The sequence below is a fragment of the Agelaius tricolor genome, unplaced genomic scaffold (assembly GCF_023055355.1).
Source record: "Agelaius tricolor isolate 1412-34295 unplaced genomic scaffold, bAgeTri1.0.p SCAF_31, whole genome shotgun sequence".
Taxonomy (NCBI): Eukaryota; Metazoa; Chordata; class Aves; order Passeriformes; family Icteridae; genus Agelaius; species Agelaius tricolor.
This window is the reverse complement of record NW_027269291.1, coordinates 2,934,763-3,149,941: the sequence shown is the minus strand read 5'-3', so window position 1 is coordinate 3,149,941 and position 215,179 is coordinate 2,934,763. Positions and strand designations below refer to the sequence as shown.

The following is a 215,179-nucleotide window of genomic DNA, read 5'->3' as shown; positions in this document are numbered from 1 at the left end:
AGGCTGGTCCATGGCTCGGTGCCACTCGGGTAAATATTTTGCTGGAGCGGTGGCTGCTGGCCCAGGGCCACCCGCAGCCGTTGGAGCACCGGGAGATCCGGGGGACGGAGCCAGTTCCCAGCTCCCCCTTCCTCGTTCCTGCTCAGAGGCGGCTTCCATCGACACCGCCCCGGGACATCCCAGGAGGGGACGAGCCACCGCTCCGGCTGTCCCCCCCCTGCATGGGGACCTCCGGGCTGGGGACGGGAGAGGTGCCCTCGGTGTCCCCCGACCCTTTCTTGGCAGCTCTGGTGCCCTGGGGGTTGAATCCCCCCCTTCCCCATGGGGAACATTTTGTGTCCCCTGGGATTTTCTATGGGGAAAATCTCCAAAAACTGGGCAAGAGCCAAGGCAGGTGGGCACAGCCGCGGGTGAAGACGCAGCCCCCGCACCCCCAAAATGCCGGGGGCTGCAGCTGGGGGTGGGGGGACCCCCGGCACACAGGGGATGGGATGTTTGGGAATCCCATGTCCCCACGGGTGTCCCCTCCAGAGCGGTGGCCCTGTCCCGTGTGGCACAGAGCAGCCGGGTGGGGGCAATTTTGCCGCTGCCCACACAGGGTGGGAGCGGCTGTCCCTCTGTCCCCTGCCCCCTGTCCCCCCACCTCTGGGGAGACTCAAGGGACAGGGACACACACGGAGCCACCCAGCACGACCGGCAACCGCAGGTGGGGTCCCCCGTGGCAGGGAAGGGGTTAAGGACCCCCCCCAGGTTGGCTGAACCCCCTGGGGGGCTCCCCAAGGGCTCATTACCGCGGCCTCAGCCCCCCTGCCCGGGGAGGGGGGGATGAATAATTCAGCTCCTGGTAGGAAGACGTGTCCTCCCTCCCTCTCCTTCCTCCTCCTCCTCCTCCTCCTCACCGGCTCTGCCTTCCCCACCTCCCGCCACTCTCATTCCTCGCCGTACCGAGCCTCGGGTGCCACGGAACTCCGCTCGGTACCGGTGCCAGAGAACCCCCCCACCCCTCCCCACCGGCTCCGGTGACTCCCGGCCAAGGCCATGGACCCCAAGGAGCGCAAGAAGATCCAGTTCTCGGTGCCCGCCCCCCCCAGCAACCTGGACCCCCGCGCCGTGGAGATGGTGAGGGGGAGAGGGGAACGGGGAGCGGGGAGAGGGGAGCCCGGGGGTCCCCCCTGCCCGCCGGGGCAAAGCGCTGCCGGTGACCCCGGGGCGAGGAGGGACCCCCGGAATGACCGCGCGGGACGGGAGGGGGACACGGAGAGCCCCGGGGACAGCGGGGACGGGATGGGGACAGAGTGGAACAGGAGGGAGGGGATGGGACAAAAGGGGATTGAAGCGGACGGGAGGGACGGGAAGGGACCGGGAGAGCAGGACAAGGGGGATCGGGGCGTACAAGGCAGGGATGGGACAAGGGGGATCGGAGGGGACAAGGCAGGGATGGGACAAGGGGGATCGGAGGGGACAAGGCAGGGATGGGACAAGGGGGATCGGAGGGGACAAGGCAGGGATGGGACAAGGGGGATCGGAGGGGACAGGAGGGACAGGACAAGGGGGATCGGAGGGGACAGGAGGGACGGGATGGGGACCGGGAGAGCAGGACGAGGGGGATCGGAGGGGACAGGAGGACAAGGCAGGGGATGGAAGGGACAGAGGGGACGCATTGGGACAGAGGGGATGGGACAAAGGGGGATCGGAGGGGACAGGAGGGTCAGGATGGGACCGGGATCCTGAACCAGGAGGACAAGGGGGATCGGAGGGAACAGAGGGGATGGGACAAGGGGGAGGTGGGAGGGGACAGAGGGAGGGAGGGGATGGATCCGGGGGGAGATCGGAAGGGACAGAGGGGACAACAGGCAGAGGATGGGACCGGCAGAGCAGGACAAGGGGGACCGGAGGCACAGACCGGACGGGACTGCGTGGGGGACGCAGAAAGGGACGGGGACAGGACGAGAGAGCTCCAAGGTCCCCGCACACGGAGAGTTGTGCCAGGGGGACCGGGACAGGGACAGGGATGGCACAGGAGAGCAGGATAGGGATGAGACAGAGGACAGGGATGGGGTGAAGGGGACAGGACACGTCGGGAGTCAGTGCAGCCACCCCCGCCGGTTGTCCCTGATCCGAGGGGACATTCCCAGCACACGCCGGACCCGGAGCCCCCCGGAGGAGCTGGCCTGGGGCTCTCGTGGGGCTGGGACACACTGGGGACACCCCGGGGACCCCGTGCCGGGTGGGTTGGTGGCCCTGCACCCACAGGCGCTCACACACGCTCACACACGTGCACACACGTGTCCCTGGGGCACAGGGCAGGGCACAGGGGACCCGGGGCGTCCCCAGCCGGTGACACCCTGCTGTGCCCCAGATCCGCCGGCGGAGGCCCACGCCCGCCATGCTCTTCCAGCTCTCCGAACACTCGTCCCCAGGTGAGCGGGGCCGGGCCGGGACACGGGGCGGGGGACGGTGGCGGGGATGGGACACGGTGTCTGTCAGGGTGTCTGGGATGGGACACGGTGGCAGGGATGGGACACGGTGTCTGTCAGGGTGTCTGGGATGGGACACGGTGGCAGGGAGGGGACACGGTGTCTGTCAGGGTGTCTGGGACAGGACACGGTGGCAGGGATGGGATACGGTGTCTGTCATGGTATCTGGAATGGGACATGGTGTCTGTCGTGGTGTCTGGGATGGCACACGGTGGCAGGGATGGGACACGGTGTCTGTCATGGTATCTGGAATGGGACATGGTGTCTGTCGTGGTGTCTGGGATGGCACACGGTGGCAGGGAGGGGACATGGGATGTAGTGTCACCTGTGGATGGGATGTCCGGCAAGGAGGGGACGCGGTGTCACATAAGGAAGGGGGTGGCGGGGAACCCCTGGAGGGGGTCCGGGGGTGGGCACGGCCCCGCCGGGTGCCCGTGTCCCGCTCACCTTTCTCTCCCCGGCGCTGCTGACGCAGAGGACGAGAACCTGCCCTACCAGGTGAGTGAGCGCCGGGAGCCCCGAGAGAGCCCCGAGAGAGCCCCGAGAGAGCCCCGAGAGAGCCCTGAGAGAGCCCCGAGAGAGCCCCGCTCTCCCTGTCCCGTGTCCCCCGGGGTCGTTATCGGGGCCCAGCCCCGGCGCCCGGAGCTTATCGGCTCCTTCCCGGCACGGGCACACGGCGCCAGCACCGGGACGGGGACACGGGATGGGGACATGGAGCCGAGCCAGGCTGGGCAGTTTGTGCAAAGCAGCGCGTGACCGTGGCGGGGTCACCCCCCCAGTGTCCCCAGCGCTGTGTCCCCAGTGCCACATCCCCAAACACGAGGTGTCCATAACGGGGTCACCATCGGGGGCAGCCCAAAACCACGGCCCCAAGGAAATGTCCCCATCGTGGGGACCCCAATGCCACATCCTCATGGCAATGTCCCCATCATGGGGGTCCCCAATGCCACATCCTCATGGAAATGTCTCCACAGTGGGGACCCCAATGCCACATCCTCATGGCAATGTCCCCATCGTGAGGACCCCAATGCCACATCCTCACGGCAATGTCCCCATCATGGGGGTCCCCAATGCCACATCCTCATGGCAATGTCCCCATCATGGGGACCCCAATGCCACGTCCTCATGGCAGTGTCCCCATCGTGGGGACTCCAATGCCACATCCTCGTGGTAGTGTCCCCATCGTGGGGGTCCCCAATGCCACATCCTCATGGAAATGTCTCCACAGTGGGGACCCCAATGCCACATGCTCATGGCAGTGTCCCCATCCTGGGGACCCCAATGCCACATCCTCATGGCAGTGTCCCCATCATGGGGGTCCCCAACATAGGATCAGGGTCCCCACAGAGGGGTCCTCAGGACGGTGTCCCCAGTACCCCATCCCCAATGCAAGGTCCCCAAGGCAGGGTCCCATCATGATGTCCCTGGTGCCACATCCCCTCAGCAGGGTCCTCATTGCTGGGGATGGGGTGGGTGTCATCCCCATCATGAGACCCCCATCGCAGCCCCCACCTCACCGGGGGGGTTCCCGGCTCTCCGGGGGCCGCGGTGACCCCCGTGGGGGACACGGGGCCCCCCCATCCCGACGCCTCTCCCCCCGCAGCGCTCGGGCGAGGGCTGCCTGCTCAAACCAAAGAGGACCAACCCGTGTGCCTACACCCCGCCCTCGCTCAAAGGTACCGCCCGCGGGGACACCGGGGGCACGGCGGGGGCTGCGGGGACAGCCCGGGGCTCGTCCCGGTGCTCCCGGTGACACCCGCGTGTCCCCAGCCGTGCAGCGCATCGTGCAGTCCCACCTGGAGAGCGGCATGGGCGGGGGGGACAGCTCCGACGGGGAGCCCGATGATGGCTGTGACCCCGACAGTGCCCTCGAGTCTGGTGAGGGGACAGGGGGACACGGGGAGGGGGCTCTGGAGCCCAGGGGGTGTGGGGACGTGGATGCCACAGTATGGGGGACACAGGGACGTGGGGAGGGGGTTCTGGAGCTCAGGGGACACAGGGACGTGGGGAGGGGGATTCTGGAGCCCAAAGGATGGGGGGACATGGATGTCACAGCCTGGGGGGACACAGGGACATGGGGAGGGAATTCTGGAGCCCAAGGGATGTGGGGACAGGGATGCCACTGTCTTGGGGACACAGGGATGTGGGGAGGGAATTCTGGAGCCCAAAGGATGTGGGGACACGGATGCCAGAGCTTGGGGGACACAGGGACATGGGGACAGGGATTCTGGAGCCCAGGGGTTGTGGGGACACGGATGTCAGAGCCTTGGGGACACGGGGACACGGGGAGGGGGATTCTGGAGCCCAAGGGATGTGGGGGTGTTGGTGCCAGAGCCTTGGGGACACAGGGATGTGGGGAGGGGATTCTGGAGCCCAAGGGATGTGGTGATGGGGCTGCTGGAATCTGCGGGATGGGGACATGGCCCTGCCAGAGCCCAGGGGACAGGGAGGCCGTGAGGACACAGCCACAGGGGTGCCAGAGCCACGGGGATGTGGGGACACGGGGACACAGAGCCCGGGATACGTGGGGACAGCATTGCTGGGGCCTGGGGGACACAGGGAGGTGGGGACGGGGGTCTCCATCCCCTGTAGCCCGCGGGGATGGGGCCGGGGCTGGCGCACGGGCTGCCTGCGACGCTGTCCTTGCTGCCCACGTGTCCCCGTCCCCCGCGGGGCTGGTGACGCCAGCCGGACCCCCGGCCGCTGTCTGACGCGGCCCCGGCCGTGTCCCGGTGCCTCCCCGGGGCCGCGCGTGCCTCGCCGTGCCCCGGCCTCATCGACCCCCGCCCGGGCAGCCCCGGGGAGCCAGGGCAGAGCCGAGCGCAGCTACTTCCCCGCCGGGCTGAAGGCGCACAAGCGGAAAGGTAACGGGATGGGGACGGGGGAGCGCACAGATGGGGTGGGAGGGGGACAGGGGTGGCGGGAGGGCGGGTGACGGGGGGACAGTGGGACGGCAGAGGGATGGCAGGAGGACAGACAGACACAGTGGAGGTGATGGCGGAGAGACAGGAGGATGGGGACAGCGAGGGGACGGGGTGGTGGAGGGATGGGGGACAAGGATAGGGGGGTGGCAGGAGGATGGGGACAGCAGGACAGGGGTGGCAGGAGGATGAGGATGGTGGGGGACAAGAATAGGAGGGTGGCGGGAGGATTGGGATGGTGGGGACACACAGGGACAGCGAGGGGACAGGATGGTGGAGGGCTGAGGATGGTGGGGGACAAGGTCCCCATCAGGAGGATGGGGACAGCGGCACAAGGATGGCAGGAGGATGAGGATGGTGGGGATACACGGACAGCGAGGGGACGTGGCTGCTCACTCTCCCGGGGACACCGGGCGGGCACTGGGGCTCGATGCCGCGTCCCCTCCGCCCCTCAGCGGGGTCGCCTCCCGCCGCGTGTCCCCGGGGCCACCGTGCGGGTCGGTCCCCGCAGGCGGGCAGAAGGTTTCCTTCGCCGGTGGCATCGACGAGCGCGAGGAGGACCTGAAGTCGCTGACGGTGTCCGAGATTCCCGAGGACCCCGAGGGAGCGGAGGGCGACGAGGACGAGCCGGGCCAGGAGCAGGACGGCGGCACCGGGGGTACGTGGGGGGCTGTCCCCCCGCCATCCCCGCTGTCCCCGGTGCCACCACGCTGCTAACCCCGCCTTTCCATCCCCAGAGCGGCGACACGTGGGTTTCGCCGAGGTTCCCTCGCGTCCCATCGGCACCGAGCGCCACTCGCCCACCTTCCCGCTGGGCACCAGTTAGCTGGCACCGGGCACCGGGCACCGGCCCCGCCCGGCCCTCCCGGCCCCCGCAGCTTCGCCCGTGCCCCCCGGCTGCCCCCCGCCCGCTGCCTGCGCTTCGCCTGCCGTGCGCCCTGTGCCGCGCCGTGCCGGGCCGTGCCGGGACACGCCGGGACCCCCGGAGACCCCCGGCCGCCCCCTCCCCGCGGGCCTCGTGCCCCCCCCGGCTGCCGGTGATGGAGGAGCCGGGGATGGGACCCCCGGGTGCTGGCGGCCCCCCCTGGCTGCTGCCCCCCGGCCCCGAGCGAGCAGAGCCCCCCGCCCGCAATAAACGGCTGTACAGAGGGTGCAGAGTGGTTTTGGGGGGACTGGGGGCTCTTTGGGGGCGGGGGGGGCTGGGGTCTGGTTCTTGTTGGGGGGGTGGGGCGCCCCATGAATACCCCCCTGTCCCATAGGGAATGGTTTGGCCCCCACCCTACTGACAACCCCCCCCCCCCATGTAGGGAATGGTGTCTCCCAGCCCCATGGATACCCCCCCACCACCACGCAATGGTATCTCCCAGACCCACTGGGACACCCCCCACGGGGAATGGTCTCTCCTAGACCCCCTGTACATCCCCAAGGGGGAGAATGGTCTCTCCCAGACCCCCTGGCACACCCCCAAGGGGGAGAATGGTCTCTTCTTTGCTCACCCCATAGACACCCCCGTCCATACGGGGATGGTTTTGCCCTCACCCCACTGATTCCCCCCTTTGCAATGGTCTCTCCCAGCCCCACTGATTCCCCCTCCCACGAGGAATGGTCCTTCCCAGCTTTATTGATCCCCCGCGATGCATGGTCTCTCCCAGCCCCACTGACCCCCCTTCCCGCCCTGTAATGGTCTCTCCCAGCCTGACACCCCCCCCCCCCCGCTGTGAATGGTCTCTCCCGGCTTCCCCCCCCCCACGGCCGGCAATGGTCGCTGCCGGCGCAGCCTCGCTCTGGAGTTTCCCTTCCGGGGTCAGAGGTGGCGGCGGGCCCGGAAGCGGCGGCCGGCGGGACCCGGACCCGGCACCGGCACCGGGAGGTACCGGGGGGACACACGGGGGGACACTGGGACACGTCAGGGCGGGGGGGTCTCCGGTCCATTTCTGGCCCTGTTGGTGCCGGGCTCCGCTGACGCAGCCTCGGTGCCGCTCCCGGTAGCGGAGCCGCCGGTGGGAGCGGGACGGGACGGGGCTGGCACGGCGAGTCCCGGCCTCAGGCCCGGTTACCGGCACCAGGTCACATGGCTTGGGGAGGCCTCGGGCAGCACCGGGGCTCCGTTGGGGCCCCGGTCCCGGTCCCGGTCCCGGTCCCGTTATCCGCCGCTCCACGGGGTCCCGGCAGTCCCGGCAGCGAGACCCCGAGCGGGCCGAGCGGCGAGAACCGCTCCGGGTGTCTGACACCGGTGTCACCGCCCTGAACCTGCGGGGAACGGGAGTACCGGACCCGGGAGGGCTCCTTGGAGGGCAGAGGGGCTCGGTGTCCTCCCGGGGGTCCCGGTGTCCCCATAGGGTCTCAGTGTCTTCCTGGGGGTCCCGGTGTCCTCCCGGGGGTCCCGGTACTGCCCGGGCTCCGGGGGGCTCCGAGCGGGGCTGGGTCGGTGCGGGGGTCCCGGGCTCTTCCCGCGGCTCCGGGCAGGTGGAGGAGCCCCCGGGAGGAAGCGCCGGGACCACCCCGGGACCATTTGGCTGCGGGGAGGGGGCAGCGTGAACCCCCGAGGGTTCCAAATCCAGCCCCAAATCCCAGCCCTAAATCCTGACCGAAATCCTGCCCCACATCCAGCCCCAAATCCAACCCAAATCCAGCCCCACATCCCAACACATCCTGACCCACATCCAGCCCCAAATCCAGCCCAATCCAGCTCCATATCCTGACCAAAATCCCAGCCCAAGTCCAGCCCCGCATCCTGACCCAAATCCAGCCCCACATCCCAACCAAAAATTCCAACCCAAATCCAGCCCTCCATCCCAACACATCCCAACCAAAATTTCAACCCAAATCCAACCCCACATCCTGACCCAAATCCAGCCCCAAACCCATCCCAAATCCAGCCCCACATCCTGACCCAAACCCAGCCCAAATCCCGACTGAAATCCTGACCTAAATCCCACTCCAAATCCCGACCCCCATCCAGCCCATCCCAACCCCAATCCCGTTGTGAAAGGTCTCTCCCCACCCCCAGAACTGGGGGCTCCAAGCCCCAAAACCCCCAAATGTTGGGCTGGGCTGGGCTGTGCCTCCTGCTGCCTTTGGGATATAGTGAGGGGGAGCCCTAAATTTCACCCCAGATCTTTTAGGGACAATAGGGGATGCTGCAGGATCCCACAGCTGCCTCTGGGACAAAGCTGCATTTCCTGAGGTTCCCTGCAGTGCCAGGGGGGAACAGGTTCCTGGGGGGTCTCTCAGTGTCCTCCTGAGGTCTTGGTGTCCTCTTGGAGGGTCTCAGTGTCCCCCCAGGGTCTCAATGTCCTCTTGGGGGTCCTGGTGTCCTCCCAGGGGTCTCTCAGTGTCCTCCCAGGGTCTCAGTGTCCTCCTGAGGGTCTCAGTGTCCCCCCAGTGGTCCCCATGTCCCCACTTTGCCCTGAACCAACCCTTCCCCAGTGCTTTGCCCCGTTGGATCCTTCCCATGTTTTGTTGTTTTTTTTTTTGGTTGCAGTTTCAGTATCTGGGTTAAAATTGATCTTTTTTGGTGTTTTAGAAGGGCTCAGACACCCCTCAGTGCAGCAGGGGGGTCCCCATCCCTCTGCTCCTCCAGGCTCTGGGGTTTTGGGGTCACCCTGGGGGTGTTCCCAGCAGAGGGGACAGCAGAGGGGACAGCAGGAACTGTCACATGAGCCAGGGGGAAGCGTGGAAGGAGAAGTGGAGTCACGGGGTGGGAAAAGCTCCTCAGTGGGAGCTGGGTCATGAATGAGCCCCGGGGCTAAGGAGGGGCTCAGGGAGGGGGATTGGGGTGACAGGGTTGGGACATGCCTTGGCACTGCCACTGGGAATAATTCAGTGGCCAGGGTGCTGCTGCAACTGGGGTTTTGGGGTGCTGGCACTGGGTTTAGGGTGGTGGAACTGAGATGTGGTGGCACTGAGCTGATGGGGTTTTGGGGTGCTGGCACTGGATTGATGATGGTTTAGGGTGGTGGCACTGGGCTGTGGTGGCATGGGGCTGATGGGGTTTTGGGGTGCTGGCACTGGGCTGTGGTGGCACTGGGTTAATGGTGGTGGCTCAGGGCTGCTGGTGGCACTGGGCTGATGGGGTTTTGGGGTGCTGTACTGGATTAATGGTGGTTTAGGGTGGTGGCACTGGGCTCTGGTGGCATGGGGCTGATGGGTTTTGGGGTAGTGGCACTGGGCTGTGGTGGCACTGGGATGATGATGGCACTGGGCTGATTAGGTTTTGAGGTGGTAGCATTGGGTTGATGGTGGTGGCACTGGGTTAATGGTGGTAGCTCAGGGCTGCTGATGGCACTGGGCTGATGGGATTTTGGCGTGGTGGCACTGGTCTGTCACCTGAGGTGTCCCCTGGGTGTGATCTGTCACCCAGAATGTCCCCTGAGCTGTGATTTGTCACCCAGGGTGTCCCCCGGGGCTGTGATCTATGTCTTGGGGTGTCCCCCAGGCTGTGATTTGTCACTCAAGGTGTCCCCCCAGGCTGTATCTGCCTCACAGAATGTCCCCAGACTGTGATCTGTCACTTGGGGTGTCCCCTGGGCTGTGATGTGTCTCACACAATGTCCCCAGGCTGTGATGTGTCACTCAGGGTGTCCCCTGGGCTGTGATCTGTCACCCATCTGCCCCCCCAGCACTGTTTGCCCCTCCCTGGGAGGGAATCCTGGGATCATTCAGGCTGGAAAAGCCCCCCAGGATCATCAACCCTGTCATGGGTTAAGGTCTGTCATGCACAGCCCTGTCACCCCTGTCCCCAAGTGCCACACCCACACCATTTGTGACAACTCCCCCAACACCTGCAGAGCCCCCATTGTCCTTTCAGTGAATGAACCCCCCTGTGGGGGTTTTTCTTTTCTCCTTTCAGTGGATAAACACCCTGCCCCTCTCTGGGCACAGCTTGGGGCTTTTCCCTCTCATGCCATCCCTCATTGCTGGCCCCCACCAGGCCCTGCCAGAGTGGGATGTGGAGGATGCTGGAATGCATAATGGAGCAGAGCTCAATAATTCATCTGTCACCCAGGAACAGCCACGTTTCTGCACACCCAGCCCCTGCTCTGAGCTCTCAGCTGCCACAGGGAGCAGCTCCAGTGCAAGGGGGGGCTTGTCTGGGATTCACACATTCCTACTCTGCCCCATAATTCAGATTTTCCCTCGGGAATTGGATGGTTTGGGAACGTCCCAAACAGCCCAAACCCCCTTGGCAAGGCTGGGATTAATGATGAGCTGCACCGGGGTGCTCTGGTGTTGTGTCCCCATGTCCTGCCATGTCCCAACACCTCACTGTGACCCCTCCTGGCATCCCTGGAGCTTCTGCGGGTGATTTTAAAGCGCTGTGAAAGTCGGGGCGGGGCTGCCTAAGTGCAAATTGCTGTAGGAGGGGAGGAGGAGGCGGCGGCAGCCCCGGCCAGGGGGATTCATTATTTATCCCTCACAGATGTCCTTAACTTTTGTCACTTCCAGCCGGGCCCGGTGCAGGGAGTGGCTGATCCGAAGCGACAAGGATTCCAGCTCCTTCCCGAGCTCCTCTGAGAGGGAATAACAGGGATTTGACAGGAGTCCAGCTTTGTTCCCTTCCCAGCCCCTGCACTTCCCGGGGGTGGGATGCAAAAGCCGCTGGTTCAGGGATCCAAACTGGCCCAAACTGGGCTGTGCTCAGCTCCTGCAGGTGCTCCTGGCTGGCTGCACATCCCGTGGCATTTCCACTCCCCACAGGTCTGGGCACAGCCTTGTGACCTTTTTCCTTTTTCCATGGACTCTGCAGCCTGCTGGGTGTCACCAGTGGGATTTCAAAGCAGCTCACTGCTTTCAAACCTCACTGCTTTCAAACCTCATTGCTTCTAAACTTCACTGCTTTCAAACCTCACTGGTTCTTCCCAGCAGGCACAGAACTGCCAAGGCAGGAGCTCCCACCACGAGCAATCCAGGAGGATTTTTTTGGGAACATCCTTGAGCAGGGAAGGAGTTTGTGGCCGTGGCTGACAGATCCCTGGCCCGACCTGTTCCGTGTTTGTGTCCCCAGCCTGTCACCCTCCCTTCCCACAGGGGCCTCCTTGTGCTGCGCTGACGGAGAGGAAAAATCCCAGCACAATGGTTGGCAGGGCTGCAGGAAAACATCCCCGGCCTTCCAACACCTGACTCGTGCTGGGATCGTGTGCCTGGCACTGCCAGGCGGGGCAGGACACGGGGCAGCTCCTTCCCCAACACGGGGCAGCTCCTTCCTTAACATGGGGCAGCTCCTTCCCTACCATGGGGCAGCTCCTTCCCAACCTGGGGCAGCTCCTTCCTTAACATGGGGCAGCTCCTTCCTTAACATGGGGCAGCTCCTTCCCTACCATGGGGCAGCTCCTTCCTTAACCCAGGGCAACTTCTTCCCTACCATGGGGCAGCTCCTTCCCCAACATGGGGCAGCTCCTTCCCTACCATGGGGCAGCTCCTTCCCTACCATGGGGCAGCTCCTTCCCCAACATGGGGCAGCTCCTTCCCTACCATGGGGCAGCTCCTTCCCAACCTGGGGCAGCTCCTTCCTTAACATGGGGCAGCTCCTTCCCTACCATGGGGCAGCTCCTTCCCTACCATGGGGCAAGCTCCTTCCTTAACACAGGGCAGCTCCTTCCCTACCGTGGGGCAGCTCCTTCCTTAACATGGGGCAGCTCCTTCCCCAACATGGGGCAGCTCCTTCCCTACCGTGGGGCAGCTCCTTCCCTACCATGGGGCAGCTCCTTCCCTACCATGGGGCAGCTCCTTCCCCAGCACGGGGCAGCTCCTTCCCCAACATGGGGCAGCTCCTTCCCTAGCACTGGCACACAGAGCAGCTCCTTCCCTGCAGCCTCCCTGCCCCTGGACACGGGGCAGCTCCTTCCCGTCTCCTGGGAGATGGAGCAGCTCCTTCCCTAACACTGGAACATGGGGCAGCTCCTTCCCTAACATGGGGCAGCTCCTTCCCTGCCCCTGAGACATGGAGCAGCTCCTTCCCTGCTCCTGGGACACGGGGCAGGCTCTTTTTTGTCCCTTGGAGATGGAGCAGCTCCTTCCCTCCTTCCCTGCTGCCTCTCTGCCCCTAGGAGAGGGAGCAGCTCCTTCCCTGATCCTGGAACACAGAGCAGCTCCTTCCCTGCAGCCTCCCTGCCCCTGGGACATGGAACAGCTCCTTCCCTTACACTGGGACATGGAGCAGTTCCTTCCCTGCCCCAGGGACACAAAGCAGCTCCTTCCCTAACATGGGGCACCTCCTTCCCTGCTCCTGGAAGAGGGAGCAGCTCCTTCCCTGCTCCTGGAACACGAGGCTCCTTCCCTGCTCCTGAGAGATGGAGCAGCTCCTTCCCTGATCCTGGGACACAGCAGCTCCTTCCCTGCAGCCTCCCTGCCCCTGGGACATGGAGCAGCTCCTTCCCTGCTCCTGGGACACGGGGAGGCTCTTTTTTGTCTCTTGGAGATGGAGCAGCTCCTTCCCTGCCCCTGGAACATGGAGCAGCTCCTTCCCTGCTCCTGGACCATGGAGCAGCTCCTTCCCTGCCCCTGGAACATGGAGCAGCTCCTTCCCTGCTGCTCTGCCTGGCCCATCAGGCCCAGGGTTCTTTCCTGGCTCTGCAGGCTGGGATCTGTTCCAGTGGGATGCTCAGCTCCTGAGGCTTTGCCTTCCCTGCAGAGGGAAGGGTGGGGATGGCTCCATGATTTCAGGGAGTGCTCCCAACACATCCTCAGACCCCTTTTCCTCTGTCCACAGTGTCTCCATGGGCTTTGGGACCCATTTTTCTTCTTCCACAACATTTTCATGGGGTTTGGGGCCCCTTTTTCTTCTTCCACACATTTTCATGGGGTTTGCACCTCCTTTCCTGTGCCCACAGTGTCTCCATGGGCTTTGGGACCCCTTTTTCTTCTTCCACACCATTTTCATGGGGTTTGGGGCCCCTTTTTCTTTTTCCACAACATTTTCATGGGGTTTGCATCTCCTTTCCTGTGTCCACAGTGTCTCCATGGGGTTTGGGGCCCCTTTTTCTTCTTCCACACCATTTTCATGGGGTTTGCAGCTCCTTTCCATGCTACCTTGGTATCTCCATGAGCTTTGGAGCCCCTTTTCCTACTGCCATGGCATTACAGCATGGAAATACATATTCTTTAATATAAATTAGTATTAAAGCCCATCCAGTCCCACCCCTACCATGGCAGGGGGACACCTTCCACTATTCCAGGTTGCTCCAAGCTCCATCCAGCTTCACCTTGGACACTTCCATGGATCATGGGGCAGCCACAGCTTCTCTGGGCTCCTGTGCCACGGCCTGACCACCCTGCCAGGGATGATTTCTCCCAGGGATCCCATTTGCTCCTGCGATTATCAGGCCAGGAGCAGGGGTGTGACAAGCCCTCGGTGTGTCCTGCAGGTGACGCTGCCCTGGTGGCCGATGTCCCCGGAGGATGAGCAAGCCCACGGAGCTGCAGCACGACCTGGAACGAAGCCTCCCTGCCATCGCCTCCATCAGCTCCTCCCTCTCCCAGAGCCAGGGCTTCTCCCCCTATTTCCTCTCCCCGGAGAAGAGAAAAGCCATCTCCGATGTGAGGAGAACCTTCTGCCTCTTCGTCACCTTCGACCTGCTCTTCATCTCCCTGCTGTGGATCATCGAGCTCAATGTGAGTCGGAGGAAGCAAACCCGGGAATCTTTGCCCTTTTTAAACTCGGTTCCCTGCGTTAATTGCTCTGTTGTAGCACTCCTGGGACAGATCTTTGTTTGCTGTTCCCAGCGCTGGCCAAGGAGCCGCTGTTCTTTAATATCAACTAAAGTCCAGCTCGTTTCCTGCCCCGGGGCTTTGTCGGGGCTGCCCAGGGTTGTTAACACCTCCCTTTGTTGGGCTGTAACAAGATCCAGGGCCTCTGGAATCACCAAGTTGAGCCAAATTCCCCTCCTGCTCCCCTGGGTTTGCTGCCGCAGTGTTGTCAGAGCATCAGAGGAGCAGGGGAGGATCCTCCAGGGGCTTTGATCCCAAAATTCTGCTGCTAATCTCAGCTTTGGGAAGCTGGAGGTGCTGCTCCACCTCCCAAGGGACTGTTGAGGGGGTTGTGAGCGGTTTGCTTCTCTCCAAAGCAACTCACAAGCTGCCGTGTTTGCTCTGTGTTGCAATAACAGGGCAAATCCAGTTTATTTACCTCAGTCCCACCAAGTCCAAATCCCTCCCTGGGCTACATTTTGTTTTTATTTTCCCCTGAACCGGTCCTGGCTGGTTTCAGGTACTCCATGTCCTCCCCTGGAACACCGGGAGCAGAGATGAACAGATAGAACCCCCGAGCTCTGGGGCTGCATTTTATCAGCGCTGCATCCTGCTGCTGCTCCCTCAGCAGCTCTTATCTCTGCCCTCCTTATCTCTGGGTGTCTGCACTTACCAGGCTGCCCAGACCCTGCCCTGAGCCCCCCTGCTCCCCACCCCCTGTAGGAAAAACCATCTCCCAGCCAGCATTCCAGCCGTGCCGATGGTGTCCTGCCCGCCCACTTTGGACCCCGGCCCCCTGCCCTTGTCCCGGGGAGCTGCTGCAATTCCAAATTCCAGCCCCCAGGAGATAATCCCGGCTCGGTCACCAGGGTGATGCTGAGCGTGGGTGCTGCAGGTAGCCATTAATGAGTGACTAAGTGCTGATATTTGGGCCCCTGAGCTGAAATGCTGCATATTTAAATCCATTAGAGCAGCTTATTTGCCTGGTTATGAGGAGCAACGGTTTGATATCATGACTAATGCTTTTTTTTTTTGCTTTTTTTTCCCCCTTTTTTTATATCCTACCGTTTCCTTCGCTGTGAGATAAGCCCAGCAATTTGCCCCTCGTTAAAAGCAAACTGAGATTGTGCAGGCTGGGTGCTCTGAGAGCCAGGGAGATGCCTCAGGTGGTTCATCTGCCTGTGTTTAAGCTGAAAACACCTCTCAAAGTGTCTCATCCTTCCTGCAGCATCCTGTGGAGTCAGGAGGTGGGGATGAGGCCCTTGGTGGTCACTCAGCCAAGCTGGCCTGAGTCCCATGGCCACAGCCCAGCTTCCCCCCCTTCTTTTTGCCCCTTTGTTTTATATTTATAATTTTTATACGTTGTTTTATATTTATAATTTTATACATTGTTTTATATTTATCATTTTATACATTGTTTTATATTTATCATTTTATACATTTCTATTTCTATTTTTTGCCCCTTTGCTTTATATTTAAATATCCCAGACTGGGAGGGATCCCTTTCCAAAGGTTGCCTGTGCTGTCTTTGGAGTACCAGGACACTCCTCTGCTAGGGACTGGCACCACCAACTGTTCCTTACAGTCCATCCACCAGAAACACCAGAAACAACCCCAAAAATCCTCACCCAAAGCTTTCCCTCCCTTCCTGCAGCATCCCATGGAGCCACAGAGGGGGGGAAGAGGATTTTGGTGGCCACTCAGCCAAAACACTCCTAAAAAACCCCCACAAAAACCATCCTAAAACACCCCCAAAAAGCATCACCCTAAGTTTTTCCTGTGTCTCCTCCTTCCTGCAGCATCCCATGGAGCCACAGAGGGGGGGAAGGGGATTTTGGTGCCACTCAGCCAAAACATCCCCTAAAAATCCTCACCCAAAGCTTTCCCTCCCTTCCTGCAGCATCCCATGGAGCCACAGAGAGGGGGAAGAGGATTTTGATGGGAACTCAGCCAAAATACCCCCCAAAAGTCCTCACCCAAAGCTTTCCCTCCCTTCCTGCAGCATCCCATGGAGCCACAGAGAGGGGGAAGAGGATTTTGGTGGCCACTCAGCCAAGCTGGCCCAAGTCCTGTGGCCACAGCCCAGCTTCACCCCCCTCTTTTTGCCTCCCTGGCCCTGGGTTTGGAGCCAGAGCCCTGACCCACAGGGATCCTTTCCCAGTGGCTGCCCTTGGAGTGCCAGGACACCCTGGCTTGCCAAGGACTGGCCCCAGCTCCAGCAGCTGCTGGCTCTGCCAGCTCCCAGCCAGCTGGGCTGCATCCAAAGCCATAGCCTAAAGGTGAAGCATTTGTTCCAGTTACCTGAGCCCTCCACTTCCTCCCAGACAGCCATTCCAGCCTCCCAGGATTTATGGTGGCCAGAGGAGCAGGGCTGTCAGACCCTGGATTATCTCAGGATGAGTTTTTTCCACACTCCTGTCAATCCCAGGGTGGTTTTGCCTCTTGCAGCCTGGGCTGTGCATCCCCCTCTCCTCTCTCTTCTCCTTTTCCAGCATGTTTGATCCTGCTGCTTCCCTTCCTCCCTCAGATTTCCTGGAGCTCTGCTGTGAGCTGTGGGAAGCCAGCTGGAGGGAGAAGGGACCCCTCAGTGCTTTGCTTTTTAAATCCCCCCAGGTCCTCAGTGACCCTGGCAGCTCCCACAGGAAGATGTTCAGTGTGTCACTGAAGGCTCCTGAGGAACATTTTTCCTGTGCTTTTCCATTTTTTTTTTTCCCATGTTTTCTCCCATTCCTCTGGAATCTGCCACCTGGATGAGGTGGGCAGCAATGGCAGGTGACAGATTCCAGGCTGTGAGGGAAAGGTGGCACTGGCTGTGCTGAGCCAAGGATTTGGGTGTTGGAAATCCCCACTTAAAAACGTTTAATGTCCCTCCTGTCCCACCTAAAGGGTTCAATGTCCCTCCTGTCCCACCTAAATGTGTTTAATGTCCCTCCTGTCCCATCTAAATGATTCAATGTCCCTCCTATCCCACCTAAAGGGTTCAATGTCCCTCCTGTCCCACCTAAAGGTGTTTAATGTCCTTCCTGCACCACCTAAAGGTGTTTAATGTCCCTCCTGCACCACCTAAAGGTGTTCAATGTCCCTCCTGTCCCATCTAAAGGGTTCAATGTCCCTCCTGCACCACCCAAAGGTGTTCAATGTCCCTCCTGTCCCACCTAAAGGGTTCAATGTCCCTCCTGTCCCACCTAAAGGGTTCAATGTCCCTCCTGCACCACCTAAAGGGTTCAGTGTCCCTCCTGCACCACCTAAAGGTGTTCAATGTCCCTCCTGTCCCACCTAAAGGTGTTCAATGTCCCTCCTGTCCCACCTAAAGGTGTTCAATGTCCCTTCTGCCTCACCTAAAGGGTTCAATGTCCTTCCTGCATCACCTAAAGGTGTTCAATGTCCCTCCTGTCCCACCTAAAGGTGTTTAATGTCCTTCCTGCACCACCTAAAGGTGTTTAATGTCCCTCCTGCACCACCTAAAGGTGTTCAATGTCCCTCCTGTCCCATCTAAAGGGTTCAATGTCCCTCCTGCACCACCTAAAGGTGTTCAATGTCCCTCCTGTCCCACCTAAAGGTGTTCAATGTCCCTCCTGTCCCACCTAAAGGGTTCAATGTCCCTCCTGTCCCACCTAAAGGTGTTCAATGTCCCTCCTGTCCCGTCTAAAGGTGTTCAATGTCCCTCCTGTCCCACCTAAAGGTGTTCAATGTCCCTCCTGTCCCACCTAAATGTGTTTAATGTCCCTCCTGTCCCACCTGAAGGTGTTCAATGTCCCTCCTGTCCCACCTAAAGGTCCTCAATGTCCCTCCTGCCCTACCCATGCTCCTGGGGGGAACCTGGTGTGAATCCCTGTGAATCCTGGCACATCCCAGGCAGGAAATGTGCCATGGGATCCTCCCTGGTGCTGTGCTGCCAGAGGAGCCCACACTGGGCCTGTGGGACCATTTTTATTCCAGGTGCATTCCCTGACCTGGCCCTAACCCCGAGCTCTGCTCAGCTCCTTCTCCCATCAGTTTCTTATCAGCTTCCTGCTTCCCTGTCTCCCTCAGACCAAGGTGGGCATCAAGGAGAACCTGAAGGATGAAATCATCAACTACAAATTCAAGACCTCATTCTTTGATATCTTTGTGAGTATCTCAGCCTCCTGCAGGGCCCTGGAGCTCAGTGGGGCCGGGAGGGTTTGGGCTCTCCCCTTGCCCACCTCGGTGAATCCTCCTGGTGCAGCTTTCAGCCAGGAGCTGGCACCTGTCCCTGCCCTCCCAGCAGCTGGCAGAGGGACAGGGGCAGTGACTGCTGGTGCTGGCTGTTTGTGGTTGCAGCTCCTGGCTGTGTTTCGGTTCGTTGTGCTGCTCCTGGGCTACGCCGTCGTGCGCCTGCGCCACTGGTGGGTGATCGCGGTAAGGAGCCGGCCCAGCCTCTCCTCTGGGGGTTCTCCCTCTCCTCCTTGGCTTCTCAGGGATCTGAGCTCTGGCCACTTTATTTTTCAGGTCACCACATTGGTATCCAGTGCCTTCCTGATTGTCAAGGTCATCCTGTCTGAGGTTGGTTTTCCTGGAAGTCGCTTTGTGATTTCTCAGTGATGTTTTATTCCCTGTTTGGGTCATTCCTTGGGGTTTCTGCTTCTTTCCACACAGCTTCTGACCAAAGGGGCTTTTGGGTATTTGCTTCCCATTGTCTCATTTGTCATTGCTTGGCTGGAGACCTGGTTCCTGGATTTTAAAGTCCTAACTCAGGAAGCAGAAGAGGAACGATGTGAGTATTTTTGCTCCTCTCTGGTAAGAGTTGGACAAATCCAACCAGGCCTGCTCTGGCAGCACCTTGATCTGACATTTCTGGGAAAGGCTGGCTGGGATGGGAAGTGCCTGACTCAGATCTGTTATGGTCAACAAGTCCCTTCAGGGGTAGAAAATACCAGATTATAAAAAGCATCTTTTAATTGAGGGGAGAAAAAATGTGCCAGATTTCCCAATGGCTGGATCCTGCAGCCAGACATGCTGGAGACAGAGCTCAGCTCTGCATGGGAGAAAGTGTTTGGAAACAGGGAGGCAAATGCCAGGCAGAGTGTTGGACTCCCTGTCCCTGATATCTGTGTTTGGATCTGGCTGGAGCCCTTTCCAGAGGGGCTGCTGGAGTCACAGACACATTCTGTGGCACAGGGTGAAGGATGGGGTGTGAAATTCTGTGGTCTCTGAGGTCACACTGAGCAGAGATTGGGGCTGACCTCATGCTTCTCACATCACCCTGTGGCTTCCAGGGTCCTTCTAGGGAGCTTTGTCCCTCTCCCAGGAGTCACTGGCTGGGAAGTGACACCAAACATAAGAGGGACATTTGTCAGGCTGGGCTCAATCAGAAATGCTCTGACTGGAAAGCACCAGAGGATGTTTGGGTCTTGCAAGGAGGCTTTAGATTGAAAAATGATCAAGTGTTTAATGCCTCTATTGGATTAGGCTCAGGTTCCAAATTGCTTCCAGGGGAAGCTCTTATTTAATTAGATGTTTAATCGCCTTTGGATTATTTGACAGGCAGAAGAGCCCATTGATCTCCGGGGCAGATAAAACATCTCAGACAAAAGCTGAGGCAACAGGAGCTGAGGCTGGCTGGTGTCAGTGGGAAAAGACATGGGAAAAACAAAGAGGGTGTTTTGGCAGGGCTGGGGTCCCACAGCCTGCCAGGTGTTAAATCCTTGTGCTCCCATTCCCAGGGTTCCTGGCAGCCCAGGCTGCAGCCTCGAGGCCACTGCTGTACCCCAGAGCCCTCTCCGAGGGACAGTTCTACTCCCCACCCGAGTCCTTTGCAGGTAAGGTCACCTGTGCCATCACCTCACTTGCCATGCCCATCCCACCATGGAATTCCTCACCTCCATCATCTCTGGACAGAGCTCTGCCTGTTATCCCAACCACACCAGCCTTGGCAGAGCCTGACTCTGAAGGACAGGGTCCCCTCTCCTCTCTCTGTTCCTGCCCCTGGACAGGGGTGGCACTGCCACACTCTCCACATGGCAGCACCTTTTTATTGGTGCTGCCCTCATCCCTGCCAGCCTGGCTGCAGCTCCCTGGAGCACTGGAGCTTTGTGTGGGCTTGGGATTAAATGCTCTGAGCTGTGTGCTTGGGAAATGCTGCCCTGGGGTGAGGGCACAGGGGTGGGGATGAGGGCTGGTGGCACCAGAGAGCTCCTGACGTGGGAGGGGGACATCTCAGCTGGATTGTCCTGCTGTGCCTGACACTGGGGTGAGCTCAGCTCTCCAGAGCAGTTGTCCCAGTGGAGGTGACAGCCAGGATGAGCCCAGCTCTCCAGAGCAGTTTGTCCCAGTGTGGCTGACACAGGGATGAGCTCAGCCCTCTGGAATAGTTGTCCTGACACCCAGGACAAGCTCAGCCCTCTGGAACACTTTTCCTGCTGTAGCTGACACCCAGGATGAGCCAAGCCCTCTGGAACACTTTTCCTGCTGTAGCTGACACCCAGAACAAGCCCAGCTCTCTGGAACACTTTTCCCAGTGTAGCTGACACAGGGATGAGCTCAGCCCTCTGGAATATTTTTATTTTTCCCACTGTAGCTCACACCCAGGACAAGCCCAGCCCTCTGGAACACTTGTCCCAGTGTAGCTGACACCCAGGATGAGCCCAGCTCTCCAGAGCAGTTGTCCCAGTGTAGCTGGCACAGGGATGAGCTCAGCCCTCTGGAGCACTGTTCCTGGTACAGCTGACACCCAGGATGAGCTCAGCCCTCTGGAGCAGGTGTTCAGGGAGTCATCCTCACTGAGAGCCCTTCCTGCTGGATGAGGGACAGGGATCACAAGAAGGGAGGGAGGTGGTACCTGTGGGGTGTTCATTAACTCTGAGTTAATTGGTGCTTCCTTGTTGTAGGCTCAGACAACGAGTCTGATGAGGAAGGTGTGGGGAGGAAGGCCTTGACAACTCAGGTAAACAGGGCCTGGCCCTGCCCTCAGCTCCAGCTGATCTGGGGCTGTGGGAGTTTCCCCAGTCAGGTTTTGCTGCCCCCCATTCCAAACCCCTCAGCTGTGGGGACGTGTGGCTGAGTCCCCTCTGTGTCCCCACCCAAGAGGGGTCATCTGAGCCCCCCAGCTTTATCCCCCTTCCCCAGGGCTGTGTGTTCTCCCTGCAGCATCCCACAGGGATGTGTTCTGCCTGTCCCTTTCCCTTCCCCCTTCCATCCCTGCTCCTTTGGTCACATTCTGAGATGGGCATCACCTCACCTGTCCCCTTGGCTTGAGGGGTGGCCCCACAACCTGGCTGGCCACAGGCTTGGTGCCATTTTCCAAGAGATCCTGCTCCTGTTGTGGCTCCTCCAGGAAGGAAGCTGCACATCCCAGAGCCCTTTGCCTGCTGGAAACCCTCCTGTAAGGCAGGAGCCATCGGGAGCAGCTGGTGTGTGGATCCAAGCCAGGGCGGGGAGCGTGACTTGGAGCTCCAAAATGAGGCCTCTGTGACCCAAATTAAGAGATTTCTGATCCCCTTTCCCTCTGCCAGCCCAGGGAGGGGGGAGCAGCCTCACACACACACACATTCACACTCCTCAAGCTTCCTGCACGCCCAGCTAATGAAATCTAAAGGTAAAATCCTCCCTTTTTCCCCAGGAAAAGGAGTATGTCCGACAAGGCAAAGAGGCCATGGAGGTTGTGGACCAAATCCTTGCCCAGGAGGAGAACTGGAAGTTCGAGAAAAACAATGCAAGTGTGGTTTTTTTTCCTCCCCAGCTGGCAGAGGGCATGGATGGCTTAGCAAAAACCAGGACAAACGAGGCTTTGGAAACCTCCTTGCGCCATGAAAAATTAACAAGCGTTACAATTACCTGATTGAATTAGGAATCTATTCCAGTTCAGTTAAATGTAAAATCCCCCTCTTATTTAATTAGACCTTTAATTGCCTTGCAGTTTGACAGGAGAGAGCCCTTCCCTCCTCCCTCTGTCCGGAGGGAGGGCAGGGGTGGCCAGGTCACCTTTGGGATGCAGAACCATGGGAAGGAGCAGGGGAAGGTTGGTCCCACAGCTCCAGTCCTGCCCTTGTTCCATGATCAGGTGCCTTTGAGCCTGCTGGGGGCCCAAACTGGAGTCTTGGCCCATGTGGGGCACTAACTTTTCTTCCCATACCCAAAGCCCCTTCCCCAGCACCTGGGACCTGGGGTGTGAATTTGGGATGTGGCTCTGCCTACTCCAGACTTTTCTGGGGTGCACAGAGCTCTTTTTTCTCTCTGAAGAGCGGAGAGAAAGAGGAGGGGTTTGCCCCCCAAACCCAACCTTGTTTCACAAGGTTCAAACACAACTGGGGGGTGTGAATCCTGCAAACTGCTGTCTCATCTGGTGTTTCAAATTCCCCTGTCAAGTGATCCTTTGTCTGATGCCAAACTAGCTGGGCAGATTGTTTTCTTTTTCCAAAGGGGGATGGATTTAAATAGACTAATCAGAGTTTAACACAGGGCTAATGATGAAAGGTTTTCATCTGCCCATCCCCAGCCCCTCCAGGGAGGCTCCTCTCAGCCATAGGTAACACCAGCAGCCCTGGCAGCAAAACCCTTTTGCACCCCAGTGCTGCTACAAAGAGAATGTGACCTTGACGTGGGGTTTGCAGCCTGGCACGGGGTGGATTCTTTTTCTGTCTCATCCCTGCTGCCTCTCTGGATATTGTTTTGTTGATGGAAATTTAGGCATGGCCAACTGAAATGTGCCCGGGGCGGTTTCTGTGCTGAGGTCGCTGCTTGGTGTGGGGAGTAGGGGATGACAGGAGCCTCAGAGTTTTAGCAAACTTCACCCTAAATAGAAATGATCCCTTTTTACTGAGAAAAACACAACTTTCTCATCTCTTGCACAGGACTTTGGTGATGTTGTTTACACTTTTGAAATCCCTTTCCACGGCAAGACCTTTATTTTAAAGGTAAGAACATCCTCGGGCCCATTCCTTGCTCTCTTTGGCACGGGGGAAGAGCCACAGCTCAGCTTTCAGCACAGGTCAGGCTGCAGAACACGCTCCCTGTGCTTGAGACAGATGAACAGCACTGGGGAATCTCTCCAGGAAAACCCCTTGGCCAGCAGACAAACTCCCCAGTAAATATCCAAGGCCCCAGACTCCGCTGGTAGAATCGGGAGCAGGTGACTGCAAGAGTCGCTTCCAACCTCAGCATCTCGGACTAATCTGACCAAGGAGGCTAATTGGAACTAATTGCCAGCAAGGCCAGGGCTGAGTGTGCCTCTGCTGCTGCCTGGCACGGGGCAGAGCAGCTCAGAAGTGCCTTGCTCTGTGCCCTCTCCCAAGCTGGAGTGGCTTGGCTGGGAACCACGTTTTAATGAAGCGTCGGTGCTGCCGTGGCTTTTCTTTGTTCCAGTGCATATGTTGCCTCGCTGGCAGGAGCTGCCAGTGGAGCAGCTCTGTGCTCACCAGCAAAAGCTGGATGGTCCCACTTTGCTGCATGAACTGTTTGCCTCTGAAGATCCCTGCTCCCGTGGGGACTGGGGGGGAATGGAATGGGTGCTGTGTGTGCTGGAGCTTGGAATGGCTTGGGAAAAAAAAAAACCACAAAACAGTCAAAAATGCAACTTCTCAAAGCAATGGTGCATGGGGAGCTGCTGAGCGTGGGAGAGGGGCAGACAGGCAGAGCTCAGTGGCTCCCAAATCCTGAGGTCTGTGTATCCTTCTTGACCCCACGTGTGCCCTCCAGGCCCCTGGGAGCTCTGGGACAGAGGGATGACAGCCATGGCTTTGCATGCAGGGGAGCCAGGCTGGCCTCACCCCTCCCCTCACCTGTATTCCCATTTGTCCTTTGTGTTTTACCCTGTTTTCCTTAAAAATAATCCCCCCAAGGGGAGCAGAGGGTCTGGCTGACTGCTCTGGCTGTGTCCTCAGGCTTTCCTGCAGTGCTCCCCTGAAATGGTTTACCAGGAGGTGATTCTGCAGCCCGAGAAGATGATCCTGTGGAACAGAACAGTGGCAGCTTGCCAGGTGAGCGTGCTGGACAAAGATGGCTTAATCACAGGAGCTCCTTGGAGCGGAGAGAGCTGGAGCTTCCCCATCCAGCACAGGCTGCTGGCAGGGCTGGAGCCGAGCTGGATCCCAGGCACCGAGGCGTTAAATCTCCGCCGCTCATCCGTGCGCTCCAGCCGGCTGCACGCCTGGGCCCGGCCAAGAGCCCGAGAGGTGGGCAGGGACAGGGGCCAGGGCTGAGCCAGACCTGCTGGGAGGGGTCTGAGCCTCGTAGAGGGGAGCTGGAGGTGACACCTGTGCCCCCAAAAACTCAGGAGATGAACCCACGTACAAACCGCTCATCGCCCTCTGCCTCAAAAGATCGGTGCTTGGAGGCACAATGTGAGCAAATCCCCCTTCTTTTGAGAGAGGTGGGCAGGGACAGGGGCCAGGACTGAGCCAGACCTGCTGGGGGGGGTTTGAGCCTCATAGAGGAGAGCTGGAAGTGGCACCTGTGCCCCCCAAAAACTCACAAGCCAAATCCATGCACGCACTCCTCGTTGCCCTCTGCTCCAAAAGATCAGATCCTGGTGCTGATTTAGGGGAGGGGCTGTATCCTCTTGGTGTGCAGGCTTGGAGGCACAATCTGAGCAAATCTCCCTTCTTTTGAGAGGTGGGCAGGGACAGGGGCCAGGGCTGAGCCAGACCTGCTGAGGGGATCTAAGCCTTGTGGAGAGGAACTCGGGAGATGAAACCACGCACGCACCGCTCGTCACCCTCTGCCCCAAAAGATCCGATCCCGGTGCTGATTTATGGGAGGGGCTGCATCCTCTTGGCACGTGCAGGCTTGGAGGCACAATCTGAGCAAATCTCCTTTCTTTTGATTTATTTCCCCTGCCCTTTTCCAGATCTTGCAGCGGGTTGAGGACAACACGATCGTCTCATACGACGTGGCGGCCGGAGCTGCTGGTGGGGTGGTGTCCCCAAGGTCAGTTCATCCCACACTGCCCCTAAACACCCCCCAAACCATGGGGAGACCCCTCTGGGAATGCTCTGAGCTGCTGGTGTCACCGTGGTAGGGCTGCTTGGCTGTGCAGGTAACGCTCCCAAGTGTGAGCAGCCCCTGAAATTTCTTCTTGGCAGGATTCTCCCAGCTCCAAACCTCGCTCAGTCGGGCTCCCAGATACCTCGGCTGTGCCTCCCTGTGTTGACACAGCCCTGCCCCAGCCTCTCCCAGCAGCCCAAAGAGAGGCATCTGCCCCCCTCCACGTCCCTGCTGTGTTTTTAAGGCCTTTCTTTGTGCAGGGATTTTGTGAACGTGCGTCGGATCGAGAGGAGGAGAGACAGGTACGTGTCCTCAGGGATGTCGACCACGCACAGCCTGAAGCCTCCGCTCTCCAAGTACGTCAGGTGAGAGGCAGGTGCTGTTTTTTCAGCTGGGATCACGCACTTCTCCAGAGCTCCAAGCTTCACTGCAAGCCCTGCTGCCTTGCTGGCAGGATTTGCAGGAAGCTGAGCTATTTGTGGAGCTGAACCTCGCTTCCCTTGTTCGTCTCCTTTTGTTCGAGAAACTCTCTGTGCTGTCAGCAGTGCTGGGGCGTTTCCCAGCTCAGGGGAGTGGAGGTGCTGACCAGTAACAAACTCTATCCCAGTCCCACATCCTGTTTATGTAACAGTTAATTCCCAAACAGGGTTTTCTGAGGGGCAGTAAACAGCTGGATGTGGCTCTGAGCCTCTCACATGCCTTTTGCTCTTCATCAACTGAATTTGAGGCATTGAGGGATGAAACGAGGATGGAGCAGCTCCTAAAATCTCAGCAGGGCTTTGGCCTCTCCCCTTCCAAAGGGACAGGCTGGTGATGGATCCCAGCAGGGTCAGGCTCATCAGACAAGGACTCCTTGTTCCTGCCAGAGCCCAGCTGTGCTGCTGCACACTCCGACTTCGGTTTTCTCAATAATCTGGTTAAAGTAATTGACATTTTATCTCAGAGCTGTTGGAGCTGCCTCAGTCTATTTAGGAACTGGGGACTTCAGGGCCTGGAAAAATCCTTTAAAGAAGGCACACAGCAAAAATAGCGTGTTCTGAAGAGGGAAGGGAAATCTGTATTTGGGCTGTGTGTGCACAGCTCCCGTCTCAGAGACAGATCAGATGGTGCTGAGAAGGATCTGGGGGCTGGAGTGATAAGTGCTGAGCCTGTCCTGAGCACGCAGAGCTTCTTGGGACCTCTTGTTTGCTCCCAGGGTTGTGCCTGGGAAAGCTTCCCATGAGGAACAGCTGGCACAGTGCAGAGGCAGAGCTGCTGCTCCACCAGCAGCCCTGGCACTGGCACTGCCAAGGCACCTGTGGGAAAGCTGCCCTGCCGTGCTGGCTCGTGCACCTGGAGCCAAGGCACACACCTTCCCAGGCTCCCAGCATCTGCTCCTGCCCCACTGGGCTCTGGATTTTGCTGCCAGGCTCAGCTCCATGTGGTGCATCCACAGAGAATCCCAGCCAGAATTCCAGCCTGACCCTCTTGGCTTTTCCTGCACAGGGGTGAGAATGGACCTGGAGGATTCATCGTGCTGAAATGTCCCAGCAATGCCAAGGTCTGCACCTTCATCTGGATCCTCAACACAGATCTGAAGGTAAAAGGCAGTTCCTGGGTGAGGCAGCTGAGTCCCATCCCCAGCACAGCCCAAGGCCCTGCTCCAGCATCCCAGCAGCCACACAAGTGCCCCCTTAGCAAGCACTGCCCTGAAGGGACTCAGGTTTGGCAAGTGGGGGGGTTAAACTCCTCCAAAATCCCCCTCCTTTCCCAGTGGGAGTTTGGGAAGCTCTTCCTTATTTCAGGTCTTACTTAGGGGTGTCACTTCTGACGGGTGAGAGGAGTTTTTAATCCTCCTTGCTGACCAAACCCGCTTTGAAGCAACTTTTGTGCCGAGAACACTTTGGAGTGGCTCCATAACCCCCTGGCACGACCACAACCGCCCCAAATCCCCCCTCCCCGGGGGAGGAAGGAGCTGCCCCAGCTCCGGAGCTGTTTGTGGAGCTGCCTGCCCTTGCCGGTGTCCCGGCAGAGCACGGAGGGACCGGGGCGGATGCGGGAGCGGGAGCGGAGCTGGCCCCGTTCCTTCCTCCGCCGAGGGTTGGCGTGGTAACGGCGCTGCCGCAGCAGCAGCAGCAGCACAAAGGCTCCATTCATTCATCCCTCGGCTGTGCTGCAGCGCTGCTGCCCCCTCCTCTCTTCTCCCCTCCCCTCCCCTCCCACGGCCCCTTCCCCTCCCCCTGAGCCCAGCCAAACGCTTCGGGAAAAGGTTTGGGAAGGGCCCAGAGCAGGATGGAGCGGATCCTGCCCACCCTGGTTGTGCCCAGGGATGTTTTCCTCCCCTCGGGGATGTGTTTCCCTCCCGTGGATCCCGTGCCCATCACGGTTTTGGGGCAGGGGGATGGATAACAACCCCCCCGTGGTGGGGCTCGGCAAGAAAAGAGGTTCCTTGTCCTTGTGCTTGTGCCGGCGCCGCCCCCGCCGTGGAAGGAATGCCGAGCTATTAATAACCCCCAAGTGCTCCCAGCGCCTTCCCCAGGGGCTCTGCCAGCCCAGCCCGGACCCCTCGGCAGCTCCCGGCTCTTCCCTTTGGCCCTGGCCGAGTATTTATAGCCCGTGGCTCATCCCTGCCTGCTCCTCGGGGCAGGGAGCATCCCGCCCGTGTGTTTGTGGGTGTGAAACGGCCCCTGGGACAGCGGCCTCGCACTTTTCCTGCCCCTGATCCGAGGGAAAACCCCTCTCCAGAGGGAAAACCCCCCTCCAGAGGGAAAACCCCCCCTCCAGGAAAAGATCTGTGCTGGACCACCGCAATCCCAGGGCAGGGGAGTGTCCTGTGCCTGCCCGACCCTCGGGATCGTTCTCCACTCATCCCTCCGTGCCAGTTCCCAGCCCTGCCTCAGCTCCCTCCCCCCCAGAGCCAAGGATTATTATTTTATTTTTTTTTCGTGGATCTCCCACCTCGGAGCCGAGGCCGAGGCGGTTGGGGGGGGGGGGGGGGGGGTGAGTCGTGCAGGGCTTTTTTAGAGGAATCCAAGCACGTTGCGGTTCCTCCCCCGGATCGGAGCGGATCGGAGCTCCCCGGGAGCCGCAGCTCCGCCCAGCGGTGCTCCTGCAGCCCTGGGGCCTCTGGGGTGGGGAGGGATGGGATGGGATGGGGTGGGATGGGGGCAGAGCCCAGCCCCGACCCTCATTCGTGGCTTCCTGCATCCCTGGAATGAGATGGGATGGGACAGGATGGGGTGGGAAGGGATGGGATGGGGGCAGAGCCCAGTCCTACCCCTCATTTGTGGCTCCTGCATCCCTGGATCCCTCTGGGGTGGGACAGGGTGGGATGGGGTGGGGTGGGATGGAGTTTAGTGGGGGATAGAGCCCAGCCCCAGCCCTGATTCGTGGCTCCTGCATCCCTGGAACAGGATGGGATGGAATAGAATGGGACAGGGGAGAGCCCCCAGCCCAGCCCTTGCTCATGGCCTTATGTCCCCATCCCTGGAACCCCCCAGGATGGGACAGGGGACATCCCCCAGCCCAGCCCTCACCTCTGCCCCTGAAGCCCCCAGCCCCAAATCCTGGAACACCCTGGAGCGGGATGGGACCAACCCCCAGCCCTCATTCATGGCTCTGTGTCCCTGCAGCCCCCTAGGGTGAGACGGGGACAATCCCCAGCTCCAAATGGTCCCTCAGGTCCCTGTGTCCCTGTCCTGTGTCCCCAGGGTCGCCTGCCCAGGTACCTGATCCACCAGAGCCTGGCTGCCACCATGTTCGAGTTCGCCTTCCACCTGCGCCAGCGCGTGGCCGAGCTCTGCCCCAAGCCCTGAGGACCTTCCAGAACCTTCTCTGCTCTCTGGCCATGGGGACAGGACCCTGCACCCCCCCAGGCGAGGAGGGGTCCCCCCACTACCAGCCAGGGAGACTCAACCTCTCCTCCCACCTCGGTTCCCCCCATGCTCAGGGGGGCCTGGACCTGACTGTTCTGTGCCAAATCCCTGCCCTGGGGGCCGGGCAGGGCCCCCCCTCCCCAAAAATGGGTTGGGGGCTCAGCTGGCACCCCCAGATTGCTGTCACTGGCACCCCCAGATTGGTGTCATGGCATCCCCAGGTTGGTGTCACTGGCAGCCCCAGGTTGGTGTCAATGGCAGCCCCAGGTTGGTGTCACTGGCACCCCCAGATTGGTGTCAATGGCAGCCCCAGGTTGGTGTCACTGGCACCCCCAGATTGGTGTCGTGGCACCCCCAGGTTGGTGTCACTGGCACCCCCAGGTTGGTGTCAATGGCAGCCCCAGGTTGGTGTCACTGGCAGCCCCAGATTGGTGTCAATGGCACCCCCAGATTGGTGTCACAGGCACCCCCAGGTTGGTGTCAATGGCACCCCCAGATTGGTGTCAATGGCAGCCCCAGGTTGGGTCACTGGCACCCCCAGGTTGGTGTCACTGGCACCCCCCGTTTGCTGTCACTGGCACCCCCAGGTTGGTGTCACTGGCACCCCCAGGTTGGGTCACTGGCACCCCAGGTTGGTGTCACTGGCACCCCCAGGTTGGTGTCACTGGCACCCCCAGATTGGTGTCACTGGCAGCCCCAGGTTGGGTCACTGGCACCCCAGGTTGGTGTCACTGGCACCCCCAGGTTGGTGTCACTGGCACCCCCAGATTGGTGTCACTGGCACCCCCCGTTTGCTGTCACTGGCACCCCCAGGTTGGTGTCAATGGCACCCCCAGATTGCTGTCACTGGCACCCCCCGTTTGCTGTCACTGCTCCCCAGTTCCGTGAGGAAGAGGGGACAGAGGTGGTGGCCGTGTCACAGCTGAGCCCTGTGCCAGGCTCACCGGGTCAAGGCACAATTTGTGACCCCCCCCCCCCACCCCGGTGCCACCACTGGGGACCCCCCAAATCTCCCCTTGGCTCTGGCTGAGCCCCCTCCTTCCTTCCCAAAGCTGCAGCTCCGGGCGGAGCCAGCGCGGGATTTGCCTTAAGCAGAGACTTTGCTCCTTTTTGGGGGTGCACGGGGGGGTGTTGGGGGTGGGGGTGCGTGGGGGGGTGCGGGGGTGGCTGCAGCTCCTCCTCTACCTGTGAGCTCCGTGTGAGCTCCGTGTGCTGCTCTAAAAACAGCAGCAGCAGCAGCAGCAGCAGTGTGGGGGCTGTGCTGGGGAGGGGGGCACCCACAGCCCCCCCCCAGGGCTCTCTGCACCCCCCTGAGGGTCTGGGGGGGTCCAGACCCCCCGACCCCCCCCCAAATTTGTGGGGGATGAATTAAAGCCTTGCACTGTTTGCAGGTTTGTGTTTCCTGTGTGGCTGTGTCAGACACTGAATGGAGGGGAGGGGGCAGATGTGGGGCTGGGGTCACCCTGAAGACCCCCCCAGTGCTAAAGGTGGGGGGGTCCAGGCTCCTTGGGGCGCTGGCTGTGGGTGGCACTGTCCCCAAGCCATGGTGGCACCAGCAGCTCCATCCACCTGGAGCATCTCTGTCTGTCTGTCTGTCCCCAGTGTCCCTCCAGCCCTGCGTTCATCCCCTGGGGTGGGACCCCCACACTTGGGGGCAGCTCTGGGGGCTGTCACCAGCCCTGTCCTCTGTGTCACCATCGTCACATCCTCTGTGTGTCACCAGCCCTGTCCCCTCTGTGTCACCAGCCCTGTCCCCTCTGTCACCGGCCACCTCCATGGGTCACTGCCACCCAACTGCTGGCCCTACAAACGCCCATTTGGGAGTCCCTACAGCCCCAAACCCCTGTCCTGGGCTGTCCCCAATGTCCCTGTGAATGGCACCCCAATGTCCCTGTGAAGGGGACCCCAATGTCCCTCTGAGGGGCACCCCAATGTCCCTGCGAAGGGGACCCCAATGTCCCCTCTGAAGGGGACCCCAATGTCCCTGCGAAGGGGACCCCAGTGTCCCTCCGAGCTGGGCGCTGTGGCCGCTGTGGGTGGCACAGAGGGGACAGGGAAAGGCCAGCCGTGCCCTGGGCAGGTGCCAGGGCGGGTCCTGCTGGTGCCATCACGTTGCTGGCAGGGTCTGCCCCGCGTCCCCAATGCGGGAAGGGGAGGGGACACCCCCGTGGGTGCCACACACGTGTCCGAAGTGCCACCCCCCCTCCTTGGCAGCGCTCGGTGCCTCCCAAAATAGCCCCGGCGGGGCCATAAAAGCAGAAGGGGCACAGGGGGAGGGGGGAAAAGGAGCCATGGTGGGCCTTGAGGGATCCAGGGCGCCGCTCTCGGCCCGCCTGGGCTGCCGCCTGCAGGAGGAGGACGTGGGCAGGAGGGAAACCTTCAGTGCCGAGTGGCTGGACCTGGAGCTCAGCTCCCGACCCGAGGAGGGGTGAGGGGCACGGCCAGGGGGGTGCCAGGGGGTGCCAGGGGTATGGGGGGCATCGGGTGCTGGAGGATTTGGGGGGTTCTGTTGTGGGGATTTGGGTTGTGGGGTTCTGGAGTGTGGGGTTTCCATGGGGTTGTAGGGTGCTTCCAAAATTGTGGGGCCTCCAGAGGGGTTTGAGGGGCTCCAAGGGTCTCAAAATATGGGGGTTTGGGTAGCCCAAGTGTCCTAGGGGGTGTCAGGGGGTCCCAGGGGGTGCCAGGGTTATGGGGGGCATCGGGTGCTGGAGGATTTGGGGGGTTTTTTGTGAAGATTTGGGTTGTGGGGTTCTGAAATGTGGGGTTTCCATGGGTTTGTGGGGTGGTTCCAAAATTGTGGGGTCTCGAGGGGCTCCGAGAGTCCCAAAATATGGGGGTTTGGGCGGCCCAAGAGTCCCAAACTTGGGCAGACCCAATGGTGCCAGGGGTGCCAGGGGGTGCTGGGGGCACAGGGGGCACCGGGTGCTGGAGGATTTGGGGGTTTTTTTGTGAACATTTGGGTTGTGGGGTTCTGAAATGTGGGGTTTCCATGGGGTTGTGGTGGGCTCCAAGTGGCTCAAAATGTGGGGTCTCCATAGGGTTTTGAGGGGCTCCCAAAATACAGAGTTTCCATGGGTTTGTGGGATGGGTTGGGGGTTTCCATGGGGGTTTGGGGGTGTAGGAGACTCCAATGGGGTTTTGAGCAGCCCAAGAGTTCCCATGGGGTCTTGTGTCCCAAATTAGGAGGTTCCCAGGGGGTTTGGGGGTTTCTGGAGGTCCCTGGGGGGTCAGGGAAGCTCCGGGGGGAGGTGGTGGGCGGTATCCAAGAGGGACTGGGGGGGAGGCCGGGATTCCACAAGGGGCCAGAAGAACATGGGGGTCTCCAGGGGTTCCTATGGGCATCTCCGGGGGTTCTTATGGGGCTGAGCTGGGATATGGGACATGGGGGATTCTCCCATAGAGTGGGGCGGCACACGGGGGTCTCCAGGTGTTCCCGTGGGGGTCTCCAGGTGTTCCTATGGGGCTGAGCTGGGACATGGGGGATTCTCCCATAGAGTGGGGCGGCACACGGGGGTCTCCGGGGGTCCTGTCGGGGCGCGGTGACCCCGAGGGCGCAGAGCAGGACCCTGAGGACCCTGACCCAGTGAGGCTCTGTCCGTGCCCAGGTGGTGCCGGCGGGAGGCGGACACGCAGCGCCGGGAGTCGCTGGAGCAGCGCGGGGCCGTGCGGGTGCTGGAGCAGCGCTCGCCCTGGGGGCTGCTCAGGGTGGGGGTCCTGGGGCAGCCCCTGACCCAGCACCTCCTGCCCTACGCCCGCACCTTCCCCGTGCCCCTCTTTGCCCCCTCAGACCTGCGCGGCGCCAAGGGCGGCGTTCCCCGCACCCTCTCCCGCTCCCTCTCGCACGAAGCCCAGCGGGGCTGAGTTGCCGGGGGAGGTCGGGGTGCGGGGGGGGGGGCAGGAGGGTGATGTTGGGGGGGGCTGGGGGGACCCTCTGGGTCAGCTCAGCCGCCCCCCGAAAAGGCAGCAGGAGAAGGAAGGGGCAGGTGGGGGTGGGCTCCCATCGCTCGGGACCCCGCCCCGCTGCGGGCGCGGTGGAGCCCGGTGGGGATGAGGACCCCGCGGGTCGGGGGCTCCCGCCCTTCGGGGGGCTCCCGGCAGCTCCGGCGTGACTCAGTTTCCCTGGCGAGAAGAAGGGAATGAGAGGAGGAGGATGAGGATCGCTGAAAGCCTGGGGGGGCTGGAATGGGGAGGGGGGGTTGTACAAACCGCGCTCTTTGTACGGCAATAAAACCGCACAAAGAACCCACAAAAACTCTACCTTGGCACGGCAGAGTCTTTTCTGGGGGGGTACAAGGGTGGGGGGCAAGATTTAAGGTGGGGGGGCCGTGTGTGGCACACGGGGAAACTGAGGCACGGCAGCGGGAGGGACCCGGTGTCTTATGGGACTGGGGGGGTCTGGGTGGGGGGGGCTGTGGTTATATAACCCCCCCCCCCCCCCCCCGCATCGCCCACCCGGTGCCAGGTTCTGCAGTGCCCAGATTAGCTGTTCCCAGTCCGGATCCCGCTGTCCCTGGGCCCCCGCCAGGCCCTGTCCCCTCCCTGTCCCCTCCCCCGACCCCGTCCCGCTCCTTCCTCCTGGCCCTGCACCCTCACCCCCGCAGATCGGGCACGGGAAGGGTTTGGGGTCTTACAACGCCCCCAGCCACAAATGTGGGAACCACCCTGCTCGTTAGCCCGGGGTGCTGGGAGCGCTGGGAGCGCTGGGAACCCTGGGAGCGCTGGGAGCACTGGGAGCGCTGGGAGCCCTGGGAGCACTGGGAGCACTGGGAGCACTGGGAGCACTGGGAGCTCTGGGAGCCCTGGGAGCACTGGGAGCACTGGGAGCTCTGGGAGCCCTGGGAGCACTGGGAGCACTGGGAGCCCTGGGAGCACTGGGAGCACTGGGAGCACTGGGAGCTCTGGGAGCACTGGGAGCCCTGGGAGCACTGGGAGCACTGGGAGCGCTGGGAGCTGGCAGAGGTGGCACCGGCTCCTGCCAGAGCTGGGCTGAGTCCAGCACGGGCGATGGAGAGCTCAGATGGGCCCCATCCCAACCCCCACATCATTCCAATGCCTTTCCATCCAAATCCCCTTCCCAATCCCAATCGTCCCCTCATTCTAATCCCTTCCCATTCTCCTCCCCATCCCAATCCACCCCAATCCCTCCACATTTCCATGCCAATCTCATTCCAGTCCTTTCCCAACCCAATTCCACACCATTCCATTCCCTTTCCATCCCCATCCCAATCCCAATTCTCCCCTCATTCTAATCCCTTCCCATTCCCCTCCCCATCCCAATCCACCCCAATCCCTCCACATTTTTCCATCCCCATCCCATTCCAGTCCTTTCCCACCCCCATTTCACACCATTCCTGTTCCCTCCTATCCCCATCTCATTTTTGTCCCTCTCCCAATCCCCCTCCATCCTCATCCCTATCCCACCCTCTTCATCCTCACCCCTCTTCCACCCTCTTCATCTTCATCCCTATCCCAATTCCCCTCCATCCTCATCCCTATCCATCCTCACTCCTTTCCCACCCTCTTCATCCTCATCCTTATCCCAATTCCCCTCCATCTTCATCCCAATCCCTCTCCATCCTCATCCCACGGGACCCCCACGAGCTGGGGCAGCACAGGGGGGTCACAGCCACATCTCGGGCTGTGGGGACAGACTCTCCCCGGCGCAGGGACAGCATTCCTGGATTCCCAGAGCCCGGGAAGAGCGGCGGATCCGTTATCAGCTCCGTTATCGGCTCCGGCCGCGGCCCGGGGGCACTGGCGCTAACCGGGTTAGGAGGGCTGGATGACGGATGGAGGGATGCAGGGTGGATGATGGATGGGTGGAGGGATGCAGGGTGGATGGATGGGGCTGTCTCGGCTCCTCGTGGCCCCTCCCGGGCCGGCCAAGGATAAAAAGCGGCGGCGGCGGGGCCGGAGCCGCAGCCCCTCGCCATGAGCAGCCCGGCCGCGCTCCGAGAGGGCTACGAGCACTTCGACCCCCGCGCGTACCTGCGCAACAATTACCTCCCCCCCCGAGCCGACTTCTCCTCCGAGGAGTTCGTGGTGCCCTGGAAGCTGCGATGCCTGGCCGAGACCTTCGCCAGCGGTGAGAGAGGAAGGCGGCGGGGCGGGGAAACTGAGGCACGGAGCACGCAGGGGCAGCTCCTCTGCTCCTGCCTGGTTTTCCCGGGGACCCTCAGTGAGGCGGGGAAACTGAGGCACGGAGCATCCTCTGCTCCTGCCTGGTTTTCCCGGTTGTTGTGGCGGTCCTTCCCAGACATGTCCTGTCCCCTCCCAGGTGAGATCCGAGGGCGGACGTTGATCGATGTGGGCTCGGGCCCCACCATCTACCAACTGCTGAGTGCCTGCGACCACTTCGAGGAGATCGTGGCCACCGATTTCCTGGCGGTGAACCGGGAGGAGCTCGGCCGGTGGGCGCGGGGGGAGCCCGGAGCCTTCGACTGGAGCCCGTTCATCCAGCACGTCTGCAAGATCGAGGGGCGCGGGTAGGGGGGCCGGGGGGGCACGGGAAGGGGGTGCTGGGGGGGTCCCTGCTGGATTGTGTCCCCAAAATCCACGGGATCACAGATCCAGGTCCTCACAGATCCCTGTAGATCCTGTGGGATCACAGCCACGTTTTGCCACAGATGCTGAGGGGATCCCTATAGGACCCTGTCGCCAAAATCCCGTGGCATCACGGCCCCACATCCTCACAGACGGTGTTCCCAAATCCCATGGGTTCACAGCCCCTGTCTCTGCAGGATCCCAGCCTCAGATATCCATGGGATCCTCTCTCTGAGCCTGTGGGTGAAGGGTTGATCCCCACAGGAGCCTGTCCTTGTGGGTGCCCACTTGATCCTGCTCCCAAATCCCTGTGGCTCTTGGGTCAATCCCTCCTGGATCCCATTTCCCCACATCCCTGCAGCTGCTGGGTTGATCCCCAGGAGATGCTGTCCCTTTGTCCCTGTGTGTGTTGGGTTTGTCCTGCTGCAATCCTGCCCCTGGGTCCCTGTGGGTTCTGGAATGGGCATCCCACCCCACATCCCTGCAGGATCCTGTCCCCACACCCCTGTGTGTGCTGGATTGATCCCATCCCCACCTCTCTGTGTGTCCCAGGCCAATGCCCACCCAATCCCTGCTTCCCTGCACAATCCCACCTCATATCCCTGCAGAATTCTCTCCTAACCTCCCTTTGTCTGCTGCATTGATCCCATCCCCACATCCCTCCGTGTGCTGGGTTCTTCCCATCCCTACAGGGATCTGTGTGTGCCAAATCGATCCCATCCCCACACTCCCCTGGGTGCCAGGTTGATCCCATCCCCTTATCCCTGTAGATACTGAATTGATCCCATTCCCACGTCCCTGTGGACACTGGATTGAGTCCATCCCCACATCTCCATTGATACTGGATTGACCCCATCCCCACATCCCCATTGATAATGGATTGACCCCATCCCCATATCCCCATAGACACTGGATTGATTCCATCCCCACATCCCCGTGGACACTGGATCAACCCCATCCCCACATCCCCATTGATAATGGATTGACCCCATCCCCATATCCCTGTGAATGCTGGATTGATCCCATGATCCCATCCCCACATCCCCATGGGACCAACCCCATCCCCACATCCCTGTCTGGATCGATCCCACCCCCCCACCCCCACATTTTCTGGGTCAATCCTCTCCCCACATCCCCATGGACACTGCATTGACCCCATCCCCACATTCCCATGGAAGCTGGATTGACCCCATCCCCATGGATGCTACATTGATCCCCCCACATCCCCGTTTGTTCTTCATTGACCCCATCCCCACAACCCTGTGTGGATCGATCCCACCCCCCCATCCCCGCGTTTTTCGGGGTCAATCCCCTCCCCACACCCCCCATCCCCATCCCACATCCCTTATTCCCTTATTCCCTCATTCCCCCTCTCCCCAGGGAGCCGTGGCAGGACAAGCAGCGCCGTCTCCGCCAGCGCCTCCGCCGGATCCTCCCCATCGACGTTCACCGCCCGGAGCCTCTGGGGGCCCCGCTGCGCCCCCGGGCCGATGCGCTGCTCTCCGCCTTCTGCCTGGAGGCCGTGAGCCCCGACCGCGCCTCCTTCGTGCGGGCTCTGAGCCACGTGGGGACCCTGCTGCGCCCGGGGGGACACGCGGTGCTGCTGGGGGCTCTGGGCGAGTCCTTCTACCTGGCGGGTCCCGCTCGGCTGCCCGTGGTGCCGCTGCAGGAATCGGATGTGCGGGAGGCGCTGGCGGCCGCGGGGTTCGCGCTGCGGGAGCTGCGCTGTTACGCGATGCCCCCCGCGCTCCGCACCGGCGTGGATGATGTGGATGGGGTGTTCTTCGCCCACGCGCAAAAACCGCTGGAAATGTGAGGGGGAGTCCCGGGAAATGGCCGGGAAATGGTGGGGAAATGTCACCCTGCCCGGGAGAGCCAAGGGAGGGGTGGGATGGAGGCAGCGCCGGCTGGATGGCGACAATAAAGGCTGAGGTTGTGGCACAGGTTGGTGACAATGAAGGCTGAGGTTGTGGCACAGGATGGTGACAATGAAGGCTGAGGTTGTGGCACAGGATGGTGACAATAAAGGGCAAAAGATGGTGACAATAAGGGCACAGGTTGTGGCACAGGATGGTGACGATAAAGGCTGAGGTGGCACAGGATGGTGACAGTAAAGGGCAGGGGATGGTGACAATAAGGGCACAGGTTGTGGCACAGGATGGTGACAGTAAAGGCTGAGGTGGCACAGGATGGTGGTGACAGTAAAGGGCAGGGGATGGTGACAATAAAGGGCAGGGGATGGTGACAATAAGGGCACAGGTTGTGGCACAGGATGGTGACAATTAGGGCACAGGTTGTGGCACAGGATGGTGACAGTAAAGGGCAGGGGACGGTGACAATAAAGGCTGAGGATGGGATGGGTGGGGGGGGGTCTCAGCAGGGGGATTTGGGGCACAAATGGGGGGCAGAGAGCAAGAACAGGGTGGGAAAGGGGGTGCAGGGCAGGGCAGGTATGGGGGGATGTGGGGTGTGCTGAGGGGGTTTGGGAACACTTAGGGTGTTGGGGACAGCTGGAGGGAATTTTGGGGCACGCGGGGTGGGACAGAGCGAGGCAGGGGGGTAAGGGGTGCACTGTGGGTGACAGCAGAAGGGAATGGGGTACACTGGGGGCTGGGGGACAAACCCAGGGGCTGGGGGGCACGGGGTGCCCTTGGGGCAGGGGACACGAAGCCAGCAGCTCACAGATCAAACTCAGCTTTATTCACATCCCACAACACACCCAGGGAGGGGGCAATGGGGGGGGCACAGCCCCTCTGGGCTGGGAGGGGGCACCCCCAGCCCCAAGGCACCCACACAACGCCCCCCACCCCTGCCAGAGCCCCCCCATGCACACAGACCCCCCCAAATCACCCACATGTCCCCCATCACCCACCGTCACCTCATGGGGGGGGTCCCCAGCTCAGCATGGGGAGGGTTTTGGGGGGGGGCTCAGCTGTCCTGGACCCCTCTGTGCCCAGCTGGGGGGCACGGGGGGTCTGGGGGTGTAAAACAAACCTCAGAAGGCAACTGGGGGGGGCAGGAGGCCGTGGCCAGGGGGGGCTGGGAGGTTGCTTGGCACAGGGCAGGGCACAGCCCTGGGGGGGCACGGGGGGCTCTGCCCACCCCCCCCAGCAGCTCTAGTCCACTTTGAAGAGGTCGGAGTTGGCCTTCAGGAGGTAGAGGCTGTCGTCCATCAGGAAACTGGGGGGACAAGGGAGGGGTTCAGGGGGGGGCCTTGAACCCCAACATTGAGCACAGCAAGCCTGGGGTCCCTCCAGCACCCCCATTTCAAGGTGGGGAGGGGGGGGTCTGGGCATGGCACAGGGACCAAGAACATCCCATGGGAAACTGAGGGGGTGCTGAGCACCCCAATTTCAACAGGGAGGACTCGCAGCACCCACAGTGGGGTCCCCAACACCTCAGTTTGGGACTTGCAGCACCCCATGGGAAACTGAGGGGGTGCTGAGCCCCCAAATTTCAAGAGGGGGAGGCTCAGAATCCCACAGATATGAGCACCCCAACTAAGAGGGGGACCCTGAGAACCCCACAAATCTAAACACCCCAATTTCAAGAGGGGGATACTCTTGAGAACCCCACAGATCTGAGCACCTCAATTAAGAGGGGGACACTGAGAACCCCACAGGCCACAGTGGGCCCTGAGCATCCCAGTTCCAAGTGGGATCCCCCAACACCCCCAGACCACAGCAGAGCCCACCCAAACCCCGGGGGGAAGCTCTGCACCCCTGCACCTCCCTGGGGAGCCCCTCACCCCTATTTTTAATTTTATTTTAGATAGGATTGGGGGGTAACTGACCTGTATTTTTAGTTTTATTTTAAATGGGGAAGGGAGGTCACTGACCTGTATTTTTAATTTTATTTAATTTTTAAACTTAATTTCATTTAATTTTAATTTTATTTTTAATTTTAATAATTTTATTATAAATTTAAATTTATTTATTTTAATTTTTATTAATTTAATTTTATTAATTTTAATTTGATATTTTATTTAATTTATTTTAAATGGGGAGGGGGGGGTCACTGACCTGTATTTTTAATTTTATTTTAAATTTTACTTAATTTTATTAATTTTAATTTTATAGTGTTAATTTAATTGTATTAATTTTAAATTTTATATTTTACTTAATTTATTTATATTTATATTTTATTTATATTTTATTTTAAGTGGGGGCGGGTCACTGACCTGTATTTTTAATTTTATTTAAATGGGATGGGTGGCCACTGATGTGTATTTTTAATTTTATTTAATTTTTTATTTAATTTTTATTATATTTTTAATTTTATTTAATTTTATTAATTTCAATTTTATAGTATAAATTTAATTTTATTAATTTTAAATTTTATGTTTTATTTACTTTATTTATATTTATATTTTATTTTAAGTGGGGATGGGGCGGTCACTGACATGTATTTTAAATTTTATTTAATTTTTTATTTAATTTTTAATTTAATTTTACCTTATTTTTATTTCATTTTTAATTTTATTAATTTGAATTTTATAGTACTCATTTAATTTTAATTATTTTAATTTTATATTTAATTTAATTTAATTTATTTATATTTAGATTTTATTTTAAGTGGGGGGGGGGGGCACTGACCTGTATTTTAAATTTTATTTTAAATGGCATTAGAGGATGTGTCACAGACCTGTAGAAGAGCACGTTGAGGGGGATGGTCCCGATGTGCCAGAGCGCGTGGGCGTCCAGCACCCAGAGCAGGGGGGGGAAATCGAGCAGCTCCAGCAGCGCCAGCGCCTGCAGCAGCAGCACCGCGGCCGCGCATTTCCACACGTGCGGGAGCCGCCGGCCCTGCCGCAGGCACCAGCGCAGCCACCACGCCACCGTCAGCATCCCTGCGACAGCGAAAACAGCGTCAGCGTGCCCGGGACACGGGAAAACAGCGGGAAAACAGCGGGAAAACAGCGGGAAAACAGCGGGAAAACAGCGGGAAAACAGCGGGAAAACAGCGGCACTGAGAGCTCCGGGGGTGGGCAAAACACCGGGAGAGTTGCTGGGGAATAGAGAGGGGAGAGGGGGTGTCCAAACTCTGAAAGAATTGCTGGAGAAATAGTGGGGATCAGGGACAGGCGGGTGCCAAACCCCAGTCAGGATTCCTGGGGAAACAGAGTGAGGATCAGGAAGAGGAGGGTGCCCAAAGCCTGTCAGAATTCCTGGGGAAACAGAGTGAGGATCAGGAAGAGGAGGGTGCTCAAAGCCTGTCAGAATTCCTGGGGAAACAGGGAGGATCAGGGACAGGGGGGTGCCCAAACTCCAGTCAGAATTCCTGGGGAAACAGGAAAACACAAGGACAAAATCCCAGTCAGAATTCCTGGGGAAACAGAGTGAGGATCAGGGACAGGGGGGTGCCCAAACTCCAGTCAGAATTCCTGGGGAAACAGGGAGGATCAGGGACAGGGAGGTGCTCAAACTCGGTCAGAATTCCTGGGGAAACAGGAAGACACAAGGACAAAACCCCAGTCAGAATTCCTGGGGAAATAGGGAGGATCAGGGACAGGGGGGTTCCCACACCCCAGTCAGAATTCCTGGGGAAACAGCGAGGGGGATCAGGGAGAGATGGGTGCTCAAACTCTCTCAGCATTCCTGGGAAAACAGTGAGGGGGGGATCAGGGAGAGGGGGTGTCCAAAGTCTGTCAGAATTCCTGAGGAAACAGGGGGGAACAGGCTCAAACTCTGAAAGAATTCCAGGGAAAACAGTGGGGATCAAAGACAGGGGGGTGCCCAAAGTGTGGTCAGCATTCCTGGGAAAAGAGGAAAACACAGGGACAGGGGGTGTCCAAACCCCGGTCAGAATTCCTGGGGAAACAACGAGGGGATCAGGGAGAGATGGGTGCCCAAACTCTGAAAGAATTCCTGGAGAAACACTGGGGATCAGGGATTGTGGGGTGCCCAAACTCTGAAAGAATTCCTGGGAAAACCACGAGGGGGATGTGGGAGAGGGGGGTGCCCAAACCCCAGTTAGAATTCCTGGGAAAAGAGAAGAACACAGGCACAGGGGCTGCCCAAAGTGTGGTCAGCATTCCTGGGGAAACAGGAGAACACAGGGACAGGGGGTGCCCAAACCCCTGGGCAGAACTCCACGAAAATGGGGAGCCCAGGGACATGGGGATACCCAAACCCCTGCTCAGCATTCCTGGGAAAATGGGGCTCAGACTGACCCCTGACACAGCCCCAGTGCCCCCCAGTGCCTCCCAGTCCATCCCAGTCCCTCCCAGTGCCCCCAGCCCACCAGCAGCAGCGTTGGCCACCAGGTTGTAGCCGTAGTCGAAGCGCACGAGGCTCAGGTAGGAGATGTGGCCGGCGAGGAAGAGGAGGAGGAAGGCTCTGAAGATGCTGATTAAGGCTGGGCGCTGCAGCCCCAGCGTCCTGTGGGCAAGGGGGATGGTCAGGGTCCTCCCAGTACGGCCCAGGGTCCTCCCAGTATGGCCCAGGGTCCTCCCAGGTGCTCCAGCGATGCCCAAACTGGCCCAAGAGAGGCCAGCACCTTCCCCAGTATAGCCCAGTGCCTCCCAGTTTGCCCCAGTGCCCCCCAGTTCGCCCCAGTGCCCCCCAGTCTGCCCCCAATTTGCCCCAGTCCATCCCCAGTGCCCCCCAGTCCATCCCCATTGCTCCCCAGTGCCCCCCAGTCCAACCCTAGTGCCCCCCAGTTCACCCCAGTCCATCCCCAGTGCCCCCCAGTTCACCCCAGTGCCCCCCAGTCCATCCCCATTGCTCCCCAGTGCCCCCCAGTCCCCCCCAGTTTGTCCCAGTTTGCCCCAGTGCCACCCAGTCCATCCCCAGTGTCCCCCAGTCCAACCCCATTGCTCCCCAGTGCTCCCCAGTCCAACCCCAGCACCTCCCAGTCTGTCCCCAGTGCCCCCCAGTCCTCCCCAGTGCCCCCCAGTTTGTCCCAGTTTGCCCAGTGCCCACCTGACGCAGCACAGGTACACGGAGTGCAGGATGACGGCCGAAGCACAGAAATAATCCAGTTTCTGTGGGATTTGGGATGGGGAAATTGGGGAGGGGGCCTAGAACAGGACCCCCAGGGGCTTGGGGACACTCTGGGGGTGTCACCCTGGGGGTTGGGGACACCCTGGGGGTGGCACTGCCTCACCTCTGTCAGCGCCGTGTCCCTGGTGTGGAACACGGTGGACCAGAACCAGGCGTTTAAGGAGACCTGGAAAAGGGGAAAATTTGGGATTTATGGGGTGGGAGGATGTGGGGCAGGGTCCCCCCCGGGTCAGGACCCCCTCAAATGGGGGATGAGGGGGATGGGAATGGGGTGGGGGGGTGGAAGAGATGGGGCTGGGTGGGGTCAGGGGGAGATGGGGAGGGGGATTTGGGGAGGAGGAAAAGGGAAAGGGGAAAAAGGGAAAGGGGAAAAAAAAGGGAAAGGGGGGAAGAAAAAGGGGAACAGGGGGGAAAGGGAAAGGGGGGAAAGGGAAAAGGGGAAAAAGGGGAAAAGGGAAAGAAGGAAAAGGAAAGAAGAAGGAGGAAAAGGGAAGGGGAAAATGGAAAAGGATGGAAAAGGATGGGAAAAAGGGAGGGAAAAAGGGAGGGAAAAGGGAGAGAAAGGGGAGGGAAAGGGGAGGGAAAGGGGAGGGGAAAAGGGATGGGAAAAAGGGAGGGGAAATTATGGGAAAGGCTGGGAAAAGGATGGAAAAGAATGGAAAAGAGAGGGAAAGGATGGAAAAGGGAGGGGGAAAAGGGAGGGAAAAAAGGGAGGGGAAAAAAGGGAGGGGAAAAAAGGGAAAAGGATGGGAAAGGGGAGGGAAATGATGGGCAAAGGGAGGGCAAAGGAGGCCAGCGGGCAGCAGGGCTCACCCAGGCGAAGGCGGTGCACGTGGGGTAGGTGGGGGCGGCGCGGGGCACGGCCGCGCGGTACCGCAGCAGCATCACCAGGCTGGCCAGGCCGTTCAGCAGCGAGGCCAAGGCCGAGGCCGGCTCCTGCACGAACAGGAACCGCGAGAAGGGCCACTGGGGGGGCCCGGGGGGTCAGCGGGCACGGGGGGACCCCCGGGTGCCCCCCAGCCCCCCCCCAGAGCCGCGCTGACCTTGCCGTGGAACTGGGGCACGCGGTGCCCACCCTGCTGGTACAGCCGCACCGTCAGCCACATGCACTCGTACTGGCACTCATCCCGGCACGTCCAGCCTGTGGGGGGCACACCAGTATGCACCAGTGCCTCCCAGTATGCACCAGTGCACCACCAGAGCGCCCCAGCCCAGCGCAGGGCACAGGGAGTGGGTGGGGTTCACCCCCCTGGCACCCCCAGCATCACTGAACAATCTGGGAGCACACGCAGCTGTCGCCATGGTGACCAGCAGCGTGCACCAGTGACTCCCCAGTATGGCCCAGTGTCCCCCCAGTATGGCCCAGTGTCCCTATTTCATAGCCCAGCACCTCCCAGTATAGACCAAAACCAGCCCAGTATGCACCAGCACGACCCAGTGACAACCAGTACAGGATAAGGGACCCTTAACACAGCCCCAGTGTCCGCCAGCATCACCCAGCGCTTCCCAGTTCAGCCCCAGTCCCTCCCAGTTCAGCCCCAGTCCCTCCCAGTCCCTCCGCCAAGGGGCGTGGCTTCAAATGGGGCGTGGCTCTGAGAGGCGCGGCCTACCCAGAGGGGGCGTGGTTTCTGGATCGGTCAACCAATAGGAGCAGGGGGCGGTACCTGTCAGGCCCATGTAGAGCGGCTGCCGGGCGCGGAAGTGCCGCAGTGCCGCTCCCGAGCAGTTCTGCCGCTCGCAGCGGCTCAGGCACTCCCGGTACAGCGGTTCCCGGTCCCCCTGCGAGCCCTGGGCCGGGCCCGGTGCTGCTGCCGCCATGAGAAGCAGCAGCAGCAGCTGCGCGGCCCGCGCCGCCATCGCCGCCCGGCCCGGCCGCTTCCGGCCCGCCCCGGAGATGGGGCGGCGCGGGGCACTATGGGATATACCGCCCCCGCCGGCCGCGGGAGGATCATGGGATATATCCCCCCGAGTACGCTCTGCAGAGGCTCATGGGATATATCCCCCCATGTTCGCTCTGCAGAGGCTCATGGGATATATCCCCCCATGGGGCCCGGGGATCCCGGGCGCTGTGGGGACCCTCCGGGGACCCTCCGGTGTCCTGCGGGGACCCTCCGGGGACCCTCCGGTGTCCTGCGGGGCTCGGGGTCAGTTGAGGGTCCGGGGGCAGCGTGGCTTGAGGAACTGAGTGGTCCCGGCCATGCGGGACCCCCGGCAGCGGCCTGGCCTGAGGTGACAGTGATGTGCTGGATCCCCATTCCTGTCCCCATGGCAGGCGAGACCCCAACACCGAGAGTCCCCTCTTTTGGGGCTCCTCCCTCAGGGCAGCCTCGGTAGCACATGTGGAAGCACAGACTGGGGTGACCAAGGGTACATGGGGGGCAGAACCTGCCCCATGTGGGGGTATCCTGGTCCCCATCCCACCTGCTCCTGGCTCTGCCCGGCCGGGGGGTTCGGATGGGGTCACCCCTATGTGTGGGGGTCCCCACCTGTGGAGGACCCCCCCATGCCAATTCCCTGTGTGCCCAGGGCAGCAGGTGAAGGTGGAACAGGTGGGGGACAGGTGCCAGCTCTTGGTAACCCCACTGGGGACCCGTCAGATGCTGCTGGACTGTCCCTGTCCCCCAGGACAGCCTCCAGCCCCCCGCACCATTCCCGGTGCCAGCTCTGTCCCCCACCCCTGGGACTGACCCCCCCAAACCCACGAGTGGCATTTCTGTCCCCCTCCCCCTCATGGGTGACAGTCCCAGCCCCAGGTGAGGGGACAGGGATGGAGGTCGGGTCCTCCCCCCCTCCATTCAGGCGACCCCCGTCCCCCGGGATCGCAGCGGGACCCCGGGACGGGGGACACCCCGGGGAACGGGAACGGGGCGCTCCGGGATGGGAATGCTGGGGGGGGGGGTCCAGGGTTAGGGGTTCCTGCTGCTCCGGGGGGGTAGAAAGTGGGGTCGGAGCCCCCCTGGAAGTGAGGAGGGGGCACCCGCCGGTCCCAGGATGGGAAGGAGGAACGGGGGGCTCCCGGGGGATGGACGGCGGTGATTCCCGGTGCTCGGGAGGAGGGAAGGGGGGGTCCGGGGCGGGACATTCCCGGTGCTCCGGGAGGTTGGACGGGGGTGTGTGTGTGTGTGAGGGGGGGTCTGTCCTGGTCCGGGCCGGCGGGAGCGCGCGGGGGCGGCGGGAGCGCGCGGCGCGCCCTCGCCCGGGGCCGGGACCGGGATCGGGATCGCGAGGCGGAGCCCGGGAGCGGCGGGAGGCGGCGGCTCCGGCTCCGCAAACTTTCCCGGAGAGCGGCGGCGGGGCCATGGGCCGCGGCCCGCGCTGAGCACCATGATCGCGGCCGGGGGCTGCCTCGGCGCCGCGCTGCTGCTGCTGCTGCTGCTGCTGGCCGCCCTCTGCCCCCCCGCCGCCGCCGAAGGTGGGTCCCACCGGGGGACACGGGGGGGCACCGGGGACACCGGCAATCGGGGGGACTCCGGCCCCGCGCGGCGACTTCGCGTAAAGTTTTGCACGGGACCCATCGGGACCGGGGGGGCACCGAGAGGGCGAACCGGGCAAGGGAGTGGGGGACACGGGGGGCGTGACCGAGAGGGCACCGGGGGGACATCGGGGGTGGGACCGAGTGGAAAACCGGGAGGGGACGGTGGGGGGAACAGAGGGAGAAGCGGGAGGGGATCGTGGCGGCCTCGAGTTGCGAACGAGGGGGGCACCGGGGCTGGGATCGGGCAGCTCTGGGGGACACCGGGGGGAACCGGGGGCTGCACGGTTGGAAGTGATGGGACCGCCTCCCCCGGTGCCCCCTCGGTGCCCCCGGTTCTCCCCGCCGCGGGCAGCGCGACCCCGGTGTCCCCGCGCCGCGACTGCCGCCAGGACTGGGGCCGAACTGGTGTGGACTGGGAGGCGCTGGGGCCCAGCGAGAGGCCTTGCCCGCTGCACCCCGGTTCCCCCGAGCTGCACGATTCCCGAGAGGAATTTAGGGGCTCCGGTACAGCCCGCAGCGGGGACCCCCCCCGCTGCAGCCCGTCCCAGAGCTCCGGTACCGCCGGGAGAAGCGGAAACGGGAGCCCCCAGCTTGTGGGGGTTCCCTTCCCGTGGGCATCGGGAGGCTCCGGGGTGCGGAGCGGCTGGCTGGGTGGGTGGGTGGGTGCGTCCCCGTCGCTCCCATCCACATTCTCGACGTGCCGCACCCAGCCCAGCCCCGGGGGGAGCGGGGAGCCCGGCCCGGCAGCCCCCGGGCCTCGGCCACGCACCGCAGGAACGGGGCAGGAACGGGGCCAGCAGGGCATGGGGCTGGCGGCCCCAAAATGGGCAGCGGCAGCCCCAAAAGTTGGACCCTGCTGCCTCCCTCTTCGTGTCGGGGGGCAGCTCCGGCAGCGGGAGTTTGGAAAGTGAAAGCTCGGTGTGAGGCGGTGGGACAGGGACGCGGGGACACGCCACTGCTGGCAGCCCACAGCCCACGCTGCTTGGACGGTCTGTGTGGGGCGAGCTCCTGGTTGGGGACAGCCCGGTGTGTCCCCGGCCCCGGGGCTCAGGACAGCCCCGTGGGCACGTGGCTCACGGGCTCGGCCGGACACCCGTGGGCAGCCCAGGTGCTTTGGTGGTGGCACCGCACGCTGGGGTGAGCCAGGACGGAGCAGTCCCTGCCCTGCCCGGTGCCCAGCCGGGGTCTGGGCGAGCAGACAAAGCCAAATCCGGGGGGAACAGAGCCGGGATCCCACCAGGATCCCCACACTTGTCCCACCTGCCCTTTGCCCCCGGGGAAGCCCCAGCACCCTGCGCCTGTCACGGCAGGTGTGGGCACAGACCTTGAGCTTTGGCCGCCCCACACTTTCCCTTCCAGGGGTCCCCCCCGTTTCACCCTGCTCGGGTGGGACACAGCCGAACCCCACATTCGGGGGGGCTTCCTCCTTCCTGGCCGTATTTTCCCCGGCTCGGAGGCCTCGGAGCAGGCGGGGGAGGCGAGTGCCAGCCGGCTCTCCGGGCCACGGGGCCGCGCCCGCAGCTGCCCAGCACCGGGGGCTGTCACTCAGCCACCGAGCAGCCGGGGACCGCCACACCGAGCCCCCCAGACCCCCGTGTGCCCCCCTGCCCGCGCTGGGACGGGGCTGGTGGCTCTGCGGGTGACACCGCGGTGGCGGCGGGGTCAGCGCGGGGCTGGGTGCGGGGGAGCGGGGTTCGGTGTGGAGCGGGGGGATCTCCCCGCTGGGTGTTGGGGTGCCGGGGGCCGCGGGCGCGCCGGGGCTGGGCCGGGCCGTGCCGTGCCGTGCCCGCCAGCCCTGCGTCACCGCTGCTCCCCAAACACGCCCGACCTGAAAAGGCGGTTCCAGCCGGGAGCGGGCGGCCGGGGCCCGGTGCCACCCTCGCCCGTGACTCACTCGCCCGGGGCCCGGGAACCCAGCGCGGGTTCCCGTACCCCCCAGCCCCGCCGGGATGCCCGGGGGATGCTCTCCCGGCCAGGAGCCCCCCACAATGGGGCCGGCCGGGCCCCGCAGCCGTCGCCGCTCAACAATCGGGTCTTGTCTCGGCGTGGGCAGCGCATTCCTGCCCGCGGCCCCCGCTCCGGCCCCGCCGCTCTGGGGGTCCCAACCCAGCCCCCGGCAATCCCCGGCTCCCGCCGCGGGCACGGGGCGACACCGATCCCCGTTGTGTCTCGAGCGGGGCCCGGTGGCGGAGCGGGAGCGGCTTTGCCGGGGTGGGAGCCGGGGGAGCCTCGGTGCAGGAAACCCATCGGAAGCTGTTGGGAGCAGCCCCGGAGATAAACGGCGGCCGCCGCACCCGCGGTGTTTCCTGCGGGGGCCGGAGCTCCGTGTGTGTCCCACGGCGGGGAGAGGGGCCCCGCTGAGCCCCCGCTGTCCCCACAGTCTGCACCGGCACCGACATGAAGCTGCTGCGTCCCTCCAGCCCCGAGAGCCACTACGAGACCCTGCGGCACCTCTACCAGGGCTGCCAGGTAGTCCAGGGCAACCTGGAGCTCACCTACCTGCCCGCCGACGCCGACACCTCCTTCCTCAAGGTGCGCAGCGGGAAAACGCCCCGAGGCGGGGGAAAGACGAGGGTCCCCTCACCCCTCACCCGTGTCCCCCCCATGGCAGGACATCAAGGAGGTGCAGGGGTACGTGCTGATCGCGGAGAACCGAGTGAGCGGGCTGGAGCTGCAGAGCCTGCGCATCATCCGCGGCACGCAGCTCTTCCAGGAGCGCTACGCCCTGGCCGTGCTGGGCAACGCCGGCCCCGCCGGGGCACCGGGGCTGCGCCAGCTCGGCATGAGGCACCTCACAGGTGGGGAAGCCCTGTCTGGGGTGCTCGGGTGTGTGGGTTGCTGCTCCTGCAGTTGGGAGCTGCCAGCTCCAGTCTGGGAACCCAAAGTTCTGGGTGCTCCCCAGCTCCCTACCGAGGATTGGGAGTCCCCACGGGGCTGCAGGTCCATGCTGACCCCCCAACCTGTCCCCTGACAGAGATCCTGAAGGGAGGGGTGCTCATTGAGAGGAACCCCGAGCTGTGTTTCCAGGAGACCATCCTGTGGAGCGACATCCTGCACCGGCACAACGAGTTCCGTGCCGACATCCAGGTGGAGACCACCCGCACCCGCAGCTGTGAGTGGGGGGTTTGTGCTGCCAGGGAGGGCTCTGGGGGTTCCAGCCCCCCCCCGGCACCCCCTGCTCACTCTTCCCCCTGTGCAGGTCCCGACTGCCGGGCGCTCTGTGCCGAGGGGCGCTGCTGGGGTGAGGGCAAACAGGACTGCCAGACATGTGAGTGTGGGGCCCACAGAGGCTCTGACCCCCCCTCAGAGACCCCCAAAGCCCCTGGGAACCCCTTTCCTTCCCTGTGTATGCCCCTGCTCCACTGATCACCACTTGGCACCCAAATCTGTGTCCCAGAGACTCCCTGGACCTTCTGCTTGCACTCCCAAATTGTTGCCCTGCTGAGCCCTACTTGTCACCTAAGTCCTGTTTCCAGAGAATCTCTGGACCTTCCATTTGCCCCCCAAATCTCTGTCCCACTGACCCCCCATTTACCACCTAAATCTTGCCCCCAGAAGCACCCTGCCCTTCTGTTTAGCCCCCAAATCCTTGTTCCACTGAGCCCTACACAGAACTCAAATCTTGGTCCCAGACATCTAAAATCCCTGCTCTGGGAGCCTCCCCTTACACCCCAAATCCCTGCTCTGGGAGCCTCCCCTTACACCCCAAATCCCTGCTCTGGGAGCCCCACTTGCCCCCCTAAATTCCTTTCCCACTGTTTTTATTTGCCATCTCAATTCCCACCACCCAGATTTTTACCCCGGAAACCCCCTTACCCTCCAACCCCTCATCCTGGGGTCTCCCCCATTGCCTGGAGGGGGGGAATTTGTGTCCCCAACGTGTCCCTCTGTGTCCCTGCAGTGACCAACAGCATCTGCCACGGCTGCCCACGCTGCAAGGGCACGAAACCCACGGACTGCTGCCACGAGCAATGCGCTGCTGGCTGCACCGGCCCCAAGCACTCCGACTGCCTGGTGAGCACAGGACGGGCACACCGAGGGTCCTGGGGAGGGACAGGGGTCTCACACAGCTGTGTCCCCTCCCCAGGCATGCCTGAACTTCAACAGGAGTGGGATCTGTGAGCTGCACTGCCCCCCACTCGTTGTCTACAACTCGGACACCTTCGAGTCGATGCCCAACCCTGACGGGCGCTACACCTTTGGTGCCAGCTGTGTCAGCCAGTGTCCCTGTGAGTGACACCCTGGGGGGGTGCAGGGGCAGCCAGCGTGGCCCTGACCCCCTCCTCCCCTCCTGCCACCCCCTGCAGACAACTACCTCGCCACGGAGGTGGGGTCCTGCACCCTCGTGTGCCCCCAGAACAGCCAGGAGGTCACGGTCAACAACGTGCAGAAGTGTGAGAAGTGCAGCAAACCCTGCCCAGAGGGTGAGAAACCCCCCCCTCCCCACCCCGGGGGTCTGGGGGGGCTCTGGGTGCCCTGGGGATGTGGGTGAGCAGCCCCCAGGGGATGGGGAGGGGGCTCTGGACACGGCAGGATTGTGGATGAGCAGCTCCTCAATGTCCATGGGGTTCCCAAGGTTGTGGGTGAGCAGCCCCCCAAGTATCTGGACAGGTCTGGGGTCCCCAGGGGTGCAGGTGAGCAGCCCCCCAGAGTGGCTCTGGGGACCCCAGGGATGTAGGAGAGAGGTCCCCTGGGGGCTGGGGGCACTCTGGGCACCCCAAGGGTTTGGGTAAGCAGCCATCCCAAGCTTTGGGGGGTTCTGGGCACCCCAAGGGTTTGGGTAAGCAGCCATCCCAAGCTTTGGGGGGTTCTGGGCACCCCAAGGGTTTGGGTAAGCAGCCTTCCCAAGCTTTGGGGGGTTCTGGTGACCCCTAGGATGGGGGTGATCCATCCTCAGTGCGGCTCTGGGGACTGCAAGGCTGTATGGGGTTGCTGCTGTGCCCTGTGGCTGGTGGGGCAGTGTTTTGGGGGGCTCAGGGGTCCTGGAAGAGCACCCCTGCTGTGCCCCCTCAGTGTGCTACGGGCTGGGAGTGGATTTCCTGAAGGGTGTTCGTGCTGTGAACGCTTCCAACATCCAGCACTTCTCTGGCTGCACCAAGATTTTTGGGAGCCTGGCCTTCCTGCCTGAGACCTTCGCTGGGTGAGTGCCTGAATCCCCTCCCTGAGCCCACTGGGGACCCCCAAAAGGACCCCCCAACCTCCCTCCCATCCCCTGCAGGGACCCCAGCACCAACACCCCACCCCTGGACCCCAAACTGCTGCGGATCTTTGAGAGCCTGGAGGAGCTGACGGGTGAGAGCTGGGGGAGCTGGGGGGGATTGAGGGCTCTGGGTTTGGGGGGGACATGAGGGGGTGACACTCAGCTTCCCCCAGGCTTCCTCTACATCGCAGCCTGGCCACCTGACATGAAGGACCTGGGAGTGTTCCAAAACCTGCGGGTGATCCGGGGCAGGGTGCTGCACAAGTGAGCAGGGACGGGGACATGGGGACATGGGGGGAGGCAGGGGGACCATGGGGGGACACAGGGACATGGGGGGAGGCAGAGGGACCATGAGGGGACACGGGGACATGGGGATGCAGAAGGGACACAGGGGGACACATGAGGGACACAGGGACATGGAGGGACACAGGGGGACACATGAGGGGACACAGGGACATGGAGGGACGCAGGGAGTCACAGAGGGGACACAGGGACATGGGGTGACACGAGAACATGGGGATGCAGAGGGGACATGGGGAGATGTTGGGGCACAGGGGGACACTGGGGGGCTGCAGGGTGTTGTGGGAACACACAGGGGGACATGGGGGATGACAGGACACGGGGGATATGGGTGGGGAGATGTGGGTGGGACTCAGGGGGACACAGGGACATGGAGGGGCTCCCACAGGCTGCAGGGGGACCCAGGAAGGAGGCGGGGGACGTGGGGGCACACGGGGCCAGGCGTGTCTCACCCGTGGGTGTCTCGGCAGCGGCGCCTACTCGCTGACACTGCAGGACCTGGCGGTGCAGGCGCTGGGGCTGCGGGCCCTGCAGGAGATCAGCAGTGGGATGGTGCTGGTGCACCACAACCCCCAGCTCTGCTTCCTCCAGAAGGTGCCCTGGCACAGCATCTTCCGTAACCCCCGCCAGCGCCTCTTCCAGACCCACAACAAACCCCCCGAGCAGTGCGGTAGGAGGGGTCTCGTGGGGGTGGGGGGGATGGTGGACCCTCCCATTGCTGACAAAGGTGCTGATGGGTGCCCCTCCTGCAGAGAGAGAGGGGCTGGTTTGCTTCCACCTCTGCGCCCAGGGGCACTGCTGGGGCCCCGGCCCCACCCAGTGCGTGGCGTGCGAGCGGTTCCTGCGTGGCCAGGAGTGCGTGGCCTCCTGCAACCTCCTGGATGGGTGAGTGGAGACGCTCGGCAGTGCCAAACAGAGCGCCCACACACACTGCAGGGCGAGGCTGGCATCCCATCCCTGCCCCTTTTGCCCTGCAGAGCCATCCGGGAACACACCAACGGGACGCGGTGCCTGCCGTGCCACCCCGAGTGCCAGCCCCAGAACGGCACCGAGACCTGCTTCGGATCGGTGAGGACAGGGACACACACTGGGGGCAGTGAGGGTGGCCCCACACATCTGGGTGCCTCAATGCACCCCTGTTCCTGCAGGATCCAGACCAGTGCGTGGCCTGTGCCCACTACAAGGACGCCCAGCAGTGCGTGCGGCGCTGCCCCAGCGGTGTCAAGGCCGACGCCTCCTTCGTGCCCGTCTGGAAATACCCGGATGAATTCGGAGTGTGCCAGCTCTGCCCCACCAACTGCACCCACTCGTGAGTTGGGGGGCTCCCTAGATGAGATGGGGGTGCTGGCAGCTGCAGGGGGCTGCTGACAGCAACGGGCTACACCTGTGTCCCCAGGTGCACGATCCGGGATGAGGATGGATGTCCTGTGGACCAGAAGCCAAGGTAGGGGTGTCACAGACATCTTTGATGAAAAATCTTTTCTTTAGGATTTTTTCCTCCTGAGAAGCTGAGAGGCCTCAGGAACAAAATGTAACCAATGGTTATCTGCTGCTGTGGAATGCAACAGGTGCATCTGGGATTGGCCCATGTTGGTTGTTTCTAATTAATGGCCAATCACAGTCAGCTGGCTCAGACAGAGAGTCTAAGCCACAAGCCTTTGTTATCATTCTCTCCTGTGCTATTCTTAGCCAGCCTCCTGATGAAATCCTTTCTTCTATTCTTTTAGTATAGTTTTAATATAATATATATAATAAAATAATAAATCAAGCTTTCTGAAACATGGAGTCAGGTCCTCGTCTCTTCCCTCACCCTAAGACCCCTGTGAACACGGTCACAGTAGGGGTGTGGCTCTGTTGTACCACCACCACTCTGGGTGATGGGGGTCAGCCCCACACTGATGGCCTTTTGGCACACAGCCAGGTGACATCCATCATTGCTGGCGTGGTTGGGGCTCTGCTGGTCATCGTCCTGCTCCTCATCACCGTCATCTGCGTCAAGCGCCGGCGGCAGCAGGAGCGCAAGCACACCATGAGGAGGCTGCTGCAGGAGACTGAGGTGGGGATCTCCTGGGGGGCAGGAGGGGACCCTCGGGGCTTGGGAGGGATCAGGAGCCCAGCCCCCCTCACCTCTTCGTGCCCCATAGCTGGTGGAGCCACTGACGCCCAGCGGGGCCCTCCCCAACCAAGCCCAGATGAGGATTCTCAAGGAGACGGAGCTGAAGAAAGTGAAAGTTTTGGGTTCTGGTGCTTTTGGCACTGTCTATAAGGTGAGGAGTGGGGACAGCAGAACTGGATGTGACCCTCCATGCTCTGCATCCTCTCACCTGCTTGTCCCCACCTCAGGGCATCTGGATCCCTGATGGGGAGAGCGTGAAGATCCCCGTGGCCATCAAAGTCTTGCGGGAGAACACATCACCCAAAGCCAACAAGGAGATCCTGGATGTGAGTGTGGCCACAACACTGGGGGGGAACGGGGCTGGCAGCAGCCCCTGCTCACCACCTGACCCCCACCCTGACCCCCCTCCTGCCCACAGGAGGCCTATGTGATGGCAGGGGTGGGCAGCCCCTACGTGTCCCGGCTGCTGGGCATCTGCCTGACCTCCACGGTGCAGCTGGTGACGCAGCTGATGCCCTACGGCTGCCTGCTGGACTACGTGAGGGAGAACAAGGACCACATCGGCTCCCAGGACCTGCTCAACTGGTGTGTGCAGATCGCCAAGGTAGGACAGGGCACCTGGGCAGCTCTGGGGAGGTCCTTGGGGAGACCAGGGACAGCTGGACATGTGTCACCTCCAGGGGATGAGTTACCTGGAGGAGGTGAGACTGGTGCACCGGGACTTGGCCGCTCGCAACGTCCTCGTCAAGAGCCCCAACCATGTCAAGATCACCGACTTTGGGCTGGCCCGGCTGCTCGACATCGATGAGACCGAGTACCACGCTGATGGTGGCAAGGTAGGGCGTGGGACTCAGTGACAGGGGTGCTCCCCTTGGTGACAGCCACCCCTGGTCCTGCTCACCTCTCTGTCCCAGGTGCCCATCAAGTGGATGGCGCTGGAGTCCATCCTCCGCCGGCGCTTCACGCACCAGAGCGATGTCTGGAGTTACGGTGAGTCAGGGTGTCCCCACCCCGGGGGACTTGGGGGGGTCCCAGTGCACTGCTGACCCCCACACCTGTCCCTGTCCCCTCCAGGTGTCACCGTGTGGGAGCTGATGACGTTTGGGGCAAAGCCCTACGATGGGATCCCTGCCCGGGAGATCCCAGACTTGCTGGAGAAGGGCGAGCGGCTGCCGCAGCCGCCCATCTGCACCATCGACGTCTACATGATCATGGTGAAATGTATGGGGAGGGGACACGGGGACAGGGAGGGGACAGGGCGTGCTGTCCACCCTGCTCCCGGCCCCTGATGGCACCTGGCTCTGTTCAGGCTGGATGATTGACTCCGAGTGCCGGCCCAAGTTCCGGGAGCTGGTCACCGAGTTCTCCCGCATGGCCCGCGACCCCCAGCGCTTCGTGGTCATCCAGGTACGGAGATCCCCGAGCTCCTGTCCCCTCCCTGGTGCCCTGGGGTGAGCACTGAGCACTGTGACCCCCCCAGAACGACCTGGTGGGGCTGCCTGGCTCCATGGACAGCACCTTCTACCGGGCACTGCTGGATGAGGAGGACATGGACGACCTGGTGGACGCTGAGGAGTACCTGGTGCCTCACCACGGCTTCTTCAGCACCGACACCTCCACCACCTACCGCAGCCGCATCTCCTCCATGCGGGTACGCGGGGAGGGCTGGGAGGGAGCTCCCAGTGCTGGCAGACGTGGGGGTGACCCCGTGCCACGTCTGGGATGGGCTCAAGTGCCTGACTCTGTGTCCTCTCCCACACCCAGAGCACGGCGGAGTCTCCAGCCAAGGTGGAAGAGGGCGAGGGCTTGGCCTCGTTCTCCTTCCCCGCCCAAGGCCTGGCAGAGGGGCCAGAGGGACCTGTCCCAGAGGTGCCAGATGGGGACAAGGTGGCCCTGCAGAGCCCCCCGGGGCGGGAGCCTGGGACCCTGCCCCGCTACAGTGAGGATCCCACCGGGCTGACGGCCAAGGATGGAGAGGAGCCTGAATGCTTCACTGTCCCAGCCCCCCACAGCACCATGCCAGGTAGGGAGGGCACAGCCAGACCCTTGGGGAGGTGGTGGGGGGCATCTGCCTGTCCCATGACCCCTGGGGGGTCCCTAACATGTCCCTCACCCTGCAGAGTACGTGAACCAGGCTGGGGAACGCCCGCCCCGCGCGCCCCCGTCCCCGCCGGACAAACCCAAGGGGCACCAGGGCAAGAACGGGCTCATCAAGGACCCCAAGAACTCCTTCCCAGGGCCCTTCGGCCACGCTGTGGAGAACCCCGAGTACCTGGCACCACCCCATGGCGCCCCCAGCCCTGGCCCCTTCAGCCAGGCCTTCGACAACCCCTACTACTGGAACCAGGACCCTGCCAAGGGTGGTGGCCCCGACGGTGGCCCTGGCACGACGCCCACGGCCGAGAACCCCGAGTACCTCGGCCTGGCCGGCCCCGACGCCACGGCCGTGTAGGAGAGACCCCCCCAACTTCACCAAGGCAGCTCAGGGAGGGATGAGCCACAGCTGTGGGGCTGGGAGTCCACCCCTCTGCCCAGGGGTGGCACCGCTCATGGAGCCAGGACGCTGTGGGACAGCGCGGCAGCAGAGTGGGGACACGAGGGTCACCCTGGGTGGCACCCCACGAGCAGCCCAGAGCCAGCAGGGCCTGGAGAAGGACAGACCCTGTGCCATCCCCCCCATGCAGGGCTGTCCCAGTGCCTGGGACACGTGGACTTGCACTGAGGGCAGCTGGACTGAGAGCAGTCCCGGCTGCTCCGGGATCCTCTGGAAGCACCGGGATGTATATTTGACAATTGTACATTGGTTGGTTTTTCTACTCCTGTGGTCTGTTTGGTTTCTCCTTCTCCTTCGGATCCAGCTCCGTCTCCCAAGGACCAACATCTTATATCCCTTCCGTTTTTCCTTCTTTTTTCCCATTTTCTTTCTCTTTTCCCCTTTTTCCTTCCCTTTCCCCTTTTTTCCTTCCTCCTTTTTTTCTCTTTTTCTCTCCCTTTCCCCTTCTTTTTGCCCCCTTTTTCCTTTCCCCTTTTTCCTCTTTCCCCTTCCCTTCCTTTTCCCCTTTTCCTTCTCCCACTCGTCGTTTTTTCCCTTTCCCTTCCTCCCCATTTCCTTTCCCCTTCTCTTTTCTCTCCTTTCCATTCCTTTTTCTGTCCCTTTTCCCTTTCTCCATTCCCTTTTGTCTTCCATTTTCTGCTTCTTTCTTCTTCCCCTTTCCCTTCCTTTTCCTTCTCCCACTCCTCCTTTTCCCCCCTTCCCTTCCTCCCCTCTCTGCCACCTCCCACCACTTGCCTGAAGGACAAAATTCCTGATCCCAGGCAAACTCCAGGATCCCCCCAATCCCAAGGGACACCAGAGGAGCCACATTCTCCATCCTTTATTCCACCCAGGCCGTTGGGTTTATACACAGTATAGAATAAATAGGGGATCCCCCCATCCCAAGGCCAAGGGCAGGGACATTCCAGGCAGGAAGCAGGAGCTGGGAGCCTGGGAATGGGCAGGGGGGATGTGAACACACCTGTGCCTGTGGGGCCAGCCTGGGCTTCCCATGGCCTGGATTAAACAGTGCCAGAGGGATTTTAATCATTAACAGATCCCAGGGAAAGTTACAGCCAGTGGATTCCCCTTGGAATGAACCTGCTGGGAGCTGCTCCAACGCCCAGCCTGGCTCCCCATTCATGGGAGACACCCCCAGATTGCCCAGCACAGAGAAATGGGGGTGCCAACCCTGCACCCCTCAGGGAGGAGCAGCTGCTGAGGGGGGGAAGGCAAAGGCAGGTGGGAGACGCCCCCCAAATCCACAGCTACACCCCACAGCAGGTCGGGCAGGGGACACAACAACCCCCAGTGCCACCTTGGGGGTCCCTAGGAGGCTCCTGAGCCCCCCCAGGGGTGCAGGATTTAAGGAAGGCAGCGTGGGGGACCCTGCTGTCCTTGGGGGGGTTACAGGATGACGCAGGGGGGGCGGCTGTTGGTGATTTTCTCCAGGGGCTCCCCATTGCGGGCTCTGCGGATGGCCTCGATCAGCTGGGGAGACACGGGGGTGACAGGGACAAATCCAGGCCACACTGAGGAGCTGCCCCTCTATCCCCTCCCACCCCACCCCAGCAGGACCTGCACAGGGTCCTGGCAGGGTGGCAGGAGGGAGAACAGCTCCATAAAACAATGATCCCATCACAGGAGGGGCTCCCTGCAAACCAAACACCCCCAGGCCAGCCCCCCTGGTGGGTACTCACATCCTTCTCATAGGGAAAACCTCCATTCTCCAGCTTGGAGAACACCAGCTGCCCGTTGATCTCGATCTCAAAGGCACCTGAGGGCACACACAGGGCCCAGCCATCAGCTGTGTCACCCCAAAACCCCCCCCGTGGCATCCCCCCCACAACTCTGCCCCACTGAGGGGCAACACCCAGACCACCCCCACCCCCCCCAGCCTTCCAGCCAGGCTTAACCCCCCCCAAATCCCAGCAGGGCACTGGGGGGGGGCCTGGGGTGTCCCCCCGAGGCTGCTGTGGGGTCTCACCGGTGCCCCCCAGGCGTGACTCGATCTCGATGTCGGGGTACTCGTCCCGCACGGCGCTCGCCAGCTCCTGGTAGGTGGCCTCGAAGCCACAGGGCTCGCTGGGGAGGGGGGGACTGCCTGAGGAGGGGGCACGGGGACCCCCCCCAAACCCTCCCCGAACTGAGGAGCCCCCCCACAAGAGTTCTGCTGCCTCCTGAACCCCAATTCCCAATGCCCCCCTTAGGAGCCCTCCCACACCCTCAGCCCCCTGTACCCCATAACCCTCAGTACCTCCTCAGCCCCCCAATTCCCCTATAAGCCCTCAATTCCCTCACCCTGCAGAGCCCCCCAAATCCTCTACAACCCTTCCTCAGCCCCCCAAATCCTCTATAACCCCGCAATTCCCCCACGCTCAGAGCCCCCCAAATCCTCTATAACCCCTTCCTCAGCCCCCCAATTCCCCTATAACCCCTCCCCAGCCCCCAAATTCTCCTATAACCCCCAATTCCCCCACCCTGCAGGGCCCCCCAGCCTCCCTCCACCTCCCTCCTCAGCCCCCAACCCCCCTCTAGATCCCCCTCAGCCTCTCCCTTCTCCCCCCAACGCCCTCCGTGCCTGGACTCGCCGCATGCCTCACCCCAGTTCCCCCCAGTTCGTGCTCCCGGTGCTCCGGTACCGCTGTGGGCCGGTGCTCCGGTACCCCGGGCGGCTCCCAGCCCCGAAGCCCCTGGGGTCCCGTCCCCTCGGTTCCCCTCGGTTCATCCGCCCGCGGGCTCTCCGCGGCCGTGGCGCTCACCAATACTCCACCACGATGCGGACCCGCCGCTCGGCCCCGCTCTTGGCCCCGTTGCCGTCACCGTTCCCGTTCCCGGCGCCGTCACTCATGGCCCCCGGTGCCGCCGCGCCGCCGCTTCCGGGTGCGGTCACGTGACGCGCCCGTTTCCGGGGCCGCTCTGTCCCGCCCCGCCCTCGTCTCGTCTGCTCTGGGAGGACCGCCGTGACCCCGGTGACCCCCGGGGGACCCAAAATGACCCAAAGTGACTTCCAGGACACCTAAAGCGACCCCCAAGGGACCCAAACTCTCCGTGTGTCACATGCAGTGACCCCAAAGACCCGCAAACGCCCCATGAGACGCACAATGACCTCAGTGATCCCCGTGTCACCTGCAGCCACCCCTGTGGGACCCAAAGTGACCTCCGGGGGACACACATGGGACCTGAACTGACCCTCACAGGAGCTCTGGATTCCCATGGGAGTCCCCATTGCCCTGTGGGACCCGCACCTAAAGCCCTGTGGGGGTTCTATGGGGTCCTGTAGCCCCCCCCCAGACCAATCGGAACCCTCAGCATCCCCCACAGGGACCCCTGAACCCCTTCTTGGGGACACCTCTGTGACCCAATGGCACCCCTAGTCCCCAGTGCAGACTCCCAGACCCAGTGTGGGGACACCCACAGGCGACCCCACAGGGGACACCCATAAGGGACCCCACAGGGGACGGCCCCAGGGGACCCCACAGGACACACACAGAGCCCCTAAAGGACCCCACTGCATTCCCATATCCCAAATTCCGGCCCCAACCCTCCTGGAAGGGGCCCTGACCTGCATGAGACTCCCATGACCCCACCTGGCAGGGGTCCCTGAGGGGACAATGGGGACACCACCTCCCCCCATGGGACCCTCCCAGCCCAAATCTGGGGGTCCCAGGGGAGCCCCACCCCAAACCCCACCCCAAACCCCAATTCGGGGGCTGAGAAAAGGGTTGTAGAGGAATTGGGGGCGTTATAAGGGAATTGGGGGGTTATAGGGGAATTTAGGGGCTGAGGAGGGGTTCTAGAGGGTTGGGGGACTCTGAGGGGTGGGAGATTGGGGGCTTATAGGGGAATTGGGGGGCTGAGGAAAGGGTTCTAGAGGAATTGGGAGGTTATGGGGGAATTGGCTGGGGGTCAGTGGGATCTGCACCCCCAGGACACCCCGAGGGGTCCTCGTGTCCCCCCATGCCCGGTGCATTGTGGGAAACTCCCCATCACCACCTCAGGGGGGTTTTGGGGGGGAGGGGGGGGCTGCGCCGGGGTCGGGCTGGACACCCCCTAAGGGGTCTGGAGGGGCTGGGGGGCCCCTCTGGGTGCCGGTGGGGGGCCGGTACCGGGCGCGGTGATGTCAGGCGGGGGCGGGAGCTGTTGCAGGTAGATAAAGCCGGGCAGAACAGGAATCCCTGGTCCGGCGGGACGGGGCCGGGGCCGGGACGCGGCGGGAGCTGCAGGTAGGAGCGGGGCCGGCCCGGGGGCTCCCGGGGCCGGGGAGGGTCGCTGCTCATCCCGGGGTGTTGGTTCTGTCCCGTCGGGAACGAGCCCGGAGCTCTGGCTGAGCCCGCAGCCCTCCCCTCCCTCCTTCCCGCCTTCCTCCCGGCTCTTCCTCCTCCTCTGCTGTCCGGCCGTGCCTCCTCTGCCTCCTCTGCGCCCCTGGGGAGCTCTGGACCCCCAGTCTCGGGACCCTCACCCACAGCTGGCGTCCTGGTCCTTAATCCTGGTGGTCCTGGCACGCTGTCCCTTGTCCTGGTGGCCCTGGGATCCTGTCCCTCACCCTGGTGGCCCTGGGACTCCATTCCTCAGCCCTGGTGGCCCTGGGATCCTGTCCCTCAGCCCTGTTGCCCTGGGACCCTCACTCTGGTGGCCCTGGACCCCCTGCTCCACTGCCCTGGTGGCCCTGAGGCCCATCCCGGTGCTCCTGAGCCCCTCCAGTCCCCCTCCCCACAACCCCAATGTTCCCTGTGTCCCCTGCTTGTCCCCTGGTGCTCCTGAGCCCCTCCAGTCCCCTTCCCCACAATTCTGATGTCCCCTGTGTCCCCTCTTTGTCCCCTGGTGGCCCTGGCCCCCTCCAGTCCCCCTCCCCACACCCCCAATGTTCCCTGCGTCCCCTCTTTGTCCCCCAGTGCTCCTGGCCCACCCCAGTCCCCCTCCCCACAACCCTGATGTCCCCTGTGTCCCCTCTTTGTCCCCTGATTGTCCTGACCCCCTCCAGTCCCCACCCCATAGCCCTGCTGTCGCTGTCCCTTTGCCCAAAGCCCCGTGTCCCCTGATTGTCCCACACCCATCCTGGTGCTCCTGAGTCCCTCCCGTCCCCCTCCCCATAGCCCCGATGTCCCTGTCCCTTCGTGTCCCCAGTTTGTCCCACCCCGAGTGTCCCCACCCTGCCACTGCCACCAGCACAGGGCTCACACCGGGGTGACCTGAGGCCACCACAGGGGTGGTGCCAGGGCGGTGTCCCCGCTGCCAGGGCCGTGTGTGTCACATTCCCCCCCTCCGTGTGTCCCCTGCTGTGTCTCAGCCACCCCACCTGTCCCCCGGCTGTCCCCGTGTCCCCAAATCACCCCGGGCACAGCCAGGGAGGGGACACAGGGAGCGGGGATGGGGCAGAGGGATGGGGACAGGGACAGGGACATGGCAGGGGCAGGGACAGGGACACGACAGGGACACAGGGATGGCATGGGGGTGACATCAGCCCTGCCAAGCACGGACTTGGACCCGAGAGGTGGCAGCAGGGACGGGCAGCGGGCGAATGATTAACGCGGCTCTGCCCGGTGTCCCGCGGCCACCGGGTGCCACCGCGGGTGCCACCGCGGGTGCCACCGTGGGTGCCACCGTGGGTGCCACGTGTGTGCTCCGTGTGCCACGTGCTGGGGGGGCCGCGGCACCTCCCGAGGCCACATCCCGGGGCCGGTCGCGGTGTCCGGGCGTGAGCGGTGGCACCGGGCGTGGGTGGGGACACGGGGGGGCTGGCGGCGGTTCCCACGGCGGCTCCCTCGCCCGCGGCTCCCGGGCCCGGATGCCAGCGCGGTGAGGTGGAGCTGGGAGCGGCTGCCGGGACCGGTTTGGCCGGACCCGAGGAGGTGTTTGGGGCTGAGCCGCCGCCGCCGCCACGCTCGCCTTCCTCCTCTGCTCGGCGCCGGCGTGGCTCGGCCTGGCAAAGCTCGGCCTGGCAAAGCTCGGCCTGGCAAAGCTCAGCCCAGCATCTCCCAGCGCTCCCAGACGCTCGGTGCTGGTGAGGGAATTCTGGGGCTCTCACCAGGGGCTGTGCTCAGCATCAGGGTCGTGCTCCAGCCCCCAGCACCCCGACAGGACTGGGGGGACAGGGACACCCCCTTGGTGTCCCAACATCCCACCCAGGGCTGGGGTCCTGCTTGTCTGGGCAGGAGAACACCCCTGGGTGGGTGCCAGGGGTGGGAGCCCACCTGGAGCCCACCTGGGGGCTGCCCACACCTGGCCACGGCCCCCCAGATGCGGCCACGGGTGCCAGCCCCCCTCTGTGTCCCCCCACAGATGATGCCATGGAGGGGGGGGCTCAGCAGAGCAGCCTCTGGGAGCCCCCCGAGCAGGAGGGGGGCCCTGCAGAGCGGGATGGGGGCGAGGGCCCGCCCGAGCTCCGGCGCTCCCAGCCCCTCTTCATCCACGGCAGCAGGTGGGTGAGGCCCGGGGGGGTCGGGGGGTGCTCGGGGGGGGTCACAGGGGGCGCAGAGCTCATCCCCCGCCCCCTTCCTGCAGCCGGCAGCCGCCACAGGAGGAGCCGCGGGCGTCGTCGCTGCCCAGCATCCCCAACCCCTTCCCCGAGCTCTGCAGCCCCTCCAACTCCCCCATCCTGAGCAGCCCGGCCCTGGGACAGGGACCCCCCCGCGAGGGCGCCTCCCACGTGAGTCAGGGGCTGGGGCTGGGCAGGGGGGCTGGGACCCCTGCACGGGATGGGGAGGGGGCTCTTGGGGCACCCCCCAGGTGAGGTGAGAGTCAGGGGGCTGGGAGAGGGGAGGGATGCCATCCCTGGGAAAGGAACCACCTCTCCCACATGAATCAAGGGCCTGGGATGGAGGGATCCCATCCCTGGGACAGAAACCACCTCCTAAATAAATGAAGGGGCTGGGAAGGGGGGACAGGAACAACCTCCTGGATGAATCAAGATTTTGGGAAGGGGGGATTCCATCCTTGGGACAGGAACCACCTCCTGGATGAATCAAGATTTTAGGAAGGGGGGACAGGAACCACCTCCTGGATGAATCAAGATTTTGGGAAGGGGGGGATCCCATCCTTGGGACAGGAAGCACCTCCCACATGAGCTGGGGAGCAGCAGGTGGGGTGGGATGATCTCACCTGTGCTCCTCTGGTGCCGGGGGGGCCCTGACAGCCCCTGTGCCCCCTGCCAGGTGGTGAAGGTGTTTGGTGAGGACGGCGCCTGCCGCTCTCTGGAGGCCTCGGCGGGCACCACGGCGCGGCAGCTCTGCGAGACCCTGGTGCGCAGGACACGGGCACTGCACGACCACAGCTGGGCCCTGGTGGAGCTGCACCAGCACCTGGCCCTGGGTGAGCAGCCCTGGGGGTGGTGGAGCTCACAGGGGTCTCAGGATGAGGGAAGAGAGGGAATTTTGACTCCATGTTTCAGAAGGCTGATTTATTATTATTATTATTATATATATGTATTTATTATTATTATATATCACAAATATATTATTATTTGTGATCTATATTAGATTAAAAGAAAATGATCTATTAAAACTACACTAAAAACAATAGAGAAAGGATTTTATCAGAAGGCTTGAAAGGAAAAGGAATGGAATCACAATAAAATCCTGTGACTGACCAGAGAGTCTGAGACAGCTGGATTGTGATTGGCCATGAATTAAAAACAACCAACGTGGACCAATCAAAGATACACCTGTTGCATTCCACAGCAGCAGATAATTACTGTTTACATTTCATTTCTGAGGCCTCTCAGCTTCTCAGGAGAAAAAATCCTAAGGAAAGGATTTTTCATAAAATGTGTCTGTGACACCTGGAGGCACAGTGGGGCACTTAGAAATGACTTAGAAATGCCATGGAATAAGACAGATATTATTGGGGGGAAAATGGAACTAGGAAAAAGGTTTCAAAAGGTGGCCTTGCACATAAGACTGGATGCTTTGGAGAAATAGAACTGTGAAAGATGCATTGTAGTGGGACCCATGAGGGGTAGTTTTAGATGATTGGCTTTAAGGCATTTATGGCACAGTGTGGCAAAAGCTGATAGGCCAAAAAAACCTTTATAGTATATTGTAATTAGGAAATAATTGGGTCCTGATTGTGATGGCATGAATTATAACATCTGTACTGCCTCACCCTTCACACGAGACTGAAAACAGAGTAAAAGTTTTTAAAACACCCCTCAGTTACCCCATCTCAGAAAAGGCTCAATCCCTGGGACCCCCCACCTCTCTGCTGACCCCGTGGGACCCCCCCACCATCCCCCTGTCCCCCCCAGAGCGCTGCCTGGAGGACCACGAGTCGGTGCTGGAGGTGCAGAGCTCCTGGGCCCCGGGTGCCGACAGCCGCTTCGTGTTCCGCAAGAACTTCGCCAAGTACGAGCTCTTCAAGAGCAGCACGGTAGGTGGGCACCCTCTGGGTCCCCCCTTTGGGCACCCCAAGGGGTCTCTGCTGAGCCTCTGTCCCCCAGCAGCTGCTGTTCCCCGAGGTGATGGTGTCCAGCTGCCTGGAGGCCAACAAGAGCATGGCGCACTCCGAGCTCATCCAGGTACGGGCACCGTGCCCAGCCCTGCCCTGAGGGTCACTGCCATGCCCTGGGGACCCCGCTGTGACCCTCAGCCCTTGTGTGTCCCCTCCAGAATTTCCTCAACTCTGGGAGCTGCCCTGAGGTCCAGGGTTTCCTGCACCTGCGGGAGGCCGGGCGCAAGGTCTGGAAGCGTTTCCACTTCTCCCTGCGCCGCTCGGGGCTCTACTACTCCACCAAAGGCACCTCCAAGGTGAGGCCAGGGGGTCCTGGGGAAGGGGGCATGGCCAGGGGGTCCAGCAGGGCCAACCCTGACACCCCAAACCCCCCAGGACCCCCGGCACCTCCAGTACTTCGCTGACCTCACCGAGTCCAACATCTACTACGTGACGCAGGGCAAGAAGCTCTACGGGACTCCCACCGAGTTCGGCTTCTGCATCAAGGTGGGTGTCACAGGCATCTTGGATGGAAAATCCCTTCCTTCGGATTTTTCCTCCTGAGAAGCTGAGAGGCCTCAGGAACAAAATGTAACCAATGGTTATCTGCTGCTGTGGAATGCAACAGGTGGATCTGTGATTGGTCTCATGTGGTTGTTTCTAATTAATGGCCAATCACAATCCAGCTGTCTCTGACTCTCTGGTCAGTCACAAGCTTTTGTTATCATTCTTTCTTTTTCCATTCTTAGCCGGCCTTCAGATGAAATCCTTTCTTCTATTCCTTTAGTATAGTTTTAATGTAGTATATATCATAATATATATCATTAAAATGATTCCTTTAGTATAGTTTAATATCATATATACCATAATACATATCATTAAAACTATAATATAATTTTAAGACAATATATATCGTAATATCTATCATTAAAGCCATTCCTTTAGTATAGTTTTAACATTATATATATAATATATATAGTTTAACATAGTATATATAATATAATATATATAACATATTATATATTATATATAACATATTATATATTATATATAACATATGATATATGATATACAACACATGATATACAACACATGATATATAATATATAATATATAATATATAATATATAATATATAATATATAATATATAATATATAACATATAGTAATAGATATTATAATATTATATTATAATATATAGAATATATCATATATAATATATATAGTTCAATATAACATATATAATAATATATATCTTAAAACTATCATATAGTTTTAATACCATATATATCACATTTAATATCATATATATCAAAGCCTTCTGAAACACGGAGTCAGATCCTCATCTCTTCCCTCCTCCTCGGACCCCTGTGAACACTGTCACAGGTGGGGATGTCCCTGCCTGTAGATGTCCCTCCCCCTGTGCCCTCGGCGCCAGCCGGGGCTGCCCCGTGACGGCTCCGGCCTCTCCCGCAGCCCCACAAGGTTCGGAGCGGAGCGAAGGGTCTGAAGCTGCTCTGCAGCGAGGATGAGCAGAGCCGCAGCTGCTGGATGGCCGCGTTCCGCCTCTTCAAGGTGAGCCCCGGCCCCCTGCCGGCTGGGATGGTGCCAGAGGGATGCTGGAGCGATTTTGGAGGGATGCTGGAGCGATTTTGGAGGGATGCTGGAGCGATTTTGGGGGCATTCTGGAGGAATACCAGGGTGGGGATGTGGCAGAAGGATCACGCGGTGTGCATCTGTGTGCAAACATGGAGATAAGAAATGCTGACTTGGAATAGGACAGGCAGAAAAAGAACCAGGGAAAAAAAAGTCAAAATTTCAAAACACAGAATGCCATGGAATAGGACAGACAGAAAAAAAAATTTCAAAATTTCAAAACTTACTTCCAATGCCACGGAATAGGTCAGGTGGAAAAAGAACTAGGAAAAAAATGTCAACATTTTGAAACTTAGAATGCCATGGAATAGGACAGAGAGAAAAAGACCTAGGAAAAAAATCTGAAATTTCAAAACTTAGAATGCCATGGAATAGGTCAGGTGGAAAAAGAACTAGGAAAAAAAAATTCAAAATCTCAAAACACAGAATGCCATGGAATAGGACGGAAAAAGACCTAGGAAAAAAAATCCAAAATTTCAAAACTTAGAATGCCATGGAATAGGACAGACAGAAAAAAATTTCAAAATTTCAAAACTTAGAATGCCATGGAATAGGTCAGACAGAAAAAAAATTTCAGAAGGTGGCCTTGCAAATCTCCAGATACTTCAGAGAAATAGAACTATGAAAAATTCATTGTAGTAGGACCTATGAGGGGTAATTTTGGATGATTGGCTTTAAGGTATTTACAGCATGGTGTGACAAAATTCAGGACATCCAAAAAAACACTTACAGCGTATTTTAATCAGGAAATAATTGGCTTCTGATTGTGATGGCGTGGATTATAACATCTGTGTTTCCTCACCCTTCACATGAGACTGAAAATAGAATAAAAGTTTTAAAACATCTCTCAGTTACCCCATCTCTGGGTCAGAAAAGGGATTAATCTGGCAGTGCTGGAGGGATGATGGGACAATGCTTGGGGGATACTGGAGAGCTACAAGGGGGGGATGTGGAGGGTTCTAGAAGGATGCTGGAGGGATGACCCCATCCCAGAGCAAATGTTTCAGGGTGGGTGTCCCTGTGCCCACGTGGAGGGGGTGCTGAGCTCCCCACCCCTGCACTGGGTGTCCCTGGGTGTCCCTGGGTGTCCCTGGGGGGCTGTGGAGGTCCCTGGGTGTCCCTGGGTGCTCCCCCACCCCACAGCAGGGCCCCCCCAGCTGACAGAGCTGTCCCCCCAGTACGGGATGCAGCTCTACAGAAACTACCAGCAAGCCCAGGCACGACTGAGCCAACCCGCCTGGATCGGCCCCACGCCCCTGGTGAGTGTCCCTGTCCCCCTGGTGAGTGTCCCCTGTCCCCTGCAGCCCCTGGTGAGTGTCCCCTGTCCCCCACAGCCCCTGGTGAGTGTCCCTCATGCCCCTGGTGAGTGTCCCCTGTCCCCCACAGCCCCTGGTGAGTGTCCCCTGTCCCCCTGGTGAGTGTCCCCTGTCCTCTGCAGCCCCTGGTGAGTGTTCCCTGTCCCTCTGGTGAATGTCCCCTGTCCACCACACCCCTGGTGAGTGTTCCCTGTCCCCCACAGCCCCTGGGGACCCTCTGGTGACCCCCCCTGTCCCCCACAGCCCCTGGGGACCCTCTGGTGACCCCCCATGTCCCCCAAAGCCCCTGGGGACCCTCTGGTGACCCCCCTGTCCCCCACAGCCCCTGGGGACCCTCTGGTGACCCCCCTGTCCCCCACAGCGCAGCGTCTCAGACAATGCCCTGGTGGCCATGGACTTCTCGGGCTGCACGGGCCGGGTGATTGAGAACCCCAATGAGGTGCTGAGTGCGGCCCTGGAGGAGGCCCAGGCCTGGAGGGTGAGTGGAGGTGCTGGGGAGCCAGGGGGAGCCCCCCTGAGCCCACCCCAACGTCCCCTGGTGTCCTTGTGTGCCCAGAAGAAGACGACGCACCGCTACAGCCTGCCCGCCGCCTGCCACAGCTCCCCGCTCAGTGCCGGTGAGACCCGGGCCCACTGCCCGCTTTGGGGGGTCCCTGCCCTGCCCAGGGGGTCCCCCCAAGTGTGACAGCCCTGTCCCCACAGCCATCCACCGCACCCAGCCCTGGTTCCACGGGAGGATCTCCCGGGAGGACACCCAGCAGCTCATCGGCCGCCAGGGCTTGGTGGACGGGTACGGAACCCCCTCGGGTTTGGGGGGGGTTTGGGGTCCCTGGGGTTTCTGGGGGGATGTGGAACTCCAGGGAGGTTCAGGAGCCCAGGGGTTACAGGGTCTTGCAGCTCCTGGGGGGATACAGGGCATGTGTGGGGTTGGGGGGGAGTGGTCCCAAGTTGTTGCAGGGTTTGGGGGACACAGAGACTCCCAGGGGTGCCAGGGGGTGCTGGGCTATTCCCAGGATTTCCCAGGGGGTTTGTGGGACCCCATGGGTTGTTGTAAATCAAAGGTGACTCCAATGAAGGGGAGAGAATGATTCATCTGACTCTGTGGATAGCAGAAGGCTAATTAATTAGTTTATTATACTGTATTATATACATTTCATCTAAACTGAACCTGCCAAGCACTCACTCTGCACACCCTGCACAGAATCTCATGGCTGTCAGTGACAGTCCTGACACACACACACACACACACACACACACACACACCTGGCCCTGACAGGGGAAACAAATCACCATCACTGTGGGTAAACAATCTCCACATTGCATTCTACTCTGGCACAAACACAGGCACAGCAAGTGAGATAAGAATATTCTTGGGAAGAATTGTGCCTTGCTTTTCTCTGTCAAGAGAAATGTGGGGCTACACACCTGACCCTGTTAGGCCATGGAAACAAAACTTCCTCACTTTGAATGAATTATCTCCACATTGCATCCTACTTTGGCACAAACACAGGCACATCAAATGATAAAAATTGTGTTTTCCCTTTCTCTGAGGTTCAGAGAATGTGAATCTCAGAAACCCTTGGGAAGAATTGTTCCTTGCTTCTCTCTGGGAAACGTGGCAACAATGGGTGACACTGGGAGGGCGGAGGGGACCTGGGAGGGCAGAGGGGACACTGGGAGGTCAGAGGGGACACTGGGAGGGCAGAGGCGACCTGGCCCCAGCCCAGCAGTGACACCTCTGGGTCTCACAGGGTGTTCCTGGTGCGGGAGAGCCAGCGGAACCCCAAGGGCTTCGTGCTGTCCCTGTGCCACCTGCAGCGCATCAAGCACTACCTCATCCTGCCGGTGAGTGCCAGCCTGGGCCTGGGGGGGCCTGGGGGGGCCTGGGGGGGCCGGGCAGAGGGGTCCTGACCTGCAGCCCCCCCGGCAGAGCGAGGAGGAGGGGCGGCTCTACTTCACCATGGACGACGGGCAGACGCGCTTCGCCGACCTCATCCAGCTGGTGGAGTTCCACCAGATCAACCGCGGCATCCTGCCCTGCAAGCTGCGCCACTACTGCACCTGCGTGGCCCTCTGAGCCTCTGGGGGGGCTTGGCACAGCCTGGCACCACCAGCACGGCAGGGTTGGGCTCAGCCTGGCACTGCCAGCGTGGTTTGGCACAGTCTGGCACTGCTGGTTCAATCTCGCTGCCGACGTAGCACGGCTCGGCACAGCCCAGCAAGGAGCAGCTTGGCACAGCCTGGCACTGCTGGGATTGTCTGGCACAGCCTGGCCCTGCTGATATGGCCTGGCTTGGCACAGCACCGCCAGCACAGTTTGGCACAGCTGGGCACCAATGACATGGCACAGCTCAGCACAGCCTGGCACTGCTGGCACAGCTTGGCACCAGTGGGATGGTTTGGCACAGCCCAGCACCACCAGCATGGCACAGTCTGGCACAGTTGGGTGGTTTGGCACAGCCTGGCACTGCCAGGAGAGTTTGGCACAGCCTGGCACCGCCAGCATGGCACAGCTCAGCACAGCCCACACCAGGACCCCCACACTCAAGCACTTTCTCCCCTCTGCCCTGCAGCACCAGCCCCGAGGGTCCCTGCAGGGGCCTGGCACTCCTTGCCCCCACACCAGGGGGGTTTTGGGGTCCCCAGGAGCGGGGTCCCGAGCTGTGGGGGTGAGGGGGGCACCCATCACCGTGTCCCCCACGTCTCCACGAGGCCAGTTGAACAGGGACGTGTTTTATACCAGTGATAAATAATAAAGGTTATTTTTGCAGAGCTCCTGCCTTGCTCCTTCCCATCCCCAGAGCCCCCCCCAGTGCTGGTGGCACACGGCTGGCAGCGTCCCCATCTCCCACGCCTGGCAGTGTCCCCATGTCCTGCTGTGTCCCCACAGTGCCACACAAAGGCTCCTCTGTGCTCCGTGGCACCACGTGCGGCTCAGCCACGCCGCAAATCCCCGGGAGGGGGGATTATCCAGGGGGGATTAAGGGGCTCGGATTTGGGGGGGGCAGCCGCTATAAATGCGGGGGGCTGGGGCTCGGACGGGGGGGGTGAGGCCGTGCCATGGCTCCCAAGACGGTGCTGATCACCGGCTGCTCCTCGGGCATCGGGCTGGCGCTGGCCGTGCGGCTGGCGAGGGACAAACAGCGCCGGTTCCGAGGTGAGCGGGGCGGAGGGACCCCCCCAAACCCCCATCCCGGGGAGATCCCGCGGGGGCTGAGCCGCCTGTGCCCGCAGTCATCGCCACCATGAGGAACACGGGCAGGAGCGCGGCGCTGGCGGCGGCGGCGGGGCCGGCGCTGGGCAGGACGCTGGAGATCAAACAGCTGGATGTGTGCGATGAGAGCTCCATCCGTGCCTGCCTCGACAGCATCCCCGGGCGTCACATCGATATCCTGGGTGAGCCCCGGGATTCCCGTCCCGGCCTGACCCCGGTGACCCCCCCACCCCAAGCTTGTCCCGTGCCGGGCACCATTTGTGCTGCCAGTGCTGGGACCCTCCATGCCAGGGACACCTCATGGCCCTGACCCCGTGCACCGGGGACTGTCAATGCCAGGAATCCCCCTGCACCAGGGACCCTCTGTGCTGGGACATTCCCTGTGCCAGGGACCCTCCAAACTCAGGACATCCCATTCTGGGAACCCTCTGAGCGCTGTGCCAGGGGTCCCTCATGCACAGGGACCCCACACACAAGTGACTCTCTATGCCAGGGTCACCCTGCACCAGGGACCCTCCACACCCAGGACGTCCCATGCTGGGGACACTCCGAGAATCAGGGACCCCCCCATGCCCAGGGTGGGATTCCCCCGCCCAGGGCACGCCCCATTGATGCCCCCTGCCCCACAGTCAGCAATGCCGGGGTGGGCATGGCGGGACCCCTGGAGTGCCAGAGCCTGGCAGCCATGCAGAGCCTCATGGACACCAACTTCTTCGGCCTCGTCCGCCTGGTCAAGGAGGTGCTGCCTGACATGAAGAGACGCCGTGGGGGCCACATCGTCGTCATCAGCAGCATCATGGGCCTGCAGGGTAGGGGAAAATGGGGAGCCCTGGGGGGACCAGCCCTCACCCAACCCTGACTGGAGCCCCCCAACCATCCAGGTATCGTCTTCAATGACATCTACTCAGCCTCCAAGTTTGCCGTGGAGGGTTTCTGCGAGAGCCTGGTGGTGCAGGCGCTGCGCTTCAACGTGGCGTGAGTGTGGGGGCCCTGCATCCCCTGGGGCAGGGGTCTGGGGGCACCCAGTGCCAGTGCCCAGTGCCACATCCTTGGGCAGGATCAGCCTGGTGGAGCCGGGGCCGGTGATGACGGAATTCGAGACCAAGCTGTACGAGGAAGCTGAACGCGCCGACTACTCACGGACAGACCCCGAGACGGCCGAAATCTTCACCAAGCTCTACCTGAGGAACTCCAGGGATGTCTTCACCAGCCTGGGCCAGACCCCTGAGGACATTGCAGAGGTGACAGGCGGGCAGGGGGTCTCAGTGGGCTGGGGCTGGGCTGGACAGAGGTGTTAATTAGCCCTGACGAGTAACAGCAATGCCCAGCCAGCAGTGGGGCAGCTGACACCCAGACAGCTCCATCCTGATGGGGCTGAGCCTGGCTGGGAATGGGAACAGGAATGGTGGTGGGATGGGAAGGTGGATGGGAATGAGATGGGAAAGAGCTGTGGATGGAGATGGGCAGAAATGGAGTGGGAATGAGAAGGGATGGGGTAGGGGTAGGATGGGATGGGAATAAGATGGGAAGGAACTGTGAGGATGGAGATGGGCAGAAATGGAATGGGAATGAGAAGGGATGGTAGGATGGGAGGGGAATGGGGTGGGATAGGATAAAGATAGGAATAGAACAGGAAGGAGTTGGGGATGGGATAGGAATGGTGATGGGGTGAGATGGATTAGAGATAGGATGGGAAGGGCTTGGGGATGGGAATAGGAAACGAATGAGAAGGAGAGGGGATGGGAATGGGGATAGGAGGGGAATGGGAAGGGAGGGCATGGGAATGTGAATGAAGATGGAAGCGCAGATGTGGATGGGATGGAGGTGCAGATGTGGATGGGATGGAGGTGCAGATGTGGGTGGGATGCAGACAGGGTTCAAAGGGGACAGAGCTGGCATGGGAGTGGTGGTGGGCTGGGGCTGTGGGCACAGGAAGGGGACAATCCCATGCCTTGGCAGGCTGGGGCTGTGGGCACAGGAAGGGGACAATCCCATGCCTTGGCAGGCTGGGGCTGTGGGCACAGGAAGGGGACAATCCCATGCCTTGGCAGGCTGGGGCTGTGGGCACGGGAAGGGGACAATCCCATGCCCTGGTGGGCTGGGGCTGTGGGCACAGGAAGGGGACAATCCCGTGCCCTGTTGGGCTGGGGCTGTGGGCACAGGAAGGGGACAATCCCACGCCCTGGTGGGCTGGGGCTGTGGGCACAGGAAGGGGACAATCCCATGCCCACGTGCAGCACACCCTGCGGGTGATCGAGGCGGCCCGGCCGCCGTTCCGGCACCAGACCAACGTGGCGTACACGCCCATGGCTGCCCTCAAACACGCCGACCCCAGCGGCGCCCTCATCACCGACGCCTTCTACCAGCTGGTGTTCAAGTACGACGCCGTGCTGCGCTTCGGCCTCCGCGCCATCCGCCTGCTCCGCTGGAAGGCTCAGAAGGTCAAGGCTGGCGCGCGGCTCCTGGGCTTCAAATAAACCCTTGTGGCTCCTGGGCACTGCCCGGCCCTTCCCGGGCACGGGGGTAAAGGGGCAGGACCTGTGCAGGGTTTCGCTTCCCGTTCCCGGCCTGAAATAGCTGCCACATTAAAATGGGGAGGGTATTTATAACCAGCGCCGGGTGAGCAACGCAGAGCAGCTTCCTCCAGGAGTGCAGCGGCCGTGACGGGGCTGGGAAGGGCTGGCAGCTGCCCCCTGCCTGCCTCCTGCTCCCCAGGGCACCTGGGCCTCTGACCCATGGGCATGTGGCACCTAGGGGACCTCACCCTGTCACCCCCCGGTGCTGCGTCCTCCTTCCTCCACTGTGGGCTGGGGAATGTCCCATGGTGGGGGCTCTGTGTCAGCCCTGTCTGGGGCCCCGGGGCAGCACAGGGGGTGCAGGAGGTGTTGGGAGAGCAGAGAGCAGAGTGACAGGGGTGTGTGGTGTGTTCAGAGGGGCACAAGGGGGGCGTTTTGGGTGCAGGGAGTGGTGCAGAGTGGGGGTGGGATGTGTGGCAAAGAATGGGTGCAGGACGGGTGCAGGGGTGCCCAGCAGCTCACGGGGGCCTCCCCTCCAGCTCCCTGTGGGTGACAACGGGGTGGGTTCACCCTTGGGCACTGGTGCGTGGGTGCTTGGCGTGACAGCACCAGGAGGTGAGAGCAGGGGGAAACCACAGGAGGCCCGGCATGAATCAGCCCCGCTGCTCAGAAACCTTCCTGGCTCCCCCCAGAGCCCTGGAGGGACCGCCAGCCTCACGTGAGGGCTGCATGGAAGCGGCTGCAGCTCCGTGTGCCTCGCACGTGGCCTCTCCGGGACCGTGGGGACAAGATGGAGGTGGGGAAGGAAATATTTTTGCATTATCCCCCCTCTTCTCGCACGAGTTAATGGCAAAGTGGCGGCGGGACCGTGGTCCCGGGTTGATGGCAGCACCTGTGGGACGTGCAGGGGTGACATCAAAGCGGTGACAGTGTCGCTGCCTCCCCCTCTGCGGTTTCTGCAGATTTGACTAACTTTCTCCGCTTGGGGGGCAGGATGGGGGGGGAGGTGGGCGTGACTCTGCCCGGCCCCGGGGAGCAACAAGGAGCAGCAAGGGGGGCCCACGGTACAAAGCCACAGCTGTGGGAACCGGGGCTGAGGGAAGACAGGACCTCCCTCATACACCCCCAGCCCCACGGTGTCCCCCAGTGCCCAGGGGAGCAGCAACAGGGCTGGAACTGGGGGAAATGGGGGGAGCCCCAGCCCCGCTCTCCCAGCCTTGCTCACGGCAGAGAGAGGGGGAACAGGGAGCTGCTGTGGGTGAGGGGGTCCCCAAGAGGTGGGGAGCACCTGGGTGATGTTTGAGGCTGAGGAGCATCACCTCCCACCTGGAGCATCCTCCGTGGCCTTGGAGCACCACTTCGAGCCCAGGGCTGTCACCTCCATCCCCGGCGGGTGCCGAGGTGGAGGCGCTGCTGCCGGGGCCGGAGCCGTGCGGGTTGGAAGTAGATTCTTCTAAAAACAATCGTCTGCTGGGACTTTCCTGTGGCCGGCGTGTGACAATTGCCAGCCGCTCCCCGTGTCCTCGATCCCCCGAGGATTTCGCTGCCAGGTGCCGACTCGCTGCCATGCAAATGCGGCGCCAGATTTAACCCGGCTGGAGGGGCTGGAGGGGCCGGTTCGGCTGCTCCCCGGGGGCTTCACTTCCCTCCCGGCGCAGCGAGGGGGGCATCAGGCGTGACACAAAGCTGCTGTCCCCGTGCTGGTGCCCCGGTGACAGTCACGGCCCCGCGTCCGGCTGGGAGCCGCGGGGTGGGTGCCAGAGCTGGGGACACTTGCAATGTCCCTTCCCGCTGTCGCTCAGCACAGAGCTGGCTCTGCTCACCCCCTGCCCCCCGGATTTAGGAACCCGACCCACGCGGAGGGTGGGAGAACGCCGGGGGCAGCGTGACTCAGAGCAGGGCTGGGGAATTGGGACACCCAGGAGGTGGGGGCAGTGACTCAGTGCTCCCGGGCACCGTCGGGTTTTGGGTGCTGGGGAGCTCCCCGCGGAGCAGGAGCCGGCCGGGATGCTCCAAGGATGCAGAGCAGCAGCCGGAAGTTTTTATGGGATTTTTTTGTGCGTTACGAAGCGTGTTTCAACACGAGGACAGGAGAAACGAGTTCCTCTGTGCTCTATCACGATTACAGCTATCAGCAGATAAGGATCTCTCTGTCACAACACCAACTGAAAGTTTCTGTAAGACTTTAAAGGGGTTTGGCTCCATGCAGGAGAAGGCTGAGGGGTTTTGGATCAAATAAATTCTTATTAAGGGACAAACCAGGATGGGAAGCCCTGAGCCCCCTTTGTCTCACCCAACCCTCGGAGGCTCCCAGCAGCAGCAGGGGAAGAGACCCTCAGTGTTCGTGTGGCTGGAAGGAAGTGAAGGGAAAAGAAAAAAAGGATCCTCTGACTTTCTTTTTTCTCGGCTTTTTTTCGTTTCTGTTTCTCAAGCGTGTCCAGCTCTTTGTGGCAGGAGGTGTCGGGGGGAATGAAAGAAGCGCGAACAACGTCAGGCTGGTAACGCAGGTGCTAAAAGGGCCGGGGGGTTGGTGTGAGCCTCCACCCTCCCTGCCGGGATGTTTCCATCTGCCTGACCCAGCCCGGGAACCACGAACCCACCCCACAGCCCCAGCGTGGGGCTGAGCTGCCCCCACCCCACAGCTCTCAGGTTCAACCGTTCCCCTGCTCACCAGAACCGTGTCCAACACCATTTTCCAGCAGTCAGAGGAGCAGATGATGTTATTTTACACCTCTGACTGTGTCAGTTACTCTATTGAGTAACAGGTTCTGCTGAGCACAGCCTCCACCATGGCTCAGCACCCCGAGATTCCATCATTCCTGTATCGTTTACAGGCAGCCCCAGCGCTCATTCCCACTCTTCAGCCTGCTCTGGTCACTCCCAGATCTGTTTTCATGGCTGGCAGAGTGGATATTTATTTACTGACATTAAGCACCAGAGGCTTGGTTCTTGGTGCTAAAAGCTCCTTCCCTGAACCTCCCTGCCCACTCTTGGGGTGTAATTTATAAGTAAATGAAGAACCAAGTGAGATGGACACACCAAGGCACTGGAGAATGCTTCAAACCTGTTCCAGACCAAAATAAACAAGCCAAGAGCAGAATAAATCAGGCTCTGAAGCAGTACCAGCAGTTTTCCCATCTGTTTTCTCAGACAAGGTGGTTACCAGAGCTCCTCCAAGCTCAGGGACCTGCCCTGGACCAACACAGCCCCTCAGCATCCAGACATGGCCCAGTGGGATTCCCATCTCCCAGGCCAGAGCAGCACTGTGGGACAGGGATGAATGATGGGGTGTGAAGGAACAATTAATATTCTTAAATGAATCCATTACCCAATCCACTTATGGAGAATGAGATTTTTTGGATGGCTCCAGGAGGTCTCTCTCTGTGGATTCCTTTAAGAACCTGCCCTTGCCTGCCCTCAAGTCAGGACATCATCATTATTTAAATATTTTATTCATTTATTGATAATTCTTTGGTCTTGAAAACTAAGCCATTGAAAAGCAAGCTTGTCACAAAATTAGAAATTGATAAAGACAACCACAATGTCCTAAAAATGTCGGACTTAGAAATGTCAGGGCAGCAGTGGAACCTCTGGAATTCCCTGGGACTGGGAATTCTCTCACTCCCTTTCCCTCTCTTTTCTGGGCCCAAAAGCTTGGCCCTTGGGGCTGACCCTTGGTGGAAGTGCAGCCTCCCTCACAGGAGGAGCATTGGTCACATTGTGACACAGGTGTTCACTTGGGGAGAGCCAACATGCACCTTCCTCATGATGGAGCTCTGGGAAACATCCTAAACCTGCTTTACAGCTCCACACACAACAGCAGAAGAGTTCAACCCCAGGGATGGCAGGATCCTGGATTAGCACTTCCACAGCACTCTGGATGCTCAGACACACTACAGGCTGATTTATCCCTCTCCAAATCCTCATTTCGTGGAAAACATGAATATAAATTTCTTATTGTATACCTTAAAATTCAGAGAGGAAATAACTGAGCCAAAAGAATTCAGAGGGAGGGATAAATTTCAGTATTTGTTGGCCCTCAGCTCTTCAACCTTCCCTCAGGGAAGTGATTGGATCACCAGGGATAACACAAAAGCAACACAGCTCTCAAACCACACAAGGGATGCAGAAAGTCCATCAGAACACTCCTAACTACAGGATACAAAAATATTTTGCAAAGATTAAACCTTCACTCAGCAAAGCCATTACCAAACCCCTCTCCAGCCCAGGGACACCAACACAGCTGTGGGGCCACGGGGAGATTCTGGAATTGTTGTAAAAACCAACTTCAAAGGGATGGCACCTGCTCAGGGTGTGGAGCTGTCCTGCTGTGGGTGTGGCTCTCACAGCCCTGCCTGGGGTCTCACCTGTCCACAGCCAGCCAGGACCAACCCGTGATGGCACAGCCACATGTCCTGCTGTGGGACACAGGCACAACACACAGCACAGCTTCATCCTCGTTCTTGGCAGCCATCAGAAAGGAGGAGTTTCCAGCAATGAAAATTGGGATTTCCTCCAGGCCACATGGATGAGCCAAGCAGTGACCTCACTGGGTATCCCAAAAATATGTACTGTTAAAAAATCCCAACCCCAAATAGGTCTCATTTCTTATTTTCATCTTACTGACTAAAGTAAGTCAGCAGTGGGGTAAGAAAAAGGAAAGTGTGCCACACTCTTGTTAGGGCTTAGGGGAAAAGCTTTAAAGAGGAATTAATAATCCCTCCCTTTTCCTGCCCTCGTTTTCCTTGTTTTGGTGATGAGCCACTGGGATTATAACTAGGAAAAGCTCCTCCAACACACCTCTGACTATTCACCTGAATGAGCAGGGGAATTGGCATGAAAACCTTTTGTGCTGACTTAAAGCAAACTCTATAAAAACAAACACGAGTTAAAAATTGAAAACATCATAAATGGCTCTGAAGTTTCACAAAAATAAAGTTAATATCAAAACCAGTCTCTGCTCCTGGTGTTTCCCACAGTCCCACTCACCACAGCAGCCAGGCAGAGATGCTACACAACACTGAATTATCGAGAAAAACAAATTTAAAAATGCGTCACCTCGTGACACACTTAAAACTGGCCTAGAAAAATACTCCAAAAAATTTTCATTACACTAATTAAACCCCCAACCAACCAACCAAGCCTCCCCTTTGACAGCAAACACACCCTTTGACCTTGGAAGAGCAGCTCCTTTCACTTGAGCACCACTCTGTGCTCCCCCCGAGCTATGTGCGAGGAGAACTCGTAGCGGTCGTGGCTGCGGTAGCCGCAGACGTTGCACTCGAAGGGGTCGCGGAAGCCGTGGCAGCCCATGTGGATGGTGAACATCACGTAATCCAGGAAGAGCACGCGGCAGTGGTCGCACCTGTACACCCCGATGGCCTCCCCTTCCTTGTTGATGACCTTGAAGGCGTCACGGGGGCAGATGGCCGGAGGCTTGATGATCTCGTAGGGCCTCGGGAAATCCTTCAGGGCCTGGAGGCCGTTGCGGGCGGGAGCCGCCGCCATCACCTGGCTCTGGTGGAAGGCGGGGTTGGGCCTCTCCTCGTGGTTGCTGTCAGTGTCTGTGGAGTCGTGGCCGCTGTTGTTGGGGGAAAGGCCCCTGTCGGATGACAGGCTCTTGTCCCTGAGGTGGCTCTTCTCGGGCTCGGTGCCGTTGGGGACGCTGGGGACGTCGGCGGCGCGGGGCAGCGGCAGCGGGTACAGGCTGCTGATGACGGGCACCATCTCGGCCGTGGGTGCTGGCGGCGTCTGCACGAGCGGGCGCAGGGCCTCGGCCCCCAGGTAGGTGATGGCGTTGTTGATGGCCTGGTCCATCATGCGCCCGTGCATCATCTCGCTCTCCTTCTCGTACAGGAAACTGGAGTTGTAATTGACATCGAAGCTGGGGCGTTTCTCACCTATGAGAGATCAGGGGTGATAATTACCTGAGTGGGTAAATGTTGGAATTCTGGACATCCCTCTGGCTGTCCTGGATTGCCCAAGCCCCTGCCAGGGGGCTCAGAGACCCTGGCACACAGCCCAAGAAACCTGTGATTTTGATTATGACCCATGGAAAAATTACCAACCTTATGTGAGGATCTGCGAGCCACAAAACTCTAAGTAGAATAATAATTAGTTTGTCATGGGGTGGAAAATAGATATTTTTGAAAAATAGATTTTTTTAGAATGGGGGTTCAGGGGGCAAGATGGAGGAATCTGGGTGTGTCCAGCCTTTCTCCTTCTTCTTGGCCTCCATCTTCTGCTGTGATTTTGGCACTTTTAGATTGGTTTAGAGTAGAAGCTCCCTGTCTAACATAGGTGATGGGTATTGGGAAGTTATGGTAAATAATGTACACGTAGTTTTTCGTACAAAAAGACAGCACTGCCCTGAGGGCATCAGAGTGTCTCTGTCTGACCTGCTGAAGGGACCTCGGCAGGCCAGAGAAAGAATTTTATAGATAAGAAAGAATAAAAAATCTTGAGACCAAGAACTGAAGAGCTCTGACTCCTTTGACTGCTGGGCTGGGAAAAGAGACTTTCTAACACATCTGGGGGTCACTCTGAGCAGCAGAAGTCCCAAGAGGTAAAGAGCTGTTTAAACCTTGTGATGACTTTTCTGAAGAGCAGAAATCTCTCTGGGAATGGGGCATGATATGTTCTCTGCTGAAAGAAGCTGTTCTTACACACAAGTAGCTTTTGGGTGGGGTATTTGTTTTTTCATATTTTTTTAAATCTCAGGCTTAGAAGCAAACCAGTCTACTAGAGGAGGTGGTGAGGGTACTTTCTGAGATTCATCTTTGACAAGTCCTTGGACACTGAAGTCAGTTTTCCCCACTGTCCTTTGACAACTACAGCTTCCTCTGCACCACACTTGGCTTCTTGGATCTCTACACAGGTATTCAGATAATCCAATACTGGCAGATATAAATATAAACACCCCACAGTTAGGGTCACTAGATACAGGGTTAGTGGGGAAAAAAAAAAAAAGTTTTCCTTTGAGTGTGCTGGGGCTTAGAAAACTCTGGACTGGACAGAAGAGGATGAGAGTGCACCTGAAATTCTGCTCACACCTCTCTGAGCAGCACAGTGCAACTCCTGTTTCTCTGTGCCAGCTGCAAGGAGGAAACAAACTGCACCCCAAAGGCACTGAAGGCATTTTGAAGGTGAATGTCTAGAAATAAGTAACTGAATTCTGTGGTTAATAAAAGCATAAGCTTGTTCATAGCTTAAAAAAAATACAAAAAAAAAAAAAAAAGACCAGATGAAAGGTTTCACATGCAAGTGACTCGCAAACATTAAATCCACGAATCTCTTGGTTACGGTAACTCAGTAACTCGAGTGGTGCAGATGTTTATCAGTCACCTGTCAACACCCTGACTCAATGTGTATGAAACTCTGGGGTTTCACTGCAGAGGCAGAAAACCAGGAGCTCACGTTTCTTTTTCTAAAACACTCCAAAAGGTTAAAGAACCACAAGAGTGTAACTGCTTCCAGCCCGCAGCACCACTCGCCGTCCAGCTTCACATGGAAGGAAACAAAATGCTGCAGTAGTTTTGGGTGACTCATAAAACCAGCTCCAGGCAAGTGAAAGATGTGAATAAATTGGGATTTAAGTAGAAAAAAAATAACAACAAAAGCAAAAATAGGCAAAACTCCCTAAAAATTTTGGTGCGAAGAGTCACTGTTGTAAAGTAAAATAAAGAAGTTTGATGTATGATCATAGGATTGTGGAATATCCTAACCAGGACCATTGAGTCCAACTCCTGAATGATCACTGAGGGTCTCATAGTGATTCCACTGTCCTGGTGGATTTTAAGGTCCCCCAGAAAAAGACTCTGAAGAGGAGCCTGGTGCAGAGGTGAAGAGTCAAATGTAGGGTCTGGTGGTCCCTGTCCTTGTGTGTGGGACTTGTAGTGGTGCACACGAGGCAGCTAGTGGGGATGGAAATGTGAAAAATAAAGTGGGAGAGACTCCTGGTGCTTGTCTGAATCTCTGCAGAGCCCTCCAATTATAATAAAGGGGTTTTTCTTCCAATCAATAGACTTCATTCAGAGAAACGAGCCAAACAAAGATGCCTTGTTAGTGCATATCCCTGTCCCTGCTTCCTGACTAAATGAGACATCAGCACTCATTCCCAGATTTCCCAAAGGATCCCTGCACTGGCCTGGCAGATCTGAGCTCTGACAGGGACAGCTCAGAAAGGCACAGGAGTCAGAGCAAGGTCGGGCAGCCTGCTCCTGGAAACATCCTTCCCAGGGGTACAGAGGGCTGAGGGGGAATGTTTGCACATGTAAGTTAACAAGAAAAATCATACAAGTCCTAGAAAAACAGCAAGTTTCAAAAATTTGGGGTTTTTTTTGCCTTTAGGTGATCTGTGATGGGTTCTCCAGCTTCTCTACACGATCACCTGTGTGTGCAGTGCCAGTTCATGCCATCCAGCACTAGCACAAATCCCAGAGGATCTGGGCCACACAGGAACTCTTTGGCTCACAGAGGAAACCCCAAACCCACTCGTTCTTCACATTAGGCTTATGCTGAGGGGGTGCATCCTGCTGCAGATGTGTTTAATAAAAGACATAAAGGTCAAGCTGCTGGTGATTGCACAATGAGAGAGCTGAAAAAATGCTAAAATAGAGGAAGCTAAAGGATTACAAACCCATTTCCATTAATATTGCTTTTTGAACCACAGCAAGACATGTAAGGGCCAAGCCCCACAGGTCTAGTTCCAATCCTGAGCACCAAAGAGACTCAGATGGAGTTTGCTGGTCTGGCTGTGCAGTGAGGCCACCTTTAGAAAGCCACACTAATGTAAAATAAATAAATGAGACCAGTTTTCATTAATGAAAGCCCAGTGCTACCCACCAAGCTCACTAAGAGCTCCATTGCCTTCAAAAACTGAGTTGGGTTCCTGTGTGGATGCATCCATCTGCTCACCTTTACCTGGATGGATCCAGCTGTGCTGCTTTCCCTGGATGGATCCAGATGTGCAGCTTTACCTGGATGCATCCATCTGCTCACCTTTACCTGGATGCATCCATCTGCACAGCTCTACCTGGATGGATCCAGCTGTGCAGCTTTACCTGGATGGATCCATCTGCTCACCTTTACCTGGATGGATCCAGCTGTGCAGTTTTCCCTGGATGGATCCAGCTGCTCACCTTTCCCTGGATGGATCCAGCTGTGCAGCTTTCCCTGGATGGATCCATCTGCTCACCTTTACATGCATGGATCCATCTGCTCACCTTTCCCTGGGTGGATCCATCTGCTCACCTTTACCTGGGTGGATCCATCTGCTCACCTTTACATGCATGGATCCATCTGCTCACCTTTACCTGGGTGGATCCATCTGCACAGCTCTACCTGCACGGATCCAGCTGTGCAGCTTTCCCTGGATGGATCCATCTGCTCACCTTTACATGCATGGATCCATCTGCTCACCTTTCCCTGGATGGATCCATCTGCACAGCTCTACCTGGATGGATCCATCTGCTCACCTTTCCCTGCATGGATCCAGCTGTGCAGCTTTCCCTGCATGGATCCAGCTGTGCAGCTTTACCTGCATGGATCCATCTGCTCACCTTTACCTGGATGCATCCATCTGCTCACCTTTACCTGCATGGATCCATCTGCTCACCTTTACCTGGGTGGATCCATCTGCACAGCTCTACCTGCACGGATCCAGCTGTGCAGCTTTCCCTGGATGGATCCATCTGCTCACCTTTACCTGCATGGATCCATCTGCTCACCTTCCCCTGGGTGGATCCATCTGCTCACCTTTCCCTGGATGGATCCAGCTGTGCAGTTTTCCCTGCATGGATCCAGCTGTGCAGCTCTACCTGCATGGATCCAGCTGCTCACCTCCACCTTGCTCTGGAGCTGGTGCACCCTGTGCTGGAGGTTTGGCTGCAGCAGCCCTGCCTGCCCTCCCAGCCCACACCTCTCCCACATGAGCCCCACTCAGAGGGTGAACTTTATATAGGGCCATAAAAAAAGAAAAAAACACAAAACACTGTTTACCTTATGTAACCCTACAAAGAGCACAAATAAGGCTTCATCAGCACCAATATTATATAACTGCTGACTAAGGGTTTTCCTTAGGACACAGGGCTGTATTTTATTTTCTTTAAAGGCAGGTTGATGAAATAAGACTGGCCAAGAGGGTCAGGTGTTTGCTGAAACCCAGAACCTGCCCAACGAGTATTTAAGATCCCCAACATGCAAAACTCTGATCGTGTTCAATTAAATGCAAAGAAAATACTATGGAAACATCTGCTTGCTAAATTACCACAAGAAAGGATTTGATATTTTTTAATCATACACAAATTTAGTAGAATGACTAAGAGAAATCCAATACTTTTCTGCCTTCAGGCCTTATTTCACACATGAATACTGCAGGAATCTTCAGCTCCTGTTGAGAAAACATTAACCTTCCTATTCTTTGCTTGTTCTAGATCCTAGTAGAGAACATTTCAAATACACAGGTACACAAATGGCACGTGGAAGCTCATAAAACATATTTATAAATCACCTCTATAAAGACACAAGGCACAACAGTGCCTTCCACCCAGTTTAAGCAGCCAACAGAGTTAATTATTTTTATTTTAATCAACCCCTTACAACAAATTGCTAAAACCCCATCACAAAAATCAGTGTTACTTTATTTTTTTTTGTATCAGATGCTAAGTTTGAGCAGGATATTTAAAAGAAGCAGAGGCATTGTACTGTTTGTTACCAACCCACACGTATTTAAGTGTTGCAGATGAAAAGGGGTTTTGTTCTTACCAATAAATTTCTGAGGCATTGAGCTTTTTCTCTTTGCCACGTTGCTCGCTAGCCTGTCCAGCACAAGGGCTCTTTCAGTCCCCATCTCTGCCTTGATGTGCCTTGCCTCCACGCTGGCTAGGTTGGAAAATGTGAAAAGGAAGGGAAAAAAAAGAGAGAGAAAAAAAAAACAACAAAACAACACGTAGGTGAAAAGGAAAAAAAAGAAAGATAAAAAAAAAAAGGAAGAGCTGACTGGTTTAATCTCCAATCGGCCACATAACTGGAGGAAACAGTTTGGAGATCTAATGCAAAGCTGGTTTTGCTTTTTCTGTCATTCCTGCTCTCTGGGCACCCGTTGTGGTCAGTGGCAGCACAGCCCCGAGCTGACTCAGGGGGGAGCACAAACCAGAACTGTCGTCAGCGAGAGGAAGTACATGAACTGGCTGGAAGGTTGGTTAAATTGCAGATGGAGACAGAAGCTCTGCTGGCCTTTCTTTTTTATTCTGAGTAAGGCTGGGTGACACCTGCACACTCAGTGTTTCGAGCTGCAGGAGGAGACATTCAGTGTTCCTGCTTAACTTTTCAGATATCAGTCAGAGATGTCTTAACGAATCACTAAGAAACTTGTATGATATATATCAGTGTTCCAGTAAAATAAAAGCAATAAAGCCTTTGAAAAGTCAAAATTTCTAACTCTTTTTTCCCCAGGTGTTTCTGTCACTTAATATTTTTCCCTAAATGTGACAGCTAAAACTAACTGCCAATGTTTCCTCTGTGTTTTAAAGCTTGTTACAACCTCCCAAATTTCTAATTTTTGGGTAAGTACCTGTGCCCTGTGATGACTCCCTTGAGATTAGGCCAATTAAAGCTCTTCCCATTTTCCAGAGCTCTCCTCAGCTGTGCTAAGCAGTGCCCAGCACTGCACAGAAGCTGTGCTTGTTCTCAGCTCCTGGAGGCTGCAGAGGCCTTGAGCTGGAGAGCTGCCACCTCATATCGCTACTACCACACTAATACTGATCGTAACTGCTGTGGCTTCCCCCCCAAACCCTGCTCAAACCTCAACAACACCCATCTGGACTGCTGCTTTTATGTGAAAAATTATAATGAAGAATAAATTCATTGCTAAAAGTACCAGCGGCAGGGATCACTGTGCTGAGAACTGGACACATCTTAATGCATGTCCAAGTCTGTAGGAGATGGGATCTGCAAGGTGAGGATATAATTCTTCTGTGTTTTAAAGCTTGTTACAACCTCCCAAATTTCTAATTTTTGGAAAAGTACCTGTGCCCTGTGATGACTCCCTGGGGATTAGGCCAATTAAGGCTCTTCCCATTTTCCAGAGCACCCAATGAGAGGTGATTGACTTTCCCAAGGTGGTATAAAAGGTTGGATCTCACTGTGAAAGAGTCCTGGTGGCTGTGTTACTGTACATACACCAACAAATCTAAATATAGAATCATGGAAACATGGAATGATTTTAGTTGGAAAGGACCTTGAAGATCATGGCATGGTCATGGGCACCCTCCATTACCCCAGGTTGCTCCAAGCCTTGTCCAGCCTGGTGCTGGACATTTCCAGGGACAGTCACAGCCTCTCTGGGCAAGCAACTTGTGCCAGGGCCTCACCACCCTCCCAGGAAGAATTTCCTCCAACCATCCTATCCAACCCTGCCCTCTGGCAGTCTAAAACCATTGTCCCTTCTCCTGTCACTCCCTGCCTGTTATAAAAATCCTTCTGCTTCCTTTTTATAACCCCCTTAAGGCACTGCTAGGCCAAAGTCAGGCCTCCCTGAATACATGAAGCATAACCTAAGTAAGAGACAAGCAGTGCCAGAGGAAAGTGGTAGGAACACTTTGATATCTTCAGTCCTACTAAACACAGATTTATTGAGTAGCAGACTTAAATTTCTGTTTGCCCAGTAGAGCAAGTGCTGAAAGTGCAGCTTCATCCTTCCCAGCCCTGTGCAGCCTTTCCCTGAGCATTTCAGTCTGTCCTCTGTACCTGTTTGTCAGTGCTGCTCCTGATAACAGGAGTTTCAGTCAGCACAAACCATGACTCACCAAACCTCAGCCAGAACTATTTGTTCATGTTTGTTCAGCAGTTTGAAAACATCAAGTGTTTCAGAGGTGCTTGGTGCTACAAATATGAGTCAGGGAGGATGGGATAACAGGGCCTGGCTCTGCTTGGTCACAGTCCTGGAACTTTGGGATGTACGTGACAGCTCTGTGCAGGGCATGGAGTGCCTTGAAGGCAATAACACTGCTCTTCTAGTCTCAGTTTTATTCTAAATTACTCCAGTGTGTTTGGAGGTTCCCATAAATGTATTCATCCCTGCTCCCAGCATAAAATATCCAAATGCACAAAGTGAGACAAAACACCAGGTTAAGGTGACACTCTGAGGGGAAGGGAGGGAGGTAAAGTGTAATCACCTGCTTGGGTTTGGGCCAAAAGCTCTAGTTTGGTCTTGAAAATTATAGGGTTTTTAATGTCAGGACTTCAGTTTAATTCTCATGCTCCAAAGCCTGGAATATGCAGCTTTATATTAACTTTAGATGACTGTAGTCCAAGGTTTGAACCAGCCCCAAACCCAAAGCCTCATAATCTTGGCTGGATCATTGCACAAGTCATAACAGCAGTAATCTAAATTTTAAAAACCCCCACAAATGGTGTACTCAAAAGTGTACTTTTTTCTTTGCAAAGAAAAAATAAAGAAAACATGATTCACCCATATCATAAAAGCATCTCCCTGATCCCTTCTTTAGTTTTATGATTTTGTTGTTCTAGCTCCTCCTTTCCTCAGTCTTTACCTCCAGGAGTTGCACTCTGAGGAGCCATGTGCTGCTCTAGTAAAGCTTTAATTCCACATTTTCAGGTTGTTTTTCCTTATCCTGGCAGGACTCAGCTCAGAGCTGCTCTCAGCCCTCCCAGCCCCAGGAGCACACTGGAAGCTGCACGTAGCACATCAGGGGTGACTTGTCAACGTTATTTATGTGCCACCAAGGGAACTTTAATTGTTAAATTAATGTCAGGAGGGCAGATGAGGGCTTCCTGCAGGAATAACAGAGCCTTTCCTCAGAGGAGATCTGCAGAGACAGTAACTATTGACCTACATAACATGCTCTGGGACTTCTGTAGAATCAATCCTGCAGGTTCATGGTTCTCTGCTCTTTAATTTTAATGCTGAGGGTCTTTGCCTTCTCATTAATATTTTTGACTCCTTGCTACTGGCTATTTTTTCCTAAAGAAAAAAATAATCTTTATTTATGGGCCACATAAGGTCTTTGATGACATTTCCACAAGCTGGCCTTAGGGAAGCAATGTCTGCTCCCAGTGAGATGAAGGTGGTTATACAGGTTCTCATCCACAACACTGCTCTCTCTACCCAGAAACAAACTGAAAATTATCTCATCCAACTTCTTCCTCTGGATCACATCTTAAACAATTCAAGAATAATATTTAGCTTTTAGGAAAAAGTTTTTTAATCACTCCAAATTCTCTAAAGACTACTCAAATATAGAGAAGTAATCACACCCTGTGTCCCTCTTCAATTCTCCTCCCTCTGGATGATTCCACTGCACACGGTAATTTAAACAAGTAATTATCTCACTGTAACATGGATCTAAAAATAAAATTCAGACTGGATTAACAGAAATGGTCAAGTGCTTTGCTCAAAATCACACTGAGAAAAAAACAAATACAGAAAATCCAGACTTCCAAAGCACTGCACAGCAGCCTGGAATCTCGGGTTATCCTGCAAGCTCAGGGCTCTGTTGGCTCAACTGCAAAGCCAGAAAGCAAAAAAAAAAACCTCTCTGAGCATGCTAAAAGAAATTCTCAGCTTAAATAAATCCCTTTCTTGGTCAGATCTGATCAGTGGCTCTGGAATTACATGGCAAGTTGAGCTCCTAAGCATGGAATTTTCTCTGGTGTAAAGATGGGGTTGATCTCACCACTTTGACAGCTGGGAGCCCCTCTCCTGCTCAGCCAGCACCAGGGCTGAGGATGAGCTTCCCTGAGCCCCCTGATGTACACCTCAGAGTAGATTTCAGGTGTAATCCTGCCTGGATAAAGCACTTCCAGAGGACCATTTTCCTGCCACTGTGAGTTATCCATTAGGAAAGACTCTTCAGGTTGGCCTGTGAGTGCTGGGTGAGGAGCCACCTCTCCAAAGGTGCTGTCCCCTGGCCATCCTGGGTTCACTGAGTGGTTTGGGTTGGGAGGAACCTAAAGCATCACCTTGTATCACCCCCTGCTATGGACAGGGACACTTTCCTCTAGCCCAGGTTGCTCCAAGCCTTGTCCAACCTGGCTTTGAACACTTCCAGAGATGGGACATCCATCTCTGGGCCACCATGTCACCCTGCAGCTGGAGAGAGAGCTGCTGCTGTCCCAGCCCCAAGCTCACACCAGCACTCACTCTGCACTGAGCTGTTTCCATAGTGTGGTTTCTGCCACACCAACCAATGTGAGCAGAATTTTTAGAATGTGCAGATAATGTTAGCAAAGCCCTCAAGTACAGAGCTGAAATTAGAGGCATTGTTTCCTGTAGCATCTCTGTGTGGTCACTCAAGAAGGGAGAGTGGAACGGAGTTTGGTGATTGTGCAATGAGAAAAACGTGAGAGAGATGGTTATCAGGGACAATGCTCCAACTATATTACATGAAACTTCTCTTTTAGAAATATTTCCACATTTAGAACATGCAAGCATGGCACTGAAAAGCAAATAGAATGGTTATTACTGTCCTGATGCTTTTAAATATTTTAATCAGTTAGGAATGATGGCATGTAGAGCACTTTTGGGTCTAAAGATGGCTCCATGTGAGAATTATAGAATTATGGAATGGTTTGAGTTGAAAGGGACCTTAAAGGTCACCCAGTTCCACCCTCCTGCCATGCACAGGGACACCTTCCACCAGACCTGGTTGAGAAGCTTGAGGGGAACTCAGAAAAACACCAAAATTCAAAGTGATGCAGAGAAGTAGGGAAAGGATCAGTAATGGAAAGAGGATGTTTACTAAACACAAATGTAAAGTGCTAAAATTAGGGGGGGGGAAAAGAAACACAGCAAATGACTGCCTGAGAGTCTTTCCAGCTTTCCCTCTCCCTGGTTCTGCCACCCAGCATCCTGTCAATACCAGGGAATTAGATGGAGTTCTCATTTTTCATAAAATTTCCTAAGAACGCTGCAGTAAAGGTGTGAAGGTCTCCAAGGCAGGGCAGCAGCCACCTCTTAGAATTTCCATTCCCTGTGACCAGTTCAGGCTCCCTGCAGTGCTGCAGCAAGAGCTGCACCACAGGCTTGGGGTAAGGGGGGAATGTTGCTGTTCTGAAATGCATCTAAACCATGAGAATAACTTCAAAGCAGAAACCTGCACCAGGTCTCATGTTTTCCTTTTTCACAGCTGGACACTTTGGGTGATGGCCATGGTGTTGTACTGTAACACAAACCACATTATAACGTGTAAAGGTTCTCACCAAAACCAAAACTTGGTGATGAGCTGATTACCAGTAACTTTTACAAATACTGTAAGAAATATGTCACTATGACAAGAAGAGAGCCCCCTCAAAACTATAAAACTCTTAAAAATCTCTATGAAACACTTTGGTAAGTCATGGTTCTCTGGGAGGTTTCCTGCATGTGTCACAAAGCCTGAAACACCAACCTACACTCTCTGCACAGTGCAGGGATTCCTGTACCCAAGATTTTATCACATATCAGTGGCTCTTCACACTGATTTTTAGGCCTGGCTTGTGATGACTCCTGCAAAATCTTGTCCTTACTGTTGTGGATAGAGTTATTAGGAGGAAATTCCTCCCTGTGAGGGTGTTGAGGCCCTGGCACAGGTTGCCCAGAGAAGCTGTGGCTGCCCAGGAAGTGTCCAAGGCCAGGTTGGACAAGGCTTGGAGCAACCTGGGTTAGTGGATGGTGTCTCTGCCTATGGCACTGGATGATCTTCAAGGTCCTTTCCAACCCAAACCCTCTATGATTCCATGTTTCCATTATTTGGTGTTTTTTCAAGGCTGTATAGCAAAAGATGGGAGCCTGAATTGTGAAACTGTGGCCTCAGCTCTTAGATCAGTCATGAAGTTCTTTGGGAGGTCACAGCCACTCCTTGGCTCTGAATGGGAAGAGCAATTTTTTCCTGACTTACTGGTATGTCATGAGATCCAAATCACACAGTTCATTTTAGGATTTGAGCAGTTCAGGTGAAGCAGGGACAAAGATTATGGTGATTAGTTTTCACCAAAGTATTTTGGAACTGCAGCACTGAGACTGCAAAATGGAAAATAAGAAAAAAAAAAAGTTTTGATACATTTCATCTTTTCCAAAGGCAGCTCTATATTCAAAGCAGCCTCTCACTCTCTCCTAAGCTGATCTGTCAGTGATTTTTGGGGTACCACTCCCTTTGTATGCCCTGGATCCAAGTCACTAAAACTGGTGCAAATTCTAACAGAAAAGGAACCATCAAACACATGGTTGTCAACAACTCATCCTGTAAAATGAGCTACATAACAGCATTAATGTAGGAATAATTTAACTCACTGAGCATCACCTCCAGAAATGCTGGGTACAAAGTATTTTAGATGTTTTACACAAAGTAACACTTAAAGAAAAAAGTGATTAAAGTAAAAGCGCCTGAGGGCTACGATGAACCAGCCCGTTTAGAACATTACAGCCCCTCAGGTTACTGAAAAGGAGTGTAGGAAAAGCTGTTCTCAGGCTGTGGGTTAACAGCTCACCAGATGATCTTTTATAAGCCCTGTAATGTACTGAAACCCCAAAACCACTGCAATGTGATAAACTCACCAGCCTCACACATGCCAGCGTTCTGCAGGTAAGTCCGGCACCGCTCCTTGTGCTCCTCTAACGAGCTCCTCTGCTTGTAGCTCCTTCCACAAAACTCACATTTATATGGCTTCTCCACTAGAAAAAGAAACAATAAAAGAATTAAAATAACCACAAGAGACCACTAAAACACTGTCTTGCTTGAAGCATGTTGCTGATGGGGGACAGCACTACACTGCTGGTCTTGATTAAATCAGAATCTCATTTATCCTTGGCAGATAAGATAAATTTAAACTTTGATTCTTTGTGAGGTTGAACTTTTTTCTGTACAGTGCAGTGCAGAGATAACACCTATAATTTAGAATCAATGTTTTCTTTCTGAGCCCATGTAGAACACAGGATAAAGACAAATTCAAGGGCAAGCACAGCCTGGCTCCTGCAGAACTGGGGTAGCTAAGACTGAGTTATACCTGACTTGAAATCCAAGTCACCTCAGCTCTGTGCCTCCATTTCCCCATCTGTAACATGGACAGAACACCCTACCAGGCTTAAGAATAAACATCTGTTGAGCATTTTAAGAGATTCAGATGAAAGGCACTACACCACAGTGAGGTGGCAATAGTCATCTGCCTGCAATTATGCTCCTGGGATTTTCCTCACAGCTCAGAATGGGATGGGAGGAAATCCCAGCAAAGCACATCTCACACTCTCCTCAAGTTCAGAGCTTGCTGGCACAGCCAGCTGCACTCATATGAAAATGAGCTGACAAGGTGGTGATGGGTTAAAGGTTGGACTTGATGATCTTGGAGGTCTTTTCCAACCAAAACAATTCTGTGAAAACACCATGGAGTTATTTGTGCAAGCAGGTTTGTGGGCTGTGACATGGTTCCCATGGCCCTTCTCTCTGCACCAAGAGCAGAGCCAGTTCCAGAAGCACCAGTGAGTGGTCACTGCTCTGTGTTGAGCCTTTCACAGGCTGAGCAAACCTCGCTGTCTGTCTTTTGCACACCGAGTGTCCCAGTGACACACATCCAAACCACATGGAGTGCCTGTGAAGTCACTTACCAGAATGTGTCCTTAAGTGACCCGTAAGCGCATCCCTCCTCTGGCAGGCATAACTGCACAGGTGACACTTAAAAGGTTTTTCCCCTGTGTGTAGTTTAATGTGGCGGAGGAGGTTTCCCTTCTGAGTAAAGGAAGCTCCGCACTGATTACACTGGAATGGCCGTTCACCTTAAAATGACATACAGAAAAGGACATTTAATGGTTACGTGGGTATCATGCTGTCCTCTGCCTTTTTGGAAGAGGAAAGAATGAGATATTGGATTGATTTCTTTCTATAGAAACACACAGAGTGTGGCTTCAGTGGGAGGGAGGTGCAGCTCTGGTGTCAGAGCTGCTCGTAGCATATGTAGGACTATGGAAAGCACTGCACAGTTCTTCCATGGAAAGAAGCGCTCTGGAGGAGGCTGATTCCAACAAGCCAGCAATTTTTAGAAGGAAAAAAAAGTCTTATCTTACTGCAGGCTGAAACTTAAGATGCTCATTGGTTTGTTGCCAAAGTATGGCACAGAGAGAAATTTATATACAGACTGAAAATGGCAGCACAAAACCAAATTAACTTTTGCTTTGTGCCAGAAATACTGCATTACATAGTGCCTTTCATCCAAAATTCTTAAAATGCCTCACCAACTTGCTTTTAATACTATTCAATCCTGATAAGAAGAAAGGTGGGTAAAGTGAGGCACAGAACATCGAGTAACTTGATAAAGATCACACGTGGCGTCAAGGACGGAACAAGGAAACCCTGATTTTGGTATCCTTTTTAAAAAGAACTAGTCTAGATTAAAAATTATCTTATTTTCAGTACTCCAGCTCTTACAAGAACAACAGAGGGATATTTACCAGTGTGGCTACGCTTATGAACCATCAAGACATTGAGGCTAATGCAGGCTAATCCACAGATATCACAATTCATCTTTCCACTAGCTGGCCTGACGTTGTCATATGAACCCGAGTGTCTTTCCAGTTTAATGCTCTCATATTCGTTATATTCTCTGGGATATGTGTAAGGCAGTTCAGATTCTTCCAGGTTTTCCATTGGCTCGGAATTTAAAGCACTCTCCTCTCTTTCACTGTATTCACCTTTCACTTTAATCACATCATCTGCAGGTAAAACAAAGCACAGGAGTGAAAAAAGGCTGATCTTATCCACCTTTAGGAAAAAAATGCACTAAAGATTATATAAAACAACAGTATCAATCTTCCTAGAAGTTTTATTGAGCTATGCAGATGAAGAAATGAAGTTAAGATGTGGAACTTCACAGGTCATGGACACTTAGTGATACTCACAGTGAGGTAACCCTTGAAAGTAATTAACCTGCCTGGTAATTATCTTTGATGGAGAACTTCCTTCTACAGATTATGAATGTATAATACAGTACAAATATATCCTGAAATTACTAGCCAGGATTCAAAAGAAAGCACTTTTTCACACCACTCACAAGTATTATTTTTATAGAAATCAGCATTTCAGGTTGCTTCTGTGAATTGGAAATACAGAAAGACATAAATTAAATAAGTCATTTTATTTCATAACTTATAGCTTCTTGTAGAACCTCTGGTGCTTAGAACTAGCCTAGGAAATATGTCTGATTAGTGCAGGACTCCCAGCTCTCCCATGGGATAGATTCTCACTAGTTAAGCCTCACCAATAATCCCAATTTTCACTTGCAAATCACAGTTTTTATCCATAGCTTCAGACGTGTGAGGAGCAGTCAATAATCTTGATTTACTATGTGAGTAAAACTAGCAGAGACAGGGTAAGGGTTTCCTGAGAAATAAATGTATCCCAGAAATGCCAAAAGATTTTCCTGATTTTGTGAGGATGTGGCAAAGAACCTGACACCTGAAGATCAGCATCCATGGCTTTCAAACAGGTTCCTTCCTGGACCTGTAGCCAGTCCAGAGGAATCCAAAGGCATGGCCTAAATGAATGCAGCTCCATGACAAAGGTGGATGTAACAGGCAGCTAATGATTTACTCAAGAGTGAAAATGCAAGCAAATTGGTCACACTGTAGAAACAACTGATGATTCCCAGCTTAGGGTGCTGAATTTCCTTTCCACAATTAACTCCAACACTACCAGCACTTCCATTAAAATCATTGATAACTGCCAGGACAGCTTTTTTCTGCTTAAAGCTGGCTGAGAAAGTTGGGGCAGCCTGGAGAAGAGAAGGTTGTGTGGAGACCTCACAGCACCTTCCAGTGTCTGAAGGGGTCACAAGAGAGACAAAGAGGGACAATTCATCATCAGCTGGAGTGACAGGATGGGAGGGAATGGCTTTAAGCTGAAAAAGGGAAAATTTGTGTTGGATATATGGGAGAAACCCCTCCCTGTGAGGGTGGGGAGGCCCTGGCACAGAGAAGCTGTGGCTGCCCCATCCCTGGGAGTGTCCAAGCCAGGCTGGATGGGGCTTGGACCAGCCTGGGAGAGGGGAAGGTGTCCCTGCCCAGGACAGGGGGTGGGACTGGATGAGTTTTAAGGTCCTTCCAACCCAAACCATTCCATGGTTTTCTGACAAGAGACAGATTTAAGGTCGAAACTCAAGTTGTGCCTCAAGCTACCGAGTGAAGAGGAGCAGCATGAGATGAAGCACATGGCTTCCTGTTTGAGCCTTGTTCTCTGGCCACCTGCTCCTCCCTCTAGCCCAGGATCAGACAGTTCAATCTGGCACTGAATCACTTGTCCCTTCTCCAAAGTACAGAACATGAACTGCTGAATATGTATTAGCTCTGGTTCTGAGTAATAAACCACATCAAATGCCGAGAACAAACAATGGGTGGCAGTGAAAATGAGGTGGTGACATAAAAGCAACATTGAAAAACAAAGATCTGGCAACCTAGAATTTGATAAAATCCACATTTTCAGCTACATTTTAGGGAGAAAATCACTCCTCTGTCCTAATTGATTGTATTAAGCCCTGCCAGTCTGTCTGACTTTGGGCTGAGCTGGGGGAAAGAGGTGGGTGATGGTTTCTTTCTCCTAAACAAGACCTCCCATAGTGTGGAAAACTCTGAGATCCCTCTCGTGCTCTCCTTGGATGGGGATATTGATGGAAAAAAGGGGTTTTCTCCCATACTGTGTGTTTTTATCCTCTATCCTGGAAAATATTTGGATTTTGCTGCCGGGATTTGCTGCCCCAGCCCTGGATGAGCTCAGGTGGGTTCAGGTGTTTTCTCAGTGGATCACAGGGAGCTCCAGATTCACCCAAAAATGGGCTGTTTTTCTTTGTGGATCCTTCAATCCTTCAGTAGCAGCTCTGCTTCACATCCCACAGATTCCTGCTTCCACAGGAACAGGGCTTCCTCTGCAGGTGCCTTCTGCTGCCAACTCCATGTCCAACGGTGCGAGGGTGATCTTGTTATCAAGATTCTTTCAAAATTAGTTTATACAACCATTTTCATTTTCCAAGGAAAAATGATTGCCAGTTGCTGAAAGGAGATTTCAACACCCATCCCTTTCCCAGGAGGCAAAAAAAAAAAAAAAAGATTTTTTGGTTGTTTTTTTCCCTCTCAAAAGGAGGCTGTTCCAAAATAATTTGCTACATCCTGCCCAGCATGGTAAAAGGAAGTACCCAGTGCAGCTGCACCTTGTTGGTGCTTTCAGAAACAATTTCAATTCCCACTTTCTACTCAACGTCTCACCTTTCGTCTGCATCTCACGCAGTTTTCAGCAGTGGAGGCCAAGCTGTGACCTCCAGCAGAGGCTTCTGTGCTGTTTGCTTCACTTTCTCACCACAGTGCTTGGCTCACAGCTCCAGAGCTGTGCCAGGGTCTGTGTGGGCACTGGTTTGAGCCCCCCATGGCACATCCTTGGGCGCTGCTGCAAACTGGGCAAATCATCTTATGATTCCACCGTGGAAAATAATCACCCCTGCAGTTTCCACACTGCACAGAAGGCTTGTGTTTCCTTGTAGTAACAGAGGAGGATGCACCTGAGTTTTGATCAAGGCTTTTCCATCACTGCCTCTGCAAAAAACAGGGGCTGTTTCAGCTGTCCATGGCATCCAAAGTTCAAGTGTTTTCCTGTAGGTATTTGAAGGATTTCCACGGGAAAATTCACTTTCTGATGTTTGGCACCAAGAGAAGACACAAGGGAAGAGAATGTTTTAACCCAAATATAAATTAGAAGGGTTGGGATTTTTTCACCTGTGATGGTTTAGAGGCTGCTTCAGCTCCTGACAGCCAGACAGGAGACAGCTTAAGTGCAAAGCAGTCTGAGGAAAAGATGGCTTGGTATAGGCTGTACTAAAATTAACCAAGTGATTGCAGAGTCTGGAGCCACCAGATTACTCTTTCAGCCCAGACTTTTCTCTGTACTGGCATGCACAGGGAATGCCATGTGATCAGGAGATTGGCAGATGTGGGGAAGGTTTGTATCTGTCACTTAAAAATCATATCAACATATTTTATTAGATCAGGGAGTTTCCAGACTGGTCTGCCTTAATCAAGAGGAAGGAAGCTGTGACTTCATGTAGAATAGGGAAATTTAACTGAGGAAAAACACAATTATCCCTAAAAACACTAACAAAGCTCCCACAGTGGAAAAAATAAGTGTCATCATCTCTTCTATTAGGCAAGTAAAGAGGTTGTAGGAGAAAAAAAAAAGCATTCATAGAGTCCATGCCAGGGAACTATTTTTCTCGAGGCAGTTCATGGAGTTAATATACACTGAGGAAAAAAAAAGCTGCAGCTTTTACAGAACAAAGTGCTGGTGTGATGCGTTAAGGCTGATGCACATGGTTTCATTTCCTGGGGAGATGATTACAAGATGAAAGACATACTCCAGAGTAATATTTTTGTTTCACCTGAAACATTGTAAAAACAATGGGTTCTGGAAAAAATCCAAAATAAAGCTGCGGTGGCAACTTCAGACTGAGTCACCACCCAAACAGTGCTTGTGTGTGCTCTATAAAATGATAGAATCACAAAGGGTTTGTGTTGGAAGGACATTAAAGCTCATCCAGTCCCACCCCCTGCCCTGGGCAGGGACACCTTCCCCTCTCCCAGGCTGGTCCAAGCCCCATCCAGCCTGGCTTGGACACTCCCAGGGATGGGGCAGCCACAGCTTCTCTGTGCCAGGGCCTCCCCACCCTCACAGGGAGGGGTTTCTCCCATATATCCAACACAAATTTTCCCTTTTTCAGCTTGAAGCCATTCCCTCCCATCCTGTCACTCCTGTTCCTGAAGCAGAGCCACTCTCTGCTTTCTTTTAGGTCCCTTCAGATAATGGATGGCTGCTCTGACATCTCCACACAATCCTTCTTCTCCAGGCTGAAAATGCAGAAATAAAAAAGTCAAGAGAGCCAAATAATTAGGGCAAGTCGGAGGGTTTCTGAATCTTAGCTTTTTTTTCCTCTAGGAGGAAGTTCCAGAAGGAAAAGCCCCCAAATTCTCCATTTAATCTGAGACTCTGGCATCGAATACAGAGGAGAAAACCGAAGTTTTGTCCTGTTGTTAAGCAAAGTTTACCAGGAGCGATGGGAAAAGCACAAGGAATAAAACCCAGAAGCCATTAAAGACAACGGCAGGGAAGGGTGATGTAGCTCAAGTGTTTTACAAGGAGTGGGGTCATAATCGTGAAATCCTCAGCACATGCAAAAAGTCAACTGGGTAACAAAGAAACTTAATCATCTTAATGTGGCATTTTAATGATGCTGCTGATTTGCTGTGCCAATTCAGAGATAATGAGCCCCTAATGCTACAGATGTTCAGCCAGACTAAAGGAAAAAAAAAAAAAAAGGAAAAAGGAAAGCTTTTCTTGTATGCCATTTCCTAACTATCCAATTAAACAAATTGTGAAAGCATATAAATAGTTTACCAGGTTTTGACAGCTGTTAATGGGATTCAGATGCTGAGGAACAAGAAGGGAGTCGATATTGGAGGGTTCTTGTGACTACCTGGGTTTGACAGGTATTAACTGATGATTCATCACTGTTATCCCCAAAAAACCCTACAGACACATGCCAGAGCTGCTCCCCTCCCAGAATGAGAGATTCCTATACCTAACCCAGCCTGAGACACAGAGTGGTGAAGCTGAAAAAGTCAGTCGAGTTTCCAGATTGAAGGCAGAATCCTGTGTGTTTGTGAGAAACACCTCAGCAATGGAATCAACACACTGGGGGCAAAGATAAGTCATGAAAAAAAAATTTCCATTATCCTTATGGAATAAAGAAAGTAGTGCATCCCATAAAAATTATAAACCAGGGGGAAATAATTAAAATAAACAATACTATGCCTAAGTTTTTTTCCTCAAACAAGAAGAAAACAATTACATGTAGTATATACTGAGAATTTGGAGATTGTAACTGATGGGAAATTATAAAATGTGAAATGACACAATAGCAACATGGATTTGGTTTTTTTTTTAATGAGGCAACACTATCAGTGTTAAGACAATTTTTCTCCATGTTTTTCTTCTACCCCATTGCAGACATCCATCGAGGGAAGGGAAAGGATTTCAAGCCTTTTTGGCCCACCCTGGTTTGTTTTCCCTCTGATTCCAGCCCGGGCTCCCTTTTTCCCAACAGCTGTTATGAGATCATTGTTTGCCAACAAAGAAAGAGCAATCACCTCAGAGCAGAATGAACTTGCAGCCAGACAGCAGAGACAACCACCCCAACCAGGACACAGTGACAAGAAATGCCCTTGCAGGGTGCAGACATTGGGCCTGTCCCATCCCTCAGGTCCTTTTTTGTGTCACTCCAAGCCAAAGCAGAGACTTCTCCACTAAAAGTCCCAAATATTGCATTTATTATTGGCTTTGGGTTTATTTTATCTTTGTGCCTCTTAGTATTTTCTTAGTACTGTTGTTCAATAGTCACTTCAATACAAAAAAACCTAGTACTTAATTTGTTTAGATGCTTTATAAGGCAGACGTGAGGGGTAATTCCTAAATGAGCCAGTGAAGAATGCACCTGGTGGAAATTTCACTTCTAAATATAGGAGAGAAACTTTCATCATTCCCCTTTGTGGAGTGCAGGCTCAATGGTAATGAGTCTCCTTGGTTTTATTGTGACTTGAAACAAAAATAGAAACAAATCAAATTGAAATGCAGCACTGAGAATTGGAAAGAAAATAAAAAAAATCAGCCAGGCATCATTTTCCAAGTGCTCAGATGTGTATTTTCTACTTCATTAATACCAGTGCCTCTCTATCATTAAAGCATAGTGTAATTTATCTAGTTGTACAATTAATTGCAAAATAACAGCCACCAAACAACACACGTCGTTTCCAAGCTCATGTAAGTCAGGAAACTTGAATTATGTAACTGATTCTTCAAGCATCTTACTTAAAACAATGATTTTTCTTATAAAGATTAATATTCCTGTGGAAATCCATGATTTCACACCCAGTATTTCCCCTCAATTATCATTTTCTGTCTAATCATACTCTAGTGTTTTTCTAGGATTTTCATTCAAAAGGTTTCCAAATTATGTTGAAGTTATACTAACAGAAATAGGGGTAAAGGAGAAATGTTCCTCAAAAGTGAGTGTTCCCAGAGCTGGAGTAAAACAGGACAAACTGCACAGCAACACTGTGCAGTGCTGAGTTTAGAGAAGGAAATGGAATTTAACTTCATTTAACTGCATTTAAATGCTCTTACCTGGAACTACAAACGGAATTTGGGAAGCAGAATGACCTTCCCTGGGACAAATTGGACTAGGGGCTGGAAAATTATAGCTAGTGTGTGCTGAAACTACCATGGGATTTTATTTTGGTTGTTTGATTTTTAAAAGTGGCAATAATTTGTCATTTTTACTCAACTTTCTACACCCCCAGTGCTGGAGGGGAGCACAGAGGGAATGCCATCCCACACCCTCAGGCCTGCAAGGCCCAGGTTTTCCACCACCAGTCCCAGATGAAATTTATTTTAATTTTGACACCTGTTAACGTTATCCTTTCAGATTTGAATATCTTTTAAGTCTCCCTCTTACAAAAAACAAAAAAAACACAGAAAAAGATGAAACTGCACAAGCTCTTCCTTTCCTTTGCCGTTAAGATACCATCACCCAGAGAAAACATTTCTAAAATGACAATTCCTGAAGTCCAGCAAGGCAGATACAATCACAACCGTTAAATCAGACTTCAATGAGACAGTTAATCAGAGAACATCTGGACCCAACAGTCAGACTGAGAAAGGCCACATGTTAAATTCAGATAATCACTGGCATTACCTATATCAAGGGACCAATCACTAATGTGACCACTCAGGCACGGTCGGCTCTGGTCAACTGTGCTTCAAATGAACTTCAAACCTGAGAAATTCGGTGTATCATTTCATTTAATCTTTGTAAATTCATCTCCCAGGAGCCTTCCTGACAATGCAATATATTCTTGTAAGAGAAATTAAATATGGAGAGAAAATAAGATAAAATAATGTGAAGAACAGGGAAATCTGTGATAAATACCTGAGGAATTTTAACACATATAGGCTGAAGGCAGGAGCTTGATTCAGATGGTCTTGAACACCTTGAACTGATTTGATTGAACTATAAAATATTCCAGTATCAAATAATCTTGACTTGAATTTTAGATTACACCTGTGTTGTGTTCTATTTGAGGTTCTTGAATCAAATATTTGTAGTTTACTTTTAGCACTGCCTTGTAGAGAAACGAGTGCATCCTCTTTGTGTTCCCTTACTAACACTGATCTTACAGCTCTTACAGCTGTAAGCTCTTACTGCTCTTTCCCATCCTAAACATTCCTGGGAGTCTGCACAACAAATCCAGCCCTCCCTGGAAGAGCAGGATTGCTCAAAGCACCCGTTGGGTGTCGGAACTCAGGACATCCCTCTGGCTGTGCTGGACAGCCAAGAGCCCTGCCAGGGGGTTCAGAGACCCTGGCACAGAGACCTGGGGTTTTGATTATGACCCATGGAGCAAATGACCAACCTTATATGAAGATCTGCAAGCCATGACAGTTTAAGTAGAATGATAGTGGATTTATCACGGGATGAAAAATCGATTTTGGGGGTTTTTAGAATGGGGGTTCAGGGAGCAAGATGGAGGAATCTGGGCATGTCCAGCCTTTCTCTTTCTTCTTCTTGGCCTCCATCTTCTGCTGTGATGGTGGCACTTTTGGATTGGTTTAGAGTAGAAGTTCAGTGTCTAACACAGGTGATGGGTATTGGAAAGTAATTGTAAATATTGCACACGTAGTTTTTAGTATAAAAAGATAACACTGCCCCGGGGTAGGCAGAGTGCCTCTGACCGACTTCCTGAGCCGAACTCAGCTGGACAGGAGAAAGAATTTTATAGATAAGATACAATAAACAACCTTGAGACAGAGAAATGAAGAGCTCTCACTCCTTCTTCGAGCGCTGGGCTGGGAAAAGAGACTTTTTAAGTTTCTCGGGGTCACTGTGAGCAGCAGAGACCCCGAGAGTCGGGAGCACCTGCAGCTCCCGGAGGCGCTCCTGGAGGTGGAGCTCCTGCACCAGGAGAGCAGGAGAGGAGCGCGGCTGCACGCACGGCAGGTGAGCGCAGCCACACGCTGCTCCTCGGGAGTACAACCAGCCGAGCTCCGAACTGATGAATCCCCAAAACTCCCGCAGAGCAGAAGGAAACAAAGCCGGAACAAGAAGTGGAGAGAATGCAGCGTGGTAGGAGACGGCGCTGAGGACACGGCAAATCCCCAGGTGAAACAGGCACCGAGCACTCGCTGCAAACTCTGCACAGTTCAGTTAAAAGAATCACCAATTCCAATGCTCAGGGAACTATCTGTGTATTTTAGCAAAGTTTTGACTCTTGTGGATCTGTTTCCCTCTCTCGAAACTTTTCCAGTAGCACAAACAGTGAACCTGTCTCTTCAACTCCCACTTTGTGCCAAATGAACAGCCTGGTTGGGGGGCAAAATGTGACTCATCCCCATTAACTGATTTCCTTTTCACTAATCTGTATTTCCAAAAATAGGTTATTTCCTACAATAACATGTGATTTGAGTTCCCAGACTCATTTTCTGCATCTTCTGCTGGGGGCAGTGGGGAGGGATCACAACTCATCAGTCTTGGACTAGATTTTATTTCAATGCCAAAGGAATAAATATTTCTCTCACCTGTGATTTCAGGGAATTATTTTGTATGGATCCAAATTACACATTGTAGAACAAGTGAAAAACAAAATGGAGTTTAAAAAGTTATGGAATGAAACCCATCATCTATTGAATAATTGTGCCTCCATTCTCTTTCCAGCCCTTGTTCTGTCTCAAAGCTTCCACTGGGAGTCAGGATATCTCAAAAGTAAATTCTATTTTCTAATCACTATAATGGGTTAATTAGAATGAGAAATAGCTGCACTTTCTGATTATCTGCAGGCAATCAGAGTATCCGAGTGTGTGTGTCAGTGCTGAGTGCTCAGGATAGTCCAGCTGATGTCAATCATTTACAGGCTGGGTGACACCACCTCCCCGTTGATGTCACCGAGCGTGCCTGGCAGCATTCCTGCTGCTGACGGCACAGTCTGAAGAGTTCAAACAAAGTCAAGAGGATCGTTTGTTGATAAGGAAAACGCGGCTTTCAGTCCCAGTAGAGCCCCCAGAGAAGCCTGACCCGTTCAGCACAGGCTCCTTGTTGGGTTTAACACTACAGAAATCCCCTTGCAGTGAACTTCTGCTGATGTTGTGAGATAACCCCAAGTCCCATGAGCGCCGGGGCTCGAGCTGGGCTTGGGAGATGAAATATTCTGATAAAAAACGGCACTTCCTTTCCAGGCAGATAAGTGCGTGTTCTTGCAGCACCGCTGGAACCTCGCTGAGCGCCCCAGTGAGGCTCTGTCACCTCTCCTGCCTCCCTCCAGCCTTTCAACCGCCCCCCTCACACACCTCAGTGCAGCAGCAATTAACATCCATAAACCACAAATGCGGCTTTTATCTCTTTTTAGCTCACAACCATGAAAGCTCGCTGACATTCATAACACCCCAAAAGTTGTCTGCCTCAACAGCTGAGAGAATTAAGACATAATTAAACATTCGTGCTTGACTGCGACTCCCAGAGGAAGGAACGTGGCTTTTTTTAATTTAATTTTTAAATTAAAGATGTGTCAACTTTAGCCACCGAAGGTAACACTGTTGGGGGCACATAAAGAAACAGGGGAAATCAAGAGCTTCCCCCCCCCTCTCATTGCTTGTCTCTTTTCAGACTAGACACAGGAAGCACCATGGGAACGGTGTATTTTTATGGTTGCAGGCAAGCATACACCATGTGCACCACAGCGTGCAGCTTCCAGTCCCTTGAGGCAAGAAAAGGGGGTTTTGTTTCTTTTTTTTCCCTTCTTCCCCATCAAGCTTTTAATTACCATTTTACTATAGCCTGCTGCCTAATTGTTTGCCCGATAGTTAGCAGTGATCATCATGGAAGCCTGTTTAACAGGGGGGTGGAGTAGGACAAGTTGAGTTGTTTCCATGGAATGGCATCTCACCTGTGTCAGGACACACATTAAAAACACCAGAAGCTGGTGTGTTTGCACAGGCTCAGAGAAGTACAAATACAAAACTGTTTGCTGGAAAAGTGGATTTTTTTCATACCAAATGAGCTCCAGCGATGGTGTTTCAGCCCTATACATTAATTTAGTGCTTTTATCAACTGTCTGTAAGATTTTAAAAGGATCCCAGCATCGCTTTTAGCATAAAAGGCTCCACCAAACAAAATCAGACAACATCCAGACTTAAACAGGTCCTGCTTCTGCTCAAAGCCTCAGAATAATTCCCCACAACACACTCACAGTGTCACCCATGAATAATGCAAGAATCACAAAAAAACACAGTCCAAGAAACTGGGAGATTCCTACTCACTATGGATGGCTGACAAGACATGGAAAAACCAGCCATAATTGTGCTGGAGAAAAACATGTTACAGACATACTAAGGCAGTGGAAAGCAGGTTATCAAAGGCCTGATCTCTCTCCATGAGTCAGTGGCCTCGTGTTCCCATGATGGCCTTCAGCAGATGGAACAAACCCCGGGGGCACGGATGGTGTGGGGGTTCAGGAGAGAAAAAGGAGAGGTTTCTATTGCAGGCTGTCATCAGCCATGAATTGGGAAGGTGCTGGAGTGGAATTGCTCACTCACAAACATGATTAACATTTATGAGAACCACATAAATATTTTTTCATTATTTCTGTTGAAATTTGATATAAAATGAGGGGATTAGTGATCGTATCAATGTGCCAAATAAAGAAACGGAGCTTTTTGGGTTTTATTAACCAATAGGTTTTTCAGGTGTAGGCAGGACATAATCCTTTTCCCAAAAGCCATCACCAATACTGATGATATTTCTATTCTGTGATCCTGGAGTATATTATATATTCATTTTACCAGGGTTAGTGATCCCCAAAAGATAATCCTCCCACCAGGACAGCACTGTCAAAATGTGGTTTCATTTATAGAAGTCAGACAGTAGTTAGTGACCCACGAGGACTGCACAGGGACTAACAGAGCTGCTGCTATTTTATAGAGGGCATGACATGAAAGCTGAGATTATCTGTGAATTTCAGTCTCCAACAGCAACTGAGCTGGTGTTGTTGGGAGGAAATTTAAGTGCACCTACTGATGGTTGCAGGGCCTGGAGTACTAGCACAGCATGCTTAAATATTTAAGATTTATTGTGCTTCCGGTATCAGAATGACTGCAGAGAACAGTGTGTGAAGCACTGAAGCAAACACTATGTATATTTTATTTTGTGCCATTTCACATGGAGATGCTGGAGATGCCTTTTTTGTGCATTTGAAGCAGCTTTCTCCTTGCAGTCGTGGATTTATTCCTACAGTGAGCAGCAAGCAATGGGGCACTGTGGCAGTGAAGGTTCATACTCACTTTATAATGAATGAGCTCTAATGGTAAGGGAGCCTGCTGGAGGGAAATGATGTTTTATTGATATTTATAGCATTGTCTTTGAGATGTAAATTTTCAGTGTTTGCATTCCAGAACAAATGGCAAAGAGACTTAAAGAGATCAGCAGCAATATAAAAAATGAATGGTAAGAGCTGTACTGATGCAGTCTCTCACGTGTCCAAGTTGTCCCTGACTCAAATGTATGGAAAAGAGGGTGAGAAATGGCACTGCAGGCACAGGGCAGCCAGAGAACAGGAAAAGACAACAAAAACAAATTCATGCCTGGATACTGCATATGAATAGTATGGACATGGCTCCTGGAAAGGGAAGGTGGGAAGAAGCTACAGCACCTCCTGTCAGGTGGTCAATACTGGGGCATTTGAGAAAGAAACCCTGTCCTGGCTTCCTGCACCCACAGCTCAGTGAGCAGGAGGAGTGAAGGGCTGGGACACTGGGAAAGCACAGGGACAAGTGAGCCAGTGAGAGTGGAATTCATGCAAGGGGTGGACAAACAGCTGGGGCATGGCTGTGAATATTTTATGTCCTGTGGGATCTGAGAGATCAGCTGCCTTGGTTGTAGGAAATGCTCAAGTCTTCCATATTCTGTCTATTCTGTTAAACTTCTGCATTTAGGGTAAGCAGAGCAGAACTCACCTGCCCAAGGCAGGCTCTACATTGCAGATATATATAATGAGCTAATCTCAACTGTAGAGTCCTGCTAAGCAGCAGCTGCTCTGGGGACATGGGGCTTTTCATCCTAATCCAGACCCCCAAATTTGGTCAGAAAACCTGTGTGATGTCTGTCCATAAAATGCCAGCCACCAGCAGTTCCAGATACTGGCACTGTAGATCCTTGAGTGAGATTCCTCTCACCACTCCCTTGAGTGTTTTATGTTTGCTTGCAATTTGTTAACCAATAAAAACAATTGGTCTTCAATAATGCAAAAGTCTAACCTTTGCAAAATAATCACATTAACATTAGAGGGAACAACCAAAGCTACTTACACAGCCAAAACACACAATTCTTTAGTGATTTACTTGATTCATGTGATACAAACTCTACCTCAAACTCCTACCCAAAGCCACAGCCGTAATTTCCCTTGGTCCTGCTTCACTGCCATGGACTTGTGTCACAGAAAGGCCCTGTGACACCGGTGACACCATGTGTGCTGTGCCCAGGACACGTGCCCCACATCCTGCACCAGGCACGCTCCTCACTGCTTGTGGCTGAGGCCCCTGGCACAGATGAGCACTCTCAGATCATGGGCAGGAACTGTTTGTTCATGCTGAGATTTCAGCTTAGGAGATTCTACAGCACAGAAGAAATTCAACATATGTGTCATGGATACATGGAAACCCTGAGCTCTGTACAATTGCCAAGTTTCAGGAGATGCTGCTGTTATCTTCTGTCTATAAATGAAGAGGGCCTGCTGGTTTTTATAGACAGTACATATTAGTTTACTATTTTAATTAATCCCTATGTTTTCTCTCAGGCCTGTAGGAAGGGTATTTTCTTCATCAATAAACATGGAAAACTGACCAACCTCCCTTTCACCCCCAGTTTAAAATACAACATTGCTGCTACAGTTTTAAATTTTACAGGTCTGAGTGGTCCTGTGAATTTGAGATAACTTGTTCTTTCTTTCAAAAAAAAAAAAAAAGGAATAAATTATCAAGTTATTTTTTAGGTATGAAAGTACTTAGCATAAATAAAAATTACAGTCCTAACACAGGATTTGCCTATGCAAACTGCTGTTAGGAATTTGTTAGCACACACATTAGAGGCTCACCAGATGCACTTGCTCTTTTATCTTCCCATCCATATTTCACAGATCCTGTAAAACTGACCTTGCTAAAATGCACGTAAGGTTCCCTGATGGAAAAGTGTTGCTCCTCTTTAGAATGTGTTGAAATGCTCCAAATGAATTGTATTGCTATTCCTTTTAAAGGCATGCTCTCATAGCATAATCAGATGAATAAAAAGACAAAATACAATGATTATTTTTCAGAATTCCAACTCTACTTTACCTCCTGCTTCTTCATTAGACTGATTGTGTTCCTTCATATCTTCCACATTATCCATGCTTTCCATTTCCTGGGATTTGTTCAGATTACAGTCTGTCAAATCCTCTTGTTCCTCTGGAAAAAAAAAAAAAAGCAAGAAAAAATTAACTATTTATTGTCCAAGAATATTTCCAGGTGATTCCCACAAAGAAAGCACCTGCACACTCCCAGCCCTGCTGACAATACCCACAATGTTATTTCTACAGTTGCACTGGTTGCACTTTGGGGAATGATTTCCCTTCCCAAAATCCTCCAAAAACTCTCACACACACCTGAAACAAATTCTCAGCTTTTGCTCAGATCCAAATATCCTGGAGTTTATTCTAAATGGCAGCAGGAATAACATCCAGAATATCTAACTCTGTCATAGGTGCTCTGACAAGTGCTGTGAGCAGGGATGGAGCTCCTTGGAGCAAGGCAAAGGAATCACAGCTCCACTTGGTTCTTTTGGGGAAAATTTTAATCATTCTGGCCTTAGGCCAGAAAACTGCTCAAGCAGATGTAATCAAGGCCTCTTTGAACCCACTTGCACTTCTCTGCTTATTCCACGTGTGTATTTTTAAATATCAGCATTATCATGCAGACCAGCATCCCAGAGATCCCAGCCTCTCTGCTTGGAAATAAAGACACATTTTTAACTGTAGTGAAATTTATTCATGTAAAGTGTTTCAAATAAAGCCTCTTTCATTAACCTCACAGTGCAAACTAGCTCCATATTATGTGTATTTCTGTAAATTTCAAATCAATATTTCATTAAAAAACAGACAGTATTATTTTTCAAACATTATGGGAATTTTAAAAATTTACAGTAACACTGTGAAATTGCTGGTAAATTCTTTAACCTACTGACAGCTGGATGGTAACACCTCTGATCCTTCTCAAGCTAAATATGACATTGGAGCTGAAAAGAGGCTCGACTTTTTGATTAACAAGAAAGTGAAACACTTGTCAAACTCACTCAGGAGGTTTGTTTTCATATTTTTAGAAATGCAGTCAACCAAGAGAATTGTATTATTCTTGCTTCCCTAATCAAAACTTCCAGCTTTCTCCTGAAAATATTTCCTTTCCTCCTATACAGTCCTTTTTTTCCCACTTCACTATAATTTTCCAGTATTATATTGAACTTCCACGGTTTTATTTCATCTCTAAAATTTACTTTTTTTTTGTCTTTAATGCCCCTCTTTGTACTTTTGACTGTTATACAGTGCCCTGGGACCCTAAAGCAGCTGCAATTCATGTATTTTTCTCCATTTAAATATAAAATTGTCAAGAGAGGGTGGAAGAACACAACTGAACAGCACAGTACCTGCAGCTACGGGCTGTTCCTGAGGGTTACTGAGGTCCATCCTGGGCTGTGAATCTGCAAAAGACAGAAAAGCAGCCTGAGCTGTCTAATATTTAAAACAGTTCACAACACAGTTGTTACAATCTTATAAATTCCCGTTTTCTTGGCTGAAAGTAAAATTGAAAAAGAAAACGTTTCAAAGAAATAAAAACCAAATTAGTATCATGCTTCACTTCTTTATATCCTGAGCACTGGCCTGTGCCCAGAAAAGGGATTAAGTATGATTTTCTAACTTGAAAAATTATAGAACAGAGCACCTTAAGCTTTTGATTTACTCATCGAGTACCCTGTGAGCACAGTGCAGCCCTAGTAACTCTGTAACAAGTTCATTCCTCTAAAGCACAAAGATATTTTTACATTCTTTTTCCAACACAAAGGGAAACCCCCATTATCTTCACAAGATCTGCTTGGTTTTCATGGGAATGCAAGTCTAATTCCCACTGAGAAATTCCAAAAGGGATCAAATGCTAGGAATTTTAAACATTTTTCAGACAAATGAATCCCCGTGCAGCCTGGTTTCCCAGCAGATCTCTGAAGCCAGCACAAGCTGCAGGTTCCCATTGCCCAGTGCCCAATGTTCAGCTCTTGAGTTGAATTGGAGGCACAGACCTGAGCTGTCCCATTATTTCTGTACTCCAGACCTCCCTGCCTTGAGATTTCATTCTTAGGAGGCTGAATTCTTAACACAGACACAGTTACCTGTTTCCTTCCTCCTTTCTTTCCTGTAGCTTTTTCCCCCCTCTTTATATTTTTTACATGCCATAACATCTTTTATCAGCTTTGAACCTAAAAAATAATAGTTTCTGGACCAGGAAAATTTCTTCCTGGCAGTTACATAACAGAAACACCCAGGCAGTGGGCATGAGGTGTTAACCACGGGTGACATTTACCCCATAATTATCTGTCTTTACCTCCTCTGCATATGGAACTTTTTTGTGGTCTCTGCAACGTTAAAATATAAAGCTCTGGTAACTCTCCAGCGAGGCAGCATGGTATCAGAAGAGGTACTCCAAAAAAACTGCATGAATAGAGGGGTGGATAATGTGTGCAACAAAATAGAGGCCTTGCATCATAAAGATAGTCACAGAATTAAATGACAGAAAGTTCAGATATTTATTGAATCGATATTTTGAAAGAACTGTATGGTTATATCCCTTAATTTCTCATTTTCATTCTATTATGCCAGGAAAATTGAGGTACAAAGAAGCAAATGGACTAATTTATACAGCAAATAACAATGAGAAAACATCAGTAATTTCTGGGAAAATGAACAAAATTTTTTCTAATATTGATTTTAACTTTACATTGCAATAAGTTGCCCAGAGAAGCTGTGGCTGCCCCATCCCTGGAAGTGTTCAAGGCCAGGCTGGGTGAGGCTTGGAGCAGCCTGGGATAGTGGAAGGTGCCCCTGCCCATTGCAGGGGTGGAACTGGATGAGCTTTAATAATGTCCTTCCATCCCCAAACTGTGATTCCATGAATACAGACACTTAAATTACACAAACCCTTGTAATTCTGCACATAAGAGAATGAAATCTCCCTTATTCTGCAAGGTGATTTTGGTTATAATTGCATTCAGAATCCCTGCACAGTTGCTCCAGCTGGGATATGGGGGTCAAAACCCACGCTGAAGCCCCAAGGTGCTGTTGAAACCTTGGCAGCAATTCTGCATTTCCCTGAGCTCCAAGGAGGTCATGGAAGAAAAAACAAGAACCTCAACATGACTGCTTGAATTCCAATAATTCTACATATATTCCTGGGTAACTCTATATTTTTAGAAACCATTGGATTCTTCAGCTTTACCTGGTAGCTGCAGGACAACTTTCTGAAGAACAGCATTGCCTGAACCCCATGAGAGCCAAGCAGGACCTGCTCAGCCTCCTCAAACCCTCATGTCCTCCCTGCTGAGATGGAGTCTGTGAATTGATTCATATTTTGTTGAACACAAAATATTGATTCATATTTTGTTGAACACAACAGTTTCATGCCCATGATGGCTGCTGGGCAGGATAACCCTTCAGAAGAGATAAGAACAATGACACACCATAGAATGTTTCTCTTCTTGCTTGAGAAACATCCTGGTCTTTGGCTCACTTTCAAGCCTCTGCCCTCCCCTCACCAGCACCTGGTTTCCTTACAGCACCAATCTCCAGCAGCTTCTTAGAGCCTTAGTGGTCTCTTCATATTCAACCTCAGGTCTCTTTCCTATCCTAAGCCATATCCTTCATGGTGACAGGACAACATGTGAGTAGATTCCACCCTTGGTTCTATACTAATAAAGTTCTTTTTCTACCAAATTTTTCTGTTCAGAAAAACACAAAGCAGGAAATCACTTACAGAACACGTTTGTCTTCCCAAGCTTCAAAGAGCTCCAGTGGCTGGGGTGCATGGGAAGAGGACTCTGCTCTCTGTGTGCTGCAGCTGAGGCACAATGTGCATTGACAAAGCAGAAGTAAAATTCGTGTGCTTTCGAAAGCAATCCTTGGCCATCCTGTGTTCTACACCGATAGGCAAAGGGAGCCAAAATATTCAAATAACTTGCTAAAAAAAATGCTGTGGTATTTTAGTATGCAACACTATTCATACTTTATCCTGGTATTTGACCAGAAGAGCCAAGCAGAAATTTAACCCCCCTAAAATGGATATTTTTTAAATCACTGATGACCCTATTTCCTTTCTGTCCTTAATACAGACTGGGAGGTATATTTTGGATTATTAAAATTTCACCTGTTTGTCCCCAAAATGAAACCAGAATGCTGCCTTTTTCCTGCTGGCTGCACTTTTCAGCTCAACAGCACAGGGAAGGAGACACCTTTGAAAGTCCCATCTGCTCTTAGTCCTTCCATCACAGTAGACAGAGCAGAAACAGTTTCCTTGTCTGAAGTCAGTATGTACACCACTCAACCTCTTCCACTCCAACAAGTTTTTCACCTTCAATCCACACTGGGCTATGAAGCAGAGAAATTTTAGCTGATGTCTGCACTGAATATACTTCTTCATCATCCACAGCCTCCATGGCTTTCTGAAGAAGGCACCTGGGCCAAGCAAACTCTTTATGAGGTCTCTGATATTTTGCTGCTCTTAAGCATCCTGCAGCATGTGAAATGTCACGGGTATTTTAAGTGCACATGTCGTTTGGGAAGAAACCCTGATCAGCACTGATATTATACACTGATCAGCAGTGTGTAATTAAGGATATTTTTCTCATATTGGTGCATACGACCTTCGAAACCCAGCAGAATAATTCAGTGATTCAATATAGGATATCCTGATTCACAGAAAATCCTGAGTTGGAAGAGATCCACTGGGATCATCAAGATCCAACCTGTTGATCCAAGCCCAGAGCCTGGAGCTGAGAGCTCCAGCTGGACAGTTCTTTTGGCAGTCACAAAACCAAACCACTCATGGAGAAATACAATCAAGTTAATGACAAATTTTGGTTCAAACACCCACCCTTGCCAGGGCCTGTCTGCTGCTCTGTGACCCTACCAAACCTCCACACACCGGGTGTGGAAAATCCGAGTCAGCCGCGTTATCCCTCTGTCCTCAGGGCACGGAGATTTGTCCAAGACCCAGGGAAACACTCCTGGAAGTTACTGTATCCAAGGATAACACCTTGCAACACTAACTTCATCCCCAATGCAGCACCCTCAGGCACGTTAATGGATCCTCATCATCCTCAAGTACAGATCCAAAACCTGAAGGATCATTTCCATGTTCACTTTGAGAGCACAAGAAGTAAGAACACCAAAGAAAGGATTTCTTAGATAACCTCAGTTAGAGTGAAACCCTGTTCTTTTCTAACTGCAGACTATTCCAACGTGCCTCACAAACTTTCCCTCCCAAAAAGACAGCGATCCCAACTCGATCAAGAAAATGAAGCTGCATTTTTAGGTGGCAAAGTGCCCCCAAACCCATCCTTTCAAATCATCAGTTACTTCTCTCCAACAGCAACATTCTCGATTCAGTCAGATTCAATGAGTGATTATTTACAGGAAAATAGTTTAAAAGCCTTCAGCAAAGGAAAATGCATTTTTAAATAGGCATCTGCAGCTAACTTAAAATAACCAAAAGCCTCAAGTCATTGAGACAGGGCAGAATCTAAACTGGAGCCCTTAAAGCACTGAAATAAGAATCTCCACCTTTGAAACAAGAAACCAAGTGATGCTTTGCAAAACTTCTTTGCCAGAATTGTTAAAAACACCAGAAATACTGCTTTTCTATGACAGGTAATTATTCCAGAACCCAATATTAACTCTCAGATCAGTTTTGACTGACTCTGAATATTATGGGCATGTTTTACAGGTGAGAAGAAAGAAGACATCCTTGAATTCGTTAAACCCCAGAATATGAACAGCAGATAAAGCACGCTCTAAACCCTGGCTTTATCACGCACTTTGTGATATCTCCGAAATTAAACAGAGAGGGGGCAAAAAGCCCCGTTCGTTTCCCGTTTAATTGCTACACGCGACTCGATTTCTTTTCCAGAACCTGCGAATTGTTTGCAGCAAGCGCTGAAGAAGCGGCTGAAAGCCCTCGGGCGATGGAGCCGCTGCGAGCCCCGGCGGGACAGAGGGTCCGGGGGAAGAGCGGGGTCGTTTCTCACCTTCCATGCTCCGTTCGCCGCTCCCAGCTCCACCTGCCCGCCCGGGCTCGGGACTGCCGGCGGAGCGCACCGGCCTCGCCTCCCTCCCGTCTCCGTGACATCCGGCGGGGCGCTCGGCGGGCGGAGAGCGGCGCCGGGTGGCGGGGAGAGGAGCGGACCCGGTCCCGGTGCCGGCTCCGGTCTCGGCTGCCTCGGTGCCGCTTGCAGGGGAGTCCCGGCCCTCGGGAAGGGCAAGGGGGGGCTGGAGATCGGGGGAGCCCCCAGCCGATTTCGTCCCCAGAATGGGCACACCCCGCACTGTGTGTTAAAGTTATGGTTGAGATAACAGTGAAGAGAACTTAGGTTGAGATGGTTTTCTATTTAGCAGGAAATCAAAGGAGAAAGTTCTTCAATAAAATGAAACAAATATGAATTTCAAAGTCCTCTCGTACAGACTCCAAAAAGGGGCTGATTCCACACTGGGCTTGAACAGGGCTTTGAGGATCCCTGCTGAGGCAGAGGGTAGCAGCAGGTGACATTCAGAGGTCACTCCAGGCCCCAAAGCAGTTAATGAAGTGAGAAGTGAAATCGGGATCTGAGCTCATCACTTGGATCTAAACCCAAAGGCAGCAAGCACAAATTATCATAGATCAGGAGCAGGATAACAACATGGAAACATGATTCTCCTACTCACTTCCTGTGTGGTGCCAACGGCTGCTTCTTACACTGCTGCTTTTCCATTGCTTGGAAAAAGATTCTAGAAATAAAATGTTAAAAAAAAAAAAAGTGGGATAATCAAGCAATTCTTGGCTATTCTTAATCTCTGTAACCTCTTTCCAGAATAATTTATTAATTAGGCAGGTTTCCTGGTTCTACAAATTTTAAGGAAGACCTGGGATTGCTGTTCAGAAACCTCTGGTTTCCATCCCAGGATTATCCACGGCCATTTTCCCTTACTGCCAGATTTGTTCTCTGATTTAAATCCCTACTTTCCCTCATGTTTGCCCTCAGAGAAACAATTGTATCTTCACTCTATTTTTATTTTAAGTGCACCAATCAAACAAGCCTGGTTTTCCCAGCCAATAAAAACAGCCTTGTGGGAATTGTGACCCTCCTTAGTGTGATCCCACCTTTGGATCACTCACCTGAAAGATCAGAAACAGAAATTGTGCTCTGCAGGCTCTCCAGAGCCCTGCAACAGGTCCTTTACCCGACTCTGCACTCCTGGAAATCTCTCTACATATTTCCTAGGATAAAATATTCAGCTTTTTAATGTCTACTCACTCCATGATCAAGTTTACAACTGCAGACTTTTGGCCTTTTCAATCATTTCCTACTGATACTCTATTAACAAAAAAAAAAACCCACCAAAACAAAACAAAAAACCAAAACCAAATATAACCCCAAACCCAGTAATCCAGGTTTAAAACACAAATATAAATACCTGAATTCACATTTTGTCCTATTAAATCCTCCCTGCAACACTTCCTGTTCTTAAAAACAACCCATTCCCCTTCTCCCCCTCTAAAGCTTACAAATCTATAATGAAAATTTACCAGTCTGGGAGTTAGAAATATTATAGCATTGAAAATAAATGGGTCATTTGGCTAAAGACACTGACTATGAGTTTATAAAGAACCAAAACTGCAGCCAAAGCTTTATAGTAGAGCTACTATTTCATAATAATTAGCAACCTGAGGACTGATGGGCTGTGCAGGACCTGAAAGGAGCTATAAACATCCTTAGGAGCTGAGGCTGCTCGGGCTGAAATATGACACGTTTATAGCAGACACGTTACAAACTGAATCATTTTGCCTGCACAGTGTCAGCATGAAATGTTCACTTTGAGTAAAACTGAAAACATTCAGCACATGGGAACGTGGGATTGTCTGAGGTGGTCCCGGTTCTGACCTGCTCAGCAGCTCAAGGCCATTAAAAATGAAAAACCCTGACACAGTTCTTAGACTTTAACTGACCACTTGAGTCAATGTGTTGGTCTAAGGAAGGAGAAAGGTTGAGTGGAACTATTTTCCATCAATAACTTGATACCTCCTTTTTCACACTTTTATTTTTGCATTTTTACCAATTTTTTTTTCTTTTATTTATTAAAGGAAACTCATAACTTAAATGCTGTTTTTACATAGAAGCATTAAAACTTTCACAGCTCTCTGCAAAAATAACTCTTATTCCCATGTTGGTTGTTCCATATTTGTTATGCAAATACTGTGACATCATTTTTGGACACTAGCATGGTCTGGAGTGATAAATATGACCTAGGTAGGTAGAATAAATACTATTTTGCTAATTTCCAGAGGGCTTGGCCACCGTTCTGGTCTTGAGTGTCTCGGAGTGTGCAGGGCAGTCAAACACGAGGACCCTCCGTGCCCTGTCAGCGGATTCTGCAGTGCTTTTGTATCACCCGCTCTAGAAACAAAATAGTTACATGTTTAAAAGTTTCAAAGACATAGCAAGTTTTCCAAAACATGTAACTGACTTGAAAGGCACTTGCAGTGATACTGTGGCATTTGGGTTCATTTTTCAACCAGCGCTATTCCCCCGGCGCTAACTTTCAGTCGCAAGCGGCAGAATCATGGAATCCTAAAGGAGTTTGGGTTGGAAGGGATTTTAAAATTTAAAAAGCACCCAGCTCCACCTCTGCCATGGCAGGGATACCTCCCACTATCCCAGGTTTCTCCAAGCCCTGTCCAACCTGGCCTTGGACATTTCCAGGGACAGCTTCCCTCTTAAATCCATTGCAGGGTCTCACCACCCTCACAGATCAGATTTTCTTTCCAATATCCAATTTGAATCTCCCCATTTTAGTTGAAGCCGTTACCCTTGTCCTATCACTTCAGACCCTTGTCCAAAATCCTTTTCCAGCTCTCTTGGGGCCCTTTTAGACGCTGAAAGGGATGGGGTTTTTTGCTTTTAAGTGGAAAAATATGTGTCCTGTAATGACTTTCTACAGAAACCTGCAGCTGGAGAACACCCAGTACTCACAGCCCCTCAGGAGGAAAAGCCACAGGATGTGCCCAGCTCTTACTTTCAGTCTTTCTCACGGCAAGTGACAGAAACAGAATGGTTTTGATTGAAAGGGACCTTAAAGCCCATCCAGTTCCCCCCTCTCCCCCTCCATGGACAGGAACACCTTCCACAGCCCAGGGCAGGTTGAGCACTGACAGACCAAGCCATGATGGAGCCTTTTCCCCCCCTTGTCCCCCTGTACTTCCCTCTCCTTGTCCCACAGCCGGAAAAAAACCACTTTAGAGTCAAAAACACAGCTCACTGCGCACTGTGGAGGAGCGATGTGGGGCTGAAGGGTGACAACGGACGCGGGAGGGGTTGGCCGGGGCCGTCCTTCGCTGCCAAGCGCCTCAGGGGCCCGAAAGCGAGAAAACATTAAAAAAAACCTCCCCAAAACTAAATACTCTTGAAAAATCTCAGTGAAGCGCTGGGTGAGGATGTTTTTAAAACCGTACAAAAAGCACGGGGCGTGGGCGAGGGAACGGAGAAGGAGCGAGGGACCCCGGCGGGGACACCTCACCCTTCCCGCCCTCAGCCCTGAGGGGAGGAAAAAGGGCGGGAAGCGCCGAGCGCGCGCGGGCATGGAGGCGGCGGGGGGGGGCGGCGGGGGGGGTCCGTTAGCGCCCCCTCGCGCCCGCCGCGGCCGTTGTGAGGGGCGGCGGGAGGATGGCGGGGGGCGGCGGGCGGCCCCGCTGCCCCCCGGGCGTTCTCCTCGGCGTGGCGGCCGTGGTGGTGGCGGCAGGATGGGGTGAGAGGGACCAGGGGTGGGAAAGCAGCTGTGGGGGTGTGTTGGTGTGAGGGCGGTGCGCTCAAGGGGTGCTAGAGGGGGTCAGCTGAGCTGGGGGGGTCCCCATAGAATATTCCCTCAGAGGGGCAGATTGAGGCCCCTCAAGAGGGGACAGAGTGAGCTCCAGTGATACCCCATCGGTGGGACATCTCCACTCTGAAGGACAAATGTCCCCAGAAAAGCTTCTCTCAGAGTGGGAGATGCAGCCTCTCAAAAGCAGACAGGTGGGCTCCATTGATACCCCATTGGTGGGACATCTCCACTGTGAGGGACAAATGTCCCCAAAAAACCTTCCCTCAGGGTGGGAGATGAAGCCCCTCAAGAGGGGACAGATGGGCTTCATTGATACCCCATTGGTGGGTACTGCTCCACTGTGGGGAAAAAATGTCCCCAAAAACCTTCCCTCAGAGGGACAAATGTCCGCAAAAAACATTCCCTCTGAGGGACAAATGTCCCCAAAAAACCTTCCCTCAGAGTGGGAGATGAAGCCCCTCAAGAGGGGAAAGGTGGGCTTCATTGATACCCCATTGGTGGGACATCTTCACTGTGAGGGACAAATGTCCCCAAAAAACCTTCCCTCAGAGGCACAAATGTCCCAAAAAAACCTTCCCTCAGAGTGGGAGATGAAGCCCCTTAAGAGGGATTGCCATAGGTTCCAGTGACACCCCACTGTCCCCCAGGACAACCCTGGGACACAATAGTCAGGCAGGACCACCCCAGTGTGCCCATGGCCTGAAAAAAAGCCCCTATTTCCAATAATTTCTGCCTCTTCTGGGGATTATTGTCACAGAAACCTTCATGCCCGACATCAGCCTGCTGTTTTCCAGAAGGGAAAGGGCTGAGAGATCCCTGCCCTGTGTCTGCTCAGGGTCATACTACAGAACCTGATTTTATAACTATTTTAGTGGCTTTTTGCCAAGAGGAAGGTTCATCTGATCTGGAACCTGATACATCCAGGCAGGTTTACAACATGGACACTAAAACAATTCAAAAGTGACTGGTCAAAAACAAGGGCTCCTGCTTGTTCTAAGAAAAAAGCATAGGGAAAAAAGGAGAAGTAAGGCAAATGAAACAAAATGAGACAAAAGCCAGGGTGAAATAAAGGATTAACAATCACACATTTAGATTGATCTCTGATATTTCCATTACCTTTCCCTGCAGTGAGAGCAGAACAGAAGGAAGAGCAATCTATTGATTTAATTGGAAAGAATGAAGTTTATGGTGACATCAGGCATGAAGGTAAACATGTCATTTTTTCCTATCTAGATTTAATTTTCTAGAATTAAATCTAGATTTAATTTTCACTAGAATTTGTACTTTTAAGCCCAGGAATCATTATGTAGCACCAGTACACATGGAACATCATATGCACAGGAACAGGAGAAAGGGGGCTGGAGATGGAAATATATTTTGTCCCATTGTGCTGCTGGAAGCACTGATGAAAATTTAACATCTAAATGAGGGTTTCACTGAAAATCTGGTGCTTTTTTTATGCCTGTACCACAGTTTGTGTGTGGGACACAAGTGTCTCCCTCTAACAGTCAGCACCAGCCACACTGTGGACAGTTCCAGGATATTAATTAAGAACAAATGGAGATTAATCTTTAATATTACACTTTGCAAGTCCAAAACTGAAAAATACACTTCAAACACAATTTTCAATTGGGGTTTGTTGTTTTTTTGGTTTTTTTTTTTTTTGTGATTTCATTCTTTGTCAGCATTTTCCATCACTTACCTCATTCTGTGTTGCAGTGAATGTGTATGTTAAGGTGTTCACAAACAGCCCATTCCTGGTCTGTATGGATTTGGCTCTTTCTCAGGAAAGAATAATAGATCCCAACTATTTGTGGACTGGTCCAGATGGAAGAGTTTTACAAGGTTAGTTCAAACTAAAAATATCACATATTTTTCTTCTTTCTATTCACACCCCCCAGTGGTTTCTTAGCCCTTTGCCAAATATTTCCACAAATTCTGACATTAAACTCCATTTCCCTTCTCCCTCTAAAAGTTACAAATACTTTTGCTAAAAAGGAAATTTGTAGTAAATCCTAAAAGTCATAAACTTTAGATAATTTCAGGCTAAATGATCATTTAAATCATTTCAGCATCATTATGCACAGGAGCAAGATTTCTTCTTCAAATATTCTAAATGCATCAAAAAGTGGACATTTCTGGTAATGCAATATTTCTATTTTAGGGCAAAGCTATGTGAATCTGACAGAGACAGGGAAGCTGATGGTGATGGGGTTCATGGTGCCAATGTCTGGTGCCTACACTTGCACTCTCTCCCACAAAGTCATCGAAACCACAACACAGGAAGAAATAGAAATGGTTGAGGCCTATAAATTCATGGTTTATGGTAAGATTGCTAAGCTAGGAGTAAGGACATTGGTGGGTTTGTGAGGCTTGATTAAAAAAAAAACCACCAAAATAATTAAAATTTTATCCCGGAATAGAAAATAAATTTTTTACTAATAGGCAGACATGCACCTTTTCATGGTTTTGGAAAAAGTTTAATATTTATGTTCCCAAGGATATATAGCAATAAAATAATCTCTGCCCTTAGGTATAGAATTAACTGCAAGAATTCCAGAGTTACCTGAGGTCTGCACTCCAGCCCCTTCCACCTCTTGTAACCACTCTTCACCAACATCACTTCCCACCCACAACATAACAACCAAAAAAATGCTTGAGAAACACTAACTTTGAAAACAATAACAAAATTCCTCCTACACCATAATTGCATAGAATTGGCACCAATCTGTTTCAGACACACAGCTTTGCAGACATGCTGGTTCTGTGCCATTTTCCTATTTACCTCCTTTTTTGTTTTTTGTCATTTGGGAACAGTCTCCATTAAGCACATAAATTCCTGTAAACTTCAAACTAAAATATCTCTTACTATTGAGTCAGCTCTGTCAAGGACAAACACGTTATGACACAACTAATGACAGTGCTTTATTTATTTCTTTACTTTTGAATAAAAGCCCATATTTCAGATACAAAACCTGATCCTCTAAGATTCAATCTGTGATTACACCCCAGATTCACATCCAAGCCATTTCCTCCCAGCCTACAGGGAAGCTGACCATGCCTATCAGGTGTCTGTTCGCTTCAGCACAATGGGTTGCAGGCTGAGAAACAACGACTTGTTCATCAAGATATTAAAGAAAATCCTCAACAGCAGCATCTCCCACCTGACCTGCCACATCACAGGCTCATCCTACAAGTGCCACTCCATCAGGACACCAAAGGATGGCCTCCAGTATGAGCTGTTTGTTCATTTTCTAGGTAACCGATTTCAGTGCTTGTTTGGGAGGGATTGGTTTTTGTTATGAGCAACTTGTGAGTGCTACAAACAATGTCTGAAAAACAGCAGAGTCAAGAGTACCTCTGAAAGTTGTTCCGGGTTTGATTTTTTTTTTTTTTTTTTTTTTTTTTTTTTTTGGAGTCCCTGTATTTTTTGTTGTTGCCCACAGATGGAGCTAAAACGCAGTTTTTATGTTAAATTTAGCGTTCAACTTTTTACAATCCTAGCGAGAGCTGTGATTACCAAGGTTAGAGAGGATTGTTGAAAGGAGACAGCCCATAATATGCCCTAATGTCACTGTCATATTTAGGTTTTCAGGATTTGATTTTTAGTAAGTCTGGGACCACTCTGGTTTTAGAATCACAGAATGATTTGGGTAGGAAGGGACCTTAAAGCTCATTCAATTCCCCCCTGCCATAGGCAGGGACACCTTCCACTGGACCAACTGGAAAGTCCCATCCAGCCCAGCCTTGAATTTTTTGCTTGATTCTAGGAAACTAAAGAAACTAAACACAGAGCTAAAGCAAGAGCCTCACAGCTCCCTCATGGCAATACTGAGGTGGTTTCACCTCACAAACAAGTGAAATCAGCTGCTGCTGCCTTGAGTTAGAGATGGATTATCACTGAGAGAAGGAAATTATCCTTTCATTCTCTGACCACATTCACACCTGTATCTGTTCTCACCACACACCAAGAGGGGCCATCCAACAGGTTATGGAACAGTTTTGTGGTTCTTTTTCCCTAAGTAAAGTCAAGAAACTTTCATGACCCAAAGATTTTTAATTTTACATGAAACTTCAGCCCTTTTAGGACACCGATGTTGCTCTGTGAGACATTCATTCCATTCTCTCAGCTCAGGATATTTCCCCCCAATTTTATCCTGACTGACCTCTGACTCCTACCAAACAGAGGAAGGAACTGGATAGAAACCACAAGGACCTAATCTATAATTTTTCCCCTTTTTATGGATCTTTTTTCCTCCACCCACAGTCAATCCATTTGCACCAGGATGGGAAGAAGTTTGCCAGGAGTTTCCTTACGACTGTGAAGATGTGACAAACAGGAGAGTCCGACAGGTTCTGTGTCAGTCCCCTCGTGTCTTCTCTGCCTCTTTAACACCCACCTCTGCCTTAGCTCCTGCAGATATGACTGCTAGTAATCCATCTTTAGCCAGATTTTGTGGGATTAATATTGTAAGTGATGATTCATGGATTTAAAATAATTCCATTCAGGAAGAGAAATGGGTTTAGAAGTCAAATTGATACAAATAGCTTTAAAAAAACCAGTTAAAACGTCAGGCTCATTACTTGCTTTGTATTTGCTTCTAATAATAAAGAAGGATAAACATTATTTATATTGAGCTTCCAGTCCTGTAAATGAAATTTTTGATTTATGATTTGGTCAATGGAATGCAACTTAAAGTAAGTCTACTGTAGCAAATTTCTAAAATCTGTTCTCTCTGCCTTCTAAATATTAAATCCTGGGATCAGCTCACATCCTAGGTCTGAATCCAGGCCCCTTGAAACCAAGGAACACTCCCAGTTATGGTGACAAGTCAGGATGTGGAAATCAGGACCAGAAAATATTTCCTGATGTTTTCAAATCAACAAAAATCAACTGACTATGCTTTTATTCTCCCAATACTTCTGAATTGTAGGCAGCAGAGCGAATTGGGAAGTTTTTCCATCAGCTGAGGCAGGTTTTGAAGTATGAGTTTCAGGCTGTTCCTACAATCCAGTACGTGGACAACAGCTTCTCCATGACTCCCATCGACAGCTGTCGGCCAGGTTTTGGGAGAAACCACCACACCCACCAGAACTGTGCCAGCTGCTGTGGTAAATATAAAATACATCCTTTGAAATATAGCTCATTGATTTAAATATAGCTGATTAGAGCTGGGCACAGAGCTCTGGGGAGGATTAGGGAAATATTGGGGTCAAAAGCAGGGATATTTCTGTTCATCCTTTGGGAGGATATTCACATTATAGTTATAAAGTAATGATAGGAAATGAGCCAGTGGAGCGTGTCAGTGCATTCACAGGTGTGGTTGCATTTCCAATCAAAGTAGAAGTAGTGCAGTGGGTTTCTTTCCTTCCAGGTGTCACTGGTGAGTGACAATCCTCAGGATCCAGAGCCCATAAGAAACAATTCCCCTCATGGAAGTCCTGCTAGAAAATTCTCTGCTGGTTTTTCAAGTTCTTTTGCAGCACCTGCTGCAGGATGTAGAGTTGGGGCAGGGGGCAGGGGATTTAGCCAGAGGCTCAGGGAGCTCTGGAAGGGTAGGAGCTCCCACAGGGCACTGGGAAGGCTCACAGGGATGTCTGATGCCCCTCCTGAGATGGGGGGAAAGTGGCTGGAACCCCAACTCTGTTCTCTTCACAGTGGTTTGTGGTCCTGGAACTTACAGTCCCAACAATGAGGTGACGTGTAGGACCTGTGCCAGGCCTGAAGCCAGAATGTATGGAGCAAAATCCTGTCATTAAACTGGCAGAGACTGGAAAGCCAAAGAGCAGCTGTGAAAGAATTCTTGGTGTTGTGGTGCTCTTTTCATTTTAGCTGCCAATCCTGGAATCCTCTGTTCTCTTTGGAACAAAACATCCTCATTCATACACCCCTAGGTTTTCCGGTGTTCAGGGACCCCTTAGACTGGAAAAAGCACTGCCTAAAACACAGTGTTCATGCAAGGAAAACTAATTAAATGGGAAAAAAAGGAAGTTTGTCACGTGGCTTAGTGCAGAGTCTGTTACTTGGTGGTGACACCAGACACGCCACAGCTTTGTGCTGCTCAGAGAACACAAAGGAGCTGCAAACAATTCCAGGCAGGATGGCAGGTGGCTGTGGTGGAGTTATGTGCCAGACTGGCATATGCCAAAATCTCTGTGAGGAATTTCTAGCAGATATTAACAGAAGTATTTGATCTTTGAGATTTAAAAGCATTATGTTCCCCCTTCTTTTTTTTTTTTTTTTTTCCCCACATTTCTTCATTTCTTTCACTGTTTCTGAAATGTTCCAGCCTGGACATGAGGAGAAAGGAAAATCAGATCTCTAAGACAAAAGAGAGGGTGAGTAACAGGTTACACAGCCCAGCATTCAGGAGGAGTAAGAACCTAGGTTATGGTTCTCTCCTTGTCCCCAGAATAAAGATGGAATATTCCAGAGGGAAGCAGAGACTCTGCAGAGCCTCTTCCACCTCCTCCTGCTACACCAAAGCCTCGAGCAGGGCCTGGCTGGCCCCAGGTGCTGCAGGAACAGCCAATCCTCTTACACCAGCTGGGAATTCCTGACCAGTTCACCGGATGATACAAATTGCCAAAGCACTGAGCTAATGGGAACGTTTTCTTCCCAGAGAAACCTCACCCCAAGCTGCTTTGGAAGGTTAGCTGCTGGATCTGCAGTGATCCATCACCCTGCTCACATCACAGGGTGAGTAAAGATTATTTGAGCACTGTCAAGAACTTCATGTGGAACTCCAACTGTTCCCCAGCCCCAGCTGAGCCTCAGCTCCTGGAACATTGGCTTTCAGAGCTTCTTTCTAAGCTGCTCCCTGTGGGAGTTCCTACCTTCCAGACTCACTTTATTGAGGGACATCAGAGAACTCAGTTTCTTGAAAGCAGTGCCCAGCTTTCCTCCTTTTTTCACAAAGCAAAACTAAGTCAAGCAAAAGAAGCATCTCCCACTTAACCACCCTAACTTCTTACAACATTTTGAAATTCCTTGGTGGGTATTCATCCAAAAATCGACCTGATTCAACCCAGTTTAACTTATCCATAGTGACAGGAACACAGCAGGAGACAGCACAGGCACAGACCCCGCTCCGAGCTTTTCAGAGTCATTACTTATTAAATACTAAGGAATAAAGTGTGCTGTAATGAGCATTTCCACTGCCCTTGGGCTGATTATCCTGGCTGCCAACTGGACACTGTGCACAGCTCAGGCTGAGACAGATGAAGCAGCCGGGCTCAGCGGTGCTGCCTGCTTCTCTTGGCCTATTTCAGCAGGAGGAAATGCCACATGCATCAATTATGAGGGGAAAAAAGCTGTAAGTACCTACTAAGTGCCATGGAGAGTCACAAATGAACTGTACTCCCTCCTGAAAGCTCTTACAGCACCTTCACTTCTTCAGTGGACCTCAAACTGAGTGGGAAAATTTAAGTTGGATACACAGAGGAAGTCCTTCCCTGTGGGGGTGCCCAGAGGAGCTGTGGCTGCCCCTGGATCCCTGGAAGTGTCCAAGGCCAGGCTGGGCAGAGCTTGCAGCAACCTTGGATAGTGGAAGTGTCCCTGCCCTGACAGGGAGTGCAGCTGATGAGTTTTAATATCCCTTGACACCCAAACCATCATGGAATTCCATGATTCTAAAAGCAGAAAAATAGCTCAAATATTTAAGTATCACATTGCAAAGGAGTTTATGTCAGCAATCCTGTGGAGGCTCATAAAAACCTGACAGGAAGTGGCTTCTCTCTGACCTTTCCTGTGTGAAAGTCCTGTGCATCCAGCTGGAGCTGGGTGCCTGGGGCAGCAGCTGAGCCTTTCGTGGCTGACACCATCCCTCACACCTCTCTCTTCCCTCTCACACCTTGGGATGTACAAATCCCTGTGAGCAGCTCTCACCTCAACTGTTCCCATCCCTCTCTACCTCCCACAGCTGCAACAGCTCTGCAAGATCTTTCCTCACTGCTTTAAACCCTCCTCAAATCCTCTTCTTCTTCTTCTTGGCTCTGGCTTTACAGGAGAAATCACAGAAAACTGGGCAGTGCCTGATGCTCTTGGTGAGGTGGGGCAACTCCATCACCCTTGTGAGGCTCAGCCCTTTGAACCCCCACTTTAACCTGCCCTGGTCCCACAGCTCCAACCTCTCTCTGTGCCAAGGACCATCACAACACCTTGAGAGCACTGAGGAGTCCTCACAAAAAATAAATTTAGAACTTCAAACTTCCTGTCCTCTTCTTCACACAGACCTCCTGGATCTCAGCACGTACTGACAGCACAAGAGAGCTTTGAAACATCCACAAATGGCAAAAATAACAGGAATAATCTGCCAGCTGGAAGCTGTAACCCATTGTTTTCCCATCAGAGCTGCCTGGAACAACCCACTTGAGGAACACTTAAGGAACACGTGTTCAAACATTCACTGCAGAGCTGCAGGCAGTGATGGCACTCATCCATCGGGTGACAGTGACACTTTGGCTCCGGTGGGAAAGTTCTCTTGTAACTCCCTGCAGCAGCTTCATTAACCCACAAATTACTCTAAATTTAAGCCAAGAGGAGTTGAAGGAGCCACAGAGCTGCCCAGGACACAACTCATGGCCCCTGCTCACAGGTGATAAGGAGAGGGGCTGTGGGAAGCAGGCAGAGCAGGTGCCCTGGGATTGGCACATCCCAGGTACTCCTCACACCTGGCATGGATGTGGTGCAGCCATGGATAATCCATCCCCCAGGAATTCCTCCAAGGACACAACCAGGAGCCATTTTGGTGGAAAGATGCTTGAAAACAAAGCTTGACCAAGAGTTGAGGATGTTCCAAGAGTGCCCAGGTGACACTGAAAGTGCCACAGACACAGATCCCCGGTGCTTCCACAGGAGGATGAAGCTGAGCCCCAAACCATGGATGCTGATGGTCCTGGGTCTTCTAAGACAGGAAAAATACCTGGAAATACAACATTTCCCACTGAGAGTGAAAACTTTGAGGGTCACACAATTTTATTAATTGGTACAACTTCATCCTAAAAGAACAGCTGTGGAAAATGCTCCCTGGACTCAGCCATGCCTGCCCTGGACAAGTGATGAGAGGGGAAATCACCAGGGTGTCTGGAGGGGAGTGTGTGGCTGGCTGAACCGCTGAGCTCTCAACCACAGGCACAGGAAGTGCTATTGTGATTTTTAGCTCTGCTTCATTTTCCTACCCACTGAAATTAAATTTTCTCCTGCCCAAGCCCAGTGACCACACGATGTGCCCAGCAGCCTTCCTAGAACCACTGGCATCATTGGATTAATGAGTCCTGTGCAGGCAGTGAACAAGAATGATTCATTATTGGCAGCAATGCAGCTGTACATGGATTTTTTGGGGGGTGAAAGAAATAAATAAGGTCCCTGAATGAAAGGCGGGTGATGAAGTGTAGCCTGGCTTTAATCCCAGTATAATTGCTGCCATCACTCCTAATTATTGATAAATATTTTTCTAATTGTGGAAATTAAACAATTAGACATCCTTCCTTCCCTCTTGGAAATCGAATCAGTTCAAAGTTCAGGACGCAGTCTGGGAACACGCTCCACTTGTAGGCAGGGGAAAACAAGGCTTCTCCCAAAACTTCCTCCCAAAACTTTCTCCTGAAACCTCCCCCTGGCACCAGCCCTGCTGCTGGGAGCACGGACCCACCTCAGGGCATCCCCTGGCACATCCTGGGGGTTTCCTAGGAACACTCCTCCATCCCTGTGATCCCAAGGGATTCCAGGGCCAGGCAGGCAAAGAGTCATCCCTGCCAAGAGGATTCAGGTCACAGAATCTGCCCCAGTGACACGTTTTCCTCCATCCTGGAGAGCAGAGCAGGCTGGGCGGGCAGAGCTCCTTGGAAGTTAATAACGGAGATTTACCGGCGTGCTGGAACGCACAGAAGGAGGTCACGCTGTTAATTCTCCTGCTGCTGATCCCTGTGGATAAATCTACATCAGGAAACGAATTACCCAGAGAGGGGTATTAAAAGGGATGATTCTAATTATTTTCTGAAGGAGAAGTGCTGCCTTTAACGCTGAGCCCCTCGTACCCACCGTGCCAAGTGCCAGCTCCCACTCTCAGCAGGATCTGGCCCCACAGCACCTCGCAACTGGAAAGAGTGGGATGAGAAAAATCCTTCCTTGAGATTGAAGGCACCTGGCAGGCTGTGTCCTCTGCTCCCAAGACCCCAGGTTGGCCACAGCACCCCCAGGAAATATCCCCATAAAGTCATTTTTTTGTTCTTCCCCATTCCCTGTCACACTTGATTAAATATCTGACAGTACTGACAGCCTAAATCCAGCACAATTCCATCCCACACCAAGTTACCTTCCCAAATCTTACTGCAGATTTTTGTTAGACTTCTTGTATTTTATCCCTCTGTACACCCACACAGGCTGTTCCACATCCAGACAAACCCCTGGAATCCACTTCCTTTCCCCCGTGCTCATCAGTGTGGGCTGTAATGAGCCTGATGGTTTCCATCCAAGCAATTCCAGAGACAGGATCCAGAGCAGGGCTGACCCCGGGGGACTCAGCATCATCCAGCCCCCTGAGAGGGGACACCTGCAGGACTCCAGGGAGCCACGGGCAGGGTGGCAGCTGGGGGCACGTGTCCTGCATGTCCCCCAGCCCTCCCCAGCTGCTCCGGGAGCCGCGGGAGGAGGATCCCCAGGCAGTGACCGGAGCGGGGACGGCAGCCATCTGCTCCAGAGCCCGGGGTCTGCGTCTGGAGACAGCCGAGTGACAAACAAGGTTAATGTCCCACGAGCGGGAACTGTCACTCTGCGTTAGAGCCCGGCTTTCACCTTCCATGGCACAAGACTCCAGCACACGCGGGGAGAGGCGCCGGCAAACCGGGACGGGCCTGGGACCGGAGAGGCCTCAGTGGGGCCCGGTGGGACCGTGGTGTTGGAAGGGCCTGTCCCTCCCGGCCGTCAGGATCCTGCCCGGGTACCCCGCGATGGGCACGGCAGGGCAGGCAGCGGAGCAGAGCCCTGGGAAAGCGCTCCAGGGTGTCCTGGGTGCCGCGGGGACCGGCACCGTGCCAGCGACCCGAGCCGAGGCGCGGCTGTTCATTATTGAAGGCTGGGGCAGGGTTACCGGAGGGACGGGTGTCCTGTTTCTGCAAGCGCCTGCCCACAAAGCCACAAAGCCATCGCCTGTCGCGGGCACCTCCGTCCTTCCTTTGCAGCCACAACATCACCAGGGCCCGGTGAGCCACAGACACACACACACCAGCGCACGCCGGCCACCGGCTCGAAAGTAAAAGCCAATTTTATTGTTGTATAAAGGAAGAACTAAAATGTCCCTTAACCCAAACACAGATGGGTCGGGTGGTCCCGGCACAAGCGGTGGCTGGGGGGAGCAGCCTTGGGGGGGTTCAGTCGGGTCCCCCCCAGCCCCTTTTCTCCTCAGCCGGTTGTAGAGAGGGGAGGAGCTGCCGTGGGGCTGCGGGGACGCCCGGATGGGAGCTGGGGCTGAGGTGTTTGTGCGTTGCAGAGCTCCTGCTCTGTGCTGGAATCAGGCACTTGTGGAAGGGCGTGGGCCCTGCTCCTGCTCCTGCTCCCACCAGCACTGGGGCACGGGGACACCGGCAGCGGCTGGAGCTGCCCACGCCAGGGGCTGAGGCTGGGCCGGGCCACAAGGCAGCTCTGGCCCGGTACAGAGGAGGTTCCAGCAGCTTTGGTTGGTGCTCTTGGTGAGTTAAGGCAAGAGTTGGTTTTAAAAAAGGCCAAAATCAGCAAAACCAGATGTCCCAGAGGCCAGACAGGCAGGTGGAAGAGTCTGGGGCTGCTCTGGTTTTGCTCTGAGTTGCCATTTGGACCCTGCATGCCCAAAAGTGGGCACTGACCCCTGCCCGTGCCAGCCCTGTGCTCAGCATCGCCTCCACCACTGCCACCAGGAACCTGCAGCCCAATACTGGAAGTGTCAAGAAGGGACTTTGGGATATTTATGGGGAGATTCAGGCTCCTGACACCAGTGCAGGGGTGGGGAGAGGACAGAGGAGCCGTGGCAGCTCCCTCCATCCTGCTTCCCATCACAGTGACCGGTCAGCAGCTTGTGAGGTGGGAGCTCCCCTCCAGCAGGGACATGAGCTGATGGCCAAGGGTGCTGCCAACACCCTCCCTCATGGCCCCCGAGAGCACCGAGGGGAACCCCACTACTCCAACATCCCAGCAGGGCTGGACCCACTGCCAGGACCCCCAGCTGCCCCTCCATCAGCACCCACATCCCTTGGCAGCCCCAAAGGGCTCTGCCCCAGGGAGCTCATTCCCCATTTGGTTCTCGTTCCCCACACTCCGAGGGGAAAGGCTCTGGGTTTGCCCATCGGTGACCCCATGTCCGAGTGGGGACACCCAGACCCCTTGCCCCACCTGGCCTGAGCGCCGGGAAAGGGGCAGGGAGGTGAAACGGAAGATGGGGCGGCACCAACTGGTGTGTCCCCACCCCCTGCCCCACCTCTTGGTCCCGCTGGCTGCGGTCGCAGCCCGTGACCCTCCAGGGCCAGTGACCTGGCAGGACACTGGCCTTGCACCCGTACTGCTCCTCCCCAGTGCCCTCCCAGCAGGGATCCAGGCCCAGGCTGCCCTGGGCTGCCGTACCATCCCTTGGGCAGCCAGGGGAGGAGCCAGGGAGAGATGAAAACACCGATTCCATAATGCCCCAAGGGATCTCTGCAAAGGAAATATAAAAAGTTTTAGATGAAGTCCAAATGTCCAAGTCAGTCAGAGCAATGGCCACATGCCAGGGGGATGCTCGGGTTGCTCCAGTCCTCCATGACTTGGGAAGATGCTGCAGATCCTCCATGCTCATGTCTGATACCCATCCCTGACCTCAGCCACCAGAGCCAGGGACTCATCAACCATGGCTGCTGCTTCCAGGAGGAGAACAGAACAAATCCGTGAGTATCTCTGTGCGATGCCAGTGGTTGGTGACAGCCCCTGGAGCGGCCGGTCCCCAGCTCCACACGTCCCTGTGTCCTGCAGGATGCTGTGCTCACACCACAGTGCTGATGGTGGACGACTCCTCCGATCGCCGCTGTTTGCTGGGCAGTGACTTGAGATACTCCAGGTGCCGCCGGGCGTCCTCCTGGTTCTGCCTGACGTAATAAACCAGGTAGGAAATCACCATGGCGAACCAGCCGAACATGGTGACCAGCATGGCGATGTCCGTGGTCTTCTTGTACACGTTGCAGAGGTCTGTGTCGGCAATGACCTGCAGGAAAGCTTTGCCCACGTGCTCCTCCTGCGTGGAGGAGTCGCACACGATGCCCCCCGAGGATTCAGCCACCAGTTCCACGGCACGGATCAGCTCCTGCAGCCGACAGTCACACAGCCACGGGTTGTTGGACAGGTTCACCTTGGCTTTCAGGTTGCTAAAGGCGTCTTTGCTGACCGACACCAGTCTGTTGGAGGACAAGTCCAGAGAGTGCAGGTGCTCTGCCAGGCTCTGGAAAGCCCCAGTTTCAATTCTGGCGATGGCATTGTGGGACAGATCCAGCTCCAGCAGGAGCGGCAGGTCCCGGAAGGCATCGCGAGGCAGGAAGGGGATTTGGTTGAAGTCCAGGTAGAGCTTGTTGGTGTCATTGGGGATGTCCCTGGGGACCTCGGTCAGCTGAGCGTTGCTGCAGCGAAAGGTCTTCAGCCCCTCCTCTTCTGAGGGGTAACAGCCCTTGGGAAAGGCAGTGGCTGGGTGGAGGCAGGAGCCCAGGAGGAGGAGGAGGAGGAGGAAGAGGCTCTGCAGGAGAAGTCCCATGGTGATGGGGCGGAGGAGAACCCCCTGTGCCGCAGTCATGGTGCTGCACCGCCTTCCTCACACCCACAGTGCTTCAGCTGGACTTGGCACATCTGAGAGAGGGACAACAAGGAGACAGTGTCAGGCTAGGGGAGACAGGGGCAGAACTGTCACTGTGCTGGCTGTGAGCACCACATCTGACCCTGGCCATGAAGCAGGGACCAGGATGGGGACCAGGACAGCTGTCATGGCTCACACTTTCCCCCATGCCCGGCCATCACCTCGCTCGAGGCTCCTGTGTGGCAGGATCAGGCCCCAGGGGCTGGGCACGTCTCCTGCGCCGGCAGCTGGGTTGTAACAACCGGAGGCGCTCGGGCTGAGCCAGAGGCGGGGTGAGCTCCCGCCCTGCCAAGGTCACGGCGCCGCGATCGCTGCTCGCAGGAGGCCGATGCATCCTGCGGCGGCCGGAGGACGCACCAGAGCGAGCCCCGGCTCCGGGCGAGCGGCCGCTGCAGGCGGCCCCCGGGGAATGGCACGGAAAACATGTGCAGGCAGCGGCTCAGTAGGTCCCTGCTCCCGGCTCCACTCTCCGGGAGCGCCCGGGGCACACGCGGCGGGTTTTCTCCTTCCGAGGGGACCGGCACAGGTGGGTGCTGGGTGCTGCTGTGCTCTGCCCGCTGCCACCCCACCATGGGGTCGGGCTGCTCACACCACCCCGTAACCATGGGCCCCATCCAGCCCTTGATTCCGGAGGGGAAAAGCGTCAGCAGGAAAGAAACAAAAACAGAAAAAGGAAATTCACTGGAGCTGAGCATGCAACGAGTTCCCAGGGTGGTGGCAGCAGATAAGGGCCGTGTCTGAGCGCTCCGAGCGCTGCCCGGCTCTCTCAGCCCTGGCTCCCAGCACGTCCAGGGGTCCCAGCCTGTCCCTGTGCTGGCCATGGCAGAGCAGCTCTGGGGGCAGCATCCAGGTGCTCTCCCAGCATCCCAAAATCGAAGCCACTGGCGCTAACAGGCACCTGTGTCAGCCGGTCGGGCAGAGCTCAGTGCAGCAGCGGGAGCCTCGAGCTATTCCACCAGCAAAGCTGCCTCTGGTGCCTCTGCTCCCCGGAGCACCCCAACACCGGCAAACCCGCTGCGGGTGCTGACCGGGGCTTCTCGGTGTGGTGCAGAGGCGGCCAGCAGAGGGTGGTCCCCAAGCACAGGCAGGAGAGCACCCGAGTGCTGGGCACTGTCACACAGCCCTGCCACGCCGGCACACCCCAAGGTCACACCTGTGCAGGGCTCAGCCCGCGCTGCCGGACCCCGCGATCCAGGAGGGTCCTGAGAGGGAACCAGAGCTCAGGGCACACCAAGGGCACCGGGACCCCGGAGCCCACACGGCACCAGCCCCCCAGGTCTGACAGAGGTAACCTGGGACAAACACACCCCCGTGGTACCCACTGCCCGGGAAACCGCTGGAATAAGACGGGACGCGGTGTCCCGGGAGGGAGCTGCTGCATCCACGGAACCGGGACACCCCTGCGGGTGGGACGCGGACCAGAAACGGCAGCGACGACAGCGAGCCAGCCCTTGCCCCACCGCGGGTTTCCCAGCCCGCAGCAGGGCGCGGGATCCCCAGCCCGACCACGGGGGTCGCCGCCAGCGCCAGGAGATGCTGTTGAGGAGCCGGGGGCAATGCGGACGCCAGGATTCTCCGTGAGCCCGGGGATGCCCGGGGATCCCCCCGGCCCCGCTTGGCACCGGGGGCGTCGCAGGCGAGGGAAGCCCCGGTGCTTCCCCGGGGGAAGCTCCGCTCTGCGCGGCGCTGCCGGCCCTCCCCTCCCCGCCTCCCGCCCCACCGGAGGTCCCGTTGCGGACTCACCTGCCTGCGCAGCCCCCGGCGGCGGAGCGGCCCCGCGCCCCGGGCCGGAGCGGCCGCGCCCCGCGCAGCGCGGCGGCCCCGGAGCCGGCGGCGGCGGCGGGGCCGGTGGGCGGGATCCTCCGCCCGGGCCTCCCCGGGGCTCCCCGCCCCCGACCCGCCCCGCCGGGGGGGCCGTGCAGCGCCGAGCACCCTCGGCCCCGCGCCCGAAGCCTTCCCAGCTCCTCGCCCCACGGGAGACAAGCGCTGCCCCGGGTCCTTACACCGGGAAGCGCGGGAAGACACCGGAGAGACCCAGTGAGGAGCTGCCGCGACCCCCGAGCCGGGGGCAGCTGGGGCCGGGCCGTCCCGGGACACTCCATGGCCTCCGCGTCCCCGCGTCCTCGCCGTACTCCGGTGGGAGCCCGCCCGGCTCCTCCCGACCGCCGGAACCCTCGGTGCCCCCCGGTGCTGCCCCCGCAATCCCCCAGGAATTCCCTCATCCCCTCCCCAGCTCTTCGTGGGGAGCAGGACCCCCCTACCCCCACTCCGAGGGGGTCACGGTGCCCCCCCCGCCCCGCGCCGGCATCGCTTACTTGGGGAAACCCGACCCGCGGCGGCGGCACCGGGCGGGGCGAGATCCAGGGGAACCGGAGTGGGTCCCCAGCCCAGCCCCAGCTTTCCGGGCCGGGCTGGGCTGCAGCTCGGGGCCCCGCCGCCCCGGGGCACCGGCGAGTCTGGCTCAGGACCATGGAGAGCGGCTGCCGTTACCGGGCCCCGGGGCCGCCGGGAGGGACGCGGCTCCCGCTGCCCCGGTCCCGGATCTCCGCGGCGGGAGAGCCCGGCCCCGGGCACTGACGTTCTCCCGCTGCTGTGCGGGGATAAACGTTTAGGAGGCACCTGGCCTGGATCTCACTTCAATTAGGAAAAGGGAACCTGACGGCAGCCAGACCCGGCCGCGGACAGATCCTCCCCAGAGACCCCCGCGCTCCCCCGCGGCCAGGCCATTGCTGGGTCTGGAATTGTTCAAAAAACCTGTGGATGTGTATTTGGGAAATGGTTTAGTGGTGAAGGTGACAGTGCTTGGTTGTTGGTTGGAGGAGATGATCTCAGAGGTCTTTTTGATGTTTCCATGCCCGTAGCCAAGCCCGACGCCGACCCGGTGCCGGGCTCACGGGGCAGGGCTGTCCCGGGACACCGGCAGGCAGCAGCAGGCAGCCACAGCTGGTGCTCTTGAGCGCTTCTCCGGCATCTCCCCGTTCGGCCGGGGAGCGGAGCAGCCCCGTGCTGCCCATCACCATTCCCAGCGCCGCCGGGAGCAGGGATGGGCGTGTTGGGATGTGGCGGCTCCGGTGACACAGCCCCACGCCGCGGGACGGGGCCAGGGTGACAGGCAGGTGTGTGAGGGGACCGAGCTGGGACCGGAGAGGCCGTGGGTGACCCCGGCAGCGGGAGCAGCCCCAGGGCTGCACCCCACAGGGGTCCCACGCGGAGGACACGGCACCCACAGCACAAAACCTGCAGTGCAGCACGACCCACGCGGACCCTTCCCACCGCAGGATGGCTAAAAATAGCCGGCACCGGCTTCTCGCTGCCACCACCGAGCTAAATATAACCGGCATCGACCGGGCAGCGGGACCGGCAGCAGCAGAGCGGGAGCTGAGCACGGCCCGGCACCGGCAGGGCCTGGGAGAGAACGAGGCCTAAGAATCCACACGGGAACAGCCCCCTGAGCACGGGGGGAACGCGGCTGCAGCTGCCGGTGAGCGGATGGGGCCGGATCCCCCCCAGGGAACTCCCCGCCCCCGGTGCCGGTGTTCCCTGGGCGGGTGAACGCGGTGTGGGGAGCCCGGGGAGCGGGGTCGGGTCCCCCCCGCGCTCCACCGGCAGCGGCTGCTGCTGCATCACGGAGAGCGATGAATATTTATGGGCGTTTAAAAATAGCTGCTGCATTGTGCTTCCCCCTCACGTGCGGAGCCAGCGGGGTGCGGGGAAGCTGCTAAATTAGATGTCACCGCGCTGAGAGCTGCTCAGTCAGGCAGGAGAAGGATAAAAATAGAGCCTGCTGTGCGTGCGTGGATCTCCTGCAAAGCAGGACCGGATCCCGTGGGATCCCCCGCCTCCGCACCGGCATCCCCGCACCGCGCCCTGCCAAGAGGGCACCGCAGAGGAGCCGGGCGGGGACAACGCGGTTCTAGCGGGTGGCAATCAGGGGCCTTTCATCTGCTTTACCCCGCATCTCCGTCTCTCCGCGCCCAAGGCCCTCTGGAGGCAGACATTGCTGAGCTCTGGCTCCGGCAAGTGACCCCGTGCCCTGGCAGCAGCGCGGTGCCAGCATGTGACACCCTGGCAGCCCTGGCAGCCCGCGGGGTCTCCGTGCTCTGGCCGTGCCCTGTCAGGATGGATGCAGACGGGGTCAGGACACACAGCTCAGCACAGGGAGGCACAGGGGCACTCAGGGAACCTCGACATCGCTGTGACTCCACCTGGGCCAACACCGAAACTCATCGTGGGCTGTGCCAGCTCGGGGGGCACAGAGTGGCACCGGCAGAGCCGCGGGCAGCCGGGAGCACCTCGCTGGGGCCCCGCACACTGCCAGGGGCTACGGGCAGGGGGTTTGCACCCAAAGCGGTGCCGGCGCTGCCCCTCTGCTGCTGGAAGAGCCGGCAGCAGGCACTCACAGAGCCCTGCACAGATGGCTGCGGCACCCGTGGGCCGTGCCAGCCCCACGCGATGGGCTTTGATGGTTGTGCAAACAAAAGCGGAGCCAGATGGTCTCCCCCGCGCTCCAGCGCTGGAATCCCGCGCTCGCTCCCAGCCCCGACCTTGGCTGGGTGTCCTGCAGCGCTGCCGGCCTGCCCGGGCTGTATGCACAATGCTGCCCCTGGGATTTTCATGCTATCACGGAATCAGAGTAGTTTGGGTGGGAAGGGACTTTAAAAACCACCCAGTCCCACCCCATGCCATGGGCAGGGACACATTCCAGTGTCCAAATCGCTCCAAGCCCTGTCCAACCTGGCCTCGCACAGTTCCAGGGATGGGGCAGCCACAGCTCCTGCTGGAAGCTGCCCCAGTGCTCCCCCACCCTCGGATTTCCCTGGGAGAAGCTGCAGGGGGGGCAGCCCCTCCTCCCCGGGCAGGCTGGAGGCACCCAGCGGGGTCTGGGGTCCCCTGTGATCGGTGCATCCCCCGATGCCCTTCCCGGAGCCGCTCCCGCCGGTTCCCATGGCGGCCCCGCCTCTCCCGCTGCTGCCGGACTACAGCTCCCGGCGTGCCGCGGCGGGGCGGGCCGAGGGGCCGCCGGGAGCGCACCGGGAGCGCGGCGGAGCGAGCGCCGGCCCCGCCGAGCCGAGCCGAGCCGGGCCGGACCGGGCGGGAGCGGTGAGTGCGGGCCGGGGGCGCGGGGCAGGACCGGGGGGCTCTGCCCTCCCTGGGGGCGGCGGCAGCGGCGGCCGAGCCCCGCGGCCGGGCCGGGGGAAGGTGCCTCGCATGGGCCCGGCCCGAAAGGAAAACACCGCAAAAGAGACAAGCGGGTGCTGGGATGGAGCTGGGGAGCGGAGGGGGGGTCCCGGTTACATAGTGCGGGTCCCCACGGTGGGGTCGCGCTGTTCAGAGCCCGGCCGGGAGCGGGTCCTGCCCCGGCCTCCTGGGGCACCGTCCCGTCCCGGGAAAACGGGGAGGAGAGTGGGGTCTGGGACCCCACTTGAGCCCGGAGGAGCCCAAGCTCGGCCTTCTCTTGGTGTCCAAGATCTCCCGTTAAATCCACCAGGAAAGGCCGAGGGGGCAGGATCCCCGCCCTCAGCCGGGGCGGCTCACGCGTGTCCTCGTCCCCGTGTTCCCCGTGTTCCCCGTGTTCCCCGTGTCCCCTCCGGGGCTCCGGCAGCCCCGGGCCGCCGAGGACGAACGGGGCAGCGCTGGGGCTCTGACACGTCCAGCACAGGCTCGGGTTGGAGGGACACGGAACGCTGTGTTCCCAGTGTCACCTCTCACCCAGCACGGCCCATTTCACCAGCGTCCCCCATGTCCTCCATGCTCGGGTTCATCCGTTGCCAGCGGCACAGAAGGGTTTAAAGGATTTGTTTGGGAGGTGGCAGCTGTTGCTGCTAGAGATTGGGATCTGTGATCCGTGGGATCATCGGCACCTGCAGTCTGGGAACACTCAAGATCAAGATAAGCACCCGAGCCCTCCTTCCCTCCCCAGCCCAGTGAAGATCCTGCAGCAGGGTGCCAGGACTGGAGCATGATCCTGAAATCCCTGGGGAGGGGGGGCAGCACTGCCAAATCATAGGATCATTGATTTAGGATGGAAAAGGCCTTCAAGATCATCAAGTCCAAGTGTTAAGCAAGGGAACAGGAGCAGGTGGTGGTCACACTCCTCTGGGGACAAAGGTGAGGAAGGAGCTGCCCCCGGACAGGGAGCAGGACAGGCAGGATGAGGCAGAGGGAGGGCTCAGCTCCACCACCTCACTGTGCCCTTTGCCACTGGCCACAGCTCCGACTTTTCCCCTCCTTGGATGGCCACTGTCCAATGTCAGCACAGCCCTGACCTTCACCCTCAGCCTGGTGCAACATTCAGGCTTTTCTGTTCCAAAAAAAAGTGAGAAAGCAGAGCCTGGCAGCAGCTGCTGTGGGAAGGGGGGCTGGAGTCCTTCCCATGGTGGGCTGTGTCTTGTTGTCCTGCAGGTGAACAAATCCTGGTGTGGAATTAGAAATCAAACATGGGATGTGGGATGGGGGTAGGGACAGGGCTCTGGGAGCTCGTGTGCCCTCAGCCAAGCTTGTGCAATCCAAAATTTGTGAGAGCTGGGCCAAGGGCTGCGGAGCCCCGGGCAGAGCTGGTGAAATATTTAAGGTGGGGAAGGACAGATTGGAGATGTGGAATCACCCTCATTGCAGCAGTGAGTGCTTGGTGTGTCTGTATGTCCTGCAAGAGTGAATTAACCAACCTCTCGTATGTTCCAGCATCCCACCCCTCTAATCCTTAATTTCACAAGGAAGGGAAACTGAGACACAGGAAGGAGAATTGCTTCACATACAGCTTCCAAGTTGGGCCCTTTCCCACCCAGTTGTGGGTCTGCAACTGCTCTCGTTTACAGAGACCAAATCCAAGCTGCTCCTTAGTTTTTGGAAGTTACACTCATGGTTGGAAATTCCACAGCACCAGCCATGGGCACCTCTGGCTGCAGGGAGCTTCCACGGCCCTTGGATAATGGGATCAGGAAAGACTCCTGGAGAGAAGGTTTTTAACTGTTGATGAAAGTAGATTTGAAGGCCTCCAGTGAAAGCACAGATCCTTTTCTGAGGGCACTCCCTTCCCAATCCCTTTTCCTGCACCCTTTTGTTGCTCCAAGACCCAGCCATGTGGTTCCTCCTGCTGCACAGCTGGAATCCCACAGACACAGCTCTCTGTGGAGCATCCAGCTGTTCCTCACTCCTGTCTCCTGCATCCTCCAGACTAAACAAACCCATTTCCTTCCAGCTGTCCTTGCAGGTCATGTTTTTCCTACACCTCTGCTCATTTTCTGCAGCTCCTCCCAGGACTGGACAGTGTTCACCCAACATCCAGGAGATCTATTTCCCATGTCTGGCACTCAGCACTCCTGTTTACACATTCCATGGGGTGTTTTTCTTTTTGTTGTTGTAACAATCTGACTCTTTTTGACTCATTTATGCTTCACCCCAACCCCTAGTTTTCCTTCTGAGAGCCTTTGGGAATTGCAGCAGGTTTAGGACAGAGCTGCTCCCTCTGCCAGGGGTGAAGTGCTGAACTCTGGCCCTCAGTCCTGTTTCCAAATCAAACTTTGGGCTTTTCTCTGGAATATCCATAAATTGGTGACCTGGGAGGTGAGCAACAAGGGAGTGAGCACCCCACAGACCTGCAGCCACTTTCCTGGAAACAAAATCCTTCTCCAGGTATGAGGCCCCTGACACAGTGAGGTGAGGATCTGCAGCAACAGCTGCCTGTGTGCATGCAAGAGGTTTGGGAGTTACTTGGAGCATTCCAAGAGCTGTGGAGTGGAGGCTGGCTGTGAGTCCCAGCCCTGGGCAGGAGTGGGGATGGTGCCAGCTCCTGAGACAAGGCAGGCCCAGCACTCCATGAGGGAGCTGGGAACAGCTGGCAGTGAGGAGAGTGTGATGTTGGATCTGGCTCAGGCTCGCCTCCAGAGAGCTGGAGGGAACAGCAACACAGCTTCCAGCTGTGGGAAGCAACAGCAAAGCCACAGGGCCAGACATCAGGAAACAGCCTTCACTGTGGGGTGCTGCAGCCAAGGAGGATGAACTGGATCATCTCATCAAGCTCCTCTTCCCTGGGACACAAAGATGATTTTACATTTCCCTGATGTTGGTGTGAAGATATTCAGCTTTACAGTGGGTTTAGTTTGTGCTGTTTTCTGTAATTCCTGGACACCAGTGAGCCAGAGCTCTCCTGCTGCCACTGGCACTGTGTCAGTCCAGAAAGCCACTTGATACCTTCACTGTCTCAGAGGCACCACTCCAAGGACTTGCTCTGACAGGGTGATACTCTCTTGCTTCCTCTCCCTCCTGGCACTGTCCAGAAAACCATCTTTGTGCTCCTCCTACATGGCAGTTGTTCCTTCCAGGTAGGGGAAGGGCTAACTCCTCCCCAGCTCTTCCTCCTGAAACATCCTCCCAAGGCACTCTGTGCTGTTATCTCTCCCTTTTTACGTTCCTCAAGAAGAATCTCATTCCTTCCCTGGGGGGAAATTTTTTTTTGTTCCTCTTTTTTTCCCCTTCTGTAAGTCTTAAATCTGAGGCAAAACACATGAGCCAGAGTAGGAGACCAGCAAACCTCCTGAGCCGTGCAGAACCATGTTAATTTAGTTAAATTAATTAGGAGATCTGTTGATACAGAGCCTTTCCTCTGCAAATGCTCTGGTCCCTTCCCAAGTTTAAGGCATGCTGACTCCATAAACATGCAGGAAGTTTCCTGTGCTGTGTGTTTCCATGATTAACACTGTGATGAGGATTTAAAAGTGCTTCAAAATATTGGTTTGAGTTTTGTCAGGCAATCGTGGGATTGAACCTCAACACCTCAGCTCCAGGAAAACATCTCAAATCACAAGAAGCTTCTGTCACAGACAAGCTTCCCACACATAATTCCCAAATCTCAACCACTCCCGGAGTCAGCGACGTCAGCTCTAAGAATGGCAATACCGAGGGGCAGAGGAGGGAACCGACTGGGGATTTTTATAGCAAACAGCAGATTTTGGCTTTGCTTGACAACCAGCCTGTGCTCAGCCCCACCGAGCAGTTTGGATCCGGGCTCTGACCTCAGTGTTTGTGTTGCAGGGGCTCCTGCCAGCCAGGAGAGGCAGGATGAACGTGGGAACGGCGCACAGCGAGGTGAACCCCAACACGCGGGTGATGAACAGCCGCGGCATCTGGCTGTCCTACGTGCTGGGCATCGGGCTGCTGCACGTCGTGCTCCTCAGCATCCCCTTCTTCAGCGTCCCCGTGGTCTGGACCCTCACCAACATCATCCACAACCTGGTAAGGGAGCGGCATGGGGAACCTTGGCACAGCTGTTCCTCTGAGCAATCTGCTGAGATTCCTGTTGAAACAATTCCTTTGTGTTTCCAAAGATGCCGGGTGAGTTGCTCAACCTCCTGCCCTCGGCCTGTACTGGTGCCTCTGGGTTATGGATTTAAATCCAGCCCAGGTACAGGTGAGGCAGCAACACCTGGTGAGGCTGCTCAGAGGGGACGTGGATTCATTTTCTGTAGGGCAAATCCTTCATTGTGTCCCCTTCCCAAAGGAATCTGTGACAGACCCTATCACTGGGGTTGGTAAAACCTGAATTAGCCTCATGAGAGTTAAGAAAAAACAAGATTAACCCCCTGATTTTGTTCTGCCTAAAGTAAAAGATTAGTCCAGGAACTGATTCTTCTCTCTGAAGATCAAGTGCCACATAGATCCCCTTGGGCACAGGGGACAAAAAACTTGTGGAATGGAGCAGCTGATTGTGTATCTTTTATTTTAAATAACATCTCAGCCTGGGAATATTCCAGAGATAAAAATTACAGGGATTGAGGATCCTCATGGTAAGTTATTACTAGTGGGGGATAAAAACCTCCACAAACGCCCAAACTGGAGCTGCTCAGGAGATAAAAACCTCCACAAACCCTCAAACTGGAGCTGCTCAGGAGATAAAAACAACCACAAAGCCCCAAACTGGAACTGCTCAGCACTCAGCTCATGAGCTGCTGGCTTCTCACCCATCTTCCCTGGCAGCTTAGTTTCTGGGGACAAAAAGGCATTTAAAGGCCAGGAGTGGCTGTACTTGGGAGCTGTGGTGTAGCCAGAATGTTTGTCTGTGACTTGTGTTCCCTCGGTAATCAGGGGGTGACAGATCTTCTCCCAGACATTTTCGGGGAGCCTGCAGGCAGCAGGCAGGCACTAATCTCCCGATCGCAGAGATGCCAGGGCTGTAATCTTGCCACCGCCTCCTTGGCTCACACCCAGGAGCCGAGCGAGGTTTCTGACGTGGAGCAGCCGAGCTGGCCCGGCCTTTCCCAACTCTCCTTTCCCCGCTTCCCTGGCCGCTCCGGGTTTTCCAGCAGTGCCACATCCCTCTAGTGGAGCGGCGCGGGGGTGCAAGCGCCCAGCTCCCCTGCCTCGGATCTGGGGTTTCTGGGGTCCCGTGTGCCTGACGCTGTGTGTCCTGCAGAGCATGTACATCTTCCTGCACACCGTGAAGGGAACCCCCTTCGAGACCCCGGACCAGGGCAAGGCGCGGCTGCTCACGCACTGGGAGCAGATGGATTACGGAGTCCAGTTCACCGCGTCCCGCAAGTTCCTCACCATCATGCCCATCGTCCTGTGAGTATTCTGGGCTGGCTGAGCCGCCTCGTGTCTCAGCACCCATCAGTGTTCTGGGAGATAAACACCTGGAATGCCACAGCTCAGTTTGCCTCTCCCTCTGTTCCTACCTTCCCTCTCCAGGTATTTTCTAACCAGTTTTTACACCAAGTACGACCGGGTGCACTTCATCATCAACACCATCTCCCTCATGAGTGTCCTGATCCCCAAACTGCCTCAGTTCCACGGCGTGAGGATCTTTGGCATCAACAAGTACTGAGCGGCGTGGCCGGAGCGGATGGAGGAGGACAGGGCTGAGGGGGGATTCCTCCCTCCAGCCCCATTTCCTCCCCCCACACAGACTGGGATGTGGTTTGGCTGTTTAAAAGCAGATCCCAACAGACACATTCCGCATGCTGGATCCTCGTGCCCAATAAATCCAAACCAGCTCCAGAGTAGAGTTTAGTGCGGAGCAGGACGTGCGACGCCGGATTTCTCTTCTCCCAGGGTCATCAATAGATGCAAAACCACTGAGACTTTGAGGTACAACAAGGATGAATTCTGGGAAGAGTCTCATCTATTCCAGACATGGAATGACGAGGATAGGGATGAGGGGAAAAGCTTTTAGTGCTGGTACTATTGCTGTGGTAAATGCACTTTAAAATACATTTCCCTTCCTGAAGCTGGGTGCTTTGAGCAGAACGTGAGGGAAATCCAAAGGGATACAGCCAGACTTTCCCAGGACTGGATTGTTTTGGGGTCTGATTTCCAGTTTTAGGTGGGAAGCGGGAGGGGGAAGTGAACGACAGATTTTTATTTTGCAATCGTTGACACCACTGAGAAGGGAAATTCTTTTCCTAAAAACAGCACAGGAAGAAGTGCCCTGCAGTTTGACAAAGCTCTTGATTTCCTATATCAACATCCATGTGGTCCGGGGAAAAGGTGGAAAGATCCAAAATCATGCTTGTTATTTTCAGTTTATACCCAAATCTGCCCAGGTAACTCCTCTCCCCACCCCAAACTGCTGTTTTTATGTGCACAGGAGCTCAGTGGGCATTTGGATCAAGGGCTGAGGGCGGGTGATTTAATGACTGACACCAAATGCCACGGAGCTCCTTGGAACATGGACATGGACAGGGGTGGGAGAGGCAGACAGTGGGCAGGTACAGGTGGAGGGCTGATTGCTCCAATCAAGCAGGCAGCCATCCTTGAATTGGAATTGTTCTCCTCACTTCAGCTCCTTGGTTGCTTAAATGCACGTGACAGACTGGGATTTGCCAGTTCTCCATGGACTCAAGGGTTGGATTTTTGGCTTACCTGGAAATCTGTCCCTCAGCTCCATGCCCAAGGGTTGTGTGAGCAGCAGCACCAGCAGCAGATAAATTGACCAGCAAAGGAGTCAATTTGTCACTGACAGTAGATCCTGTCACAGAGGAACAAAATCAAGCCTTTTTCCTCTAAAATTACCACCTAAATAAAGCAGGCTTAGGTTTCCTGGCTGAGACAGCTTTTACTGTTGTACTGAAAATCAGAATGACCTGATTTCCCTTTGGGTTGTGTCCCAGGTGGAATGGGTTTTCCCTCACTCTTCCCCTGTAACCCCATGAAAACCTTTATTTTTGTTGTCTTAGTGCTTATATTGTCTCACCTTTTTTGACAATGGTATAAATCTTTTTAATCTTCTTTTTTTGTCCTTGCAGTAGCAAATCCAGCTTTAGAGGCCGTGAGGGAGAATGTTGAGGTTTTGGATGATCTGAGCATAGGACATGGAAGGGGGAATTTTTAGATCTGTTACTACTCCATGCATAATTTTAGACAAGTTGCTTCACTTCTCTCTCAGACTTCCTTTGGGATTGCTACAGGGAAGGGAAAATCTGGAGTGTACCTCAGAGGGCTGCTGGAATACAGGGAGAATCATTCCCTAATGTGTTTGGAAAGTGGAAATCCAAGTGAAAAGGAAGTTTTCAAGCAGGTAGAAGGAGAAGAGAATCTGGCTGGAGACCCTAGGGTATTGACAGATGTGCAATTTCCTTGATGGGCAGTTTAAACCTTCAAACCTAGGATAGAAGAGCTGCTGCTTTAGCTGAGGTACTCTCTACCCTAATCGGCTCTTTAAGCTACTAGACAATGATAATTGTGATAAAAATAGAGATATTTCATCAATCAGCTGGGAAATGACACAGACATGAGCAGTATTCCTTCAGGAGGGGCAGGTCCTGGCAGGGTGCCTGAGGCTGAACTTGAAATGTTGATTGTGGTGCTGAACAGACCTGAGTGTGCCCAGACACCACTTCCATCTCCAGGGGAAAGGAAAGGAAACTAATTATTGTCATAGAAAACATGGGGAAAACCATCATTTTGGAACAGAAACAGCCTCTAGATGCTTTCAAACATGACTCCTCCCAGACAGACATATGCTGGGTATCTCTAAGCATATGCACATCACAGATTTGTAAATTTAGAATAATTATCAATTGAAAGGATCAGCTTTTTTTTTTTTTATGGCATACAGCAATAACACAGCTGTGGGTTTGAACACTTGTGTGGTCACTGACACTATCTGACCCTGTTTCTTAAATTAAAGATCAGCTGGGACTCAGAATGGGATTATAAACTTCTCAAACAAGCAGGTTCTAAAATCTAAAGCCCCAAATTGTAATTAGGACTCTGCCTAGCAACAAAAATAAATATTTTTTGATTTCTCTCCTTCACACAAATTATCAAAACAGCCAATGGCAGAGTCATGGCATGAGACTCTTCACAACACAGGTGTGGCATTTTTCCATGGAATAACTGACATTAATTTGGACTCAGTTAATCCAGTCAAGGGAAACTTAAATGGAAACATAAGTAATATGGAAAGAAGCAAGTTGAAGAAAGATTTCATGTTCTATTGTGGTGAGTTAAGTACCTATATATGATTAATTAGTATTTGAACAATTACACATCAGGTAGCAACTTCCTTAAGATCCCAGCTTAAGGGTAGGTGTCAGGATCAATCAAAAATAAAAAGCAGGAAGTCAATTGTAATTCAACCACCATTCTTGGGTGTACCTGAGGCAGTCTGAAGTGAAAGGACACCATGAGCAGGCTGAAGGGTGGTCAGACATGTCCTGGAAGGGGACAGATCAAGGGTGGAACCACATTGTGGGAGGAGAAACGAAACAGGAACAGATGTGGTGCTGCAGGGAGGAGATAACTGATTGTTACTGATGTTAAATGGGATTCTGATCACATCACACGTGACAGATTCCCTCTCACACTGGTCCTGTATCATGATCAGGACAAGTTCCTACCTGGAGAGATCAAATCTCCTGTGATGGAAAAACAACTCCTGGTAAGTTATTTTAAGCTTTTCTGGTTTGTTCTGCAATTAAAAACTTTGGAATGGCTGGAAGCCTTCTCAGGAACTGGCAGCAGCCTGGCCCATCTTGTACTTGGCAAAGCCCCCTCAGCCACTGTCAGCACCACGCACGTTTCCAAGGGGCACAGCAGCCCCTGCTCCAGGACCCTCAGAAAACCAGCAAGTCCTCCCAGCCTGATGTTCCTGAATCAGGGATCCTCACCTGGGAGTCCTTTCACAGAGCTACCAGGCTGGCAAACAGTCCAAACCTTTGCAGGAAAAAGCCTATAAAATTAAAATAAATGGAGGGCTACTTATTCTCTTTTATGTTAGAATCACTGTTCAATTTTGGGTTGTTTTTAGAAGCTTGGTACTGGCCCTCAAGGAGGGGACAGCAGTGGGTTAACACATTAATATTCCTTCTTGTGACTTATGTTGCTTTATCATTGCCTAGAATATCTTTTAAGCATGTGAGTGTTGGTGTGTCCATACCCTCCTTGGATCAGTTAAATCAGCTGAATTAGTTGGGAGGGTTTTTAAAGGAATGTTCTGTACAAAGTTTTAGGGGTTTTTTTCCCATAGCCTTCTTTTTGCTGTGGATACAGGAGTCTCATGTAGAGAACTTTCTAAAATAAAGTGTGAATATTTTTATTACTCCTTTGTACAGTATTCTAAGAGAGACTAATAAAAGTGAAGTATTCAGGTAAAAAATTGTGCTTGAGTCCTGGAATCTTCTCATGGATGGCTTTTGCTGTCATACAAGCATGGCAATGTTCCCAGGAGACATGGAATGGCCTGGGTTGGAAGGCACCTTAAGGCTCATGGGCCATTCCCACCCCCTGCCATGGGCAGGGACACCTTCCACTAGCCCAGGTTGCTCCAAGGCACATCCAACCTGCCCTTGGACACTCCCAGGGATGGGGCAGCCACAGCTTCTCTGGGAAACCTGTTCTGGGGCCACACCACCCTCACAGAGAGGAATTTCTTGCCAATATCCCCTCCTGAGTCCATTTCTCCATCTGTCAAAGAACAGCAGCATTACGTGGCTCTATAAAGCTGAATCCACAATGATGGAATGGTTTTGTCCGAAAGGAACCTTAAAGCCACTCAGTGCCACCTGCAGCCAGGGACAGGGACACATTCCTGTGCAGTCTGGTCTGGGACACTTCCAGCAGTGGACTTACACCTCCTATATCTGTAGAAGTTCCAGGAAGCCACAGCCCCTTTAACAGACTCTGCTCAATGAGTAAAAAGGAAGCGTTACGTAAGCAACGGCCGATTTGTGGAAGCAGAACGCGGGTGGTGAGGATGTAAAATTGCTGAAGTGACCTCACAGCCAGGAACAGCTCCTGATAAACTGCTGGGTACAGCCAGGGGTCTTCCAGCACAGACTGGGTCTGACACTGCTCCTGCCCAGGGGCTGCTTCAGGGAGCCCCGTTAGCAAGGTAAGAGAAATCAATTCACTCTTTGCTCTGGAGTTGTGGTGGTGCGAGCTTCCTGTGCAACTCACAGCTCCTGTACTTCACAAACGCTTCCACACCTCTGAGCACAAGGGAAGCCAGAGATTTTCTCCCCAGTCCTGCTGCTCTCCAGAGGCCACATCACCTCAGCAGCCCCACAGTCTGCTCTGTACACCCCCCACCCCACAAACAGGTAAGTGCATTATCCCAGAGCTTTGGGAAGGGGAGAAGGTTGGTGAGAGCTCCCTGTTAAGTGCTCTTGTTTAGTTTTTCTTCTCTTCTTAGAAACCTTCAAGGGAATGAGACCTGCAAGGGCTACTAACCTTGAGCATACAAGGCTTTTTGTCTTTGGAATGGTTTAAATTGAAACAGGGTAGCATTAGATGGGATATTGGCAAGAAATCCCTCTGAGGATGCTGAGGCCCCAGAACAGGGTGCCCAGATAAGCTGTGGCTGCCCCATCCATGGAAGTGTCTCTAACCAGGTTGGATGGGGTTTGGAGCAGCCTGGCAGACTGGAAGGTGTACCTGACCATGGCAGGGAAGTGAATGGGAGGAGCCCTAAGGTCCCTTCCCATCAATGCCAGTCTTAATTGCCCAATTTCCCCTCCCCAGCTCCGTCCCATAAAACACGAGAAAGTTGAAACTGAAACCTTTTGATAAAAACAAGCTGTCTCAGAAAAGAAACAGGGATTTCTTTCTGGCTCTGAAACATCAGCTCTCCCCTGCAGACCACCAAGGCCTGCCCAATGAGGCTGGGCTGGGTAGATGTCTCTCTGTTTTGGGGGACATTTGTCTCCAAAATCAGCACCCTGAGGGTCTGCCAGCTGTGCTCTCTCTGCACAGTCACTGAAGGTTAACAGCAAAGGGAGACAAGGCAAACAACCCACAGCTCCTGCTGCTTCCTCTCTAAAGACTCCCTGAAACAACCCTGTGAAACTTGTGTCCTTGGACAGTGAGGGGGGTTTTGAGTCATTATTTTGAAATCTTCTTAATCATTAAGTCACACTTTGTTACAATGAAATAACAATGTTATTTCAAGTAATTCAGCTTAGCTTGTGTTCCCTCTTTCCCAAGGCACAAATCCACCTTGCTTTGCTTCAAAACCTCAGCCACAGCCAGAATGTTTAAAAAACTCACCAAATTCATTGTAAATCAAATGGATCCATACAAAGAACTGGTCCCTGTCGAAAGCATCGCAGACAATGAGCACTTCAGGCCTCTCTATCTACTGAAAAAAAAAAGCAAACCAAAAACCATATTTCACCGAGCTCCCTACTACCAGAGGACAGGCTTCACACTGGATGATGTGCTGCTGCCTGGAGAAAATGGTAAAAGCATAGGTAAACCCAAAATTTATCAATATGAATTTATTAAATATCATAGATAATGTTTGTGAACCATTTGTGGCTGAACTCTACCATGTTCCAGCTTTCTTGTGTATGATTCACTGACAGTGCTGAGTCTGTGTAGTGCTGTTTAAGATAATGCATGGAATTATTTCAGAGTCCCTCCATCAAGAATGCAGCCAATTTACTCTCACAAAAGTCAGTGCTGACCAAGCTGATGGAGGTCTCAGCATTTCATTTGACCCTACAAATATGGAGCTGAAAGGAGGTGCCTCCTTGTCCAAAGAGTTTTCCATTATGCCACAGAAGAAGAGCATATCACTGGAATCACTGGAGGCACTGAGAAGAGAAAGGTAAGCAATGAGAAAGGGACCAGACATGCTCCAGTCATCTCCCTCCAGCACACACCAGGTTAACAATGGGTTTTCAACAGCCAAAAACCAAGATTAAGAACTTAGGGCATGAACTTCCTCTAATGAGGCCAGGTTGGACAGGAAATGGAGTGACAAGTTCCCCCATACAGGCTCATCCCCCCAGATGCCTCAGCTGCTCCTGGTGCTCCAAACCCTTCCCATGCTTTTCCTCTTTTAGGGAAATCAACATGGATCATTCCTTCATCCAACAGCTCCAGAGAACAGACATCAAGCTCTGTGTGGTCACTGAAATCCTCGAGGCCTCAGAGGAGGCCGTCTACAAGGAATCCACCAAGGCAGATGGGGGCTTCAAGGCCAAATTTTATGCTTCACTCTGTGCACAGGTTTGGCTTCTCCCTCCTTGCTTCCCCAGCAGCTGCACCCAGGTGTTCTGACAGGTTGTTTTCTTTATCCAGAGCAACAGGGAGCACAAACAAAGCATAGTGATACCCAAGGGCTGCACGCTGGCCTTCAGGACCATCCCACTACACATCAGAGATGGAGCATGGGGTAAGCAACTTCCAGAAATGAGCAAGTTCTCCATCCCAGAAGAGGAAGAACATTTTATGAAGTACCACTTGCCCCCAGAGCTACCTTCAGCTTGTCTGCAGATAGGAGGAGACGGTGTGAGAGACAGAAATCACCTGGGGGAGCTCAGACAAACCATGCAAGTTCAAAGATGCTCTTTGGGGAGGGACCAGTAAAGAAAGGAAAGAAGGGAGCCTCAGATCCACATTTCAGGAGCTGCAGAGCCCCTGGTGATAAATGGCACAGAGAGCAGAGTTTTGGTGTTTCTTTTCCTTTCCTACTCAGAAGAGAAGAGCCAGGGAGGAGGCTGAGTGGGTGACCACCACTGGGGAGGCTGGTATAGAAAACTGTTGTTTTATCCTCTTTTAGATCTGGATTATTTCCCAGCAGAAGCTGTGAGAAAGCAAACTTATGTAGCTGATGGTAAGTAATGTATTTTACTGCTTCCACATGCACAACTTTTGGCTGCTTTGGGTAAGATGGAATTTCCCAGCATAAAACAAATCACCAGGAGAGATGTATTTGCCTCTTCCCTGAGACACCACAACTGCCCCAGTTCCAGTTCACTTCAAATGAGTGTTCCAAACTCTAGGCTTAGAGCTGCCACTCCTAGAACTCAAGTGACAGATTTGGACTCATTCTGGTTTGCAGGTCCCTCAGCAGGAAAATTAGGACAAGTAATGACAGAAGTTCAATATTTCTGCCGAATTTTCCCCGAGTTGTCTCCTGACCTGCTGCTCATCACCTTAAACACCATCAAAGCTGCGATGAGAGACAAGAACCTCCTTCAAGAGCTCAGCCAGAAAGTAAGTGAAGCTTTTCTCACTGCCACAATTTATAACAGACACATCCACACCACTCCTCCTGTCCCACAAGTCACCTGCCCTGTGCCACAACTGCCCATCCAAAATTCCCTCTCTCAGCACATCTCCCTGCTCAGGACAAGCAGCAGCCTCTGCCCTCAAATCCTGACATTTCTTTTCCTTCTTCCTCACAGATGGAAGAAGTTACTGAGCAAAATGATGGTTATGAGCTGAGAACTGAGAGCCCAGACTTAAAGGAACTGTTCAGCATCTTACAGCAATCCCCAAGACATCATCTCCTTCTGCTGGCAGAAGGAATCACCTACGTCCTTGACGCTTTGCATGGTGAGGCTTTGGGGCTTCAAGAGGGAAATCAAGGCAGGGATGACTCCCACTCCTGCCATTCCCTCCTGCCTTCCTTATACTCCTCCTCCTCCTCTTCAAGTGGAATCAACATCCAAGTCCCATGGAGGGGAGAGGAGAGAAACCCCCTCTGCACCCATCCAGGGCTCCCTGCTCCCTCAAAGTTGCTTCCCCAACAACTCTGCTCTGCTGACCAGCAACAGGACCCAAGCAAAAGGCTGGAGCTGTGTCTGGGACAGCTGGGTTGGATATCAGGGAAAGGTTCTTATCCCAGAGGGTGCTCAGGCACTGAACTGACTCCCCAGGGAATGGTCACAGCCCCAAGGCTGACACAGTTCCAGCAGGGTTTGGACAAGGCTCTCAGCACAGGGTGGGATTGTTGGGGTGTCCTGTGCAGGGACAGGAGTTGGACATCAATTATCCTTCTAGATCCTTCCCAACTCCATATTCCATATTGGATATTGTGAGGAACAGCCAGATCACTCTCACAGTGAGCCTGCACAAAGCATTTCCATTAAAACATCCAAAGAATCTCAGACCAAAGCAGCATTTCCTACAAGAAATGATCACCCTTCCCATCCTCTTCACTCTTTCCCATCCTGCTCACCAGTCCTGTGCCACCAGCAACCTCCATCACCTTGGTGGGAGGGTTTGGATCCAAACCCAGTTTATTTCTGCAGAGTTAACGGAGGATCAGCTGCTGCTGCTGCTGGAATCCTTGGAAAGGAAGATTGTGTCCCAACAGCTGAACCTGGTGAGAACACACAGCACACTTGGCTCCTTTCAAGGGGATATGTTAATTCTAGCAACATTTCCATAATGATGACACAAGTTGACAATTGATTGAAATTCTGATTTTGCTTTTTTTGTTGTCGCTGTGAAGGTTGAAAATCTCCTGAAACATGACCTGGATAAGGGGGAGGAGACTTTTCTTGTGGATGCCAACGTGCTCTTCTCACAGGAGGAGGAACAGATGTTAACCATTGCCCTGGTGGAGCTTAGTGGAGTGCAGCTCCAGGAAGATGGATCAGTTACCCCTAGGGATAAACCCTTTGAGGCCATGGCAGCCTTGTTTGTGGCCCTGTATGCCCTTAACTTCCTGAGTGGTTCCAGGTCCCTGGCCCTGCCCAGGGAACCCCTCTGAGGTCTTGTGAACTCTCTACTGACAAGCCAGTTTTCTCTCCCTATATCATCCTTGTTAATAATCAAGGCTGATTTGGCTGGCAAAAGGAAATTTAAGGCTAGAAAATTCATTATGGCTACTAAAGGTTGGGTATCAAAGTGGATTTGTTTTACTTACACCACCCTGGTCCCAGCACTGCCATCATCCCTGAGATGTTCAATGGACACATGGAGCACTTTAGAGCAAACATACTCTCATTATCACTCTATAAATAAAGAGGACCTTTTTGATACACAATTGGATGTTCTCAAAGTCAATTTCTTAATCTTGTGTAGTTTTGGTTCCACAGCACATCTGGCAAGCTCAGGATGCTATATGAAAAATACAGGCACTTAGCCCTGGGGAGAAGTCAGGAGGGTCCCTCAGGCTGTGGAGCTCTGGGAGGGTCTCTGGAGGCCATGGGTGCCTGCAGCAAGGGCAGCACTGCTCACCTGTGTGGGGACTGACGGCTCTGGGAGCACCAGTGACCAGGCTCTGCCTTGCAACAGCTACGAGGGGAGCCCAGCTCCAACCTGGAACCGCCATGAAACCCTTTGGCTCCAGTCCCAGACCAGACCCCTCACAGAACCCCCAGCTTCAACCTGGCCCCTCATGAGACCCCTGCTCCCAGCCCCCTCCTCACTCACAGGATTCCCGATCCCAGCCCAGCCCCTCACAGGATTCCCAAGTCCACAAGGGACCCTTTGCAGGGTCCGCGGTCCCAGCCCAACCCCACATGGACCACAAGGGACCGCTCAGAGAATCCTCGATCCCATCGCGGCCCCTCACGGGACCCCTCACAGAATCCCCCATCCCAGCCCAACCCCTCACGGGACCCTTCACGGGATCCCCCCTCACAGACAAGCCCTTCACAGGACCCCCGACCCGGTCCCAGCCCGGCCCCTCATGGGACCCTTCACAGGACCCCCGACCCGATCCCAGCCCGGCCCCTCATGGGACCCTCCACAGAATCCCCGATCCCAGCCCAGCCCCTCATTGGACCCTTCACGGGACCCCCGACCTGGTCCCAGCGGGGCCCCTCACGGGACCTTTCACGGGATGCCCTCTCACAGACCAGCCCCTCACAGGACCCTTCACAGGATGCCCCCTCACACACAAGCCCCTCACAGGACCCTTCACGGGATGCCCCCTCACAGACCAGCCCCTCACAGGACCCTTCACGGGATGCCCCCTCACAGACAAGCCCCTCACGGGACCTCAGCGAAGACTCGCCCGCGCCCCCAAAAGGCGGGAACAGCTCAGCACCCGGCGGAAACGCCCGAAAGCTTACGGAGATTCCCGAAGGAGAGCGGCGAAAGAAGCCGATCGATACCGGAACCTTCCGAGAGGGCTCGGCAATAACGCCCGAAAATACAGGCGAAAATCTACGAGCGAGACGGAAACACCCGAGAGCATCACGAAACTCCACGAGCGGGCGCTACGGAACTCTCCGAGCGGTGCCTGAGCTATCCGAAAGCGCGACGGAACAACCCGAGCGCGAGCGGAAACGGCCGAGCGAAAGGCGGAAGGAGACGATCGTGTGTCGCTCGTCGCTCGGCTGGTCGCGCCTGGCGGCCCGTTGTGCAGTGTCACGCCATGAAGCAGGACGGCGCGTCCCGCCGCCGCGGCGACAAGGCCAAGGCACCCCCGGAGGGACCCCCGCCCGCACCCCCCGACGTCGAGATGCACGAGGAGGCGGCGCCGGTGGCCCCCGAGGCGGCCGGAGAGCGGCAGCCGCAGCGGGAGCTGGACGCGATCACGCTGGAGGGTGAGGGGGGGGGTGTTGTTGTAATGGGGGTGTCTGTGGGGATGAGGGGGTGACTGAGGGGGGTTGGGGCCTGGCACAGATCGGGGGAAGCCCTCTGAGGGGGTGTTGAAGGAGGGGGATTGGGGGGAGGTACAGGAAGCCCTAAGGGGGTTGGGGAGGGAGTCAGGGTGGGGGTACCTGAGGGAGGGTGGGAAAGGGGCTGGGAAGGTGATGGAGGAGGGGAGTGGTGGGATCAGTGGTGGGGGGTCTGAGGGAAAGAGAAATGTGAGTTTAGGGTAGGGGACACTTTGGGGAAGGGGAGATGGGGGGCACCGTGTGGGAAAGGGAGAGGGGAGGTGTGTTTGGGGGGATGTCAGTATAGGGAAAGGGATTTAGGGAGGGAAATGGAGATGGGAGCTGTGTTTTCTGTGCGGGAGACACTGGAGAAGGGTGTTTGGGGCAGTGTGTGAGGGAAAGGAAGGGGGAGGTTGGTTTTGGGGTCGCTGGAGAATGGGGCATGGAATTGTGTTTTGGGGGCATCACTGTAGAAGGGAATTGGGGTGGCTCTGTGAGGGTGTGTTTGGGGACAGACTGTGAGGGACAGGGGGGCTGCTGTGGGGGGACAGAGAGAGGCAAGGAGGAAGAAAACTGCAAGGGCCTCACTACCCCCCTGCTCCAAACAGGGCCAGCCCTGAGAGCAGGGCAGGTCACTGGGGACACCAAGGGCAGAGGCACCTCAGAACAGCAGGACAGGGCAAGGGGGCAGCCCTGGCTTTGCTCAGGGGTGCTGCTGGCAGAGGGTTTGGGCTGAAGGGTGTCCGTGTGTGCCCCCACAGACATCAAGGAGCACGTGAAGCTCCAAACAGGGCAGGTGGGTCACTGGGGACACCAAGGGCATGGGCAGAGGGAGCTCAGAACAGCAGGACAGGGTGAGGGGGCAGCCCTGGCTTTGCTCAGGGGTGCTGCTGGCAGAGGGTTTGGGCTGAGGGGTGTCCGTGTGTGCCCCCACAGACATCAAGGAGCACGTGAAGCAGCTGGAGAAGGCGGTGTCGGGGAAGGAGCCGCGCTACGTCCTGAGGGCCCTGCGGGCTCTGCCCTCCACCTCCCGCCGCCTCAACCCCAACGTGCTGCACAAGGCCATCCACGGCTTCTTCACCTCCAACTGCACTGTCAGGGACTTCCTGCTGGGATTCCTGGAGGAGGTAGGCACACCTGCTGCCCTCACCCCTGCCCTGCTCTGGTGACACCCCCCTACCCCCTGTGGCAGCAGCTCTCTGACCACAGAGAGCAACCGAGGACTTCCCCAGGCATTTTCCTGTGGGAAAATCAGAGAAAAGAATGAGAAACAATTCTTATCTCCACTTGCTGCACCTGTTGTTGTGCACGTGTGGAATGTGTTATGGAGATTATTTACCAAGGGGGGATTTCTTGATTAGACTGGTGGTGGTGTTTAAAGAGACTGACCAGTTAAGTCAAAGCTGTATCAGACTGTCTGTAAAGGTGATGAGCTTCTTAATGAGTATAGTATAATCTAGTAGAATAAAACAATTGATCAGCATTCTGTAATCACAGAGTCAATGCTAATTATTACCCAGCTGGGAGCCTGCAACAACACTGCCCCAGCACAGGAAGGATGTGGAGGTGTAGGAGTGAATCCAGAGGATAATCAAAGGGATGGGGCAGCTCAGCTGTGAGAAAGAACAGGGAAAATTGGGATTGTTCAGCCTGAAGAAGAGAAGGTTTAGGGGTGACCTAATTGTGGCCTCCCAGTTTCTGAAGAAGCAACAGGAAGGATGGGGAGGGGCTATTTACAAGGGTTTGGAGTGACAGGACAAGGAGGAATGGCTTGCTACTGACAGAGGGCAGGATCAGATGGGATATTGGCCAGAAATTCTTCCCTGTGAGGGCAGTGAAGCACCAGAATGGATTTCTCAGGAAAGTTGTGGTTGCCCCATCCCTGGAAGTGTCCATGGCTGGGTTGGACAAGGCTTGGAGCAACCTCATTTAGTGGAAGGTGTCCTTACCCATGGCAGGGTAGGGATGAACTTGAAGGCCCCTCCAACCCAAAAAAGCCTGGAATTCCATGATTCTTTCCCTCTCCAAGGAGCCTCTGGAGTAGGGCAGTGGGGTTTGGGGACACTGGGGACGAGCAGCCCCTCTGCTCAGACACACCTGTGAGCAGGGACAGATCCTTGCAGTCCTGGGCTGGCTGCTGTCACACCTGGAGCAGAGCTGTCTCCACACAGGGACAGTGATCCCGAATTTCTCTCTCCCCTCAGTCCATGGACACAGAAGCTGAGCTGCAGTTCCGCCCACGGACAGGAAAAGCAGCCTCAGCCCCTCTCCTGCCAGAGGTGGAGGCTTACCTGCAGCTGCTGCTCGTCATCTACCTGATGAACAGCAAGAGGTACCCCGAGGTGAGACCCTGAGCTGCCCCCCAGCATCCCCTGCCTCTGCCCCATGCTGTCCCTCATCCCAGCAGTGTTTGCTTGTTCCCCACAGCCCGGGTGGTCTCTGCCCCTCCTGGGATCAGTCCCCCTGCTCTGACCTCCCTTGCTGTCCCTCAGGCTCAGAAGGTGTCCGATGATCTGATGCAGAAGATCAGCTCCCAGAACCGCCGGGCCCTGGACCTGGTGGTGGCCAAGTGCTACTATTACCACTCCCGCATCTACGAATTCCTCAACAAACTCGACGTGGTCCGCAGGTGGGATGGCTGTCCCTGAGCTTGATCCCCCTGTTTTCCTCCCTCTTCCTATGGGAGGAGATCCCAAACTAAACTCCAGGGCCCTCCATCCCCCCCCAGACCCCCTTTGATAAATCCCTGCATGTCTGTACTGTGGGAGAGGACACAGGGGGTTCCCTGGGCCCACACCCCCTGACCACCTGCACTTGTGGTGTGACCCCCTCCCCAATAAAACATCCTTAAAAGGATCCCTGCGCTTGTTCCCCCTGGTTTTCCTCTTCTTCCTGTGGGGGGCTGTCCCTGAGCTTGATCCCCCCTGTTTTCCTCCCTCTTCCCTGACTCCCTGTCCCACCCCTCAGCTTCCTGCACGCCCGGCTCCGCACGGCCACGCTGCGCCACGATGCCGACGGCCAGGCCACGCTCCTGAACCTGCTCCTGAGGAATTACCTCCACTACAACCTCTACGACCAGGCTGAAAAACTCGTCTCCAAATCCGTGTTCCCCGAGCAGGCCAACAACAACGAGTGGGCTCGATACCTGTACTACACAGGTGAGCGAGGCTCGGTGCCTGCCCTTCCTCCCGGCACCTCCGGTTCCTCAGAGAACCCCTTTGATCAGCTGGAGGTGGGGCTTCCAGGCAGGATTTGGAGCCCCATCCGTGTAGGTCAGGTTGGATTCACTGGGTGGCTTTCCCCACCCGCCCCGTGTGGGCGCAGGGCGGATCAAGGCCATCCAGCTGGAGTACTCGGAGGCGCGGCGCACCATGACCAACGCCCTGCGCAAGGCCCCGCAGCACACGGCCGTGGGCTTCAAGCAGACGGTGAGTGAGGAGGGGGCAGGAGCCCCCTGGCTTGGGGCTGAGACCCCTCGGGGCTGGGATCTCACAGGGCTTGGATGTGGGACCTTTTGGGATGTCAGGCCCCATGGAATTTGGGTTGAGAACTTCCAGGTTTGAGAACTCCCAGGTCTGGGACTCCTCAGGGTTGGGATCTCACAGGGCTTGGATGTGGGACCTTCTGGGATGTCAGGTGCCATGGAATTTGGTTTGGGAATTCCAAGGTTTGGGACCTTTTGGGATGTCAGGTGCCATGGAATTTGGGTTGAGAACTCCCAGGTTTGAGAACTCCCAGGTCTGGGACTCCTCAGGGTTGGGATCTCACAGGGCTTGGATGTGGGACCTTCTGGGATGTCAGGCCCCATGGAGTTTAGTTTGGGATCTCCCAGGTTTGGGACCTCCTTGGATGTCAGGTCCCCTGGGATTTGGGACTTCCCAGGCTCAGGTCCAGGGTTGGGCTCCACAGGGATGGTTCTGGGGCCTCCCAGGCTTGGCACCTTTCAGGATGAGATCTGGGACCCCCCAGGGTTGGGCTCTGCAGGGACAGGTGTGGGATCTGCCAGGGTGAGGCCCCATGGGGACAGGTTTGGGACCTCCCAGGGTGTTGGGCCCTGCAGGGATGACAGGTGCAGGACCTCCTAGGTTTGGAACTTCCCAGGGACAAATCTGGGACCTTCCAGGCCCCACAGGGACGGGAACAGGTTTGGGATCTCCTGGAGTCTTGTGCCCTGCGGAGATGAGTGCAAGACATCTTGGAATACACAGGGACAGGGATGGTTTCAGGCTCCATGAGGACTCACTCAGAATCCTGCTCTTCCCCAGGTGCACAAGCTGCTCATCGTGGTGGAGCTGCTCCTCGGGGAGATCCCGGACAGGCTCCAGTTCCGGCAGCCCTCGCTCAAGCGCTCGCTCATGCCCTACTTCCTGCTCACCCAGGGTATGGCTGCCCACCCCTGCCTGTCTGTCCTTCCTGCAGTGTCATACAATCATGGAATATCCTCAGTGGGAAGGGACCCAGTGGGAATTCTCTGCCTTGATGGGAGTTGGATGCAGATGCCCCTTGGGAAGGAGGAGAAGGAGGAAGCCAGCCAGCCCTGACTCGCTTTCCCCAGCCTTTCTCCTTCCCCCATTCCCACCTTCTTCCCTCCAGCCGTCAGGACAGGGAACCTGGCCAAGTTCAACCAAGTCCTTGACCAGTTTGGGGACAAGTTCCAGGCCGATGGCACCTACACCCTGATCATTCGGCTGAGGCACAACGTCATCAAGACAGGTAGGAGGGTGTTTGGGGACCCCCAGCAGGCTGGGCAGGCCTGAGGGGCTGCATCCCCTTCCCTTCTCCTGCAGGTGTCCGCATGATCAGCCTCTCCTACTCCCGCATCTCCCTGGCTGACATCGCCCAGAAGCTGCAGCTGGACAGCCCCGAGGACGCCGAGTTCATCGTTGCCAAGGTACCAGCACAGGGAATCCCATCCCTGTGGGACCCCTGGGTGCCCACAGACCCCCATCCTGCCCCATTCCCCCACACCCCTCCCTGCAGCACCGCTGGGTTTGGGTTGAGGCTCCTCCAGGGAGAACTGGGGGACGCTCAGGGCGCCACGTGCCCGCTCTGTGTGAGCCCTTGGGGACACCCTGTGCCCTGCCCCGTGCCCGGGCTCGCAGGCCATCCGGGACGGCGTGATCGAGGCCAGCATCAACCACGAGAAGGGCTACGTGCAGTCCAAGGAGATGATCGACATCTACTCCACGCGGGAGCCCCAGCTGGCCTTCCACCAGCGCATCTCCTTCTGCCTCGACATCCACAACATGTCGGTGAAGGTGAGCACAGCCTGTCCCCAGGTCCCTGATGGGGACAGCAGGACGTGGCTCAGGGCTGGCTCAGCTCTGAGCTACTCCTCCTCTTTTTCTCCAGGCCATGAGGTTTCCACCCAAATCTTACAACAAGGACTTGGAATCTGCAGAGGTGAGATCTCTGCGGCCACCACGGCCACAGGAAGAATGTGGCTCCTGTCCCCACCTGCCACCAACCTCGGCCTTTGCTTTCCAGGAGCGCCGGGAGCGTGAGCAGCAGGACCTGGAGTTTGCCAAGGAGATGGCAGAGGACGATGACGACGGTTTCCCGTGACCCTGGGCCCTGGCTGTGCTTTTTTATTTGTCCCTTGGACAGATGGTGGCTGAGCAGGGCCCTCCGTCCCCCACAGACCCCCTTTTATAAATCCCTGCATGTCTGTACTGTGGGAGGGGACACAGGGGGTTCCCTGGGCCCACACCCCCTGACCACCTGCACTTGTGGTGGGACCCCCTCCCCAATAAAACATCCTTAAAAGGATCCCTGTGGTGACATCGGAGCCGATGCCGGGGGGCAGCGGGGGGAGCGGGGCTGGAGGGAGCAGGAGTGGGGTCTCCACTGGTGCCCTCCCAGCTCCCACAATGGGGTCAAACTTTGTTAAACTTCAATTATGACTTTTAAAATAAAAGATGGAAAAACACCAGCCATGGTGGCTCCTGCTGTGGGTTTGTTGGGATGGGGAAGGGGCATGGGGCTGGTTTGGGGTCTCTGCTCTCTCTCCCTGGGGCTAGGCACCAGAGATGAGACTGGATCTGGGTCAGGCCATCCTGGAGCTTTGTCTCAGTGGTGCTGGGAGTGGCCTCCAGGATGGTATCCCAGGAGGATTCCATTGGGAAAGGCACAGAGCCCGCTCTGTGCCCCACCAGCCCTGGGGGTTGATGGGGACAGGGGCCATACAGCCACTCCAGGTGGGTCCCATCAGTGTCTGGGATGAGTTCTCTGAGAAAATCTGGGAATCTCCCAGCCCCGCCCAGGCCGGGAGTGCAGCCAGGGCTGCAGGTCAAGAGCGGGGCTGTCCCAGCCCATTCCCGCTCTGGGGCTTTCTGGGGGACACTAGAGAAAGCAAGAGCCCAGCCAGGGGGGGCTGGGGCTGGCACTGGGGACACAGGGACATCCCAGGAGCACTGGGCAGTTGGCAGATGTCAGGAAGGGGCTGAGGGTGAAGAGGAAGGGTGGCCACGAGGCTGAAACAGAGCGGGGTGGGTTCTTGGAACAGTCCCTGGACCGAGAAGCTCCAGCCCCATGGTTGGGGGGGCTGCTGGGCCACCTCCTCCCTCCATCCCCCAACACCCCCAGTTTCGGATTTGAAACCACTTCCTTCCTTGGAAAGCTGACAGGGCCTTTGGGCACTGATTCAACCCCCCCACGCCCCCAGCACAATTCCTGAAAGCACCATCCTGCTGAGAGGGCAGATCCTCACCCTCCGGGCTGGTCCCGTGAGTGCCCAGACTGAGGGGACCACACTGAGCCCCTCAATGGCCACCAGGGTGGGGACAGGCACAGCTGGGGTGGCTGTTTCTCCCAAAAATCCCATGAACGTTCTCTGCTGGCAAGGTCCTTTCACACACCCAGAGGGCAGAACGTTTAGTGCTGCCAGGTTCGAAGGGAGGTCAGCAGTAATTTTTAGAGTTCACACCTGGCTGTGCCAGGAAGGCTCTGCTCGGTACTCATGGATTGGCTGCAGCTGATGGGGGTTTATTTCCCAGCTGGAGGCAGAAACTTCCAGGACTTCCAGCTTCTGGGACTGGTACTGTACCCCACAAACTGTACCCCACAAATTACCCCGCTGGGTGTGTGGCCCATCCCAGTGCCCGCCAACATCTGCAACTTGCAGAGACCGGGGTCCCTGTCCCCATCCCTGTCCCCATCCCTATCCCTGTCCCCACACCCCCCAGGAGGGCAGCGATGGGACCCAGCCAGGGGTCAGGGGTGCAGAATGAGCCTCCCCAGCCCAATCCTGCCCTGGGCTCACCCTGGCCGGGGCTGTGAGGGGAGCGGGTGCCTCCCGTGCCCCGGGCGGCCCGTGCCGGGCAGGAGCCGGCCAGCTGGCACCCGGCCAGCAGATCCTGGAAGGACTTGCGGGAACCGGCACGAGCCAAAATTCCCTCGTCAACGCAACGGGGCCGGCAGCAGCCAGCCCGTGCCCAGGGCTGCCCTGGAAGCCTCTTCCCCGCAGGGGCAGAGGGGGGGCTTGGCCCCTCGCGGGTGGGGTCAGCCCGATGGGGCCGGTGCTTGGTGCTGCACTGGGCACAACCCGGCCCCACAGTGCCCAGCAGGGCAGGATCTGGCCCCGTGGTGCTGCCCCCGGGAGCCACAGCCCTGGGCACCTGCCTGGACCGGGTCTCACCTTGGCCACCTCCAGCTGGTGCCACCACCGTGAAGGTCACACCACCAGCACCCACCCTGATGTGTGGGGCAGCTGCCAGGGGGTGCTGCCCACGTGGGCCGGGGATGGGGACAACCCCAGAGTGACAGCAGCAGCGAGAAGCCACCATCCCCTTGGCCGGCCGCCTGCGAGTGACCCTGTGAGTGACCCCGCACATGACCCTGCTGTGCTGGGCACTGCCCCACCTGGCCAGCGTGGTGGGAGCCCGGCGAGCAGGTTAATGAGTCACCGAGGCACCTCCTGCCCTGTCCCGGCACCTGCCCCGCTGCCTGGGCTCCACCGGGGCTGCAGCCACACCGAGGGGCACCGCTGCCCACCGGGCCCGGGAAAGCCCCAGGCTGTGGCCGCGGCCGAGCACCCGGTCCGGGAGATTTGCATGCTGTGATTAAGGCAGTGAAGCAATCGCGCTGTTGCCTCATCGGTGAGAATCCCCGAGGCCCGTGCGCTATAAATGCCACCCGATCAATGAGCACAGCCGGGCAGGAGCGAGAGGAGCTGGGCCGGGCTGGGCAGGGCCGCGCTGCACAGAGGAGGAGACACCGAGCCGGGCACCCACCATGTGCTTCCTCACCCGTGAGTAGCCATGCAGCACCCCCATCTCCCACTGCTCCCATTGCACCCACTTCCCCTGCTGCTCCTATTACACCCAAACCACCCCTAAAACCCACTTTGCCCATAGGACCCACTGCCCCCAAACCACAGCACCCACTGCTCCCACTGCCCCCAAACCACCCCTAAAACCCACTGCCCCCACTGCCCCCAGAGCACCCCTAAACCCACCCTACCTGTAGCACCTGCTGCACCCACACATCCAGAGCCCCCTGCTGCTGCCCTTGGCACTGGGAGCACTGGTCCCTCTCCCCTTTTGGGGTCTCTGCCCTGTCCCCAGGCCACGCTGCTGCTGCCACCATCCCCAGGGTGGTCCTGGCTGCTGAGCCCATCCCATCTGTGGGGTTGAGGCTCTGTGGGGTGGGTGCTGACCTGCTGTCCCCACAGGTGGGCTGGCACTGCTGCTGGCTGTGCTGCTGTGGGCACCGTGGTGGGCACTGCATGGGGCACCACTGACCGAGCTCTCAGGGGACCAGGACTTCCAGCTCTTCCTGCAGAGGAACCTCGAGTTCACCCGCAAGATCCGCGGGGACGCGGCTGCGCTGCAGCGCCTGGTGGTGAGTCCCACACGCTGCCGAGGGGGGATGGCAGCCACTGCGAGGTCACAGATAAGGTGACCCCCTCCCTGCCCTTATCAGCACTGCAGGGCCAGGAGCCAGCAGTGTCCCCTGCACTGCCCAAGGCTCAGCCCTGGGTGTTGGGGCACCCACCGGGGACATGTGGTGACCCTCCGGGCTACACAACAGCCACACCCCCGTCCCCACGGCACCGGGTCCACTCCAGGGTCCCACAGCCCAGGGATGGGATGTTGGGGGTGCTGGGTGTGTCAGGGTCCTCTGGTATCCTCACTCTGTCCCCTTTGTCCACAGTGTGACACCCTCCAGCTGTGCAAGGAGGACGAGCTGCTGCTGGTGCGGCAGGACCTGGACATCGCCCAGGCGCCGCTGGAGCAGTGTCACAGGCGCACCTTCCAGGCAGTGAGTGCGGGCAGCCCACCCCTGCCATGAGCTGCTCGGCTCTGTCACGGCTCAGGCCACCCCAGAGCCTCCGTGTCTTGGTGGCCAGGCCATGGCCAGCCCCACTGACCACACCATGCCCACCACAGGAGACCTGCTTCAGCCAGATCCGTGCCGGCCTCCGCGTCTACCACGGCTCTCTGGCCACCATCCGGGCCCTGCTGCCCGGGCACGCTGGGCTGGTGGACACCCTGCAGCTGGATATGGCCAACCTGTCCTCCAACATCCAGCAGCAGGTGAGGGGGCAAAGGGGGAGCTTTGTGGGGGGGACAGGTGGGTAAAGCAGGGGCTGCATCCCAAAGGAGGGGTGGGCACGGTGGGGGCTGCATCCACAGGGATGGGTGGGGATGGTGGGAGCTGTATCCCAAGAGATGGGTGGGCATGGTGGGAGCTGCATTCACAAGGTTGGGTGGGCATGGTGGGAGCTGCATTCACATGGCAGGGGTTGTATTCACAGGGTTGGGTGGGCACGGTGGGGGCTGCAGGCCCAGGAGGGGCACACTGGGGCAGGGGGGCATCTCCAGGCCTGGAGCTGATGCCTCTGCCTCTGCCTGGCTGCAGATGGAAGACCTGGGCCTGGCCACGGTGACGTACCCCACAGAGCACCAGGACCCCGTCCCCACCTTCTCCTCCCAATTCCACCACCAAGTCGGCGGCTTCTTCATCCTGGCCAACTTCCAGCGGTTCCTGGAGACGGCGTACCGGGCACTGCGGCACCTCGCCAGCCTCTGACCCCTGCTCGTGGATGTCCCACCTGAGGGACATCCCGGGAGCACCCCCTTTCCTGCTTATTTAATATTTATGGCTATTTAATATTTATCTGTCCGGGGATGCTCCCCCTGCCAGGGGATCCCGTGGTGGATCCATGCACAGGTCCCTGTGCAGCATCACCCTTGTTTAATATTTAAACACAAGCGTATCTCTGCTACGAGGTTCTGGAGCTGGGCTGAGCCCCCACAGCTGCTGCTGGCACTGCCTGTGCCTCAGTTTCCCCATGGCTTGCACTGCTGGGGCTGCTGCATCATCCCACGGGAAAGCATCCCAGGATGAGGATGCTCCAGAGCAGCATCTCCCTGTCTGGGCTGCAGCCTGCAGGGACACATCTGATGGGTGTTATTTCTAGTAATTAATATTTATTAGCCATTAAGGAGGGAGGGGAGGGAAGATGGAAGAACCATAGGGGTGCAGCAGCCTCACCAGGATGAGGCTTTTCTGGGGAGCCCCAGCACTTTGGGGAGCTGCAACTCTGCTCTGTCCCCCTTCCCTGCTAAACTCAGAGTACTGATTGCAGTTTAACTTATTTGTGCCCATCCCTGGCCGGAAGGAGCCACTTGGACACATTCCCACCCTCCTGAGCCTGACGCAGCCCCAGTCCCGTGGTTGTGTGGGAGCTCTGGGCGTGGGGGGTTTTGTACTGTATTTATTGCTGCAGCTGGGTGAGCCCCAAGAAACACCCGCTTTTTTCTATGTGATAAAAATGGAAATAAACTCTATTTTTGCACTCTCTCTCTCTCTCTGTTCCGCTGTCTCCTGCTTGCGTGGGAGGGAGGCAGAGTGGCCAGGCTGTGGGGACACAGGGACAGAGACAGGAGGGATGAGGGAATGGAACTTTGGGGCGAGGCTGCAGCTGCTGGTGTCAGCTCAGAAAGATGAAATGCAGCCCCCCCAGTGCCCCCACCCCACGGCCTGAGCCCGTGCTGTGGGGTGGCCACTTCCTCCCACACCCCTAGGGCTGCTTGGGCAAGAGCCGATTCCTAGAAAGCTCCGGAAGCCGCCCGCGCCCGCCGAGGGCACCAGCACTGTGCCCAGAGCTGGTTTGTGGGCTCATCCTGGGGCTGGTGGCACTGGGGTACCCCAGCCACCCTTGTGCTGCTGCTGTGACACAGAGAATCTGCCCAGGGATGTGCCAGGAGCCCTCCCAGTGCCCAGGGATGTGCCACGGTGGGAGGAGGCTTTCAGCAGTGAGGAAGGCAGAGTGGATGGGCAAAAGGGGCACCCCCAATGTGGATGAGTAATGTCAGAGAGCCCTGGGCATCTCCCCGGCCCTAGAAAGCCCCTAAGGGCACCCCCAGCCTCTCCCCAGTGGGTGTTTGCCCACCCTGGGCTGTCCCAGCTTCACCAGCCCCATTTCCTGCCTCTGGGCCCACGCTCACATCCCATGACCAGCAGCACCCCTCATCACACTCATCCCTCACCCCAGCACCCCTCACCACACTCATCCCTCACCATACTCATCCCTCACCCCAGCACCCCTCATCACACTCATCCCTCACCCCAGCACCCCTCACCACACTCATCCCAGCCACACAGGGACAGAGCCCAGTGCTGGGGGGTGCCAGGGCTCCCAGTTCCTGCCTCCCAACTCCCAGCCCTGGATCACAAACTGCCAGGGGGAAGCCCTCACCCTCGGGGTGGGCAGTTCCTTCCCTCCTGCCCCGCCTCATGGGTGCTTACAGAAATCCCCCTTCTCCTGCTCCAGCCCCTTCCTGTAAGGGGAAGCGCCGGTGCCAATGCCAGGCATGGAGCTGCCTCGGCAAATATTGACAGAGCTGGGAAGGCCACGCCAGGTCCCGCTCTTTGCTCCGGGCTAACGGTAAAGAGCCGCCCCTGGGCGAGCAGAGGTGCCCGGGGGGGTCGGTGCCAGCTCAGGGTGGGACTCACACCAGCGTCAGGCTCATCCCAGCCCAGCCCGGTGCGTGCAGGGCTCCATTAGCCCCACCCAGCCCCCGCAGCTGCTCCCGGCTGCCCCGGATGGGGACCAGGGGCAGTGGGAAGGGGAGGATGCTCTGTGTGTGAAAGCCGAGGATCAGCAACACCCACAGCTACCCCAAGGGCATCGGGGTCTCTCCTTCCAGCAAAGCCTGGGGGCTGCCAGGAGCTGAGCTCATCCTGGGATCAGATGGGGTCAGCCTGGCCCTGAGTCACCATCCCACTGCCTCTTCCCTGGCCAGCACTGACCCAAGCCCTGCAGCAGCACCAGGATCCCTCTGTGCTCCATGTCCCTTCAGAACCTCCCAAAACAGGGCTGGGAACCCCACTGGAGTCACAGTGCCCTGAGGGAAGGGCTGGTACCTGCTGGCCCCACTTTCCCCTTTCTTGAGAGTCAACACCAGTGGAAGGGGCAGAGGTGCAGCCGCCCTGGCAGTGCCCCTGCCCCGGGGACAAGAGTTCATGACAGGTCTTGGAGGATTCACTGCTGGAGCAGCTGGCAGGGTGTGGGGACAGTCCCAGGGCAGCCTGCCCCAGCACGAGGCTGGTGTGGTGCTGGTGAGGCCACAGTTACTCACCCACTGCCCGTGCTCAGCACAGACTGAACTCACAGGGAGGAATCACAGTGAGAACTCACACTCATGAGGAGGAATTCCAACAAAAACTCACACTACTCATGGAAAGGAATTCCAACAAAAACTCACACTACTCATGGAAAGGAATTCCAACAAAAACTCACACTACTCATGGAAAGGAATTCCAACCAAAACTCACACTACTCATGGAAAGGAATTCCAACAAAAACTCACACTCATGGAAAGAATTCCAACAAAAACTCACACTACTCATGGAAAGGAATTCCTACAAGACCTCACACTCATGTGGCAGAATTCCCAAGATCCTGCTTGGGGCTGACAGCACAGAAGCATCCCTGCCCCACCCAGTGGGAGCAGCACAGGCAGCCCACCAGCCACTCTCAGGTCCAGGACAGGGTGAAGGAAATTTCCCCTCCTGCCCAGCACAGGGCTTGGCCACTGCCTTCCCATCACCCCCAGGATCGAGGGATTTTGGGGAGTCCCAGAAGCCCAAATGAGATGAGGCAAAAGCTGGTTCTACAAAAGGATTGATTTATAGAATAAAAAAAAAAAATAAAAATTAGGGGGTGTCTCAGTCTCAAAAGTGCCATGAGGCAGAGCAAGAAGATGGCTCCATGTGCTGAGGGAGCAGCCCTCCAGCAGCTGCAGTGACAGTGGCCATCCCAGCCATGCAGAGCAGCAGGGAGAGATCCCTGGGCTCCTCAGGGATCCCCCAGAGCAGGGATCCCCCTGGCTGGAGCAGCCCAGCTCACAGGGCAGCGATGGCCTTGGCGGCGACGCGGCGGCCCAGGGGCAGGCTGAGGTCAGTGATGGCCAGGACAATTTTGGGACTGGACATGGTGGACACCTTCACCAGCTCTGAAACCTGCCCAGGGACAGAGGAGGAGCACAGGTGAGTGTGTCCCACATCCTGTGGGCCCCTGGGGCACTCGCCAAGCAGGGACAGGGGTGTCACTGGACTCACCATGGTGAAGGGCATGAACTGGAGGATGCTCCCACGGCTGCCCTGCTCCAGGCACTCCACACACTCCTCCATGAACCACTGCACAAACTGGGTGTGGGTGCCAGCTGTCTTGGCCCCCAGGATGGAAGAGATGAGCAGAAAGAGGTTTGCTGTGGGGACAGGGAGAGAGCAACAGTCAGGTGACATTTGGGGGGGTCCCAGTGGTCGGATGTGACCCCACGGACCCATCCCCGCCTTACCCAGCACCCGGTTCAGAGGGTCCCTCATGCTGACCGTGTGGAGCTGGGAGGCAGAGAGTGAGCTGCTCATGGAACGATCTGTGGGCAGGAGCAGAGTCAGGAACAGCCTCATGGCCCCCTTGGCTGTGCCACTGTGCCCAGGCTGGCCAGCTCTGGCCACCCGAGGTCACCCAGCTCTGGCCACTCAAGGTCACCAAGCTCAGGGGGAGAGGCTTTGCCATGAGGCAACTGTGGAGCAGAAGAGGTTTAGAACCCCTGTACCTGACAGTCTGTGCCAGTGGGGCACCCCAAAAACACAGCACAGGTGGTTCTGCCCCATCCCTGTCCCCTCTGCCAGCCTACACAGGTTTCCCAGGCAGGTTTCCCACGCTGCTTTTGGGGTGTGACACGTGGTGTCGTGAGTGTCATGATCAGGAGCAGAGGAGAACAGCAGCAACACACACACATTACACATCCTGTGTGCGAGCCAGATGTTCAACAGCTGCACAGCAGCCCTCCCATCTCACTGTCAGGGTGCAATGCAGCTATCAGAGCTGAAGCACGTCCAAATCTAGCAGCAAATCCTGGGACAGACCAGGAGGATTGAGCTGAGCCCAGATGTGAAGCATTGCTGGGCACTTCTGTGGGAAGAACTGGGTCAGGTCTGCTCCAATGGGATGGGAATCCTTTTGGGAAGGATCTTGCTCACATCCCACAGCCCCTGCCTAAATCTGCAGGATCCACCTTGTGCTGCACTGAGGATGCTCACCAGAAAAAGAAAGCCCTCCCACACTTTTCTCATGGAATCACATGAGTTACATAGTGGCTACAGGAAGCAGCATTTCCACATCACTGCAGCAAATAGCCCAAAAAAGTCCTGAATGTCACTGGGAAGAGGTGGGACTGCCTCAGGAGGTAAAAGAAGATAAGTGAAATAAAGGGAAAAGCCCATATTTCAACAGCAATGAAACCAAACTGAAACTGAAGGTCAATGGACGTGTCGAAAACTAATATCTAGAGTAACTTGGGATAAAGGGAGAAATAATGACCTGAGAATGTCCTGACTCACTGCCCAGGAGTGTGGACAATTCATGTGGGAACTGTGACAGCATCCACTGGGCAGGACATGGACCCCCCAGCAAATCCCTGCCGGAGCTGTCGCAACCAGTGACACTGCAGGGACAGGGATGTGACCAGGGGCCTCCTCCGCTCTGCCTCAGCCTTGTTAACAGCACTGGAATGTCAGGATTTGGCCCCAGACACAAGGAATGTCACCTCCAGCTGTGGTCCCATGAGGGGTGGCTGGAGGGACACAAAAATCCCCTGAGCTCCTGTGCTGGTATGAAAGGAAAGGGTAATGTCATCCTTTTAAGTTGTTCTGATCAGAAAAATAAAGCAATCAGCTTTTCCCAAATGCAAAAACTCCAAGATAACTCAAAGAGCACTTGAGAGCTCTGAACCCTCACCCAGTCAGTTTGGGAAGGGAAGGGGTTTTGTGCAAGTACACATTTCACAGCCAAAAGGGACAGGGAGGCAGGGGAGCCATCCCCCCTCCCCTCCTGCACTTACTGGGGCTGGAGAGGATGTTGGAATCCTCCTCGTTGGAGCTCAGCAGCCTCATGAGCTTGGAGGGCTGGGTGTCATCCAGGGGGAACAGGCTGATGTAATCCTGGGGGGACAGGGGGGTCAGCCCCACCAGCCCCTCACCCTGCACAGGGCTGGTCACCCCCCCTGGGCTCTGCACAGCCCCACAGCCCAGGATCTGATCTCTGCTCACCCAGTCTGGGCCGGACACATGCTGAGCAGCTTGTTACAGCCCCTTGCCCAGGAAAGAGAAAGGAGAATCCTGAATTTTAAGGTTGGAAGGCCTCAGAGAACCCAGAAAAGCTGGGCAGGGATTCTGGATTTACCCACCCACTCCTGCCACCCTCACCTTCCCCAGCCACTGCTGCTTTTGGGCACAGAGAGCCCCCAGCCAGCCCCTGCTCCACCCAGACACACCTCAATGTCCTCCCTGTGCCTCTTCTTCTGCCGGGCCGAGGCCTGGACCTTGCTGTGGGAGGAGTAGGAGCTCAGGGCACACCAAACAGAGAGCCTGGAGACAAAGCAGGGACACAGCCAGGTGCTGCCAGCCCACCTGACAATGGGGTGTGGCACACAGCAGCTTCCTCCTCCTCCTCCTCCTCCTCAGGGGGCAGCAGGGAATGGGGACCAGAGTGGGAACTGCTGGCTCTGCCAAAGCCAGGGTGGGATTTGGGTAGCTGGGATCCTCATCCCAGCACAGATCATCCCCCCATCTCCCCAGACAGGCCTTGAGGAAACAGTCTCCATTGCTCTGGGATCTTACTTGGCCAGGGCCTTCCCAGGGGGGTCCATGAGGGTGTGCCACTTGGAGGAGTCTGTCAGCAGGTTGGGCAGGATGTGGCCCAGCAGTGTCAGTGTCAGCTGGTGCATGTCCAGGCAGAAGATGGCATAGAGCAGCTCCACAGCCCTCAGTGTGTGCTCCTTCCTTGTCTCCTTCAGCAGCTCCTGTAGGGTGGAGGGCAGAGGTGGCCCTGCCCCATTCTCCAGTGCCAGAACTGTCCCAGCACCCAGCCCAGGGACACCCAGGACACTGGGAACACAAACTAGACCCACCATTCCTGGCCTGAGCACCCTGCCCAGCACTAGGGCTCCCTCCTGCCCCCTCATACCTTGACCAGGTTGTTGCAGAACCAGTAGACCCCCCCCATGTGCAGCAGGGTGTCGAAGATGTGGATGGAGCGGCTGTCGACCCAGCCCTTCTCCAGCACCTTGGTGAACACGCTGGTCAGAACCTCCTTGATGGGCTTCTTGGGGGGCAGAAGGTTCCAGTAGGGAATGGTGTCCATGCCAGTGGAGGGGAATTTGATCTGTGTGGCCGTTTGCTGCAGGACATCTGCACACATGTGCTCCAGGATGGAGCTCATGATCACCACGCTGGGACAGAGAGATGGGGTCAGGGCACAGGGAAGGGACAGCAGGGCACAGAGAATGGCACAGAACTGGAAAGGGAAAGCAGGGTACAGAGAATGGCATGGCATTGGGGATGGACAGCAGGGCACAGAGAATGGCATGGCATTGGGGAGGGACAGCAGGGCACAGAGAATGGCACAGCATTGGGAAGGGACAGCAGGGTACAGAGAATGGCATGGCATTGGGGATGGACAGCAGGGCACAGAGAATGGCATGGCATTGGGGAGGGACAGCAGGGCACAGAGAATGGCATGGCACTGAGAAGGGACAGCAGGGCACAGAGAATGGCACAGCACTGAGAAGGGACAGCAGGGCACAGAGAATGGCACAGCACTGGGAAGGGACAGCAGGGTACAGAGACAGCACAGCACCAGGAAGGGACAGTAGGGCAGAGAATGGCATGGCACTGGGAAGCAGAAACAGGGAAGATGGCATGGCACCAGGAAGCAAAAACAGGGAAGATGGCATGGCACTGGGAAGCAGAAACAGGGAAGATACCATGGCACTGGGAAGCAGAAACAGGGAAGATACTATGTCAGTGGGAAGAAGAAGAAGGGCAGGAGACACTGGCACTGGAAGGTGGAAACGGGGCAGGAGGCAGCATGGAGCTGGGCAGCAGAAGCAGGGCAGGAGATGGCACAGGATCAGGAAGTGGAGAAGGGGAAGCAGGGCAGGAGCTGTGCCCTGGGACACAGCTGCAGGGCAGGAGCAGGCCCCTGGCCCCGAGCTCACCGCTCGTTGTAGAACTGCAGCGTGTTCTCCCCGTAGAGGGGCGTGGCCAGCTGCCGGATCATCTGCAGGGACTTCTCCCGCTCGTCCAGGCCCAGCATGCGGACATGGGCCACCAGCCAGGCCACTGCACACACTGCCATGCTGCACACCTTCCCCTTGATGTTCTCTGTGATTTTCTAGGAGAGGAGACAAGCACAGCCAGGTGGGTGAGCAGCCATCACCTCCTAGGGCTGTGGGTCCTGACTGCAAGGTCCAAGCCTTTCTCTCCTCCACGGGTGACACTGTCCCTGCCAGTCCCACTGCCACCCACAGGGCACTTTGGAGCAGGAACAAGGGGCTGGAGCCACATCAGCTTCCCACTTCCAAGCTCCAAGGCAGCTGCCAGAGCGATCAGGGCAGGAGAACAGGGTACCCCAGAGCTTCTGGACCCTTGGCCCCTCCTCAGCTCCACTCTGCCCCCTCAGCAGCCCCACCTGGATCGACTCAGTGCTGAGGACTCCATTCTCCCAGGCATTGAGGATCTCCAGTATGGCAGCTGAGATGCTCAGACACACCTCGTGCCACTTCATCTGCCTGTCAGGGAGAGAGATGGGGATTCAGACCCAGCTGTGGGGCTGGGGGCTCCCCCCACACCTGGCAGGGTGAGCACTCGGGTGGGCTCTTACACCAGCTTCATCTCAGAGGAGTTGTTGAGGAGGGCAACCAGGGACTCCACCTTGGTGGAATCTGGGCGGAAGCAGGGGTGGTCGGGGTTGAGGATCTTCCCTTCCTCGGGCATGCAGGTCAGCATCCAGGTCTCAAAGAAGGGCACCTCGCCTGGAGGGTTGGAATCTGACAGGATCACCTGGAAAGGAACCAACACGGGGTCTGCAACCTCATCCCCAGGTGGGAATCCTGCTGGGGACCCCCACCCTGGGGCCTGTCCCCACCCCGGGGTGCTCATGGCCGTGGGAACAGCGCCGCCCTGTGGCCCGGAGGGAGGGACAGACACCGGGCAGGCCCCAGCAGGGCACTGGTCAGGCCCTCTGAGGCACTGGTTTCCCCTCTGTGGGTTGTGGTTTCCCCTAATACCAGGGTGCTCCCCAGCAGAACACAGCCCAGCTCAGAGCAGAGATGCCAGGCCAGCTGTGAGTGTGGCACGGGGTCACAGTGTCCAGCTCAAACAAGTCCCTTGTTCCCCCACCCCACCAAGCCATGCATGGGGTCCCTGGGGTCACACAGCCCAGCTGGGAGGGTCCTGTGGGGGCCATGAGCTGGGAACCCCACACGTCACTTCCTGCCCTCAGCCTGTGTCACCCAGGGGACACTATTTGTGTCCAAAAAAGTTTCACACATCTGTTCAGCAGCAGCTGGGCAGGAAAGCTGCTGGGCTGGGAGGGGGGGATGAGATCTCATTGGACAGCCCTGGGCACATCCATCCCTGCCTGGTGTCCCCTCCCTGCTCCCTGGGCTGGCTGGGCAGGACCCTTCTCTCCCCCTCTCTGCATTCCCGGGGTTTCGGTATCGTTTCACCTCCCAGCACACGCAGATGTCGAAACCTGGAAAATTTTCATGCAACCAAAAGTGGTTTCCTGAGCAGGGCTGGGAGTTCCTCCTTAGACAGGGAGAGCTGACACTGCCTGGCCATGCCAACCAGTGCCAAACTGGAAGGGCAAACTGGGAGCAGGCTGGTGAGCTTCAAGGCCATTGGAAGCAGCATTCCCACTGATCCCACCAATGGAGCACAGCCCAAGTCCTCAGGGAGGTGACAGCCAGTCCTGCTCCATCACCTGGCACCCAGAGAGAGCCCCAGGGACAGATTTCCAGGTGACAGGCACCGGGTGCTGTGCCCTGGGCTATGAAGTGGCTGCAGGGACAGGAGGGACAGTGGGGACAGTGGCAGGCTGGCCACTAGAGGAGGCTGATAGGCTGCAGCAGCGCAGGGGCTGAGCTGGCAGATCTGAGAGCTCCTCTTAGGATCCACCTCATCCTTCCCCTCCCTCACAGGATCCAATTCCATCCTTCATCCCTCCCCAAAGGATCCTTACCTCTGAGCCATAGGTCTGGGCCACATGGCACAGCATGAGGAAGGAGATGTCAAAGAGCAGAGCCCGGACTGGGCCACTCTTGGCTGAGGGAGGAGAAATAAAGACCTTGGGGCTCTCTGGCCTCAGCAGGAGGAGAGAAGCAGAACCCCACAAACAAGGGGGGCAGTTTCTAACTCCTCCCAGAGGATGTTCCAAGTGCCTCCCCCCACCTCATCTGCCTCTGCTTGAGCCCCCAGAGCAGCTCTGGCCTCCCTCTGGGCAGCCCCAGCCCAAGTGGGGCCTCCCTCACCATGGAAGGTCAGAGCACTCTGCAAGTTTCATCACACAGAGTCAGAGTCCTTATCTGGGCTGTGCTGACACATCACCCCTTCCAGGGAGGGAGCCAAGGGGCCCCCAGGCTCCCAAGGGGAGAGGGAGCCCACGGGAACACCCCGGATTTGGGATGGACACACACACGAAGGCAGCGTGTCCCCAAATCCCTGGTGGCACAGAGCCCCTCCCTGCCAGCACCCCCAGCCAGGCCTGGCACAGCTCAGCTGGCTTTGGTGCCACAGCCAGTCCCAGTTTAACCCAGCCAGGCCCCAGAGCACCCCAGCAGGGGGGGCACAGCTCCAATCACCCCACGCACGGACGAACACGCACTCACAGATTTCCCCGGTGATTTGCTTGGTGAATTCATTCAGCCTGGAGGGGCAGAGAGTGGCAGCAAAGCATGAGCAGTCCAACCAGACAATTCCCAGCCCTGACACAAGCAGGGGGCTACCTGGCCTGCAGAACCCCCCCCAAACTCCAGCCCAGCACAGAGGGGCAGGAGATGCAAGGCCCAGCTCTGCAGACACCCTCCAGCACCACAGGGACGTCACCTCCTCCCTGTCTCTGCTCCCTGTGGCCACACAGGTCCAGCCAAGCTGCTCACCCCACACCAAGGGGCTCTCCCCAGAGCCAGCTCTGTGGGTGTTTCAGAGCACAGACCCCCAAACAGACCCCCCAAGCCACCTTGGGGGAGCCCATCACACAGCCCCATGTGTGTGCTGCTGTGTGTGCACTAAGCAGGACACGTGTGTCTGCAGAAGGCAGGGACACACTGCCCTGGATGCAGGGCTCGGCCACAGCCTTCAGTTTTCTGAACACCCCAGACCAGCCTGGCTCCAATTCTCTGTCCTGCTCATGCAAAGATGGGGTGCTGTGGGGTGCAGCATCCCTGAGATCTCAGCCCTCCCCAGTGCTCCACAGGCACATCCAGCCCTGTCTAGAGGGCAGTTTAAGGGGCTGCCTGTTCCCCTGAGCCCCCTGGTCACCAGTCACAGTGCCACCAAGGTGGACACTCACTTGACAAACTTCCGAGCAAAGGATTTCAGCTTCCCAGTGGCTGCTGCTGCTGCCAGCAGCAAGTCCAGGCTCTTCCCAGACAGCATGTGACCCAGGACCCCCAGCAGGCCCTCAGGGGACTTGGAGTGATCTGCATCCATGGTCTACAAGCAAAGAAGCAAGAGGAAATGGAAGTCATGGGGACGTGTGCTACAGAGTAGCAGCAAACTCCAGCTTCAGGGGTACAAAGTTGACCAGCTGCAAGAGCTGTCCCTGACACCTTGAGGAGCAGGGACCTGCTGGATTTGGGAGAGGTGGGATGGAGACCTCTGAGCCCCTGCCACCAGCAGGAAAACATCCCCTGTCACTCAGTAGCAGCGAAACAACCAGAGTGACACAGAGACAGGGGGAGATACAGAGAGCAGCTGAGCAGGACGGGCAGAGCTGGCTGGGCTCAGGCTGCTGGCACTGATGACATGCCACCTGACAGCTCCTCCAGCTTCCTGGGAAGGAGGAGGGGAGCTCCTCATCTCCGCAATGGAGCAGCAAGGCTCCAGTGATTCCTCCAGAGCTCCACCCCAGGGCAGGGAGAAATCTGGCGCGTCCCAAGCACCCTGGCTGCCTGGTTAGACTGATGCTGCTGGCAAAGGGCTCCAGGCCTGAGCCCAGCCAGACCAGCAGGGCTGCAGAAGGGCACTGACCTTCAGGATGTTGGTGACAGTAGGCTCAGCCCTCAGGATGAGCCCAGGGTTTGGCTGGATGTTGGCGTTCTCGGCCGATTTCAGGGACGGAGAGTTTTCCTTGTCTGCAGCCCTGGGGGACCCCAAAGAAGGGCCAGTGTGTAGAATCCATCACCCTGCCTCCCTCTCTCCACCCATGGCACCTTCAAGGGACTCATGGCACCCTCAAGGGACAGCCACTGCCTCAGGCCACCATCAGCTGCCTCTCTGAGGGGACAGACTCTGCCTGTAGCCAACCTGTCCCAAAAGCAGCATCCCGTCCCCCCAGGTCACCATGTCCCAGTCACAGTCCCCAGTGTCAGCACAGCTGTTCCCTCATGCTCCCCCCCCAAATCCAGGTGCTTGAGCCCCCCTTGTGGGGTTCCCCAGACTGTGGGGTGGCTGTACCGTTTGTCGATGAGGTTGTTCATGTTGGCCTCGGAGAGCAGCCCCTGCTTGCTGCACTCCTGCAGGAGCAGGCTCATGCAGTTGCAGCTGGAAGAGAGAGGAGAGCTGGAGCCCCAAGGACAGCATTCCTGTCACCCCAGACAGTGCCACAGGGCAGGGGGATCATGAGCTGCCCTCCTGGCCCTGTCCCACCCCTCCGAGGGTGCTGCAGGGTCCAGGGCAGCTCTGGGTGTCACACACATGACTCAGCTGTCACACCCTCACTGCCTCATGTGGCAGCAGCAGCAGCTCCTCAGGAAGAAGAAATGGGATCAGAAACTAACCCAGCCCTGCCAGGAGCTGCCCCAGCTGCCCACACTGAGGACAGGGTGGCTGTGGCAGCTGTGGCCATGCTGAGCACTCACTCACTTGCAGCGCTGGTCGGCTTTGTCAAGCAGAGGGGTCAACTTCAGCAGGAACTCAAAGGCACAGTTCACATCCTCAGTGAAATCCTGACAAACACAAAGCCAGGCACTCAGCTCACCACAAGCCCACCTCCCCCTGTCCCCACCTGCTCCATCAGGGAAGGTTTTTGGGACAGGGAGCATTTCCCCATGCAGGCCAGGCACCATCAGTCTCACCTTGTCCCCTTGGGGATACTTCTTGAGTTTAACCAGCACCTGGGGCATCTGAAAGACACAGGGCACAGAGTGACATGAGGGCAGACCCCATTCCACTGCTGGGACCCCCCAGCAGCACCAGCCCACACCAACAGAGCTGCACAGTGCTGCTCTCCCAGCCCCAGGAAAGCAGCATTTCTGGAGCAGGGGGACTTTGTGCCCCTGCTCCCCTCTGCAGTGTCCTTCCACCATCACCTGGAGCCACATTTTCCCCATAACCTCTCAGGAAAACTCACTCTGCCAAACAAAATGAGGCTGGGCCAAAAAAGAGGCTCCTGACAACAAAGCTGATGCTCAGAGGGTGACAGGAGGGCTGGAGTGGGCTCAGGTGGGGTGGACCCCAAGGAGCACATTGTGAAGAGTGGGGGCCACCCTGAGGACCACATTGTGAGGAGTGGGACACCCTAAGGGGCACATTTTGGGGTGTGGGGGTAACCCAAGGGGAATTCTGAGTGGGTGAGGAGCACACTGTGGGGTTGGAAGGCATCCCAAGGGACACACAGTGGGGTGACTGGCACACTGTGGGGTGGGGGACACCTCGAGGGGCACACTGTGGGGTGGGGGACACCTCGAGGGGCACACTGTGGGGTGTGGGCACCCCAAGGGACACACTGTGGGGTGTGGGCACCCTAAGGAGCACACTACAAGAAAGAAGGATTGATTGCTCTGGCAAAGCTCAGACCTCAGCAGGAGCAGGGAAAGGACAGCAGCAGGCAGGGATTTGGTGCTGGGCTGGGCCCTACCTTCAGGAAGGTGAAGGCTGTCCACTTGAGCTCCTCTGTGCCCTCAGGACACTCGATGAGGCCCACAAAACAGGCCTTCCAGATCTCCAGCACGAAGAGAGGGGAGGGGATGCGCTGTGGGGCACACACACAAACCCTCCCAGTGCTGGGCTGGCAGCAGAGCACATCCCCCACCACAGCCAAAGCCCTGCTGAGGTGTTGATGGGCTCCTGCTGCTCCCCTGGAGCAGGACCAGCACGGGGAAGGCACATGGCCTGGCCCCACAGCCCCAGGCTGCCTGAGCAGAACACACTGTCACTTCTGTACCTGCATCCTCTTCACCATCATCAGCTGCTCCACCAGGGGCTGGGTCTCTCCTGTGAGGTTCATGGTGCCCTCCAGCAGCACCACGGCGTGCACGGTGGGGAAACCTGTCTTGTTCAGCTGCTCTGAGTGGACTGAGAGCATGGTGGGGATGCTGGGTGGAAGAGGATAGTCCAGGGTCACTGGAGCCCTGCAGGGACAGATTCCTGCTCCTCCTGTCCCACTCCCATTCCCTGGCTAAACCCCTGACCTTTGCTGCCCCGGGGCAGGACACTGGAACACCTGGGAGCTCCATGGCTCAGCCAAGCCCTCGAGCCCTGGGAGCAATTCCAGGGGGATCCAGAGCAGGGACAGCAGCCCTGGTGGGGCCAGAGCAGCTGAGGGATAGTAAAAGGTCTCAGGGTCACCAGAGGAGTAACCCCTGGGTAAGACTCTCCTGCAGCAAGTCACTAGTAGCTCTGTCCTCTCTCCTCTGGGCAGCCCCTCCTGGAGCAGGGAAGGGATGGGGAAGCAGGGAGCCAGTGTGCAGGCAGGCAGGAGCCTCTGAGGAGTTTGGGGGACTCAGAGTGAGGCTCAGACCCATTTCACCCCCTGAGCCCATGGGGCAGCAGCACACAGCCACCTCTTGATGAGGGACACGCAGTCATCAGCCTGGCTCCGCAGCGGGGAGCTGCCAAGGTTGTTCAGGTTCTCTCCCAGCTTGACCAGGGACTGCTCCACGGTGCTCCAGGAGGCTGGGGAGGGAAGGCAGGGATTCAGTGAGGGGACACATGGGGAACCAAGCAGGCCAGCTCCAAGGCTCACAGCAGCCCAGACAGGCTGAAGAGGCTGGGAGTCCCCACTAGTGATGCGAGCCCAACCCAGGGGTCTGTGTGCTCCCAGCAGGTCGCACCCCAAGCCCAGCCTGGCACAGCCTCCTGGCCAGACAGAGATGAAGGCGTGGGGCTGTGCCAGGCTGTGGGAGCACAGCACACCCAGGAACAGCTCCCGCAGCCTTCACATTAATTCTGCTCCTCTTCCAAAGGCAGCACGTAGGGGAGGGGGCAGAGAGTGGCACAGAGCCAGGGAGGAGACGGTTCCAGCAACAGGGCTGGAAGATGGATGGGCTTGGAGCCGCAGGGACAATGCGGCAGGAGCCGGGCAGGGGGAAGGGAGAGGTGCCAATGACATCTCTCCAGGGCCAGCATGCAGGGACAGGGACGTACAGGTCTCCTCCAGCTTGGCAATGTGGATCAGGGCACGGTTCTTGGTGCTGCTGAGCACCTTCTCCAGCCTCTCCAGGCACATCTTCAGCTGGTTCTCTGCCGCCGCCTGCTCCAGCGGATCCTTCACCTTCTCGGCGTAGAAGGTGGCGCAGCGCAGGAGCCAGGTGAGGGCACTCAGCAGCGCCCGGCACAGGCTGATGCACTCCTCAGCCTTGCCATGGCAGCTGGCACAGGAGACAAGTGGGAATATGCTCAGTGTGAGTGTGGAAACTGAGGCACGGACACTGGATAGGCTGGAGAACCCAAAGCCAGGTGCTCCCAGCCCGCTCCTCTGCTGCAGATCTCAATCTGCTCATCCCACCAGAATTCCTGCTGTGCCAGGGGGAAGGAGACACCCCCAGCCCCCACCATGCAGCCTCCTCGCTGGCCTCTCCACTACAGGGAAACTTTCCAAGCTTTTAATCAAATTATCTTGCTAAGGGAGGCTCAGCATTGATCAGCGCGCTGCGAGAGGTGAACGCTTTCCCCTCCTGATGCACAAATCATCGGGGCCAGAAGTTTTGATCAAATTAAGCAGAGGATCAGAGCGGGCAGGAGAGGATTAAGGGCTGGCTCTGCAGTTGGCCAGCGACAGCTCCTTGTCAACATCTGCCACTGATGCATATTCATTGCTGCTGCTTCATTTCATCTCATTGAAGAGCCTTCCTCATCCTCCTTCTCCTCTCACTGTCCCTGCCACACGCTCCTGCCTCCCAGAAGAGGCTGTCAGGGGTTAACAGGAAGATTTCTGAGCTTTCTAAAAAAGTTTTTGTGGCCTGAATTGTCTGGACTCCCCTGGGTCCTGCAACACCAGCGGAAAAGCATAAAGGAAAAAAACAAGGCAGTGCCTAGGGCAGGACCAGACTGGGACATGCAGCTGGGGCCTGGGAAGGTGCAGAGGGAAAGGAAATAGAGACCCTTGGACCATGGGGTCTTACACCCACCCCATCCAGCTGAACTGGGAAAGAAAACCACAGTGAGGTTTATCTCAGAATAGGGGGGGGTTTCTGGCAGATTCCCACAAAGCTGGTGGGGTTTGGATTCCCTCTGCTGTCCCTGTGCTGGCACTCATGAGGCAGCAACTTGGTAAGGGACACAGAGCTGGAGGGGGAACCTGCCTTCCTCTGCCAGGGTGAGTATTCTGGGATCAGACAGGACTCCCAGGCTCTGCTGGTTCCTGGTTCTGCCCGTGGCACAGCCAGGGCAGAGCTGGCAGTGCTGGAACACCACACAGTACCTGAGGCGGTCACAGAACATGTCCATGATCTCCAAGAGCGACTGGACACACAAATCCCGGGAGAAGTCATCGAACTAGAGCGGGGCAACACAGAGAGGCTTCAGATGGGGACTGCTCCGGCAGCTCCACACAAGCTCAAGCCCTTCCTCCAGGGCCGGGCCAGGCTCTGCGGCCACAGGACACTCCCCCTGGCAGCTGCCCAGAAGCCACTTGAATGAGAAGTAGGTCAGGACTGTCTGTCGGCCAGGTCGTGCCCTCCCGGGGTTGTGAGAGGCGGTGGGGCCGCGGCAGCAGGGCCGGGGCTGGGTTTTCTCCGCAGCCTCAGGCCGGGGCTGTGGTGGCCGGACGCCAGCCCCCTGCCCACCCCCGGCTCGGCGGGGCTGGCAGCGCCAACAGCCCGGCCGGCCGCGGGGCTGGGGGCGGGGGGCAGCAGAAGCGCGGCCCCCCCGCCTCCTCCCGGAGCAGATGGGGAGCCCCGCCGGGCCGGAGCTTGCCCGCAGCTCCGCGCTGGGCCCACGCTGCGCTGAAGGAGGAAGGCTCGGCTGTCAAGGTCAGCGCTGTGCCCGCCCCTCCGAACGGGCAGAAACGAGGCACGGGCTAAAAGCAACGAGCCCGAGCCCTTCGGAGCAGAGCTGGGCTGGCTCTGCTCTACTCCCCTCCCCGGATCGGTGCTGGGACCCCTGGAGGGGTCCCCACCTCGCCAGGGCTTCATGGCACAGCTCCAAGCTTAATCTGCAGTCCCCCAAAATTTTCAATGCTGACTGCCAGCAAAATTCTCCTCCCATCCCCATAACAACAACAGAAATCATTCTCCCTGAAGTCATTCCTGCTTTGGTCACCCTGAGTAGGGGGCCTGAGGTGACCCTGACAAGGAGGAGAGTGGGGGGGGTCTGTCATAGCCTGTGAGGAGCATCCCAACACCAGAGGCAGCCATGGAGGGCGCTCAGTGTCCCCATGGAAGCAGCACAGGGACACAGAGCACAGCTGAGTGTGGTGTGTGGCTGTGGCCCAGCTCCTCCATGGCCAGCTCTGATCCCCACAGCGCTGCCAGCACCGCCGGCCACAGCGGGATGTGGTTTCCAGCAGTTGGGATGAGGTTACACACAGGCAGGAGCCTGCCAGGCCCCCCAGGGCAGAGGGACAAGGCACTGACACCCCCAAAACCCCCTGGGACCCACAGCAGCCCATCCCCAGGGGGACACAGAAAGGCTTGGGCGTTAATCTGCGCTGGCTGCCTGCTGCTGACTCAGCCCGGGCCGTCGCTTTCCACTTGACCTATATTTGGTGGGAGTTTGTGGGGAGGGAAAGGGATTTGTGGGGTTGTGGGTGAAGAGTGAACCCTCTGAGAGCACCTGTCAGAGCCCTACCTTGCTGATGGCCATCAGCACTGTGGAATAAGACACCATCTACAAGAGAGAAAGCCAAAACAAGCGCGGTGTCACAGGGGCTCGTTGCTGAGGAACAGCAAGGTCAGGGCACGGCCCCGCTGCCTGTCACCGCAGACGGGGCCAGGGCTGGGGCACTGACCCGGCACAAATCCAAACAGACATTTTTAGGTGATGGCTGATGCGTTTCACACAAACTTTAGGCGATATTAAATGCCAGGATGTGGAATTGTGGAGCACACAGCGAGTGCAGAGCCTCTTGGGGGGCAGAATTGCCACCCTGGGCGATGGCAGAGGCTATTTATGGAAACATCCCTGCCCAGGGCACACACTGAGCCCTCCACTGCCTGCCCCAGCTCAGGAGAGGCTCACATGGGGGATTGGGGTGTCTGCCCAGCCCAGGAGAGGCTCACATGAGGGTTTGGGGTGTCTGCCCCAGCCGAGGAGAGGCTCACATGGGGGTTTGGGGTGTCTGCCCCAGCCCCAGAGAGGCTCACATGGGGGTTTGGGGTGTCTGCCCCAGCCCCAGAGAGGCTCACATGGGGGTTTGGGGTGTCTGCCCAGGCCAGGAGAGGCTCACATGAGGGTTTGGGGTGTCTGCCCAGGCCAGGAGAGGCTCGCATGAGGGTTTGGGGTGCCTGCTCCAGCCCAGGAGAGGCTCACATGGGGGTTTGGGGTGTCTGCCCAGCCCAGGAGAGGCGCACATGGGGATTTGGGGTGTCTGCCCAGCCCAGGAGAGGCTCACATAGGGGTTTGGGGTGTCTGCCCCAGCCCCAGAGAGGCTCACATGGGGGTTTGGGGTGTCTGCCCCGGCCCCAGAGAGGTTCACATGGGGGTTTGGGGTGCTTGCCCACCACCAACACTCCAGTTGCTTTGCCCAACCTCACTGAGGCTGCAAGGTGACCCCCAGCAGCAGCAGCAGGTCCTTACCTGGGAGCTGATGGCATATTTCAGGTAGGACAAGATGAGTGGGTTTGGGGATGGCCCGATCATGGCCTGCTCCAGGAGAGCCTCTGCAAGGAAAGAGGGTCCCAGGTCAGCACATGGGGACACACACACATGCTCTGTTCTCCCCTCATCCCACAGGGAAGCTGGCAAAGTCCAACTGTACCAACCACAGAGACTCCAAACCAGCTTTCTCCTAAATTCACTGAATCCCACAACTTTCTAATCCCTGAATAATTCAGGCAGAGCTCGCAGCCTCCTGCTCCAGCCCCGAAACTGCTGCTGCTGCTCTCCACATTCTCCTCCCTCCCACTTCTTGCCAGGAGGCTCCTGCAGCCTCCACTGAGTGTCTTTTAGCCAGGCACCTGGGGCTGAGCTTGGGGCCACCAGTCCCCTGCACTGGGCGCAGCCCTGCCCGTCTGGCCCTTGGTGGCCCGAGGGGCTCTGCCCGTCCCATCTGCTCAGCCAAGCCTTTAATTGCCCATTTGAGCCATGGCAGAGTGCAGGAAGCACCTCCCTGAGCAGGCCCCGGGCTGCAGAGCAGCCTGCAAGTAGGTCAGAGCACCCAGATGTAAAAGGGGGAGCAGCAGCCGGGTGGGAAGCTGTCACCCCAAAGCCGAGGAGGAGGAGGCACCACCGGATCCTGAGTGCAGGAGACTCCCTGGGTGTCACTCCAAGGCTGAATCTCGGGCCAAGAGGCTCTGGGATGAGGACAGAAGGCTGGTGGCAGCCATCCCCTCCCCAGCCCATCCCAGAGTGTCACCATGAGCCAGCCACATGCTGCTCCCTGCTGCAGACGTGTCAGCAGCGATCTGCCAGGGCCTGCCGTGATCCTGGCAGCTCGTGCCAGCTCTCCCTCCTTTGTACTTCCAAGCTGAGCTTGGGAAAGGACAGCTCTGGGGGCTGTGGTGAGGAAGGGAGCTGCTGTTCCAGCCATCAGGACCTCGGGAATGGGCTCTCCCTGGGTGCAAACAATGCTCAGAGTCAGGGCCAGCATCCTGCTTGTGTGGCTCCCAATAGGAAAAGGGGACACAGCTCCTTCTCCTCCTGGCACAGGAGCTGCCCCAAAGAAACCACTGAGCCCTGGCTAAATGTGGGCCAGGAGAAACCCATTCCTGCAGAAATAATAGGGAATTATCCTCTCTGTGGCTGTTTTTGGGGATACACAGATGAGGCCAAGCCAAGCACCCCGCAGGCCTCGCTGCTAGAGGAGCAGGAGCCGGTGCCACCAGGGTGGCAACAGACACCTGGGAGCCCTGGGGACCAGCTGGGCAGCAGCAGGGCTGGCCCTCGAGCCAACCACCCCCACCCCCAGCAAATCCCTCTCCCCACAGCCACAGCTCCATTTGGCCCCTCCAGCCACACCTCGGAGATGACAAACCCAGCAGGGGCAGCTCAGCAGCGGGGACGGGGTGTGACAAAAAACAGGCACTGACAGAAAACCCAATGGGAGGATGGGGAGAAGGGGAAAACATGCACAGGGGAAAGATCCCCACACTCAGAGGAGTGAGAGGTGCTGCCTGTGTGGGGCTGGTTCCTTTAAACCCCCTGGAGCAGCAGCTCTGTTTATTTATCCCGGGACTTGCTGCACAGGGAAAATCCCAGCACCAAGTTTCTATAATTAGCAGGAGAGCCTGGCAAATCTTTAAACCAGTCCTAGCTTTTGGCAGGATTTCTGTGAAATGCCCTTGAATTGGGCTGGGAAGCAGCCTTGGGAGCAGCACCTGGCTCCTGTGCAGTGCTAGAATCAGGAAATCAGGGAATCATTAAGGCTGGAAAGACCTCCAGGAGCATCTCACCATAACCCAAATCCCCTGGAGCCACACCCACATGGTAACTCCACCACAGCCTGTTCCTATGCCTAACCGCCCTTTCAATGAAGAAATTTCTCCTCATTTCCAACTTAATTCTCTCCTGGCTCAACTCGAAGCTGCTTCTCTTGTCCCAAAAGCTACGCTGTGCTGACTCCTGAGCCCTCCCATGGGGAAAAAGGAGGGAATGACCCCAAAACGGAGCCAGTTTTCAGGACAGTTGGGAATGGGCTGACATGGTTGGGAATGGGAATTTGTGGGAAGGAAAGGGGGGGGCGGGGGGAGCAAAATGCAACAGGCACCCCATAATACCCCAAAGGTGGGGAACACTGGGGGAAACACCCAAATACACGCGTGGGGACCCCCAAAACAGCCCAGTGTGCCCAGTAAGGAGGGAGAACCCCTCGCCTCCCCCCAGACCTGCCAAGTTGAGGATGTCCCAGGTGGCTCCGCGGGGGAAGAACCGCTTCATGTTTATGGCCCATTGATAGTCGCTCCAGCGCTCCTTCCAGGCCTGCAGGATGGCCTGCTTCAGGTTCACCACCTTCATGGTCACCCTGCGGACGGACAGCTCAAGGCGAGGGCGACGGGGCCCTGACCCCAGAACGGGCCGGCGAGCGAAGGGAAGCGGCCCAGTGGTTTCGGAGGGCTGCAGCTGGGGGTCTGCCCGCTCCCCGGGCCTGGAGGAGCTCGGAGCCGCCCCGGAACCCCCCGGAACCCCCGAGGTTCGGTGCCTGCGGGTCCCACCGCCCCTCACCGCGGCCCGGCGCCGCCCTCAGCGCCTGGGCACCGCCATTGCAGCACCTGCCAACAAACCGCACGCTGATTGGACGGCGGGGCAGGGCGGGCGCGAGGGGTGATGGGAGTTGTAGTTCGGACGGGCTAGGCCGGGCGGGGGCGGGAGTGAGTGTGCAAAGGGTGGGTGGGAACGGGGGGCGAGTGTGCAAACAGCGGGGTGAGAGTGCAAACAACGTGTGGGTGAGCAAACGGGGGAGAGCGGGCTGACGCGGGATATGTGTGTGTGTGTTGAAACGTGGGGCTGAGTGTGGAGATAGGACTTGAACTATGAAAACACCGGGCGTGAGCGTGCAAATAGGGTATGTGTGCAAACACGGGGTGAAAATGGGTTGCAAACACGGGGGTGTGCAAACAGGGGCGGTGTGCAACTAGCAGGGGTGTGGAAAGGTGGGGGGTACAAACATGGGGGGAAGGTGCAAATATGGTGCATATGTGAAAAGGAGGAGTCATGCAAAGGGTGAGTGCAAGAACAGGGGATGTACAAACAGGGGGTGAGTGTAAAAACAAGGGATGTGCAAACATGGTGCAGAGGGGTGAGTGTGCAAAGGCTCTAGGGTGGCAGCACAGGTCTCCCAGCACGTCTGTGTGTGTGTGTGCAGGTGTGCAAATGTGTGCACGCACACAGGCAGGTGAATTCACACGTGTGGATGCACAGGACTCTGTGTGTGTGTGCATGAGTGTGTTCTTGCACACGTGTGCAGACACCAGCACCCCCGGGCAGGTGTTGCACGCACAGGGCCCAGTGCAGGGGTGGGCACACGCGGGTGTGCATGGCCGTGTGCTGCAGACACGTGTGTGCACACACGTGGCACAGCCATGGGCCCGGGCTGCCCCCCACCCCCTTCCTGCAGCACCAGCAGCTAAAAATATCCCCAGGGATGGTGCCAGCCGTTGCCATGGCAACGGGAGGATGGGGAGCAAGGCCGGGGGGCAGCCCCCCAGAACTGCCAGCGCCCCCCCCCTCAGTATTCCCAGCACACCAACCCCTCAGAAGGCCCCCAATAGGCCCCCAACCCCTCCAGCACCCCCAGACCCCCCTGCAACCCCAACATCCCCAGAACACTCCCAGCCCCCCCTCAAAACTTTTGCCTCAGCACCCCCAACACTGTCAGTACCCCCAGGGGAACCCCCAAGGCTCGGGAGCAAGGTGAAGACCCCCAGGGGGCTGAGGTGGGGGCTCAGTCACCCACTGCCCCCATTTTCCGGAGAGGATCGGGGGGGGGCTTCGCGGCCCCTTAATTCCCCGGTTAATCATTCATGGGGCCGGGGCGCAGCAAATCCGCCCGTGCCGGGGCCGGGATTAGGCGGGCGAGCAGCGCTGCCCAGCCGGCGAGGGGCCCCGGCAGCGGGGGGGACACCCCGGCAGCAGGGGGGGGTCCCGCCGGGGGCAGCCCTGTCCATGAGGAGGGATTTCCTGTGCAGGGGGGGCCACTTCCCACAGCTGGCCGGGGAACAGACATCACGGGGGTCTCCAGGCTCTGCTGGACCCCTCCCTTTGGCACGGCACCCCCAAAGTCAGGGGGCAGGGGGTGCTGGGGGTGCTGGCGGGGTGGCAGGGTGAGCTCGGGGGGTCGCAGCTCCCCGGGGCGCCGCGGGGGCGGCCGGGATGGGGGGGAAGGCGTCGAGGCTTCGGTGCCTTGGCAGGGCGCCCCGGCACAGCTGCCTCCGGCCCGGGGCCGGGGGGGCCGGAAGGGGCCGGGGCCGTTCCCAGCGCCGGGGGCAGGCGAGGGGCGAGCGGGGGCCAGCGTGGGGGGCTTCCCCTTCCCACGGGGGCACTGGGAGCTCTGCTGGCACGTCCTGCTGGGGGGCACATGGCTGGTGACGGGTGTTTGGTGGGGTGTGAAGGATCTGATCCCGTGGGGCCGTCCAGACCCCCCCAGCTGGTGGTGGGTGCTGCCCCGTGGGGGTGTTCAATGCTGGGGATGGAGGTGCTGGGCGTCATCCCCTTCCTGGGGGTCCTGGGGGGGCACCACTGCTGATTTGGGGCTGTATTAAGTGTCTCTGCAGCAGAGCAGAGGGATGAATTGTATCCAGAGTGTTTCAGCTGAGTGTCTGCGCCTCAAGAGCAGCACAGCCCGTCTAAATCCCAAATCCCCCCAAATCAGGGTCTGCCACAGGGCACAGGGTCCCCACCCTGCTGGGGCGGTGCAGAGAGACCTGTGGTGGCCCTGGGGGCACCTCCCAGGGGGCAGGGAGCTGGTGATGAGTGCGAGGGGTGCCTGTCCATGCGCTCCAGAGGGGCCGCAAGCAAACTCCAGCCCTGCCTCAGTTTCCCCACTGCGATGGGGGCTGCCAGGCAGCCTCGGGCAGGGGGATCTGGGGACATGAGGTGGTGTTGAGACGGCCGAGCCCCACGGGCTGGGGGCAGGCAAGCTCGGCCACGGCCTTATCGCGGGCAGACGGCTGCGGGGGGCCGCGGCCGTGCCGTGTTTGCTGAGGATAAAGTGTACGGAACAGGCGGGGAGGGGCGGGGGGGCCGTCACGCTGCTGCTGCCCCGCCACGCTGGGACCGCCAGGCAGTGGAGGAGGGCCCCAGGGTGACTCAGGGACCGGGGGGATCCCTGGGGGCTGTGGGGACGCGAGGCTGTGGGGACCAGCGGCAGCAGGAGGTCCTGGGGGGTCCGTCGGGGTCTGTGGGGACAGCCACCAGCAGTCCCAGGTGTCACTGTCCTCCATCCCCTGTGTGTGTCCATCACCTGGGCACCACCATCCCCTGGAGATCCCCGTTCCCCGGGTAGCACTGTCCCCTTGTTGTCCTCATTCTGAGCAGCACCGTGCCCTGAGAGCCGCTGGGGACCCCCCCTTCCCTGCGCTCCCCGAGTATGGAAAAGCATCCCCTGGGCACACCCCTGCCAAGGAAACCTTCATCCCTTGGGGACCCTCCTCTACAAAAGCCTTCATCCCTTGGGGACCCTCCTCTCTTGGGAGCCTTCCTGCCTGGGAGACCCCCATCCCCCTCATCCCCTGGGTGTCACCGCACCGCCTGTGCAGCCCAGGGAGGGGGGTACCCACGGGGCTGGGGGGTGGGGGGCGGCAGACCGACCCCCCCGGGGGTCCCAGGGCCGAGCTGCGGGGCTCGGGGCGGGGGCGGGGGGTGGCAGAGCCGCTTTAAGCCCGGGCATGACGGGACGTGTAGTCCGGGGAGGAAAAGGGGGGGCTGGGAGCAGGGGCTGCTGGGAAGGGGGGTGGGGTGGCACGGGCCGGTCGGGGGGCTCCGGGGGGCGACCCTCAGCGCCTTCCCCAGTGATCCCCCCGGGCTCGCGGTGCACGCCGCCATCCCCGGCCCCAGAGCGGCTCCGGGTGCGGCCCCACAGTGGGGTACGACCCCCGTTCTCCCCCGTCCCACACATCCCCCGGGGGGCGCAGGGGCAGGGCCCCCCGACGGGCGGGTGTCCTGCGGGACCGGATCCTGCCCGGGGCGGTTTGGATCTGATCGGACCCCCGTGTCTGGTGTGTGCCCCTCCCCGGGCCGAGCTGGGCACCGCGGGGTGTGGAGCTGCCCCCTGCACCGTGGGCACTGTCACCAAGCCTCGTGGGGACCGTCCCAGATCTCCGTGAGCATCATCTCCACCCCACCGCCACCCAGCGAGGGCACCGTGCCAGCCCTTCCTGGGTGCTGTCCCCAAATCCTGTGGGCAGCCTCTCCAGTCCCCACTGTCACTATCACAGCATGGCCGTGGGCACCGTCCCCAGCCGTGTCCTGCCCTCGTGGACACCAGGTTGTCACTGTCACATCATCCCCCGTGCTGTTCCCAGTCACTGCGGGCACCATCCCCACCCTGCCACGGGCATCCCCCTGGGCCTCCCTGGGCACCGTCTCCGCTCCCCCTCCGGTACAGCCCGCCACGCTGTGGTCGCCATCCCCCATGTCCGTTGTCACTGTCACGACATCCCCGTGAGCACCGTCCCAAACTCCTGTGGCCACGGGCACCACCCCGGGGACGCTGTGGGCACAGTCCCCAGCTCCCCGTGGGTGCCATCCCCAACCCCCTGGGCACTTCCCCTCGCCCCCCCTGCACACAGCCCCCCACCCTGCGCTCACCACCCCCCGTCCTCGTTGTCGCTGTCACCACATCCCCGTGGGCACCGCCAGGGCTCCCATCACACACCCTGCCACCGCCACCGTCCCCACCCCGCCATCCCCGCGTCCCGCGCTGCCCATCCCGGGGTCACCCTCCCCCGGTACCCCCGGACCCCGCCGCTCCCCCGTGGGTCCCCACGCGGGGCCGGGCGCGGCGGCTGCAGGGAGCGGCTGCGGCCGGCGGAGGGGGCTGCGGCCGCGGCGGAGCGGAGCGGGCGGGCGGCGGGGCCGGGGGAGGGAGGAGCCAGCGCCGTTCGTCCGCCGCCGCCGCCGCCGCTGCGCCCCGCTCCGCTCCGCGCCCCGCACCGCCGCTCCGAGCCCCGCTCCGAGCCCCGCACCGCCGCTCCGCGCCCGCCGCCGTCGACCTCAGGTACGGCCCGAGCGGCCCCGCCGGCCCGAGCGGCCCCGCCACCCCCCGGTTGTTTACCGCCGCCCCCCCCGGGCCCCCCCGGCTGAGCACGGGCGCAGTTCGGTGCGTGGAATGGGGGGGCGGGGGGCGATCGCCTCGGGAGCCTCGGGACCCGCGGAGGGCTCGGGGGCCGCGAACCGCGAGGAAAAAACACGGGCAAAGATTTTTTTTTTTTTTCTCTTGGAAAATCCGGGCGTTTGGCGTGGGGCGGGGGGGGCCGCGTTCCCCCGTGGGGGGCGGGGGGGGGGCACCGCGCCCCCCACCCCTACCGCACCCGCCGCTGCTGCATGCGGGGCACGGCGCTGCCCCCCGCCCGCCACGCCACGCCACGGGGGCAGCCCCCCCCCGGCCGTGGCCCCCCGGCCCCGCGGCCCCCCCGTGGCCGTGGCGTGGCGGCGTGGCGGGGTCCGGGCCGCGGCGTGGCTCTGCGGTGATGGGCGCGGGGCCGCGCCGTGGGCAGGTCGCGGGGCCGGGCCGTGGGCAGGCCGTGGCCCTGTCGCGGCTGGGGGGGGAGGAACCGTGGACGGCCGGGCCGTGACGGCGCCGTGGGGTGTCCGTGAGGGTTTTAGGGGCCCCTGTGTCCGCTCCTCCGCACCCACCCCGCAGGGCGGCAGGAATGCTGCGATTTTTTTATGTTTTAAATTTTAAAATATTTTTTTAATTATTTTTTTTTTGCGCCGAGAGCGGAGCGCGGGGGGGGGCGGGGGGGGGGGGGCGGTTCGGCCGCTCCCGGTTAGGGCGGGGGCAGCGGGGGGGCGTCCCCGGTGCGGCGGGGCTTCGGGGGGGGACTCGAGTCCCGCACCACGGGCTTCGCCCTGAGCGGGGCGCGGGGCGTGGCGGGGGCTCCCCTCTGCACGGCGCCCCGCGGTCCCGCGGGATGTCCCCCACCCCAACCCTGGGGGGGCGGATCCTGCCCCCGGTCCGGTGTCGCCGCCGGGGTTAGGGATGCGGTCGCAACCGGACTCTGGCGCGTCCCCACTGTGCGGTGAGGGGAAACTGAGGCAGGGGCGGGCGGGCGCCACGGCCAAGGTCACCCCGGGACCGCGACCTTCAGCCGTGACCCCCCCGCCCGGGGCTGCCACCGACACCGGAGCCGCACCGGGAGGCCGGGCTGCGCCTCACCCCGCCTGACCCCCGATAGCACCGGGGACCCCCGCGGCTCGGCTGGAGCGCTAGGGGGGCTGGGGCCGCCGTGGGGCGCGGGCAAACCCCGGTGGAACCGGTTTGGGGGGGCTCCCCTGCCCGGGGGTCTTGGCGCAGGGTGGGGACGCGGCGCGTCCCCCCCTCCCCAGGGCAGTTCCGTGCGGCTGCGCGTGCCCCCCGCAATGGTGCGGGCCCCGGGGCCGGCGGAGCGGGATCCTCGCGTGGGGGTTCTCCCCGGCACCCCTTTCCCTCCCGCGGCCGTGACCTTCGCGGGGTCGCCCCGCGCACGGGTTCCCGGAGCGGGGAGCGCGGGCCGTACGCGCCCGGTGTCCCGCACCGTGAGGAGCAGGCACGGGGGGGGCTGCGGGCGCACCCCCGGACCCCTCCTGACGGGCGGCGGCTGCAGGAAGCGGGACCTCCCCCCAATCCCCCGGCTCCGCTCCTCGCCCCGCCAGCGCATTCCCGGGTCAGCGGAGACCGAAGCAGCGGCGGGGCAGCCCCGGGGGTCCCATCCCGCGGACCCCCGGCCCCGCCGGACCCCGCGCAGCCGCCGGTGCGTGGGGGCGGGGCCGGACGCCTGGGTCCCCCTCCGGACTGGGGGGGAAGAGGAGGAGGAGGAGAAGGGGGGCGCGGTGTAGGCGAAGGCGGGCGCGGGCTGCGCTGCCAGGGCCCCGCTCAGGCTGGATGCGGGCGGGGGGCGCAGCGGGGTCGCGCCCCCAGGGGCGGTGCCGTTCGGGATGTCCCCCGCGCTGCAGACCCTCGGACAGGGTCGGGTGACTGCAGGAACACTGCGAGCGCTGTCCCTTGTGTCCCCTTCTCAAGGGGGACGTGCTCCCCACGGGCGGTCCCGGTGCCGTGTCCCGGTGCCTGTCCCTGTGTGTCCCCTCGTGGGTGCCCGCGCTGGGCACCTCGTGGCGGCCACCTCCCCCCTTCAAGCAGGGCCCCGCGGGGAGGGGACCCAGGAGCTCGTCCCCGTGCACGTGAACCAGAGCCCCCGATTTAGAAACGTCCCATGCCGTGCCAAGGGCTGAGAATAGCTCCCGGCGTCCCGGCACACCTCCTGGGGCCAGGGGCACCCCGCGGGGCTCGGGGCCCGCAGCCACCCCAAAGAGCTGAGCCTGGGCACACTCAGCACACACCAAGCGCTCGGGGGTCACCCTGTTGGGTGACCTTTGCAGCCTGGACAAGCAGTGACATCGGGATGAGCCACATCCTGTGTGCTGGCACAGGGGACACGCTGCTGGGGATATGGGAGTGTGGCTCTTTCTCTGCCAGGCAGCTCCGGTGGGATGGGGAAAAGGAGGCACAGCTGAATGCTCACACACGGCAGGAAGGAGTGGCTGGTTTGGCCTCGGTTGGATGCAGAGTTCCTGGGAATCCTGGGGGCCTTGGTTGGATGCAGAGTTCCTGGGAATCCAGGGGGCCTTGGTTGGATGCAGAGTTCCTGGCAATCCTGGGGGCTTTGTGGGGGCTGCAGGGCCAGGGCTGGGTCACGGTGCAGGTCCCTTCTGTGGTGATGCAGGACCCGTCGGACACAGGACCTGTCAGAGGCTCAAGGCCACAACGTTGGGTGCCCTGTCAGTGTCGGGACAGGTCACCAGCCCTGCAGCCACCAGCTGTCCTACGAGTGGTGGCTTCAATGAGCCGTGAGCCACAGGGAGGACACAAACCTGGGCTCAGCCATCCTGTGTGGGGAGGGGGCACCATGCAGCGCCCCCATGGCACTGGGTGGGCTGCCCTGATGTCAGGCCCGTGGCATCCCCCTTGCTCGGGTTGCCCAGCTGCTGTGCATGCCTGGGATTCCTGCAGCCTCCTGACACAGCACAGCACGGCACAGCACGCTGTCCCCACTGCCACACGTGCCCACAGCACCGCATGGCACTGGGCGTGATGGTGTGCCGGGCACTGGCACAGGTGTGTGACAGCACCAGACGCAGACACGCGTGTGGCACTTGGCACAGCCTCACACACGGGCATCGGCGCGTGCCGGGTGCCGCCAGCCGTGGCACGGCAGGTGCCCTGTGCCTGGCCACACTCCCGCAGCACGGTCGTGCCAGCCGGTGCAGCCAGGGTTTGTCAGGCAGATCTGTGCCACCCTGGTGCCCACCGTGATGCTGCCCCGGTGCCCACCACGACACTGCCCCAGTGCCCAGTGTGACACTGCCCCGGTGCCCACCATGGCACTGCCCCGGTGCCCGCGGTGACGCTGCCCCGGTGCCCGCATGGCCGGGGATCCCTGGCTGGCGGCCGCGGGGCTGCCCTGCCCCCAGCCCGTGCTAATCACGCTAATTGGCACCGTGGCTAAAGCGCTTAGGGCCTCACCTCCCTGACCCGGCTGGCAGCTGGGCTGGGGGGGGCGCTGGGACCCCCGGAGCCCATCTGTGCTGGGGGGCAGGGACACGGCAGTGGCCCCGTGGGGCGGCCCCGGCACCCACGCAGGCGGTCAGTGCCTTTGTGGAGGGGTGTCCCATTGTCTGGGGGGGTCCCCGGGGGTGGGGTCCGTGGGGAGCGGGGTTCTGGGTGCCCCCGCTGGGGCGAGGTGGCTCCCGCCGTCGGCCCAGCCCCGGACTTTGCCCCCGGGTTGTTTTCAGCCGCCTGCAACCACCCGACTCAGCAGAAACGCTCCCCTGGGCGTGGGGCTAGGCTGGGGGGGCGCCGGGGGGGCTCCCGCCGGCTGCCACCCCGCTCGCACCCAGCACCCACCCAGCAGCACCTGGTGCTGCAGGTGGGACGCGCAGGTTTGGGTGCCGGCGGCGCAGGGTGGGCTGAGACCTGACTGCGCTCATCACACGTGTCCCGCTGGAGGAGGAGGAGGAAGAGGAGGAGGAGGAGGAGGACGAGAAGAGCCGCCTCCCGTGTTTGTCTGTCTGGGCCGCCCCAGCGCGCCCGGGATTCCTCGAGTGACGGTTCCTGGAGCGGCACCGCAGGCTCCGCCGGGCGATCCCAGGGTGCCGGTGATGCCGAGGGTGTCAGGGGGCTGCTGGGGTCTCGCTGGGGTGGCGAACCCCGTCCTAAAACGCCACCGGCCCCCTCGCCTTTAGCCCTAAACCTCTCTCGTTTGGGGCTGCACCCACCAGGCCACCTCAGTGGGGAAACTGAGGCGGGGCGGCCAAGCCCACCCACACCGCACGCCGGCTTTGGGGACAGCCCATATTCCACCCCACAGCGGTTCCACCGCCACGTCGCTGCACCCCGAGCCCCACACATGCACCGAGCGTGTCGGGGCTCTGCCGGGTCCCGGGGGAGAGGGGCGGGGGGCGGCGGGGGGGGCCGGTGCCCGGCGGGGGCCGCGCAGCTCTGGATCCCTGCCAGTGCCTATACTTGGAAGTTCTCGGCGCGCCGTTCCCATATGGAACAAACATTTGCTGCAGCCCCCGGCTCTATAGGTACCGCCGGCCCCAAACCCGGCCTGAGGCTGCGGCGAGGGGTGTCCATTCCCCATGAGCCCTCCCCGCCCCCGAGGTGCGGAGTGTACCCCCGGGCTGGTGGGTGCGCTGCGGTGCCTCAGTTTCCCTGAAGAAGCTGCTGCAGGCAACGCCCCCTCCTCATTCTGGGGGACCCCTCGCGCAAACCCCCCGTGCGGCGCACGGGGTGCTCTGTGCACCCATGGGTGCAGCATCCCTCACCCCCCATCCTTCGCTGGTTGGGCTTTCCTCATCTGAGAGAGGGGGGTGCAGCAAAGGGGGCCGGCTTGGGGGTGTCGGGGGGGGCCCCCCAGCCCCCGTCCGCCGCGTTTTAAATCCGCCGGAGGAATTTCTGTGGCGGCCAAGACAAACGTGACCTACTTTCTGCTGTCCCCGCGCGGAGCGGAGGAGCCCGGGGCTGGGCACCGCGCCCGCCGCCGCCCCCCCGCGCCCCCCCCGCCGCGGGCTGAGGGCCCCCCGCGCCCCTCTCAGCCGGGAGGGTCCACCGGGGGGTCACGGAGGAGGGGGGGGGGTTGTGAGCAGGGCCCCCCCCCCCGCAATCGGGTGCTGGGTACCCCTGGGATATGGAACCCCTGGGATATGGAATGGGGTGGGCACCGAGAGCCGGGGGTGCTGCTGCCGTCACTGGGGGGGTCGGGGGGTGCCCCCCGGTGCTGCCCGTGCCCTGACCCCCCCCCCCACATCGTGTGTTTGCCACAGCAGAGCTCGCGGAGGAGGGAACGCCCGGAGCTCCGGCGCCCCCCATCCCGTAAGTGACCGCCTGCCCCATAAATCCCCCCCCACCCCACAGGTCACCCCCCTGAGCAAGAGTCACCCCCAGCCCCAGATTTGGGGGGGGGTCAGCTGTGCAGTGAACGCGTCAGGGCTCAGCATCCGAGGGGCTTCCCTGGCTGGGGAGGGGCTGCCCTCTGCACCCCCTCCCCAACGCTCTCCCCACCTCTTGGGGGCCCCCCCAGCCCTGCCCCAAAGGCGGGGGGAGCTCCCATCTGTGTGTGCTTGTGCTTTGCTGCACACTCACAGCCCTGGGCACATTCTCACACCCCTGGGTGAGCTTTTGCACACCCACCCACACCTGTGCACACTCACAGAGCCTTGTGCACAACCCTGCACACACTCTCACACACGCCTTCCCTGCTGCCACACCCTCACACACCTGTACATGTTCTTGCACACCCATGCACACACTCACACATCCCTGCACACCTGTACACGCTCTCACACACCTGTACATGTTCTTGCACACCAGTGCACGCACTCACACGTGCCCTGCACACCTGTGCACACTCTCACACACCTGTACATGTTCTTGGATGCCCATGCACACACTCACACGTGCCCTGCACACCTGTGCAGCTCTCCCATGGCGTGGCACACCCGTACACGCACTCACACACTTGTGCACATTCTCGTATGTCTCTACACGCTCTTCCCCTCCCTCAGTGCTCCCACAGCCTTGCACACCTGTGCATTTCTCACGCCTGTGCCTTTCACCCCCCCGTGCACACTCTCACCCCGCTCTGCCCTCTGGCCCAGCCCCGCTGCTGTCACACCCTGCACGTCGCTCCCTCCTTGAGTTCTCACACGTCCCTCATGCCCTTGCCCAGCCCTGGGCGCCCTTACACACTCCACACACCCTTGCACACTCACACCCACCCCGCCATCAGCATCCACACCTCCTGGGGGTGCCCCATACGTCCCACCCCTCCCTGGGGGTCCCCTCTGTGTCCCCTAGGGTTGGTCCCTCCCCTCCTCCCGGTGCTCCGGGCTGACGCCGCCGTCCCGCAGGGTCCGGCCCGGGATGCTGCGCGGTGCTGAGCACTGAGGGGCACCATGGGGTGCGCGGCGTAGGCCCCGCCGTGGCCCCCCCGCCGTGGCCGCCCCGCCGTGGCCACCCCGCCGTGGCCCCCGCGTGGCGCCGGAGCCCCCCCCACCCCCCGGTCGGTGCTGAGCGCTCCTTGATGGAATTGCGGTGAATGGAACAGAAGCCCAGCACCCTGGACCCGCTGTCGGAGCCAGAGGACACCCGGTGAGCCCCCACCCCAGCGCGGGGACACGCGGGGGACACGTGTGGCACTGCTTGGGGTATCCCTGCGCGTCCCTGTGCCCTCTGTGTCCGAATGTCGTGTGTGTCCCCAAGTGTCCCCATACCTGCTGCACCCCTGTGCCCGCTCTGTCCCCTGTATTGTGCCCGGTGTGTCCCTGTGTCCATTGTGTCCCCTGTATTGTCGTGCCGGTGTGTCCCTGTGGCCAATGTGTCCCTCGTGTCCTCGTGCCCGGTGTGTCCCTCGTGCCCGGTGTGTCCCCCTGCACGGTCATTTATGTGTCCATGTGTCCATGCCCCGTGTGTCCCTCTGTCCTGGGTGTCCCTCGTGTCCCCGTCCCCGCCGTGTGTCCCCACGCACGTTTCCGTGGGTGTCCCCATGTCCTGTGCACGCCAGGTGTCCCCCAGCCCCCCCCCCCCCCCCCCGTACCCCACATGTCCCCAGCCGTCCCTCCCGTTCTGGGGATCATCCCCACGTGTCCTGGGTGTCCCCCTGCACCCCACGTGTCACCAGGTGTGTCCATGCCCAGGTGTCCCTGTGTCCCTCCATGGTGCCCCCCCCCCCACTCGTGCCTCTCCCCTCGGGAGCCTCTCACCCCCCCCCTCCCCCGGGGCTATTTCGGGCGGGGGGGGCCGGTCCGGGGTCACCTTGGGCTGAAGCCCCCCCTGAGCCGGGGGTGGGTGCGGGGTCCCGGGGTCGCCCCCCCCCCCCGCAGGTGCCCCTCCCCTTCCCCCCCCCCCGCGGGGCCGGGCGCGCGCGGACCCCCGCCGCCCGCCATTGGCTGAGCCCCCGATGACGTCACTTCCCCGCTCAGCCAAAAGGACATTTTGTCTTTGACTGTGAATGAGCCCCTCCCCCACTCGCCCCTCCCCCACCCTTCCCCCGCCCCTCCCCCACTCCCCCCACCCTTTCCCTTCCCCCTCCCCCACCCGCCACCCTTTCCCTTCCCCTCCTTTCCCCCCCCCCCCCAGCCCGATCCCACCCCCCCGGGGCGGTGCCGTGTCCCGGGGGTGGGGGGGTCCCGGCAGAGCTGTTCTGGGTGGGGGGGGGTTCCCCAGGGCCCTCTCCAACCCCCCCCCCCAGCCGCACCCCACCCGTGACATCGCCGCGTTTGGACCCCCGGGCGGGGGGTGCCCCATTCCCAGCAGGGAAGAGGGTCCGAGGGGGATTTTGGGGTGCTGTTGGAAGTTTGGGGAGGGGGCGGCGGCAACGGGAATCCGTGGGCACGGTCCCAGCCTGTCCCCCCCCCCGCCGCTCCCGCAGGTGGCTGGATGGGAAGCGCAAAAGAAAGAGCAGCCAATGTTTGGTGAAGAGCAGCATGTCAGGTACGGGGGGGGCACCCGCGGCTCCTGCTGAACCCCCCCGGGCACCCCATGAACCTTGCTGGGCACCCCCGGCTCACCCAGGCACCCCCTGGCCCTGCTGGGCACCCCCGGCTCACCCAGGCACCTCATGGGCCAGCCTGGGGACCCCGAATCCTTGCCAGGGTCCCCATGTGTCACCAGGGTCCCCCAAAGTCTATGCACACCCCTCGTCCCCAATGGGAACCCCAAGATTCCTGTGTCTGCACACCCCAATGTCCCACGGACACCCCTGGGCTCCCCGGAGTCCCACGGACACCCCGTGTCCCCTGTGGGCACCCCAGGAGCTCCCATGTCGTTGCCCGGACACCCCATGTCCCTGTGGGCAGCCCGAGGTCTCCCATGTATCCCGGGCACCCCAAAGTCCCTCCCTGCACCCCCCATCCCTGCAGGGTCCCCCAGGGGCTCGTCCCCCCGGCTCCCCGTGGGTCGGGGCGGTGCTATCGGGGCGGCAGCGCCCTGGGGTGGGCGATAAGGGGGCCCCGCAGGCGCTGCCCCCCGCCCTGCCCCATTCCCCGGCGGGGAGCGGCCGGCGCCGGCGGGACCTGCCGGGGGAGGGCCGTGGGGACCCGGGCGTGCGGCTCCCGCCCATCCCCTGCACCTTCCCCGCTCCCTGAGTGGGGAAAACACCCGGGGACCCCCACATCCAGCACCTGCAGAGCGCTCGAGGGGTCCCCACGCCTGCGTTTGTGGGGTCCCGGGTGGGTGCGGCAGTCCCGGACCCCTCCTCGAATTGTGGGTGGCACCCAGGCATTCAGCCCCCTCCCCATCTCCCCCACCCCTCGGGGATTGCCACGTCCTGCCCCCCCCCAAAACACGAGGGTGGGCTCCTGGGGGGGACAGGAGGGTGCTGGGGACCACCCCGTGCCTCAGTTTCCCTGAGCAGTTGGTGGTGGGGAGGCTGGGGGGGCTCTGCCGGGCTGCCAGGCAGGGGGACCCCGGACAGCAGCGGGGACAGTGTGTCTTTGTGTGCCACGGGGACAGGGACCCCCCCCGCTGCCGGTTAATGGGATAATGGGGGCTTTATTGGTGCAGGGGGCTCGGGCACCCCCCACTCACCCCCAGCCTTAACCCTTCCCGTGCCGGGACAGGGGCAGGGGCAGGACAGACAGCGCTGGGTGCAGACGGAGGGGAAACTGAGGCACGGAGAGGGGAGGATGTACTGGGCATCCCTGGCATGGGGGGTGATGCTGCATGTGCCAGGGGTCTCTGATGTGAGGTGTGCAGGGGGTCCCTGATTCAGGTGCTCCAGGGGTCCCTGATTTGGGGTTTCTGGGGGGCCCTGATTTGGGGTGTGCAGAGGGTTCCTGATTCAGGGCTCCTGGAGGGCCCTGATGTGGGGTGTGCAGAGGGTCTCTAATTCAGGGTTTCTGGGGGGGCCCTGATGTGGGGTCTGTGGGAGGGTCACTGGTGCAGGGTGCTCCAGGGGTCCCTGACTTGGGGTTACCCTGTCATGGAGCACTCTGGGGGCCACTGACTTGGGGGTCCCTGACATTGGAATTCTTCATGGGGTGTTCTGGGGGTCTCTGTCATGGGAATCCCTGTCATGGAGCACCCCATGAGTCCCTGCTGTTGGGGGCCCTGCCCCGGGGTGCCCTGGGGGTCCCTGACTCGGGGGTCCCCCCAGGGTACATCCCTAGTTACCTGGACAAAGATGAACAGTGCGTGGTGTGCGGGGACAAGGCCACCGGCTACCACTACCGCTGCATCACCTGCGAGGGCTGCAAGGTGAGCTGGGGCAGGGAGGGTTTGGGGGGCTCAGGGGGGGCTCAGCAGGGCTCACTGTGTCCCCCCTTTTCTCCCTCCCCAGGGATTTTTCCGTCGGACCATCCAGAAGAACTTGCACCCCACCTACTCCTGCAAATACGATGGGTGCTGCGTCATCGACAAGATCACCCGCAACCAGTGCCAGCTGTGCCGCTTCAAGAAGTGCATCTCCGTGGGCATGGCCATGGACCGTGAGTTGGGGGGCACTGGGGGGCTCAGCTGGTGGGGCAGGTTGGGGTCCTGGCATGGTGGGGCACATGGGGGTACCCAGATCAGCTGCAGAACCCCAGGGCAGGTTGGGGTCCTGGCACTTTGGGGTACCCAGATCAGCTGCAGAACCCCAGGGCAGGTTGGGGTCCTGGCACTTTGGGGTACCCAGATCAGCTGCAAGAGCAATCTGGGATTTCAGATGCTGCAGTGGAGTGGGATGCACGAATGGGGGGGTCCTAGCTGATTGTGGGGGTCCCAGATGATAGTGGGGGCTTTGGGGAGGTGCATTGGGGCCGTGGTGCTGTGGGGTGAGTTGGGATGCCTGGAGCAGCCACAGGAGGAGGCTGAGGGGTCAATGTGGGTGCAGCTGTGGGATGCAGGGGCGAGGGGATCCCCGCTGATGCTGGGGGGTCACTGTGGGGGGATCCCTGCTGATGCTGGGGGGTCACTGTGGGGTGCACGGCTGGGGGGATCCCCGCTGATGCTGGGTGTCCCCTCAGTGGTGCTGGATGACTCCAAGCGGGTAGCCAAGAGGAAACTGATCGAAGAGAACCGGGAGCGGCGGCGGAAGGAGGAGATGATCAAATCCCTGCAGCACCGCCCCAACCCCAGCGCCGAGGAGTGGGAGCTGATCCACGTTGTGACAGAAGCCCACCGCAGCACCAACGCCCAGGGCAGCCACTGGAAGCAGAAGCGGAAATTCCTGGTGAGGGGATGCGGTGGGGGGACTCTGTCACCACCCCTGCCCCAGCTGGGATCTGCTGGGCACTCAGCACGTGGTGGCAGTGCCAGGGTTTGGGATGTCACCGTGTCCTTGGGCAGTCGAGGGGGGTTGGGACATTGCTCAGCGTCCTTGAGCTGGTCACCCCCAAAGGGTTCAGGGGTGAGCAGTGACCGAAGGGGACAGCTGTGCCTGCAGGTGGCCCTGGCCTGGCCCTGCCGCTGGCCCTGTCACTGTCCCTGTCATGCAGCTCCCTCTCCTGGCTGCTGCACTGGCCCTGCCACGGCTGCTCCCGGTGACATGGGGGCCCCAGAGGGGGGACAGGTCACATCAGAGCCTCCCGGGGGTCCCAGGGAGGGGGAACAGGGTCACACTGCACCCCCAACACCACTGCCCACCACGGGGGTCCCAGAGGGGGGACACGGTCACACTGCACCCCCATGTGCCACTGTCCACTGTGGGGGTCATGGAGGGGAAAGAGTCACTCTGCACCCCCTAACACCACTGTGGGGGGCACAGGTTGGTCACACCATGGTCACACCACACCCCCAGTGCCACCATGGGTGTCCCAGGGCAGGACATGGTCACATCACACTTCCAACACCACTGCCCACCGTGAGGATCCCAGAGGGTGACACAGTCACACAATGCCCCCAAACCCAATGTCCTCCATGGGGGACACGGTCACACTGCACCCCCAAACCCAATGTCCGCCATGGGGGACATGGTCACACTGCACCCCTCAATGCCCTCAGTGCTGTGGGGTCCCAGGGGTGACATGGTCACACCACACCCCCTCAATGCCACCACAGTGGTCCCAGGGGACACATGGTGACATGACACCCCCGAACCCCACTGTGTCCCCTACAGCCTGAGGACATCGGCCAGTCCCCTATGGCCTCCATGCCTGACGGGGACAAAGTCGACCTGGAGGCGTTCAGCGAGTTTACAAAAATCATCACCCCGGCCATCACCCGCGTGGTCGACTTTGCCAAAAAACTGCCCATGTTTTCAGAGGTAACAGCAGGCTGGGAACGTTGGGAGGTGTGGGGTGTGCTCAGCCCAGTGTCTAAATCACACCAAACCCCCCCCCAAAACTGCCCCCAGCTGCCTTGTGAGGACCAGATCATCCTGCTGAAGGGGTGCTGCATGGAGATCATGTCGCTGCGGGCGGCCGTGCGCTACGACCCCGAGAGCGAGACGCTGACGCTGAGCGGGGAGATGGCGGTGAAACGGGAGCAGCTCAAGAACGGCGGCCTCGGCGTCGTCTCCGATGCCATCTTCGACCTGGGCAAGTCCCTCTCTGCCTTCAACCTGGATGACACCGAGGTGGCCCTGCTCCAGGCTGTGCTGCTCATGTCCTCAGGTAATGGGGTGATGGACACGCTGGTGGCCGGGGGGGTCAGAGGGTTTGTTGGGTGGGCATCTCAATGCTCAGAGGTCTCGCTGTCCTGGGGAGGGGTTGGGTGGGCACCCTGATGCCAGAGATCCCCTGCAGGTTTGGGGGGAATTGGGTGGGCACCCCCATGCCCAGAGAGTGTCCATGGGGATTGTTGTGTTGGCATCCCTTTGCACACAACCCCCAGCATTTGGAGGTGCATTGGGTGGGCACCCCAATGCCCAAAGTCCTCACTGTCCTGGGGGTGTGTTGGATGGGCACCCCAATGCCAGAGCCCCCAGCATTTGGGGGTGCATTAGGTGGGCACCCCAGTGGCCGAAGTCCTCACTGTCCTGGCGGGTGTTGGATGGGCACCCTGATGCCAGAGCCCCCCAACACCTTCAAGGTGCATTGGGTGGGAAATCATGCCCCCCTGGATTTTGGGTGGATTTGGTGTGGGCAACCCAATTCCCAGAGCTTCAGGAGCATGAAGAGGGCACCCAGGAGCACAGGCTTGGTCCCCTAGGGACCCCTGCCAGGCTGAGGTGGGTCTGTGGGGTGGGCACCCCAACAGTCAGGGGGTGTTTGGGACACTCAGCCCTGTGGGAGGGAGAATCCCTGCAGTGCTGGACTGAGAGAGGGACTCCTCCATGGGCAGAGAATGCCAGGACAGCAGAGAGAGGTTTAAACTAAAAAGGGGAGATTGTGGTGGGGTATTGGGAAAAAATTCCTCTCTGTGAGGGTGGTGGGGACCTGACAAAGGGAAGTGTCCAAGGCCGGGCTTGGAGCACTCTGGGTCAGGGTGGAAGGTGGACAGTGAAGGTGTCCCTGCCATGCAGAGGTGGGACTGGATGAGCTTTAACATCCCCACCCAAACCATTGTGTAATTCCACCATCCCCTGACGATTCCTTGGGTTCCTGCAGACCGGACGGGGCTGATCTGCGTGGAGAAGATCGAGAAGTGCCAGGAGACCTATCTGCTGGCCTTTGAGCACTACATCAACTACCGCAAACACAACATTCCCCACTTCTGGCCCAAGCTGCTGATGAAGGTGACGGATCTGCGGATGATCGGCGCCTGCCACGCCAGCCGCTTCCTGCACATGAAGGTGGAGTGTCCCACCGAGCTCTTCCCCCCCCTCTTCCTCGAGGTCTTCGAGGACCAGGAGGTGTAGGGACGACACCACCCCCACCCTGTGCCCCCCCAAACCCCGCTCTGGCCCCCCCCCGCCCCAAATCTTTCTCGTCCCCCTGTAAGGACAAGGGGATGCTGTGCCCAGGGTGGGGGTCCTGCTGTGCCCCCCAACAGCCACCCCCCACCCCCCCACCCCGCCCCAGGACTTGACGAATTTTGTTTGTTTGCACAGGGAAGGGCCCCGACGGTCGAGCGTTCCCTTTATTGTCCTTCTCTTCGTAGATTATTATTTTTTAAGCATTTATTTCCCTCCCTGAGAGGCTAAAATATTAAACTAACTGCACTTTGGAAGGAGGAGGAGGAGGAGGAGGAGGAGGAAGAGCAGGGAGGAGAGGAGGGGCTCTGGGCTGCACAGGGAGAGGCTGCCCCGGCTGGGGGGCCGTGGCCATATGCACTTTTGGCCGGGCAGCAATTTGGGGGGCTGGGGTGGGGGCCAGGACCCTCCCCCATAGCAGGGCAGGGGCTGGGACCCCCATCCCCCATAGTGGGGTGAGGGCCAGGACCCCCCCATAGCAAGGTGGGGGCACAGGGGGGGCACAGCAGTGGCGAGGGGGACCCCAGCCCATCGGGGTGCAGGGCTGGTGGACCCCCCACCCCAGCCCACTGGGTCTGCCCCGGCTGGGGTGACCCCCCCTGTGTCTCCCCCCCCCTTATCCCCAAATTTGGGGCCAGAATTGGGGTTTTGGGGGTTCTCTTGTCTTTTTTTGGGCTGAGAGGAGATGATTTTTGTGCCAAGCGCCGCGGATGGTGGGCGCTGCAGGACACTGGGGGGGGGGGGGGCACTCTCCCCCCTCCCCCCAAAACCCCCCCAATTTTCCGTTGTCCTTTTTTTTTTGTTGTTTTTCCCCTTGTCCTCGTGGGTTTTGTCGTGTCCAGTCAGGAGTTGCAAAGGCCCCGGGGGCGCCAGCTGGGGGGGCTTTGGGTGCCCCACCGGGACCCCCCCACTGCACTACTGCCCCAGCCCCCCCCGGCAGCAGCACTTTGGGGGGGCTGCACCCCCCAACTGCCCCCCCAGTGCTCCCGGGGGGGCCGGGCTGAGGTGGGGGCCGGCAGGGGGAATCCCACAGGGGGCTTGAGGGGTGGGGGGGGGCACAGCTGCGAGGGGGCACCCGGGAATGGTTTTATCACCTTTTTAAACCCCCCCCCTCCCAAATTTAGGTTTGTGAATTTTTTCTTACCTCAGGCGGAGGCCGAGGGGGGGTGCGGGCCGGGGGGGGGCCGGCAAGGCAGGCCGGGCCCACCTAAGCTAATATATATATATATATATATATATATAAATATATATAAAATATATAATTTTTGTAATTAAAAAAAAAATCTTTTTACGGGTCGTTTAAAAGCAGAAAAATCCCAACACCAGACACGTCCCCGTTCCCCCCCCCCATAGGCACAGGGGGCCGGGCTGGGCTCTCCCCACACTCCAGACTCCCCCCCAACCATGGGAGTGGTGTTGGGGGGCCCTGCCAGACCCCTTGCAGCTGGGTTGGGGGGCACAGCGGGGCTGTGGCACCCTGGGGTGCCCTGGGTGGGGGCGCCTGCCCCCAGCCCCAAATACCAGCGCCGGACTGGACCTTGGTGCAAAATGTCTTAAACCCCCACCCAGGCGCCTGGCTCGGGGGGGCCCGGCTGGGATCCCCCCTTTGGGGGTCCCAGTTTGGGGGTCCCGGTTTGGGGGTCCCGGCAGCACCGGCTGCGGGCGGTGCAATAGGAGCCGAACACTAACGCCCGCACTGGGGGGGGGCACAGGTTCGGGCGTTCGCCCCCCACCCCTGGCAGCACCGGTCCCACCTCGTGCCTTCGGGCCACGGGCGGGGCCGCGGCACCCGGGTGATGCCCCCCACGCCCGGCGGTGGCAGTGCCATGTTGCTGCCACGGCCACGCGTGCTGGTGCCGTGCCAGCGCCGCGGCTGTGCCAGGTCGGTGCCAGCGCGAGGCACGCTGGCGCAACGCCGGTGCCACGGCCACGCGCGTCGTGCCATGTCAGTGCCATGGCAACTCCTGTTGGTGCAATGAGGGCGCGGTGCCGGTGCCCGTGGCCGTTCCGGTGCCGGTGCCGTGGCCGTTCCGGTGCCGTTCCATGTCGTTGCGGTGCCGGTGCCGTGTCCCCGCGCTGCCCGCGCGTTCCCGCGCACGCACACTCCGTGCGACACCGCGCGCTCCCGTCGCGACACGGGACGTGTCTTAATCAGCCCCCGTGACCCCCCCCCGAGCGGCCACACGGGGCCCTGGGGCAGCTTGTCCCGGGCTGGGGGGGAGCTCAGCCCGACCCCCCCCCACCCGCTGCCCACCCGCACGCCCCCCACCCCGTACACCCCCCACGCCCCCCCCCGGGCCGTCCCCGCGTCTCCGTCTCGCGTCGCCATCGCACGTCCAGCATCCAGCGTCGGTCCCGGGGGGCCACAGCGGTGCCCCCCACCCCCTGCGCCACCTCCCCCGGGCCACCCCGCGTCCCCCCCCCCCGTCCCCGCGCCCCCCTGTGTCCCCCCCCCCCCAAGCACATACCTCATGGCTCCAGAGCTGCCCCTGCCCGCGGGCGTCGAGCCCGGCCAGCACCTGGCCCAGCACAGCCCCGGCACGGCCCGGCTCGGCTCGGCGCGCCCCACGCGGGGTCCCCCACTATGCAGGGTGCTGGGGGGGTGGGGGGGGGGTGGGGGGGCGCGGCCGGCGTCGCTGAATGTAGGGGCGCGGGCCGGGGGGGCCGTGGAGCCCCCGTGACAATCACAGTCTGTGACGTGCGATTTTAAACCCTTTTGTGTTTTGGTCAGGATTTTAAAGAAAGATATTTTTATGGTAATTGTTGCTGGTCTATTTTACTATATATTTATGTAATAAATATATGATGAAAAAAAAACCAACCAACCAAACCCCCCCCCTCCCCGACCACCCCCCCTCCCCTCCTCTAGACCCACCCACCCCCCCAGCACGGCTCTGCATCCCACCCCCGGCCGCCAGAACGGGGATGTCGGGGCGAGGGGACCCCCCCGGCGCTGCCAGCGGTGCCGTGGGGGTGGTGCCCGATTTGGGGTTGGGGTGGGAGGGGGGTCCCAGCATCCTGGCGCCCACCTCGGGGTGAATCCCTGCGAGTCCGACGGGCGCCACGGGGTCGGTGCTGCCCCGGGGGAGGGGGGGAAGTCTGTGTGTCCGTCCCCCCGCTGTGGTGTATGTACAGGGGTGCGCGGGAGGGGGATCCGGGGGGGCACTACTGGGCGTCGATGCGGAAGGAGAGCAGCTTCTCGGAGTGGAGGTTGTTGAGGGTGCGCAGGTCCGGCAGCTTCAGCAGCAGTTTGGTGAAACGCGAGGTCTCGGCCGGGCGCGTCTTCAGCACGAGGGCGCGCAGGGCCCGCAGCAGCGTCTCCTGCAGCTGCTCCACCGATGCCGTGTCCTCCATGCCCGAGCGGTCTGACGAGGCAGGGGAGGGGACACCTCAGTTCCACGCCCAAAACCTCCTGATCACACCCCAGCATCACCCCCATCTCAGCACTGAACCCCCGATATTCCCCCTGTATCACTTCAGTGCCACCCAAATCCCATCCCTGAATGCCCCGAACACCCCACTAACCCCTGATCCCAGCCCCAAACCCCTCGATTCTTTTCCAAACCCCTCAATTCTTTACCAAACTCCTCTGATCCCAGCCCCAATCTCCTCAATGTCCCCAAATCCTCCCGTGCCCACCTGCTGAGACCAGGACAACGGCAGTGAAGAGCCCCAGCTCCTCGTCACTGAGCTCGAGGGCGCTGAGCTTCTCGCTGAAGTCGAACATGGCCCCCAGCAGGTCTCCCATGCCCATGGCCCACAGCTCCTCCAGCCCGTACCGCGTGCGGCTCATGAACGTCACCGTCTGCTCCTTCACGTCGAAGAGCGACGCAAAACGAACCATCAGCACCTGTGGGCAGGGGGCAGGATGTGGGACAGGGCACCAGGCAGAGCCACGGGCACCGTGCTTCATGCCAGGGACATCGGTCTCCATGTTACAGCTCCCAGATGTGGGGGCACTGCCGTGCCACAGGGCACCAGGCAATGCCAGGGGCACTGTGCCGTGCCATGGGCTCTGTGATCCATATTGTGACCACCAAATGTGGGGTACCATGCCATGGGCACCGTGTGATGCCAGGGGCACTGTGTTTCATGCCACGGCTCCCAAATGTGGGGCACTGCTGTGCCATGGGGCACCAGGCAATGCCAAGGGCACTGTGCCATGCCACGGGCTCTGTGATCCATATTGTGACTACCAAACGTGGGGTACCATGCCATGGGCACTGTGTTACATGCCACAGCTCCCAAATGTGGGGCACTACAATGGGGCACTACAATGGGGCATTACAATGGGGCATGGGGCTTCGTGTTAGCCCGTGGTCCCCAATTATGGGGTACCATGCCATGCTTGGGGCATCGTGCTCCATGCCACAGCTCCCAAAAGAGTGGCACTGCAGTGCCATGGGGCACCGTGTAATGCCAGGAGCACTGTGCTGCATGCCACAGCTCCTGATTGTGAAGCACTGCAGTGCTGCAGGGCTCCATGCCAGTCCTCAGGGCACTGTGCCATGACAGGGACACCGTGCTCTGTGCCACAGATCCCAAATGTGGGGCACTGCAGTGCTCTGAGGCACCAGGCAATGCCATGGGCGCCGTGGCTCTCAAATGTGGGGCACTGCAATGCCACAGGGCTCCTGCTGTGTTCTGGCCCACTGTTCCGTGCTTTGGGGCTCTGTGCCAGTCCATGGGGCACTCTGTCAGTCTGTGGGGCACCATCAACTCCTCACCGTTCCAGGACGTACCTCAAAGGTGCCAGCCTTGAGCAAGGTGACCTGGTCGTGCTGGGAGAGCGCCTGGAAGCCGGGAATGTGCTTGGCGAACTCCACGACCTCGCGGACGGCGGGGGTGAAGCTGAGGGAGAAATCCTCCCAGATCTCCTGCACGGAGCGCCCGCTGCGCCCGGGCACGTGGCTGTTCATGGGGCACGCCTGCGGGGGAGCGGCGGTCAGCGGGCACCGGGGGCGCCCCCGGGCTCTCCCCACGGGGGAGTGGGGCACGGACGAGGGGGTTAATGTGATTAGCGGCTAAAAATAGCCTGGGGGGGGTGTGGGGAGCGGGAGCGCTCACCGGCAGGACGTCCTTGGGGCCGCGGGGCCAGGGGCACCCCCGCGGGGCCGGGGGCTCGGGGTAGGCGGCGGGGCACAGCCGGGGCTCGGGGGGGCCGGGGGCCCAGGCGGGGGGCGCGTCCCAGCGCAGGAGGCCGCTGTCGCAGGCGGGAGGGGGTCCCAGCTTGTCGTGCGCGTAGATGAAGATCTCCTTGTGCGCCTTGGCCACCTGCGCGATGACATCCTCGGTGGCCCCGCCGGGGCTGGGCGAGCGGGGCGGCGTCAGCTGCTGGGGGAACTGGGAGAAGCAGGCGGGGGGGGCGAGCGGCGGGGGGCCGGGGGGCGCTGCGTGCCCCCCGCCCGCGGCGGGACCCTCGCCGGGCCCCGGCATCGGCGGTGGGGCGCTGGCCATGCCGCCCATGGCGCTCTGCATCTCCGCCAGCATCCGCTGCTTCTCCCGCTTGGGGATGCGCCCGAAGCGCACGGCTGAGGGGGGACACCGGAGTTAGGGGGACATCAGCGGCTGGCGGAGACACCCCCGTGCCCCCCCAGACCTGCACCATGAGGGGCTGATGGGAGCAAGGCTGCATCCCCACCCCGGGATTGGAGGGGACACGCTGCCCATCCCGGGAGGGGACACGGAGCCTTAAAAATGGGAAGACCCGGTCCTGGAGGGGACCCAACATAGGGGGACCCATCCCGGGAGGGGACACGGAGCTTTTAAAATTGGAATGCCTGGTCCTGGAGGGGACACTGAGCCCTGAACATAGAGGGACCCATCCCGGGAGGGATGTAGAGATCTGAGTAGCGGGGGAAGCATCCAAGGGAGGGACATACAGCCTCGATGTTGGGGGACCCAGTGTGGGAGGGGATGCACAGCCCTGGCCATGGGGGGGACATGCAGCTCTGGGCACGGGGCACTCAGCCTTGGAAGGGACAAGCAGCCCCACATATGGGGGGGTTCCAGGAAAGAGGAACACATCCCGTGGGATGGGCACAGCACCCAGCATAGGCGGGGGGGGCGGCTCCAGAGGGGAGGTACAGCCCTGGAGACATCCCGGGAAGGGACCAGCTCGCTGGGCACGGAGAATCCCACCCCCGGAGGGAATCCTCGGCTCAGGACGTCACGAGGGTCGCTCCGAGCTCACCATCACGGGACATGCCGACCAGCAGGCACTTCTTGAAGCGGCATTGCTGGCAGCGGTTGCGGTTGATGCGGACGATAGAGCAATTCTCGTTCTTGAGGCACTTCTTGTACTGGATGTTCTGCTGGATGCTGCGGCGGAAGAAGCCCTGCGGGGCGAGCGGCGGGAATCACTGGGGGTCCCCGCAGTGGGACAGGGGCTCCGTGCCCCATCCCCGGCCCCATCCCGGTACCTTGCAGCCCTCGCAGGCGTGGACGCCGTAGTGGAAGCCGGAGGCGACGTCCCCGCAGACTTTGCAGAGCAGCACCATCCCGTTCAGCTCTGCGGGGGGACGGGAGTCAGCGGGGTCCAGGGATGAGGAGACCCCCCCGCCACCCTCCCCCGGGAGCCCCACTCACTGGTGACGGTGCTGCCGGCTTTGCTCGGCGAGCTGCGGCGCCGCTCGTCCGCGGGGACCGGCTGCACACCGGGGAAATTCACCGAGGAACTGAACGAGGAAGAGGAGGAGGAGGAAGAGGATGACGAGGAGGAGGAAGGGGAGCCGTCTTCATGGGGGGCCAGCGTGGCTCCGCCATAGGCGCGGGAATCCTGGAGGGAGCCGGTGGGCGACGGTGGGAAGTAGGTGGGGAAGGGCTGCGAGCCCGACTGGGAGCTCCCGTTGGAGCTGTCGCTGCAGAGGGACACGGGGCTGGTGCGGGTGGGAGAGGCGCCGCTGGAGCCCACGTAGCTGATCACCCCACCTGCAGAGAGAAGGAGCCACTCATGCACCGAGCTGGGCCGGGCTCAGCCTCCCCCGACTCACGGAGGTGGGTGGGATGCCCAGGGAAGCACCCCGAATCCATCGGCAATCAGGATCCGTGGGCATCCCGCGCAGCCACACGTGCACTGAGCTGTGCCAGGCTCAGCCTCTGCCAGCTGAGGAGGGGAAAACCCCTCGGAGGGCGATTGCAGCCCCGGGTGGGGTGGGATCCATAGGGAAGCATCCCAGATCCACGGGCATCCCGGTGGGCCACTTAAGCACTGAGCTCCACCAGGCACCGCGGGGGTGGGGGGGAAGCCCCGCGGAGGGGAATCGCAGCCCCACGCGGGGTGGGGTCTCCAGGGAAGCGCCCCGGATGCATCCCGGATCCGTGGATATCCCGCTGCGCCGCACGTGTGCCGCCCACCCTGAGTCAGGCACCGCACCCAGCGGCAGCCACGGGCCACGGCCCCACGTGGGACGGGGACAGCCGGGTTTATCCGGGTACGTGCCGGCTGGGGACACGGGCAGGGCACCCCGGAATTGCCTGCAGGAGGAATGTGGGCTGGGAACCGTCTGCAGAGGTGAAATCAGGAGGTCACAGAGTTACTGCTGCCGTTCCTGGCTCGGTGCCTGCAGCTCCCGCCCCACAGCTCCCGGGACGGTGCCACGGCGCAGCCCCCCGGGACGGAGCCCCCACGGCACTGGGGTGTCCCCGGTGCAGCCCCCCCATGGCACCGAGATGCTCCCAGCGCAGCGCCCCCAAACTGAGGGGGGTAAGTCCCCACTGCAGGACTGAGGAGCTGTGTGAGGACCCCCGAAAATGGGGAGAGCATGGTTGGGGGACATATGCGTGGCCCCTGGCTGAAGGCACAGTCGTTGTCACCCCACTCACGGGGCAGGGACAGCAGCACCGGGACACGACTCCGGGCTGGGACACGTGGATGGTGATGTCGGGGACACACGGGATCACCAGGGCCATGTGTCTCCCGCCGCACACGGTGCCGCTGGCACAGATGCCACGCGCCAGAGCCAGCTTGTCACCATCCCCCCTCACTGAACCACCTCCAAAGGGGGTCACCGAATTGGGGACAGTGGGTCCCACCTCCGGGGCAGCTGATCCTGGGGACACCCCGCTGCTAAGGCACCAAAATAATTGGGGGGATCCCCGCACCCCAAAGCTTCGGGACACTCATTTTAGGATTTGGGGTGCGGGGATTCCCCAGAAAGGCTTCCCCCAGAGAGAGGGAAACTCTGTTGACCCCAAAACAGAGGGAACCCCCCCCAAACAGCCTCCCCGCAGCCCCCCCCAAGCTCAGGCGGCCTCACGCCGCCGCCCCACGTGCTCCAGCCGCACGTGGCCCCGCTAAACCCCGCCCCTTCACGCTTTACCACGCCCACCCGCCTCTCATTGGCCAAATTCCGCCCCGCCCCTTCTCGTTGCCCCGGAGACAGGGCCGCCCCCCCAATGAACGGCGGCGTCCCCAGTTCCGCGCGTGACGTCATCGCTGATGTCATGTGCCGACCAATGGGAGGGGGCGGGGCGGGGCTGAGGGGAAAACAAACTCCGCACGTGGCAGCGGCGGGGAGGGGGACACGTGCGGGGGGGGGACACGGGGGAAGGGGGGGGCACCGCCTCCGGTTCCCCCCCCGTCCCTCCCGGTGTGCAGGGAGCCCCGACACGCGCGGCACCGCCTCGGCCGTCCACGGGCTGCCCGGTCCCGTGGCCCCGGTGCCGCTGATAGGAACACCCCGCCGCGGTCTCCTCCGGTCACCCTGATCGCTCCCGCCGCCCGGTACACACCGATCCCAGTGCGCTCCCGGTTCCTGGGACAGCCCGGTCCCGCTGCCCCAGGAGACAACACCCGGACCCACTTCACTCCCCTCCGGTTCCGCTGCCCAGGAGACAACAATCCCTGCTCTCACCCTTCCTACCCCCGCGTCCCGCACTCTCCGGCGTTCGGGAATCCTCGGTCCCGGTCTCCGGGACACCCGGGTCCCGCCGCGCTCCCCTCCGATCCCGCTGTCCGGGACCTCCCGGAACACAGATCCCCGTTCTCAGCCTTCCTACCCCCGCGTCCCGCACGCTCCGGCGTTCGGGACACCCCAGTCCGGTCTCCATCCCTCCTGCCCCGATCACCGGAGCACCCCGGTGCCGGTGTTCACGTCGCCCCGGCGTGCAAGACGCCCGGTACCGGCGCGCAGCCCTCCCTACCCTCCTCCAGGGGACACCCCGGCCCCGCTGTCCGAGCCTTACCCCGCTCTGCAGGACCCCCCGGTCCCGGTAGGACGGAGCCCCGTTCCGGGACGCGGTCCCAGTGCGCATCCTGCCCGGTCGGGCGTGCGGGACCCCTCGGTCCCGGTGTCCGGACCCCTCCAATTCGCGTCTCAAGCGCGCAGCCCCTCTCCGCGGTCCCGGGGCGCTGACCCCCGATCCGCTCCGGTGCCGGGGACCGCTGCCGCTGCCGGTGCCCGCACGGTGGTCCCGGGGGTGGGGGGCTCCGGCGGGGCACTGACCTGTGCTGCCGGCCTCGGGGGCCGCCATCCTGTCCCGGCCCCGTGAGCCTCCCGGAGCGGAGCCGCGCCGAGCCGTGCCGCGCCGCCGCCCGGTGCGGGCTGTTGTGCGCCCGCCGCCCGCCCCGCCGCCCCCCGCACCGGCCGCGGCTGCGCACTGGGCCGCACGCGGCGCCGCCGCCTCCCCCATGTGATTCCCGGGGACAGCCTCGTGCCCCAGTGACACACTTTCCGCCGGCGGCCCCGGCCCCGCGCCGCCGCTGGGGAGCCCGGGCTCGGCGGGGACCCCCGCACCGGGGCCGCCTGAAGGACCCCGCGGGGAGCGGGACCGGCACCGGTAGCCGCACCGGGGGACACGGGGTGCCCCGTCGGGCAGCACAGCACGGTCCCCGCGCTGGGGACCCCCGGGCGCAGCGGTGTCCCCTGCACTGCGGACGCTTGGGTGCAGTACTTGACACATCTGTCACCTGGCACGGCACCATCCCCCCAGTCACGGCAGCGGCAGCCCTGTCACCTTGCACAGCGCTGTCACCTGCCCTGGCAACACCTGAGCGCGGCACTGGCTGTCCCCTGCAGCGGGGACATCCAGGCACAGCACTGGCACTCTGCGTGGCACCTTCCCCCGGGGATGCCTGGGCACCGATGCCACCCCGCACAACACTGGGGACACCCAGGTACCTCTGTCACCCCTCAAAGCGCAGCCCATTGTCCTAGGGACACCCAGGTACCCCAGTAACCCCGCGTGGCACTGTCCCCCTGCACTGGGGACACTCAGCTATCCCTGTCACCCCACATGGCACCGTCTCCTGTGCCCACCTGTTCCAGCATCGCAGGGTGCCTGTGCATGGTACAGCCCCCGGCACGGCTGTCCCCCTGCCGATGGTCCCTGCTGTCCCCACGCTGCCCACGGCGGGTGCCCGCTGTGGCACGTGCCTGGCATCCACATCCCAGCCTGGCCCCGCTCCTGGCTGCCGCGGGGGCTGCGGCAACGCCGTGCCAGGGCAGGCTTGGTGGCAGATCTGGGTCGCGGAGCCGGCCGGGGCCAGCCCAGCCCCGGTGGCACCGTGGGGGCTCCGTGGGTGCTCCTGCAGGAAGGTTTTGGGGGTGCCATGTGCCGAGCGCTGCCCTGGCACCCAGCCAGGAGGAGAAGGAGCCGAGCACGGATGTGCCAGCGCCGGGAAATCCTCCGAGCTCATCCCGCAGGAGGGGAGGCCTCCGGTGTCCCTGCGAAGTACCCAGGAGGGGCACCAGAGCTCTGCACCCCAAAGACCTCCTGGAACCCCCCAGCTGGCGGTGTCCGGGGCTTGCTGGGGGTGGTCCGGGATTTTGGGGCTCCCCAAGGCACGGGGGCAGTGGGAACACCCCGACACCCCACAGGACGTGCCCTTGCCCTGAGTCACGGGGCGGGTGCGCGGTGCCGCGGCACCTCCGGCCGGGAGAACCGCGGCAGCTCCCGGAAGGATGTGTGGGGCCAGGCTGGCACGGCCACGGGGGACCCGGGGGGGACGCCCCGCTCCTGGGGTGCAGGGACCCGCGTGCCGGGACCGTGCAGGTGCCCCCGGCCCCCGCAGCTCCTCGTTCCCCTCCCGGCACGTTCCCGGTGATTATCCGTGACTCAGCCGCGCGTCTGCATTGGGAAAACATCCCCGCGCACGGCGCTGCGGCGCACGGCGCCTGTGATGCTCGCCTGAATCCCCGATCCCCCAGGAATCCCCGGGACGGGAGTGGGGCTGCGAGGGACGGGACAAATCTCTTGGGGTCTCTCTGTGGGGTCCCGCCGTGAGGCTGGGAACCCGGCACGGGGGGTCCTGGTGGAGGTGCTGGGAGCAGGGACCCCGGGCTGGGCACAGCTGGGAAATTTCCGGGATATCCCGACTCTGGGACCACCCATGGGGAGCAGAGCGAGGGAGAGGGGCCAGCAAAGCCATCGGGACAGGGGGGTTCTGCCGCTGACGTGAGCCGGGAACGCCCCCAGAGGCCGGGTCTATGCCTGGGGGGGCTCCCCCCGGCTCCCTGTGCACCCCATTATGGCAGAGCCCGTGCCAACCAGTCCAGGGCACAGAGGGGGCACCTGAACGCCCCTCAAAGTCGCCACATGCCAGATTCACCCCTAAATCCTGCACTTGCACGGATCTGTGCACCCCTGCAAGCCCAAACCCTGCATCCTGCACTCCCAAACCCTGCACCCCTGCATCCTGCACCCCCAAACTCTGCATCCCTGCATCCTGCACCCCCAAACTCTGCACCCCTGCATCCTGCACCCCCAAACTCTGCATCCCTGCGTCCTGCACCCCCAAACTCTGCATCGCTGCATCCTGCACCCCCAAACCCTGCATCCCTGCGTCCTGCACCCCTAAACTCTGCATTCCTGCATCCTGCACTCCCAAACTCTGCATCCCTGCATCCTGCACCCCCAAACCCTGCACCCCCAAACCCTGCATCCCTGCACTTTCCTGGGGGCCCTGCAAGCCCAGATCCTGTCCCCCTGGATCCTGGACCCCCAAATCCTGCACCTCCCGGGGTCGTGCCAGGACCCCGCGGGGTACCCCCACCCGCCGTGGGGTGCCCGGAGTGTCGGGGGGGGGCACACACCCCGCACCCCGTCCGTGCCACCGGCTGTGCCCCTGCCCTTCCCGTGCCGTGTACCCCCAGGTGCACCCCCTGCACCCCCCCACTTCCACAGCCCGCATTTCCCTCCTCTGCCACTGCTCCCGGGGGAAGGCGGCAGCGGAGGGGCGGTGGGGCCGGTGCCCGGTGCCCGGTGCCGGTGCCCGGTGTCGGTGCCGTGGCCGTGCCGCGTGACGCTCGCCCCGCTTCCCGGCCGGCGCCTGCGTGCCGAGGGTTTATTTTTACTCGGGGCTGGAGCCTTGTTTACCTTGTTGAACCTTTTCCAGGAAAAGGGGGGGGTGTCTCCGCCGGGACACCGAGTGTTCGTTCTTGCTTATCACCCCCTCGGCCCCCACGCTGGACACCGGGGGCTGACACGGAACAGGACCCCCAGCCCTGCACCCCCAGCCCCACTTGAGCACCCCCAGAGCCACCATGGGGCTGCAGCCGCCCTGTGGGTTTGGGGACACCGGGTCCAGCTGTGTCCCCGTGTCACCCTACGCACATCGAGCCTCAGTTTCCCCTCCCGTAACTGCGCTTTGGGGGGCAACCAGAGGTGCTGGGTGCCACCCAATTTGGGGGTCCTGCACCCCCGACCCCCCTTTCATGTGTCCCCACTGGGGGGAAGGGTGGGGCAGGACCCCCAGTGCTGCCGTGGGGGCCAGGAGAGTGCTTGGAGGGTCGGTTTTGGGGTGGTTTTGGGGTGTTTTCCTGCAGGGAGCAGCCCTGGCTCGGCCCCCGGCTCTTGGCTGGGGCAGCAGTTCCCGCTGCCAGATTTGTCCTCCCTCCCCGGGAACGGGAAAAATCGGGTAAACAAGGCATTCCTGGCCCCGGGCGGGGCACCCCATGGCAGGTGGGGGCACCCCAAGACAGGCGGGGACACCCCGCGGTGTCCTGGCACTGCGGAATGGGGCAGAGCGGTGTTGGGGTGCAGAGAGACCCCAGGAAGTGCAGGGTTTTGGGGTGCAGGGTTTGGGGATACAGGGACCCCCCAGGAGGGTGCAGGAGTGCAGGATTGGGGGGAGCAGGAGCGCACAGATCGGTGGACGTGCGGGATTTAGAGATGAATGCACCCCGGGAGGTTGCGGAGACCCCAAAGGAATGCAGGATCAGGGGGTGTAGGGACCCCATGAGGATTTAAGGGTGCAGGGCCACAGGAAAGGTGCATTGGGATAGAGTTTGGGGAGTGTCAGGACCCCAGGAGGGTTCGGGGGCCCAGAAATTGGGGTGATCCTGTGAAATGGGGGTCCAAAAGGGGGGCAGGACGCCTGGGGGAGGGGGGACCCCAGTGTGTTCATCATGCGGGGGGGTCTGAGGAGCACCCCCAGGGGGAGTAGCCATGGCAGGCGGGGATCCCTCTCACCTGCCCCAACCCCCAAGATCTCACTGATGTTTGTGCTGATGTTTGTGTTCCCTCTGCAGCCTTGGGACCCCACGGCGGGGGGGGCAAAGGGGGGTAGGGGGCGGGACAGCACCGGGAACTCCTTCAGCCTCCACATCCCCCACCTCAGACCCACCACCTGCGATCCCTCCTCCCCTTTCCCGTTCCGCCGTCACCCCATGTTTGACCTTCCCAAAAGTCAAACCTGGGAGGAAGTGGGGAGGGGGCCACCCCATTAGCCCCCCCCTCCAAACCCACAGGTCACAGAGAGGCCACGGCGCCGCGGCCAGCGGCCGGGTTGGCATCAGTGCCAGCCCATGTGAGCGGGCTCCCTCCTCCTCCTCCTCCTCTTCCTCCTCCTCCTCCTCCTCCTCTCGCGGGGAGCCCTCTCCATGCGCGTCACGTGGCGCTGGCATGTGCGCCCTGCTCCATTTTTAGCCCCAGCAGCCTCCCTGCTGCAGAGCCATGTGCGGGCGGGTGCCGGCCGGCACGTGGGCCTGCCGCAGCGGGCACCGGCACCGGCACCGGCACCGGCCCGGGCACGGCGGGGACACGGCACCCGTGTGTGCAGACAGGGACGTGTGTGTGTGTGTGAGAGTGTGTGAGAGCACAGCCAGGCATGTGTGTGAACATGGCTCTGTGTGTGTGAGCACTGTCATGCATGTGAACATTGCTCTGTGCGTGTCAGCATGGTCGCACATGTATAAACATGGCTCTATGTGTTTGTGTGAACATGGCTATATGTGTGTGTGTGAACATGGCTCTGTGTGTTGAGCACAGTCATGTGTGAACATGGCTCTGTGTGTGTGAACAT

The 215,179-nt window shown here is 57.6% G+C and overlaps 20 protein-coding genes across 34 annotated transcripts; 13 read left to right on the top strand and 7 right to left on the bottom strand.

The window, feature by feature from the left end:
* The first annotated feature begins 562 nt into the window (after window positions 1-562).
* PPP1R1B (protein phosphatase 1 regulatory inhibitor subunit 1B) lies at window positions 563-6,547 on the top strand. The gene is made up of 8 exons (XM_071450739.1): window positions 563-1,119; window positions 2,360-2,420; window positions 2,953-2,975; window positions 4,081-4,153; window positions 4,248-4,355; window positions 5,273-5,341; window positions 5,910-6,056; window positions 6,136-6,547. The coding sequence occupies exons 1-8, from the start codon at window positions 1,039-1,041 to the stop codon at window positions 6,222-6,224; spliced, it is 651 nt and encodes a 216-aa protein (XP_071306840.1). The 5' UTR covers window positions 563-1,038; the 3' UTR covers window positions 6,225-6,547.
* Window positions 6,548-7,138: 591 nt separating this feature from the next.
* On the top strand, window positions 7,139-30,271 carry STARD3 (StAR related lipid transfer domain containing 3). 10 transcript variants are annotated; one of them, XM_071450735.1, is made up of 17 exons: window positions 7,139-7,268; window positions 13,765-14,011; window positions 18,119-18,196; window positions 18,389-18,466; window positions 18,557-18,610; window positions 18,704-18,821; window positions 19,771-19,866; window positions 20,935-20,990; window positions 21,666-21,758; window positions 22,897-22,959; window positions 23,926-24,021; window positions 24,891-24,970; window positions 25,288-25,392; window positions 26,513-26,606; window positions 28,717-29,102; window positions 29,149-29,581; window positions 29,626-30,271. In XM_071450735.1, the coding sequence occupies exons 2-15, from the start codon at window positions 13,799-13,801 to the stop codon at window positions 28,819-28,821; spliced, it is 1,329 nt and encodes a 442-aa protein (XP_071306836.1). In that variant the 5' UTR covers window positions 7,139-7,268; window positions 13,765-13,798; the 3' UTR covers window positions 28,822-29,102; window positions 29,149-29,581; window positions 29,626-30,271. The 10 variants fall into 10 exon arrangements, with proteins under 10 accessions (XP_071306836.1, XP_071306835.1, XP_071306831.1 ...); XM_071450734.1 differs by having other exon boundaries at window positions 28,717-29,194; window positions 29,240-29,581; XM_071450730.1 differs by having other exon boundaries at window positions 28,717-29,400; window positions 29,536-29,581.
* An 87-nt stretch (window positions 30,272-30,358) lies between these two features.
* Window positions 30,359-33,058, top strand: TCAP (titin-cap). Its single transcript, XM_071450737.1, has 2 exons — window positions 30,359-31,309; window positions 32,487-33,058. The coding sequence occupies exons 1-2, from the start codon at window positions 31,023-31,025 to the stop codon at window positions 32,740-32,742; spliced, it is 543 nt and encodes a 180-aa protein (XP_071306838.1). The 5' UTR covers window positions 30,359-31,022; the 3' UTR covers window positions 32,743-33,058.
* Window positions 33,059-33,466: 408 nt separating this feature from the next.
* On the top strand, window positions 33,467-37,351 carry PNMT (phenylethanolamine N-methyltransferase). Its single transcript, XM_071450889.1, has 3 exons — window positions 33,467-34,966; window positions 35,159-35,366; window positions 36,805-37,351. Exons 1-3 carry the CDS (start codon window positions 34,813-34,815, stop codon window positions 37,238-37,240), a joined length of 798 nt encoding a protein of 265 aa, XP_071306990.1. The 5' UTR covers window positions 33,467-34,812; the 3' UTR covers window positions 37,241-37,351.
* Window positions 37,352-38,102: 751 nt separating this feature from the next.
* PGAP3 (post-GPI attachment to proteins phospholipase 3) lies at window positions 38,103-44,343 on the bottom strand. Its single transcript, XM_071450609.1, has 8 exons — window positions 44,093-44,343; window positions 43,472-43,569; window positions 43,242-43,394; window positions 42,532-42,594; window positions 42,348-42,409; window positions 41,668-41,804; window positions 40,069-40,273; window positions 38,103-38,604 (listed from the first exon to the last, which is right to left on the bottom strand). The coding sequence occupies exons 1-8, from the start codon at window positions 44,283-44,285 to the stop codon at window positions 38,541-38,543; spliced, it is 975 nt and encodes a 324-aa protein (XP_071306710.1). The 5' UTR covers window positions 44,286-44,343; the 3' UTR covers window positions 38,103-38,540.
* Window positions 44,344-45,558: 1,215 nt separating this feature from the next.
* ERBB2 (erb-b2 receptor tyrosine kinase 2) lies at window positions 45,559-56,336 on the top strand. The gene is made up of 27 exons (XM_071450608.1): window positions 45,559-45,840; window positions 48,284-48,435; window positions 48,515-48,701; window positions 48,878-49,015; window positions 49,103-49,171; window positions 49,805-49,917; window positions 49,991-50,132; window positions 50,211-50,327; window positions 50,917-51,043; window positions 51,122-51,195; window positions 51,277-51,367; window positions 51,874-52,073; window positions 52,156-52,288; window positions 52,381-52,471; window positions 52,552-52,712; window positions 52,800-52,847; window positions 53,321-53,459; window positions 53,548-53,670; window positions 53,747-53,845; window positions 53,938-54,123; window positions 54,200-54,355; window positions 54,434-54,509; window positions 54,594-54,740; window positions 54,829-54,926; window positions 55,000-55,170; window positions 55,284-55,542; window positions 55,640-56,336. The coding sequence occupies exons 1-27, from the start codon at window positions 45,753-45,755 to the stop codon at window positions 55,969-55,971; spliced, it is 3,717 nt and encodes a 1,238-aa protein (XP_071306709.1). The 5' UTR covers window positions 45,559-45,752; the 3' UTR covers window positions 55,972-56,336.
* A 542-nt stretch (window positions 56,337-56,878) lies between these two features.
* On the bottom strand, window positions 56,879-58,957 carry MIEN1 (migration and invasion enhancer 1). Its single transcript, XM_071450611.1, has 4 exons — window positions 58,815-58,957; window positions 58,040-58,137; window positions 57,753-57,829; window positions 56,879-57,543 (listed from the first exon to the last, which is right to left on the bottom strand). Exons 1-4 carry the CDS (start codon window positions 58,901-58,903, stop codon window positions 57,460-57,462), a joined length of 348 nt encoding a protein of 115 aa, XP_071306712.1. The 5' UTR covers window positions 58,904-58,957; the 3' UTR covers window positions 56,879-57,459.
* Window positions 58,958-62,334: 3,377 nt separating this feature from the next.
* GRB7 (growth factor receptor bound protein 7) lies at window positions 62,335-70,201 on the top strand. The gene is made up of 14 exons (XM_071450879.1): window positions 62,335-62,473; window positions 62,557-62,701; window positions 63,207-63,363; window positions 64,298-64,419; window positions 64,490-64,567; window positions 64,659-64,796; window positions 64,876-64,986; window positions 65,956-66,054; window positions 67,314-67,394; window positions 67,813-67,929; window positions 68,008-68,068; window positions 68,154-68,241; window positions 69,203-69,296; window positions 69,382-70,201. The coding sequence occupies exons 1-14, from the start codon at window positions 62,343-62,345 to the stop codon at window positions 69,526-69,528; spliced, it is 1,569 nt and encodes a 522-aa protein (XP_071306980.1). The 5' UTR covers window positions 62,335-62,342; the 3' UTR covers window positions 69,529-70,201.
* A 283-nt stretch (window positions 70,202-70,484) lies between these two features.
* Window positions 70,485-73,208, top strand: LOC139601690 (retinol dehydrogenase 8-like). The gene is made up of 6 exons (XM_071450878.1): window positions 70,485-70,608; window positions 70,686-70,847; window positions 71,295-71,474; window positions 71,547-71,640; window positions 71,723-71,906; window positions 72,903-73,208. Exons 1-6 carry the CDS (start codon window positions 70,512-70,514, stop codon window positions 73,140-73,142), a joined length of 957 nt encoding a protein of 318 aa, XP_071306979.1. The 5' UTR covers window positions 70,485-70,511; the 3' UTR covers window positions 73,143-73,208.
* Window positions 73,209-76,616: 3,408 nt separating this feature from the next.
* On the bottom strand, window positions 76,617-112,712 carry IKZF3 (IKAROS family zinc finger 3). Of its 3 annotated transcripts, XM_071450821.1 has the most exons (8): window positions 112,620-112,712; window positions 107,976-108,029; window positions 106,634-106,744; window positions 92,620-92,880; window positions 91,780-91,947; window positions 90,736-90,852; window positions 83,946-84,062; window positions 76,617-79,081 (listed from the first exon to the last, which is right to left on the bottom strand). In XM_071450821.1, exons 1-8 carry the CDS (start codon window positions 112,624-112,626, stop codon window positions 78,375-78,377), a joined length of 1,542 nt encoding a protein of 513 aa, XP_071306922.1. In that variant the 5' UTR covers window positions 112,627-112,712; the 3' UTR covers window positions 76,617-78,374. The 3 variants fall into 3 exon arrangements, with proteins under 3 accessions (XP_071306922.1, XP_071306923.1, XP_071306924.1); XM_071450822.1 differs by lacking the exon at window positions 91,780-91,947; XM_071450823.1 differs by lacking the exons at window positions 91,780-91,947; window positions 92,620-92,880.
* Window positions 112,713-116,258: 3,546 nt separating this feature from the next.
* On the top strand, window positions 116,259-124,701 carry ZPBP2 (zona pellucida binding protein 2). The gene is made up of 8 exons (XM_071450663.1): window positions 116,259-116,370; window positions 117,571-117,648; window positions 118,162-118,287; window positions 118,607-118,768; window positions 119,482-119,700; window positions 120,710-120,795; window positions 121,377-121,554; window positions 124,676-124,701. Exons 1-8 carry the CDS (start codon window positions 116,289-116,291, stop codon window positions 124,699-124,701), a joined length of 957 nt encoding a protein of 318 aa, XP_071306764.1. The 5' UTR covers window positions 116,259-116,288.
* Window positions 124,702-127,688: 2,987 nt separating this feature from the next.
* On the bottom strand, window positions 127,689-132,137 carry LRRC3C (leucine rich repeat containing 3C). The gene is made up of 2 exons (XM_071450857.1): window positions 132,030-132,137; window positions 127,689-130,279 (listed from the first exon to the last, which is right to left on the bottom strand). Exon 2 carries the CDS (start codon window positions 130,224-130,226, stop codon window positions 129,429-129,431), a length of 798 nt encoding a protein of 265 aa, XP_071306958.1. The 5' UTR covers window positions 130,227-130,279; window positions 132,030-132,137; the 3' UTR covers window positions 127,689-129,428.
* A 3,133-nt stretch (window positions 132,138-135,270) lies between these two features.
* ORMDL3 (ORMDL sphingolipid biosynthesis regulator 3) lies at window positions 135,271-144,822 on the top strand. The gene is made up of 4 exons (XM_071451048.1): window positions 135,271-135,386; window positions 139,317-139,517; window positions 140,695-140,846; window positions 140,970-144,822. The coding sequence occupies exons 2-4, from the start codon at window positions 139,344-139,346 to the stop codon at window positions 141,103-141,105; spliced, it is 462 nt and encodes a 153-aa protein (XP_071307149.1). The 5' UTR covers window positions 135,271-135,386; window positions 139,317-139,343; the 3' UTR covers window positions 141,106-144,822.
* A 97-nt stretch (window positions 144,823-144,919) lies between these two features.
* Window positions 144,920-150,504, top strand: GSDMA (gasdermin A). 3 transcript variants are annotated; one of them, XM_071451047.1, is made up of 10 exons: window positions 144,920-145,614; window positions 146,706-146,959; window positions 147,135-147,330; window positions 147,569-147,734; window positions 147,807-147,900; window positions 148,288-148,341; window positions 148,570-148,724; window positions 148,916-149,066; window positions 149,765-149,838; window positions 149,968-150,504. In XM_071451047.1, exons 2-10 carry the CDS (start codon window positions 146,752-146,754, stop codon window positions 150,226-150,228), a joined length of 1,359 nt encoding a protein of 452 aa, XP_071307148.1. In that variant the 5' UTR covers window positions 144,920-145,614; window positions 146,706-146,751; the 3' UTR covers window positions 150,229-150,504. The 3 variants fall into 3 exon arrangements, with proteins under 3 accessions (XP_071307148.1, XP_071307146.1, XP_071307147.1); XM_071451045.1 differs by having other exon boundaries at window positions 146,706-146,971; XM_071451046.1 differs by lacking the exon at window positions 144,920-145,614 and adding an exon at window positions 145,621-145,822 and having other exon boundaries at window positions 146,706-146,971.
* A 1,257-nt stretch (window positions 150,505-151,761) lies between these two features.
* On the top strand, window positions 151,762-158,002 carry PSMD3 (proteasome 26S subunit, non-ATPase 3). Its single transcript, XM_071450767.1, has 12 exons — window positions 151,762-152,014; window positions 153,005-153,195; window positions 154,273-154,410; window positions 154,561-154,697; window positions 155,036-155,226; window positions 155,393-155,496; window positions 156,334-156,448; window positions 156,662-156,781; window positions 156,856-156,959; window positions 157,171-157,326; window positions 157,421-157,471; window positions 157,556-158,002. The coding sequence occupies exons 1-12, from the start codon at window positions 151,843-151,845 to the stop codon at window positions 157,631-157,633; spliced, it is 1,557 nt and encodes a 518-aa protein (XP_071306868.1). The 5' UTR covers window positions 151,762-151,842; the 3' UTR covers window positions 157,634-158,002.
* Window positions 158,003-160,300: 2,298 nt separating this feature from the next.
* On the top strand, window positions 160,301-162,100 carry CSF3 (colony stimulating factor 3). Its single transcript, XM_071451167.1, has 5 exons — window positions 160,301-160,316; window positions 160,740-160,909; window positions 161,222-161,329; window positions 161,458-161,604; window positions 161,930-162,100. Exons 1-5 carry the CDS (start codon window positions 160,301-160,303, stop codon window positions 162,098-162,100), a joined length of 612 nt encoding a protein of 203 aa, XP_071307268.1.
* A 3,087-nt stretch (window positions 162,101-165,187) lies between these two features.
* Window positions 165,188-183,192, bottom strand: MED24 (mediator complex subunit 24). Its single transcript, XM_071450748.1, has 25 exons — window positions 182,791-183,192; window positions 180,545-180,627; window positions 179,597-179,635; window positions 178,230-178,303; window positions 176,954-177,177; window positions 176,371-176,482; window positions 175,752-175,902; window positions 175,446-175,559; window positions 174,664-174,711; window positions 174,452-174,534; window positions 174,044-174,130; window positions 173,618-173,729; window positions 172,938-173,080; window positions 172,255-172,292; window positions 171,609-171,691; window positions 170,247-170,425; window positions 170,055-170,154; window positions 169,582-169,757; window positions 168,549-168,813; window positions 168,203-168,384; window positions 167,857-167,950; window positions 167,425-167,524; window positions 165,877-165,954; window positions 165,638-165,786; window positions 165,188-165,538 (listed from the first exon to the last, which is right to left on the bottom strand). The coding sequence occupies exons 1-25, from the start codon at window positions 182,918-182,920 to the stop codon at window positions 165,422-165,424; spliced, it is 2,961 nt and encodes a 986-aa protein (XP_071306849.1). The 5' UTR covers window positions 182,921-183,192; the 3' UTR covers window positions 165,188-165,421.
* A 1,223-nt stretch (window positions 183,193-184,415) lies between these two features.
* Window positions 184,416-185,844, bottom strand: LOC139601535 (basic salivary proline-rich protein 1-like). The gene is made up of 2 exons (XM_071450662.1): window positions 185,447-185,844; window positions 184,416-184,968 (listed from the first exon to the last, which is right to left on the bottom strand). Exons 1-2 carry the CDS (start codon window positions 185,842-185,844, stop codon window positions 184,416-184,418), a joined length of 951 nt encoding a protein of 316 aa, XP_071306763.1.
* Window positions 185,845-187,473: 1,629 nt separating this feature from the next.
* On the top strand, window positions 187,474-202,150 carry THRA (thyroid hormone receptor alpha). Of its 2 annotated transcripts, none has more exons than XM_071450887.1 (10): window positions 187,474-187,619; window positions 192,926-192,974; window positions 194,012-194,252; window positions 195,532-195,593; window positions 197,257-197,357; window positions 197,440-197,587; window positions 198,107-198,312; window positions 199,198-199,344; window positions 199,435-199,693; window positions 200,630-202,150. In XM_071450887.1, the coding sequence occupies exons 3-10, from the start codon at window positions 194,200-194,202 to the stop codon at window positions 200,878-200,880; spliced, it is 1,227 nt and encodes a 408-aa protein (XP_071306988.1). In that variant the 5' UTR covers window positions 187,474-187,619; window positions 192,926-192,974; window positions 194,012-194,199; the 3' UTR covers window positions 200,881-202,150. The 2 variants fall into 2 exon arrangements, with proteins under 2 accessions (XP_071306988.1, XP_071306989.1); XM_071450888.1 differs by having other exon boundaries at window positions 187,485-187,619; window positions 192,929-192,974.
* A 1,664-nt stretch (window positions 202,151-203,814) lies between these two features.
* NR1D1 (nuclear receptor subfamily 1 group D member 1) lies at window positions 203,815-210,509 on the bottom strand. The gene is made up of 8 exons (XM_071450886.1): window positions 210,381-210,509; window positions 207,523-207,864; window positions 207,357-207,445; window positions 207,128-207,272; window positions 206,002-206,465; window positions 205,677-205,862; window positions 204,574-204,784; window positions 203,815-204,299 (listed from the first exon to the last, which is right to left on the bottom strand). Exons 1-8 carry the CDS (start codon window positions 210,406-210,408, stop codon window positions 204,100-204,102), a joined length of 1,665 nt encoding a protein of 554 aa, XP_071306987.1. The 5' UTR covers window positions 210,409-210,509; the 3' UTR covers window positions 203,815-204,099.
* Between the last annotated feature and the right edge of the window lie 4,670 nt (window positions 210,510-215,179).

Coding starts and splice junctions, on each gene's coding strand:
- PPP1R1B (XM_071450739.1), top strand. CDS start 1,039: ATGGACCCCAAGGAGCGCAAGAAGATCCAGTTCTCGGTGCCCGCCCCC. Junction 2,421..2,952: donor CTCCGAACACTCGTCCCCAG/GTGAGCGGGGCC, acceptor CTGCTGACGCAG/AGGACGAGAACCTGCCCTAC. Junction 6,057..6,135: donor GCAGGACGGCGGCACCGGGG/GTACGTGGGGGG, acceptor TTCCATCCCCAG/AGCGGCGACACGTGGGTTTC.
- GRB7 (XM_071450879.1), top strand. CDS start 62,343: ATGGAGGGGGGGGCTCAGCAGAGCAGCCTCTGGGAGCCCCCCGAGCAG. Junction 64,797..64,875: donor CCACCAAAGGCACCTCCAAG/GTGAGGCCAGGG, acceptor CAAACCCCCCAG/GACCCCCGGCACCTCCAGTA. Junction 66,055..67,313: donor CCGCGTTCCGCCTCTTCAAG/GTGAGCCCCGGC, acceptor CTGTCCCCCCAG/TACGGGATGCAGCTCTACAG.
- MED24 (XM_071450748.1), bottom strand. CDS start 182,920: ATGAAGGTGGTGAACCTGAAGCAGGCCATCCTGCAGGCCTGGAAGGAG. Junction 169,758..170,054: donor TCAGCACTGAGTCGATCCAG/GTGGGGCTGCTG, acceptor CTCCTCTCCTAG/AAAATCACAGAGAACATCAA. Junction 167,951..168,202: donor CCTGGGAAGGCCCTGGCCAA/GTAAGATCCCAG, acceptor CTTTGTCTCCAG/GCTCTCTGTTTGGTGTGCCC.
- THRA (XM_071450887.1), top strand. CDS start 194,200: ATGGAACAGAAGCCCAGCACCCTGGACCCGCTGTCGGAGCCAGAGGAC. Junction 195,594..197,256: donor GGTGAAGAGCAGCATGTCAG/GTACGGGGGGGG, acceptor GGGTCCCCCCAG/GGTACATCCCTAGTTACCTG. Junction 197,358..197,439: donor TCACCTGCGAGGGCTGCAAG/GTGAGCTGGGGC, acceptor CTCCCTCCCCAG/GGATTTTTCCGTCGGACCAT.
- CSF3 (XM_071451167.1), top strand. Junction 161,330..161,457: donor ACAGGCGCACCTTCCAGGCA/GTGAGTGCGGGC, acceptor TGCCCACCACAG/GAGACCTGCTTCAGCCAGAT. Junction 161,605..161,929: donor CCTCCAACATCCAGCAGCAG/GTGAGGGGGCAA, acceptor GCCTGGCTGCAG/ATGGAAGACCTGGGCCTGGC.
- GSDMA (XM_071451045.1), top strand. CDS start 146,752: ATGTTTAAAAAACTCACCAAATTCATTGTAAATCAAATGGATCCATAC. Junction 146,972..147,134: donor AGAAAATGGTAAAAGCATAG/GTAAACCCAAAA, acceptor GAATTATTTCAG/AGTCCCTCCATCAAGAATGC. Junction 148,725..148,915: donor TTCAAGAGCTCAGCCAGAAA/GTAAGTGAAGCT, acceptor TCTTCCTCACAG/ATGGAAGAAGTTACTGAGCA.
- IKZF3 (XM_071450821.1), bottom strand. Junction 84,063..90,735: donor CGCTGGCATGTGTGAGGCTG/GTGAGTTTATCA, acceptor TTTCCAACCTAG/CCAGCGTGGAGGCAAGGCAC. Junction 79,082..83,945: donor AATGCCTCAGAAATTTATTG/GTAAGAACAAAA, acceptor GATCTCTCATAG/GTGAGAAACGCCCCAGCTTC.
- PSMD3 (XM_071450767.1), top strand. CDS start 151,843: ATGAAGCAGGACGGCGCGTCCCGCCGCCGCGGCGACAAGGCCAAGGCA. Junction 153,196..154,272: donor TGCTGGGATTCCTGGAGGAG/GTAGGCACACCT, acceptor CTCTCCCCTCAG/TCCATGGACACAGAAGCTGA. Junction 155,227..155,392: donor TCGATACCTGTACTACACAG/GTGAGCGAGGCT, acceptor GTGTGGGCGCAG/GGCGGATCAAGGCCATCCAG.
- STARD3 (XM_071450736.1), top strand. CDS start 13,799: ATGAGCAAGCCCACGGAGCTGCAGCACGACCTGGAACGAAGCCTCCCT. Junction 21,759..22,896: donor GGAAGTTCGAGAAAAACAAT/GCAAGTGTGGTT, acceptor TCTCTTGCACAG/GACTTTGGTGATGTTGTTTA. Junction 22,960..23,925: donor GCAAGACCTTTATTTTAAAG/GTAAGAACATCC, acceptor CTGTGTCCTCAG/GCTTTCCTGCAGTGCTCCCC.
- MIEN1 (XM_071450611.1), bottom strand. CDS start 58,903: ATGAGTGACGGCGCCGGGAACGGGAACGGTGACGGCAACGGGGCCAAG. Junction 58,138..58,814: donor CGCATCGTGGTGGAGTATTG/GTGAGCGCCACG, acceptor CCCCCTCCCCAG/CGAGCCCTGTGGCTTCGAGG. Junction 57,544..57,752: donor GTTTTCCCTATGAGAAGGAT/GTGAGTACCCAC, acceptor GTGTCTCCCCAG/CTGATCGAGGCCATCCGCAG.
- TCAP (XM_071450737.1), top strand. CDS start 31,023: ATGCGGGAAGGGGAGGGGACACCCCCGTGGGTGCCACACACGTGTCCG. Junction 31,310..32,486: donor AGCTCCCGACCCGAGGAGGG/GTGAGGGGCACG, acceptor GTCCGTGCCCAG/GTGGTGCCGGCGGGAGGCGG.
- PGAP3 (XM_071450609.1), bottom strand. CDS start 44,285: ATGGCGGCGCGGGCCGCGCAGCTGCTGCTGCTGCTTCTCATGGCGGCA. Junction 43,395..43,471: donor TGCCCCAGTTCCACGGCAAG/GTCAGCGCGGCT, acceptor GGGCCCCCCCAG/TGGCCCTTCTCGCGGTTCCT. Junction 42,410..42,531: donor GGGACACGGCGCTGACAGAG/GTGAGGCAGTGC, acceptor CAAATCCCACAG/AAACTGGATTATTTCTGTGC.
- NR1D1 (XM_071450886.1), bottom strand. CDS start 210,408: ATGGCGGCCCCCGAGGCCGGCAGCACAG. Junction 207,446..207,522: donor AGCCGGCAGCACCGTCACCA/GTGAGTGGGGCT, acceptor GTCCCCCCGCAG/AGCTGAACGGGATGGTGCTG. Junction 204,300..204,573: donor CGTTGTCCTGGTCTCAGCAG/GTGGGCACGGGA, acceptor CTGCCTCGTCAG/ACCGCTCGGGCATGGAGGAC.
- LRRC3C (XM_071450857.1), bottom strand. CDS start 130,226: ATGACTGCGGCACAGGGGGTTCTCCTCCGCCCCATCACCATGGGACTT.
- LOC139601535 (XM_071450662.1), bottom strand. CDS start 185,844: ATGGAGGACAGTGACACCTGGGACTGCTGGTGGCTGTCCCCACAGACC. Junction 184,969..185,446: donor GCCTGGCAGCCCCCATCGCA/GTGGGGAAACTG, acceptor TGTGCCCCCCAG/CAGGACGTGCCAGCAGAGCT.
- LOC139601690 (XM_071450878.1), top strand. CDS start 70,512: ATGGCTCCCAAGACGGTGCTGATCACCGGCTGCTCCTCGGGCATCGGG. Junction 70,609..70,685: donor CAAACAGCGCCGGTTCCGAG/GTGAGCGGGGCG, acceptor CTGTGCCCGCAG/TCATCGCCACCATGAGGAAC. Junction 70,848..71,294: donor GCGTCACATCGATATCCTGG/GTGAGCCCCGGG, acceptor CCTGCCCCACAG/TCAGCAATGCCGGGGTGGGC.
- ORMDL3 (XM_071451048.1), top strand. CDS start 139,344: ATGAACGTGGGAACGGCGCACAGCGAGGTGAACCCCAACACGCGGGTG. Junction 139,518..140,694: donor CCAACATCATCCACAACCTG/GTAAGGGAGCGG, acceptor TGTGTCCTGCAG/AGCATGTACATCTTCCTGCA. Junction 140,847..140,969: donor ACCATCATGCCCATCGTCCT/GTGAGTATTCTG, acceptor TTCCCTCTCCAG/GTATTTTCTAACCAGTTTTT.
- PNMT (XM_071450889.1), top strand. CDS start 34,813: ATGAGCAGCCCGGCCGCGCTCCGAGAGGGCTACGAGCACTTCGACCCC. Junction 34,967..35,158: donor GGCCGAGACCTTCGCCAGCG/GTGAGAGAGGAA, acceptor GTCCCCTCCCAG/GTGAGATCCGAGGGCGGACG. Junction 35,367..36,804: donor TGCAAGATCGAGGGGCGCGG/GTAGGGGGGCCG, acceptor CCCTCTCCCCAG/GGAGCCGTGGCAGGACAAGC.
- ERBB2 (XM_071450608.1), top strand. CDS start 45,753: ATGATCGCGGCCGGGGGCTGCCTCGGCGCCGCGCTGCTGCTGCTGCTG. Junction 51,368..51,873: donor CGGGGCAGGGTGCTGCACAA/GTGAGCAGGGAC, acceptor GTGTCTCGGCAG/CGGCGCCTACTCGCTGACAC. Junction 52,074..52,155: donor CAAACCCCCCGAGCAGTGCG/GTAGGAGGGGTC, acceptor CCCCTCCTGCAG/AGAGAGAGGGGCTGGTTTGC.
- ZPBP2 (XM_071450663.1), top strand. CDS start 116,289: ATGGCGGGGGGCGGCGGGCGGCCCCGCTGCCCCCCGGGCGTTCTCCTC. Junction 118,288..118,606: donor AGATGGAAGAGTTTTACAAG/GTTAGTTCAAAC, acceptor TTTCTATTTTAG/GGCAAAGCTATGTGAATCTG. Junction 118,769..119,481: donor CTATAAATTCATGGTTTATG/GTAAGATTGCTA, acceptor ATTTCCTCCCAG/CCTACAGGGAAGCTGACCAT.